General features: G+C 52.2%; 3 protein-coding genes and 4 long non-coding RNA genes across 12 annotated transcripts, besides 33 other annotated features; 4 read left to right on the top strand and 3 right to left on the bottom strand.

The window, feature by feature from the left end:
- Nucleotides 1-2,248: 2,248 nt before the first annotated feature.
- Nucleotides 2,249-8,211, top strand: RFLNB (refilin B; the record flags this gene model as incomplete). Its single annotated transcript, NM_182705.3, is given in 2 exon segments — nt 2,249-2,353; nt 4,695-8,211. Coding segments are annotated over 2 exon segments (436 nt in total), but the record flags the coding sequence as incomplete, so codon positions are not given.
- Nucleotides 20,359-21,052: an enhancer, noted in NCBI's record as "OCT4-NANOG hESC enhancer chr17:276928-277621 (GRCh37/hg19 assembly coordinates)". NCBI's record gives its function as "activates a minimal SCP1, AML or CMV promoter by ChIP-STARR-seq in naive and primed H9 embryonic stem cells {active_cell/tissue: H9 hESC(naive and primed)}" and the evidence as "EXISTENCE:reporter gene assay evidence [ECO:0000049][PMID:30033119]".
- Nucleotides 31,355-31,504: an enhancer, noted in NCBI's record as "active region_11437". NCBI's record gives its function as "activates an Ori minimal core promoter by ATAC-STARR-seq in GM12878 lymphoblastoid cells {active_cell/tissue: GM12878}" and the evidence as "EXISTENCE:reporter gene assay evidence [ECO:0000049][PMID:35858748]".
- On the bottom strand, nt 33,523-37,864 carry LIAT1 (ligand of ATE1). The gene is made up of 2 exons (NM_001013672.5): nt 37,543-37,864; nt 33,523-35,041 (listed from the first exon to the last, which is right to left on the bottom strand). The coding sequence occupies exons 1-2, from the start codon at nt 37,844-37,846 to the stop codon at nt 34,074-34,076; spliced, it is 1,272 nt and encodes a 423-aa protein (NP_001013694.4). The 5' UTR covers nt 37,847-37,864; the 3' UTR covers nt 33,523-34,073.
- LOC105371430 (uncharacterized) lies at nt 34,166-43,654 on the top strand. The gene is made up of 3 exons (NR_136407.1): nt 34,166-34,210; nt 34,776-35,060; nt 43,597-43,654. It is a non-coding gene; the product is annotated as an uncharacterized LOC105371430 (long non-coding RNA).
- Nucleotides 37,723-37,812: a silencer, noted in NCBI's record as "silent region_7938". NCBI's record gives its function as "represses an Ori minimal core promoter by ATAC-STARR-seq in GM12878 lymphoblastoid cells {active_cell/tissue: GM12878}" and the evidence as "EXISTENCE:reporter gene assay evidence [ECO:0000049][PMID:35858748]".
- Nucleotides 44,224-45,423: an enhancer, noted in NCBI's record as "BRD4-independent group 4 enhancer chr17:252557-253756 (GRCh37/hg19 assembly coordinates)". NCBI's record gives its function as "activates an origin of replication core promoter dependent on BRD2, P300/CBP, MED14 and CDK7 cofactors, and independent of BRD4, by STARR-seq in HCT116 cells {active_cell/tissue: HCT116}" and the evidence as "EXISTENCE:reporter gene assay evidence [ECO:0000049][PMID:35650434]".
- Nucleotides 79,962-81,161: an enhancer, noted in NCBI's record as "P300/CBP strongly-dependent group 1 enhancer chr17:216819-218018 (GRCh37/hg19 assembly coordinates)". NCBI's record gives its function as "activates an origin of replication core promoter dependent on BRD2, BRD4, P300/CBP, MED14 and CDK7 cofactors, with strong dependence on P300/CBP, by STARR-seq in HCT116 cells {active_cell/tissue: HCT116}" and the evidence as "EXISTENCE:reporter gene assay evidence [ECO:0000049][PMID:35650434]".
- Nucleotides 79,962-81,470: a biological region, named in NCBI's record as "P300/CBP strongly-dependent group 1 enhancer GRCh37_chr17:216819-218018".
- Nucleotides 80,760-81,470: an enhancer, noted in NCBI's record as "H3K4me1 hESC enhancer chr17:216510-217220 (GRCh37/hg19 assembly coordinates)". NCBI's record gives its function as "activates a minimal SCP1, AML or CMV promoter by ChIP-STARR-seq in naive H9 embryonic stem cells {active_cell/tissue: H9 hESC(naive)}" and the evidence as "EXISTENCE:reporter gene assay evidence [ECO:0000049][PMID:30033119]".
- RPH3AL (rabphilin 3A like (without C2 domains)) lies at nt 95,382-235,800 on the top strand. Of its 4 annotated transcripts, NM_006987.4 has the most exons (10): nt 95,382-95,477; nt 114,255-114,430; nt 120,610-120,722; nt 126,774-126,917; nt 128,640-128,769; nt 166,335-166,421; nt 200,904-201,078; nt 228,453-228,566; nt 232,387-232,535; nt 234,266-235,800. In NM_006987.4, exons 3-10 carry the CDS (start codon nt 120,646-120,648, stop codon nt 234,335-234,337), a joined length of 948 nt encoding a protein of 315 aa, NP_008918.1. In that variant the 5' UTR covers nt 95,382-95,477; nt 114,255-114,430; nt 120,610-120,645; the 3' UTR covers nt 234,338-235,800. The 4 variants fall into 4 exon arrangements, with proteins under 4 accessions (NP_008918.1, NP_001177340.1, NP_001177341.1 ...); NM_001190411.2 differs by lacking the exon at nt 114,255-114,430; NM_001190412.2 differs by lacking the exon at nt 166,335-166,421.
- On the bottom strand, nt 106,792-109,250 carry LOC105371425 (uncharacterized). Its single transcript, XR_942215.3, has 3 exons — nt 109,174-109,250; nt 108,361-108,740; nt 106,792-106,973 (listed from the first exon to the last, which is right to left on the bottom strand). It is a non-coding gene; the product is annotated as an uncharacterized LOC105371425 (long non-coding RNA).
- Nucleotides 108,957-109,251: an enhancer, noted in NCBI's record as "tiled region #2375; K562 Activating non-DNase unmatched - State 10:DNaseD". NCBI's record gives its function as "activates a minimal TATA promoter and a strong SV40 promoter by Sharpr-MPRA in K562 cells {active_cell/tissue: K562}" and the evidence as "EXISTENCE:reporter gene assay evidence [ECO:0000049][PMID:27701403]".
- Nucleotides 111,186-111,960: an enhancer, noted in NCBI's record as "H3K4me1 hESC enhancer chr17:186020-186794 (GRCh37/hg19 assembly coordinates)". NCBI's record gives its function as "activates a minimal SCP1, AML or CMV promoter by ChIP-STARR-seq in primed H9 embryonic stem cells {active_cell/tissue: H9 hESC(primed)}" and the evidence as "EXISTENCE:reporter gene assay evidence [ECO:0000049][PMID:30033119]".
- Nucleotides 111,186-112,111: a biological region, named in NCBI's record as "Sharpr-MPRA regulatory region 15212".
- Nucleotides 111,817-112,111: a silencer, noted in NCBI's record as "tiled region #15212; K562 Repressive non-DNase unmatched - State 20:ReprD". NCBI's record gives its function as "represses a minimal TATA promoter and a strong SV40 promoter by Sharpr-MPRA in K562 cells {active_cell/tissue: K562}" and the evidence as "EXISTENCE:reporter gene assay evidence [ECO:0000049][PMID:27701403]".
- Nucleotides 112,737-113,511: an enhancer, noted in NCBI's record as "H3K27ac-H3K4me1 hESC enhancer chr17:184469-185243 (GRCh37/hg19 assembly coordinates)". NCBI's record gives its function as "activates a minimal SCP1, AML or CMV promoter by ChIP-STARR-seq in primed H9 embryonic stem cells {active_cell/tissue: H9 hESC(primed)}" and the evidence as "EXISTENCE:reporter gene assay evidence [ECO:0000049][PMID:30033119]".
- Nucleotides 113,512-114,288: an enhancer, noted in NCBI's record as "H3K4me1 hESC enhancer chr17:183692-184468 (GRCh37/hg19 assembly coordinates)". NCBI's record gives its function as "activates a minimal SCP1, AML or CMV promoter by ChIP-STARR-seq in naive H9 embryonic stem cells {active_cell/tissue: H9 hESC(naive)}" and the evidence as "EXISTENCE:reporter gene assay evidence [ECO:0000049][PMID:30033119]".
- On the bottom strand, nt 114,701-116,670 carry RPH3AL-AS1 (RPH3AL antisense RNA 1). 3 transcript variants are annotated; one of them, NR_164141.1, is made up of 3 exons: nt 116,468-116,670; nt 116,323-116,389; nt 114,701-115,133 (listed from the first exon to the last, which is right to left on the bottom strand). It is a non-coding gene; the product is annotated as an RPH3AL antisense RNA 1 (long non-coding RNA). The 3 variants fall into 3 exon arrangements; NR_040011.2 differs by having other exon boundaries at nt 116,472-116,670; NR_164142.1 differs by having other exon boundaries at nt 116,323-116,386; nt 116,472-116,670.
- Nucleotides 116,245-116,823: an enhancer, noted in NCBI's record as "H3K27ac-H3K4me1 hESC enhancer chr17:181157-181735 (GRCh37/hg19 assembly coordinates)". NCBI's record gives its function as "activates a minimal SCP1, AML or CMV promoter by ChIP-STARR-seq in primed H9 embryonic stem cells {active_cell/tissue: H9 hESC(primed)}" and the evidence as "EXISTENCE:reporter gene assay evidence [ECO:0000049][PMID:30033119]".
- Nucleotides 116,824-117,404: an enhancer, noted in NCBI's record as "H3K27ac-H3K4me1 hESC enhancer chr17:180576-181156 (GRCh37/hg19 assembly coordinates)". NCBI's record gives its function as "activates a minimal SCP1, AML or CMV promoter by ChIP-STARR-seq in primed H9 embryonic stem cells {active_cell/tissue: H9 hESC(primed)}" and the evidence as "EXISTENCE:reporter gene assay evidence [ECO:0000049][PMID:30033119]".
- Nucleotides 130,827-131,327: an enhancer, noted in NCBI's record as "H3K27ac hESC enhancer chr17:166653-167153 (GRCh37/hg19 assembly coordinates)". NCBI's record gives its function as "activates a minimal SCP1, AML or CMV promoter by ChIP-STARR-seq in primed H9 embryonic stem cells {active_cell/tissue: H9 hESC(primed)}" and the evidence as "EXISTENCE:reporter gene assay evidence [ECO:0000049][PMID:30033119]".
- Nucleotides 131,328-131,828: an enhancer, noted in NCBI's record as "H3K27ac hESC enhancer chr17:166152-166652 (GRCh37/hg19 assembly coordinates)". NCBI's record gives its function as "activates a minimal SCP1, AML or CMV promoter by ChIP-STARR-seq in primed H9 embryonic stem cells {active_cell/tissue: H9 hESC(primed)}" and the evidence as "EXISTENCE:reporter gene assay evidence [ECO:0000049][PMID:30033119]".
- Nucleotides 131,831-132,346: an enhancer, noted in NCBI's record as "H3K27ac hESC enhancer chr17:165634-166149 (GRCh37/hg19 assembly coordinates)". NCBI's record gives its function as "activates a minimal SCP1, AML or CMV promoter by ChIP-STARR-seq in naive and primed H9 embryonic stem cells {active_cell/tissue: H9 hESC(naive and primed)}" and the evidence as "EXISTENCE:reporter gene assay evidence [ECO:0000049][PMID:30033119]".
- Nucleotides 132,347-132,863: an enhancer, noted in NCBI's record as "H3K27ac hESC enhancer chr17:165117-165633 (GRCh37/hg19 assembly coordinates)". NCBI's record gives its function as "activates a minimal SCP1, AML or CMV promoter by ChIP-STARR-seq in primed H9 embryonic stem cells {active_cell/tissue: H9 hESC(primed)}" and the evidence as "EXISTENCE:reporter gene assay evidence [ECO:0000049][PMID:30033119]".
- Nucleotides 132,864-133,379: an enhancer, noted in NCBI's record as "OCT4-H3K27ac hESC enhancer chr17:164601-165116 (GRCh37/hg19 assembly coordinates)". NCBI's record gives its function as "activates a minimal SCP1, AML or CMV promoter by ChIP-STARR-seq in primed H9 embryonic stem cells {active_cell/tissue: H9 hESC(primed)}" and the evidence as "EXISTENCE:reporter gene assay evidence [ECO:0000049][PMID:30033119]".
- Nucleotides 136,267-136,964: an enhancer, noted in NCBI's record as "H3K4me1 hESC enhancer chr17:161016-161713 (GRCh37/hg19 assembly coordinates)". NCBI's record gives its function as "activates a minimal SCP1, AML or CMV promoter by ChIP-STARR-seq in naive H9 embryonic stem cells {active_cell/tissue: H9 hESC(naive)}" and the evidence as "EXISTENCE:reporter gene assay evidence [ECO:0000049][PMID:30033119]".
- Nucleotides 136,965-137,663: an enhancer, noted in NCBI's record as "H3K27ac-H3K4me1 hESC enhancer chr17:160317-161015 (GRCh37/hg19 assembly coordinates)". NCBI's record gives its function as "activates a minimal SCP1, AML or CMV promoter by ChIP-STARR-seq in primed H9 embryonic stem cells {active_cell/tissue: H9 hESC(primed)}" and the evidence as "EXISTENCE:reporter gene assay evidence [ECO:0000049][PMID:30033119]".
- Nucleotides 145,025-145,794: an enhancer, noted in NCBI's record as "H3K27ac-H3K4me1 hESC enhancer chr17:152186-152955 (GRCh37/hg19 assembly coordinates)". NCBI's record gives its function as "activates a minimal SCP1, AML or CMV promoter by ChIP-STARR-seq in naive H9 embryonic stem cells {active_cell/tissue: H9 hESC(naive)}" and the evidence as "EXISTENCE:reporter gene assay evidence [ECO:0000049][PMID:30033119]".
- Nucleotides 145,795-146,565: an enhancer, noted in NCBI's record as "H3K27ac-H3K4me1 hESC enhancer chr17:151415-152185 (GRCh37/hg19 assembly coordinates)". NCBI's record gives its function as "activates a minimal SCP1, AML or CMV promoter by ChIP-STARR-seq in naive H9 embryonic stem cells {active_cell/tissue: H9 hESC(naive)}" and the evidence as "EXISTENCE:reporter gene assay evidence [ECO:0000049][PMID:30033119]".
- Nucleotides 146,807-147,307: an enhancer, noted in NCBI's record as "H3K4me1 hESC enhancer chr17:150673-151173 (GRCh37/hg19 assembly coordinates)". NCBI's record gives its function as "activates a minimal SCP1, AML or CMV promoter by ChIP-STARR-seq in naive H9 embryonic stem cells {active_cell/tissue: H9 hESC(naive)}" and the evidence as "EXISTENCE:reporter gene assay evidence [ECO:0000049][PMID:30033119]".
- Nucleotides 161,384-161,905: an enhancer, noted in NCBI's record as "H3K4me1 hESC enhancer chr17:136075-136596 (GRCh37/hg19 assembly coordinates)". NCBI's record gives its function as "activates a minimal SCP1, AML or CMV promoter by ChIP-STARR-seq in naive H9 embryonic stem cells {active_cell/tissue: H9 hESC(naive)}" and the evidence as "EXISTENCE:reporter gene assay evidence [ECO:0000049][PMID:30033119]".
- Nucleotides 203,498-203,696: a silencer, noted in NCBI's record as "fragment chr17:94284-94482 (GRCh37/hg19 assembly coordinates)". NCBI's record gives its function as "represses an EF-1alpha promoter that drives an FKBP-Casp9 reporter gene in an ReSE screen in K562 erythroleukemia cells {active_cell/tissue: K562}" and the evidence as "EXISTENCE:reporter gene assay evidence [ECO:0000049][PMID:32094911]".
- Nucleotides 219,694-220,216: an enhancer, noted in NCBI's record as "H3K4me1 hESC enhancer chr17:77764-78286 (GRCh37/hg19 assembly coordinates)". NCBI's record gives its function as "activates a minimal SCP1, AML or CMV promoter by ChIP-STARR-seq in naive H9 embryonic stem cells {active_cell/tissue: H9 hESC(naive)}" and the evidence as "EXISTENCE:reporter gene assay evidence [ECO:0000049][PMID:30033119]".
- Nucleotides 220,343-220,843: an enhancer, noted in NCBI's record as "H3K4me1 hESC enhancer chr17:77137-77637 (GRCh37/hg19 assembly coordinates)". NCBI's record gives its function as "activates a minimal SCP1, AML or CMV promoter by ChIP-STARR-seq in primed H9 embryonic stem cells {active_cell/tissue: H9 hESC(primed)}" and the evidence as "EXISTENCE:reporter gene assay evidence [ECO:0000049][PMID:30033119]".
- Nucleotides 227,789-228,289: an enhancer, noted in NCBI's record as "H3K27ac hESC enhancer chr17:69691-70191 (GRCh37/hg19 assembly coordinates)". NCBI's record gives its function as "activates a minimal SCP1, AML or CMV promoter by ChIP-STARR-seq in naive and primed H9 embryonic stem cells {active_cell/tissue: H9 hESC(naive and primed)}" and the evidence as "EXISTENCE:reporter gene assay evidence [ECO:0000049][PMID:30033119]".
- Nucleotides 228,290-228,790: an enhancer, noted in NCBI's record as "H3K27ac hESC enhancer chr17:69190-69690 (GRCh37/hg19 assembly coordinates)". NCBI's record gives its function as "activates a minimal SCP1, AML or CMV promoter by ChIP-STARR-seq in primed H9 embryonic stem cells {active_cell/tissue: H9 hESC(primed)}" and the evidence as "EXISTENCE:reporter gene assay evidence [ECO:0000049][PMID:30033119]".
- Nucleotides 232,286-232,455: an enhancer, noted in NCBI's record as "experimental_47292 CRE fragment used in MPRA reporter constructs". NCBI's record gives its function as "activates a minimal promoter by MPRAs in K562 erythroleukemia cells, with activity observed for the introgressed 17:65610 or rs62057050 variant allele {active_cell/tissue: K562}" and the evidence as "EXISTENCE:reporter gene assay evidence [ECO:0000049][PMID:34662402]".
- Nucleotide 232,370: a transcriptional cis regulatory region, noted in NCBI's record as "Neanderthal adaptively introgressed variant 17:65610 (GRCh37/hg19 assembly coordinates) or rs62057050 in the experimental_47292 CRE". NCBI's record gives its function as "modulates activity of the experimental_47292 enhancer by MPRAs in K562 erythroleukemia cells {active_cell/tissue: K562}" and the evidence as "EXISTENCE:reporter gene assay evidence [ECO:0000049][PMID:34662402]".
- LOC124903889 (uncharacterized) lies at nt 247,859-249,392 on the top strand. Its single transcript, XR_007065569.1, has 2 exons — nt 247,859-248,164; nt 248,622-249,392. It is a non-coding gene; the product is annotated as an uncharacterized LOC124903889 (long non-coding RNA).
- The last annotated feature ends 7,817 nt before the right edge of the window (nt 249,393-257,209 follow it).

Genomic DNA, 257,209 nt, shown 5'->3' with positions numbered 1-257,209 from the left:
CACACGCACACACCTTATATACCCAACACACACACACACACACACACACCTTATGTACCCCCAACACACACATACCTTATGTACCCCCAACACACACACACCTTATGTACCCTCCCCCCAACACAAACACACACACACCTTATGTACCCTCCCCCCAACACACACACAAACACCTTATGTACCCTCCCCTGCCACACACACACACAATTCACTGACCTTGGCTCCCACCCACCGCCCCTCGTCTAGCCCGGCCTTGCTAAGCCTCCACCCAGGTTCAGGACCTGGACCCTCAGGGCCCTCTGCGTCTCTGTTCTGGTCCCCTTTGGCTTTCGCATTTCCACCCCATGCCCCTACTTGACACACCTTGTCCTGGTCTCAGGATAAAGGTCTCAGAGCCAACCTTCTAGAAACGTTTGCCTCCTTCTCTGTCCTCGGGAGATGTGGGGGTGGGGCTGCCAACTCCACACCCTGGCGCAAATGTACATCCTTCTCTCAAATTAGGCAAAAAAAATGATAGATCCCGAGTGAACCAGGGAACATAAAGGGCTTCCGAGTTCAGGCTCTGCACCGTGTTTATCTTTGCACTCTTTAACACGGAAGCCCTGATCCTGCAAATTGGGTGAAAACTAGCCCCATGTCTAGGATGTAACTGACTTCTAGTGAGCCTTCTTGGTTAATCAGAACGTCCCATGCATTGGCCGGGCTGGAAGTCCTGCTGTGCTCTGGTTCACTGAGTATTCTGGATAGCGGAAAGTGACAGGAAGAACATGTGGTGTCCGTCTCTCTTTTTTTTTTTTTTTTTTTTTTGACACAGAGTCCCACTCTGTCGCCCAGGCTGGAGTGCAGTGGCATGATCTCGGCTCACTGCAACCTCTGTCTCCTGGGTTCAAGCGATTCCCGTGCCTCAGCCTTCCTAGTAGCTGGGACTTCAGGCACACAGCACCATGCCTGGCTCATTTTTGTATTTTTAGTAGAGACGGGGTTTCGCCACGTTGGCCAGGCTGGTGTCGAACTCCCAACCTCGGGTGAGCCACCTGCCTTGGCCTCCCAAAGTGCTGGGATTACAGGTGTGAGCTACTGTGCCCGGCCTGGTGTCCATCTTACCAATGAAAGTTTTTTCTTTAAAGACAGAGTCTATTGTTCTGCCCGCTTTGTTGCCTAGACTGGAGTGTAGTGGCGATCTCAGCTCATTGCAGCCTCAACCTCCCAGGCTCAAACGATCCTCCCACCTAAGCCTCCTGAGTAGCTGGGACTACAGGCGCGTACCACCACACCCAGCTAATTGTTGTATTTTTTGTAGAGATGGGGTCTTGCCATGTTGTCCAGGCTGGTCTCAAACTCCTGGGCGCAAGGGATCCTCCCACCTCCACCTCCCAAAATGCTGGGATTACAGGTGTGGGCCACTGCGCTTGGCCAGATTGAATCTTTAGTTAGAAAACAAAAAATTCCCTGGTAGCATATTTTTTGTTTTGACCTTTTCTAGAGTGTTGCTGAGACGGTGACAGAGGGAGCGCTGTCGAATTGAGGATTCGGGTGAAGTGAGCCTCGGCTCACCAGGGTTTCTCACCGCAGGGCGAGGGGTGGCAGTCTGGCTTGAGTTTGTTTCCTCTTTGCAGCTTTTCACACAACCTTAGCAGTGAAAGGGGGCATCCACTTTGCTGTGTTGATAGGGTCACAGGGCTTGTGATGTGGCTCCTCTGAGGGCTCACGGCACGGTCGTGGTCAACCTGGGATTTGAACCCAGACCTCTCTGCTCCCTGTCCAGCGTTTCTCTGGTGTGCCCAGCATGGGGGACACAGATCCCAGTTGGGCCCATCAGCTGGAGGCTCAGACCCACAGCCTTCTGTGGGCAATGCTTAGAAATGGCCCGTGGGGGCCGGGTGCGGTGGCTCACGCCTGTAATCCCAGCACTTTGGGAGGCCGAGGTGGGCGGATCATCTGAGGTCAGGAGTTCGAGACCAGCCTGGCCAACATGACGAAACCCCGTCTCTACTAAAAATACAAAAAAAAAAAAAAATTGGCCAAGCGTGGTGGCACATGCCTGTAATTCCAGCTACTCAGGAGGCTGAGGCAGGCGAATTGCTTGAACCTGGGAGGCAGAGGTTGCAGTGAGCTGAGATTGTACGATTGCACTCCAGCCTGGGTAACAGAGCGAGACTCTGTCTCACAAAAATAAAAAATAAAAAAAAATAAAAAATAAAAGAAATGGCCCGTAAGAGCTCTAACTGCATTCTTCTCTGTCCTTGAAGAGTCCAGCGTCTCTCCCCCTGGCTCCCGGCTGTGCGCTGAGGCTTTGTCCCCTGTCCTTTGGCGAAGGAGTGGAGTTTGACCCCTTACCACCAAAGGAAGTAAGGTAAATATAGCAGGCCCCAATTTTATTCTTTTTTTTTTTTTAACAATTTTTATTTTTTATTCCAGATATTAATGCTTGTTGTTATAAAAAATTAGTTAATTGCAAAAGTATGACAGAGATGATTAATAGTTTGGTGGGTCCTCTTTCTGTTCCTGCATTCTAACCAATTAAATATATAGACATGCTTTTAAAATTAAAATAAAAATGAGATCATGTTATGTATAAAGTTCTGCATTTTCTTTTTGCAATTCATGTATCATGGCTGTCAGAGGGTTACAATTTTGTCAAATATTAATTCTTCTTTCCAGAAGCTGCTGTACCCTACTCCCTTACCTGCCAACCCAGTCTCTGAGGTCTTTTAACCTTGTCTCATAGTATAATTTCACTAGGCAAGCGCTGGTCTTCCTCTGGGGATTATCTCATCCAGGATTATCTGGGGGCAAAGATGCATTGAAAGGCTCAGGTAAAGAGAGGTCTTTTTAGAGAAAGGAGTTTTACTTTTGGTACCTGATGGTTTGATAGCTGGAGTTTCTGCTGCAGTAACACAAAGGCCCCTTTGACATGGAACAAAGACGAGGTTCATCAGTTGGGAGGTGAGCAGTTCAGCCTTTTGTTCCTGTGGAGCTTGTATTTTGAACAAAATGGGGCCATGACTCCCACCAGCCTCTTAACTACTTGCCTGAGGAGGAGAGATGAAATTTCCGTTCCACTCACAGAAAAGAATTCTGATTCTTACTCACCTGACCAGTGGGTAGGGGCTGGTTGGAGGCAGTGCTGTTAGATGTGTCTGTATGTGACGCTCATACTCTTTTCAGTATCTACAAAGCTATAAGCATTCAGTAAAATGCATTAAAGCTTTGCTTCTGTAAGAAAAGTAACTTTTGGGCCAGGCACGGTGGCTCACGCCTAGAATCCAGCATTCTGGCAGACTGAAGCAGGAGTTCGAGACCAGCCTGGGCAACAACAGTGAAACCCTGTCTCTACAAAAAATACAAAAATTACCTGGGAATGGTGGTGCACGCCTGTAGTCCCAGCTACGCAGGAGGCTGAGGTGAGAGGATCGCTTGGGCCCAGGAGGTGGAGGCTGTGGTGAGCTGAGACCACCCCACTGCACCACTCCAGAGTGGGCGAGAAAGCGAGACTCCATTTCCGAAAAACAAAAAAAAAAAAAAGAAAGAAAAGAAAAGAAAACTGACTCCCAAAATTAAAAGAAGGACTTGAAAAAATTAAATGCCTGAGGAACACAGATGCTAATTTATCTTATGGAAATCAAGATGATAATTGGCTTTCATTGATAAGTCAGATACCCAGATATGTAGGTTTAGGGAGGGTCCCCAAACCAAATGCCAAGGTGAACAAAGTATTAATATTTGGTATAGCCAAACTTTCAGAACCAGCATTCAAGGTTTCTGGGTTCCTTTATCCTCTCATTAAAGAGCTGATAGGGTGGGTGCGGCGGCTCATGCCTGTAATCCCAGCACTCTGGGAGGCTGATGCAGGAGGATTGCTCGAGCCCAGGAGTTTAGGACCAGCCTGGGCGACACAGGAAGTCCTCATCTCTACAAAGAATAAAAGATATGTTGTTTAAAAAAAAAAAACACAAAAAAAGAGGCCAGGTGCAGTGGTTCATGTCTATAATCCCAGCGTTTTGGGAGGCCAAGGCAGGCAGATCACCTGAGGTCGGGAGTTTGAGACCAGCCTGGTCAACATGGTGAAACCCCGTCTCTAGTAGAAATACAAAAATTAGCAGGGCGTGGTGGCGGGCGCCTGTAATCCCAGCTACTCAGGAGGCTGAGGCAGGAGAATCACTTTAACCTGGGAGGCGGAGGTTGCAGTGAGCTGAGATTGCACCACTGCACTCTAGCCTGGGTGACAGAGCGAGACTCCATCTCAAAAAAAAAAAAAAAAAAAGAGGAAACGGAGGCTCGGAAGAGTGAAGTAACTTGGCTGAGGTCTTAAGCTTGTGCGAGTGGGAGCAGGATCCAGGGCTGCTGCCCGCAGTGGCTAACAGTGATGTGGGGCCAGCTTTGGAAGCCTGCACCCCTGTATTTAAATCCCAGCTCCAGTACTCAGTGGCGCTGTGACCTTCACCTCTGCACCTCGGTTTCTTCTCTCAGGGTCGTTGGGGAGATTAAATTGGATCCCGTAAGTAAAGTACTTAGACGACGGGTACCTGGCACATAGTAAGTACTTTATAGACTCTGTGACCCTATGCTGCTTCTCACTGGGGCGGCCACGTTTCTACATGTGCACCCCACAAATGACTCACGGTCACAGTGGGGACCCCAAGCCCCCGGCTCAGAGGAGCGGCTTCACGCGGCCTCTTATGTCTCCCGCCCAGGTACACCTCCTTGGTCAAGTACGACTCCGAGAGGCACTTCATCGACGACGTGCAGCTGCCCCTGGGCCTGGCGGTGGCCTCCTGCAGCCAGACGGTCACCTGTGTCCCCAATGGCACGTGGCGCAACTACAAGGCCGAGGTGCGCTTCGAGCCACGCCACAGGCCCACCCGCTTCCTCAGTACCACCATCGTGTACCCCAAGTACCCCAAGGCCGTCTACACCACCACCCTGGATTACAACTGCCGCAAGACGCTGAGGAGGTTTCTGTCCAGCGTGGAGCTCGAAGCCGCGGAGCTCCCGGGCAGCGACGACCTCTCTGATGAATGCTGACCCAGCAGGCTGGGCTGGGGTCGGACCGGCTCTCCCGCTGTCCTGCCCCCGACTGCCCTGGCCAAGCTGGGCGACCTTACCCTTCACGTCATTCCAGCCCCAGAGGAGTCTAACCTAGAGATACCTCCAAGCGCGGCCGGGGGAAGAGAAAAAAAAGAAAAAATCACTGCATCTCATAATTATTGAGATCTTTGTGTTGTAATTTTCAAGCTGTTTTTAGAGGGAATATATGTCCTGGTTTGCTGCTGTGTTGTTTCCCCAAAGTCTCAATCAGATGAGGCAACAAAAAGACCACCAGAATTGCAGGAAAGCAGCAGCAGTCTGGGATAGGGAGGGGGGAGGAGAGCTCTCCCTCCGTGGTCAGTTTGTCAGAAGAAAAGCATGGAAAAAGTGAGATTTAAGAAATCTCAGCCACGGGTGTCTTCACTGCACAAAAGTGGTGCTAATTCAGTAAACAGTGACACCTGTGTGGGTTCAATCTGTGGAGAGTTGAGTTCCATTCCTTTGTTTTTAAATTTCCACCTCCATTTGTGTTTCCTATTAACCTAAACTCTTGTAATTCTCTAAATCTTTTTTCATGATATAAAAAAAAAAGAAAATCCCAAACCACAATTTAAGATGCCTTTTTTTTTTAAAAAAAAAGGTTCTCCGTGTTGCCACCTGCTCCGGGAAGGCCAGGCCGATGGGCGGCCAGGTTTGGGAGCAGCGGCTTCGGCTCCGATTGCTTCCTGACGGTCAGTTCCAAGCACAGGCTCTGAGAAACGCCTCGAACCCTTGGTATCTGGTGACCGTCTCCGCAGGCTTCCGTGAGTCTCCGATAGGTGTTTTGGGCTTTTGGAATACTTTCAGAATACTTTCCCATTTTTTCATAAGGCAAAACGGAGTGGACGGCCTTTTTTTGAGAGAAACAGCATTCTAAGAGTGTGCTTGGAAAACACACTTTTTGGGAGTCCACGTGGGGAGTGGACACTCAGGACAGGAAGCGGTGGCCCTAAGACCTGCGGCCACCCGGAGGAGGCAGACGCAGGCGATGACCTGGTTCATCATGAGAGGAGCTAGAGTTGACTCAGTCTTAGGATCTCGATGGCGTCAGAATTGCAGAGGGTTTCTGCCAGTGCCTTAGGTCTAATTCAGAAAGCAAGGAAGGCTGGGCACGGTGGCTGGCGCCTGTAGTCTCAGCTACTTGGAAACTGAGGCAGGAGGATCTCTTGAGCCCAAGAATTCGAGACCGGTCTGGCAACATAGTGAGCCTCCATCTCTAAAAAAAAGTGGCAAAGCTGAGGAAATCTGTGCCCCCATCCCCCGACACCAGACAAGCTAAGGTGCATTCAGAGTAGGGAACGATGTCAAAACCTGGCCGCCGTGGTGGCGCGCATTCCTCTCACACCACCGTACGGAGGCAGGTGACAGTCAACTGAAATGTCCCCAAGGACCGTGTGAATTCGGCTGGCGTGGCCCAGCAGCGGGGTGGACCAGGGTGCGGTGGCTTCAGACCTGCCTCCCGCCACCCCGTCCTCCCCTAACCCCTTCTTGGGACCTCCTGCCAATCCCTGTGGTGTTTGAGTAAAGAAAGTGGCTGATGGTTTTACTTTTTTCTTCCAATATTGGAAAGAACAAACTAGATATTCCCCTTGAACACATCCAAATTATTTCCAGTGCCTGAGGGTTACCGAGCACTGTAAGCTCAGCTCGGCTGTAGCTCCGGGTTTCTGCCGATGGCCTCCATCTGCGCCGAAAGCTGAACTGAGCCCCGCGGTGCCCCGGAGCCACAGCAGCAGGTGCAGCGACAATCGCCGTCGTGCGCAGTCGCTGGAGTCCTGGAGAGCCACGCTGTCCTCTGCAGACAACAGCATCAGTCCGCTGTGCCCCAATGCATCGACGCCCTGTGGACGGGGCCTGCAGTCCACCCGTGGTCTGAGCTTGCCGGGCTGAAGCTCGGCTGGGACCCAGGGAGGGGCCACCCTGGGACCCACAGTCTCCTCAGTCACGTGCAGAGCAAAAAATGCTTCCTGTGTTTGGAAGAGCAAGTGACGCAGCATTTATTGATAAAAATGGATTTTTCTGTCTGATTTCATGCTGTGGTCGTTTAAGTGGTCAATGTCTTTTTTTTTTTTTTTTTTGACATGGAGTCTCGCTCTGTTGCCCAGGCTGAGTGGAATGGCGCCAACTCAGCTCACTGCAACCTTCACCTCCCAGGCTCAAGCGACTCTCCTGCCTCAGCCTCCTGAGCAGCTGGGATTACAGGTGCCCACCACCACGCCCAGCTAATTTTTGTATTTTTAGTAGAGACGGGGTTTCACCATGTTGGCCAGGCTGGTCTCGAACACCTGACCTTGTGATCCACCCGCCTCGGCCTCCCAATAATTTGTAAGTTATGTTAGCGGGATCCTCAAGGCCTTGCTTTGCCCCGTGGAGACGCTTGCTCGGATGAGCTCAGGAAACAGTACCGGCTGCGTGGCAGGTCTGGGTGTTGTGTGCGAGGACGTGGCCTTTGAACACCGCTGTGTTCTCAGAGGTCCTTAGGAGATATTTTTTTTTGTCTTAGGGGGACTGTGTTAAGTTCAGACAAATCATGCTGGGTGTGTAGAGAGTGTGAAATACGTCAGTGAAGTAAGTAGCAGTGAGCGATTGTGAATGTGTAATGTAAATGGAAAACCGGGTTTTACCGTGTTAAGTTATTCACTAGGGAGCCAGTCGTAGTTCTTTGTAATCCTCTTTCTTCCAAACCTGCTTTGCTGAAAGTTGCAGAAAAGGAAGTGTGTGGAGAGAAACAGAACCCTTCAGGGTGGGTCAGAGGACGCCATCCACAGTGGATTCGTGTTCGTTTGCAGGTGGAAGCAGTGATTTTTAGGACCCACTGATTAAAAACAAACATTCCCAAGTGTCTCTGAGAGATGCTGTTTATTTGTTAATTAAAAAGCTTTTTTCTCTGTCTTTTAAATTATGGCTTTCATGTAATAAGGATATTTTTAGTGAAAAATTGTTTTCCTTTCAAATTACAGACCTTTTAAAAAAACTTAATTTGAGCGAGTACCTTTTCATTTGACACTTTTCCTGTTTCTAACCTTAGGAAACCAGAATAGCGTTTGGCAGACACGACGTTTTCAGTTTACCTTTGACACCTGCCCCACTCCATTTTGCTTTGTGATGTCTTCATTTAACAATAAATTATCTGAAAAAACAAAACTTAGAGAGATGCTTCTGTTTTTAAAGTAGAATTATGTTTGTTTACGCAAAATGAGAAAAACAGCTCCTCATCTTGAGAAATTTTAAGACGTGATTATATTTAACAGTATTAATCTACAAGTACAAGATTTTCCGAGTGTGGCTGGGCATGGTGGCTCACACCTATAATCCCAGCGCTTCACAAGGCCAAGGCTGGAGGATCACTTGAGGCCAGGAGTTCGAGATCAGCCTTGGCAATGCAGTGTGACCCCATCTCTACAAAAATTAAAAATTAAAAAAGAAAGGGGCCAGGCGCCGTAGCTCCCTCCTGTAATCCCAGCACTTTGGGAGGCTGAGGCGGGCGGATCACCTGAGGTCAGGAGTCCGAGACCAACCTGACCAACCTGGTGAAACCCCGTCTCTACTAAAAATACCAAAATTAGCCAGGTATGGTGGGGCACACCTGTAATCCCAGCTACTTGGGAGGTTGAGGCAGGAGAATCACTTGAACCCGGGAGGCGGAGGTTGCAGTGAGCTGAGATCACGCCATTGCACTCCAGCCTGGGTGATGGAGCGAGACTCCATCTCAAAAAATAAATAAATAAAAATAAATAATTTCTGTAGCTTGCTTCAGGGGAGAAAAGGGTGAGGGAAGATCAGAGAGCCCTTCGCTTCTGCCGTTTTCTCAGTTTCCTTGAGCTTAAAATACACAGCAAGCGAAAGTACCGTATTTTGGGGCAGCATTTCCTGCACGCCATCCGTCCCTTTGGGCAAAGCAAAGAGAGAGTCAACAAGAAATATTGAAAATGGATGGAGGCCCTGTATTTCATTCAAGCATCCAATTCACGGCAAGGCTGTGTGTGTATTTGTCTGTCTTTGAGTGATGACTGGGAAGTAATTATGTCCCAGAGATGCAGCTCCCTCTTGGATGCTGATCTCCCCTACTGACTTCGGATTCACCCCAGCTCAGCGAATGCCTCTATTTTATCTATTTTATCTACGGTTTCTTGTATAGGAACGTGTACTCAGCACAAATCCTGCCCTGAGGCAGATTCACATAGCGTTCCTGCCTTTCCCTGCGAGCGTCCCACACAACCCTTCCCTACGGTGGACGAGTCCTGGGTCTAGGGGTAACGGTGCAGGGACCCACCATCTCCCCTAGCTGCTGCCTGGGACCTCATGGCTTCTGCTCATGAGGCTCTATTAGATGTTTCTTTCTGTTTTGCTTTGTTTTATTGAGACAGGATCTCCCTCTTTCTCCCAGGCTGGAGTGGAGTGGCACAATCATAGTTCACTGCTGCCCAAGAACCTCTGGACACAAATTATCTGCCCACCTCAGCCTCCCGAGTAGCTGAGACTACAAGCATGTGCCACCACATCAGGCTAATTTTTAAATTTTTTTTGTAGAGATGAGGTTTCGCCATATTGCCCAGGCTGGTTTCGAACTCCTGGGCTCAAGCAATCTTCCTGTCTTACCGTCCTAAAGTTTTGGGATTACAAGTGTGAGCCACTGTGCCCATCTTAAATGTTTCTTTCTGAGGAACTAAATCTGTCAGCCTCTTTCTTCCAGCTCTCAGCTTCCCTGAACCTTGAGGATAGGTTTCCATAGGTCTGCCCATTGCGAAACAAATGCAGAGTATCGTTTCTGTAATTTTTTTTCCAGTCCCCTTTTAATAGGAATGATGCCTGATTTGGCTGACTGGGATAACAATGAGGGCTAATTTTGCCAATTAGGTTATATGGTGTAAATATTCCATAAAATGAATTGGCTAATCAGCAGTTCCAAGGTTTTGAGGGAAAAATATTTAAAGCACATAAGATTAAGGTACAGGGATGTGTGGGTGTGGGCACGTGCAGAGAAATAGTCAAAAGGGTGTTGAAACCAGTCATGTCCCCAACCTTTCTAAGTATCTCAGATTAAGCTGGTGCTCCCAAGAGGAAAAGTAGTAGGGATAATTAACAATAATATGATGAATCTCAAAAAGCCTTTTTGGTATAGTCTCTGGAAATTTAAGAAGCGAATGACTCTATTGATTAGGTAGCAAATCCCATTGCAAAGAATATGTCTTTCCAAAATGCTGATAATTTTATTTAAGAATAATCCCTATCAAGTAGTTTGTTTTTATTACTATTTTCCAAATTGCTTAGAAATACAAATAAGGTTCTATGATCAAATAAGTTTGGGGACATGAAAAGCTGAACAAGCTGAGTGTGTTTATTACAGGGCTGCTTGGGATGTTTGTATCGGTCAGCTCTTGCTGTGTAACAACCACCCTAAAAATCACACCACTGCATACAAGAGTAAGCATTTATTTCTTGCATACAAATCTATAGTCCGATACAGCAGTTCTGCCTCTGGCTAAGTGTTGAATTCAGATCTGTTCCACTCAGCCCTGAAACAGGTTAGAGAGGTGGCTTGGCCATGTTTTTCTCAGGGCAGAAGTGCTGTAATACCTCCTAAGGTCTACACTGGGACCTGGCACGCTGTTACTTCCACCCACATTCTATTGGCCAAAGCAAGTTACTTGGATGGATACACCAAACATCAAAAGTCAGGGTACCATACTTCTTCCACGGATGTGGGGAGAAGCAGTGAATATTCGCTCTATAATCACCTACCCCAGCGGTTAATATGGTAATGTGCGTTGAGAGTCTTCAACAGAGGAAATCTAGTAGATGGCACTTTCCAAACTCACTGGATCACAGAACCCACGAGCATTTCATGGGACTAATGTTTTTGGAATAAACTTTCAGAAATGCTAGTTCTTTTTGTTTTTGTTTTTTGTTGTTGTTTTTTTTTTTTGAGACAGATTCTTACAGTGTTGCCCAGGCTGGAGTGCAGTGGTGTGATCTCTGCTTACTGCAACCTCAGCCTCCTGGGTTCAAGTGATTCTTTTGCCTCAGCCTCCTGAGTAGCTGGGATTACAGGCGTGCACCACCACACCTGCCTAATTTTTTGTATTTCTAGTAGAGACGGGGTTTCACTATGTTGGCCAGGCTCGTCTTGAACTCCTGACCTCGTGATCTGCCCGCCTCAGCCTCCCAAAGTGCTGGGGTTACAGGCATGAGCCACTGCGCCCGGCCAAGAAATGCTAGTTTATATTCATAACATTCAGAGTCCAGTCAGGGAAACCAAAACCGTACTAGATATTTAACACAGAGAGCTGCTCACACAGATGTTGGAAGGCTGGGCGAACAGGGTATACGGAAGTCACCCAGATTATCATGAACTTCAAGAGGCAGCTCCCACGCCTAGCACCACTCTGATGGCAATTTCCACCTACAGCAGCTAGAAAAAGATGAGCAAATTAAACTCCAAGTAAGAAGAAGGAATTTAATAATGAATATTTAATAATAAAGATAGAAGTATAAAGCAATGAAATAGAGACAGACAAATCATTGTGAATTTTTTTAAATAAAAATTGTGATTCTTTGAAAAGATTGGAAAAAATTGATAAACTTCGGCTAGATTGATGAAGAAATAGCCAGAAAGCAAAAATTACAATATCATAATTGAATAGAGATCCGACAGACCTCGAAAGTATAATAAGATAACTTTACAAACAACTTTATGTTGATAAATTAGACAACTTGGATAAAATAGAAAAATTTCTTTAAAAAAAGCATCTTACCAAACTGACACAAGATGAAATAGACAAGAAGAATACACACATCTGTACAAACTATTTACATAAAATGATAATATACATGTATCAAAGGAATTTTTCTCACAAAGGAAACCCCAGGTCTAGATGATGGTGAATACTATCAAACATTCAAGGAAGAAATAACACCAATCGTACACACACCTGTTTGGAAAGCGGAGGCAGAAGGAACGCTCTCCAGTTTGTTCCGAGGCCAGCATTTCTGTGATTCCACAGCCTAACACAGCCATTGAATGAAAACCATAGACTAATATCATTCATGAATATAGATAGAAAAATCCTTAAGAAAAATAAGTGAATTAAATCCAGGAATATATAAAAAGGATCATAGGTCATAACTAAATGTGGTTCATCCCAGGAATGCAGGGTTGGTTTAACATTTGAAAATCAATCAATGTAATTCACCATACTGACAGGTTAAAACAACAACGAGAAAGAACATACAATTATCTCCATAGATGCAGAGAAAACATTTGACAACATTTAACACTTATGTGTGATAAAAGCTCTCAGCAAAGCAGGAATAGAAGGAAACTTTTCCAACCTAGTAAAAGGCATCTGTGAGAAACCTTCAAGTACTTCATGGTGAAAAGAGTGAATGTTTCCAAGTGGGGGAACAAGGCAAGGACATTCACTCTAACCACTGAGTGTCGACATTGTGTTGGATTCGTCTGTGAATAATATAAGAAAAGGAAGAACATGCAGATTTTAAAGGAAGAAGTAATATTCTCCCATATGCAGAAAACACAATCACCGTGAAATGCATTTAATGAGAAAACACTGAACGCCGACCTCCTAAGATTGGGAATGAGGCAAGAATACTCACTTCACCATTGTATTGTCGGTCGTAGCCCATGAAATAAGGCAAGAAAAATAAAAGGTATAAAGATTGGAAAGGGGCCGGGCACGGTGGCTCATGCCTGTAATCCCAGCACTTTGGAGGCCAAGGCAGGAGGATCGCCTGAGGTCAGGAGTTCGAGACCAGCCTGACCAACATGGTGAAACCCCGTCTCTACTAAAAATACAAAAATTAGCTGGGCGTGGTGGTGGACACCTGTAATCTCAGCTACTCAGGAGGCTGAGGCAGGAGAATCACTTGAACCCAGGAGGCAGAGGTTGCAGTGAGCTGAGATTGCGCCATTGCACTCCAGCCTGGGTGACAGAGTGAGACTCTGTCTCAAAAAAAAAAAAAAAATTGGAAAGGAAGAAGTAAAACTGTCCCTGTACATAGATGACATGACTGTTTACATATAGAAAAATCTTACAGAATCAACCAAAATATTATTAGAATTAATAACTAAATATATCAAGGTCTCAGAATACAATGTGGATATATGAGTCAATTGTGTTTCTATATACTGGTAACAAAAATGAAATTTAAATCATAAATTTATATGTCACAAATCACAAAATACTTAGGAATAAATAAAATCACATGCAGTCTTTACATTGAACACTCTAAAACACTGCAGAGGGAAATTAAGGAACATGCAAATAAACGAAGTACACCGTGTTCCTGGAGTGGAAGACTTGCCACTAAGATGTCACCTGTCTCCAAACTGTACTATAGATTCAACGCAATCCCAGTCATAATCCAACAAAGTGTTTGTTTTTTAATTAAATAAAGTTTGAAAGTTTGTTTTAAAATTTATATAGGGTGAGGCATGGTGGCTCACAGCCTGTAATGCCAGCACTTTGGGAGGCCGAGGCGGGTGGATCAGCTGAGGTCAGCAGTTCAAGGCCAGCCTGGCCAACGTGGTGAAACCTGGTCTCTACTAAAAATACAAAAATTAGCTGGGCATTGTGGCACATGCCTGTAATCCCAGCTAATCGGGAGGCTGAGGCAGGAGGAGAATCGACTGTACCTGAGAGACAGAGGTTGCAGTGAGCTGAGATCACACCACTGCACTCCAGCCTGGGCCACAGAGCAAGATTCAATCATAAAAAAAAAAAAAATTAGCTGGACGTGGTGGTGGGTGCCTGTAGTCCCAGCTGCTCGGGAGGCTGAGGCAGGAGAATCGCTTGAACCTGGGAGGTGGAGGTTGCAGTGAGCCGAGACCATGCCGCTGCACTCCAGCCTGGGTGACAGAGCGAGACTGTCTCAAATAAATAAAAATAAAATTTATATAGAAATTTAAGGAACCTAGAATAGCCAAAATAATCTCAAAAAAAGAAAAACACCAACTGATTTTAAAGCTACAGTTATCAAGACAGTATAGGGCCAGATGTAGTCGCTCACACCTGTAATACCAAAACTTTGGGAGGCTGAAGTGGGAGGATCACTTGAGCCCAGGAATTTGAGACCAGCTTGGGCAACATAATGAGACTCCATCTCTACAAAAAAATAAAAAATTAGCTGGGTGTGGTGGTGTGCACCTGTAGTCCTAGCTACTTGGGAGGCTAAGGCAGGAGGATTGCTTGAGCCCAGGAGTTTGAGGTTACAGCGAACTATGATGGTGTCACTGTACTCCAGCCTTGGTGACAAAGCAAGACCTTGTCTTGGAAAAAAAGGTAGTATAATTTGTCTTAAAGATAGACATGTAAGTGGGACAGAATAGGAGTCCCATAGTAGACCTGTTGCAAATTGATTTTGACAAAGACGCCAAAGCAATTTGATGGGGAAAGGAGAGCATTTTCAGTAAATGGGGCTGGAACCACCAGTTCTCTATATGGGGAAAAAAGTAAACCTCAACCTCTACCACATACCACGAGCAAAAATTAATTCCAGATAGATTATAGACCTAAATGTAAATGTTTAAAAGAAAAGCTAGGAGAAAGTCTTTAAGACCTGCGGGGTGCAGCGGCTCATGCCTGTAATCCCAGCACTTTGGGAGGCCAACACGGACGGATCGCTGGAGGCCAGAAGTTTGAGACCAGCCTGGCCAACATGATGAAACCCCGTCTTTACTAAAAATACAAAAATTAGCCAGGTGTGGTGGCGGGCACCTGCAGTCCCAGTACTCAGGAGACTGAGGCACAAGGATTGCTTGAACCCAGGAGGTGGAGGTTGCAGTGAGCTGAGATTGCAGCATTGCACTCTAGACTGGGCGAGAGAGCAAGACTCTATCTTGGGGGGAAAAAAAGACCTGAGAGTGGGCAAAAATTTTTTTCTTTTTTCTTTTCTTTTTTTTTTTTTTGAAAGGAGTCTTGCTGTGTCATCCAGGCTGGAGTGTAGTGGCACGATCATAGCTCACTGCAATCTTGAACTCCTGAGCCCAAGCAATCCTCCCATCTCAGCCTCCCAAGCAGCTGGAACTGCAGGTGTGTGCCACCACACCCAGTCAATTTTAATTTTAATTTTGTAGAGATAAGATTTTGCTATGTTGCTTAGGCTGATCTTAAACTTCTGACCTCAAACAATCCTCCCATCTTGGCCTCCCCAAGTTCTAGGATTATAGGCATAAGACGCCATACCCAGCCCAAAGAGTTCTTAAACAGGATACAGAGTGAATAACCATAAAGACAAAAAGTAACAAACTTGTTTCATCAAAATTAAAAACCTCTGTTCTTTAAAGACTCTGTTAAGAAAGCATAAGTCAAGACTGGGAGAAAAATTCACATCTGACAAAGGACTTGTATCCAGAATATGCAAAGAGCTCTTTAAGTCAACTTTTTTTTTTTTTTTTTTTTGAGACAAGGTCTCGCTCTGTCACCCAGACAGTGATGCAATTATGGCTCACTGCAGCTTCAACTTCCTGGCCCCAAGCTGTCCTCCCACCTCAGCCTCCTGAGTAGCTGGGACTACAGGCACGTGCCACCATGCCTGGCTAATTTTTTTGTATTTTTGTAGAGATGGGGTTTCACTATGTTGCCCAGGCTGGTCTTGAACTCCTGGGTTCAAACAATCCTCCCACCTCAGCCTCCCAGAGTGCTGGGGTTACAGCCGTGAGAACGACCCTATTAAAAATGAGCAAAAGACTTGAACAGACAGTTCACAAAGGAAGATATATGGATGGGAAATAAGCCCATGAAACGGTGTTCAAAACCATTAGGTATCAGGGAAATGCAGATTAAAGCTATGATTAAATATAATTTGATGCTTATCTATGAGAAATGAAAACATAGGTCCACCAAAATGCTTGCACATAAGAAAGTTACTGGTCATTCTGTTGATAGTCATATGATGAAGAGACCAAAATGTCCATCCATCAACAGAGTAATTGATAAACAAAAATATAGTGTATATTAATATATATAATAGAATACTATTTAGACCAGGCACGGTGGCTCACACCTGTAATCCCAGCATTTTGGGAGGCCGAGGCGGGCGGATCATCTGACGTCAGGACTGCGAGACCAGCCTGACCAACATGGTGAAACCCCGTCTCTACTAAAAATACAAAATTAGCCAGGCCTGGTAGCACATGCCTGTCATCCCAGCTACTCAGGAGGCTGAGGCAGGAGAATCACTTGAACCCAGGAGGTGGAGGTTGCAGTGAGCCGAGATCGCACCATTGCACTCCAGCCTGGGTGACAAGAGGGAAACTCTGTCTAAAAATATATATATATACACACACAGACATATATATATATATATATATACACACACACACAGACATATATATACACACACACACAAAATAGAATACTATTTAACAATAAACAGGAATAAATTGCTGATACATGTAATATCGTGGGTGACTTGCATAGACATGATGCTGACAGGCATCAAAGGATGCATATAGTATGATTCCACTTAAGAGATTCTAAAACAGGCAAAAGGACTCTAGGTTGAAAAGAATTAGACTAATGATTACCTAGATGTGTGTGTATGGTGGTTGGTGACTTACTGGGAAGGAACATAAGGATCCTTTCGATGGAAATTCAAATGTTTCAGATCACGAGGGGGTAGGTACATGGGTACAGGTTAAGCTAAATGCAGGAGGAATTTAGTTTATAGTTTAATTTTGAAGCAAAGATAACAATCTGATATGGTTAGGCTTTGCATCCCCACCCACATCTCATCTTGAATTGTAATCCCTATAATCCCCACAGGTGGGGGTGGTTGGATCGTGGGGGCAGCTCCCCCCATCCTGATCTGGGGATAGTGAATTCTCATGAGATTATAATCCCCACAGGTGGGGGTGGTTGGATCGTGGGGGCAGCTCCTCACATGCTGATCTGGGGATAGTGAATTCTCACGAGATCCAATGGCTGTTTAAGGAGCTCTTCCCCCTCCGCTCAGCACTTCTCCTTCCTGCCGCCTTGTGAAGAAGGTGGTTGCTTTCCCTTCACGTTCTGCCATGATTGTAAGTTTCCTGAGGCCTCCCCAGGCATGCTGAACTGTGAGTCAATTAAAGTCAATTAAACCTCTTTCCTTTATAAATTACCCAGTCTTGGGCAGTTCTTTACAGCAGAGTGAAAACAGACTAATACACAACCCCTTTCCAAACCAAACCCCTTTCGGTTGTTGACAGAAGATGCAATGAATGCCTATATTTCTAAAGCCAAGGAGCTGATAGAAAAATATGGAAATTAGAATAAAGCATAGGAGAAATTTTTCCTTTTTTTTTTTGAGACTGAGTCTTGCTCTATCACCCAGGCTGGACTGTGGTGGTGTGATCTCGGCTCACTGCAACCTCCACCTCCCGGGTTCAAGTGATTCTTGTGCCTCAGCCTCCCGAATAGCTGGGATTACAGATACGTGCCACCACGCCCAGCTAATTTTTGTATTTTTAGTAGAGACGGGGTTTCACCATGTTGGCCAGGATGGTCTCGAACTCCTGACCTCAAATGATCCGCCCACCTTGGCCTCCCAAAGTCCTGGGATTGCAGGCATGAGCCACTGTGCCCGGCTGAAATTTTTCCCTTTGAAGGAAATGGTATCACAACCTAACATTTAGAGAGAGAGATGCTGGTTCACTCTATGTATCAGGTATATTTTTGCTATTAGCATGAATTGTAGTACTTAATTAGGAGTATGGTGAAACTACATAGTTAACTAAATTGTAGTTGCTTAAAGCAGGTGTCTTTAAAAGTTCTTTTAGAAAAGTGTTTATTTTTTATTTTTATAGATTTAGGGGGTACGGATGCAGTTTTGTTACGTGGATATATTATATAGTGGCCAAGTCTGGGCTTTTGGTGTGCCCATCACTCAAATAGTGTACATTGTACCAAAAAGGTAATTTCTCATCTCTCACCCTCCTCCCACCTCCCCACCTTTCCAAGTCTCCAGTCTCTCTTATTGCACATTCCATGACCCTGTGCACACATGGTTTAGCTCCCACTTTTACATGAGAACATGTGGTGTTTGACTTTTGGTTTCTGAGTTGTTTCATTTGGGATGATGGCCTCCAGCTCCAACATGTTGCTGCAAAAGACATGGTTTTATTCTTTTTTTATGGCTGAGGGGTATCCATGGTATACATTTGCCATATTTTCTTTATTCAGTTGCCCGTGGATGGGCGCTTAGATTGATTCCATGTCTTCACTATTGTGAGTTGTGCTGCATTGGACCTGCAAGTGTGGGTGTCTGCATTGGACCTGCGAGTGTGGGTGTCTGCATTGGACCTGCGAGTGTGGGTGTCTGCAATGGACCTGCGAGTGTGGGTGTCTGCATTGGACCTGCGAGTGTGGGTGTCTGCATTGGACCTGCGAGTGTGGGTGTCTTTTGGATAGAAGAGTTTCTTTTCCTTTGGGTGGACACCCACGGTGGGATTGTTGGGTAGAATGGTAGTTCTACTTTTGGTTCTCTGAGAACTCTCCATGCTGGTTTTTCTTGAGGGTTGTGCTGATTTACATTCCCACAAGCAGCATGCAGGCCTTCCCTCTTCTCTACGTCCTTGCCAACATCTGTTGTTTTTTGACTTTGTAGAAAGTCTTGCCCTGGTAGTATGTATACAGACTTTAATAATTGATTGTTCTTTTGGCTCGTCTGTTCTTCTACAATGAGTTAGTGTTACTGGTATAATAAAAACAGGAATTAAGAATCAAAAAATAATAAGAATCAAATAAATGGCCAGGCACACTGGCTCACACCTATAATCCCAGCACTTTGGGAGGCTGAGGTGGGGGCATCACTTGAGGTCAGGAGTTCAAGACCAGCCTGGCCAACATGATGAAACCCCATCTCTACTAAAAAATACAAAAATTAGCTGGGCGTGGTGGGAAGCACCTGTAATCCCAGCAACTCCAGAGGCTGAAGCAGGAGAATCACTTGAACTGGGCAGGCGGAGGCTGCAGTGAGCCGAGATCACACCACTGCACTTCAGCCTGGGCAACAGAGTGAGACTCCATCTCAAAAACAAACAAACAAACAAAAAGCCCTTTCTTCCCAAAGTATATACTTTGTCAAAATGGTACAACTAAGATTTGTGGGCCATGTGCCGTGGCTCATGCCTGTATTCCCAGCACTCTGGGAGGCTGAGGGAGGTGGATTGCTTGAGCCCAAGAGTTTGAGACTAGCCTGGTCAACATGACAAAACCTTGTTTCTACAAAAAATACAAAAATTAGTTGAGCGCAGTGGCGTGAACCTGTAGTCCCAGCTACTTGGGAGGCTGAGGTGGGAGAATCGGTTGAACCTGGGAGGTGGGGATTGCAGTGAGCCTTGATCATACCACTGCCCTCCAGCCTGGGCAACAGGGCAAGACCCTGTCTCACAAAAAACAAACAAAAAACAAAAACAAACAAAAAACAAACAGGATTTGTACATTCTAATGTAATTTTTTTCTCAAAGAAAATGCAGAGTCATCCAAAGGGTTGATCTTGCCCACTGCACAGAGAGAGCCAATTTACCAAGACAGCAGTATTGCAACAGAGAAAGAGTTTAATAAACACAGAGCCAGCTAAGCAGAAGAACAGGAGTTTATTATTGCTCAAATCTGCCTCTGAAAATTCAGAGGCTAGAGTTTTGTTTGTTTGTTTTGAGACGGAGTCTTGCTCTGTTGTCCAGGCTGGAGTGCAGTGGTGCGATCTCGGCTCACTGCAACCTCTGCCTCCCGGGTTCAAGTGATTCTTGTGCCTTGGCCTCCCGAGTAGCTGGGACTACAGGCGCCCACCACCATGTCTGATTAATTTTTATATTTTTAGTAGAGATGGGGGTTTTACCAGGTTGGCCAGGCTGGTCTCGAACTCCTGACCTCAGATGATCCACCTGCCTCAGCCTCCCAAAATGCTCAGCTCCCAAAAGGCATGAGCCACCACACCTGGTTCTGAGTCATAATTTATAATCTGTGGCTGATTTGTTAGTTTCACAAAGGCAGTGTGGTCCCCAAGCAAGGAAGGGGTTTGTTTGGGGTAGGGGTTGTTATCATCTTTGTTTCATTGTTGGTTTGTTTTTTTGAGACAGGGTCTTGTCCTGTCATCCAGGCTAGAGCACAGTGGCACGATCTCAGCTTACTGCAACCTCTGCCTCCTGAGTAGCTGGGCCTGCAGTGCGTGCCACTACACCTGGGTAATTTCTGTATTTTTTGTAGAGACAGGGTTTCACCATGTTGCCCAGGCTGCTGTCAAACTCTTGGGCTTAAGTGTTTCACCCGCCTCGGCCACCCAAAGTGTTGGGATTACAGGCGTGAGCCACCGCACCCAGCCTGAAAGTGCTCATTCTTAAAAATAAAAAAATGCATATTAGCAAAAATAAAAATCATTCGTATTCTCCCCAGCCATTGCTAATTTTTTGGAGAACCGCAGCTTTTGGTGGTGGTCAGAATGGAGCTGTCTAAGGGGATACGTTGCTTTTAGACTGAGTACTGTTCTCAAGCTCACAATGGTGCAGTGTCGAATCAAGACGTTAGAGCGTGAAGGGGCTTTTTTTTTTAAGTGGAAGGTTTTTGTTCTTTATGTTTGCTGGCTTCCTTTTCAGAATGAGAATAGGGGCCTTGATGTGTCAAACCAGTTGCTGGTAATTACAAATTACTCCTTTTCTCTAGAAGGCTTTGGGCTTTGTTTAGGTAATTAAGCTGGCAAGTACAATTAACAGGATGTTCCCAGTGCCAGCACACCACCTTCCCGACCCCAAGAATTCTTACAAAGCAAGAAGGGTCCAAAAAGTTAGTTTAAATGAACTGTTAAATGAATTGTTTCATTCATTTTATTCACGTGTTAATCGTATCCACTTACTTTCAAAAGGAGATAGGGATAGCTACAAGACATCTGTGTGACAGAGGCACTAAAACCCTGTCTGTTGGTTGCTGTGAATCTCCTGTTTTTTGGAAAAGTGACCCATTTTAAAGTTCAGGGTGATCACCGGGCACCTGCCACGAGTGACTTCGTTTTGGTCGCTCTGGACTGTTGGGCCTAGTGCAGTACCTTAGTCCAAAACAATGGCCTCCTGTAAATTTTTTTACGCTAGTATAAGGAAGTGAGTCCCTAAAAGACAAGGCTTTTCTCGGGACTAAACTCGAAGAGGACTTTACTACCACCTGTATCTACACAGCGGACACAAAGTCGAAGATCCTCACATTGACCCAATGCCATTTCTGTTTTTCTTTTTCTTTTTCTTTTTGAATTGAGATGGAGTCTTGCTCTGTCGCCCAGGCTAGAGTGCAGGGGCACGATCTCAGCTCACCGCAATCTCCACCTCCTAGGTTCAAGCAATTCTCCTGCCTCAGCCTCCCGAGTAGCTAGGATTACAGGCACCCACCACCACACCCAGCTATTTTTTGTATGTTTAGTAGAGATGGGGTTTTGCCATGTTGGCCAGGCTGGTTTCAAACTCCTGACCTCAGGTGATCCGCCCACCTCTGCCTCCCAAAGCGCTGGGATTGCAGGCGTGAGCCACCGTGCCCGGCCCCAATGCCGTTTCCTTTTTGGCTCTTAGGAAAGGCAAAGAGGGCATTTAAAACTGGGAGTAACCCATAGTAGAATGAGTACACACAGACTTTGAGCCAGAATGCCTGGTTCAAATCCCAGCTTCACCACTTAGTAGCTGTGTGACCTTGGGCTAGCCCCTTAAACTCCCTATAGAACAGGGATGGCAAGAGTTCTTTACTCCCAGAGATGTCGTGACGATTAAATGAGTTGATATGTGCAAAGCGCTTAGAACAGTACCTGGCGTGAGTTAAAAGCTATATGAGTGTTTATTGTTTTAATTGTCTTTTGGCTTATTTCACCCCCCCAAAACATACCCAAAACACTAGAAAATTGCACTAAAATGTGCATATAAGGATACTCATTGCAAAGTTGTTTAGAATAGCCAAAAAAAAAAAAAAAAAAAAAAAGGCTGGGCACAGTGGCTCACACCTGTAATCCCAGCAGTTTGGGAGGCCAAGGCGGGCAGATCACGAGGTCAGGAGTTCGAGACCAGGACCAGCCTGACCAACATGGTGAAACCCCATCTCTATGAAAAATACAAAAATTAGCCCGGCGTGGTGGTGGGCGCCTGTAATCCCAGCTACTTGGGAGGCTGAGGCAGGAGAATCACTTGAACCTGGGAGGCGGAGCTTGCAGTGAGCCGAGATCGTGCCACTGCACTCCAGCCTGGGCAATAGAGAGAGACTCTATCTCAAAAAAAAAAAAAAAAGAAAAAAGAAAAAAAAGAAACTAGACGTCCACAGATAGAGAACTGAATAAACAGTTCATACAGTGGAATACTAGGCAAACATCACAAACGATGATGCAGATGTTAGTTTAGTGATTTGGAAAGACATCCATGCCATATATATATATATATAAATATTTTTGTTTTGTTTTGTTTTGTTTTTTGAGATGGAGTCTTGAAAAAATACACCCAGGCTAGGGTGCAGTGGCGCAATCTCAGCTCACTGCAACCTCTGCCCCCTGGGTTCAAGCAATTCTCCTGCCTCAGCCTCCCGAGTAGCTGGGACTACAGCTGTGCACCACCATGTCCGGCTAATTTTTTTGTATTTTTAGTAGAGACAGGTTTTCACCATGTTGGCCAGGCTGGTCTTGAACTCCTGACCTCAAGTAATCTGCCCACCTCAACCTCCTAAAGTGCTGGGATTACAGGTGTGAGCCACCGCACCTGGACACCAAGCCATATTTTTAAGAAAATTATTTAAAAACAATTTATGTATTGTTGTCCCATTAATTTTCTTTTCTTTTCTTTTCTTTTTTTGAGATGGAGTTTTGCTCGTTGCCCAGGCTGGAGTGCAATGGCGCGATCTTGGCTCACTGCAACCTCTGCCTCCCGCGTTCAAGCGATTCTCCTGCCTCAGCCTTCCTGAGTAGCTGAGATTACAGGCATGCACCACCACACCCGGCTAATTTTGTAAGTTTAGTAGAGACAGGGTTTCCCCATGTTGGTTGGGCTGGTCTCGAACTCCTGACCTCAGGTGATCCACCTGCCTCGGCCTCCCAAAGTGCTGGGATTACAGGCGTGAGCCATTGCGCCCGGCCTTAATTTTCTTTTTCATTTTTTAAATGTTTTGTAGAGACAGGGTCTCATTTTTGTTGCCCAGGCTGGTCTTGAACTCCTGGCCTCAAGAAATCCTCCTGTATTGGCCTCTCAAAGAGCAGGGGTTGAGCCACCATGCGTGGCCATATTTTTTATTTTTTCAGAGCTAGGGTCTTGTTCTGTTACCCAGGCTGGAGTGCAGCTACAGCTTACTGCAGACTTGAGCTCCTGGCCTCAAGTGATCCTCCCACATCAGCCTCCCAAGGTGCTGGGGTTACGGACATGAGCCAACACACCTGGCAATTTTGTTTTCCTGTACTTAGATATATTAATAGAAAAAGGCTGGAAGGATGAATCCAAACAGATGAGGCTCTCTCTCCTAATGGTGGGACTAGTCAGTGTTTTTAAAACTTTTTTTTTTGAGACAAAGTCTTGTTCTGTCGCTCAGGCTGGAGTGCAGTGGAGAGCGATCTCGGCTCACTGCAACCTCCACCTCCTGGGTTCAAGTGATTCTCCTGCCGCAGCCTCCTGAGTAGCTGGGACTACAGGCGTCCGCCACCGCACCCGGCTAATTTTTGTATTTTTCATAGAGATGGGGTTTCACCATGTTGGCCAGGCTTGTCTCGAACTTCTGACTTCAAACGATCCGCCCACCTTGGCCTCCCAAAGTGCCGGGATTACAGGCATGTGCCATCACGCCCAGCCTCCTAAAACATTTTTTTTTTTTTTTTTGCTTCTCTGTATTTTCTAGTTTGCTTCACTACCTATGCATTTCTTGAAAAGTAAGATTTGGGTGACATCACACTGTTTCTGGTGATCTGATTTAATCGTAGAGAAACCAGAGAATTAAATGGTTAGTGTGCCTGTCCCTTAGACCAGGGTCACGAACTGGGAAGAATGAGATTTTCTGCTATTAGCAAGCTAAAAAGTTAGCCTGCTATAATTTCTTTTCATGTTTTTTTTTTTTTTTTTTTTTTTTGAGACGGAGTCTTGCTCTGTTGCCCAGGCTGGAGTGCAATGGCATAATCTCAACTCACTGCAGCCTCCGCCTCCCAAGTTCCAGCGATTCTCCTGCCTCGGCCTCCCGAGTAGCTGGGATTACAGGTGCCAGACACCGTGCCAGGATAGTTTTTGTATTTTTAGTAGAAATGGGGTTTCACCATGTTGGCCAAGCTGGTCTCGAACTCCTGACCTCTTGATCCCCCAACCTCGGCCTCCCAAAGTGCTAGGATTATAGGTGTGAGCCACTGTGCCTGGCCGCCCGCCACAATTTCATGGATGTGAGCTAAAGACAGGAGACTCTGGGGCCAGAGACAAGACAAAGGATGTTTATTAGTCACAGCAAAGCAGTAGCCAGAGTGTTTGCAATTGTCCTGGTTTCCTCAGAATCACTTCCCACAGGGTGACAGGAAGAGGCTCTAGGTGACATGAGGACAGAAGGGCTTACGTTACAGCAGCGGAGCTCTGAGCCCGGGAACCGAGATCTTCTGTCATCATTGAAGCTAATCTGCCCTTTGCTCTGGAGGGAGACACGATCTCTATCTTCCAAGGCTATTCATCCTATGAAAGAGAGTCTGAATCAAAGGTAGCCAGTGGTGACGGGGAGAAACATAAGTAGAGTGAGAATTCCATACGGGGAATTGTGTCCCGACAACCAGAGCCTCTCACGGTGAATGTGCAGGGAGCTACCTGGGACTTTTCTGATACCGTAGGTCTGGTTTGCAGGGAGGACCTGAGAATCCACTAGCAAGGGAGTTTCTTTTTAAAACATTTTGTTAATTTTTTTGAGGGAGTCTTGCTCTGTTGCCCAGGCAGGAGTGCAGTGGCGTGATCTTGGCTTACTGCAGCCTCAACTTCCCAGGCTCAAGCTATCCTCCCACCTCAGCTTCCCACGTAGCTAAGACTATAGGCATGCGCCACCACACCTGGCTGGCCAAAATGTTTATTATTTTTTAGAAACAGAGTCTCGCTCTGTCACCCAGGCTGGAGTGCAGTGGTGTAACCATAGCTCACTGTAACCTTGAGCTCCTGGGCTCAGTTGATCCTCCTGCTTTAGCCTCCTGAGTGGCTGGGAGGGCCAACTATTTTTCTTTTTTTTTGTAGAGACAGATTCTGGCTCTGTTGCCCATGCTGCTCTCTAACTCACGGCCTCAAGTCATCCTCCCACTTCAGCCTTCCAATGTGCTGGGACTACAGGCACGAGCCGCTGTGCACCCCCAACAAGAGAGTTTCTAACAAGCCCCTGTCATGTTGGTTCTTCTGGTCCCAGGACCACATTTTGTGCAGTGCAGCCTTAGGCTCCGGTCCTCAACGGCACGGCGTGGGCAGGAGCTGCAGGCAGAGGCTGCGGAGAGGAGCCCGGAAGCACGGCTCTGGGATGGTGGAAGGAGGCACATGCCTGTCCAGTGACGGTCAGAGGGGATGTCAGTGGTGTCAGAGGCCCAGCTTAGACCATGGACAAACACGCAGTGTGGCCAGGAGGTCTGAGACAATGGGGGCCCTCGGGAGCCCGGGTGGTAGAGGTTTCTACCTCCCCAGGCCCCTCCTCCCCTTCTGGCCACAATTCCCAGGAACCCTTCTCTCTTCCAAAACCAGTCCTTCCATTCCACTGACCCCACGGACAAGCCCCATTGGTCTATCTCCTCCCATTGCTGCCTTGATCTATCTCCTCCCATTGTTGTTGACCCCTGGGGGGTGTGGCTTGGCTCCCACCTGCTGAGGTCTTAGATACTGCAGTGCAGTAATTAAAAGCAGGATCTCTGGAACCAGCTAGCCTGGGTGTGACATCCCAGCGTCTCCTCTTACTCCTGGTGTGACCCTGGGCAAGTCACTTTCCCAGTCTGTGCCCATTTCCTTGGATGTGATGGGAACTGTAGCATCTTGCACCTCAAACATTGTCGAGGAGCTGAAACAAAGTCATGTATGTTCAATGGCCAACACCTGCCTGGGCAGAGGAGATGCCACAGAAACAGGAACTGTTAGTATCATTCTGGCAGCAACACACAGAGAACTGAATATTTAGCAGTTGCTTGATATAGATTTCCTAAAAGACAGTTGGAGACCTTAGAGCAATTCTCTTAGGAATTGTGTAATTCTAGCAATCACCTCCTCTCTAAGCCTCAGTTGTAAAATGGAAATAATTTCTACTGCAAAGGGAGCAAATGAGATAGAAGAAGTTATATATAAACTATAAAATGCCATAAGATATTATAGCTACAATTAAAGGTGCAGGCAAGACACAGAACACACGGCATGAAAATATAACACAGGCCAGTGTTCAAGAATCACTTGAACCCAGGAGGCAGAGGTTGCAGTGAGCCGAGATCACACCATTGCCCTCCAGCCTGGGTGACAGAGTGAGACTCCACCTCAAAAACAAACAAACAAAAACAACCCATAATACAAATAGCTGCACACAACTCCTGGTATGAGCATAGCAAGTGGGCCCCATCATTCTTCCCCCACCAGCTTTACTGACGTAAAATTGACAAAAATAATGAAGCTGAAGGGGCCCATTCAGTGTTTTTTTTTTTTTTTTTTTGAGACAGAATCTTTCTCTATCACCCAGGGTAGAGTGCACTGGTGTCATCTCCGCTCACTGCAACCTCCACCTCCTGGGTTCAAGCCATTCTCCTGCCTCAGCCCCCCAAGTAGCAGGGATTACAGGCGCCCGCTGCTACACCTGGCTAAGTTTGTATTTTTAGTAGAGATGGGGTTTCACCATATTGGCTGTTGGTTAGGCTGGTCTCGAACCCTTGACCTCAAGTGATCTGCCCGCCTCAGCTTCCCAAAGTGTTGGGATGACGGGCATGAGCCACTGCACCTGGCCAGGGGCCCATTCAGTCTTATCTGGCTCTTAACTCCCCCCGCAGTGACCTCAACCCTGTAGGCCACAGCATCGTTTCTGGAAATGCATGCAGAGGCCCCTGAGCATTGGCAGTGGGTGTCTTGGGTAACGCAGTTTCTTACGACAATGTTGGGTTTCGGGCTTTCCAGCCCTCAGATTAAGGGCGAGACAACTCACTGAGAATCGTGACTGATGGAAGAGGCCGACTGTATTAGTCAGTTATTGCTGTGTAACAAGATTACCTCCAAATGTAGTGGCTTTAAACAACGTTATTGTATCAGTTTCTGTGGGGCAGGAATCTGGGTGCCTCTTGGCCGGATGTCTCCGGCTTGGGGTCTCTCACAGAGGGAGGCACCTCAAGGCTCAACTGGGCTCCACCTGCTTCCAAGCACACTCATGTGGCTGGTAGCAGGACTCAGGTCCACCATGCTGTTGGGCGGAGACATCATTTCTTTCCGGAGGGCACCTTTCCTCAGGCAGCCCACACAACACTGCAGCTGGCTTTCCCCAGAGCAAGATCCCTGAGAGAAAGAGAGAGATAAAGAGAGATAAAGAGATAAAGGTGGTGACTCACACCTGTAATTCCAGCAATTTGGGAGGCGGAGGCAGGAGGATTGCCTGAGCCCAGGAGTTTGAGACCAGCTTGGGCAATATGGTGAGACCGTGTCTCTACAACAAATACAAAACTTAGCCAGGTGTAGTGGTGTGTGTCTGTGGTCCCAGCTACTCAGGAGGCTGAGGTGGGAGGATCACCTGAGCCTGGAGAGGCTGAGCCTGCAGTGAGCTGTGACTGCGCCACTGAGCTCCCGTCTGGGCAACAGAGTGAGACTGTGTCTCAAAAAAAAGACGAAAAGTAAAAAGTGTGTCACATGGAAACCAGAGCCTCCCCCATTCCCTCTTTCTCTCTCTTTCTCTGTCTCTTGCTAATAAATAGACTCTATTTTTGTATTTTTGAGACAGAGTTTCACTCTGTCGCCCAGGCTGGAGTGCAGTGGCAGGATCACGGCTCACTGCAGCCTCGACCTGCAGGCTGATGATCCTCCCACCTCAGGCTCCCGAGTAATTGGGACTCCAGGCACATGTTGCCAAGCACAGCTAATTTTTTTATTTTTTGTAGAGACAGGGTCTCACTATGTTGCCCAGGCTGGTCTTGAACTCCTAGACTCAAGTGGTTCTCATGCCTCAGCCTCCCGAAGTGTTGGGATTACAGGCGTGAGCCACCACACGCGGCCTTCGTACCTTATTATTAACTCAAGTCCATAGTTTACATGAGGGTTCACTCTTGGTGTACATTGTAAGGGTCTGGACAACTGTATAATGACATGTAACTCCCATCTTGGTCTCATACAGAATAGTCTCATTGCCCTAAATATCCCCGTCTCCACCTACCCATTGCTTCTCTTCCTCCTCCTGAACACAGTCTCTTTTTGTAACTTCCTCTTGGAAGTGACATCCCATCACTTTTGCCATATTCTATTCACTAGAAAGAGCCAACAGGTTCAACCCGCATTCAAGAGACGAGCATGAATACCAGGAGGCAGAGATCCTTGGGGGCCATTTACCACGCCAACCGCATAAAGGCGGCCACAGCCCTGAGCTTGTCTTCCTGTGGGGCCCATGGTGGATGTTCACGAGGCTCACGCAGGAGCGCCTTGTTCCTGAGTCTCAAACCACTACCTGTGTGTGTACGAAGCATCTCGGTGCCAGGAAACCCAGAGTCTTCTCATGCTGGGGGTCTCCTATTCTGAGTTGGTCATGTGGGCACATTCTAGCTACGTGACTAGCTTTAAAGGTGGAAACTCAGGTGTCACCAAAACCAGGTGCAAATCGTAACCCCAAATGTTATTACTGAACAGTGCTGAAGGTTGCCACACTCTGCTCCAAAACAACTCACGGGCCCATGATTACAGAGCATTGTTTGTCTTTATGGATTCCATAGCAATGTCCAAGGGTCTGTAGTCTTGGAGATAAGCATGTAGTCAATTCAGGTCAATTGAGATGGACTCAAGCCCTATGAGCCACTCCCATGACCCTTGGTCAGAGGCTTTTAAAAATATATATCTTTTTTTTGAGACAGGGTCTTGCTCTGTCACCCAGGCTGATTGTGCAGTGGCACAATCTTGGCTCACTGCAACCTCTGCCTCCCAGGCTCAAGCGATCCTCCTACCTCAGGCTCCCAAGTAGCTGGGACTACTTGGGATAATTTTTGTATATTTTGTAGAGATGGGGTTTTGCTATGTTACCTAGGCCGGTCTCTTAACTCCTGGACTTGAGCAATCCACTTGCCTCAGCCTTCCAGAGTGCTGGGATTACAGGCATGAGCCACGGCGCCTCACCAAAAATGAATCATTCTTGATAGGTCATTGGATGGGGTATAAAACATTTAAAAAGTGAAAATTAAAAGGAATCATTCTTCATTTGGAAAGCAATGGACAAACCTGTTCTACTTATCGTCTCTTAGGGAATCACTCTATATTCTACACAGACTCTGGATTGGCCGGGCACAGTGGCTCATGCCTGTAATCCCAGCACTTTGGAAGGCTGAGGCGGGCCGATCGCTTGAGCTCAGGAGTTTGAGACTAGCCTCTCTACCAAAAAATACAAAAATTAGCCAGTCATAGTGGTGTGCGCCTGTAGTCCCAGCTACTCAGGAAGCTGAAGGGGGAGGATCGTTTGAGCTTAGGGGGTGGAGGTTGCGGTAAGCCTAGATCATGCCACTGCACTCCAGCCTCTGTGACAGAACCAGACCCTGTCTCAAAGAGAGGAGAGAGAGAGACAGAGACATTCTGGATACATTCTTTTTCTTTCTTTCTTTCTCTTTCTTTTCCTTCCTTCCTTCCTTTCCTTCCTTTTCTTCCTTTCCGTTTCTTTCTTTCCTTCCTTCCTTCCTTTTCTTCCTTTCCCTTTCTTTTTTTTTTTCTTTTTTGCTGGAATCTCGCTTTGTTGCCCAGGCTGGAGTGCAAGTGGCGTGATCTCAGCTCACGGCAGCGTCTGCCTCCCAGGTTCAAGTGATTCTCCCACCTTAGCCTCCCAAGTGGCTGGGACTACAGGTGCGTGCCACCACGCTGGTTAATTTTTGTATTATCAGTACAGACAGGGTTTCATCATGTTGGCCAGGCTGGTTTCAAACTCCTGACCTTAAGTGATCCTCCTGCCTTGGCCTCCCAAAGTGCTGGGATTACAGGCATGAACCACTGCGCCCAGCCAGATTCTGGATAGATTCTGTAACAATCTGTTTAGTTCATGCGTCCTGTTGGGCTGCCCTGCCCCGCTCCACGTTCTAGGTCTCTGTAGCCATCAAACACTGCATTCACCTGGCTGCTGGGATGTCCTGCCCCGCTCCACGTTCTAGGTCTCTGTAGCCATCAAACACTGCATCCTGTTGGGCTGCCCTGCCCTGCTCCACGTTCTAGGTCTCTGTAGCCATCAAACACTGTATTCGCCTGGCTGCTACGATTAGTCCACTGATGGACATATGACCCCTGCCAGGCCAGAGACCTTCTTGGGATTGATACGGACACTGGATACGGACAGAGGAGTAACTCTCTTTTCCTTACAAAATTATAAGGATATCAGTGGCTGTCTTTGTCATCCTGTGATGAGAACCTGCCTGAACATAAAGCTGATATGGAGGAGGCAGAGGTGAAATACGCAGAGAGAGACATTTTGATGACACAGTGTGACCTCCTGGATCCAGCCATGACTGAAGCCACAGGCAACCCTGGACTGTTGGCTTTATAAGTCAACCATTCCGGCCAGGCGTGGTAGCTCACGCCTGTAAATCCCAGCACTTTGGGAGTCCGAGGCGAGTGGATCACTTGAGGTCAGGAGTTCTAGACCAGCCTGGCCAACATGGTGAAACCCCATCTCTACTAAAACTACAAAAATTAGCCGGGCGTGGTGGCACATGCCTGTAATCCCAGCTACTCAGGAGGCTGAGGCAGGAGAATCGCTTGAACCCAGAAGGCGGAGGTTGTGGTGAGCCAAGATGGTGCTTTGCACTCCAGCCTGGGTGACGAGAGTGAAACTCCATCTCAAAAAAAAAAAAAAAAGAAAAAGAAAAAAAAAGTCAACCATTCCCCTTGGTCTGTAAGGTGGTTTTCACTGTGGTTTGTTTCTTGCCCTGAAGGAGTCCTCACTGCTACAGCCTGGGTGTGAGGAAGATATGCAAACTTCGAACCCAAGGTGTTCTGAGTTGAAGCTACTTGTGTGTTCCAGGAACCTTCACCCCACCTGCTTTCTATCATTATACGTTAAGCACCGGCCTTCAGGGCCCCGGCTTCCTTCCTGCTCCACTCTCTCCTGCTCCGGGGCCCCCGTCATTTGTTCTCTGTGTGTGAATTCTCTCTCTTGGCCAGCCACTGAAGCCAGATTTCGTTTGTGAAGCTGACCCTTCCAGGAGGTAAGGTCTACACCATTACTCGGGACAGTCTCTCTAGCAGACATGTGGCCACGTCAACCTGAAATACCACTGATGAAAACTCGTAGTTTGTTTCCTGGGTGCCAGGCGCCATGCTAGATGCCTCATTGCACTCGATTCTCACAGCACTAAGGCAGGAATTTGCAGTCCGGTTTTCAGATGAGGTAACTAAGGCTCGGAGAGGTGAAGCAATCTGCCAGGGGCCACAGTGCTAGCATGTGGTGGGAAAGAGGTGAATTCAGCTCTGGTGTCAAAGCTCGCCATCTTAGCTACTTTCCCAGAATGTTACCTCGCAGCTGGGAGATGACCACAGCCCCCACCCCTGCCTCTCACCGCCATGGAAGGCGCTGCTAAGCGACCGTCTCAGCCCAGTGCACCCTCACACTCCTCTGTGCCCCAGGCTCCAGCCACTGTGGTAGACCCGGAGGGCACATGAGATGCCAGCCCCGTGGCTGCCCTCTGTTCTGTCTCTGCCTTTAATACCCTGGGGCACAAGCGAGGTCCTGTGGCTGGCACTGGAGTATTTCCTGCCCCTTCCTCTCCATGGAGAGCAGAGGACAGGCCTGGCCTCAGCACAGGGAGGCCCGTTCCTGTCTGCTAACCATTCTCCATGGCAGGAGAGGACTCTTCCAAATGTCTCTTCAGTATATTTTGACAGGGTGCAAGGGCAAATGTGGAAACTGTAACTGGCCTTTTAAGGAAGGGTCAGAAGAGGGCTGCTCTGCCAGCCCAGAGCTAGCAGGGACCACGATGCCCACTTAACTTTTTTTTCTTTTTTCGGACAGAGTCTTGCTCTGTTGCCCAGGGTGGAGTGCAGTGGCACCATCTTGGCTCTGCCACCTCCGCCTCCTGGGTTCAAGCGATTCTCCTGCCTCGGCCTCCTGAGGAGCTGGGACTACAGGCACCTGCAACCATACCTGGTTAATTCTGTACTTTTACCAGAGACAGGGTTTCACCATATTAGCCAGGCTGGTCTCGAATGCCCGACCTCAGATGATCCACCTGCCCCAGCCTCCCAGTGTTGGGATAATAGGCCTGAGCCACTGCGCCCAGCCATTTTCACTTAACTTTCAAATGAGCATTCTGTGATGTCTGTATCGGCTTTAACCTCTCCTGTGTACAGTGTACATTCATTTTTTGTCTACCCCAGAACACTGTAACCTCTTGAAGGTCAGGAATCTCATCTTAGCCCTCCATGCTGTCCCTCTCAGACCCACGGTGTTGCTGAGGTAGCTGAGGCTTCCCCAGAGACCACCCTTTTCCTTTGGACCTTTCAGCTAGAAATGCCAGGAGAGACACACACACACACACACACACACACACACACACACACACCTTTCAGCTAGAAATGCCAGGACACACACACACACACACACACACACACACACAACCTTTCAGCTAGAAATGCCAGGACACACACACACACACACACACACACACACACACACACACGACCAGCCCTCGGCCAATGCCTTTGGGGAGTATAAATACCCCAGCTTCCTCACCCCCAGGTGGGATAATTCTAGAAGTGGGTTTCCCTGTGGAATTAAGCCCAGTATGAAAGCTGGCCTAATAGTCCCTGGAAGGGGGGCCAGACACAGTGGCTCATATGCCTGTAATGTTGTGGAAGGCCAAGGTGGGAGGACTGCTTGAGGCCAGGAGTTCGAGACCAGCCTGGGCAACATAGTGAGACCACACCCCCTCCAATCTCTACAAAAAATTTTTAAAATTAGCCAGGCGTGGTGGCACTCACCTATAGTCCCTGCTACTTAGGGGGCTGAGGCGGGAGGATCATCTGAGCCCACGAGGTGGAGTGCAGTGAGAGCTATGATTTCGCCACTGGTACTCCAGCCTGGGCAACAGAGCGGGATCCTGTCTAAAAAGAAAAGTCCCAGGATTGGCCGTCTTCCCTTCTCTGTATCACCCTCTACTCATCCTTTCTTCACCTCCCAGATAATCTACTTGCATTTGAACCCTCGTCTCAGGGGCTGCTTCTGGGAGAGCACAAACGACGACAGCACGTGGCCCTCACTCACTGGCTACTTGTGGAGGGGAGGAATGTGTATTTAGGAGACGCGGCGTAGCGAGGCTTTTTATAATGGAGGATTAGGAGAGGACCATGTTTATGAAAGAAGCAGTATTCCTCTTGGGACTTCCCATGGTAACTTCCCAGGGATGGAGTTCTGGAACCCACTTATTTGAGGCCATATAAAGGCAGGCCATGCATTTAATTAAAACAGAAAAAGGCTCCAAGAGGTTCAGGGCATCGTCCTCCGGCCAACAGAAGCAGGTACCGTGTGAGGAGTTTCACCATGAGATTGAGACTTAAGAGGTAAATCATCTACACGCTTTCTTTTCTTTTTGGGGCAGATTATAGACATCTAGCTGTGGTGAGAAATTAAGTAACAGAGATGCTTACTTAAGAAAAAGGAAATTCTGAAAAGAACTCTGTTCACTAAATTGCTTATGTTCTCAAGGCACTGTGGCTCTCCTGGGCAACCGAGGGCAGCTTGGTGATGGGAGAGTCGGCGTCGTCCGTGTACCGAACATCTGTTTCCTTCAGATACGGGTCTCATTTCCTTTTATGATGATGGTTTTTAACACATAAACTTGTGGTGAGGAGGAATTATAAGTTTGTGAGCGTCGTGGGTAGATTTTCACTCCAGCAGAGTAGGAGCTAAGTCAGAGTGTAGAAGCTTTGGGGTAAGGTTTCCTTCAAAACAGAGATTGGGGCACTCGGCTTTCGACGTGGGCTGCCTGTGGCTGGAGCTGCCATCTTTGTCCGAGAGGTAGGGTAAGTTCTCAGGGGCCTCCTCGGCATTGGGGTCAGTGTGGAAGCCCTTGAGGGCCTCGGGGTCGGGGTGGAAGCCCTTGAGGGCCTCGGGGTCGGGGTGGAAGCCCTTGAGGGCCTCGGGGTCGGGGTGGAAGCCCTTGAGGGCCTTGGGGTCGGGGTGGAAGCCCTTGAGGGCCTCGGGGTCAGTGTGGAAACCCTTGAGGGCCTTGGGGTCGGGGTGGAAGCCCTTGAGGGCCTTGGGGTCGGGGTGGAAGCCCTTGAGGGCCTCGGGGTCAATGTGGAAACCCTTGAGGGCCTCGGGGTCAGTGTGGAAACCCTTGAGGGCCTCAGGGTCGGGGTGGAAGCCCTTGAGGGCCTCGGGGTCGGGGTGGAAGCCCTTGAGAGCCTCGGGGTCGGGGTGGATGCCCTTGAGGGCCTCGGGGTCGGGGTGGAAGCCCTTGAGGGCCTCGGGGTCGGGGTGGAAGCCCTTGAGGGCGTCGGGGTCGGGGTGGAAGCCCTTGAGGGCCTCGGGGTCGGGGTGGAAGCCCTTGAGGGCCAAGCACCGGTACCGTTTTCTCCGATTCAGTTTATAGATGCGAATCCTTTCCTTCTCTGCCTCCGGGTCAGCAAGAATTCCATCCCAACGCAGACTTTCGTTGATCCGATTCGCAAGGTTCTCTATTTCGGCAAAGTCGGGGAGGCTGACGGTGGAGGAGTCAGAAGGGAGGTGCTTCTTTTCCACTTTGCTCTGTCTGTGCTCTGGTTTCGGGCCACGCTCTTTGCAAGGACTTAAGATGTCATGAAAGGAGGAAGAAAGCGGCTGGCTCTTCAGGCTCTGACTCTGATGTTTATCTGCTGAGTAGATGAGCAGGTTAGTGTTTGTGGCAATGTCTGACCTTGGCCTGCTGGGGATGGTGCCAAAATCACCCAAGATGGAAGAGGAGGATGGGGGCCCCTCCGTACCCAGGGCTCAGGCTGCCAAGCCCACCAGCCTCGTGCCCACCTGCCTGTGTGATTTTGCTGAAATCATTTCAGGGCAGGAGGAACCATTCATTGAGCACACAGTCTGAGCCAGGCCGTCTGGGTAAAGGCGATCGGCCCTATTCTTCGGGTGAGGAAACCGAAGCTCCAAAAGGTTCAGGAACTTGCCAATGTCATGAGCGAGTGGCAGAGCTGGGACCTGAGTGCAGGCTGGGCCCCCAATGCCCCATTCTTTCCACTGGGCCGTGCTGCCCTCATCCATCCTCGCCATGTGCTCACCACGGCCATTCCCAGTTCTGGGAGTCTGTGACTCTACCCTAGTCTAGACACTTTATGATGGAAGGAACGGAAAACAACAGAAAAGCTTCCTAAATTTGACTGAAAGCAGTATTATGCCAAGCCAGAAATACTTCTGCTGTATGGCTTGTACTGATTTTTTTTTTTAACATCAATAGCACTTCAGAATTATTTAACATGCACATAAAATGCTACAAATTGTGGTTCTTTCATCAGCTCGTCCTTTTATTTTAGGGGAGAGAGAAAGAAATCATCTTTTGACATTTCCCTCCCTTGCTACGCCCTGGAAACTATCTGGTGCCCCCTGCTGATGGTATGAGGCACATGTCACTGTAATTTCTACAGTGAAAAGCTACGCCAAAAGGACAATGAACTGCCAAATTTCTTTTTGCAGATACACACAGGGCTTTTTTTTTTTTTGAGACTGAGTCTCACTCTGCCACCCAGGCTGGAGCACAGTGGCACAATCTTGGCTCACTGCAACCTCCGCCTCTCAGGTTCAAGCAATTCTAGGTGCCTGCCACCATGCCCAGCTAATTTTTGTATTTTCAGTAGAGACGGGGTTTCACCATGTTGGCCAGGCTGGTCTTGAATTCCCAAAGTGCTGGGATTACAGGCGTGAGCCATGTGCCCAGCCACACAGGGCTTCTTGACCTGAACTGCAGAATTTTCTTGCCTTTGTATTACGCCTGAGAAGTACTTATCATCTTCCCATTGCTCCCTTCCCACACTGCACGGTCCATATGGGCGAGGCTGCCACTCTGCCTCCTGCTTGCCTTGGTGCCAGCTCTGCCACAGAGGGCCAGGCCCCAGAACTGGAGCTTAGAGCCCTCTCCCAGACAGCCAAAGCCACTGAGGTGGACCACACGGGCGACAGTGGCCTCACAGCACTCACGGGCACCTGCATTCTCTGTCACTGCTGTGCTCTCTCTCCTCAAAGTGGGTGCTCAGTCCCCTTGTCAAGAAATGTAGGGGTTCTACAAGAAGAGCTTGGTGAGATGTAGGGACTGGGGTTTATGGCAGGTAGGGTATGTGTGTTTGTGAAGGTGTCCCTGAGAGAGACTGCAATTCCTGCCTGCATATGACTACACACGCGAATGGATAACGTATTAACAGTCTGTGTGTGTAGACTAGGAATGTGTGTGCATGAGGGGGATCTGTGCTTTAGTTTTCTTGTTTGTTTTTTTGAGAGACAGGGTCTTGCTTGTTGCCCAGGCTGGAGTGCAATGGTGCGATCATAGCTCACTGCAGCCTGGAAGTCCTGGGTTCAAGTGATCCTCCCACCTCGGCCTCCCAAAGTGCTCGGATTACAGGTGTGAGCCACTGCGTCCCGCCCTTTAGTTTCACTGTTGGTGTTACATTGATAGAAGGTGGGGGGAGTGGTTGAGGGTGTCCCCCGCCCTTTAGTTTCACTGTGGGTGTTACACTGATATGAAGCGGGGAGTGGTTGAGGGTGTCAGGGATTATAGGAGGATGTCACAGTGACTGGTGTCATGGGGTTTGTGCAGTCCAAGGCTGCCCCTTGGTGGGTGCGAGGGGGAGCCCATGCAGCGAGGACCTTTAATACACACGTCTGTGGGTGTGGGTGTCTACCGCGCATCCACAGGCAGGCAGCCTTAACGCAAGAGGGTGGGAGGAGGGGAGGCAGGAGTCTGCCCTTCTCTGTGCATGAGAGTGAGGGCCTTTCATGTGGCATCAATGTGTTTGGGGTGGGGAAAGTGTCTTGTGAGGAGGGCCTCTGTGGGGAAGGCGCAGACGTTTAAGACTGCCAGTTTTGGCTGAGGGATTAGGAAGTTGAGAGGGTGTCTTTGTGTGGGGCTGGAAGGCTCTTAGGAATGGTGGATATCTGTAGGGGTCTCTGTGTGGGGCTAAGGGACCGCAGAGTTGGTGGATGGTCTCCACGGGTGGGGCTGGGGCATCAACGTGCTGCTGACGGGCATGTGTGGGGAGCAGGAGGACCTCGGTCCGGGACCACTGAGCTTCTGTTTCCGGTCTGAAGGGTAAATGGGGGGTGGGTCCCCAAAGAGTCTCCAGGGAACCGGAGCTGACGCAGCCGGGCTAGCTGCTCCTCTTACCGTCCCCCTTGCCAGACCCCTTGGTCTTCTTCTTCCTTTTTTTCTTCTTCACCTTCCGTTTGGCCAGCTCGGAGGCGCCGCCTGTGATGGGGGGCAGTCTAGACCCCCGCGGGCCCGCGGCGCCGCCCTCCCGCTCCTCCTCCTCGCCGTCGTTGTCCTTGTACCCCATTGTCCCCGCCCCACCGCGGCGGTCCAGCCGCCCGCTGGGCTGCAACCCAACCCGCCCCGGGGGCGCCCGAGGCCCGATGCCGACTAATCGGCGACTCTCAGCGCGGACCGCCAGGCCAGGGCCACGCGTCTCCATGGCGACCACCCCTGCTGCGCCTGCGCAGTCAGGACGCTTCCGCCCGGTGCCCCACGGACCGCGGTGTGCGCATGCGTGCTTCCGTCTTTTGGCGACCTTGGCACACAGCGGTGTGCGCATGTGTGCTTCTGTCGGGGATCTCGAGAACAGAGCGTTGTGCGCATGCGTACATCTGTCGGAGTGCTAGGTACGCAGCGGTGCGCGCATGCGTGCTTCCATCTGTTGGCGATACCGGCACAGCGATGTGCGCATGCGTGCTTCTGTCTGCGGAGACCTCCGCGCATAGAAGTGTGCGCATGCGTGCGTCTGTCGGAAACCTCCGCACACAGAGGTGTGCGCATGCGTGCTTCTGTCGGGGACCGCGGCGCACGGTGGTTCGCCCATGCTTGCTTTTGTCTGTTGGAATCTGGACAGTTGACCGCAGGAAGGGGAGGGTGGGCAGAGAGATTTTAAATCCCTGGGCTGACACTCATCTCGTCCAGTCCCGTGCCTCGATCCTCCTGCCTTGGCCTCCCATCCCCACGCCTGGCTAAGAGTTTTGATTTTTGGTTTCAGGCTGGTCTCGAACTCCTGGGCTCCATCGATCTTCCCGCCTCGGCCTCCTAGATCGCTGGGATCACAGGCATGAGCCTCCGTGCTCGGCCTCCTGTACCTTTTTAAATGCTGTGTATTCTCCCCTCAATTTTTATTGCCTGAGTTTCAGCCTCGTACATCTACCCTGGACTCTCAAAGCCAATGTGTCCAAAACAAACTTACTTCTTCATGGTTTTCCACTTTAGTGAACAAAACCGCTGGACTGGCTGGAAACCTGGTGGGCTTCCGTGTCCCCTACCCTCTCCCTTGTCCCTTACCCAGGCTGGGGCCGACTGCCGTGTCTGGCACTGGGACTTCTGGGTCCTCTCCTGAATGGTCTCTGCTTTCAAACCTTCCCCACGAACTCTTTTTCCGCACAGCTGCTAGAACAAACTTTTAAAAACAACCAAACCGTTCACTCTCTTGCTAAAAGTCTCCAGTGATGAAAAACAAAACATAAAAAGCCAAAAAGTCCTCCATTGCTTCCTCATCACAATTTACATCAAGATCTAAACTCTTGTGGGGCTCTGTGCAGGGCTGACACCCGTAGTCCCAACACTTTGGGAGGTCAAGGTGGGTGGATCGCTTGAGCCCATTCTGGGCAACGTAGTGAGACCCCATCTCTACAAAAAATTAACCAGCTGCGCTGAGGGGCACTTGTGGAGGAACTTGAGCCTGCAGTGAGCCGAGATCGCACCACTGCTGTCCAGCCTGGGTAACAAAGCAAGACTTTCTCTCTCTTTTTTTTTTTTTGGGAGACAGAGCCTTCCTCTGTTGCCCAGGCTGGAATGCAGTGGCGTGAACGTGACTCACTGCAACCTCTGCCTCTCAGGTTCAAGTGATTCTTCTGCCTCAGCCTCCCTAGTAGCTAGGACTACAGGTGCGTGCCACCACGCCTGGCTGATTTTTTATTTTTTATTTTTTGTATTTTTAGTAGAGACGGGGTGTCACCATATTGGCCAGGCTGGTCTCGAACACCTGACCTTGTGATCCGCCTACCTCGGCCTCCCAAAGTGCTGGGACTACAGGCTTGAGCCACCACGCCCGGCCTCTGTGTCTTAAAAAAAAAAATAACAAAGTGTGGCTTACAAGGCCTGGTATGATGCATCACCTGCTTTTCTTTCTAGGTTTACCCTCCACAGATTGTATTATCTGAAAATGGCTGCAGAGGCTGGGCATGGTGGCTCACGCCTGTAATCCCAGCACTTTGGGAGGCCGAGGTGGGTGGATCACTTGAGGTCAGGAGTTTGAGACCAGCCTGGCCAACATGGAGAAACCCCGTCTCTACTAAAAATACAAAAATTAGCTGGGCATGGTGGTGGGTGCATGTAATCCCAGCTATTTGAGAGGCTGAGGCAGGAGAATCACTTGAACCCAGGAGGTAGAGGTTGCAGTGAGCTGAAATTGCATCACTGCACTCCAGCCTGGGTGACAGGGCAAGGCTCCATCTCAAAATAAAATAAAATGATAAAATAAAATAAAACTGCTGTGCTCCAGCCTGGGTGACAGAGCAAGACTCCATCTCAAAATAAAATAAAATGATAAAATAAAACTGGCTGCAGTAATATCTCTTGTCCCACATACTCTTCAAGAATCTTGCCATTCCCATGGCAAGACGCAGAGTCTCATTCCGCTCTCCTTCAATTTAAGGGGTTTGTTGACTCGCTTGTAACCAATAGTATGTGGCAGAAGTGCCTCTGTGTGACTTCTCAGGCTAGGTCCTAAAGGGAATGCAGCATCCATCCATCTTCTTAGCCCATGACGTGCTTGCTGTAGAGTCCTGAGCCTCCCATTGAGAAGTCTGAGGACCCCAAGGCTGTCACACCTTGATAAATCCCCACCTAGTCCACGTGGAGAGCCTCTAAGATGTATGGAGAGAAAGATGCCTCAGCTCCTCCAGCCCCCACTTTTCCCATCCAGCTATCGTCCTGCAGCAGCAGCAGGAGAGACCCCAGGCCAGCCCCAAGCAGACAAGCCTTTCCTGAATTCCTGACCCAAAGAAGCTGTGAGAGAAAATACAATGGTTGTAGTTATTTAAGTTACGAAGGTTTGGAGTGATGTGTTATGCAACAGTAGATAACCAAATGTGTCTTTTTAAAAAGATATGGAATGGTATTTTATCTTTTATTTAATTTCAACTTTTATTTTAGATTCGGGGGGTACATGTGCAAGTTTGTTACATGAGTACACTGAGTGATGGTACATGACTCATGAGTACAATGTACATGAGTACATTGAGGTTTGGGGTATGGGTGATCCCGTCACCCAGGTGGTGAGTACAACACCCAACAGTAGTTTCTCAGTCCACATCTTCCAGCCCCTCCTCCCTCTAGTAGTCCCCATTACCCATTGAAAAATCAGCCTTTGATTTTAGCCACTCTAGTGGGTAAGAAGTTGTATTTCTCTGTGGTTTTGAATTGAATTCCCTTGGTGATTAACGAAGTCAAGAACTCTTGAAAGTGCTTTCTGGTCATTTGTGTATATATATATATATATGTATATATATATATATATTTTTTTTTTTTGAGATGGAGTCTTGCTGTGTGGTCTGGGCTTCCATGCAGTGGCACAATCTCCACTCGATGCAGCCTCTGCCTTCTGGGTTCAAGCAATTCTCCTCCCTCAGCCTCCTGAGTAGTTGGGATTACAGGCATGCACCACCACACCTGGCTAATTTTTGTATTTTTAGTAGAGACGGGGTTTCACCATATTGGCCAGGCTGCTCTCAAATTCCTGACCTCAGGTGATCCACCCGCCTCGGCCTCCCAAAGTGCTGAGTTTACAGGTGTGAGCCACTGCGCCCGGCCTGTCATTTGTATATCTTTAAGTGTCTTTTGAAGTCTTTTGGCCATTCTGTAATGTGGTTGTTTATTGTTGATTTGTTGTTTGTTGTTGATGTCTTTGCACAACTTGAATATAAGTGTTTTGTCAGCTTTATGACTGCAAAGATTTTTTTTCCAGGTCTGTAACTTATCCATTTTCTGAATGTGGTGTCTTTGGATAAGCAGAAATTTGAAATTCTGATAAATAATTTTTTTCAATTTTCAATTCATTTGATCAGTTTTTTCTTTTTGTATTGTGTCCAAGGATGCTTTGCCTGCCCCATATTGCAAAGACAGTGTGCTATGCTATCTTCTAGAAGCTTTATAGTTCTGGTTTTAGGTTAGGTTCATGATCTACTTCAAATTTATTATTATTTTTTGAGATGGAGTTTCGCTCTTGTCGCCCAGGCTGGAGTGCAGTGGCGTGATCTCAGCTCACTGCAACCTCTGCCTCCCGGATTTAAGCAATTCTCCTGCCTCAGCCCCCAAGTAGCTGGGATTACAGGCATGCACAAACATGCCAGGCTAATTTTGTATTTTTAGTAGAGGCAGGGTTTTACCACGTTGGCCAGGCTGGGCTTGAACTCCTGACCTCAAGTGATCCGCCCGCCTCGGCCTCCCAGAGTGCTGGGATTATAGGTGTGAGCCACCGCACCTGGCCTACCTCAAATTGATTTTGTGAATAAAGTCACATATAGGAGTCACATTTATTTTTTCCCAAATCGATTTCCAGTTTTTCCAGGAACTTCCATTGAAAAGACATTCCTTTTCCCATTGACTTGACTTGGTACTTTTCATTACGATTTTTAAAAATTTTTTTGGGATGGAGTTTCACTCTGTGGCCCAGGCTGGAGTGCAGTGGTACGATCTCGGCTCACTGCAACCTCCACTTCCCAGGTTCAAGTGGTTCTTCTGCCTCAGCCTCCTGAGTAGCTGGCACTACAGGTGCGTGCCACCATACCTGGCTAATTTTTTTTTTTTTTGTATTTTTAGTAGAGATGGGGCTTCACCATTTTGGCCAGGCTGGTCTCAAACTCCTGACCTCAAGTGATCCACCTGCCTCAGCCTCCCAAAGTGCTGGGATTACAGGCGTGAGTCACCACAGCTGGTCATTTCTGATTTTCTTTTCTTTTCTTTTCTTTTTTTGAGACAGGGTCTCACTGTTTTGCCCAAGCGGGTCTCAAATCTCTGGGCTCAAGTGATCCTCCTACCTTGGCCTCCCAAAGCATTGGGATTACAGGCATGAGCCACCATACCCAGCCTGACTTGGTATTTTTGTAGAAAATGAGTTAACTATGTGTTTGTCAATCTATTTCTGGACTCTGTTTTGTTCTGTTGTTCTGTCTATCCTTTGATCAATACCACATCATCTTGACTTATCATCTTGTATCTTTATGGTAAATCTTTTTTTTAAAAAAATACAAATAAAAAATAGAGATGGATTATCAGTATGTTCCCCAGGCTGGTCTCAAACTCCTGAGCTCACGTTGTCCTCCCGCCTTTGCCTTCCAAAATGCTGGGGTTACAGGCGTGAGCCGCCGTGCCCGGCCCATGGTAAATCTTGATGTCACGTAGTGTAAGTCTTCCAACTGTGTTATTTTTGAAGATTGTTTGGACGATTCTAGAGCCGTTGCTTTTCCATATACATTTTCAAATCTTCTGGTTTACTTCTTAAAATCCCCTTTGAGATTTTGATGGGGATTGCATCAAATCTATAAATCTGTCAGTACTGAGTAAATGACAGTCATTGGTGTGTGCGGACGCATTGCTCTATAAGGGGCCCTTCTGTTAGTAGGACGTGTGTCCTCGGTCTTCCCATCCCCTGGCAAGCTCCCTGATGTGTCCAGCACAGCTCGGCATGCAGAGTGTGCGGTATCTGCCTCTTGCCTGTCTGCTTTTGTCCTTAGAAGCTAAGTGAAATACAAATGGCAGAAGGCCTTCGTGGAAATGATCAGCTACCATCGGTCTCTCTGGGGTTTGCATTTCAGATGCCCTTTCATGCTCACCCTGGTACTTGCAGACAGGTGCTTGGAAAGGCTGGCTGCCCTCCTGCCCGTCTTCCCTCTCAGCTGGTCCTTCTTGCCTCAATGCTTACTTGGCAGGAGACAGTTTGATCATTTCTCTTCTGATTTTAGTGAAGGTTGTGTCGAGGTTATGTTGAGCCAGCCAGTGAGCTATGAAAGAGAAAAGTCACCTCAAGCAAAGGGATGCATTTTATGAATGCGTTTCATAAATAATCATAAAAAGGCCATGCAAGGAAAGCTAATCTAAATGTTTACAGGTATTTTAATTGTGCATCATTCCATTTGGTCTCCTTTGCAGTCTCTGTCTCCTCACTGACCCATCCCTTCTCAGCCCACTACAGTTGTAGTTCTGGCACCATCGTGCCATCAAAGCCGCTTTACAACGTCACCACTGTCCTTCCAAGCCATCGAACGTCACCACTGTCCTTCCAAGCCATCGAACGTCACCACTGTCCTTCCAAGTCATCGAGCGTCACCACTGTCCTTCCGAGCCATCGAGCGTCACCAGTGTCCTTCCGAGCCATCGAGCGTCACCAGTGTCCTTCCGAGTCATCGAGCGTCACCACTGTCCTTCCGAGCCATCGAGCGTCACCACTGTCCTTCCGAGCCATCGAGCGTCACCACTGTCCTTCCGAGCCATCGAGCGTCACCACTGTCCTTCCGAGCCATCGAGCGTCACCAGTGTCCTTCCGAGCCATCGAGCGTCACCACTGTCCTTCCGAGCCATCGAGCGTCACCACTGTCCTTCCGAGCCATCGAGCGTCACCAGTGTCCTTCCGAGCCATCGAGCGTCACCAGTGTCCTTCCGAGCCATCGAGCGTCACCAGTGTCCTTCCGAGCCATCGAGCGTCACCACTGTCCTTCCGAGCCATCGAGCGTCACCACTGTCCTTCCGAGCCATCGAGCGTCACCACTGTCCTTCCGAGCCATCGAGCGTCACCAGTGTCCTTCCGAGCCATCGAGCGTCACCACTGTCCTTCCGAGCCATCGAGCGTCACCACTGTCCTTCCGAGCCATCGAGCGTCACCACTGTCCTTCCGAGCCATCGAGCGTCACCACTGTCCTTCCGAGCCATCGAGCGTCACCACTGTCCTTCCGAGCCATCGAGCGTCACCACTGTCCTTCCGAGCCATCGAGCGTCACCACTGTCCTTCCGAGCCATCGAGCGTCACCAGTGTCCTTCCGAGCCATCGAGCGTCACCACTGTCCTTCCGAGCCATCGAGCGTCACCACTGTCCTTCCGAGCCATCGAGCGTCACCACTGTCCTTCCGAGCCATCGAGCGTCACCAGTGTCCTTCCGAGCCATCGAGCGTCACCACTGTCCTTCCGAGCCATCGAGCGTCACCACTGTCCTTCCGAGCCATCGAGCGTCACCACTGTCCTTCCGAGCCATCGAGCGTCACCAGTGTCCTTCCGAGCCATCGAGCGTCACCACTGTCCTTCCGAGCCATCGAGCGTCACCACTGTCCTTCCGAGCCATCGAGCGTCACCACTGTCCTTCCGAGCCATCGAGCGTCACCAGTGTCCTTCCGAGCCATCGAGCGTCACCACTGTCCTTCCGAGCCATCGAGCGTCACCACTGTCCTTCCGAGCCATCGAGCGTCACCACTGTCCTTCCGAGCCATCGAGCGTCACCAGTGTCCTTCCGAGCCATCGAGCGTCACCAGTGTCCTTCCGAGCCATCGAGCGTCACCAGTGTCCTTCCGAGCCATCGAGCGTCACCACTGTCCTTCCGAGCCATCGAGCGTCACCACTGTCCTTCCGAGCCATCGAGCGTCACCACTGTCCTTCCGAGCCATCGAGCGTCACCACTGTCCTTCCGAGCCATCGAGCGTCACCAGTGTCCTTCCGAGCCATCGAGCGTCACCAGTGTCCTTCCGAGCCATCGAGCGTCACCACTGTCCTTCCGAGCCATCGAGCGTCACCAGTGTCCTTCCGAGCCATCGAGCGTCACCAGTGTCCTTCCGAGCCATCGAGCGTCACCAGTGTCCTTCCGAGCCATCGAGCGTCACCAGTGTCCTTCCGAGTCATCGAGCGTCACCAGTGTCCTTCCGAGCCATCGAGCGTCACCAGTGTCCTTCCGAGTCATCGAATCCAGTGGACAACCTTTGTCCTTGTTGTCCCTGACCTGCCAGCAACATTTGACACTCCTGACCACTCTTTCCTTCTTGAAATGTTGTATCTGCCCGGCTTTTGGGACACCATCCTCGTGATTCTAGGCCATTCCGCCTCCTTTGCACATAAACCTTCCCTTCTAAAGGGAATGTCGAGAAGCCTCTGAATGTTGGTGTTTTCCGAGCTTGGCCTAAGGACTCTGTTCTTGAAGCTCTGTCTGTATATTAAGGTATTCTCATCTACATTCACAGCTGCAATCATGTCCTACATGCTGATGACTTCTAATTTTCTATCCTTAGCCAACAGCCCATCTATCCAGCATCCAACCCAGTCTCCCATCTTGCTCACACATCCCTGGCACAGGGACTGTTGGCTGCTGTGTTGGTTGTTGTGTTTGTTTGAGTTCCCCCAAATGCAAACTCTAAGACTAGGAATTGAGTGCAGAGTTTATCTGCGAGAGGGTCTTAGGAAACACGGGTGGAGGAGTGGGCAAGTGAGACAGGGAAGGCAGGACAGTTAATAAAGTTTTCATTATCCTGCCAGCTACCTCTGTGCTCAACCACAGCTCAGTCCTCTGGGAGGACTCTGGGAGGCGGTGCCAAAACATGCCAGTGATCCCAAGTGAGGGGCAACGAAGCTTCTCAGAAGCTGGGTGTCACCCACCACCTCTCAGAAGCTGACCACCACCTCTCAGCAGCTGGGTATCACCCACCACCTCTCAGAAGCTGGGTATCACCCACCACCTCTCAGAAGCTGACCACCACCTCTCAGAAGCTGGGTATCACCCACCACCTCTCAGAAGCGGGGTGTCACCCACCACCTCTCAGAAGCGGGGTGTCACCCACCGCCTCTCAGAAGCTGGGTGTCACCCACCGCCCCTCAGAAGCTGGGTATCACCTCTCAGAAGCTGGGTATTATCCACCACCTCTCAGAAGCTGGGTATTATCCACCACCTCTCAGAAAACGTGGCTTCTAGAGGCACTAACTCTGTAGCACTTCTGGCTTCTTCTGCGTGGGCCAAAAATGCAAGTGGAGAAAAGCCTCAGGCAGAGTCACAGGTGTCTGGAAGAAGCTTTCTGCAGGTAGAGGGGAATGGCGGGGGATGGAGGTGGAGAAGACATTGTCAGCTGCAATTGCCCACCCAACCTTTGCCCCCTTCCTGCAGAGCTCTGATCTTGTTCTGGTCCCTGTGCCCACCTACAGCCGCCCCGTATCTTCACAAGAGAATCCTGATTGGCTGGAGTCATTATGGTCATCCCATTCTCTTTGTCAGTAATATGTTTGAGAAATAACCTGTTACCCACTCCTGGCCAATTAGAGTTCAAGATCATCTACCTGAGGCTCCAGGGAAAGGTTTGCTCCTTCATCAAAGGGAGGAGGAGACACGCTCCTCTTCTGCTGCTGGGCACGGTCGGCCATGGATGTGTTGCCTGGGTCTGTGGCAAACATCTCGCTACAGTGACAGGAGCTAATTGGAAGGCAGAGCCAGTGTCCTGAGGACGGCAGGATCTCTGAGAACCCCAGTCCTTAAGATATACCCAAGCTTGGCACCAACTGAATGTTTAAGAAAGAAAAAAAAAGACACATCCAAGTGAAATTCTTGCATATGGGCACCAGGAGCCATCAAAAATGTTCATATCAGCATAGCTCATAGTAGCAAAAAGCTGGAACCACTCAGTGATATAGTCACACATGGAATATTATACATCAGCAAAAGGATGATCTATGCCCCCACAACACGGATGAACCTTGGAAACAATATTAAATTAAAAAAAGGGGCCAGGCACGGTGGCTCACGCCTGTAATCCTAGCACTTTGGGAGGTCGAGGCAGATGGATTGCCTGAGCTCAGGAGTTCGAGGCCAGCCTGGGCAACATGGTGAAACCCCATTTCTACTAAAATACAAAAACTTAGCCGGGCATGGCAGCGTATGCCTATAATCAGCTGCTCGGGAGGCTGAGGCAGGAGAATTGCTTGAACCCAGGAGGGGGAGGTTGCAGTGAGCGGAGACTGTGCCACTGCACTCCAGGCTGGGTGACAGTGCGAGACTCCATCTCTAAAAAAGAAAAAAAAAGGACGTCTGTTTAACACAAATGTATTTATGATACAACGATATTTTACAGTGCAACAAAAAGTGTAAACTGTAGGGCAGGGACAGTGGTGACCTCTTGGTGGGGGTTGGGGAGTCGGGGAAGGGAGGGGTGCACAGGACGATGAGACGGTTGGTTATGTTTGACTTCTTGGTTTGGATAGCGGGTTCATGCTTGTTTAAGGAAAAGATAAAGAAAGAAAAAAACCTGGATCTTTTTTTCGTTGAGGCCCAGGCTGGAGTGGAGTGGCGCCATGTCGGCTCACTGCAGCCTCCGCCTCCCGGGTTCAAGTGATTCTCCTGCCTCAGCCTCCCAAGTAGTGGAGTGCAATGATTGCACCACTGTACTCCAGCCTGGGTGACAGAGTGAGACCCTGTCTCAAAAAAAAAAAAAAAAAAAAAAAAAAAGAAGGTTACCAATACAATCAGGGGCAATGTCGTTCAAGATTTGGAAATGGGCAAAAGAGAATGCTGGGTGTCCTTTCTGTGGAATGCCAGGTGTTGCCCTCCTAACTCTTGGGGATTATGATTCTATGGGGTGCACCTTGACTTACCTTTCTAATAACTAGGCTATTTTACAACTCCATAGGGATAAAAGCTAAGCTGTAAAAAAACTTACAGTAATGCAAGTGATTCTTACCTACAAGAATACAAATGAATTTTGTCTGGCAAAGATACAATTTTGTCTGGCAAAGATACAATTCTATCCTGGAGAAAAGATAATCTCAAAACATTACATTTTATTGTACTGTAGGATATTATGGGTGTTAACCACTTTGCATTTATTAGCAACTTCATTTCAGCATTTCTCTAATATATTTGGCCTTGAACAACATGGGTTTGAACTGTGTGGGTTCACTTACATGTGGATTTTTTTCAATACATATATTGGAAAATTTTTTGGAGATTTGTAACAATTTGAAAAAACTAGAAGATGAACTGCTTAGCCTGGAAATATTGAAAAAAGGAAGAAAAAGGTAGGTCATGAACGCATAAAATATATGTAGCACTAGTGTATTATTTTAAGAGATAGGGTCTTGCTCTGTTGCCCAGGCTAGAGTGCAATGAAACAATCACTCACTGCAGCCTCCAACTCCTAAGGTCAAGCTGTCCTCCTGCTTCAGCCTCCCAGGTAGCTGGGACTACAGTTGCAGGCCACCACACCTGGCTAATTTTTACATCTTTTATTTTATTTTATTTTTGTAGAGACAGGGTCTCACTATGTTGAGACTCCATCTCAAAAAAAGAAAAAACAAAGGGAAAGAACTCAGCGATATAGTCATATGTGGGATGTCAAATATCAGCAAAAGAATGAACGGTGCCCCCACGACATGGGCACCAGGAGCTGTCAAGAATAGTTCCTATCAAGGAAAATTCTAGAAAATTTTCTCTACAAGAGACAGAGTCTTGCTATGTTTCTCAGGCTGGTCTTGAACACCAGGCCTGAAGCAATCCTCCTGCCTTGGCCTCCCAAAGCACTAGGATTATAGGCATGAACCACTGCACCTAGCCCAATACTAGTTTTTTAAAATCATTTACCACCATAAAATATACATACATCTACTTTAAAAAGTTAAAATGTATCAAAACTTACCCACACATTTACAGACCATGCCTGCAGTCAAGAGAAACATAAACAAATTTAAAGATGCAGTATTAAATATAACTGTATAAAGTTCACTGCAACACATCTTGGACTACTGTGATAATTTAAAGATGCAGTGTTAAATTGTAACTGTATAAAGTTCACTGTAGCCGGGCGTGGTGGCTCATGCTTGTAATCCCAGCACTTTGGGGGGCCAAGGCAGGTGGATCACCTGAGGTCAGGAGTTCCAGACCAGCCTGGCCAATTTGGTGAAACCTGCTCTCTACTAAAAATACAAAAAAAATTGGCTGGGCATGTTGGCAGGCACCTGTAATCCCAGCTACTCGGAAGGCTGAGGCAGGAGAATTGCTTGAACCTGGGAGGCAGAGGTTGCAGTGAGCTGAGGTTGCGCCATTGCACTCCAGCCTGGGCAACAAGAACAAAACTCCATCTCAAAAACAAAAAAAAAAAGATAACTGTAACACGTGCTGCACTACTGTGATAATTTAAAGATGCAGTGTTAAATCATAACTGTATAAAGTTAATTGTAACACATACCGCATTACCGTGATAACTTAAAGATGCAGTGTTAAATCGTAACTGTGTAAAGTTAATTGTAACACATACCGCATTACCGTGATAATTTAAAGACGCAGTGTTAAATCGTAACTGTATAAAGTTAACTGTAACACATACCGCATTACTGTGATAATTTAAAGATGCAGTGTTAAATCGTAACTGTATAAACTTCACTGTAACACATACCACATTACTGTGATAATTTAAAGATGCAGTGTTAAATCATAACTGTATAAACTTCACTGTAACACATACCACATTACTGTGATAATTTAAAGATGCAGTGTTAAATCGTAACTGTATAAAGTTAATTGTAACACATACCGCATTACTGTGGTAATTTAAAGATGCAGTGTTAAATCATAACTGTATAAACTTCACTGTAACACATACCACATTACTGTGATAACTTAAAGATGCAGTGTTAAATCGTAACTGTATAAAGTTAATTGTAACACATACCGCATTACCGTGATAATTTAAAGATGCAGTGTTAAATCGTAACTGTATAAAGTTCACTGTAACACATACCGCATTACCGTGATAATTTAAAGATGCAGTGTTAAATCGTATCTGTATAAAGTTCACTGTAACACATACCGCATTACCGTGATAATTAAAAGACGCAGTGTTAAATCGTAACTGTATAAAGTTCACTGTAACACATACCGCATTGCTGTGATAATTTAAAGATGCAGTGTTAAATCGTAACTGTATAAAGTTCACTGTAACACATACCGCATTACCGTGATAATTTAAAGACGCAGTGTTAAATTGTAACTGTGTAAAGTTCACCGTAATATTGCACTACTGTGATAATTTAAAGATGCAGTGTTAAATTGTAACTGTATAAATTTCACTGTAACACATACTGCCCTACTGTGATAATTTTGTAGCCATCTCCTGTTGTTATTTTAATCAGCCCAAGTGTTGCAAATATCCCCTTAAAATGTCATGTGACAAAGTAAATTATCTAGGCGGTGGCTCATGCCTATAATCCCAGTGCTTTAGGAGCCCGAGGAAGGAGGATCACTTGAGGTTGGGAGTTTGAAACCAGAAATTTTTTCTACAAAAGAAAAATTAAAAAATTACCCAGGCATGGTGGCGCCTGCCTGTAGTCCCAGCTACTCAGGAGGCTGAAGGAGAGGATCAGTTGAGCCCAGGAGTTGGAGGCTGCAGCGAGCCATGACTGTGCCACTGCACTCCAGCCTGGGCGATGGAGCAAGACTCTGTCTCAAAACAAAAACAAAAACAAACATGAACAAACCCGCTAATTATCTCCACATGAGCAGCTTACCTCTCCAGTAAGTTGTGAACAGCAGGAAAAAGTGATCGATTGGAGTTCTCCAGCGTCTTTCACTGTGTTTAGTGCAATGCCCTAAGCCTTATAGCAACACCGTAGGACCCAGATGAACTGCTACGGATGATGCTGGAAGTGCTCCCAAAAAGCAAAGGAAAGTCCTGACATTACAAGAAAAAGCTGGATTGCCTGATATGTACCATAGATTGAGGTCTGCAGCTGCGGCGGCCTGCCGTTTCAGACAGACCATTCATCTTGTAGACAGATGATATAAACTTACAGTAATCAGTGTCAGTACAGCACTGTCAATGTGTTTTCTCTCTGATTTTCTTAATAACATTTTATTTACTTTACTGTATATGATACATATACAAAAAACATGTTCATCGACTGTTTATGCCATTGGTAAGGCTTCTGGTTAATAGTAGGCTATTGTTACTTATGTTTTGGGGGAGTCAGAAGTTACACACGGATTTTTGATGGCACGGGGATTGGCAGCCCTAACCTCCATGTTGGTCAAAGGTCAACTGTGTTTGTGTGGGTGGGTGTATGTTTATGTTTTTTTTTTTTTTTTTTTTTGAGACGGAGTCTCGCTCTTTTGCCCAGGCTGGAGTGCAGTGGCGCGATCTCGGCTCACTGCAAGCTCCGCCTCCCGGGTTCACGCCATTCTCCTGCCTCAGCCTCCCGAGTAGCTGGGACTACAGGTGCCCACCACCACGCCCAGCTAATTTTTTTTTGTATTTTTAGTGGACACGGGGTTTCATCATGTTAGCCAGGATGGTCTCGATCTCCTGACCTCGTGATCCTCCCGTCTCGGCCTCCCAAAGTGCTGGGATTACAGGCTTGAGCCACCGCGCCTGGCCTGTTTATGTTTATATATAAAGACACACATAATACATATTATATACCTATATAAAATGTATAAAAATAATATGTTTATATATACAATAGATGTTTATATGGTATATATATGTTTATAGATACTATATATGTTTGTGTATAATATATACATTTCTTTCCTTCAAATTATTTGAACCAGTTTTAACATCTTATTGGTTTCTTCGTCAAAGTGTTGAATAAAATTTTACATCAAAGGCATGATTTGACCTTTTTGAAAACCATAATTTAGCACAGAAATAAAATGCTTCCCCCTTTACTTTAAAAGAACAACTCTCTATCTTAACATTTTTGTTTTCTTTTTTTTTTGAGGCAGAGTCTCACTCTGTTGCCCAGGCTGGAGTGCAGTGGCGCAGTCTTGGCTCACTGTAACCTCTTCCTCCCAGGTTCAAGCGATTCTCCTGCTTCAGCCTCCTGAGTAGCTGGGACTACAGGCGTGCGCCACCACGCCCAGCTAATTTTTGTATTTTCAGTAGAGACAGGATTTCACCATGTTGGCCAGGCTGGTCTTGAACTCCTGGCCTCAAGTGATCTGCCTGCCTTGGCTTCCCAAAAGTGCTGGGATTACAGGCGAGAGCCACTGTGCCCGGCCTCATTCTATCTTAACTTCGATTTATTTATCTGGAAAATGCTTCTAAGCCTGCAACAGCACAAGGAATGGGCAGCTCTTGGAGCACAGCTGTTTGTCTCCTCAGTCGGACCAAGTTCCTTGAGGTCAGAAAGTATGAGAAAGTACGATGTCTTTATTTCTGCTCTTGCAGACCTGCCCAGCTCTTGGCACAGAGCTGACGTTTTGTGAGTGGCTAAATGAGCAAAGCAAGGGGAATGGAACCGATTCTCGTAACTCTGAAAGAGATTGGGCAAGTATACTCCTGTTGGATAGATGAGGAAACTGATACACAGAGATGTAAGTGAATCGCTCAACCTCACAATGCTAGTCAGTCACCAAATGGGTTGGAACCCATGTTCCTAGTTCCACATATCCTGCAAGAGAGCGGTAGACTTTACAATGATGTAAGTGAATTGCTCAACCTCACAATGCTAGTCAGTCACCAAATGTGGCCAGAACGCATGTTCCCAGTTCCACGAATCCTGCAAGAGAGTGGTAGACTTTACAATGATATTTGTTGACCAACCAGCGAGATGGTGGCATCTTCACTGTTGGTGTCGGCTTCCTTGTTTATACTTTGTCTTTGTGGTTTCAGAGACTATTATTGTTATGAGCTCTTCGAACATTCTCCAGAGTGGAAGTTTCTTTCCCAAGAAGGACCAGGTTTTCCCCTTTGGTTGGCACTGATGTGGGCAAGCCCTGGGCAGGGCTTACGGTTCATGGCTTTCCTGCTGTGTGCTCAGCCTGGGTCCCTCCAGCTGGCCCGGCTGCTGATTCCAGCTTTCCACTCTGTCCTGCCCACACTGTGAGTGTCTTCCCCAAGGCAGACAAGCAGTGTCCACACTTCTGCAGCACCAGCCTTCGATGTGGGCAAGAGGAGTCCCTTCCCTCTGTCCCGTGCTCCATCGGATCCTGCTGTCTCCACTCCAGCTGTATCTCTCCCTGAGAGATGGGAATCACGTGGAATCGAGGGGTCTCACCCACGTAGAGCCTATCCCCCCTCCTTCCTTCTAGCCCACAATCCGAGTACCTGGGACCTCGGAGTTTCTTGCCCAAATAGCCTCAGCCTGCTTGTAGGGCCTATGTGGGCCTCTTTCCTGGGTCTTTCCTCCGGAGCACCCTTAGGCCCAAGGGCAGCATGGATGGAAACTGCACAGGGCAGGCTCAGGCGTCCACACCCAAGTGCTCACGGGACCTTCTCAGTGCTGGAGCTGGAAGTAGGAAGAGGAGGTGCAGGCCTGGGGCAGGCTGCAGAACCCTGAAGAATCTGAAATTCGAAATTTAAATCTGACCTTCCAGGTTGTTACGAAAGTATATTCGTCAAGGTAGGAGAACAGTGCATATTTCACTTAACAGTTTGTCATAACTTTTAATATTTAGACATAAGGTGCGTGGGCCGCTGTGCCTGCTCTTGCCCCAGGCTTTGCAACTGTGAAGAGCAGGTCTGTGCTTCCCTCTTCCTCCTTTGAGAACTCACTCCAACCGCTTCCTGATTTTCACTTCATACCTTAAAAAAAAAAAGGAAAAGAAAAACTCTACAACTAGTTAAGCAAATTGTACTACCTCCATATGGTGGACTACTTGGCTGCCTCTAAAAAAGAACGAGGCAGCTCATTTTAGGCTGATGTGGAACAAAGGCCAAGACTGTTCATGGAGAGGGAGCGAGGCGCGGTGTGTGCGGTTTGCTAACATCTGCTGCCCCCGTGCTCCACCCCAACCCCAGGACCTCCTTGCTGTTTCTCCGGCACCTGGAACACTCTTGCCCTGGCTGTCCTTGCTTTGTTCACGTGTTACCTTATCAGAGAAGCCTTTCCTGACCTTTCCCCTGTGTCCCTTTGCTGTGCTTACTCCCCTCCACAGCACGAGTGCAGCTTGACATGTACATCTGTTTATCTGTGTAGCACTTTCTCTTTCTATTAGAAACAGGAAAGCTGGAAACTTTGTTTTGTTCCCGGCTGTACCCCCATCACCTAAAGTAGTGTCTGGCATACAGCAGGCTTTCAATCAATACTTACCACATAAACACGTGTGTAAAAAAGGTGCCATCTATGCATATATGTATGTGCCTGGAATACTGCTAAAAGGATACATAAGAAATGGGTAAAATGACTGTCTCTTTGGAAGGAGAGGAAAAGACACTTCGTTTTCACTCTATCTTCTTTTGTGATCCTTCATTTTGTTGCCACATGGATATAATACTCATTTTGAATATTTTTTCTTTTTTTGAGACAGAATCTTGCTGTGTCGCCCAGGCTGGAGTGCAGTGGTGCGATCTCGGCTCACTGCAACCTCTGCCTCCTGGGTTCAAACAATTCTCCTGGCTCAGCCTCCCGAGTAGCTGGGATTACAGATGTGCGACATCATGCCTGACTAATTTTTCCATCTTTAGTAGAGACGGGGTTTCACCATATTGGCCAGGCTGCTCTCAAACTCCTGACCTCAGGTGATCCACCTGCCTCGGCCTCCCAAAGTGCTGGGATTATAGGTGTAAGCCACTATGCCTGGCCTGAAAATTTTTTTTAAGTTGCACAAATTCATCAACAGAAGGAAAAAATTTAAAAAGTGGTTGAGAGCTGGACATGGCAGCTCATGCCTGTAATCCCAGCACCTTGAGAGGCTGAGGCGGGCGGATCATCTGAGGTCGGGAGTTTGAGACCAGCCTGGCCAACATAGTGATATGCTGTCTCTACTAAAAATACAAAAATTAGACTGGTATGGTGGCTCCCGCCTGTAGTCACAGCTTCTTGGGAGGTTGAGGCATGAGAATTGCTTGAACCCAGGAGGCGGAGGTTGCAGTGAGCCAAGGTTGTGCCGTTGTACTCCAGCCTGGGTGACAGAGCGAGAACCTGTCTAAAAAAAATGGGGTTGAGTTCTGGTGTGGTGGCTTACACTTGTAATCCCAGCACTTTGGGAGGCTGAGGCAGGAGGATCACTCAAGGCCAAGAGTTCAAGACCAGCCTGGGCAACATAGGAAGACCCTATCTCTCCAAATTTTTTTTTTTTTTCTTTGAGAGAGAGTCTCATTCTGTTGCCCAGCTCACTGTGACCTCCTCCTCCTGGGTTCAAGTGATTCTCCTGCCTCAGCCTCCTCAGTAGCAGGGATTACAGGTGCGTGCCATCATGTTGCTAATTTTGGTATTTTTGGTAGAGACGGGTTTCACCATGTTGATCAGGTTGGTCTCGAACTCCTGACCTCATGATCTGCCCACCTCGGCCTCCCGAAGTGCTGGGATTACAGGCCTGAGCCACCATGCCTGGCCTAATTTTTTTAAAAAATTAGCCAGGTGTGGTGGTGCACCCACAGTCCCAGCTACTCAGGAAGCTGAGGCCGGAGGATCACTTAAGCCTGGGATTTCTAGGCTGCAGTGAGCCAGGATGCACCACTGCACTGCAGCCTGGTGACAGAATGAGACCCTCTCTCAAGAAAAAAAAAAAAAAAGTGGTTGAGTTTCATGATGGAATATTATATGGCAATGAAAAACAAACAATGGTCTAACGTGACCACCCGTACAAATCCCTCGAATGTGCAGCCAGAATCCTGTAAGTTTTGGAAGAATACAAATGGGCAAATCCATGGAGACAGAAGGCGGGTTAACGGTTGCAGGAGTTGCAGGGAGGGCGACATTGGGAGTGACTATTTCATGGACATACAATATTCTTGCCCCACCCCCGTCGACAGTGCTCAGAGAAAAAGAATGTTCTTATATTATCTTCCTTGTATGTGGAGGTTTATTACGGGAATTGGCTTACACGATTACGAGGGCTGAGAAGTATCACAATCTGCCACCTGCCAGCTGGAGAACCAGAGAGCCAGTGACAGAATTCAGTCCAAAAGCCAGAGAACCAGGAGTTTCACTGTTCGAGGACAGGAGAGGGTGGATGCCCCAGCTCAAGACCAGAGAGCAAGTTCATCCTTCCCCTCCTTTTTGCTGTGTCCCTACCTGACTGGATGATGTGCCCACTCACATTGGTGAGGGTGACCTTCACTCAGTCCACGATTCAAACGCAAATCCTTTCCAGAAACACCCTCTCAGACACACCCCCAAATAATGCCTAACTAGCCACCTGGGCATCCCTTATCCAGTCAAACTTACACTCAAAATTAACCATCAAAATTCTTATGGGGTGATTGAAAAACGTTTTGAAACTAGAGAGAGGTGGTGGTTGGATAACATTGCGAATGCTCTGAATGATACATGTTAGAATGGTTAATTGTATGTTATATGAATTTTGCCTCAATTTTTAAAAGCATGCAGCATGACTGGGCATGGTGGCTCACGCCTGTAATCCCAACAGTTTGTGAGGCCGAGGCAGGCAGGTCACTTGAGCTCAGGAGTTTGAGACCAGCCGGGTGTAGTGGTACGTGCTTGTAGTCTCAGCTAATCAGGAGGCTGAGGTGGGAGGATCGCTTGAGCCCAGGAGGTCAAGGCTGCAGTGAGCTGAGATCACACCACTGCACTCCAGCCTGGGTAACAGAGTGAGACCCTGTCTTAAAAACAAAAGAAAACAAAATAAAACAAAACATACAGTATGATACCATTTATGTAAAGTTTAAAACACACAAAACAGCCGGGTGTGGGGGCTCACGCCTGTAATCCCATCACTTTGGGAGGCCGAGGCGGGCAGATCACGAGGTCAGGAGATCAAGACCATCCTGGCTAACATGGTGAAACCCCATCTCTACTAAAAATACAAAAAACTAGCCGGACGTGGTGTCATGCGCCTGTAGTCCCAGCTACTCAGGAGGCTGAGACAGGAGAATGACTTGAACCCGGGAGGCAGAGGTTGCAGTGAGCCGAGATCGCGTCACTGCACTTCGGCCTGGGCAACAGAGCGAGACTCTGTCTCAAAAAAAAGTGTCAGAATGAAAAGTAGACTTTGCTGAAGACTGTCTCCACTCGAGCAAATTCTAGTCTCCTGTTGCATTTGTTTCCTGGGGCTGCCCTAGTAAATTACCACAAACTGGCTGACTTAAAACAAAATGGATGTATTATTTCACAGTCCGGCGGCCGGAAGGCTGAAATCAAGGTGTCAGCAGGGTGGTCCTCCCTCTGGAGGCTGCAGGGGAGAATCCGTCCTTCCTTCCTCCCGTTTCTGGGGGCCCCAGGTGTCCCTGGGCGTGTGGCTGCATCACTCCAATCTCTGCCTCCATCTTCCTAGGGCCGCCTTCTAGTCTCTACGTACATCTTATAATGATGCTTGTCACTGGATTTAGGGCCTACGAAATGTCCAGGATGATCTCATCATGACAGCCTCAATTTAATTATGTCTGCAAAGACCCTTTTACCAAATAAAGTCACAGTCACAGGTTCTGGGAATTAGGATGTGGACATATATTTTTCAGGCCATCATTCAACCTACTAGATCTATAAATCCGAGTTTCTTTCCTTTTTTTTTCTGAGACAAGGTCTGCTGTGTCCCCCAGGATGGAGTGCAGTGTCGCAATCAAGGCTCACTGCAACTCCACCCGCCAGGTTCAAGCGATCCTCCTACCTCAGCCCCTCAACCTGCCCGGCCTCCGTAGCTGGGAGTACAGGCACGCACCACCACACCCTGCTAATTTTTTTATTTTTAGTAGAGACACGGCGCTCGCCATGTGGCCCAGGCTGGTCTCAAATTCCTTGGGCTCAAGTGAGCTTTGAGCTTCCTGCTTTGGCTTCCCAAAGTGCTGGGATCACAGGCGTGAGCCACTGTGCCCGACCTAAATCCAACTTTCATTCTTTTTTCCAATTCCACCCCCCCCTCTTCCCTGCAGTGCAGGTGCTGGCAGGTGGAAGGAGGGCTCTCTTCTCTTTCTCCGTCATCCTTCTGCTTTGATCCTCTCCAGATCTGGGCATCGGAGGATTTCCCGGGAGCCCGTTTGTAATACATCCTCAGGCCGGCCTCTTGATCCTCTCCAGAGGCGCATCTCAGCCTCTGGTGACGGGTTCCCTTGCCCCCGGGGCTTCTTCAAGGCTGCTTGACCCCCGCTTTCTTCCAGTTTCTACTTGGCTTTTGGGAAACTCTCCTGGTCAGACAGTGGGAAGGAGGCCTGCTCCGCCTGGTCAAGAGTGGGAAGGGGGGCCGCTCCGCCTGGTCAAGAGTGGGAAGCGGGGCCGCTCCGCCTGGTCAGAGGGTGGGAAGGCGGGCCCGCTCCGTCTGGTCAACAGTGGGAAGGAGGCCTGCTCCATCTCTACGCAGTTTTGCCGCACTACTGCAAGCACAGAGCAGTTTCCTCACCCCTAATTCTCCAGGCTAGAAATAGGTAACAGGCTCTGGACACATGGTTTGGGTTAAGGGGTGGGGTGGGGGTGGGAGGGTGACCCCGGGGGACATTTGGCAACACCCGAAGACATTTTTTATTGTCACAGCTGGGGGTTGGATGTGTGCCACTATGATTTAGGGGGTAGAGGCCAGGGATGCTGCTACACATTGTACCATACACAGGACAGCCCCCTCACCCCCCAGAGGAATACCTGGCTGAAAAAGTCAATCGTGCTGTGGCTGAGTAACCCTGCTCAGGGTTACTGCGCCCGAACTCCAGGACCCCACACTCTGCTCCTGGAGCTGTGGAGTGCCAGCCAGGCTTCTGGGGAGGGAGAGGGCCATCCTGCAGGCAGCCTTGATTTCTTGGAAGGATCTTCTGGTTGGGGTCGGGGGGGGTGTGGGTGAAGGGAAAACACAGGTGGGGTTAAAGACAAACTTGTCTTCTCATAACCTGTTGACCTGTTGCCTGGGTAGCTCCCCTCCCAAGGAATACGGTCCTCTGGTATCAGTGGGGAGGGAGTGAGGGGCAAAGGACCAGCTTGGTTCCCTCTTGGAAAGTCTTGAAGGGTATCTGGCAGCTCCTGTTGAGCAGTGAAGGTCCTTATCACTTATCCACCTCAGTGAATATGTCTGAATGTATCCCAAAGGCTTATGTGCTGGCAACTGAATCCCAGTGTAACAGTGGTAGGGGGTGGACATGTTCAATAAGAGCCTGATACGAGGTGACTAGGTCATGAGGGCTGAGCCCTCTTGAATGGGTTAATAGTGTTCTGGCAGGGCTGGGTGCGGTGGCTCACGGCTGTAATCCCAGCACTTTGGGAGGCCGAGGCGGGCGGATCACGAGGTCAGGAGATCGAGACCATCCTGTAAATGGTGAAATCCCATCTCTACTAAGAATACAAAAAATTAGCGGGGCATGGTCGTGGGCACCTGTAGTCCCAGCTACGTGGGAGGCTGAGGCAGGAGAATGGCGTGAACCTGGAAGGCGGAGCTTGCAGTGAGCTGAGATCGTGCCACTGCACTCCAGCCTGGGTGAAAGAGCGAGACTCTGTCTCAAAAAAAAAAAAATTTTTGTTCTGGCAGAAGTGAGTTAGGTCTCATGAGAGCACGTTGTTCTAAAGTGAGCTGACCCTGGCGACTCTCCCTCCGCTGTGCGCACACTGGCTTTTGCCTTCTAACTTCCACCGAGATGACCTGCCCTCGCCACATGCTGGTGCCATGCTCTTGGACTTCCCAGGCTCCAGAACCATGAACTGAATATACTTTTTTTCTTTATAATTTACTCGGTCGGTGGCATTATGTTATAGAAACAGAGAACAGACTAAGACAGCGCTCCTAGTAGAAATTCCTAGACAATAGGAAGTGCCCAGTAGTGTTCATTTATTCACTTGAAGTCTGCTCCCCTCTCTAGACAGCAAGCTCCTTGGAGGCAGGGGATTCTCTTCACCTCTGTATCCCCAGCTCCTGCAACTGTGCATAACAATTATCTGTTGATGAGTAAATGAAGAGTTCGCCTTATTTAGAGAATCGTTGGATTTATGGCTAGCAAGATCTCTCTCTCTCTCTGTCTCTGTCTGTCTGTCTGTCTGTCTCTCTATTAGTAATCCCAGTAATTTATTTGAAGAAAGAGAAGAAATGAGCTTGCTTGGACCAAGGAGCAAAAAGCAAAGACAGGAGACCACTTTGAATGTCATTGAGTAGATGGGGAATGAGGCTCTTGCCTAGATTATGGGAAGAGGAGTTAGTAAAAGGGCTGTATCACCAGCCCCTCCCCATGACATTGGAGTGAGGGGCTGTGCAGCTGGGTGGCTGGTTAGGGTGGGGTGCACACGTGTGGAGTGCGGGGCTGTGCAGCCCGGTGGCTGGTTAGGGTGGGGTGCACACGTGTGGAGTGAGGGGCTGTGCAGCCCGGTGGCTGGTTAGGGTGGGGTGCACACGTGTGGAGTGTGGGGCTGTGCAGCCCGGTGCCTGGTCTAGGGTGGGGTGCACACGTGTGGAGTGAGGGGCTGTGCAGCCCGGTGCCTGGTCTAGGGTGGGGTGCACACGTGTGGAGTGAGGGGCTGTGCAGCCCGGTGGCTGGTCTAGGGTGGGGTGCACACGTGTGGAGTGAGGGGCTGTGCAGCCCGGTGGCTGGTTAGGGTGGGGTGCACACGTGTGAACACCTGTGTGGCATCAGCCCCCACTCTGCAGTGAGCATGCAGGAGCCCCCCCACCCCACCCACCATGAGAGGATGAGGCCGCCTCACACTGGGTCGGGGGAAGGGGAGTGGAACGGTCCTGAGTGTGCTGCCTTGTGGGCCAAGGGGACAAACGCTGGGGCAGGAGAGAAGGGAGTGGTTTCTGGAGTTAGCCAGGAGGCTGCACCTGTGTTCACCTGTTAGCTATCCTCAGGGCACAGACAGAAAAAGATGGTTTTGTTACTGTCATTCGGACCTTATGTGGTAAGACCTGGGAAAACAGGGGTTAAGTGAAACATGTGAGAATCCCGTCTAGGAAGAGCTGGCACAGAGCAGAGGTGCAACGAGTGTTTACTGAAAGCTGTAATGGTGAATAGAAGGTTGGGCGATTGGGTTCGTGTGGGCTCCACAGGGGTACAGCTATAGCCAAGAGGAAGGCTTCAGGGAGGCAGCCTCGGGTCACCTATGCGTCTTTCTCAGGCGGTTGGCCATCCCAAGGAAGGTCGAGTCACCCCAGAGACACGGAGTGGTCTACCCCCGTCTGTGCAAGCGGCGGTGCGAGCAGCTCCTGGGGGCTGGGGGGTGGGCTAAGGCCAGCGGAATTCCTGCACCCTTGAGGCTTTAGGGTTAGGAGGTGAGGAGGGAATATTAACATTAAGAATGCTCTCCAGCTGAGGGGCCTACAGTGAGCGAGACCTGGGGTCACGACCTCATTCAGTCATCACAACAGGACTATTGTTGTCTCTGTTTTGCACATAAAGAAACTGAGGCTTGGAGTTCGAGACCAGCCTGGGTAACACAGTGGGACCTCGTCTCTACAAAACATACAAAAATTGGCCGGGCGTGGGAGCGGTGCCTGCGGTCCCGACTGCCGGGGAGGCTGGGGTGAAAGGGTCGCTGGAGCCCAGGAGGCGGAGGCTGCAGTGAGCCGCGCCCCTGCCGTCCAGCGAGACCGTGGGGACCCGCCCCGCGGCGAGGTCACCATCCAGAGGCCGCCCAGCAGGTGCCCTCCGGCCCGGGCTCTGCGGCCACAGGTCCCAGCGGGGCGGGGCGGGGCGGGCGCCGGTTTCACGGTTTTGCCGCCAGAGGGCAGCGAGGGAGCGCGCGGGCTGCGGGGCCGAACCCCGGGTGAGTCCGGGGGGGAAGCGGGGCCGCCCCGGGTCCGGGGCCCAGTCCGAGGGCGGGGGGTGCGCGCGGCTCAGCGGCGGGGCCGGCGGGGCGCACAGGGAGGCGGCGGGGACCTGGGAGCTCTTGGCGCCCCGGGCGGGGGCGGTTCCGGGGCCGGCGGGGCGCGGGCAGGGCCTGGAGCTGGGTTTCCTCCCGCCGGCGGCCGGAGCCTGGGCTGCACCCGACTCCCCCGAGCAGCGCCCGGGCCCGGAGCCCCCCGCTCCGAACGGCCTGCGCTCCGCCCCGACCTCGGGGACCCTCGGGGACCCTGTGGTGCCCCCAGCTCGGGGTGCGGGTGGGGGGGGGCGGGGACGCGGCGGGGGGTGGGGGAGGGCGGCGCCGGGTGAGTTCCGGGGAGCGAGTCCACAGCGCGGCGTTTCCCAGCGCCCGCCCCGGCGCGCACGTGCGGGGAGGGGCCCGGGGGTCCAGGCTGCCGCCCCTCTGCACCTGGCCTCGCCTGCGGCGTGGACCCGACGCCCCACGAGACTGGGGGCCCCCGTGGGGGCCCCGGGCCCTGCACACTTGGGCTTTCGCCCGCGGCTGGGTGGTCGGAAGGGGGGTCGTGCGTGCAGGATTTGGGGGGCCCTTCTCACAGCCGAGACCGACGACGCCTCCACTCGCCCCGCCCATCCCTTCCAGCCTGAGTCCCGCGGGGTTGGCTTCCAGCCCTCCCAAAGCCGCTTCCCGGAGTCGGGCGGAGGCGTCGGGGAAGCGCTTCCATCCGTCCCAGGCGCCTCACTGCTCGGGACGACGGCTCTGGGCCCGCCGTGGAGCCGCCTTTCCTTTCCTGCGCCGCACGGAGGCCTCTGCCGGGGGCGCTGGGGCTTGTGCCTCCTGCCCGGCTGCTCAGAGGGCAGAGCGACCCCAGGGTCGCCTGGGTCCGTAACACCTTGGGGGTCGTCCTGCGGGGAGGCGTCTTGCTGCAGGTGGAGACCCGTCCCCGGGGAGATCAGAGCCACGGAGATTCCGGGGAATGGTCACTGTCACCCTACATCTGTGCAGCGCGCACCTTTGACCCTCCCGGCAGCCTGAGGGCAGGGGGAGCCCTGGGGACGCCCCTGCAGACCCTGGTGGGCGCGTGGGTAGAGCCAGGACTGCAGTCCCGTCCCCGCCCCGCCCCGCCCGACACCGGGGGAGATCGCGCCCCGGGCCGCCTCCAGCCCCCAGCCCCACCCCCACTCCGCGTCTCTGACATCCCCTCGGCCTCCCATCTCCCATCTCCTGAAAAACACAAAACCCGGCATCGGAGCCGTCAGCTTGTTTCCTCTTTTCTCTGTCACGTTTTCCCACAAGAGCTCGGCACCTGCTGCCCCCTCCCCTCCAGCCGCCCCCTCCCCGCCAGCCGCCCCCCTCCATCCTCTGCAGCCTGGCTGCTGGTGGCCACTTTGCTGAAACTTCTAAACCCAAAAGTCGTTTTGTTTCCAAACACGCCTCTTCTGTGGTGCCTCGGTCGCTCTCCCCGGGAAGCGGACCCCTGCGCGCTGGTGTCCAGCTTGCAGCCTCCCCGCCGTCACTTCTGGGCATGCCTCTCTCCTGGTTCCTTCTCCTTTGCTGAGCCTTTTTCCCTCTTTCCTGGGACTGTTTTCCCAGGCCCTGTGTTGTACTTCTCACGGGGCTGGCTCCAGGAGTCCTCTGGGAATGCCCCCTCTGACTTCCAGCCCACCCTGTCTTGCTCTCTGGGTGCCACGGTGTCACCGCAAACTCAGCGCACCCGACTGGTCTCCTCCCAGGCAGCTGCCCTCACTCACTTCCCGCTGGTGGGTTTCCCTCATTCTCTGTCATTTACACTGGTCTCCAAAATGTGTCTGCCTCTCCCCTCTCCTTTGTGATGGATTCCTACAGGCCTTGAACATCTCAGTCCAGAGTACAGAGGCCTCTTAGCTGTTCTCTCTCCTGTGGGAACCCCCTCCAGCCCCATGTGGCAATCCATCCGGCATGTCCCTTCTAGAATGATGGTTCGTTTCACCCTGTCACCGACCCCCGCCCCACCGAGATATCTTCAGAGGCTCCATATGTCCTCCTGGGCAAAGCTCAGCTCCCCTGCCTGCATTTGAAGGCCCTCAGTCACGTGGCCTCATTCTCTCAAACTAATTTCCAATCCTGAAGCTTCTTGCCTCCTGCCCCTGGTTGGGCCCTCTCGCCCCTACCCTCTGGGACTTGGCTCAGGTGCAGTTTCCTTGGAAAAGCTTTGCTCACCTCCCTGGCTGCACCGGGGACCCTTCCCTGGCTTTGCTCACCTCCCTGGCTGCACCGGGGACCCTTCCCACTCCACGATGCCCTCAGGCCACCAGCTGCAGCTGTCGGCTGATCTCACATCCCCTTCTGTCCCTGATGGCAGCGGGAAGCTTGTTCCCCTTCTCTCTGGCTCTCCAGGACTGGGCGCCCTGCAAGCACTCAATGGAGGCATTCCCACCCTCAGGCCTCCAAGAACACCTCCCCAGCATCCTTAATACAATTGAGAGTTCAGTTCAAGCACCACCTCCCTCCTGGACGGTTCCGTTCGTCCAGTCCATCTGCGTTCCTGCTGGGCTTGTTGATGGATCCGTTGCAGGTTGTCCCACACGGTTTAGTATTTTGTTCTCTGCTATTAGCCTCCCACTGTATCATGAGTGCGAGATATACTTTTCCAGCTCTTAATCATTGCAGCTGTTTGTTGAGTGGGTTGTCCCGTGCCGGGCAGTGTGCTAATCATTCCAGGTAGTCCCTCGTTTTCCTTTATCTTAGAAACATCCAGAGGGGTAAGCATTAGGATTATTGTCCTCATTCTGTTCATAAGGACACAGAGAGGGCCAGAGACCTTCCTAAATCACACAGCATATAGGTGGCCAAGGTGGAGGCTGGAACTCAAGTCTGTCTGACTCCTAAGGCTGTTTTTAGATGCTAGGATTTGCCGTTTGTCCAGGAAGGCGTGTTTTTCAGTCCAGGGAGTGTGTGTTACATTTCCATGTCTTCTCAGCCCCTGGCCCAGGTGTGCAGGACTTCCTGGTGGCTCGGTTGGTTGCTTGCTTGCTTGGGACTCTGCTGGACTCCAGGAAAGGACTTTGTAACAAACAGATGGTTAATGATGGGACCAGTGATCCAGGGAGGCTATGACATCAGCCCCAGGAGGCCTTGGAAACAGGCCGTGTTTTTCTGTCTTGCCTTAAGTAAGAGTTGTGAATAGAGAGAACCTTGCAAGGGCCCTGGGATCATTTCTGCCTCTTAAGGCACCTTAAAATGCCCTTTTTTTGTAAACAAAACTAACTCCCCTCACCCCAAATGGGAAAGCCTTCAACTAAGTTTCTTTAGGAGACGTCCTTCCGTCCTTCCCTTCTCTGTGCAGGTCACTGTCATATGAAAACGAACTCCTGCTGTGAAACACGGTTACCATGGCAACCGGTCTTGCAAGGCTGGAATCTCCTGCTCCTGGGCCTCTTGCACTGTATGCTTTGAGGGGATTTCTTCCGTCTTTGTCATCTAAAAAAACAAAATACTCCAGTTCACTCTTCTTTTGCATCAACATTTAAAAACATTTTTTTCCCAGGCAGTGATTTTTGGGTACTTTGGGTGCCCCAGCAGGTTGTCATCAGGCCGCTGGCACACCATTAATAATGACCCCAGCAAAGTCACTGTGGTCGAGGTCCCATTTTGAGTGACATCCAGTGCCTCATGCATGAAAGGACAGTAGCTGCGGCCGCCACACATCTCTGATGCCTGGAGAGGCTGAGGGACAGGAGTGATCTGGCGTGGAAGGGAGGGCTTGCTGGTGGAGCTCAGCTCTAGCTGGAGATGGTAGAGTTGCTTGTCCTCAGTTGCGATCTCCTTTTCTTTGAGGACGTTGCTCACAGATATCCGGGCAGGGGACGCCCAGAGCAGGGTACTGCAGGGGTGTTGAGAAAGACAGGATACCTTCAGCAGGAATCATTGCTATGAACACTGATGAGTGCTCACCTTGTGCAGATGCTGCTCCCTTGTTTAAACCTCAGCCAAATGATGTTAGAGTACTATTCCCATGTTACAGGTAAGAAAACTGCTGCACAGAGAGGTTGAGTGTTTGTCCAAAGACACACAGCAAGGAGGGAACTTTAGTCCTAGAAAGTCTGACTCCTTTGGCCAATAGTCTTTAAAAAATTTTTTTTTCATCTTTTTATTACCCAGACTTCAAGGAGATGGCCAATACCCTTTACATGGTGCTCTGTAGACAGTGGAAGGACCATGTTTAAAGAATGAAAGGGTAAATTGGAGAGGTGGGGCACATTGGCTTTCCCAAGATTTGAGGCTTAAAGCAGTAGTTTTCAATGATGTATATTTTAGGATGGGTTGCAGTGAAAAGGCATATACTAGAATGTTCATAGCAGCACTATTTGTAATAGCCAAATCCACCCCCCAGGGAAATCCTACAATGTTTATCAGCAGTAGAATGGACACATAAACTGGGGTGAAGGCAGACAATGGAGCACCCCACTGTGGTGAGAAGGAACAATCTGACCACACAGCATACGTGGATGAATCACACAAACACAATGTCGAGTAAAAGGAACGAGACAGAAAGGAGCATGTCCTGCCTGATTCCACGTCTATAAAGTGCCAAAAGGGCCAAATGCACGGACGGTGTTGGAAGTGGGGGTCGTGGTTTCCGGGAGGTATGAGGAGGGCTTCTGGGAGCGATGAGGAGGGCTTCCGGGAGGCATGAGGACGGCTTCCGGGAGGGATGAGGAGGGCTTCCGGGAGGGATGAGGAGGGCTTCCGGGAAGCATGAGGAGGGCTTCCGGGAGGGATGTGGGGGGGGGGGCTTCCGGGAGGGATGAGCAGGGCTTCTGGGAGGGATGTGGGGGGCTTCCGGGAGGGATGAGGAGGGCTTCCGGGAGGGATGTGGGGGGCTTCCGGGAGGCATGAGGGGGGCTTCCGGGAGGGATGAGGAGGGGTTCCGGGAAGCATGAGGAGGGCTTCCGGGAGGGATGTGGGGGGGGGGCTTCCGGGAGGGATGAGGAGGGCTTCTGGGAGGGATGTGGGGGGCTTCCGGGAGGCATGAGGAGGGCTTCCGGGAGGGATGAGGAGGGCTTCCGGGAGGGATGAGGACGGCTTCCGGGAGGGATGTGGAGGGCTTCCGGGAGGGATGTGGAGGGCATCCGGGAAGCATGAGGAGGGCTTCCGGGAGGGATGAGGACTTCCGGGAGGGATGAGGAGGGCTTCCGGGAAGCATGAGGAGGGCTTCCGGGAGGGATGTGGGGGGAGGCTTCCGGGAGGCATGAGGAGGGCTTCCGGGAGGGATGAGGAGGGCTTCCGGGAGGGATGTGGGGGGCTTCCGGGAGGGATGAGGAGGGCTTCCGGGAGGGATGAGGGGGGGCTTCCGGGAAGCATGAGGGGGGCTTCCGGGAGGGATGAGGACGGCTTCCGGGAGGGATGTGGAGGGCTTCCGGGAGGGATGTGGAGGGCATCCGGGAAGCATGAGGAGGGCTTCCAGGAAGGATGAGGGCTTCCGGGAGGGATGAGGAGGGCTTCCGGGAGGGATGAGGGGGGCTTCCGGGAGGGATGAGGACGGCTTCCGGGAGGGATGAGGAGGGCTTCCGGGAGGGATGAGGGGGGCTTCCGGGAAGCATGAGGGGGGCTTCCGGGAGGGATGAGGAGGGCTTCCGGGAGGGATGAGGGGGGCTTCCGGGAAGCATGAGGGGGGCTTCCGGGAGGGATGAGGAGGGCTTCTGGGAGGGATGAGGAGGGCTTCTGGGAGGGATGAGGAGGGCTTCCGGGAGGGATGAGGAGGGCTTCCGGGAAGCATGAGGAGGGCTTCCGGGAGGGATGAGGAGGGCTTCCGGGAAGCATGAGGAGGGCTTCCGGGAGGGATGAGAAGGGCTTCCGGGAGGCTGGTACTGCCTGGTTCCTTTAATGGGGTGTCAGTCAGAGGGCTGCGTTCTTTCCATCAATGCCAACGCTTACCCGTTCCATGTGTGTACTCCTCTGTGTATGTGTTAGACTTAATACAATGGAGCGAAACAGGAAAAAAGGCTGCAGGGATCCTAAACCCGGGACGTGAATACAGACACACCATTCCAAGAGGCCACTTTGACTTCACTGTACCTGCAGCCTTGGGTTTCTCGTGACAGGTGGGAGGTGACATGAGGGTGAGCACCTAGGCTCCGGAGGGGTCAGCTCTGGGAACGAGGCAGCTGAGCCCGGGCTGGCTCTGGTTTCTTCCTGTCTACCTCCACCCTGCTGGGTCTGGGGAGAGCTCTCTTAGCTACAAGGTGGCTGCTTGGGTTGGGAGAGCCCCTGAAGTGGCCCTTTTCCTTGCTTTTGGGATGCTTGGGGGTGTAAGCACGGTGATGTGTGTACCCCCAGCTGGCTGTGGGGAGTCCGGCCAGCCTGTAGAAATTGCAGAACACGAGCGGAGCTGCAGCCCCGGGCACAGACATCCTCACCCCTCTGACAGCAGCTGGCTGCCTGCAAAGCACTGGCATTTCAAGGCCTGTGCCAGCCTGTACAGTAAGCAGCATTCATTGGGAGGGCGGCTTCTCCATTCACATGGCAGTTATCTGCTGCTGAAAATACCAGAGCACCTTATGTAAGACCGCAATTACGTCGTTAGCACCTCGTGTAAGAGCACTTATTTTACCATGGACACTTAATCAGTTGCGTGTTGGATACTGACGATCCGGTCCTGTCTCCATCACCCAGCTGTGCTCATGGCTAAATTTACATGTTGGTGCATTTTCATCTTTGGTTCTGGCCCATCCAAGCCGTTGAGTGACGCCAGGATTTAGTCTCCTCTTGCCCAGCCCCTCCTTCTCACTCATGGATGGAGTGATGGAGTACCCCCTGACTGACAGAGGTGCAGCATCTCAGAGTTAGGAGGCCTGCCTTCCTCATCCAAGAGTCTTCTCCACCAGTAGCCGGATGGGCGACCATTTGGGCTGTGCTCCAAGGCTGCCGATGATGTCGGCAGCCTGTCTCGGGGTGGGTGATGGTTTTCATAGTAAGGAGGAGCCACAGAGCTGCACTGAGGCCTGGAGTATCCCAGGGAGGTATGAATGCCTGGCTGAAGCCGACAAGGAGACATATCATAGAGATGGGGTCTGTAAATCTCTGGGATCCGAGGCTTGGAAAGGAACATCATGGTGGATGCAGTTTGGTGAGAACTGTTAAAATAAATGCAGCTGCCCTGTGACATAGTGATTCAGTGATTCTACTTCTCAGGATCTACCCTAAAGAAATGCTGGCACCTGTGCACAGGTGACAACTTCTGGGACAGCCTTTGTGACGGTCTGTGGTGGTGAAAGATCGTACACAGTCTGAATGTTTGTTCGTGGTGAGACAGCTCCGTAGACTTGTATTTTCATACCTTGGGCTACTGCGCAACGTTGAAAAGGAATTAGAACTTTATATAAGAACATGAATGACAAGGTGGGCAGATCACCTGAGGTTAGGAGTTCAAGACCAGCCTGGGCAACATGGTGAAACCCCATCTCTACTAAACATGTAAAAATTAGCCAGGTGTGGCAACACACGCTTGTAATCCTAGCTACTTGGGAGGCTGAGGCAGGAGAATCACTTGAACCCGGGAGGTGGAGGTTGCCATGAGCTGAGATTGAGCCACTGCACTCCAGGCTGGGCGACAGGGCAAGACTCTGTCTCAAAAAAAAAAAAAAAAAAAAGTGATGTCTAGTCTAAACCCCTTCCTGAGTGGAGATTCTTTGCTCCATTGGTCCCTGAGTCCTAGGTGGACTGAGACAGAGAGCTTCACTGCATAATGCTTTGCATTCAGGGGCAGCTCAGAAGGTGGAAATTCTTCCCTCTTTTGAGCTGAAATCTGCCTTTGTTGTCCCTCTGGAGCCTACACCTTCCCTTTTCCATGGGGCAAGAGTTTCATTGGTTTACGTTCCCTCTTGTGCCCTCCTCCTCTGGGCACCTCCAGGGTTTCCTGTTGTCTATAGGGTAATACAGCCCATGGCCTCCCGGGTCTGTGGTGCCGGCTCCTTGCTCACGCTCTGCCAGGCTCACCAGCCATCCCCTAAAGTCTGTGCAGAACTGGACTGTCCGCCTGGATGTTGCTTGACTTTCACATAAGAGTTCTTTAAAAAAAAAGTCTTTTTTTTTAAATTATAAAAGTAATTCATGTTCATTGTGGAAAATTTAGAAAATGCAGAAAGCACAAAGAGGAAAATAAAAATCCGTGATTCCCAACCTCCAGAGATAGCCAGTGTTTACTGCTTAAAAATGGAGATGATACTGTAGACATGATTTGGTAACCTGCGTTGATTTCTCTATATTGACTGACATATGTAACAAACATTTTTCCCCTCCTTTTGGCATTTTTCTTTGGTTATTTTTCTCTTTTTAAAGATCTTGTTGCATACCAAGTATTACGATTATTTTTAAACATAGAGAAGGTTTAAATGTTTATGTGGTAATACAGACTGAACGTTTGTGTTCCCCAGTATTCCTGGGTTGTGGCGTTCACCCCTAGTGCAGCTGTGTGTGGAGTCAGGAAGTAATTAAGGTTAAATGAGGTCAGAAAGGTGGGGCCCTGATGCAATACGTTAGTGTCCGTATAAACACAGATGCTGGAGAGCGCTCTCCCTCCCCTTCCCCATCCCCCTCCCCTCTCCCCACTCTCTCTTTCTCAACCTCTCTCTTTGTCAATCTCTCTCTCTCTCTCTCTTTTTAAACTGAAAAAAAATGTTTTATAACAGAGATGGGGTTTTGCTGTGTTGCCCAGGCTGGTCTCCATCTCCTGGGCTCAGGCAACCCTCCCACCTCGGCCTCCCAAAGTGCTAGGATTACAGGCACGAGACACTGCGCCTCGCCTCTCTCTCCCTTTGTCAATCTCTCTTTCTCTTTCTCAATCTCTGTCTCTCTCTCCTTTTCTCAATCTCTCTCTCCCTCTCTCTTTCTCTCTCCTTCTCTCTCTCTCTTGCTCTCTCTCTCCCCCTCTTCTCCCCACTCTCTCTGTCTCTGTCTCTCCCTTCCCCTGGGCCCTCACCATGTCCACAAGCCAGGAGGAGAGGCCTCGCCATAATCGGAGCCAGCTGGCACCTTGATCTTGGACTCCCCAGCCTCCAGGACTGTGAGAAGAAATGCCAGCTGTGTAAGCCGCCCTGTCTGCATATTTCATGGCAGCCTGAACTGACTAATGCATTTCATTAAGTCCATCAGTCTTTTCATCTTATGATTTTTCAAAAACCCTCTGTTTTGGGGTTTGAAACGTTTTCCTCACCCCAAGTTCAGATAAATGTTCAGTTCTATATTTTCTTCAGGTTCTTTTTTGGTTTCAGCCTTTCCATTCAGCTCTCTTTGACTTTCAATGCTAATCCAATCAAAATTTATTTTGTTTTGTGATGGAAGGGAAGACCTCGATTTTCTTTCTTTCCAAATTGTTGACCTATTATTTCAGTTCACTTTCTTTGCCCACAAGCTGTATTTTAAACTTAAATTTAATTTATTTTTGGAAGATACATTATGAGCATGTCATTTAAGGGGCCGGGTGCAGTGGCTTACGCCTGTCATCCCAGCACTTTGGGAGGCCGAGGCGGGTGGATCACCTGAGGTCAGGAGTCCAATACCAGCCTGGCCAACATGGTCATCCCCATCTCTACTAAACCCCATCTCTACTAAAAATACAAAAATTAGCTGGGTGTGGTGGCTGGCACCTGTCATCCCAGATACTCTGGAGGCTGAGGCAAGAGAATTGCTTGAGCCTGGGAGGCAGAGGTTTCAGTGAGCAAGATTGCACCACTGCTCCCCAGCATTGGCAACAGAGCGAGACTCTGTCTCAAAAAAAAAAAAAAATCATGTCATTTAAAATTCTAAAGGTGTAAAAAGGCAAATGGTGAGAGTCTTCCTCCTCCTTTATCCCTCAGCCTTTCGGGTCCAGGAACTGGTGTTACTAGATTTGAGGTATCCTTCTCTTTCCCTAACTGACTTGAAGTATTAGCTCATCTGCACACTGCACTTTTCTTTACCCATTTTTTCCCTTTTAGATTATTATTGATTTGTAGGAGATCTCCGTATGTCCGCGTACTGGTACTAATCAGATGTCTATTATGCTGCAAATATGTCTCTCAGTTTGTGGCTTGCTTTTTATCTATCTTAATGCATCTTTTGAACAAAATAGTCAAATGCTTCAGTAAGCTTACCATGAACTAAAGTTCAGTAGTTGTTTATGGTATTTTTCTTCCATGGTAAAACATGCATGCAACGAAATACACAAATCTTACCTGCTCCATCTGATGAGCTCAGATAAACACGCAGGCTTGTGCAACCCAGGCTGCTATCAAAATAGAGAACGTGACCACTGTCCCAGAGCATTCTCTCACACCCCGTCCCCGTCAATCCCTGTCCCACTCCCCCCGCAGTCAGCCACTCTCACGCCCCGTCCCCGTCAATCCCTGTCCCACTTCCCCTGCAGTCAGTCACTCTCACACCCCGTCCCCGTCAATCCCTGTCCCACTCCCCCCGCAGTCAGCCACTCTCACACCCCGTCCCCGTCAATCCCTGTCCCACTTCCCCTGCAGTCAGTCACTCTCACGCCCCGTCCCCGTCAATCCCTGTCCCACTTCCCCTGCAGTCAGTCACTCTCACACCCCGTCCCCGTCAATCCCTGTCCCACTCCCCCCGCAGTCAGCCACTCTCACACCCCATCCCCGTCAATCCCTGTCCCACTCCCCCTGCAGTCAGTCACTCTCACACCCCGTCCCCGTCAATCCCTGTCCCACTCCCCCTGCAGTCAGCCACTCTTTGGAGTTTTTTCACCAGAGATTAATTTTTTTTTTTTTTTTTTTTGAGACAGAGCTTTACTCTTGTTGCCCAGGCTGGAGTGCAATGGTGCGATCTCTGCTCACTACAACCTCCGCCTCCTGGGTTCAAGTGATTCTCCCGCCTCAGCCTCCCGAGTAGCTGGGATTACAGGCGTGTGCCACCACACCCAGCTGATTTTTCTATTTTTAGTAGAGACTGGGTTTCACCATGTTGGCCAGGCTGGTCTTGAACTCCTGACCCCAGGTGATCTTCCAGCCTCAGCCTCTCAAAGTGCTGGGATTACAGGCATGAGCCACTGCACCCAGCTACCATAGGTTAATTTTACCTGTACTGGAACTTCATGTAAATGGGATCATACAACGTGTGTTCTTTTGTGAAAGGCGTCTCTCGCTCTCATTTGGCATGACGTTGTTGAGATTCACCCCAGTTGTTGTTTGGGTCGGTAGTTGCTTCCTTTTGGTCAGCAGTATTCCTTGCTATGAGTATGTATAAGTTGCTTATCTATTCACCTGGTGATGGACCTCTGGGCTGTGTTCATTTTTGGCTATTATCAATGGAGTGGCCATAAGTATTCATGTTGACCTTGTTTTTCATTCCCGTCATATACTTTGTTTCTCTTACCTGTTTTTTTTGTTTGTTTGTTTGTTTTTTGATACGGAGTCTCGCTCTGTTGCCCAGGCTGGAGTGCAGTGGCGCGATCTTGGCTCACTGCAAACTCTACCTCCCGGGTTCACGCCATTCTCCTGCCTCAGCCTCCCGAGTAGCTGGGATTACAGGCACCCGCCACCACACCCAGCTAATTTTTTATATTTTTAGTAGAGATGGGGTTTCACTGTGTTAGCCAGGATGGTCTCAATCTCCTGACCTTGTGATCCGCCCGCCTCGCCTCCCAAAGTGCTGGGGATTACAGGTGTGAGCCATTGCACCTGGCCCTCTTACCTGTTTTACTTTTCCTAAGAGTGGAATTGCTCGGTCATGGGATAGGTGAACGTTTTTTCTTAAAAAATTGAAGCATAGTGCCTGGCATGGTGGCTCACGCCTGTAATCCCAGCACTTTGGGAGGCTGAGGTGGGTGGATTGCTTGAGCCCAGGAGTTTGAGACTAGCCTGGGCAGCATGGCAAAAACCCATCTCTAAAAAAATAGAAAAATTAGCCAGGTGTGGTAGCATGCACATGTAGTCCCAGCTACTTGGGAGGCTGAGGTGGGAGGTCAAGGCTACAGTGACCCTTGTCCCACTGCACTTCAGCTTGGGTGACAGAGCAAAACCCTGTCTCAAAAGGAAAAAAAAAAAAGGAAGCGTAGCATCTCTTCAGAAAACTGCATGCATCAGAAGTATTCTGCATTTTCACAAGGTGGACACACCCCATGTAGTCATCACCCAGCTCAAGGGATGGGACCTGGGCCCACGCCAGGCTACTTTGCTGGGCTGTCCACTCCGGGATCTGAAACTTGGCAGAGTGAAGCAAGGGGAGAAAGGATTTTGGAGCCACTACTTCCATAGTGGAAGGTGATGGGACTTGAAGGCCTTAGACTGTTGCAGTTTCCATCAGGGTCTTCAGCCTTCTGATTGGTTCTGAGCTACGAGGTATCCCCAAGGTATTCTGCCAGTACATTCCTTTCTGCTTAAGTCGTGCAGACTTGATTTCTGTTGCTTACAACCCCAGTGGATACAGTGTGCGCAGCCAACTACGAGAACCAAAACTTTAGTGGAGTATACCCCTTGTATTGCTAAAACTGAGGGTGTAATTGACCTTTAACCAATCCCTGAGTTTGTACATGACCCCATTTGGACAGTTGGATTCCTGGGCTGACAATGTGAACTCTCAAACAGGCAGTCACTTTAGATCTGACTTGAAAGTTTGTAACAAACTACTTCAAACATTTGGGACTCGTAAAGTGTTATTTTTTTTTTCTTCCTAACTTTAAATTTAGTTCCCAGTTTTGAAACAATTTTCTCTCAGTCCCCAGTGGGACGTTAATGGAGAACACTGGCTTAATTTAGAAGGTGAGATGTAGGAATGCATGTTCTTTTCTGGACTTAATTTTTGGAAACCAGGTTCATTCCTCTTGCTCCTTGATGTAGAGTGTCAGGGATTAGGTGAGGGGGTGTTTGGTGCAGACCATCCCTTGAGGACTGTTTGCTTAAGAAGGCCCAACACCTAAACTCTTCTGCTCTAAGTGGGGCCTCGTTTAAAAATGAAAAAGGAAATGAATTCTCTTCTGGTTTCTTTTTTCAATGTCATCCAATCACACAGATTAGTGATAAGAAATGGCCCAATTTCAACCGGTCTCTGAATTCTGACAGCTCATGTCCTTGTTAATGTCAGGGTCTGGGGAGCATCTGATTAAGGAGAAGGTGCCATGGGTGAGGTTCACAGATGAATGTGAAACTATCTCTAACCCCAAATCCGTCCAGGCTGGGTCTCGAAGCAGCCGCTCAGTTGCCTGTATTTTCCCAGCGTTCGCCCCTCCCCTCCCCACCACCACCGCCTGTTTTGAGAGCTGATTCCTGCAGTGACCTTTCTTTACCTGCCACTTCCAATCCTGCTGGGGGCTTCCCTCATTTGCAGAAACCACTTCTCGGGGTCCAGTGATGCCCATCTGGACATGAAGACCTTTCTCACACCATCTGGCTTGTTATGACCTTCTACTTCCGACGTGAGCTGAGCAGAAACAAGACATGGTTCTTTGCTATGAAGTCTCTTAGCCCATTCAGACTGCTGTATGAAAATATCATCATCCGGGTGGCTTATAGACAACAGACATTTATTTCTGACGGTTTGGAAGCTGGGAAGTTCAAGATCAAGGTGTGGGCAGATTCTGTGTCTGCTCAGGGCCCATTTCCTGGTTCATAGATGGTGCTTTCTTTCTGTGTCCTCACATGGCAGGAGGGGCCAACGGGCTTCCTTAAAAGCCTCTTTTGTTTATTTATTTTTTTGTGGGAGACCGGAGTTTTATTATTACTCCAATCAGTCTCCCCGAGCATGCAGGGATCAGAGCTTTTAAGGATAACGTGGTGGGTGGGGGAAGCCAGTGAGCCAGGAGTGCTGATTGGTCAGAGATGAAATCACAGCAAGTCAAAGCTGTCTTCTTGTGCTCGGTCAGTTCCTGGGTGGGGACCTCAAGATCAGATGAGCCAGTTTATTGATCTGGGTGGTGCCAGCTGATCCATCAAGTGCAGGGTTTCCAAAATATCTCAAGCGCTGATCTTAGGAGCAGCTAGGGAGGGTCAGAATCTTGTAGCCTCCAGCTGCATGACTGCTAAACCATAATTTCTAATCTTGGGGCTAAAGTTAGTCCTACAAAGGCAGACTAGTCCCCGGGGAAGAAGGAGGTCTGCTTTGGGAAAGGGCTGTTACCGTCTTTGTTTAAACTATAAACTATAAACTAAGTTTCTCCTAAAGTTAGTTCAGCCTACGCCCAGGAATGAACAAGGGCAGCTTGGAGGTTAGGAGCAAGACGGAGTCGGTCAAGTTAGATCTAACACTGTCTCAGTCATCATTTGGCAACAGTGGTTTGAGTCCCTCCCTTTGGGTTTTATAACACCTTAATCTTAAGGGGTAGAAAAGCCCCTTTTACAAGAACACTAATCCCATTTATGAGGACCTTGCCCATACGACCTAATCACCTCCTAAAGGCCCCGCCTCCTCATGCCTTGGGGTGTTAGGGTTTCAATACGGGAGCTTTCGCGGGTCGCAAACATTCAGACCACAGCGGTCTATCGTGGGGATACTGCTGAGGAGGTAACTGCTTTGAGCGTCTTGCTCGGCGAGAGCTGCAGGTAGTTCTGGATGTGGTGGGTCTGCCTAGAAGGAGCTTTTTGTGTGGTTTGTTGGTAACTTTCTAATGAATGGAATTAACATTATTGGTTTATTATGGTGCTTTTTAACCAGGTGGAAGACAAGTGCCGCCATGAGGGGCACCTCTTCTGATCCTGCACAGAAGCACCGTGAGGGCTGGGCTGGCCTCAGACTCCTCACAAACCCCTCTTCAGGTTTCAGCATCAGAGGGTGAACAGAGTCACCCTTGGCAGAGGGATTGGGAACTAATTTAGCAAAGGGGGAAACTTGGGAGTAAAAAGGCCCTATATCGAATCAAAATTTCCTTTACGGAACTGAAAATTTCCATCAGGGTCATGCTCCAAGTCAGAGTAGAAAGGACAGGCCAAGGGGGCAGCCAGGACTCACCTGCGGGGTGACCTCACTTTGCACAGACCTGGTGTCCAGGGCCCAGGCTCGCCTCGTCACTTGAGTCTGGGTGTCATTGAGGCAGTAAGCAGGGTTAGCTCCTGGGACAGGTGAGGGTGCCTCCCCCTGCCCCCGCCAGTCCAGCCCCACAACGGAGGAAGAACTGCAGATTTTCATCTGTGCAGATGAACTCAGGCCCAGTGGTGGAATTGGTGAGGGGGAAGGTGGAGAAGGACAAAGCCTAACTCAGCAAAGCGCCTACTGTGTGCCTGGCATGGTACTCCGCGCTTAGTACACTCTGGGCTACTCCAGGAGCTGCTGGCACCAGAGATGAGTTGCGGGACTGTAGGATTCTGGGAACTTTATTCTGTAAGTACAGAGGAGGCTGGTGGATCTGCCTATGGAACTCATCTGGACCCAATTGTGGGCCACATGAAGACCTTCGCCAGCACTCACTCCCAGCCTTCAGACTCACAGGGGCATATGTCTTAGCCATCGATTGCCACCATATTGGGATGCAACAAGCTGCCCCAAACCCACTGGCATATGACAGTGAGCATTTATTTCCCTCTCACGTAGCTCGGAGTTGGGTGAGGTTTGGCTGACCTAGGCTGCCCGCAGGAGGACTTGGCTGACTTCAAGCTCCAAGTGGGTTTAGGTCTGTTCCATGTGTCTCTGATCCCATTTGGACCAGAGACCACCCAAGGCCTGTTCTGTCTCATGGTGACAGGAGGAGCACAGAGACCACCCAAGGCCTGTTCTGTCTCATGGTGATAGGAGGAGCACAAGAGACCACCCAAGGCCTGTTCTGTCTCATGGTGATAGGAGGAGCACAAGAGACCACCCAAGGCCTGTTCTGTCTCATGGTGACAGGAGGAGCACAAGAGACCACCCAAGGCCTGTTCTGTCTCATGGTGACGGGAGGAGCACAAGAGACCACCCAAGGCCTGTTCTGTCTCATGGTGACAGGAGGAGCACAAGAGACCACCCAAGGCCTGTTCTGTCTCATGGTGACGGGAGGAGCACAAGAGACCACCCAAGGCCTGTTCTGTCTCATGGTGACGGGAGGAGCACAAGAGACCACCCAAGGCCTGTTCTGTCTCATGGTGACGGGAGGAGCACAAGAGACCACCCAAGGCCTGTTCTGTCTCATGGTGACGGGAGGAGCACAGAGACCACCCAAGGCCTGTTCTGTCTCATGGTGACAGGAGGAGCACAGTGAGGACCAGCTCAATCGTACATGTACATTTCCAGCCTTTTTTCACATCATATTCACTAACATCCCATTAGCTAACACAAGGCTCACAGCCAACCTCAACACAGGGCAGGGATGTACACTGCCTACTTGTAGGCCCTGGCATGGTGTGGCTGTTTACACCACTGCAGGGAGTGAGAAGCTGAGACCAGTCATGTAGCCTACTCTAGGATGAGTGTCAGTCGTTCGCTCAGTAAATATTTATTGAGAGTTCATAGTGTGCCAGGCGTTGAGCAGCTTCGGGCAACAGAATGGTGAACAAGGCAGGCCTGGTTCTTCTTGCCTTATGGAACTTACATTCTAGTGATGGGAAAATACAGGAAAGAGCTCTGTCCATCATTAATTGTTTAATTACAACTGTGATAATCACTACAAAGGGGAATTATGGAGGAACGAGGTGCCGGTATCAAAGGGCCTGGCCTGGGCCAGGGAGGAAGATACGGTTGAATTCAGAATTGAAGGTGAGTGTTAATGAGGCAGGGAACACTCATGAAGATTAATAGCACAGCTGACTTCTCATCTGAAGCCCTGGAAAGCAGGAGGCAGTGGGTGGCACAGCCAAAGTGCTGAAAGAATTTAAAAAATTCTTTAAAGAATTCTATATCCACAAAAAACTATCCTTCAAAAGAGGCCGGGTGTGGTGGCTCATGCCTGTAATCCCAGCACTTTGGGAGGCCCAGGCCGGGGGATCACGAGGTCAGGAGATCAAGACCATCCTGGCAAACATGGTGAAACCCCGTCTCTACTAAAAATACAAAAAAAAATTAGCCGGGTGTGGTGGCGGGCGCCTGTAGTCCCAGCTGCTCAGGAGGCTGAGGCAGGAGAATCGTGTGAACCCAGGAGGCGGAGCTTGCAGTGAGCCGAGATCGCACCACTGCACTCCAGCCTGGGCGACAGAGCGAGACTGCGTCTCAAAAAAAAAAAAGGAGAAATTAAGACATCCTAGATTAATATAATAAAAACAGAGAGAATTTGTCACTGGCAGGCATGGCCTATAAGAAATCCTAAAGAGAATCCTTCAGGCCGACATGAAAGGGCACTAGGCGGTGACTGAAATCCATATGACGATACAAGGAGCATCTAAAGGGGTGAGTATATTCTGCTAGTAATTCTTCTGTCTGATTGAAAAGATAACTGCGGAAAGCAATGCTTGTTAAAACTTTGTTGATGGGCTTATAATGCACCAAGATATAATTTGTATAACAATAATAGCACAAAGGAGTGGAGGGGACAGAGCGATGTTGGAGCAAAGGTTTTGTGTACTATTGCAATTAGGTCAGTATTAGTCCAGGTTAGATTGTTTTAAATTAAAATGTTAATTGTAGTCTCCAAGGCAACCATTAAGAAAATAACTTTAAAAAATGGAAGAGGAGCATTAAGGGTTATGCTAGAAAATACGTATTCAACACAAAAGAAGGCAGAAATGGGAAAATATAGGAATAAAAAGACAAGACATATGGAAAGCAACTAGCAAAATGGCATAAATCCTATCTTATCTGTAATTACATTAAATACAAATGAACTAAATTCTCCAATAAAAAGAGCATGGCAGAACGGATTTACAAGAGACACACTTTAGATTCAAAGACACAAATGTGTGTAAAGTAAAAGGACAGAAAAAGATATTCCGTTCAAGCAGTAACCGAAAGAGTGGTGAAGTGGCTCCACAAGTAGCAGACAAAATAGGCTTTAAGGCAAAAATTGTTACTAGGGACAAACAGGGACATTTTATAATGACAAAGGAGTCAACCTATCAGGAAAGCCTAATAATTATAAAGCTGTATGCACCTAACAAGAGACCCCCAAAATACATGAACCAAAACCAACAGAAATGAAGGGAGAAATACAAAATCCAACAATAATCGTTGGAAGCTTCAAGGTCCCACTTTCAATAATGGATAGAATGAGTAGGCAGAGAACCAACAATGAGATAGACTTGAAAACACTGTAAATCAACTGGACCTAACAGACATCTGCAGAACTCTCCACCCAGCAACCGCAGGATGCAGGTTCTTCTCACGTGCCCGGGAGGACAGGCATCTGCAGAACACGCCACCCAGCAACCGCAGGATGCACGTTCTTTTCATGTGCCTGGGAGGACAGACATCTGCAGAACACGCCACCCAGCAATCGCAGGATGCAGGTTCTTTTCACGTGCCCGGGAAGACAGACATCTGCAGAACTCTCCACCCAGCAACCGCAGCATGCACATTCTCACATGCCCGGGAGGACAGACATCTGCAGAACTCTCCACCCAGCAACCGCAGGACGCACGTTCTTCTCACGTGCCCGGGAGGACAGGCATCTGCAGAACATGCCACCCAGCAATCGCAGGATGCAGGTTCTTTTCACGTGCCCGGGAGGACAGACATCTGCAGAACTCTCCACCCAGCAACCGCAGGACGCACGTTCTTCTCACGTGCCCGGGAGGACAGGCATCTGCAGAACACGCCACCCAGCAATCGCAGGATGCAGGTTCTTTTCACGTGCCCGGGAGGACAGATATCTGCAGAACTCTCCACCCAGCAACCGCAGCATTCACGTTCTTCTCACATGCCTGGGAGGACAGACACCTGCAGAACATGCCACCCAGCAGCTGCAGGATGCACGTTCTTCTCACATGCCTGGGAGGACAGACATCTGCAGAACTCTCCACCCAGCAACCACAGCATGCACGTTCTTCTCAAGTGCCTGGGAGGACAGACATCTGCAGAACTCTCCACCCAGCAACCACAGCATGCACGTTCTTCTCAAGTGCCTGGGAGGACAGACATCTGCAGAACTCTCCACCCAGCAACCGCAGGATGCACGTTCTTCTCAAGTGCCCGGGAGGACAGACATCTGCAGAACTCTCCACCCAGCAACTGCAGGATGCACGTTCTTCTCACGTGCCCGGCAGGACAGACATCTGCAGAACACGCCACCCAGCAACCACAGGACGCACGTTCTTCTCACGTGCCCGGGAGGTGTTCTCTGGGAGAGGCCATATGTTAGGCCGTAAAACAAGACTCGGTAATTTTTCTGGTCTTGCTCTGTTTCCCAGGCTGGAGTGCAGTGGCATGATCACGGCTCACTGCAGCCTCAACCCCCCAGGCTCTGGTAGTCCCCCACCTCAGTTCCCAGAAGTAGCTGAGACGGCAGATACGTGCCTTCACGCCTGACTGATTTTTGTTAAGATGAAGTCTCTCTCTGTTACCCAGACTGGAGTGCAGCGGTGCAATCTTGGCAACCTCCGCCTCCTGGGTGCAAGTGATTCTCATGCCTCAGCCTCCTGAGTAGCTGGGATTACAGGTTTGCACCACCAGGCTCAGCTAAGTTTTGTATTTTTGGAGGAGATGGGGTTTTGCTATGTTGGCCAGGCTGGTCTCAAACTCCTGGCCTCAAGCGATCCGCCTGCCTCGGCCTCTCAAAGTGTTAGGATTACAGGCATGAACCACCGCACCTGGCCTTAATAAATTTAAAAGGATTCAAGTCATACAAAGTACGTTCTCTAACTGTAGTAGAATGAAGTTAGATATCAATAAAGGAAATTTGGGAATTCACAAATGTCCAAAGTGAACACACTCCTAAATAACCAATGGGTTGGCTGGGCATGGTGGCTCACGCCTGCAATCCCAGCACTTTGGGATGCCGAGGCAGGTGGATCACCTGAGGTCAGGAGTTCGAAACCAGCCTGGCCAGCATTGTGAAATCCCGTCTGTATTAAAAATACAAAAAATTAGCTGGTGTGGTGGCAGGCGCCTGTAATCCTAGCTACTCAGGAGGCTGAGGCAGGAGAATCGCTTGAACTCAGGAGGCAGAGGTTGCAGTGAGCTGAGATCACAGCATTGCACTCCAGCCTGGGCAACAAGAGTGAGACTCTGTCTCAAAACAAACAAACACAAACAAACAAACACCAATGGGTCAAAGAAGAAATTAGGCCAGGTGCGGTGGCTCATGCCTGTAATCTCAACACTTTGGGAGGCCAAGGTAGGAGGGCTGCTTGAGTCCGGGAGTTTGAGACCAGCCTGGACAATATAGCAAGACCCTGTCTCTAAAAAGAAGAAGAAGAAATCACAGAGAAATTAGAAAGTAGGTTGAGATGAATGAAAATGAAAATATAACCTATCAAAACCTATAAAATGTATAGCTGTAAGAACCTCTGTTAAAAAAGAAGAAAAACTTCAAATAAATAATCTTCCACCTTAAGAAACTAGAAAAAGAACAGCAAACTAAACCCAAAGCAAGCAAAAGGAAAGAAATAATAGAGATTAGAGCTGAAAAATGAAATCGTGAATAAAAATACCACTTATTATATGATTCTGTTTATATGAAATGTCCAGATTATGCAAATTAATAAGACAGAAAGCAGATTCGTGACTTCTGGGGACTGTGGAGAAGGGAGGAATGGGAGGGAGTGGCTGCTAATGGGCTTCTTTCTTTCTTTTTTTGAGATGGCATCTCGCTCTGTCACCCAGGCTGAGCGCAGTGGCGCAATCTCGGCTCACTGCAAGCTCCACCTCCCGGGTTCACGCCTTTCTCCTGCCTCAGCCTCCCGAGTAGCTGGGATTACAGGTGACCGCCACCGTGCCTGGCTAATTTTTTGTACTTTTAGTAGAGACAGGGTTTCACCATATTGGCCAGGCTGGTCTCGAACTCCTGACCTCAGGTGATCCTTCCGCCTCGGCCTCCTGAAGTGCTGGGATTACAGGCGTGAGCCACTGTGCCCGGCTGCTGATGGGTTTCTTTGTGGAGTGATGAAAATGTTCTAGAATTAGGTAGCGGTAATGGTGGCACAACCCTGTGACTGTACCAAAAAACCACCGAATTGTAAACTTTGAAAAGGTACATTTTGTGGTTTGTGAATTCTATCTCAATAATGATGTTGACAAAATGAATTTTAAAGAGTTAATTAGGCAAAAGGGGTTGTGGGGAAAGAGTTGGGGGAAGCATTTCCCAGGCAGAAGAATCAGGGTTCCTGGCCCCCAGGGGAAAGCGCGCGGCGTGGAAAGGAAACCTCAGGCCCCTGGGGGGAGGATTTCGCTTGTATCATCAGAACAGTAGGAAGCCACTGGGGCAGTTTCAGGCTGGCAGTTCCGTGACAGGGCTGATGCTTTGTTTTTTATTTTTATTTATTTCTTTTTTAAATGCGCGTTACCTGGCAAGGGCTGACATTTTGGGGAGCTCACTGTGGGGATAGTGAGGAGAAGAGACCAGGGAGGGCCGGGAGTGGATTTGAGGAGGTATCGGCAGCAGCCCAGATGGAGGAGATTACGCTTCGGGAGGTTTATTCAAGGTCACTGTGCTAGATGGACCCGGACCTGGGTCCCTCTGCCACCGAAACCTTTGTTCTCCCCCGGCCACTGATTTGAATACTCCCAGGTATTCTCAGTCAGCTCAGCGTGGCGTGAGGTGGTTTTGCTGGATGGAAGGGTGGTGGGAAAGTGGACATGATATTAATCAGGCCAGCTAGGACTTGCGGCTCACTGGGGCTGGTTGCAAACAGCAGAGGCTGGACAAAAAGGGAACTTTACTGCCAAGGCCCTGGAGTATCTCATAGAAGCTGAGGAAGATTTCAACGCTCAGGCCCCTGGAGGGGCTGAATGGAGCACAAATGCTAGAGGGAGGGGCCCCTCTCTCTGTCCTGCTTCAGCTCCATGTTGGCTCCCCTCTTCTCGGTCTCACTGCAGGCCACCTTTCCGTTTCTGTCAACTGGACATTTCCATGAGGGGAAAATGGCCTCAGCCTCAGTGTGCATCTTACTGCAAAAGGCAGTTGAGTTGAGACTCCGTCTCTTACCCCATTTCCCAGATTCTTTTTGCTTTTTGTCTGTCTATCTGTCATCTATCTATGAAACTCTATGTATATATCCCTGTGTATATCTATCTGTCCGTCCGTCCATCCATCCATCCATCTATCTATCTATGAATGAGACTCATTGCAGCTTCGACCTCCCAGGCTAAAGTGATTCTCCTGCTTCAGTCTCCAGAGTAGCTAGGACCACACGTGTGCACCACCATACCCGGCTACACACCACCAAACCTGGCTACACGCCACCACACCCGGCCACACGCCACCACGCCCGGCCACATGCCACCACGCCCGGCCACATGCCACCACGCCCGGCCACATGCCACCACGCCCGGCCACACGCCACCACACCCGGCCACACACCACCACATCCGGCTGTTTTTTTTTTTTTTTTTTTTTTTTTTGAGACGGAGTCTCGCTCTGTCGCCCAGGCCGGACTGCGGACTGCAGTGGCGCAATCTCGGCTCACTGCAAGCTCCGCTTCCCGGGTTCACGCCATTCTCCTGCCTCAGCCTCCCGAGTAGCTGGGACTACAGGCGCCCGCCACCGCGCCCGGCTAATTTTTTGTATTTTTAGTAGAGACGGGGTTTCACCTTGTTAGCCAGGATGGTCTCGATCTCCTGACCTCATGATCTACCCGCCTCGGCCTCCCAAAGTGCTGGGATTACAGGCGTGAGCCACCGCGCCCGGCCCCGGCTGTTTTTTTTAAATTTTTAGTAGACAAGGCTCTACTGTGTCTCACTGTGTTGCCCAGGCTCGTCTTGAAGTCCTGAGCTCAAGTGATCCTATCTCAGCCTGCCAAAGTGCTAGGATTACAGGTGTGGGCCACTACTCCTGGCCTTACTTTTTTAAAATTTAATTTATTTTTTAAATTTTTCAAGAAAGAGTCTCGCTCTGTTGCGCAGGCTGGAGTGCAGTGGTATGATCATAGCTCGCTGCAGCCCCAAACTCCCGGACTCAAACGATCCTCTCACCTCAGCCTCCCAAATCACTGGGATTACAGGCGTGAGCCACCATGCCTGACCTATGTTTATTTTTTTGTAGAAATGGGGTTTGACTATGTTGCCCAGGCTGATCTCGAACTCCTGACCTCTAAGCAATCCTCCTTCCTCGGCCTCCCGCAGTGTTGTGATTACAGGAGTGAGCCACCGCACCCAGCCTTATTTCCCGGATTCTTAAGGGAGGGACCTTGATGTGCCAGTTTGGCTTAGGTGCTCCCCTGGAAGAGCCAGCTGTGCCCCAGGGGACTGGCCGCAGTGTAAACTCAGGGCCTCCGGAGCCCACCCCTGAAGGTGGCTGGACAGCTACAGGAAGGCCAGGGAGGGAAGGAAGGTCGTTGATGGCTGGCGAGGTCAGCTATGGAGGGGAAGGGACATCGTTGATGTGTGGCGAGGTTACCTGTATTCAAAGTCCCCTCCCATTTTCTTCGGATAACCTGCTGCCTGGGATCCGTCGGCCTCTAGGAATAAACCACATGAGACCCTATTTGGTCACTTTGTGTCCGGAATTGGTGGGTTCTTGGTCTCACTGACTTCAAGAATGAAGCCGCAGACCCTCGCGGTGAGTGTTACAGCTCTTCAGGTGGCGCGTCTGGAGTCTGTCCCTTCTGATGTTCAGATGTGTTCGGAGTTTCTTCCCTCTGGTGGGTTCGTGGTCTCGCTGGGCTCAGGAGTGAAGCTGCAGATCTTCGCGGTGAGTGTTACAGCTCATAAAAGCAGCGTGGACCCAAAGAGTGAGCAGTAGCAAGACTTATTGCAAAGAGTGAAAGAACAAAGCCTCCACAGTGTGGAAGGGGACCGGAGCTGGTTGCCAATGCTGGCTCGGACAGCCTGCTTTTATTCTCTTATCTGGCCCCACCTACATCCTGCTGATTGGTAGAGCCAAGCGGCCTGTTTTGTCAGGGTGCTGATTGGTGCGTTTACAATCCCTGAGCTAGATACAAAGGTTCTCCACTCCCCATCAGATTAGTTAGATACAGAGTTTCCACACACAGGTTCTCCAAGGCCCCACCAGAGCAGCTAGATACAGAGTGTCGATTGGTGCATTCACAAACCTTGAGCTAAACACAGGGTGCTGATTGGTGTGTTTACAAACCTTGAGCTAGACATAAAGACTCTCCACCTCCCCACCAGACTGAGGAGCCCAGCTGGCTTCACCTAGTGGATCCCGCACCGGGGCTGCAGGTGGAGCTGCCTGCCAGTCCTGCGCCGTGCACTCGCATTCCTCAGCCCTTGGGTGGTCGTTGGGACTGGGCGCTGTGGAGCAGGGGGTGGCGCTCGTCGGGGAGGCTCGGGCCGCACAGGAGCCCATGGAGTGGGTGGGAGGCTCAGGCATGGCGGGCTGCAGGTCCCGAGCCCTGCCCCGTGGGAAGGCAGCCAAGGCCCGGCGAGAAATCGAGCGCAGCGCCGGTGGGCTGGCACTGCTGGGGGACTCAGTACACCCTCTGCAGCCGCTGGCCCGGGTGCTAAGTTCCCCATTGTCCGGGGCCAGCAGGGCTGACTCGCTGCTCCGAGTGCGGGGCCCGCCAAGCCCACGCCCACCCGGAACTCCAGCTGGCCCGCAAGCGCCGCACACAGCCCCGGTTCCCACTGGTGCCTCTCCCTCCACACCTCCCTGCAAGCTGAGGGAGTGGGCTCCAGCCTTGGCCAGCCCAGAAAGGGGCTCCCACAGTGCAGCGGAGGGCCGAAGGGCTCCTCAAGTGTCACCAAAGTGGGAGCCCAGGCAGGGGAGGTGCCGAGAGCAAGCGAGGGCTCTGAGGACTGCCAGCACGCTGTCACCTCTCAACTTGAACTGATTGGCAAACTCAGCCCTTCGACTGTGTATCACCCCTCCTTTTTTTTGCCTTCAATTTCAGCACTTGACTGGGCAGGGAACATTCCAGAATTTAGTGTTAATCTTACTAGCTTTGTGAATTCCGTCACTTCCCCCAGAAAAGAAAGGACGGTCCATGCCGCCTGACAAACTTGCTGAAAAGGATTCTTGTTATTGTCATTGACTCACTTTCTCCTGTGATTTAAAACCCAGTGGTGCGGATTCAGGTGCCTGGAAACCCTGGTGACTGTACATGGGCCTGTGATGGGGGACAGGAGATGTCTGTGAGGTCATGTGGGAGGCACACGCAGGGGTCAGGTCTGTGAGGTCATGTGGGAGGAACACGCAGGGGTCAGGTCTGTGAGGTCATGTGGGAGGAACACGCAGGGGTCAGGTCTGTGAGGTCATGTGGGAGGAACACGCAGGGGTCAGGTCTGTGAGGTCATGTGGGAGGAACACGCTGGGGTCAGGTCTGTGAGGTCATGTGGGAGGAACACGTTGGGGTCAGGTCTGTGAGGTCATGTGGGAGGAACACGCTGGGGTCAGGTCTGTGAGGTCATGTGGGAGGAACACGCTGGGGTCAGGTCTGTGAGGTCATGTGGGAGGAACACGCTGGGGTCAGGTCTGTGAGGTCATGTGGGAGGCACACGCAGGCGTCAGGTCTGTGAGGTCATGTGGGAGGCACACGGAGGGGTCACCTGCCCCAGCGCCCCACGGTTTCCAGCCTTGGCCTGTCCTCTTTCACCTGGCCCACGGGTGATGCGTGCTGTGCTGGCCTTTCTGCAGGGGACAGTGCGGTCAGGGGACTGCTGTGGGCTGTCAGAGCCCCAGCCCTTTGCTCCATACCAGGGCAGCCGTTTCCAGTCCTGAGGGTTTTTGCGACTGATCCTGGCTGGGACTTGCTTCTTACTAGGAGAAGCAAGAGATCCAAGTCCTTCAGTCAGACGCTGCTCTCAGACATCAGAGGGGCAGGACACTGAATGCAGATGTGGGTTCTGAGGGCTCCTTTCTCTTTGAATTCCTGCAGCATTTAGTAGGAGGCCGTGCGGCTTGGTGTCTTATTATTTATCGTTGAACGCGGGCTGCCTGGAGTGTTGTCTCCAATGCTAATAATGAGGCCAGTGTCGTGCGTGAGGCTGGTGTTGACGGCGCTGTCAGGAACCTCCCATGTAATTTCTGTTACCACCAGGGGAAGTGAGCAGCGCAGATTAGATGATAGACATTTAATAATTGATAAAGCCTCAGATTGGCCGGGGTAAGGACTTGCGGGGATGTGTGTGTGTGTAACTTGTTTCCCTTCACAGTCATGTAGCTGGTCCGAGCTGGGACTGAGAGCCTGGCTTCTGATCTCTAACTCCAGACTCTGTTCATGACAGAATGCAGCTAACTGTATTCTGAATTCTTTGAGCAAAGTTGTCTCATTCTGCGTTGGTATTTCCTGTCTGTCATTTATTCATCTATCCATTTATTCCTCTATCTTGTTCCATAAATGAATTGAGGGTGCTTACAAGAATATATGTATATCTCTCTATATATTTTATTTATATAAGAAATATAAAGGCTGGGTGCAGTGGCTCGTGCCTGTAATCCCAGCACTTTGGGAAGCTGAGGCAAGAGGATTGCCTGAGCCCAGGAGTTCAAGACCAGCGTAGGCAACATAGTGAGACCCTGTCTCTGAAAAAAAAAAAAGGGAGAAGAAATATAAAAAATAAATATAAAAAGACATGTTAATGGCTGGGCATGGTGGCTCGTGCCTGTAATCCCAGCACTTTGTGGGGGGCAGGGCAGGCAGATCGCTTCAGTCCAGGAGTTTCAGCCAAGCCTGGGCAACATAGTGAGACCCTGTCTCTATTTTTTAAAGTAAGATATATTCATAATATATCTATATATCTAAAAGATACATTCATAGAAAAAAAGTAAAGTAGGTATTACATACCAGACCTATATGTAGATATTTTATATTTATATATGTATGTATGTCTGTTTATATATGTCTATACATATATGTGTGTATGTATATGGACATGTAACTAAATAGAGATCAAAAAAATAAGATCAGGAAAGACATAGATGTAGATTAGCTAGAAGGTTGAAAGCAGGGGGAGAGTTAGACCCCCTATTCAGGCCATCGAGCTGTATATACTTTGCTGTGTTTGAACCACACATTTAGCTCTGAGCTAATGAGCAGTCAAAGCAGGAAAAAAAAATCAGTGACGTGGTTCACGTGGCCCATAAGGAAAGGGCACCAGATACTGAATGCTCGTCCAGGCAATTAGACCTGAAGGAGATTTCTTGCCTGAGTGGTCATTTGCGGAGCCCTGGGTGACAAGGAAAATACGTGGCAAATGTGCCTCTCTGTCTTCTGCCGTCCCCTGGCAGACGCCACCAGTCGATCAGGGCTCTTTCCCACCGAGCCCAGGGGCGGCCTCGCTGCGCTTCCATGCGTGGTGCTCCGGGGCTGGAGTCTGCAGGCGAGACAAAACCCGCTTGCTGTCCAGCCCGAGGGCCGCTGGTGGTGTCAGGGAGGCCATGAGGGGTTCTGAGCGGAGAGCCCCTTGAGTCCTGGTAAGCGCCTCTGCGAGGGTGACACAGGTGGGCCCTGTAGCAGGCGTGTGGGCTGGGAAACGCGTCTGGGTGCCAGTCGGAGTGACCCACAGGGTGATGAGGGTGGGGAAGTTGTGTCTGGAGCGACACGGGGCACGCGCTTGGGATTTCTGGCTTGTTAGCCACTCATTTGTTCCACGCATGTTTAGCAAACACCGATTTTGTGTCTGGAAAGCGTGCCCGACTCACTCCGCTCACACCTCTGGCCTCAGAGTCTCCTCCCCCAGCTCCTCTGTCCGCACGGACACTCGCCTCTCACATCACCTACACCTTTCTATCCCAGCCTATATCGCCGCTTATCCTGACGTGTTTACTAATGTTTATTTGCTTCGTGTTTTGTTTTTGTTGTTTCTCTCCAAGATGGGAGTTCCAGGGTGGCAGGGACAGTGTCTGTCTTGCTCATCATTGTGTCCCCAGTCCTAGCATGGGGTCTGGCACATAGTAGGTGCTCAATTAGTATTTGTGGAATGAATGAATAAAAGAATAAAAAGGTTACAGAGATGAGCCCAGTAGAAGATAAGCACATAAACAAATACAGCATAAGCTCAGTACGAAGGAGAGGGACAAGTAAATAGTTAAAGGACTTCGGGGTGGGAGAGGCTCCTTCCAGGAGGATGAGGAGGTCCAGAAAGGCCTCCTGGTGGAGGACATTTGCTGGGTCCAGAAGGATGAGGTGGAGGGAGGGGCACCTGGGGCCCTGGGGATAGCAGGAGCAAAGGCAGAGGCAGACCTGGAGGGGAGAAAAACCAGATTTTACTTGGGGTGCTCCTAGGGCGGTGGCGGGGAGGAGCAGCCACCCAGGAAGGGTGGATCTGAGGCAGCTGCGGGAGCTCTGCACAGCAGGCTGACTGGGCAGGAGGCGGAGAAGCAGATACGAGTGGAGTGCAGGGGGAGAGGGGCCTTAGGCAGGCAAGGCAGGAAAGAGAAGAGCTAGGGGAACTGGGCAGGCCCAAGTGTGGCCCGGGGGTGGTGGAGGCAATACCCGGGGAGAATGCACAGCCTTTACTCCCTGACTGCGTTTATATTCTGCCTCTCCCGTGCCTGTTGGTCCTTGGGGACGGCCCTCCGGCAGGTTCTGGCCTCAGGACCCCGCACCAGCCCCGGCCGTGCCAGCTGCCCTCCCACTGGCCTGGCCCAGCTCTCCAGAGAGGCTTCATGCAGCCAGTTCCCCAGGGAACACCGTTGCCCACACGTTGCTAATGTTAAAACATGAATTTATTGCATCTGTAGCATCTTACCTTGAGCACGGCTTCTTTCAATGCTTTTATTTTGCAATTATAGGTTTATTTTCTTCCTTTCCTCTCTCTTGAGCTTTTTAAGGTGTTTTCTGTCACTCAGCTGGAGACTTTAAATTTCCTATTTATATTAATTATCAAATTATTTCATATATGAGTCATTCAGCTCAGCCCTTTTTGGCTCCTTCTTGCAACTCTTACTTGTGGATTTATTGGGCAGTTCAGCGCCTACTTTCATGGGCAGACTCAACTGGCGAGATTTTAACTGGAGGGTGAGAGATGTCCTGGCCACGGGGCCCTGTTGCTCACAGTCCCTGGATCAGAGGATGGTGCCGGATGGGCAGGTGCTGAGGATGCACATACCGCCCTCGGGTTAGCACCGAAGGTTCTTGTGTCAGACGTGAGGCTTCCTTCCTGGGTTCTTTCTGGCTGCGCTAGTCCAGAAGACCAGCAAACCCGAGATGGTCTGAGGTGGACGATGGAGCCTGAATGGAGAGCCTGGGGCGTGAGCCAGGGTCTGGGATACCCTGGGACAGAGTTAGATGCCCCTGCAGACGTGGATGAGCGGCTGAAGACTAAGGGAGCAGGTCACACGTGGTGACAGACAGGAGAGGCTGCTGTGCCATCCAGGGGCTGGGGAAGGAGCCCCCGTGGAGAGGCTCCATTTCGGCCACGTGGCTGCTGCAGACAACCGGGAGTCAGCGTCGGCACAAACACGGGTGCCTCGAAAGAGAGCAGTGCCGGCCTGGTGTCTCCGGGCCCAGCTGCCACTGGCACAGGCCTCCGAAGGGGCAGGAGCAGGAGCAGGAGCAGAAAGCGCACATCAGGGCTCATGCTGTGCCTGTGAAGATGTCGGGCACGTCCGTTAGTGTGTGTGGTGCGCGGTCGCCTGTGAAGACGACTGTTAGTGTGTGTGGTGCGTGGTCGCCTGTGAAGACGACTGTTAGTATGTGTGGTCTACGGTCGCCTGTGAAGACGACTGTTAGTATCTGTGGTGCGCGGTCGCCTGTGAAGACGACTGTTAGTATGTGTGGTCTATGGTCGCCTGTGAAGACGACTGTTAGTATCTGTGGTGCGCGGTCGCCTGTGAAGACGACTGTTAGTAAGTGTGGTGCGCGGTCGCCTGTGAAGACGACTGTTAGTAAGTGTGGTGCGCGGTCGCCTGTGAAGACGTCTGTTAGTAAGTGTGGTGCGCGGTCGCCTGTGAAGACGACTGTTAGTAAGTGTGGTGCGCGGTCGCCTGTGAAGACGACTGTTAGTAAGTGTGGTGCGCGGTCGCCTGTGAAGACGACTGTTAGTGTGGTGCGCGGTCGCCTGTGAAGACGACTGTTAGTAAGTGTGGTGCGCGGTCGCCTGTGAAGACGACTGTTAGTAAGTGTGGTGCGCGGTCGCCTGTGAAGACGTCTGTTAGTAAGTGTGGTGCGCGGTCGCCTGTGAAGACGACTGTTAGTATGTGTGGTGCGCGGTCGCCTGTGAAGACGACTGTTAGTATGTGTGGTGCGCGGTCGCCTGTGAAGACGACTGTTAGCAAGTGTGGTGCGCGGTCGTCTGTGAAGACGACTGTTAGCAAGTGTGGTGCGCGGTCGCCTGTGAAGACGACTGTTAGCAAGTGTGGTGCGCGGTCGCCTGTGAAGACGACTGTTAGCAAGTGTGGTGCGCGGTCGCCTGTGAAGACGACTGTTAGTATGTGTGGTGCACGGTCGCCTGTGAAGATGTCTTTTAGTAAGTGTGGTGCACGGTCGCCTGTGAAGACGACTGTTAGTATGTGTGGTGCACGGTCGCCTGTGAAGACGACTGTTAGTAAGTGTGGTGCGCGGTCGCCTGTGAAGACGACTGTTAGTAAGTGTGGTGCGCGGTCGCCTGTGAAGATGACTGTTAGTAAGTGTGGTGCACGGTCACACCTTCCCACACAGTGCAGGTGACTTACTCAGGGCTCTGGATGGCAAATGACAAGGACCCAATTCAAACTAGCATAAGCAAAAAGGCAGCTCTGTGGGCCTGGCACCTGGGGATCAAAACAGTCGTTCAGGCACGGCTGGATCCAGCCATTGACCATGGGTATGAGGTGACTCACCTTCATCTCTCAGCTCTGTTTAGCTGCACCGGCAGACAGGCCGTTTCAAGGGGGAGCCAGGTGGCTACTGGCCATCGTGAGCTAGTGCCGTGCTTACCGTCCCAGACAGTGGGTTTATTGCACAGGAACTCTGGCAAGACCCCAGGAGGACTCAGTATGGCTGGGTCTGGGTCACATGCCCAGCCCTGAGCCAATTACCCTGCCTTGGGGGTGGGGCTATTCTAATTGGTCATCCTCATCACATTCACCCAGGAAGAAGGGGAAGGAGGGGCTGTTTCTCTTGCCCAGGAAGACTGGGCGTGACTACTTTGACCTGAAGAGTTATTCTCAAAAAGGAAAGGAATGCTGGGTAGACAAAATATATGCCCATTGCAGAAGGCCAGCAGGGGCCCCTGGCCTTCGCTTTGCTAAAGGTGGCAGGTGCACAGCTGTCCGGACCCTGGAGCTCAGTGTGAGGAGTGTAAAGGTGTAGAAGGTGCCGTCTGTGCAGCAGTGTGGCGGCGTTCTGCCTTTCTCAGCTGAATGGAAGACAAACACTCAGGCCTCTTCACACCTTCGTGACTGGTCCCCCCTGGACCTTTGCGCAGAGCTGGCCTTTCCATGAAGCAAACTCTGGGCACATGTGGAAACCAGCCTCTTGCTGCCATGCCTGCCCCAGGGACTGACCAGGGTCGGCTCCAGTCACTGACATAGTTTATCACATCTCTTTGGCCTCTGGTCTCTGGATCCACACCTCTGGCTCTGACGTCTGCATCGAGCCCCTGTCCCTGCTGGGTTCAAGTCTCTTTTCCAGAAGCTTCACTTGGCTCGAGGCTCCACTTGATTTGGTGTCATTTGCGTTTCTGAGCTTGGTCCTCCCGACCTGTGGTCCTGCCAGGGGAAGAGCAGCGTGGCCTGGCTGGACCCTGGCAAAGGAGGCTTCTCTTCTGCATTTCTTCTACACGGAGTGCATGAGCAGGACAAAGACCAGCTGATTCCTGCAGGCCTGGGGCTGTGGTGTGCGGGTCTCCCACAGGCCTTGGTATGTGTGTGGTGTGTGGTCCCGCACACTCAGAGATGGCTTCCAGCACATTCCACACTTTCTTTCTTTCTTTCTTTTTTTTTTGAGTCGGAGTCTCGCTCTGTTGCCCAGGCTGGAGTGCAGTGGCGCGATCTCGGCTCACTGCAAGCTCCGCCTTCCGGGTTCAAGCGATTCTCCTGCCTCAGCCTCCCGAGTAGTTGGGACGACAGTTGCCCACGACCATGTCTGGCCAAGCCTCAGCCTTCCCAAGTGCTAGGGTTACAGGCGTGAGCCACTATGCCTGGCCTACCCATGAATTTTATTTTATTTTTTAAATTTTAAGGCGAGGTCTCACTCTGTCACCTAGGCTGGAGTACGGTGGCTAGATCATGGCTCACAGCAGCCTCAAACTCCTAGACTCCAGCCACCCTCCCACCTCAGCCTCCTGAATGGCTGGGGCTACAGACATTTGCCACCACACCTGGCTAATTTTTGTATTTTCAGTAGAGATGGGTTTTTACTATGTTGGCCAGGCTGGTCTCGAACTCCTGACCTTAGGTGATCCACCCGCCTCGGCCTCTGGAGTAGCTGGGGTTACAGGAGTGAGCCACCGTGCCAGTCCTCCTTCCACCCTTTCATATAACCAGCAGCGCATATCAGCACTTCTCAACATCTTTACTGCAGGACCTTTTCTTCAAATGAAGTCTTACCTGGAAGCCTGACAGATGACGAGGAAAAAGCTGAGTTGCTCTGGGTTGGGCTGTAATAACCCCCTTGTTCCCAGCCCCCTGCTTCTGCTTGCACGGTCCTGAAGAGGGGCTCCACACCCCTGGCTCCTTGGAACCCAGTTTGTTGGGTTATAATAACCGGCCTTGTTCCCAGCCCCCTGCTTCGCCTGTACAGTCCTGAAGAGGGTCTCCACACCCCTGGCTCCTTGGAACCCAGTTTGAGAGCCTCTTGGCAATTATATCCATCTGTCTGTCTCTCTTGTGGTAGCACCTGCTGCTGCTCCCCATGGGGAAAGGTTGCTGATGGTGTTTATTTTTTTTTTAAGCATGAAAACATTTTCTTTTTTCTATCAGTAGCTTGTTTGCACTATGAAAAGGTCAACAGAGAGATCCTTGTCATCTTCCTTCTCCCTGCAGGAGGGTGTCAGGGTGTAAGTGCTCCCTCGCTGTGCAGGGGTTCATTTCATTCATTTCATTACCCTTGCCCTCCTCGAGGTACCTCCGGGAAGCTGTTCCATTTACACATCTGTCAAGTTCTCTGTGCGTCAATTTGCCTTGCTCCTGAAGAGCCACACCCAAAAGGGGCCCCACTCCAGGCAGCGGGGCTTCAGGAAGCGATGAGATGCTGACGCAGGCCCCGTGCACCACCACTGCTGCCTGTAAGGGCTGTTTTGGATACAGAAAATGTGCCCTTTCTAACCCAAAAAATGCTTGAAATGTGTAAAAGTGGCCAGACTAACAGTCCCAAAGAGGGCTGCCCTCTAAGAGGAAGCGTCCCAAATCTGTTCAGTTTTAGAGACTACGTGACTGGGGTACGTGGTGGGGCCTTACCAGACATCCACGAGGAGAATCCAGGCCTTGGTTTGGCTCCAGCTGGGCCTGCCTGGTGGCTGCCACTTATTGACTTAAGTCCCAGTGATTCAGCTCCTCATCTGGAACACCTCGGGTCACCCCCGACAACGGTGGTGGGAGGGAGAGCGGCCTCCTCCTCCCTGGTGGGGCCTGTCTGGGTGAAGCCCCTCTGTTCCCGGTAGGTGTTTCGGGGTCTCATGGCTCCAAGGACATTGGAAGATGCCTCTGTTTTCCTGGAGTCAGGGGCCCAGTTCATGCAGGGGTTTTCACAGAACTTTGCTAACTTCCGGGGAAAAGGTTTGTGTCTTTGCTGGGAGAGCGTCTGGTTAATCGTTGACTGGAAACTTGCTTTTCCAGGCTGCCCCAGGTCCTGCTGCTTCTAAAGAAGAGGCAGCCGGGGCTGGAGAACAGCCTCGTGCCGCAGGTCCTGCTGCTTCTAAAGAAGAGGCAGCCGGGGCTGGAGAACAGCCTCATGCCCCGCTGGTGCCTCCGTTGCTCTTTCTGTGTGGTCCTTTGAAACACCCCAGTGGACAGAGATGGATTTGGGGGAGTGGGGCAGAGGGGTTGTGCGCTAGCAGCAGATGGGCCTGGGGTCAGGCAGAGAATGGGGGCCACGCATCGGAGCAGACCAGAGCGTGCTGTTGGAGAGCTGTTTGTATTGCGTGTTATGCTGCGTGCAAGACTGGCTCAGGGGCTGCAGCAGGCTCTGTGCTCCCTACCCTGGGATACTCACATTTGGTGACAAGTCCCCAGATAACTGTGAGATGGGGCCGAAAAACCCAGGGGCCACAAAGAAAGCAGAACATAAAGTGCCAAGGCCACGCGTCTTAGAGCAGGAGGGGATTTTTGAAGATTTTGGAAGGCCGCGTGGCCAGTTGACTTGGTCAGGAGCAGTTGAAGTTGTCAGGATGTAAGCACGGCCTGTACGCACATGCAGGGGCCCGTTTCGGGACCCTTGTCCCTCGAGGTGCTGTTCCATTTACAACCTGTATATAGGTTTACCTCGTCAGGCACATGGACAAGCATTTAAAAATGTTTTCCTGATGATTTATTTTCATGTGTATTAGAGCATAACTTGTTTTTTTTCATCTGCCTTCTATTTGTGGCATATGGCATGGTTTTTCTATTTATGGTGGAGATATACAGTTTCCTTTGAAAATAAATTTGTTCAAGTAAAAGAGTGGGTTGATTTAAAGGGAAATATTAAGTAAAGAATCGTACGGGAGCCACGTGGGGATGGCTGGTGGCGTGTGGAGGCCTGTGCTTTGGAAATTGCATGCTGGAGGAATTCAGAGACAAGAAAAAGAGAGGCTCATGGAAGAGACAGGCGGGGTGCAGGAGGAGTGAGACTCAGCTAGGTGGAGATGGGAGGTGGGTCTGTACTTACAGGTCCAGACATGTGGGTACGATTCTTGGTGTAATCTATTTTGGTTGCAGCAGGTGAGTCCTGTAGGGAACAGAGGGTAGGTGTGGGACTATATTGTGGAGGACCGTCAGTCTCAGGGTGTGGCCTCTGAACTTTTCAGGAGGCAGTGGGAGCTATTGAGGGTGCTTGAGGAGGGGAGTGTTTCTTGACAGTCCTTGAAGAGTCTCGTTTATGTGTAGTGGATACCAGGACTGGAGGCAGATGACCAGTTAAGGGCCCAGGTAAAGAGGGTTTAAGAAGCCAAACTAGGGCCATAGCCAAGGACAAGCAACCCAGCCACCCAGGACATCTCTTACTGGCTTGGGGGGCAGCCTAGAGACGTTGGAGAGAGGTAGGTCGGAGGTGGACAAGCTGAGCCTTGGCCCTCTGTGGGGAGGCCGTGGGTGATGGGCAGGGGTACAGTTCAGAAGTTGTACATGGAGTCCTAGAAGGGGGGAGCATCTTCTCCTGGCTGGGCTGGGAGGAGATGCTAAGAGCTACTCAGTGACCTCTTCCTGGAGTCTCCTGGCCTATCATGGAATGTTCTGGAATGTTGTCGGGGAAGTGGGTGCGGCCAGCTGAAGGAAGCTCCTCTCTGGGCCAGAGTTCAGACAGGAGGAGGAAGCCTGCTGTTTCCTGCCCTATGGTTTGGCCCAGATGGCCTTGGCTGACAGCCCAGGCCAAGATTTCATCCATCATCAGGGCCTGCGGTCAGAGGGTCACAGTTTTTTTAATTCCCATTTCATCCTTTTAGTGCAGAGAAGTTCACCAGCATTCAGGGACCAGCTTGGTTTAAAAAACGGGTTTGTTTTGTTTTGTTTTGTGAGGGCCTGCTAGGTACCAGATACTGTGTTTGGAACTTTTTTTTCTTTTTTTGAGATGGGGTCTTGCTCTGTCACCAGCTAGAGTGCACTGGTGCGATCTCGGCTCACTGCAACCTCCGCCTCCTCGGTTCAAGCGATTCCCCTGCCTCAGCCTCCTGAGTAGCTGGGATTACAGGCATGCACCACCATGCCCAGCTAATTTTTGTATTTTTAGTGGAGATGGTGTTTCACCCATGTTGGCCAGGCTGGTCTTGATCTCTTGACCTCATGATCTGCCCACCTCGGCCTCCCAAAGTGCTTGGATTACAAGTGCGTGCCACCACGTCCAGATAATTTTTGTATTTTTAGTAGAGATGAGGTTTAACTATGTTGGCCAGGCTGGTCTCAATGTTGTGATCCGTCTGCCTCAGCCTCCCAAAGTGCTAGGATTACAGGCGTGAGCCACCGCGCCCAGCCTGGAACTTTTACTCTGTTACCACAATTCACTCTGGAAAAAACCTGTTGAGGAATGCATTACTTATTACCTCTGTTGTACAGAGGAAGAAATGGAGTGTAGGGAAATGTAACAAGCCCCAAATTAAACCGCTGGTTAGCTGTAGAGTCCAATTGCAAACCTACACCTCTGAAAGGGAGATCGCATCTGCAGTAGTGAGACTGTGGACACACTATTTAACTTGGAGGAATCTAATTGGCCTCTGTGCTCCTCTGTGTGGGTGTGTGCTGTCCCTGTGGTGTGCTGGGCACAGCAGTAATATCAGGGTGCTGATGGCCCTCGATGGGATTGCAGTGGAGATTGTGAGTGATGATATAGATAAGGTGTTACAGAAATGTCAGCTGCTGCTGCTATTACTACATAAAACTAGAGTTGCATAATCCTGGACTCGATTTTACTGGAAGACATTTTTGGAAGGTTATGTCTTAAGGTGGAGGAGAAGCATTATTTTAATTAAATTGAATTAATTAGTTAATTTTTAACATTTATTTTTATTAAAAAGTTTTTTTATAGAGATGGGGTCTTGCTACATTGCCCAGGTTGGTCTCGAACTCCTGGCCTCAAGCAATCCTCCCACCTTGGCCTCCCAAAGTGTTGGGATTACAGGCATGGTCCACTGTGCCCAGTCATTTTAATTTTTGAAATAATCAATATGTGGTGGGATAGAACGTGCATTTAACCTTAGAGCCGTTTTGAGTTTGAGCTGGTAATTTCTGGGCACGCTCCTGGCCCCTGGATGTTGGGAGATGTGGGTGAAATGGGGAGGGTGTGTTCACTTTCCTCTCTTCTCAGCCTGACTTCAGTGAAAGCTCAAGGTGCACTTGGCTGTTTCTACAGCTTCGGAGTTCCCAGCTCTGCCCAAGTTGGTGCCAGCGAGCTGTGACCTCAGGGCAGTCACTAACCTGCCCAGGCGAGTTTCCCTCCTGCCCAATTACCCTAGTTCTCTGAGTGAGTTTCCTCTTCCTTTGTGGCACTTCTGGGAGGACCATTCTCTCCCTGGAATGCCGCCTTCTGCCTGCCAAGTCCCTCCTTTTCCCTCTGAGCCCTGCACCACATTCTTCTCTTTGAAGCCCTCCAGGACTGCCACAGAGCAAGATCTTCACTGCGCCTTCTCTTCACTCCCAGTGTTCTTTGCATGGCCTCAGCATTTATTGGAGCCGCTGTCTGATTCATTTTGGATTCATCTCGTGCACTGTGCAATATGCAGTGGCTCTTCAGAGCCAGCACAATGGAGGTGACCCTTCTCCCCGTGCACCTTCCAGAGATTAACACGTAAACAAAGAAATAAACACAGATTCCAACTGTGATGCATGTGGTGAAGAAAGAACTGGGGCCCAGTATTTGTTGACCTTTCAGTGTTCTGCACTCCCAAGGGAGGGCCACGTGGTGGGGATGGAACACAGGCATGGACAGTACGTACCTTCCTCCTTTAGCAAACAGGGATGATGGGCGCCTGTGATTAGTCCACACAAAAGCATTCGGGAGGGTATAACACTCAAATGTAATATTAGTGGCGTGGCAAGATTCTTCCGCATTGATGACCATTAGTGTGCTATTTTTGTTTTCTCTATGAAGAAGAAAATTAAAATTTTTTTCATTGCATTTGGTAGCACTTTACTTTTTTTTTTTTTTCTTGAACAGTGTTAGGTTTACAGAAAAAATTGAACAAAAAGTACAGAGTTCCCGTCTAACCTCTTACCTCTTTCAATTTCCCATGATTAACATCTTGCTTTGGTGAGGTACATTTGTTACAATAAATGTGGTAATACTGATACATTATTATTAACTGAAACGTGTAGTGTACACTTAGGGTTGGATCTTGGAGGTGTAGGTAGTGTGGACTTCAACCAATGTGTAAGGACATGTGGGGAGAATAATGGCTTTGCTGCCTTCAAAATCCCCTGCAATCCATGTCCTCATCCTTCCTGTTCCACGCCCAAATCCCTGGTCTTTTTACTGTCTCCATAGTTTGGCCTTTTCCAGAATGTCATAGATGTAGTTGGAACCCTGCAGTAAGTAGCCCTTTCAGACTGGTTTCCTTCCCTTTGCCAGCTCTGTTTTTTTTTTTTTTTTTAACTGCTCCTTGCAGAGAAGGGTTGCCCCATAGGCAGGGTGCCCAGAGTAGCCTCATTTTTCTTTTAATTAATTTAATTTTTTTTTTTTTGGTAGAGATGGGATTTCACTATTTTGCTCAGGCTGGCCTTGAACTCCTAGCCTCAAGTAATCCTTCCACCTCGGTCTCCTAAAATGCTGGGATTACAGGCATGAGCCATCCTGCCCAGCCTTACTAGCTCATTTTTTTTATCACTGAATTCTGTTCCATCGTATGAATATATGGTACCATATTTTGTTTATTCACCTGATGAAGGACATCTTGGTTGTGTCCAAGTTTTTGCAATTATGAATAAATATTTAGTCAACATGAGTGTGCCGGTTCTTGAATAGAGATAACTGTTCAGTTTATTTGCATAAATGTTCAGTTCATTTGCATATACCAAGGAATGTGATTGCTGGATCCTTTGGTAAGAGTATAGTCAACTTTGTAACAAACTACCTTCCAAAGTGGCTGGGCTGGTTTTTTTTTTGAACAGAGTCTTGCTCTGTCACCCAGGCTGGAGTGTGGTTGTACAGTCACGGCTCCCTGCCACCCTGAGCTCTGGGGCTCAAGCCATCCTCCCATCTCAGCCTCTCGAGGAGCTGGGACTGTGGGCATGTGCCCTCACGCCTGGCTAAACATGTTTTTATTTTTCATAGATACAAAGTCCCACTGTGCTACCCAGGTTGGCTGTACTGTTTTGCAGTGCTTGAGGGTTCCCTGTTGAAAATTTTTTATTTTTCATAGATACAGAGTCCCACTGTGCTGCCCAGGTTGGCTTTATTTTTATTTATTTATTTATTTTTTTAAAATCTGGGACGGAGTCTCGCTCTGTTGCCTAGGCTGGAGCACAGTGGCATGATCCTGGCTCACTGCAACCTCTGCCTCCCGGGTTCACGCCATTCTCCTGCCTCAGCCTCCTGAATAGCTGGGACTACAGGTGCCTGCCACCATGCCTGGCTAATTTTTTGTATTTTTAGTAGAGACGGGGTTTCACCATGTTAGCCAGGATGGTCTCGATCTCCTGACCTCGTGATCCTCCCGCCTCGGCCTCCCAAAGTGCTGGGATTACAGGCGTGAGCCACCGCGCCTGGCCGGCTGGGCCATTTTACAGTGTTTGAGGTTCCTGTTGCCGCACATCCTCACTAGCATTTGGTGTTGTCAGTGTTTTGGATCTGGGCTGTTCTAACAGGTGTGTAGTAGTATCTTGTTGTTTTAATTTGCAATTCCCTAATTACATATCATGTTGGACATCTTTTCATTGGCTTGTTTGCCATTTGTATATCTTCAGTGAAGTGTCTGTTGTTTGTTTTCTTATATTTTACAAAATAGTGTTTTTCTATTTATAATCTTATTTATTGTCTCTGACTTATCTGAAAGGAGAAGGAAAAAAGATTATGTGCGTACATGGGATGACTGATGATATGGTTTGGCTGTGTCCCCACCCAAATCTCATCTTGCATTCCCACCTGTTGTGGGAGAGACCCGGTGGAGGTCATTGAATCATGGGGGCGGGTCTTTCCCGTGCTGTTCTCATGAGAGTGAATAAGTCTCACGAGAGCTGATGGTTCTGTAAGGGGGAGTTTTCCTGCACAAGCTCTCTCTTTGCCTGCTGCCGTTTATGTAAGACGTGACTTGCTCCTCCTTGCCTTCCACCATGATTGTGAGGCTTCCCCAGCCACGTGGAACTGTAAGTCCATTAAACCTCTTTCTTTTGTAAATTGCCCAGTCTTGGGTATGCCTTATCAGCAGCGTGAAAACGGACTAACACAACTGGGACGGGAAAAGGCCCCAAACACACATAGTTCTGTCTAGCAAAGAGTACTATGAAGTGTTGAGAAGTTGGACTATGCTTGTGGTTAAGAGCTTATGCTTGGAGTTCAAATCCTGGGCCTTTGTCGCTTACCAGCTGTCATTTACCTCTCTGAGCCTCAGTTTGCTCACCTGTACAATGGGGTTGTTAAAACCTGCCTCATAGGGTTACTTTGAAAGATAAAGGAGATGATTCCATAAGCACTTGGAACTAAACCTTGCAAATGGTAAGCCCTCAATGGTGGTTCTCCTAATTGATCATTGACAGACAAACCTTTCACCTCCCCCATGTGACATTTTGTGTTTCCCTTATGTCCTGGTCTTCGAGACTCAGAGCCCACTGGCATCCCATTTGTCCTTACAGTGCAAAGTCGGGGTGTGTGTGCAGGTGGGGAGCAGGCATGCCCCAGCAGGGTGTGCGGGCAGATGGGGCAGTTGGGGAGCACGCTTGCCTCAGCAGGGTGTGCATGCAGATGGGGAGCACGCGTGCCCCAGCAGGGTGTGCACGCAGATGGGGAGCACGCGTGCCCCAGTAGGGTATGCACGCAGATGGGGAGCACGCGTGCCCCAGCAGGGTGTGCGCGCAGATGGGGAGCACGCGTGCCCCAGCAGGGTGTGCGTGCAGATGGGGAGCACGCGTGCCCCAGCAGGCACCCACTTCTCAGCCTCAGGGCACTGCTCCTAGCCTCCTCTCACTTGCCCCAGGACTCAGTTCTCTAGCCAGTCCTGGGTGGCTGTTTCTGTTTCTCCAAGCCTGGCTATACAGGCGTAGAAACCCCAGGGATTCCCCCTTCCAGCTTCTCTGAGGATGAACCCCCCGGTGGTTTTGTTTGAGGAAGTTCCTGCTAATGGCAATGAGAAGTTAGAGAGGTGGGAAAGTGACCAGGCAGATGGAGTCCTCACAGCAGTGGCTGTAGACTTGCCAGCTACTGCCACCTTTGCAGATGGGATTTAGGGTGTTCTGTTTGTTTGTTTGCCTTTGAGACAGGGTCTCACTCTGTAGCCCAGCCTGGAGTGCAGTGGCACGATCATGGCTCACTGCAGGCTTAACCTCCCCAGGCTCAGGTGACCCTCCTACCTCAGCCTCCCAAGTAGCTGGGATTACAGGTGTGTGTCACTGAGCCCAGCTAATTTTTTCTGTGTGTGTGTGTGTTTTCAGAGACAAGGTTTCACCATGTTGCCCAGGCTGGATTCAAACTCCTGGGCTCAATCGATCCTCCCGCCTTGGCCTCCCAAAATGCTGGGATTACAGGCCAGGATGGTTTTTGATTTGGCCTCACCAACGGGCCTCCTGCCTCTCTCAGCAAGGCCAGGTGGCCTTTCCCCTCATGCTGATTCCTCTTCCCAGTATATACACTTTCTATTCATCAGGTCTCCTGCCCAGATATGAGCCCCTCTGGGCATTTCCCCCAATACAGAAGAGGATGATGATGAGAATAGTGATGACTGATGGTGACAATGTCTGATGGAGGTGAATATGATGATGTAACAGTGATTGTGATGATAGTGATGATGGTGATGGTGATTGACAATGATGGTGATGATTATAGTGATGGTGGTAACTGAGATGACAGTGATGGTGGTGATGATGACTGATGGAGGTGAACATGGTGATGATGTAACAGTGATTGTGATGATAGTGATGATGGTGATGCTGATTGACAATGATGGTGATGATGAGGGCGATGATAGTGGTGTTGGTGATGATGATGGTGATCATGATGATGGTGATGATGATAGTGATGATGGTGGTGGTGACACAGATGACAGTGATGGTGATGATGATGTGGGTGATGGTCATGATAGTGGTGATGATGTCTGATGGTGGTGATGGTGATGATGATGTGGGTGATGATGGTGATGATGTCTGATGGTGGTGATGGTTATGATAGTGGTGTTGGTGATGATGATGGTAATAATGATGACGGTGATGGTGATGGTGATGATTATAGTGATGGTGGTGGTAACCGAGATGACAGTGATGGTGGTGATGGTGACTGATGGAGGTGAATATGATGATGATGTAACAGTGATGGTGATGATAGTGATGATGGTGATGATGATGAGGGTGATTATAGTGGTGTTGGTGATCATGATGGTAAAAATGATGATGGTGATGATGACAATGTCTGATGGTGATGATGACTGGAGGTGAATATGATGGTGACAATGATGGTGATAGTGATGACGATGATGACAGTGGTGACGATGATGATGGTGATGATGGGGGTGATGATAGTGATGATGGTGGTGATGACAGAGATGACAGTGATGGTGATGGTAATGATGATGACTGATGGTGATGATGGTGAATATTATGATGATGATGGTGATGATGAGGATGGCCATGATGGCCCTACCCTGAGAATGCACACTGTGACAGGCTTTGTGCTGGTTGTGTTACCTACACCACCTCTATCAGGTTTTCTCAACTCCAGTGCTTTGGCGTTTAGGCTGGATAACTCTGTCATGGGGGCTGTTTTGTGCCTCAGGGATGTTTAGCAGCATTCCTGGCCTCTACCCACTGGATGGATAGTAGTCAATAGCACCCGCAACTATGTCTCCAGATATTTCCAAATGTCTCTTGGGGGACAAAATCACTCCGATTCAGAACCACCGGTTGAATTTATTCTTCCCAATAGCCCCAGGAGGCAGCTACTCATTTATAGATGATGCACCCAAGCCTTAGAGAAATGAAGGAAGTTGCCCAAGGTCACCAAGCTCATAATTCGCAGCCAGAATGCAAACCTCAGATACGCGACCCTGAGCCCAGACCTGTAACCACTGCCCTTTGTCACCTGTCAGAAGAAGAGAATTCATCAGCCTGCTGGCAGGGCTACCTGGAGTGCGTGACAGGGTTGAGCGCCTGCTTTGTCAGTCCCAGCATCCCTTGCCAGATTCATTTGGAGCTAATAAAAGCAGTGGCTCTGCCCATTTTCTGACTTGGTTTGAACTCAGAGAGCTGAATGTGTTTACGTAGAGACTGACTCCACAGCCCTCAGTCCTGTGCCACGATAGGGAAGTCCTGCATCTTCTGCTTCCCTGAGGCAGCCATGTCACCTGGTGTGTCGCCTGTGGACACCTGTGGGGAGCAGGAACAGGCATGGATGTGTTTTTTTGCAAGTGGGACCTTGCAAGGTCATTGTCTGTGTCCTCCTAATGTTGTGAACCTGGTTTCTACAGGTTGAATGCCCAAAATACCTACTTGTAATTTTACTTTTATAATAATTTATTATGAATAATTAAAAACATGCAGCAAAGTGGAACAAATGTTATAGTGAAACTTACATGCCTGACATTTGGATTCCATCACTAACAATTTCCTTGATCTGTCGTGGTGTTTCTTGTTTTTGGAACCCAGATTAGCATCATGTCTGGCTGGTTGGTCAATGAGACTCTATAAATTCTCTATGAGGAGAATAAATTAATAACATATTAATTTGGGATAGATGGTCTTCATTCACCAGAGTAATGGGGGATGTCATGGATGACCTTCTAATCACCATCACCAATCATCACCACATACAGAAACCCTATTCCCTTTTGCTGTCCCCCTTCCCTGACCCCAACAAGCCCTAGGCAACCACTAATCTACTTTCTGTCTCTATAAATTTGTCTATTCTGAACATTTTACATAAATGGGATCATATATGTGGTTTTTTGTGACTGGCTTCTTTTAACAGATTTTCAAGGTTTGTCTGTGTTGTAGCATGAATCGATACTTCATTCCTTTTTATAGCCAAATAATATCCTTTTGTGTGGATACACCATATTTTGTTTGTCCTTTTCCCAGTTGATGGACATTTGAGTTGTTTCCCCCTTTGGCTATTGTGAATGGTGCTGCTATGAGCATTGGTGTACAGGTTTTAATTTGAACACTTGCTTTCAATTCTTTTGGGTCTATACCTGGGAGCGAAATTGTTGGGTCAGATGATAATTGTGTGTTAACTTGTTGAGGAACTAAACTGTCTTCCATAGTGGCTGCACCATCTCCATTCCCACCAACAAGATACAAGTGTTCCAGTTTCTCCACATCCTCACGAACACTTGTTATTTTTCATATTTTTTAGTGTAGCCATCCTAGTGGATGTGAAGTGGTATCTCATGGTGGTTTTGATTTGTATTTTCCTGATGGTTAACAATATTGAGTCTTTTTTCATGTGATTTTTGGGCATTTGCGTATCTTCTTTGGGGAAATGTCTTTTCAAATCCTTTGCCCATGTTTAAATGGAATTGTCATTTTGTTGTTGAGTTGTGAGAATTATTTATATAGTGTAGATACTAGACCCTTATGAGATATATGGTTTGCAAATATCTTCTCCCATTCTATGGGCTGTCTTTTCACCTTCTCGATAGTGTCCTTTGATGGACAAAGTTGTAAATTATGACAGATTTACAAATTACGATAAAGTCAGCCAGGCACAGTGGTGTATGCCTGTCATCTCAGCTATCTGGGGGGCCGAGGTGGGAGGACAACTTGAGCCCAGGAGTTTGAGATGAACCTAAACAGCACGGCATTACCCCGTCTCAAAAAAATTATGATAAAAAATCCAATTTGTCTCTTTTTTCTTTTGGTGTGTATGGTGTCATCTAAGAAATCATTGCCAAATCTTAGATGACACCAAAATGTAGATGACACCTATTTTTTGGTGTCCTCTAAGAAATCACTGCCAAATCTGAAGTCATGAAAATTTACCCTGACATTCCTTATACGAATTTCATAGTTTTAGCTCTTGCATTAGGTTTTGATCCGTTTGAGTTAAATTTTGCAATGGTGTGATGTCAGGGTCCACGTCATCCTTCTGCAGGTGGCTCTGCACTTGTCCCAGCAGATGTTGTTGGAAGGACTGTTCTTTCTCCGTCGTATGGTCTCGGCATCCTTGTTGAAAGTCAGTTGACCACGGATGTATGGGTTTATTTCTGGGCTCTCAGTTCTATTCCAGTGCCACAGTTTTCAGTACCATATGGGCAGGAGGCATCCTGCTCTGAGGGAGTGTTTGGTCCAGTAGGAGAGGTCAGACACGTTCACCAGAAACTGCGAAGTTCTGGGAAGAGGTAAAAACAGTGTGCTTATGAGGACGAGGCAGCGATTGCTTCAGCCCTGGGCAGTAAGTGTGGATGTGGGGAGACCTGGGCAGGGGCAGTGAGTGTGGATGTGGGGAGGCCTGGGAGGGGGCAGTGAGTGTGGATGTGGGGAGACCTGGGCAGGGGCAGTGAGTGTGGATGTGGGGAGGCCTGGGAGGGGGCAGTGAGTGTGGATGTGGGGAGGCCTGGGTGGGGGGCAGTGAGTGTGGATGTGGGGAGGCCTGGGAGGGGGCAGTGAGTGTGGATGTGGGGAGGCCTGGGTGGGGGGCAGTGAGTGTGGATGTGGGGAGGCCTGGGTGGGGGGCAGTGAGTGTGGATGTGGGGAGGCCTGGGAGGGGGGCAGTGAGTGTGGATGTGGGGAGGCCTGGGTGGGGGGCAGTGAGTGTGGATGTGGGGAGGCCTGGGTGGGAGGCAGTGAGTGTGGATGTGGGGAGGCCTGGGTGGGGGGCAGTGAGTGTGGATGTGGGGAGGCCTGGGCCCAGGGCAGTGAGTGTGGACGTGGGGAGGCCTGGGTGGGGGGCAGTGAGTGTGGATGTGGGGAGGCCTGGGAGGGGGGCAGTGAGTGTGGATGTGGGGAGGCCTGGGTGGGGGGCAGTGAGTGTGGATGTGGGGAGGCCTGGGTGGGGGGCAGTGAGTGTGGACGTGGGGAGGCCTGGGTGGGGGGCAGTGAGTGTGGACGTGGGGAGGCCTGGGTGGGGGGCAGTGAGTGTGGATGTGGGGAGGCCTGGGTGGGGGGCAGTGAGTATGGATGTGGGGAGGCCTGAGCCCGGGGCAGTGAGTGTGGATGTGGGGAGGCCTGAGCCCAGGGCAGTGAGTGTGGATGTGGGGAGGCCTGGGCCTGGGCATGAGGTATGACACCAGGTGTGTGTTTGTCTGGAGACAAATTTGGCAAGGCACGGTGGAGTCTGTGGATGGCCATGAACTCCCAGCTGAGGACCCTGGGCTTGATTTTGAGGTGTTTGGGTGGAGCGGGGCCTTTGGAGAGCCTGTCTGATGGCAGGATTGGCCGGGTCTGAGCTGGGGAGCCTGGAGCCAGGGGGACCCCTTAGGACTATGGGGTGACTGAGGAGGTCTGGGTGACACCTGGTTCAGGCAGTGGGTCTGGTGGGGAGCAGGGGCTGTCTTTGAAAATGCCCCAGGGCTCAGACACCAGCTCCTTTGTGCCTCTGCTCTGAGGGCCTAGGCTGGGACAACAGTGGCACTGAGGGCTGGTGACTGAGGTCCCACAGGTCCCAGCCCCTGCCTGCTCCGGGAAACAGCCAGCCCGTCTCCTCTGCAATCCCCTTCAGGCTGCCCCGGCCCAGTTCTTCTCAGAACTCCCGTTTGGCCAATTACTGCGCGACTTACAGTTTCTGGGAACTCTGTGCTCCCCGCTGCTGGGTGTGTGGCAGGTGCTCGGAGAATACCCGGCTCATTGCTTTCGTTAGGCACCTGTAGGCACCGCACCTGCAACCCGACGCCTTGGGAGGAGGAGGGGGATAGAAAGCACCTGGGCTCAGCCCAGCTCCGTTGGGCCAAACTGGGCACCTGGTGCCAGCTTATGGGGCCTTGGGCACGTGGCTGCCCCTCTCGAGCTGGTTTCTTCTTTTCTGAAAGGAGTGATGATCACGTCGTCCTCTGGGGCTTGTGATGATTCCAGTTGGTCAGCCAGTGGCGGGCACCTGGCAGGTGGGCAGCACCCATGGAGGCGGCTTCTTCCTCTCCCAGTTTGGTAGTGCAGGGTCAGGCTGGGCACGTGTAGGGATGTTTGTTAACTTGGGGGCCCCTCCTAGAGGCCCTGAAAACTCCTAGCTAAGTGCCAGTGGTTCTGTCTGACCCTTCCCCCTGCCTGTCTTCTCTGTAGCAAGCCATGTTCTGGGGTGGCCCCCACTGTTGCCTGAGCCCTCCGCTGGCCCTCTTATGGGCATTCTCACTTATTTGGGGTCTTAGCCTCTGCCAGGAGAATGGGTAGTGTGCAGAGAACCGGACAGCTTGTTCCCAGGCAGGGCAGTGCCTAACCCTGGAGTTGCAACAGAGAAACGCCTGTTTGTGTTTCTGTGAGCAAGAGGAGACAGCTGGGCCCACAGATAGCAGGCGAGGTCAGCCGGGGATGGCCTTGGCTGCTGGCTGTAAGCAAACCCTGGCTCTGGTGAGGTGAGGGGAGGAAGGTTGGAGAAGTACCTGGCAGGACCCGCGGAGAGCCACCTGGGAGCTGGAGTCTGGGCTGGGCCGTGCAGAAGCTGCTGGCGGAGGCAGGGGTGTGGGACGCTGCCCCCCGGGGCCTGGAGCACCGCCCTCAGCACACCTGAGGACTGGGCCTTTTCCAAGCGGGTGAGGAGGGTTGAGGCTTCTTTTTCCCTAGAAGCTTCTCTGCTTCATGGAGAGGTTTCTCTTGGGCTCCTTCAACAAGCAGTTCCCAGGTGGGAGCCGAAATCAGGTTTCCTCTGCAAAGATTCTGCCTGCCTGGGACTTTCCAGACCCACATACATCACGTAAATGGAAGCAGGCCTGCGTTTCTGCATTAAAAGACAAATAGCATGAATGCTCGATACTGCCCGTCCCAAGCCAGGTGCCCGGCAGCCTGGGAGCACTTGGGCATTTTCTGGGCAGAGAGTGCTCAGGGGCCACAGGTACCTACGTATTATTCTGGTCACGTTTGCAGTAAGTTTGAATTTCATTTTCTCTTCTCTCTTTCTCTCTCTCTCTGTGTGGTTACCCTGTAAATTTTTTTTTTTTTTTTGAGACAGGGTCTTGCTCTGTTACCCAGCTGGAGGGCAGTGGTGCAATCATGGCTCACTGCAGCCTCCGTCTCCTGGGCTCAAGTGATCCTTCTCAGCCTCCTGAGTATCTGAGACTACAGGTATGTGCCACCATGCCCAGCTAAGTTTTAAATTTTTTGTAGAGACAGGGTCTTGCTCTGTTGCCCAGGCTGGTCTCGAACTCCTGAGCTCAAACGATCCTCCTGCCTTGGCTTCCCAAAGTGCTGGGGTTACAGGTGTGAGCCACCACGCCCAGCCTGGTTTCCCTGCTGTCACCACCTTCAGCTCTGTGACTGCCTTGATACAGCAGTTCCACCTACACTGTTTCAGGCCTTTCAGAAAAGACAAAAGCAAGCTATGCCTCTGGGGACACGTAGGCAGAGCTGTGGCTGTTAAAATCTGAGGGCTGGCACTTGAGATGGGGGAGAAGTAGGTTATTTCACATCTCATTTGCATTGGAGGCTTTGCAGAGTGTTTCTGCCTGGGAATGAGAACAGCGTCAGATGAAGAGACGAGCAGGGATTTGGGGTCCACTGGAGCGGGAGTTGCCAGTCATTAAAGATGCCCAAGGATTTACTTTCCAAGGTTAAAAAAGACCCACAGGATTAAGTGAAACCTCCTACGTGTGCCCCATGAGGGGCCTTGCCGGGGTACAAAAAAAACCCCTGCCCAGCCCTCGAGCAGCGAGACTGAGCGGCTGGGCACGGGCCTGGTGCCTCGTCAGCACCCAGCGTGTGTGTGTTGAATGAACGAGGCCAAGGAAACTGAGAGGTGCCGCTGTTGGTCCTGCCGAGGACAGGAGCAGACGCTTAGCTCTGTGACCAAGTTGGGGTGCCTCCTGGACGGGGTCCTGGGTGGCATGTCCAGGATTGCTGCTCCTCAAAGCACACAGGCAAGAAAGGCTGCAGGAGTCTTAGCAGGGGCTGGAGGGTCCGTAGAGAGCCCGTGTGTGGCAGAGGGAAAGAGGCAGGTTAAGGAGGCCAGCGAGGCTGAGCCTTATGCCGTGAGGCGGTTTTTAAGATAAAATTTTGTTGGCAGGCTGGGTGTCGTGGCGTACTCCCATAGTCCCAGCTACTTGGGAGGCTGAGGCAGGAGGATCATTTGAGCCCAGGAGTTTGAGACCAGCCTGGACAACAGAGCAAGACCCTGTCTTTACCAAAAAATTAAAAAATTAGCCAGGCGTGTAGTTCTAGCGACTTGGGAGGCTGATGCGAGGATCACGGGAGCCGAGGAGTTGGAGGCTGCAGTGAACTGTGACTGTGCCACTGCACTCCAGCCTGGGCAACGGAGCAAGACCCTGTCTCAAAAAAAAAAATTATTGGTGCGTAACCGATGTACGTAGTTCCAGTGAGTGGCAAACTCTTGACGGTTAAATTAGTCCCCTGAAGGGGTACTGGACCCACCATGTCTGGGCATCGGGGTAACAGGTAAATGCCCCCGAGGATGCGGGCGGAATGAAATGCTGACGGGAGGGCGGTGGGCTCAAGCCGAATGGGAGCCTGATGGGAGGAGCTGGAGAATTCCCAGGGGAGGTGGTGCTGGGCCACCCCCAGGTGGAGGAGGTAGACAGCGTGAACCAAAGGCGTTCCAGGTGAGAGGGTGCCGGAGACAAGGCTGGGCGGCTGCAATGCCTCAAGGTCCTGGTGGCTGGAGCACCAGTTTTGCAGAGGGGTGGCTGGCAGAATGCAAGGGTGGTTTGTGCCAGATCATGGACGGCCTTGAGGGCAGCTAGGGCTTGTTTCCTTAGTAGTGGGGAGCCACCGAAGGTTTCTGAGCAGGGGAATCACACGGCCTGACCTGGGCTGTAAGGATGGTCTCTCTGGCTGTACGTGAAGAGGGGCAACGGGGAGCCCCAGCAGGTTCCAAGGCAGATGAGGAAGATTTGCCACGGTCTGGGCAAGAGAGGAGGAGCATCGGAGCTGGGAGGAGGGGGAGCCGCCCCGAGCAGGCAGACCTGGCAGGGTGCCCGGGGGCGGTGGAGTTTGAGGGAGGTTTGTCAGGCACTGGTTTCCCCGGGGCTCCTGCTTCAACTCTGGAATCCACTCGAGCCCGCTTGGTGCATAGTCAGCCTGCAACGCTTCCGAGTGAGTGGTTCTTTGGGCGTTTAGACAGGCCTTTGAGGCTCCCTCTCTGAGTCTTTAATCCTCCCAGCGCCGCCTGACAGGTGGAGGAAATGTTGACGTCTGGGCTCACCTTATCTTGCTGCCCTCCTCGTGTTTCCCGTGTCATAGTAACAGAGCAGATGTCAGAGCTGTTGCTAAGGGTCCCCTCGGATATTAATACCTTGTGTTGGACGAAGGGCTCCCACACAGTGTCTTCGAGGCCTCGGGAAGCACCGGCTCGGTGGCAAGTATTCTTTTATGTTTGTCCCAGCTTCTTTTCCCTCCTCTAAACCCCATCTCCTCCCTGTCGCCCTGGCCTAGGCACAGCGCCCAGTGGGATGGCACACTCTGCAGCAGCAAATGTGCAGCCGTTCTCCCTCCACGCCGGGGGCAGACGTGACTAACAGATCACAGCATGCTTTCCTACGGAGGCTGGAGGCAGCCTCCAGCCCCTTTTCAACCCAGCCCTCTGGGCGCCAGCTCAGATTTAGCACTTGGGATGAAGCCTCTCTTCCAGCCCTGCAGGCGCCACCTGCGAAGCCTCCAGGCCCTCTCCACGGGGTACTTCCTCTGGCACCTGGGAGGGGAGGGGAGTGGGTTTTGCTTGCCTCTTGTGTCTCCTGTTTGCCTCCCTCGTCTGGTCTTTTGGCCTTTCCACCACAAGTGGAAAATCAAACTGAATAGTTCTGGACATTGAGGTCAGGGTTGGGATTTTATCAGCCAGATGCCATTTTTATCCGTTATATATTGCTGGGGTAACACTGCATGACAAGCATACCTGTCCAAACGTGGGGGCTCACGACCACCATTTATTACCCCTCCTCAGTCTACGGGCCGGCCGGGCGGTTCTGCCACTCTTGGCCGGGCCGTGCATTTCATTCTAAGCATCGTGATGCAGCGGCTCAGAGGGCACCAGCCACCCCTGGTGTGGAAAATGCACTTGAGCCCTCTCTCTGTGGCCGACACCAACTGGCGTCCTGCAGCGCTGGTGTTGGCCTTCGCACGTGGGTGTCCTAGGCACAGCGACTTCCCCCAGCCCCTCCGTCCGCCGCCTCCTTCCCACTGTTCACCCTGCATCATTTCCTTTATTCTCACCATAGAGATAGTCTCACCCGGACACCTGCACCCTCATACCCGGGCCCCCTTTGTCACAGTCGCTCGGGGGTCACAGTGTGGCTGTGCTCTTGGGAATGCGTCCCCAGCCAAGCATATCTGCTGGTCTCAGGAGCTCGGGTATGCTGCCCACGCTCACCGTGGGTCGGACCCTGTGGCTGGATGAAAGCGCGCTCGTTCGTGCCACACCCTAGGAGTCTGAAGCCTCAGTTATATCAGTGAACGTGTCCCTGAAACAAGATCGAAGAGGTGAAAATGCCAGGGTGTAAGGTGGGGAGCGATCACAGCCCTGGAAGAAGGAGGAGCCGCACTTGCTGGGGTGGTTGCCTTGTCCCTGTCCCTGTCCCTCCGCAGTGGATGGGCTGGCCCTGGGGGAAGGCGTGGGGAGAAGGAGCCGCACTTGCTGGGGGTGGTTGCCTTGTCCCTGTCCTTGTCCCTGTCCCTCCACAGTGGATGGGCTGGCCCTGGGGGAAGGCGTGGGGAGAAGGAGCCGCACTTGCTGGGGGTGGTTGCCTTGTCCCTGTCCTTGTCCCTGTCCCTCCACAGTGGACGGGCTGGCCCTGGGGGAAGGCGTGGGGAGAAGGAGCTGCACTGGGTGGGGTGGTTGCCTTGTCCCTGTCCTTGTCCCTGTCCCTCCACAGTGGATGGGCTGGCCCTGGGGGAAGGCGTGGGGAGAAGGAGCTGCACTGGGTGGGGTGGTTGCCTTGTCCCTGTCCTTGTTCCTGTCCCTCCGCAGTGGATGGGCTGGCCCTCGGAGAAGGCGTGGGGAGAAGGAGCTGCACTTGCTGGGGTGGTTGCCTTGTCCCTGTCCCCCCGCAGTGGACGGGCTAGAGACTCCGTGGGTGTTTGCCGGGCTTCTCTGAGGCAGGTTGTTTTGCCTCCGGATATGTTTTTCAAAGTCTGATACGTGTTAGAGACAGACAGCTGCGGGCGGCTGTTGTTTTTCTCACTGTGCTGTGGCTGCTGAGAGTTTTGGAAGGTCAGGGTCGAGCCGCGGTTCTCCTGGAGTGATGACTATGCGCACTGCTTCCTAGCCTGTACGGGGATGAGCTCCCAAGGCCCGTTTACGGGACCCTGTAGTCGGGGCGGGGAACAGTCGGCTGGAGGGGTGTCATGTGACCGGCCCCAGCCACTGGTCACTCAGGGCTCTCAAGCCAGTGCTGGCTTTACCAGCTTCTGAGCCCACAAATGCTGTTAAGGAGATAGAAGCCTTCTTTTAAGTAGATGCAACTGTTTGCAAAGAAGAGGCCCTTTATTTTATTTTATTTATTTATTTTTTTGCGAATAGAGGATCGTCTGCCTTATTGAAACCATCTAATTGGAGATCCGCAGATTAGGCTACCAAGACACAGCTGCCTCCAGCAGAATTTGTGTAGTGGACACTTGTACGTGCACTTTGGAGACAGCAAGCATGAGGCCTGCAGCTGACAGCTTTGAGTGGCTGTGAACCTGACTATGGAAAAGGTATCTCAAAAAATACACTGAAAAAATGCACTTCATTTCCCTTTTGGGAACTTATCCTAAGGCAGTCGTCAGAGATTTATCTGCCAGGATGTCCATTTCAGTGCTGCATATAATCGAGCAAAATTGGAAACAATCCATGTGCTCCCAAACAGGAAGATGGTAAAACGTATTGTATTCAGAATACTAAGTTATAGTTTAAAATCATATTTTTAAAGAACTTTAATACTGTGGGAAAGCACAAGGTGGTTTAAAAAACCAGCAAGCAGCATATATAGTAAGAACCCAATTTTATTTAGAAACCAGCAAGCAGCGTATGCAGTAAGAACCCAATTTTATTACAATTTGTACATAAATGCCCAGGAAAAGTTGGAAGGTGCTACATTAAGGTGTTAAGAGTCGCCATGGGGGTGGCTGATGTGAGAATTTAAGGTGTTTTCTCTTTAGGATAAAATATCCTACCGCCCCCAGGAGTGACCACGTGAGGCTGCATAATGGCCGTCTCTGTGTCTGCAGTGATGTCTGCAGTGACGAACGCCCGGGGTGGTGAGCTCTAATGGCCTTCTCTGTGTCTGCAGTGATGTCTGCAGTGACGAACGCCCGGGGTGGTGAGCTCTAATGGCCGTCTCTGTGTCTGCAGTGATGTCTGCAGTGACGAACGCCCGGGGTGGTGAGCTCTCGACTTTAGAGAGAGAATTGCATCCTCCTGGAAGAAGGGGTTGTTTTTACCGATCTGTCTCAGGAAGTTGCCTGGGGCTGATGAGCCTCTGTCCCCTAGGAATTTTTCGGGAAATTATCACCGGCAACTCCTGTTCCGTTCCCTGTACCCCTCGGGTCCTCCTAGTCCCTGTACTGCGGGGTTTTACAAGGGTTCCGGAACATCTGCCTGCTGGGCCGGCCAGCCCGAGTGCTGCCTCTGCTCAGCGTGTGTCGCCCGGCGGGGTCGAGGTGGCACCAGGAGGTCTCAGCTTCCCAGAGGAGGCTCCTGGGGGCACCAGCCCCTCAGCAAGGAGCGAGCTCAGCCGTCAGGTGGAGCTGCCTTGAGGCCGACTACCCCGTGGGGAATCTTGAGGGACAAACGGCCTGTGAGTCAGCAAGTCGCAGAGCCTGGTTAGAGTCCAGCTGTCTGCTCTGAGCATGTCTGGGCTGTTTTCTGAATTCTTCCTTGTCTGGGAAAGCCACATCTCTCTGATGAAATACAGTTGAATTAAATGGATATTCCCTGAGCACCTACTTTGCAGCAGGCTCTGTGTGGGCATCAGGAAGGGAGGGAAGGAGGAGGATGTAGGGACCCTCTAGGGCACCCAAGGTCCAGCAGGGAAGGAGAAATGGAAATTTCATGTCGATAGAACTGAACACTTCTGGGCGGGCTCCTGGGTGGATGCCCACCCTCTCCACGAGGGGCTTGCCTTCCCCATCAGCAGCCTTGACCTATGTGCTCATTGAATATGCTCCTGTACACACACACGCGCACACACACACGCTCCTCCTTCCCCAGCCTCTTACCTGTCCCAGCTGGTAGGACCTCAGAGACAGACCTGGCCCTGGGGATCACGTCTCTAGTTTACGGAGGAAGTGGCCAGAGCTCCACCAGCCCTGTCCACAGAACCTCCTGTGTCTGCTCCCCGCAGAGCTCCACCAGCCCTGTCCACAAAATCTCCTCCGTCTTCTCCCCGCAGAGGTCCATCAACCATGTCCACAAAACCTCCTGCCTCTGCTCCCCCCAGAGCTCCACCAGCCCTGTCCACAGAACCTCCTGCCTCTGCTCCCCAGGCCAATTCCATCCTCCCTCCTGAATTTGGGGGTTTGCCTTCCCTGCTTTTCCACTCACCTTCTATAAGGCCCTATTTTGTTCCCTCATCAGTTTAATTTTTGTCCAGGACAAATGGTCATACCTGAGTACAAGGGCGCAGTCTGTGTTTAATGCACAGGGCACTGCTCTCTGGAGTTTTCAGGACCCTGCTTTTAAGAGAGAAGGGTCAGACTTTCTGCCCTCTGAGCCCAAGAGGTGAGTGCTGAGTGGTGGCGAGCATAGTTTACCCACTGGTGAAGGGGGTGCCGGGCATGGGGGTCGGCTGATGAGGCCCTCCTTGCTGCCGAGTCAGGGAGCCTCTGCATGCTGACGAGGTTTGGAGAATCGAAACTGGCTCCGTGGGCAGTTTCCTAAAATGTGCCTCCTCGAGTTGCCCTTCCTCTCCCACCATCTGTCCCGAGGTTGCTCCGTGCGAGTGAAGGACAGCTGTGCCTTCTGAGGTGCCAGCCACGGCCAGGGTGGGGGTGCACAGCCGTCCCAGAGCCGGGGCCTGAATTCTCCTGGGTCCTCATGTCCGACCTTTGCTCAGGGCCACCCCTGTGAACGTGGTCAGCCACAGACTTGCCATCAGTGATGAACCTGCCCTGGCGCTGCCCGTGGCCCCAGCTCTGGAGGCGACATCCTTCCGTCTCCCTTGATCTCTGCAGCATTTGGCTCTTTCCGTCTCCCTTCATCTCTGCAGCATTTGGCTCTGTGGCTCTTCTGCCCTGAAGCTACAGCAGTGAGAGGGGTGGGGACATGTAGGAAGCAGTTCTCGCGGCCTCCTCCTCTCTGTCCTGTGGACTGGGCTGGGGAGGGCTCAGTTCCCACCTCCCACGTGGGAGCAGCCAGCAGCCTGCCTGCTGGCTGCCTGCCTCCCTTGCCTCCCTCGCTTGCCTCCCTCGCCTCCCTCATGTAACTCAGCAGGGTCCAAATCAGGCATTGAAATTGCAGGAGGCGGTTGCTCCGGCCTGTCTCAAGCTCTGTTGGGTGCCGATGGGGAAACTGAGGCTCAGGAAGACAGTTGACTTGTTCCTGGACTTCTAGTAAGTTTACATAAAAGCCAAAATTTCACAGATCTTTTTTTTTTTTTTGAGATTATGTCTCGCTCTGTCACCCAGGCTGGAGTGTAGTGGCGCGATCTCAGCTCACTGCAACCTCCACCCCCCAGGTTCAAGCGATTATCCTGCCTCGGCCTCCCGAATAGCTGGGATTACAGGTGCGCGCCATCACGCCTGGCTAATTTTTGCATTTTTAGTGGAGACGGGGTTTCTCCATGTTGCCCAGGCTGGTCTCAAACTCCTGAGCTCAAGGGATCCACCCACCTGAGTCTCCCGAAGTGCTGAGATTACAGGCGTGAGCCACCCCGTGTGGGCTGTAGTATATTTTAGTGTTTACTTTGAAAAGAATAATGCTTTGTACACCCATGTGGAGCAGTGTGACTGCACAAGATAACTGAAGTTTTTAAAAAGCAAAGCAAACCATAGTGCTCTAAAGGCTGGGATGGGGCACTGATTTAAAGTTGTTTGAGGACGGTATCATTTTTGACCTGTCTTTCCTTGCTTGTCCATTAGCCTCATCTGGGAGAAGATTGAGCCTCCATCTGAGGAGGTCCTGGGTGATCTGGGCCCGGCCATGGGATTTCCACGCTTGGCTGTTTGGGGTCTGGGGCTGCCCAGGTCTCTTTGCTGAGGCAGCTCACTGGGGAGGGTCAGGTCTGATCTGGAAGAGCAGGTGCCTGGACATGTGCATGGGGTAGAGCGACCAGTGTGGTTAAGGTTGTGGCCTGGACCCTGTGTGGTCAGGCGGAGGCGGTCTGCATGTTACCTCTGCTGGTCATCATAGAAATGGGTGGCACTGGCCGAGAAAAGCAGTTCTCCAAGCTGGGCCCAGGCCTCTCTGGGGGTCCCCCAACACCCTCCGGAGATCCACAGGTCAAAAGTGTTTCCATAAGAATAGTCATAGGACTCTGGGTTTTATCCTGTCACAAATGTACAGAAAAGGAGAAGTTCATTGATGTGGTTTCAGATGCCACATTTGAACTAATCTTTAAGAAATTACCATCTGTTGAGTTTGGGTGCAATATCAAAGAAAAATATTTACAATTTCTGGAAAGTAAAAAAAGTCCTCCTCTTTTCAGCCATCATACGTATTTGTGAGGGTCTGGATGTCCTTCAAGGACTTCAGCGAAACAACCTGCCACAAATGCGTGAATGAAAAATCAGATATGAAGGTCCAGCTGTTTTTTGTGAAGTCAAACATTAAAAAGAGTTGTAAAAATGTAAAACAGTGTCATTTGTCTAATTGCTTTGTAAGTGTAGTTTTTCATAAAATATGTAAATTATGTGAACGTCTAATGGGTTTATTATTTTTAATGAATTAACAACATTTTAAAGATTTTCTCAGTTTTAATTTCTAGTGTGGTAACTAGCAATGGTCATAGCCCATGTATTTTGGAGTTCTCAAGAATATATGTATATCTATATATTTTTTGAGACGGAGTTTCGCTCTTTTTGCCCAGGCTGGAGTGCAATGGCTTGATCTCGGCTCACTGCAACCTCCACCTCCAGGGTTCAAGCAATTCTCCTGCCTCAGCCTCCTCAGTAGCTGGGATTACAGGCACTCGCCACCACACCCAGCTAATTTTTTTTGTATTTTTAGTAGAGGCGGGGTTTCACCATATTGGCCAGGCTGGTCTTGAACTCCTGACCTCAAGCAATCCTCCTGCCTTGGCCTCCCAAAGTGCTGGGATTACAGGCCTCAGCCACCATGTCTGGCCTGTGAATGAGTTATAATTCATTTTTTTTTTCATGGTCTGTGTTTGTGCTGAAGTTGTAATTCACATGCCATAAAATTCACACTTTTAAAGGGTGCGATTCAGTGGTTTTAGTGTATTCTTGAAATGTGTGACCATCACCACTGTCTAATCCAGAACATTTTTACGACCCCAAAAAGAAGTCCTGAACCCACTGGGAGTCTGTTCCCCTCTTCCTGCAACCCCTGACAACCACTCCTCACCTTCCGTCTCTCTAGATTTGCTTATTCTGGACACACTGTATAAACGGAATCATACAATACGTGGTCTTTTATGACTGGCTTTTCTTACTTAGGATGTTTTAAAGATTCATCCATGTTGTAGCTGGTATTAGCACTTCATTCCTTTTTACGGCCAAATAATAATCCATTGTAAATCATACTCCATTGTAAATAATAATAATCCATTGTAAATAATAATCCATTGTAAATCATAATCCATTGTAAATAATAATCATCGTATGGATATAGCACATTTTCCTCATTCATCAGTTGATGGATATTTTCGTTGTTTCTGCTTTTGGCGGTCATGAATAGTGCTGCTAAGAACGTTTGTGTACAGGTTTTGGTGAGGACGTATGTTTTGGGTACTCTTGGGTGTGTAACTAGGAGTAGAGTTTCTGGGTCATATGGTAAGTCTGTGTTCAACATTTTGAGGAAGTGTCAAACGGATTTCGAACCTGGATCTTTTTTAAGAGTGTAAAGGGGCCCTGGGTTTGAGAACCACTGGCCTAGCTGGGATTAGACCAGGAGAGTGTGGATGGCTCAGGAGAGCCCCTCCTCCTTGCTCTGGGATTCAGATACCCTCGGCCTCATCCCACACTCCCTTCAGAATGCACGCGTGGCATCCTCAGACCACCAAAGACAATCCTGTCCTGGGAGGCAGGGAGAAAGCCGGCACACTAGACAGTGCACAGGTGAAGCCCTCAGGGGGTCCTGGAGCAGGGCCACCTCCCTGGGGGATCCCCAGGTGCCATTTTCATGGCAGTGTCTATGGACGGCTCCCCTTGGCATGGTGCTGGGTGGCAATCCTGGCTGTAGCTGCCACCCCCTGCCCTCTTGCCTGCCCTCGAGGGCATTGTGATCATCGGTGTGAGTCTGTTGGGAAGGAGAGCCAGGTCCCCAGGTTTGGGAAAGGAGTAGGGTTTCCCAGCCTGTCTGGCCATCACCCCCCAGCCCAGCCCCTCCTGCTGGGTGACGTGCTCAGTTCGGCCCCTGCTGTACTGGGAGGGGGCAGGGAGCAGATGGCCTCCAGGGTTGAGTTGAAAACTGCTAAGGGTGAGCCTCCTCTCTCCTTTCTGACTCTAACCTTTTGATGCCCTGCCAGTCATGTTCACTCTTGTCACTCGGCCACATGATCCACCTGGTCACCCTCCTAGAATCATGAGCCTTCTGAAGAGGAGCCTTGAGGGAAGAGTGTTTTGCTGGAGAGATGGTTCCCACAGTGAGATTCCAGGCATCAGTGGGGATCGTGCATGGAGATGGTGTGGAGGGGCCTGAGGGCACAGAGAACCTGTCTGCCATCTGTACCCCAGCCAATGATGCACACTCTTTCGTCTTCCCTCCTTCATCTCAGATGTGACTCCCCACCCCCAGCCGGGTGCTCCGAGCCATGGCCGACACCATCTTCGGCAGCGGGAATGATCAGTGGGTTTGCCCCAATGACCGGCAGCTTGCCCTTCGAGCCAAGTGAGTACCTCTGGGGCCCCCCAGGCCGTCCCTTCCTTCTGCCTCCCTGCTCCTCTCCTGTCTTCAGCAAGATTCATTCCCAGGGGCCCAGAAAGAGATGTTTGGAGAGAGGTGCCTGTCGGATGCATGCCACACTCCAGGCCCTGGACACAGCCATTCACTCATTTAACTACCATGCAGAATTTATCCCCATTTCCCTGATGAGCAAAGTGAGGCTGAGCTCCTTGCCCACATCACTTAACTTGTGGGTGGCAGGGCTGCAACCCACACCTGGGTCCAGCTGACTCCTTAGCCTGTGTGTCCTTTCTATCAACAGGCTGTAAGGGACCCACACCACCTCGTGTGCCTTCTCTCCTGTCACTGAGCTGTAGGACTGCAAGTCCCTTAAGACAGGGAGATTTTGATCTCTGGATGCCCAGTCATAGCCCAGTGCTTGGCACTGTCAGACGGGGGAACAAAAGTCTGTTGCAGTGGACGAGGCGCTGCCCCTGAGGCTGAAGCACAACCAGCCCCAAGCTGCCCCAGGGCCTTCTCTGTGCTCTCCTGAGAATCTCGCTAGTTCCTTGCTTCCAGTTTCTTCCCTTGGGGGTCCTGGCTTTCTTTTTTCTTGTCGCCCAGGCTGGAGTGCAATGGCACGATCTTAGCTCACTGCAGCCTCTGCCTCCCTGGTTTAAGCAATTCTCCTGCCTCCCGAGTAGCTGGGATTACAGGTGCCCACTACCACAATGGGCTAATTTTTGTATTTTTAGTAGAGACGGGGGTTTTACCATGTTGGCCAGGCTGGTCTCGAACTCCTGACCTCAAGTGATCCACCCGCCTTGGTCTCCCAAAGTGCTGGGATTACAGGCGTGAGCCACCGCGCCTGGCCCTGGTTTTCCTGCTGTCCCTCAGCCTAGTGACCTCTCAGCTCTGGGTAGGTCAGGCCATCTCCACCGACTGTGCACTGTGGCTGGAGATGGGGGTTCTCAGATGCCTTGCCTGCCTTCCAGTCCCTCGCTGTCCCTCAGAGGGGCTGGGCGTCTCTGGCATGTGATAAGTCCAAAAGGGCCCCTTCATCCTTCAACCCATGCCAATTACGGGAGCAAGCATTTCCCAAGTGGGACCAAATTAAAAAAAATTGCAATTAGATGTTATGAGCCTGCAGGGGACAGAGCTGAAACATCAAAGGGGGATGGAAAGATTAATTCGAAACGCCCCAGGAGAGCGGAGTCATGCGTGATTTGCAGGAATCTGCACCACAGTTAACTGGTCCCCTTCGCCAGGAGGGCTCGGCTCCTTCATGCGGCCCCCGCAGTGGGTGAGGTCGGTCCGTCTCCCTCTCTGTCCTCTGACGCCAGGCAGATGAAGTGTCCTCCCGGGCAGGGTAGGAGTTTCCAAGGAGAGCTCCGCCACTGTGCTCTCGACAGGGCCCAGCAGGACTCCTGACCCTCCAGGGTTCCCTTCAGCTCTCCCTGACCTTCTCTCTCTCTCAGCAGCAGCCAAATGCTGTCGTAGCCCCTTTGGAAGAGAGAATGCTTTTATCCCCTCCCCTGGGGTGCACTGCCTTGTAGTACCTGGCACAGTCTCTGGAAAGGAGAGGCGTACTAAACTCCAGCCGCAGAGCTGGGAGCTGTGTCCCGTGGGACCCTCAGGGATATCTGGGCTGCAGCTCGGGGCTCCCCTCAGTCCTCCAGCTGCCACCAGATGTTTTCTAAACCCCTACTATGTGCCAGGCACTGACTGCACAGCAGTGAACAGGACCAACACAGTCCCTGGTCTTAAAGCACAGGTGGGCAGAGGTGAGCATTATTTGAATAGTTACCCAGGTAAGTTGCTTTGACGGTGATAACAGGCGGTGGGGACGTGGGTGAAGGTGTGACTTACTCTGGGGATCAGGAGGGGCTGAGAGTGTGCTGCCTACACTGGGACCCAGAAGATGGGCCAATGTTAGATGGGAGTAGGGGGGAAGCGCTTCCAGGCAGAAGGAACAGCATGTGCAAAGGCCCTGAGGTAGAAGGAACAGGGCATGTGGAGGCCCTGGCCGGAGGTCAGTGTGTTGTGAGTGCAAAATGTGAAGGGTGGACAGTGTGGAAGGAAGATGGAGAGGTAGGCAGGGGCCAGGGGCAGGGCCTGGTCCTCCAGAGACTCATGTTCCGGAGGGGAGATGGAGGGTTTCATGTTGTCTCGTAATAATGTGTCAGCCCAATGAAGGACGTATACCCAGGCCTTCCAGGAACTCTGAGAGTAGATTCTTTACCTGTTTTGGAGGGGATCAAGGAAAAGCCTCCAGGTGAAGGTCATGTGTAAAGAAGTCTTTAAAAAGAATAGGCCGGTCGCGGTGGCTCACGCCTGTAATCCCAGCACTTTGGGAGGCTGAGGCGGGCGGATCACCTGAGGCCAGGAGTTCTCAAGACCAGCCTGACCAACGCGGTGAAACCCTGTCTCTCCTAAAAATACAAAAATTAGCCGGTCGTGTTGGCACACACCTGTAATCCCAGCACTTTGGGAGGCTGAGGCAGGTGGATCATAGGTCAGGCATTTGAGACCAGCCTGGCCAACATAGTGAAACCCTGTCTCTACTAAAAATACAAAAAATTAGCCGGGTGTAGTGGCACATGCCTGTGATCCCAGCTGCTCAGGAGGCTGAGGCAGGAGAATTGCTTGCACCTGGGAGGCGGATGTTGCAGTGAGCTGAGATTGTGCCATTGCACTCCAGCCTGGGCGACAGACCGAGACTCTGTCTCAAAATAGACATAGATAGATAGATAGATAGATAGGTACATAGCTAGCTAGCTAGATAGATAGAAAGATAGAAAGAAAGAATAGGAGTGAGAGGTGGACAGAAGGTTTAGGGAGAGAGACAGGGGCCCCAGGTGAAGGGTGCAGCATGAGCAAAGGCCTGGGGACTGCACGAAGCCTAGAACACAAGGGAGCCACTGGTGAGCTGAGAGACGAGGGCGCCGTGCGGGGAACGTGCAGGGGAAGGACAGGTGGGGCTCCCAGACGTGCAGGTTCTTCCTGGAGGTTGCAGCCCATCGATGTCAGGTGCCCTCAAGTCGGCCTCCGTCAGCTGCATGGAGGGGACATTGCAAGGGGGTGGGCAGCATGCTCAGTGGAGCTATGGCCGCAGGCGGGCATCAGGGCCTGGCCTGGCAGCAGGTGAGATGAGAGGACGTGGATGACTGGGGCCCGGAGGCGGAGCAGGTGGAGGCAGGAACGTGGGTGCGGAGGCGGCCCTGGGGGAGACTGAAATGCTCCCAAGCAGGGCTGTCAGCAGCTGCTGGATACGAACTCGGCAGGTCAGGGCTCAGGCCTTGAGTCAGCGGTGGAGGCCAACCCGAGATTCCTGCTAGCTAGCTACGTTCCGCACCTCGTTTCCTCTGAGAAATGGGGCGGGGTGCCTCAGGGTCCGGGCCTGCCTCGCCGCGTGGCTGAGGGTCTGGGCCTTACAGGGCGACTCTGAGGGTCTGGGCCTGCCTTGCAGGGTGACTGAGGGTCTAGGCCTGCCTTGTGGGATGACTGTGAGGGTCCAGGCCTGCCTCTCGGGGTGACTGAGGGTCTGGGCCCACCTCACCGGGTGACTGTAAGGGTCTGGGCCTGCCTTGGGGGGTGACTGAGGGTCCAGGCCTGCCTCGCAAGGTGACTGAGGGTCTGGACTGTCTCGCGGGGTGATGGAGGGTCCGGGCCTGCCTCGGGGTGACTGTGAGGGTCCGATGGAAGACATCTGTAGTGTCCTGTGCCATCACCAGCCCCAGAACAAGCTCGTGGGACCCGTGTCCATCAGGACAGGCAGTGGTGGCGGTGCTGATGCTTCTGTCCCTCCTTCTGTGTGTTCCTGGGACCCTTCCTTTCTCTACATTAGCTGGAGGGTGGAGGGAGTGGTGATTCCCTGAACCTGGGGGCCCTGGCTTCCAACTCCCTTCCCCTGGCCCGGGAACCACACGAAGTGTGTCCTGGCCCATCACTGACCCCTGGAGCCTCCGAAATGCTCAGATGGAACAAACCAGTAGGTAGGGGTTGTGGAGGGGATATTGCTTTTTGGGGCCTGAACCCCTGCATGTGTGCAGTTCATAGGAGCAAGGCAGGTAGTCCAGGCAGAGGCTGCCCACTCTACTGGCCTTGCCCCCCTTCCAGCCCTGCCCTGCTGCCCCGGTATTTTCCTTCCCCAGCACCGTGAGCACTGCTTGGAAAGCGTTGGTCTAGGGCATTGCAGTTTTTTTTTTTTTAAATTGGAAAAACCGGCAGTGTAGAAGTATGGATCCCTGAAACACCACACACCACCCATGCCCCCTGCCTTTCGTGTGTGATCTCCTCTGCCTGAACCCGCCTCCCTCCTTCCATGGGGAAGCACCTGTTCATCCTGCAAAAGCTCACACATGGTAAAGCCATGCCTGACAGCCCTCCCCATGATAATTACAGTTATCACTATTAACGACCATTTGCAGGCAATTGGGAATTTGCTATGTAAAAGCACCTTATCTACCCTGCCTCATTAATTCTCATGGCATCCCTTAAAGAGACAGATCAGAAAACCAAGGGTGAGAGCCTCATCCGAGGTCTCGCATCTGGGAAGGGACGGGACCAGAAGATAAGACTGTCCAGTGGACTCCAAACCCTAGATCTTCACATTCATCAGCCCCCAGCTCCCCCTGACAGAGAAAGGATATGCGTATTAGCTTTCCAAACTCCTATTGTGTCGGCCACAGAGAACCGTTAGCTGCAACAGCCGGGACCAGGCAGGACATGAGACCACCGGGGCCCATCTTGTGTCAGGGGGCCCCCAGGAAAGGGTCCGCCTCCCTCAGCCTGCTGCCCTAGGTCCTGCCTCCAGGACTCTTGCCTTCTGACACTTCCCTAAAGAAAGCGAGCCTTTCCAGAGCCTCATCCCCTCCCTGCTGGGTAATTCTCTTATTTATCCACTTCCTGACCCCACCTGCACGTCCCACCAAGCAGCCTGTCCCGGGCACCTAAGAGGCCAGGCGTCCCAGCGGGTACTTGGTAATGCGTAGAATGAAAACGCCTTAGACCTGTTAGTTAAATAGGTATCTGTGTCATTGATTGGCATCTGCCACCCCCACCATATTGTAGTTCTTCAGGGTGCAGTGGCTTTTCCCGTCTCGTTCATCTCTGCACACAGCAATGTCACAGGCACGGAATGTCTCAGGGAAGCTGGCACCCACCCAGGGCAGGGGCTCCGGGGTTTGATCTGCTGCTGCCACTCTCTCCCTGTCCAGAAAAATAGAAGGAGTTTGAGTCCTTCCCCCGCCCCATTTGCAGCCTCAGGAGGCGTCAGTCCCGCAGCCCAGTGGAGCAGAGACAGCTCAACCTCCGGACCCAGTCCCAGCCCTGCCTCGCCGTTGCCCGCCCTCACCTGCCCTCACCACGGCTCCTCTTCTGTAACTCGCTTCCCCCCCGCCTCGAACCTGCTAGTTTTCAAAGTGTTCATATCAACGCTGTGTCTTCACCCTAATTACATGGCTTTCCTGTCCCCTGGTGAACTCCGTCTCACTACCTTACGGAGCTCCGAGCTCCCTTTTTCTTCTCTTGATAATCTCTCATGCTCCTCCCTTGACACCTCTCGTGCTGTGACCTTGGCCTTCTCTGTGTACGTGAGCGTCACATTCTGTGTTTCTGGCTCCCGGGCTAAGGTGGTGCTGCCGTCTTTGCCAAGGCCCAGGAGCTGGCGGATGGCAGGGCTGGCGCTTGGAGCCTGTGTCTGCCCCGTCTCTGTTGCCCGCGTGCCTTGCCCCCTGCACACGGCACCTGGGCCGTCTCTGTTGCCCATGTGCCTTGTCCCCGGCACACAGCACCTGCCCCGTCTCTGTTGCCCGCAATCCCAACCCCGGCACACGGAACCTGGGCCGTCTCTGTTGCCACCTGGGCCGTCTCTGTTGCCACCTGGGCCATCTCTGTTGCCACCTGGGCCATCTCTGCTGCCCGCGCTCGTCGTCCCGGCACGCGGCACCTGGGCCGTCCACTGACTGTTCTCGGGGGGGCTTGGTGGATGTGGTAGGGGCTGCCGGAGTTTGCACCGGGGAGGCCTCCACGCCGTCTGTGCTGTTCCCTCTCGAGGCTGCAGACGGGCTGGTCCGTGCACACCTACCAGACGGAGAAGCAGAGGAGGAAGCAGCACCTCAGCCCGGCGGAGGTGGAGGCCATCCTGCAGGTCATCCAGAGGGCAGAGCGGCTCGACGTCCTGGAGCAGCAGAGAATCGGGTGAGGCGGGGCCGGGGCCAGCTCAGTGGGAGGACAGCAAGGGCTTTGGCGCAAGCGCAGGGGACTGGGAGGCCGGCACTCCGGGTCCTGGTTTTGCTATTTACCTCTGGGAGTGGGTGAGGAGGTCCCTGACTCCAGCCCTTGCTGAAGGGTGCTCTGTCTGAACTCTGGGAGTGTAACCCAGCCCGCTGAGGCCTCAGGACACCCCTCTGTGAGACGGGGCTGCTAGCTGAGCTGTGCGCCCCATGCTGAGGGCGTGAATGAGCCTGGTGAAGCCTCCCAGGAGCTGTTCGGCTGTGCACACCTGCAGGTCAGCTGTGGTTCAGCCAAGGGAGGGGTTCAGGTGGAGGCCAAGCCACAGGTCGCCCCTGAAAGGCTCCAGCAGGAGCCGCTCCCCGCCTGGCTCTACGTGCCTCTCCTGGCCTCCGCCTCCAGCGCCGACCACAGCTCAGTCTTCCAGCACTTCCATCGTGTCCAGTGTTTAATTACGAAAGCAATTCATATTTCCTAGAAAATCTGAAAAACACAGAAAAGCACAAGTAGGAAGACACAAATGCACTGGGCAGGAATTGATTTCATTCTGGCCTCCTATGTATCTTTGATCTTTCTTTTCCTTTTCTTTTTTTTTTGGGGGGGACAGGGTCTCACTCTGCAGTGTAGATTAGAATGCAGTGGTGCTATCACAGATCACTGCAGCCTCAACTTCCTGGGCTCAAGCGACCTCCCCACCTCAGCCTTAAGTAGCTAGGACCGTGCGTGGGCACCACCACACCCAGCTATTTTTTATTTTATTTTTTTTGTAGAGATGGGGTCTCACTATGTTACCCAGGCTGCTCTCGAACTTCTGGGCTCAAGCGATCCGCCTGCCTCAGCCTCACAAAGGGCTGGGATGTCAGGCATGAGCCACCCTGCCCGGCCTTATCTTTACAGTGGGAAAGACAGGCCAGATGGCATGGCTCATTCTTCAGCTGTGAGTCCACGTGTTCTCCGAGAGCCTTCGCTGGTCCCATGGAACATGCCCCTGTCCCTCAATGTCCCTCCCCCTCCCTCCCCTCAATGTCCCTCCCCCTCCCTCCCCTCAATGTCCCTCCCCCTCCCTCCCCTCAATGTCCCTCCCCCTCCCTCCCCTCAATGTCCCTCCCCCTCCCTCCCCTCAATGTCCCTCCCCCTCTCTCCCCTCAATGTCCCTCCCCCTCCCTCCCCTCAATGTCCCTCCCCCTCCCTCCCCTCAATGTCCCTCCCCCTCCCTCCCCTCAATCTCCCTCCCCCTCCCTCCCCTCAGTCTCCCTCCCCCTCCCTCCCCTCAGTCTCCCTCCCCCTCCCTCCCCTCAGTCTCCCTCCCCCTCCCTCCCCTCAATCTCCCTCCCCCTCCCTCCCCCCACTATTTCCATTTCATAGCGCTGCTCTCTATCTGAAACCAGTTCGCTTGTTTTCTTGCTTATGAATTTTCTTCCTTATTGAAGGTAAGTTCCATGAGAACAGGGACCATGTCTGTCTCTGGCTTGTTTGCTACAGTATTCCCAGTGTCTGATGAATCATAGGTGCTCACTGAATAGTTGGTGAGTGAATGAAGGATTCGCTGTTATCCAGGGGAAGGGCGGGGCAAGGAACAATATCCCAGGTGAGGGGACAGCACATGTGGCATGGTACGGTTTCGGGCCTCAGTGCAACTGTGCCCAGGCAGGAAGCACAGTCCCTCTGACTCTGTGTCCTGTGCTGCAGGCGGCTGGTGGAGCGGCTGGAGACCATGAGGCGGAATGTGATGGGGAACGGCCTGTCCCAGTGTCTGCTCTGCGGGGAGGTGCTGGGCTTCCTGGGCAGCTCGTCGGTGTTCTGCAAAGACTGCAGGAAGGTAAGACCCTGCTCTGGCCCTGTCATTCTGGCTTCCCAGCCTGGACCAGCCCCGCTGCGCTGTGGCTTTGCATCCTGGCTCCCAGGAGTGTGTATGTCTGCGTTGGGCATGTGGTATCCTCTGCATCTTGGCAAGAAGCACTAAGACTTAAAAACCAAATGGACTGATGTCTAGGGCCAGCTCTGCGTCTCAGCTTGGAGGCATCTTCTAGCCCTTCTGGTAGATTCACACCCGAGCCACGAGACCCAGAGCTGGTGTTAGAAGTCAGGCTGTGAATCTAGCTCTTCTGCTATGACCTCAGAAAACTTGTTTAATATCTCACACCTGATGTTCCTTGTCTGTAATATGTGGTCGTGATACCATGTACCTCACCATGCTATGAGGATTAAATATTCTTCAACGCAAAACTCTTAAAACCTTGCCTGGTACATAGGCACTCAATAAATGTTATCATCTCCAGAATATATGAAGGCAACAAGGAAAAAATGTTTTTAGTTGTTATTAGTTAAATCCTATCTTCCTGAAGTCCAAGCAGTATGCTGGGATTACACTTTCTGTTCCATTGGTCCTGCTTCTCTTGATCCCTGGTTACTCAAAGAAGAATGATCTTTGCAGGGAGATCAAATTGATTTTCTTCTTATACTAAATTGTGCCACATATTAAATTGTTTCGCATTGAGTCTAGGACTTTTTAAATATAGCTTTTAGTTTTTCTGGAGTTTCGACTTGCCTTTCGTTTTCTTATTTCTGGGAGAATAATATGCCTTCTAATCCTCAAGATAGTTAGCATCTTAATTATACTATCATATGGAGGCTATTTTTTTTTTCCTGGCATAAACCCTTCTAGATTCTTACTCCTGCTCCTCCTAGGTTGGTAGCTGCACAGCTATTATAACGGGATTTCCCTTTGCTGCCCTCCTAGGTGAGAAACACTGATCTCAAGACACCATGTCTTCCTCTTTTTTGTTTTCACCTTAGTTTTGCTGGAACCCATCCTCAAGTAACTTCCATGTGCTAGTCATGCTTTTTTCCACCCCCAGAGACGGAGTCTTGCTCTGTCACCCAGGCTGGAGTGCAAATGGTGCAGTCTTGGCTCACTGCAACCTCTGCCTCCAGGTTCAAGTGATTCTCCTGCCTCAGCCTCCTGAGTAGCTGGGATTACAGGTGCATGCCACCACTACCGGCTAATTTTTGAATTTTAGTAGAGACAGGGTTTCACCATGTTGGCCAGGCTGGTCTTGAACTCCTGACCTCAGGTGATCCGCCTGCCTCGGCCTCCCAAACTGCTGGGATTACAGGCGTGAGCCACCGTGCCTGGCTGCTAGTCATGGTTTTAAGACTGGAGTTATTATACTGAAGAAGACAGAGAAGGAATTTTCTTGAGATGATATTGGGCAAGGGAACTAAAAAACAAGTAATGATCAAATAAACAAGATGATGTCAGGAAATAATAAACCCTGGGAAGAAACAACAGAGGGTGGAGGGTGGAGGATGGAGGATGGGGTGGGGTGGGGTGGGGTGTGAACTGTTGAGAGAACCGGGAAAGATGGAGAAGTCAAAAGAAATAAATGTGGATGTGGAACATGCAGGCCACTGGCAAACTTGAGGGCATTTTCAGGGGCATTCAAAAGCTGGATGAGAAAACCAAAGGTACAGTGAAGTTAACCTGCCCAATTAGTAAGCAGGAAAGCCAGGACTTCAGCTACCTCATTTCTTTTCCTGCTTTTGTCATATGTGGTAAGGGAAAACTGGGCTGAGGAAGGTGGATTAACTGGCCCAAAAATACTGGAGGGGAGATGGGGGCCTGGGTGTAAGACTGTGCGGGCTCCTCCTTCAGCCTTGCCAAGGCCCTGGACTACAGGTCAGTGGAGGTGGGGGCACAGGGACTTCAGGTCAATGGAGGTGGGGGCACAGGGACTACAGGTCAATGGAGGTGTGGAGCACAGAAACTACAGGTCAATGGAGGTGGGGGCACATGGACTACAGGTCAATGGAGGTGTGGAGCACAGAGACTACAAGTCAATGGACGTGGGGCCACAGGGACTACAGGTCAATGGAGGTGGGGGCACAGGGACTTCAGGTCAATGGAGGTGGGGCACATGGACTAAAGGTCAATGGAGGTGGGACAGAGAGACTACAGGTCAATGGAGGTGGGGCACAGGGACTGCAGGTCAATGGAGGTGGAGCACAGGCACTGCAGGTCAATGGAGGTGGAGTACAGGGACTACAGGTCAATGGAGGTGGAGCACAGGGACTAAAGGTCAATGGAGGTGGGGCACAGGGACTACACGTCAGTGGAGGTGGAGTCACAGGGACTACAGGTCACTGGAGGTGGAGCACAGAGACTACAGGTCAGTGGAGGTGGGGCACAGAGACTACAGGTCAGTGGAGGTGGAGCACAGAGACTACAGGTCAATGGAGGTGGGGTCACAGGGACTACAGGTCAATGGAGGTGGGTGTAGAGAGACTACAGGTCAATGGAGGTGGAGCACAGAGACTACAGGTCAGTGGAGGTGGAGCACAGGGACTACAGGTCAATGGAGGTGGAGCACAGGGACTACACATCACTGGAGGTGGAGTCACAGGGACTACAGGTCAATGGAGGTGGGGGCACAGGGACTACAGGTCAATGGAGGTGGGGGCACAGGGACTTCAGGTCAATGGAGGTGGGGCACATGGACTACAGGTCAATGGAGGTGGGGCACAGAGACTACAGGTCAATGGAGGTGGGGCACAGGGACTGCAGGTCAATGGAGGTGGAGCACAGGCACTGCAGGTCAATGGAGGTGGAGTACAGGGACTACAAGTCAATGGAAGTGGAGCACAGGGACTACAGGTCAATGGAGGTGGGGCACAGGGACTACATGTCAGTGGAGGTGGAGTCACAGGGACTACAGGTCACTGGAGGTGGAGCACAGAGACTACAGGTCAGTGGAGGTGGGGCACAGAGACTACAGGTCAGTGGAGGTGGAGCACAGAGACTACAGGTCAATGGAGGTGGGGTCACAGGGACTACAGGACAATGGAGGTGGGTGCAGAGAGACTACAGGTCAATGGAGGTGGAGCACAGAGACTACAGGTCAGTGGAGGTGGAGCACAGGGACTACAGGTCAATGGAGGTGGAGCACAGAGACTACGCATCACTGGAGATGGAGTCACAGGGACTACAGGTCAATGGAGGTGGGGGCACAGGGACTACAGGTCAATGGAGGTGGGGCACAGGAACTACAGGTCAGTGGAGGTGGAGCACAGGGACTACAGGTCAATGGAGGTGGAGCACAGGGACTGCAGGTCAATGGAGGTGGGTGCAGAGAGACTACAGGTCAATGGAGGTGGAGCACAGGGACTACACATCACTGGAGGTGGAGTCACAGGGACTACAGGTCAATGGAGGTGGGGGCACAGGGACTACAGGTCAATGGAGGTGGGGCACAGGGACTACACGTCAGTGGAGGTGGGGTCACAGGGACTACAGGTCAATGGAGGTGGGGGCACAGGGACTACACATCAGTGGAGGTGGAGTCACAGGGACTACAGGTCAATGGAGGTGGGGGCACAGGGACTACAGGTCAATGGAGGTGGGGGCACAGGGACTACAGGTCAATGGAGGTGGGGCACAGGGACTACAGGTCAATAGAGATGGGGTCACGGGGACTAAAGGTCAATGGATGTGGAGCACAGAGACTACGGGTCAATAGAGGTGGGGCACAAGGACTACAGGTCAATGGAGGTGGGGTCACAGGGACTACAGGTCAGTGGAGGTGGAGCACAGGGACTACAGGTCAGTGGAGGTGGAGTACAGGGACTAGAGTTCAGTGGAGGTGGAGCACAGGGACTACAGGTCAATGGAGGTGGGGCACAGGGACTACAGGTCAATGGAGGTGGGAGCACAGGGACTACAGGTCAATGGAGGTGGAGTCACAGGGACTACAGGTCAATGGAGGTGGGAGCACAGGGACTACAGGTCAATGGAGGTGAGGCACAGGGACTACAGGTCAATGGAGGTGGGGGCACAGGGACTACAGGTCAATGGAGGTGGGGCACAGGGACTACAGGTCAGTGGAAGTGGAGTCACAGGGACTACAGGTCAGTGGAGGTGGGGTCACAGGGACTACAGGTCACTGGAGGTGGGGGCACAGGGACTACAGGTCAATGGAGGTGGGGGCACAGGGACTACAGGTGAATGAAGGTGGGGGCACAGAGACTACAGGTGAATGGAGGTGGAGCACAGGGACTACAGGTGAATGGAGGTGGGGGCACAGGGACTACAGGTCAATGGAGGTGGAGCACAGAGACTACAGGTCAATGGAGGTGGGGTCACAGGGACTACAATTCAGTGGAGGTGGAGCACAGGGACTACAGTTCAGTGGAGGTGGAGTACAGGGACTACAGGTCAATGGAGGTGGAGCACAGAGACTACAGGTCAATGGAGGTGGGGCACAGGGACTACTGGTCAATGGAGGTGGAGCACAGAGACTACAGGTCAATGGAGGTGGGGCACAGGGACTACTGGTCAATGGAGGTGGAGCACAGAGACTACAGGTCAATGGAGGTGGGGCACAGGGACTACAGGTCAATGGAGGTGGAGCACAGAGACTACAGGTCAATGGACGTGGAGTACAGGGACTACAGGTCAATGGAGGTGGGGTCACAGAGACTACAGGTCAATGGAGGTGGAGCACAGAGACTACAGGTCAGTGGAGGTGGAGCACAGAGACTACAGGTCAATGGAGGTGGAGTCACAGAGACTACAGGTCAATGGAGGTGGAGTCACAGGGACTACAGGTCAATGGAGGTGGGGCACAGGGACTACAGGTCAGTGGAGGTGGAGCACAGAGACTGCCTGTCAGTGGAGGTGGGGCACAGAGACTACAGGTCAATGGAGGTGGAGTCACAGGGACTACAGGTCAATGGACGTGGAGTATAGGGACTACAGGTCAATGGAGGTGGGGGCATAGAGACTACAGGTCAATGGAGGTGGGGGCAGAGGGACTACATGTCAGTGGAGGTGGGGCACAGAGACTTGGGAATGGCCAACTTGCAGGACTCGGGCAGTGACTCCTGCCTGGGAGAACGGGAGCTGGCAGTGTGCTTCCTCCTCCTGTCTCTCAACCCCACAGCTGCTGTGAATATTCCAGGTATAGGGGCCTGTGGAGAGGCACAGAGCCTGGCCTGTGGTAAATATTCCAGCTATAGGGGACCATGAAGAGGCACAGATCCTGGCCCACTTCCCCTGGGACAGTCCAGGGCCTGTGCTGCAGAGGCCGCTGCTGGTGTGGCTGTGCAACGGTTAGTACAGGTGCTCCTTGGAGCCATGTCTTAGGCAACAGTGGCTGTCCTGGGGAAGGACCTCAGCTGGATGTGGGTCCCCACGCTACTCTGGAGCTGTGGGCTGGTCCGGGCGTTTCTGTTGCAGATGGTTCTTGGTGTTGAGCAGACTGAGGTCTCAGTCCTGGCTTGGGTGATGAGGCCGGGGAATCTTTGAGCTTCTGAGGCTTCTGAGGGGCTTGTTCCAGGATTGAGGTGGGAGGGGAGTGTATTAGGGGAGCACAGCTGGATGGTGGGCATTTGGGGGCTTTGGAGGGTTCACTCTTCCTTCTTGGAGAAGGTGGTGTCATTCGTTCATTCATCTTCATTCATTCTGTAAATAATAGCCCATTGTGTGCAAGCCCTGTTCTGGGTCCTGCCGACGCCGTGAACGAGATGGACACAGTCCACCCTGTTGTGGAGATGACTTTCCAGGGTCAGGGCATAGAGAAGACAAATGAATAAACATGAAGCAAGACTAGGTACACCGAGGACTCTGTTGAATTAACGCAGAGCACCTAGGGAGAGGCTTAGGGGGCCTCTCTGAGCTCAGGCCCAAACACAAGCAACAGCTGGCCCTGGGAAGATCTGGGTGGAACAGTGTTCCCGGCAGAGGGAACGGCAAGTTTCCCCTGGAACAGTCCTGAAGGCCCTGAGGCAGGAACGAGCTGGGCATGTTCAAGGGGCACATGGTGGCATCTGGGGCAGAGAGTGAGCGGCCGGATGGCCCATCACACAGCCTCGCCAGTCAAGGTCAGGAGCTGAGATTTCACTTAAGTTTAATGAGATGCCAGTGGAGTGTTTTGAGCAGGGGTGTGATCTGATCTGTGTTTTTAAGAGACGACCCTAGTGCTGGAGACAGGTGGTGATGGCCGTCACTGGGAGATGATAGGGATGGAGACAGGCAACGTAGGGACTGAGGCCATTTGCTGAGACAGAGCGTCAGCCTCTTCAGTGTATTCTAAGCAGATGGAGAGGAATTAGAGGGGGTGAAGGAGGGTTCTAGGAAGGAAAGAGCTCTCGACTTCAGGGGGCTGGAATGAGAGGTCGCTTGGTCCACCCTGAGCAGCAAGAGGGCAGCCGGTTCTCCTGGACTTGCCAGTGAGGACTGTCCCCACGCAGATGCCACGCAGTGCTGGGGGCTCCTGCCCAGATGGGAGGGACTCATCTGTACTTTCAGGAGTGCCTCCGTGTTCCTGCAAGCACCTGGCACGGCTAGCTTCCCTCCTCCCTGGCTGCAGGATTGTGAGGTGGTTGTGCACGGAGCTGCAGGACCAGACAGACTTGGGTTGAGGTCCCAGCTTGGCCACGGTGGCGCGGTCTCGTACAAGTCACTTAACCTCTCTGGGCCTCTGTTCTTTCATCTGTAAAATGGGGTCATTAAGCTTCTGTCATCGTTGATGGATGCAATAGTGCAGGAGAAGCCCTTAGCAGACTGCCTGGCCCATTGGCAGCGTGCAGTAAAGGATGCCTGTGATTGTTATGAAACCTCTTCAGGGTCCTGCCTGCTGAGGCCACACACGTGTTACCAACGATGGAGCAGATCCCCAGACATTTCAGAAGAGGCTGAGTGACTCCCCGTGTCATAGTCAGCTCAGACCGCCCTAATAAAGTGCCACAGACTGGGCACCTTCAGCCGTAGATATTTATTTTTCAGTTTGGAGGCACGAAATTCTGAGATCAAGGTGCTGGCTGATTCTGTGTCTGGTGAGGGCCCTGTTCATGGCTTGCAGACAGCTGCCTTCTCCGTGTGTCCTCGTGTGGCAGGAGGAGAGGGCTCTAGTCTCTCCTCCTCCTCTTGCTTTTCTGTGTTTTGACAGGGTCTCACTCTGTCACCCAGGCTGGAGTGCAGTGGCATGATCATTGTTCACTGCAGCCTTCAACTCCTGGGGTCCTGCAATCTTCCCACCCCAGCTTCCCGGGCAGCTGAGACTACAGATGTGTGCCACCACGCCTGTCTAATTTTTAATTTTTTGTAGAGACAGGGTATCGCTTTGTTGCCCGGGCTGGTCTCTAACTAGCCCTCAAGCAATCCTCCCACCTCCGCTTCCCAAAGCACTGGGATTACAGACGTGAGCCACAGCACCCGGCCTCTCCCTTTTCTTATAAAGACACTAGTCCTATCGGATTAGGGCCTCACCCTTGCACCCTCATTTTACCTTAATTACCTCCTAAAGACCTTCTCTCCAAATACAGTCACTCTGGGGGTCAGGGCTTCAACATAGGAATTTTGAAGGGACACAGTTCAGTCCATAGCACCCACATTCTCCTCGTTGGAATTCTTGTTTTCTTAAAATTGGAGCTCCCACAGCTAGTCCCATATTTTCTGTAATTTACATAAAAGCCTCTGGAAGCCTTTGTAGCTCTCCAGCACTGGATGTCCTGAGCCGGCAGGGAAACGCCTCAGTCTTTGTGCTCGTATAAATGTCTCGTTATAATTGTCTCGTTACTCGTATAAATGTCTTTCTTGATCGCTTCGCCCATTGTGAGCCAATCCTGGGTTGGGGGGATCCAAAAAGAGAGGTTTTCAGAATAATCGCTTCCCTCACGTCCTGACCGTCAAGATGGGCAGACAGTATTCTCTAGTGTGACGTGCACTGTGGTTGGGACTGGGGTTCCCAGGACTCAGAGCAGCCAGGAGGGCTGCCTGGAGGAGTGGGCCCCTGGAGGCTGGGCAGGTTTCTGAAAGGCTGAGGGCAGAGGGAAGGGCATCCGGGGAGGGGAAGACCACACAGGCTGAGGCCGGAAGCTGGAAACGGGCTGGGCAAGTGCTCAACTGTGAGGATGATGCCTGGGGAGCACAGAGGCGTGTGCTGAAGGAAAAAGGAACACAGGATGCAATGGCAGATTCGACTTAGGAACAGTGGACCGAGGAGGAGGGACGGGGCATGCTCCAGCTGCCTCCAAGGCTGAGATCCTGGGGACCTGAAAACAGAGGGCAGAGCTGAGATCTTTGGGACGCTGAGCTGTAGGGGACTTGTAAGAGGGTGGAGTCTTTCAGGGGACGAGCTGCATTTGAGCAGTGAATGGGCAGGTGTAGAGGAGTCTTTCAGGGGACGAGCTGCATTTGAGCAGTGAATGGGCAGGTGCAGGGGAGTCTTTCGGGAGATGAACTGCGTTTGAGCAGTGAATGGGCAGGTGTGGAGGGCCTGGGACTCCAGGGAGATGATCGCAGAGGCACTGCCCCCCTGGGGGCCCTGCTGTAGGGGGTGGTGGCCTAGAACCCGAGTCGCTGGAGAATCAGGGAGGCCCAGACATAGCCCCTGCGAAGCCCTTGCCCCTGCAGGGCTCTCTCGTGTCTGGGAGGAGAGACGATGCCATCCCTTCCTTATCCCACAAATATTTATCGCACACCGACTGGTGTCAGGAGCCATGCGGATCCCAGTGCTCCGGAGGGAGGCGTGAAACCATTAAGGGTAATTAATTACAGCTGGGAATGGGGTTAAGGCGGCAGCCCTGGGGGGCTGGAAGGGCTCTAACACGGTGTGAGGAATCGGGCCCTCCACTCTGGGACTGCCGGTTTCTGGGCCACCTCCCTGTTTATCTCCATCTCCACATTCCGCCTCCTCACCTTCTGCGGATGGCTGCAGCCTGGGGCCCTGGGAGGTGTGTGGGCTTGGGCAGGCTGGAGAAGGGATGCTGGGGAGATCCCTGCCGTGGGAAGCATCCAGGCCCAGGCATGGTTGGGGAGGACAGAGCCTCAGGTGCTCCTGGGCACACACACGCGCCCCCAGCAGGAGCCCTGGCAGCGTTCAGCAGCTACAAGCTAATGAGCTTGTGGGTGGAAGCCGAGATGCCGGTCCTCGGAGCTGCGTCCCCTCCGTAATTGGGCCTGCATGCCTCGACTGCCTGCCCTCATTATCTGAGGGCCTTGGTGGGAAGGGAGAGGGGCTGGCTGGTTAATTAGAGAGGACTGGTGCTCCTAATTGCTTGGGATCTGAGTCAGCCAGCTTTGAGTCTCACTGAGAGTCCAGCTAGCCATGGGGAGGCTGGGCAGGGCCACAGCAGAGCCCGCCTGAGCCTGGGATGCATTGTCACCATTTGAGGGAAGCAGTCGTTTTTTTTTTCTGGTCTCAGCCAAAGGTGTCCCACAGTGTGGGTGCAGGGGAGCCTGCCTATGAAACGATGACCTGAGTCTTCATGAAGGAAGACTGGGCAGTCTTATATTTTGCCCACGTCCCTTAGAGGAGGTCCAGCTCAGGCTGGGGGCAGGTATTACCCAGCCCAGCATGGAGGGAAGGGGCTGGGTCAGAACCTGACCTTTCCCCTAACCTGGCTTGAGCCCACTTTGCACCGAGGAGGGGATGTGTCCTGCTGAGAGTCATCCCGGACCCCTGGCAGGGGGGCTGGCAGGAGCCTGGGGCAGGGCAGGGGACATGCCGTATCCTGGACCCCCAGCAGGAGGCTGGCAGGAGCCTGGGGCAGGGCAGGGGACGTGCCATATCCCAGACCCCCAGCAGGGGGCTGGCAGGAGCCCTGGACGGGGGATGTGCCATATCCTGGACCCCCAGCAGGAGGCTGGCAGGAGCCTGGGGCAGGGCAGGGGACGTGCCATATCCCGGACCCCCAGCAGGGGGGCTGGCAGGAGCCCTGGGCAGGGCGGGGGACATGCCATATCCCGGACCCCCAGCAGGGGGGCTGGCAGGAGCCCTGGACAAGGGATGTGCCGTATCCCGGACCCCCAGCAGGGGGCTGGCAGGAGCCCTGGGCAGGGCGGGGTACATGCCATTTTCCTAAGGCTTCAGCTTCCCTCTCTGTTTGGTATCTGGGACTCGAGGCCAGGAAGCCATGGACAGAGCAGGAGGAGTGCTCCTTTTTTAAGAGACAAGGTCTAGCTCTGCCGCCCAGGCTGGAGTGCAGTGGCAAACAGGGCTCACTGCAGCCTCAAACTCCTGGGCTCAATCGATCCTCCCACCTCGGCCTCCCTAGGAGCTAGGACCACAGTCATGCACCACCTCGCCTGGAAAATTTTTTATTTTTTGTAGAGACAGGGTCTGCTATGTTGCCCAGGCTGGTCTCAAACTCCTGGCTCAAATGATCCTCCTGCCTCGGCCTCTCAAAGTGCTGGGATTACAGGCTTGAGCCACCACAGCCAGCCTCCATCACTGCTTTATTCCCAGCAGCCAGTCCTCCAGTCTTAGAGATGGTGGCGATTTGTGACCTGCCTGCAGCAGCTGCCTAGAGAGAGTCTGCTAACCTCTGAGAAGTATTCTCCTTCTGCCTTGGGAAGCTGTGGGGGTCCTGGCCCCATCCAGTTTACAGAGAGCTGCTCCTGGAGGTGGAGGCATTAGGGCTAGGAGAGAATTCAGGTGCTGATGGGGTCTCTGCTACTCAAAGTGTGGGCCGAGGACCTCACCTGGATGTTCATTAGAAATGCAGAATCTCAGGCCCCCACAGACCTCCCAAACTAGAAGCTGCAGTTTAACCAGGTGCCCTTTGCATAATGCTTTCAAGGTTCATCCATGATGTAGCATGTGTAGGAATTTCCATCCTTTTTAAGGCGAGGAAAATTTCACTGTATGTGCATACCCCACTTTGTGTATCCACTCACCTGTGATGGATATTTGGGTTGCTTCCATGTTGCAGCTATTGTGAACAATGCTGCAGTGGGCACGAGCGTGCAAACCCCTCTGCAACCCTGCCTTCGATTCTCTTGGGTCTATACCCAGCAGTGGAATTGCTGAATCATACGGCAGTTCTGTGTTTACCTGTTTGAGGAGCCTCCACCCTGCTTTCCGTGGCAGCTGCACCATTTCACATCCCCACAAGCATAAGGCTTAGGAGAAGTCAGTTTTTTGCAGAGCCTCCCTCCCAAATGGGTGTGCGGTGAAAGTCCTCCACGGCCCTGTCCCCTACTCCCTTTCCAAAGCTAATCCTCAGTGCCCGTCCATTGCTGGAGCTGTAGAAGCAGCAGCCTCCTTGAGCCATTTCATCTCAGTCGCCTGCAAATTGGCCTCACAATGTCCTTTCTCCTCTTGACCTAATTCAGACGTGGAAGACGAGTGTTTGCCCCTCATTACAAAGATGGATTTTTTCATTCAGCGACTGAAGCTTCCTAAATTCCCGGAAAAAGTCACTTAATTCTTCTGCCCCGAGGGGCCTGCTTCGGCTCTCTTGCATCTCCAAGGCTGTCTGGCAGGAATGGACTTGGCTGCAGTTGCTGGGATCGGAGGATTGGACCAGACACCGCACGGCATCTTGGAACATCTGCCTTGCTCAGAGTCTGGCAAGCGGAACATCTCCATTGAGGCCTCCTTTTCTCTTGCTGTCTTGAGGCCTGCGTGTGGCTTTTCTTCTTCCAAAGAAAGAAGGAGCAGCTATCTTGTGCGGTGCTGAGCCCCTTCCGTTCACCCCAGCACACTGCTGACCTTCAGCTCAGGGTCATCAGCACAAAGGCAGCCAATCGGCTGCAGAGACCCAGGGTGGGCTTGGGGAACCACACGGATCCCTGGCAAGGCCCAGAGCTTTCTGGACGGAGCTTTGCATGACCTGTCCCCTGGTCAGTTCCTGTGTGCACTCAGCTCACCTTCGTGCCAGGCCCCGGGGCTGAGGAGGTAGAGATGCCAGCCCCTGCCCTCCAGGAGCTCATAGTTGGTGTCAGCTATTGCAGTGCAGTGTGAGGAGTGCTGTAGAAGTAGAAGGCAGGGATGAGCGTGGGGCAGACCTGCTGTGGGGAGGACCTGCCGTGGGGAGGATCTGCCGTGGGGAGGACCTGCCGCGGGATGGACCTGCCGTGGGATGGACCTGCCGTAGGATGGACCTGCCGCGGGGAGGACCTGCCGTGGGGAGGACCTGCCGTGGGGAGGACCTGCCGTGGGATGGACCTGCCGCGGGATGGACCTGCCGTGGGATGGACCTGCCGTGGGGAGGACCTGCCGTGGGATGGACCTGCCGTGGGATGGACCTGCCGTGGGGAGGACCTGCCGCGGGGAGGATCTGCCGTGGGATGGGCCTGCCATGGGGAGGACCTGCCATGGGGAGGATCTGCTGTGGGACAGGCCTGCCATGGGATGGGCCTGCCGTGGGGAGGACCTGCCATGGGTGAGCTGCGGCACCTGGGGAGGTGGGGGAGGCCCCCGGGCTGCAGAGTGGAGCAGATGTGGCAGCCGGGCCTGGAGGGTGGGTGACCAGGTGCCAGGAGAGGGCACTTCAGGAGCAGGCACAGCTCGGCAGAGGCAGTGTGCCCAGGAAGTGTGGGGGCATCGGGCGCAGCTGGGAGTCTGGTTATGCTGGGGCATGAGAAGGAGAGGAAGAGAGGAAAAGGGAAGAAGAGGAGGTCAGAGGGGGGAGGAAAAGAGGCCCTGAGGGGTAAGAAGCAGGTGGGGAGGGAGGGAAGGAGAGAGACGTGAGGATCGGGAGGACTCTGTGTGCCGGGCGCAGGGGCTGGGCTTGTGTCCTGTAGGCAGCAGAGCCATCCAAGGGACTAAGCAGGGAAACGACAGTCTCATGGGCCCGTGGGGAGGTTAAGTCCAGATGCAGAGGATTCGTGGATACTAATTATCCAATTCGCCATAATGAAGGCCTGAATTAAGGCAGGAGCAGCCAAGATGGAGACTCTGAAGACAGGAGTTAGCCACGATAAAGCTGCCAGCGGTGGAGAGCTCACTCTAGGGGTACCAAGCACCCAGCTGATTAGCAAAACCACCTGGGAGGTCACGGTCTCCTCGTTGCAGGTGAAGAAACGGAGGCGAGGTGGAGGTTAGTCCCTTGCCAGGTCACACGGCGGGCCAGTGCTGGGTCTGATGGCCTTACCGGCTGGGTCTGATGGCCTTACCGGCCAGGCTGCGCACGTGCGTGGGGCCTGCGTGGAGGGCTGGTCTGGGGTGGGAGCAGATGTGGGGAAGGGGCTCGTGGGGCATGTTGGCGGTGGAGCTGGGGTTCCAGGGGGGCTGGGTATGTGTTCCAGGTAGTCCAGGCTGGATCCCAGGCTGTGGGTCAGAAAGGGGCTGGGGAAGTCGGGCGCAGTGGCTCACACCTGTAATCCTAGCACTTTGGGAGGCCAAGGTGAGAAGATTGCTTGAGACCAGGAGTCTGAGACCAGCCTGGGTAATGTAGTGAGACCTCATCTCTACTGAAAAAAAAAAAAAAATAGCTGGGCATGGTGGTGCCCAGTTACGTTTCCAACTACTTGGGAGGCTGAGGCTGAGGATTGCTTGAGCCTGGAAGGCTTGAGCCCCAGAGGCGGAGGCTGCAGTGAGTCAAGATTGTGCCACTGAACTCCAGCCTGGGTGACCTGTTTCAAAAAAAAGAAAGGAGGGAGGGAGGGAGGGAAGGAAGAAAGGGGCTGGGGAGGGAGGCTGGCAGCTCAGAGGCGGATGTCATGGGGCGATGTGAGTGATGTGAGGGATGACTGAGTGATGTGAGTAACCTGGGAGAGAATGTGGGCCCAGGTTGAGGAGAGGAGCCCACCAGGTGTGGGCGTGGTGGGAGAGTGGCCGGGAAGCTGTCTTCTTCCCTCGAACCTGCCTGAATGTCTGTGTGGAGACATTCCTGTGACCTAGTATCTCCACTCGGGTGTCCTGCTCTTGAGATGTTGGGGCTGGGACCACCGCTGGGCACCTGCCGTGTGTGTGGTCAGGTCACCCGATGTGGGAGGAATCCAGTGGAGAAGGAACCGACCTGTAACCTTGTGAAGCTGCCTGGTGGGACGTCAGGGGCTAGGAGGTTGGTGTGAGCTGGGCCTCCAGGGTGGAGTAGCCCTTCCCTCCCCAGCCCCCGCAGCTGCCAGGCAGGCACCACCCCACCCTCCCGGATTGTCCCTGTGGGGCCTCCGCAGTGTGGCAGGTGCAGGCTGAGGGCTGTTACGCGCCATCTCGACGTTGCCTCAGCTTGGCTTTGACCCTGAGTCCCAACTCGGCCGGTGCCTGGACACGAGGTTGTACCTCTGGCTGTTTCCAGAACGGATGACTCCTGCCACCTCCTGGGCTGTGCGCCTGGTGGTGCAGACGCCCCGGAGCCCACCCTAAGCACCCTGATGACCCTGTCCCCCTCTCGCCCTGTCCCCTCTCGCCCTGTCCCCCTCCCGCCCTGTCCCCCTCCCGCCCTGTCCCCCTCTCGCCCTGTCCCCCTCTCGCCCTGTCCCCCTCCCGCCCTGTCCCCCTCTCGCCCTGTCCCCTCTCGCCCTGTCCCCCTCCCGCCCTGTCCCCCTCTCGCCCTGTCCCCCTCTCGCCCTGTCCCCCTCTCGCCCTGTGCCTCTCTTGCACTCTGGCCCTAGGAGCTCGTGGCGCTGGACCGGGGGCTGGCCCCTATTTCTGTACCACTTGGTACAGAAACAGGTTTTAAATCATTTAAAAATGGTTTAAAAATGGTTTTATGTTTGTAAATGGCTCCGTGGGGCAGGGCGGGAGGGAACAAAAGAAGAAGAGTGTCACGTGGCATGAAAATTCAGTGAATGTGAATCTCGGCGTCCCTCAAGGTTTGCAGGAGTCCAGCCAGGCTCATTGGTTCTCCTGTGGCCTCCGGCTGGTTCGGGCCTGCCCTGGCCGGGTGGAATCGTCGTGACAGCCTAAAATCCCAGGCACCAGCTGCTCAGAGTGAGAAGGGGCCTGACTTCCTTCCCCTCTGGTTATGTTGTTGGTGGGGGTGGCCTGGGGTACCAGCCTCAGTGCCTCAGTTGTTTGAGCCTCAGCAGATTACAGACTTTAATGAGTTAGCTTCTCTTGGTCTTACTAGTTTCCTCTCGACGGAATTTTAAAAAGTAACTTACAGGACTGTGCAGAGGTTTAGAACGCTGGATTCTGCCTCCCTGCGTCCTCCCGGCCTGGGCTCATTCCCTCACCTCTGTCTGCTTCAGGTCTCTCACCTGGAAGTCGGGAATAATAATACCTATCTCGGGGGCGGTTGCAAGGATTGCAATGAGGAAAGTATGTGATAAACTCTTAAAACGGTGCCTGAGACACGGTCACTGCTCAATAATTATTAAAACCTCAGTACAGCCTCCCTCCCTGCCCCACTCTTTCCTGAGACACGGTCACTGCTCAATAATTATTAAAACCTCAGTACAGCCTCCCTCCCTCCCCATCTCTTTCCTGAAACACGGTCACTGCTCAATAATTATTAAAACCTCAGTACAGCCTCCCTCCCTCCCCATCTCTTTCCTGAGACACGGTCACTGCTCAATAATTATTAAAACCTCAGTACAGCCTCCCTCCCTCCCCATCTCTTTCCTGAGACACGGTCACTGCTCAATAATTATTAAAACCTCAGTACAGCCTCCCTCCCTCCCCATCTCTTTCCTGAGACACGGTCACTGCTCAATAATTATTAAAACCTCAGTACAGCCTCCCTCCCTCCCCATCTCTTTCCTGAGACACGGTCACTGCTCAATAATTATTAAAACCTCAGTACAGCCTCCCTCCCTCCCCACCTCTTTCCTGAGACACGGTCACTGCTCAATAATTATTAAAACCTCAGTACAGCCTCCCTCCCTCCCCATCTCTTTCCTGAGACACGGTCACTGCTCAATAATTATTAAAACCTCAGTACAGCCTCCCTCCCTCCCCATCTCTTTCCTGAAACACGGTCACTGCTCAATAATTATTAAAACCTCAGTACAGCCTCCCTCCCTCCCCATCTCTTTCCTGAAACACGGTCACTGCTCAATAATTATTAAAACCTCAGTACAGCCTTCCTCCCTGCCCCCCAACCTCTTTCTTATAACTGCTGGGTGATCTAATTCATTGCAAAGTTGTTAAATCTTTTTTTTTTTCGTGATTGTTTTTTTGAGACAGGGTCTCGCTGTGCTGCCCCGGCTGGAGTGCAGCGGTGTGATCTTAGCTCACGGCAGCCTCACCCCTCTGGGCTCCAGTGATCCTCCCACCTCAGCCTCCCGGGCAGCTGGGACTACAGGTGTGCGCCACCACTCCTGGCTAATTTCTCATTTTTTGTGGAGACTGGGCCTTGTTATGTTGCCCAGGCTGCCTCAGACTCCTCAGGCGATCCTCCTGCTCAGCCTCTGAAACTGCTGGGATGCAGGCATGAGCCGCCAACCTTAACGATACAGTTACGTTGTTAGTTCTTAACTTTGTAAACCTCAGACTTTATCTCCACCTCGAACCTTATAGAGAACTGCCAAGTTTATTGTCTGACTTGGATGCCTCATAGACATGACATATCAAGGATATTCCAACCCTAAAAAATAAGTCAAACACCAGAGGTGTGTGTGAAATGCGAAGCTCCCGCCCCTGACCTTCGGGGTCTGGGTGTTTGTCCTTCTCCCACCTTCTCTGTCTCTTCGCACTCACACAAATGTTCGCAGGGTGGATGCCTATGTACACTCCTTTTTTCATCTTCTTTTTCCACTTAATAAGATATCAAAAACATCGTCCCATGACTATACATGTAAATCGAATTCCAGTTTTAGGAGCTGTGTTGTATTCGGGGCTTTTTCACCCTTCCCTGTAGCTCCCCTTTTCCAGGCGGCTCACACACCTGCTGGGCAGGCCTGGGGTGAGTGTGGGTGGCAGCCGGGAGGGCCGGGCCTGGATCCACCCTCCCTCGACGGCGGGCGCCTCCCATCCTGTTTCCCGTTGAGCTTAGCCTCGTCCTGGGGTCCGAATCTCTCCTGGGGACACGGCCCTCTCTGCAGTGTGGCTCCGATGGCTTCCTCTCTCCTCCCCGCACCGCACACAGACACACCTGCCCACGTCTGAAATCCAGCTGAAGGCGTGGCTCAAGTTCATTCCCTGCAACGGCTCCTTGGACCTTGTGTAAATCGAAGGACGGACGTAGTGGGTGGGGCGGGGTGACTCCGTGGACCTGCCTGGCCTGCTACACCTGCGAGAGTCGGGAGACAGCTGTGCTCAGAACCTCCTGCGTGACCTCAGATGAAAATCTGTTTCCCTCTCTGGCCTTCCAGTGACAGGCAAAGGCTGGACGAGAGACTCTCTCGGGCCTGCCTGCGGTTTCCTCCCAGGCAGCTCGGGCTCAGTCCAGGCCTTGCAGCCTCGCAGTCCGCAGATGCCGCAGTGGCAGCAGCTGGGCTGGGAGCCGAAGCTCTCGCCTCTGTGCCTCTGGGACACAGCTCGATTGTGGTTATTTTAAAGCTGTGGCAGGTTTGCCGCCCAGTTCGCTTTGGCTCAGGCCGTAGTGAGTCTGTGCCCTCTGAGCGGGAGGAAGTCAGGGTGGGGGTGCTTCTGAGAGCCGCTGTGCCTGACATTTCCATGATGTCATGTGTCCCTCATGGCCCCCAGGAGATGGGCAGGCAAAAGGCAAGGCAGTGTTCATACTCGTTTTCCAGATGGAGACACTGACGCTCAGAGGGATGACTCCCTCTCGATGACACAGCCAGTGCCTTGCAATGACTCCTACGGCTCGGGTCAGAACTTTGCCTACAGGCCAGGCGTGGTCACAGCTCGGCTCAGGACTTTGCCTACAGGCCGGGCGCGGTGGGTCACACCTGTAATTCCAGGACTTTGGGAGGCCGAGGTAGGAGGATCACTGGAAGCCAGGAGTTTGAGACCAGCCCAGGCAATAAAGCGAGACCCTGTTTTAATAAAAAATGAAAAAAATTAGGTGGGCCTGGTTGTGCCCCTGCAGTCCCAGCTACTTGGGAGGCCAAGGCAGGAGGATCCCTTGAGCCCAGGAGTTTGAGACCAGCCCGGGCAACAAGGCAAAACCCCCTCTCTACAAAAAAATACAAAAATTAGCCAGGCACGGTGGTGCGCACCCATAATCTCAACTACTGGGGAGGCTGAGGTGGGAGGATTGCTTAAGCCTGGGAGGTTAAAGCTACAGTGAGCCGTGCTCCCGCCACTGCACTCTAGCCTAGGTGACAGCGTGAGACCCTGTCTCAAGAAAAAAAAGCCCAGAGAACTTTGCCTATGTACCTTTTAAGATGTAAAGAGATCTAAAGATGAGCAGGAGACCCCAAAGGAAGGTGATGTCTCGTCCCACTTTCGAATAAGGTGGCCGATGAAATGAGGTGGCCGACGGCTACGTGCCCACGATGCTGGGGAAGGGATTGCAGCCCCTATGGCGGAGCATCCAGAGTGAGAGGTAGCACCCAGCCCTGGGCCCCCCTGAGGCAGCGCCCCTACAGAGTGGGCCTGAGGCCTTGCCCTGGTCTGTCCCACCTTTGCATTGGCTAGACAATAGTTGGATACGTGGAGGAGTCACGGCCCAGCCTCACTGTGAGGCCAGCCCCTGCTAGAGTGGGTGAGAGATTCTGCAGGCCTAGGCTGTGGCAGCCCCTGCTAGAGTGGGTGAGAGCTTCTGCAGGTCTAGGCTGGGCCAGCCCCTGCTAGAGCGGGTGAGAGATTCTGCAGGCCTAGGCTGGGCCAGCCCCTGCTAGAGCGGGTAAGAGATTCTGCGGGCCTAGGCTGGGCCAGCCCCTGCTAGAGCGGGTGAGAGATTCTGCAGGCCTATGGGCCAGCCCCTGCTAGAGTGGGTGAGAGATTCTGCAGGTCTAGGCTGGGCCAGCCCCTGCTAGAGCGGGTGAGAGATTCTGCAGGTCTAGGCTGGGCCAGCCCCTTCTAGAGTGGGTGAGAGATTCTGCAGGTCTAGGCTGGGCCAGCCCCTGCTAGAGCGGGTGAGAGATTCTGCAGGCCTATGGGCCAGCCCCTGCTAGACCGGGTGAGAGATTCTGCAGGTCTAGGCTGGGCCAGCCCCTGCTAGAGCGGGTAAGAGATTCTGCAGGCCTAGGCTGGGCCAGCCCCTTCTAGAGTGGGTGAGAGATTCTGCAGGTCTAGGCTGGGCCAGCCCCTTCTAGAGTGGGTGAGAGATTCTGCAGGTCTAGGCTGGGCCAGCCCCTGCTAGAGCGGGTGAGAGATTCTGCAGGCCTATGGGCCAGCCCCTGCTAGACCGGGTGAGAGATTCTGCAGGTCTAGGCTGGGCCAGCCCCTGCTAGAGCGGGTAAGAGATTCTGCAGGCCTAGGCTGGGCCAGCCCCTTCTAGAGTGGGTGAGAGATTCTGCAGGCCTAGGCTGGGCCAGCCCCTTCTAGAGTGGGTGAGAGATTCTGCAGGCCTAGGCTGGGCCAGCCCCTGCTAGAGCGGGTGAGAGATTCTGCGGGCCTAGGCTGGGCCAGCCCCTGCTAGAGTGGGTGAGAGATTCTGCAGGCCTAGGCTGGGCCAGCCCCTTCTAGAGTGGGTGGGAGATTCTGCAGGCCTAGGCTGGGCCAGCCCCTGCTAGAGCGGGTGAGAGATTCTGCGGGCCTAGGCTGGGGTACCTGGGACACTGGTCAGGGCTGTCCTGCAGGGACTCCTTCTCCCCCGGGACACCTGCCCCCTAGGCTCAGTGGCCGTCTTCCCTGGGTCTGGTCAGTGTAGCCTCTGGCAGCAGGAAGAAGCATCGTTGGCAAATCCACTCAGCGGCCGTTGCCAAGCGCGGTAATTTTGTGCAGCCTCTCGTCCTCTGTTGTGGTAAATAACAGATAATGACATTTGCAGTCCGGCGCGGCCCCGTGCCGCACACCTCGTCGGCCGTGCCCTGCAAGCTGGCACACTTCGGGAGGCCTGCGATTCTTCACCGGCCTCCAGTCGCCCCTGTGCTTCCCGCTGGGACATTTCCCTGCAGCTGTTTGCTGTTCACGGACCTTAACTGGGGATGGACTTGGCCCGTCTTGTTCCCTGTGGGAGGACACGGGGGGCAGCTCTTCTGCTGATGGGGAAGCTGAGTGGAAAAGAGGGAGCGGGTTCATTTCCCCCAGGGTCCTTTTAGCCTGGGCCTCAACACTGAGAATCAGGCCCTCACCAGAGGCCCCTTTAGCCCTCTCCTTCCAGACTCTCCTCTTACCTTTGTCCTGCCTTCCGTGGGAGGGAGGGAGGGAGGGGTCTGCCCCAGGTTACAGATGGATAAACTGAGGCAGAGAAGGGTGAGACCCTTCTGCCCAGGAACCACATACAGGCTCAGACAGCAGCGGCATTCGGGCCCTGCAGGGAGTGAGGCCTGAGTACCTGGGTTGCCAACCCAGGGGAGGGGCTGCTGGGCCATTGCAGGGCCCCCACTGGGTTCCAGACTGTGGACGAGTCTCATTCGCTTTCCAGTGCATCCTCTACTCCTCTGCTTGTTCAAGTGCAGCTCCGATTAGGTCACTGTCCCCCTCCCTCCCCCCGAAGCCTTCAGTGGCTCCCTACTGCCAGCAGCATAAAGTCGAAAACACCCCCACGTGGTATCCGAGGCCCTCAGTTCATTCCCCGGCTGCAGCCTGCTGACTTGAGCAGCGTGAGTGAAATCCCCAGCTGGGATTTCTAAGGCCCAGGGCCAGGCCTGGCTCCCCCGGCCCCGACCTGCCGTCCCCCTCCTTGGAGCTCCGTTCTGTGCATAACCAGGGTCCCTAAGGGATCGCTAGTGTGCTGTTGCTGTTAGAATATTAAGAAATCCTACAATGTTTGTCTAGTCTGCTGTATTTTTCAGATAAAAGATAAGTTCCAATAACATGTATTTGCTGGCTGGGAGTTTTTTTTTTTTTTTGAGATAACATCTCCCTTTGTCACCCAGGCTGGAGCGCAGTGGCCTGATCTCGGCTCACTGCAACCTCCGCCTCCCGGGTTCAAGTGATTCTCCTGCCTCAGCCTCCCGAGTAGCTAGGGCTACAGGAGTGTGCCTCCATGCCTGGCTAATTTTTTTTTTTTTGTATTTTTAGTAGAGATGGGGTTTCGCTGTATTGACCAGGCTGGTCTCAAACTCCTGACCTCAAGTGATCTGCCCACTTCAGCCTCCCAAAATGCCAGGATTACAGGGGTGAGCCACCGTGCCCAGCCTGGCTTGGAGACTGTTGACTGTATCCCAGGCATGGGAACGAACACAGGGAAGGGAGAGGGTATTTTTACGGACTGACCTTTTAAGAGTTATGATAATCCTGGAACATCAGAGAGGCCGGTGCTCTACCCCTGAGATTGGGGTCGGGGGAGGGCTACTGAGGGGCCCCAGCACCCCACACTGAGCTGGTGGGGGCAGAGCTGGAGGACGTGGACGGTCTCCTGACTTTGGCTGGGTGGTCTGTGCTGACTCAGTTTCTGGTGGACCCTGGCACTGGGTCATGGAGGAGGAAATGTCAGGGTTCCTGAAGGATGTGTAGAAGTTTGCCAGGTGTGAGCCACAGGGCACGGAGGCAGAGAGGTGGCTAGAGGGTTGGGAGAGGACAGCAAAGTGTGGGGCTGGCGTGGTGGGCTTGGCAAGGCCGGTGGGGACAGGACTAGAGAGAGGTGGGGGCCAGGGAGGGAAGTTTGCATGTTCGTCCGTGTGTCATTTTCTTGCCTCTCTCCCCATCAGCTCGTGAAGCCTCCCTGTCCGCTGGCTAGTCCAGGGCCCGGGAGTAACGGGGACTTACAAGTGTTTGCGGAATGCCCTTGGCAACATCAGCCCTGACCTGTGACCAACCTTGCTCTTCACCAGATTCTAGGGAAGGGGATGGTGGAGAGAGGACCGAGGCTGCTGCCTCACCCTCCTGGGAGGTTTTAAGCCTTCCGGAAGCACAGGACTTCAGTGTCTTGGGCATCAGGCTCTGAAAATAGAGGAAAACACCAAGCAAAGTGGTTTTTCCTATTCTCTTACAGTTACTCAACACAGCACACTCCTGGGACCTCTGGTCACCAAGATGTGTGTGGATTTCTCCCACCCACGCCCGATCCGCAGCACATTCTCCAGTGGGCTGTGCTCAGTTCAGACGCTGTCTACCCGGAGGTAGCATCAGATCCCACAGGACGAGGGCTCGGTCCCAGGACTGTCCCCCGCCTCAGATGCCAGTCACACGTCCAGACCTCTGGAACTTCTGAGCAGCTGGCTGTGAATCGGGGTTCCCACAACCCATACTTTGGGTTCGATAATTTGCTAGAGTGGCTCACAGAACTCGCAGAGAAACACTTTGCTTATGTTGACTGGTTTATGACGAAGGATATTACAAAGTGCACAGATGAACAAGGCAGCCGCCAGATGGGAGAGGTGCCCTGGGTGGGGCATGTGGGGATAGGCGAGGGGCTGTTGGATCCCCTCTGGGGCCTCCCCTCAAGAACCTCCACGTGTTCAGCTATATCTGGAATCGCCCCAAGCCCCGACGTCTTGGGTTTTTGTGGAGTCTTCATCATGTTGGCTTGGAGAGGGTTGTGTTCCAGAGCTCCTGATGGAACTCTCCGCAGAGGGGTGGCTATGGATGCATGTTGATTTCCAGTCCTCACTCACCCCCTGGGGAAAATCGGTGTTACGGTTTGTCCTCACACAATGCCCCACGAGACCCAGCCTTGTCCCCTTGGATGCTTGAAGGGGATGATTCTGGAGACCCCCAAGAGGCCTCCTGAGCGGAGCTGGTGGGTTCCTTTTCCTTCTCCGGCAGGACGTTAGAGCAGCATTGATCCACGTTTCAAAACCCAGGCTCCCTTTTGATACACGTAGAACCCTTCCACACCCTTTTTTTCATATGTGACTTGAAGTTTCAAAACAATATTGTGTGTTTGAAAAAAGCGGGCGTGACGTTGAACAGCCCGTCTTTGGGCCCTGCGGGTTCTGACTGCCCCCACAGCCCCTCAGAGGTGAAGGTGCAACCGGTGGTGGCCATGGCGAGCCATCGGCGGAAACGAGCTCGTGAGGGACTCGCCTGGCCTCTGGGCTTGACATCCTGAATCTCATTACCAAGGTGGAGCTGGTCCAGGAGCTGCTCCTGGCTGTGTCCTCCAGCCCCGTGAGGACAGTTCCTCTGTCCCTCCCACACCGATGTGCATTCCCTCTGCCCGTTCATGTCTGCAGCTCCTCTGTCCCTCCCACACTGATGTGCATTCCCTCTGTCCATCCATTTCTGCAGCTCCTCTGTCCCTCCCACACTGATGTGCATTCCCTCTGTCCATCCATTTCTGCAGCTCCTCTGTCCCTCCCACACTGATGTGCATTCCCTCTGTCCATCCATTTCTGCAGCTCCTCTGTCCCTCCCACACTGATGTGCATTCCCTCTGTCCATCCATTTCTGCAGCTCCTCTGTCCCTCCCACACCGATGTGCATTCCCTCTGCCCGTTCATGTCTGCAGCTCCTCTGTCCCTCCCACACTGATGTGCATTCCCTCTGTCCATCCATTTCTGCAGCTCCTCTGTCCCTCCCACACTGATGTGTATTCCCTCTGCCCGTCCATTTCTGCAGCTCCTCTGTCCCTCCCACACTGAAGTGCATTCCCTCTGCCCGTCCATTTCTGCAGCTCCTCTGTCCCTCCCACACTGATGTGCATTCCCTCTGCTTTCCATTTCTGCAGCATCTGTGTCCCTCCCACACTGATGTGCATTCCCTCTGTCCATCCATTTCTGCAGCATCTCTGTCCCTCCCACACTGATGTGCATTCCCTCTGCTGTCCATTTCTGCAGCTCCTCTGTCCCTCCCACACTGATGTGCATTCCCTCTGCCCGTCCATTTCTGCAGCTCCTCTGTCCCTCCCACACTGATGTGCATTCCCTCTGCTTTCCATTTCTGCAGCATCTGTGTCCCTCCCACACTGATGTGCATTCCCTCTGTCCATCCATTTCTGCAGCATCTGTGTCCCTCCCACACTGATGTGCATTCCCTCTGCTGTCCATTTCTGCAGCTCCTCTGTCCCTCCCACACTGATGTGCATTCCCTCTGCCCATCCATTTCTGCAGCTCCTCTGTCCCTCCCACACTGATGTGCATTCCCTCTGCTTTCCATTTCTGCAGCATCTGTGTCCCTCCCACACTGATGTGCATTCCCTCTGTCCATCCATTTCTGCAGCTCCTCTGTCCCTCCCACACTGATGTGCATTCCCTCTGTCCATCCATTTCTGCAGCTCCTCTGTCCCTCCCACACTGATGTGCATTCCCTCTGCCCGTCCATTTCTGCAGCTCCTCTGTCCCTCCCACACTGATGTGCATTCCCTCTGCCCGTCCATTTCTGCAGCATCTCTGTCCCTCCCACACTGATGTGCATTCCCTCTGCTGTCCATTTCTGCAGCATCTGTGTCCCTCCCACACTGATGTGCATTCCCTCTGTCCATCCATTTCTGCAGCTCCTCTGTCCCTCCCACACTGATGTGCATTCCCTCTGTCCCTCCCACACTGATGTGCATTCCCTCTGCCCGTCCATTTCTGCAGCTCCTCTGTCCTTCCCACACTGATGTGCATTCCCTCTGCCCGTCCATTTCTGCAGCATCTCTGTCCCTCCCACACTGATGTGCATTCCCTCTGCTTTCCATTTCTACAGCATCTGTGTCCCTCCCACACTGATGTGCATTCCCTCTGTCCATCCATTTCTGCAGCATCTCTGTCCCTCCCACACTGATGTGCATTCCCTCTGCTGTCCATTTCTGCAGCATCTCTGTCCCTCCCACACTGATGTGCATTCCCTCTGTCCATCCATTTCTGCAGCTCCTCTGTCCCTCCCACACTGATGTGCATTCCCTCTGTCCCTCCCACACTGATGTGCATTCCCTCTGCCCGTCCATTTCTGCAGCTCTTCTGTCCTTCCCACACTGATGTGCATTCCCTCTGCCCGTCCATTTCTGCAGCATCTCTGTCCCTCCCACACTGTGTGCATTCCCTCTGCTGTCCATTTCTGCAGCATCTGTGTCCCTCCCACACTGATGTGCATTCCCTCTGTCCATCCATTTCTGCAGCTCCTCTGTCCCTCCCACACTGATGTGCATTCCCTCTGCCGTCCATTTCTGCACAGGTGTTCTTCAGTCCTGGTCAGACTTAATGCTGTGTCCACTCAGGTTGGCCTTTTTAAAATTCGAGTCTGGGTCTCACTCTGTCACCCAGGCTGCAGTGCTGTGGTGCAATCACAACTCACTGCAGCCTCGACCTTCTGAGCTCAAACGATTCTTCCAAGTAGCTGTGACTGCAGGTGTGCACCAGCATGCTCGGCTAATTTTTGTATTTTTTTTTTTGTAGAGACGGGGTCTTGCTATGTTGCCCAGGCTGGTCTTGATCACCTGGGCTCAAGTGGTCCATCCCATGCTGGCGTTTGTACGTCTCTTCATCCCATCAGCACTCCTCACACCTCACACCTCACACTGGGCTCGTACCTGGCACCACTGTGTCCTCCACAGATGCTGAATGAACTCAGGAACCCCTGGAGACCAAGCCCCACGTCCTGTGCTTTCCCCTTTGATTGAACATTATTAGATTTGCTGGGTTTTATTTTTATTTTATTTTTTTGAGACCGAGTCTTGCTCTGTCACCCAGGCTGTAATGCAGTGGTGCAATCTCAGCTCACTGCAACTTCCGACTTCTGGTTTCAAGCAGTTCTCCTACCTCAGCCACCAAGTAGCTGGGATTCCGGGTGAGTACCACCGCGCCCGGCTAATTTTTGTATTTTTAGTAGAGACGGGGTTTCGCCTTGTTGGCCAGGTTGGTGTTGAACTCCTGACCTCAGGCGATCCGCCCACCTCAGCCTCCCAAATTGCTGGGATTACAGGCGTGAGCCACCGCGCCCGACCAGATTTGCTGGTTTTTAAAAACCCTCCTCCCACCTTCTGATTTAGCCATCCCATCCACCCCTTGGCCGAAGCTCCTGTTGAGTGCACCGTGCTCCCATCACCGGTGCTGCACGGCCCTCAGCCCAGTTCTCGATGGCTCAAACCTCCTGTTTCCCGTGTCCTGCCGGAAAAGATGCAGAAACCTCTCTGGGACTGAGGGGATGCAGAGGTTAACCAGGACCGGGAAGGGGTTAACTGAGGCCCCTGGACCCCGCTGCCCCACCCCCGGAGCCCCGGCCCCCAGCCATCCTGGCGGCTTCATCTCGTCTGAATACCCCGATTTCCCTGAGACTGACACTCGCAGAGGCACGAGTGCAGAAATGATCCGAAGCCCCGTCCAAGTCATGATTTCTTATTATGTGCTCTGTGAATGTTAATAGTCAACAGCTGATGCTGTTGCCTTTTTTAACCCTCCTCTCCACTCGGGACGCAGTGGTAACTGCATGAGTGGCAGGCGGAGGGAGGAGGTGTTTGGTGTTTTGGAAGCCGAGCTTGAAAGCCACAGGAAATGATGGTGCTTGCTTTCAACTGGGAGAGGTGGCTGGGGGCTGGCACAGGCCTGAGGCTCGCAGGTGGTCCCCAGGCCATGTCAGAGGCTCTTCCGATGGAGGGGAAGGGCCTGCCGGAAGCCTTGGTAAAGAGAGGCGGCTCGGCCCTGAGTGGCTGGTTCCCCTGGGAGCCGCCAGCAGCCAGGATGGAGGACGTGGGGTGGGAAGTCCAGGGAGACTTGCCTTCCTCCTGAAATGTTTCTCCACTTGCCTCTGGCTTCTGTCTCAGACCCGGCAGCAGGTGGCTGGCATTAAGGCTGTGCCTCCTTGGGGCCTTCTGTGACTTGGTATTTGTGGGTAGTCGGGGTAAGGTCCAGGGCTCGGCGTGCTCCCAGCGCTGCTGGCCCCCGGGCTGTGTCCTAACGAATGGGAAGAGGGGCCTGGCTGTGCCCCTCCCACTTGAAGCTTGACCTCATCTGTCGTTCTGGAAGAGGAGAGGGCCCAGGGATCCAGCCTTGCCTTACCTCGGGGTGGGGAGGGTGAAGTTGGGTCCAGGCGGGAGGATGAGGGCCTGCAAGAGTGTGCTAGCCAGGCAGCCAGGCCCGGCTGGGGCAGCAGGAGCCCGGGACCGAGGCTCAGACTGAACAGGGTTCGCATCCCAGGTCCCCACGTCGAGCTGCTTAACCTCAAGTCTCAGATCCCTTGTGTAAAACAGGAACAGTCATACCCACCCCATAGGGCTGTTTTGAAAATTAAATGAGATTCTGCATAAAACAGCTAGCTTGGTGCCTAGTGTAAGCATAAGTACCCGAGAAAGTATATAAATATTTGTAATTATATACATCAATATCTGAACTGTCTATACGTTTAAAGTCATTTGGCAGCAGGGCCTGGGTTCCAGACAGCGTCTATAGCAACAGAGCTGTATCCAGCCTTTCCGCTGCTGGCCCACTGGGGCAGGTGATGCTTCTCCAAGCCTGGCGGATGGCACTTCAGGGGCTGAGCAGGGCTGAGCTTATGATCGGAGGGGCCGGTGACCCGGGGACACCATCTGGGACCCGCTGTGGGGGTGCACAGGCCTGATTACAATTGAGCCACAGTCAGCCACTGTGGCTGTCTCCTGCCTGTCTGCGTGGACACTTTCAGCTGCTTTAATCCATCCTGACCTGCAAAAATCCAGACCTGGTCAAAAAATGAAGTTGGGGCAAGTGACTTTCCAAAGCATTTAGCATAAGCTTCCTTTAAATAGGAATTCTGCTTATCCATTTAAAATAGATTTTGACTTTGCACAGTTTGATTTCCATTTGGGCTGATATCTTTCTAGATTGTCCTCTGTGTATATATAGACTCCTCCATAGATGTAGGCACATCTACATATTTACGTGGTGGAGCGCCCTGCTATGCAGACTGTTTCCAACGTGCTTTTTTTAACTTAACAGCTTATGGTGAATATTGCCCCACACAGCTTCGTTGTCATTTCGTCACTTTTCTATTTACATCATCATCGTCTTTGTTGCTGCAAAGCTCTCCCCTAAACCTAGTAAGATTTTCCCTTTTGAAGATTTGGTTTCTGGCATCAGGAGCACATTGTGTGGCATGAAACACACACGTGGAGGCTCTCATTATGCTGCTTTGTGCATGCACCGAGGCCATTCAGACGTAGCTATTTCTTATCCTATTTTATCGGGGCAGGGGGATGACCCCTCTGTAAGCACCGTCTGCAGCGCGGTTCCCAATGAGAAACCAGCTCACCTGCCGATTTCAACTCACTGGAACTCTCAGGAAAGTAATTTTCCAGATAAAAGATTGCTATTTTATTTTATTATTTTTTAAAATGAGATGGGGGGTGGGGGAGTCTCATTGTGTTGCCCAGGCTGGTCTTGAACTTCTGGCCTCAAGAAATCCCCCCACCTCGGCCTCCCAAAGCACTGGGATTGCAGGCAGGATCCACCGCACCTGGCCCTGAGTTTTGCTAATGGATAAACTACTCCGTTCAATGGGACACTCTTTGAGGACAAAGGGCCGTGTCTTGTTTGTTTTCGGCATTCTTAGAATAATGCCTTCCCTACAGTATAGAAAACATGTTTGTGAATTGAAGCTCCACACGTTTAAACCAGCCATCTTCAGTGTTCATCTCCACAGCACAGCGTACGTTTTCCAGGCCTCCTTGTACGCAACGTTTGAGGGCAGTTTCACCCGTTTCGGTCGAGTGAGGCTCATGAACAGCCCTCTCTGTGCCATGGATGGTCCAGGCCTCCTTGTACAGGACGTTTGAGCGCAGTTTCACCCTTTTCGGTCGAGTGAGGCTCATGAACAGCCCTCTCTGTGCCATGGATGGTGACGCTGTGAAGCTGTCCCGGCCCGTCCAGGAGTGTGAGGCTGCCAGTGACTGACTCCAGACCGCGGGTGCTGTGAGATGGCGGCGTCTGCTTTCAGAGCAGTTTCCTTCCCTCCCCCTACATTGGCACTAAGCCCCTTCCCGTCTTCTGATCTGCGGGAGCGTGGTGGAATTCCTCATCATGAAATGGATCGGTGAGGACTCAAAGGCCAGCCTGGGCATGAAGTACCTGAACTTTGGAGTGGCCCAGCAGAACCTTCTGTCGCATTGTGACTCTTGGGTGCCATCTGGGAAGGAGAAGGGGTGGGACGGGGAGTCGCAGGAAGCAGAAATGTCACTGAAGTGGCCCTGGATAAGAAGGACATTGAGGAAGGTGCCTGATCAGGCCTTGGGACGGGTCTGCACACATAGGCGGCCGCGGCACGCACCCCGGGGGAGGCAGGCAGGAGCCGTCATGGGAATGGTCTGGTAAACATCCCCGCTTCCCACCCTCAGTGAAGGATTCCCGGAGTCATTTCCCCTGTGGCCGGGCCAGCCTGGGTTTATGCTCCATACCCTGAGACTGAGGCCCACCTGGCCACCACCCCACCTCCTCGGACACTTGCCCGCTGTGTGGCTCTCCCTGGTTTGGCCTCCCACAATCCTGCTGGTCAGCATCACTCAATGTGGACGTGATTGGACCCTGCCTCGTGTCGCTGAGCGAGTGCCTTCACGCCTCCGTGCAGCTTGTCTTCCCGGCAGGTCGGCATGTTCCGGGAGGGAGCCTGTCTTGCTTTTTCAACTGTAATATCTTAAGTAGCTTCCATTTGTTCAATCCGTTCTTCTGCAAATAGTCACTGTGCCGGGCACAGGGAGCAGGAGGGTGAACAGAAATAGACGTGGCCTCTGCCCTTGGGAAGATGACGGCCCAGCAGGGGAAGTCACAGGAGCCCTGCAGCCACACAGCGGAGGGTAAAATCACAACCTTGACAGCGGAGAAGAGGCAGGAGCCCATTCTGGAGGCTCTCATTGTGGAAGGAGTGTTGCGGAAGTCTTCCTTGAAGATGTGGTGCTTTTGCTGAGGTCCGAGGGGTGTGTAGGTTAATGAAGAGACAGCGTGGCCACACAGAGGGGGCAACACGTGCAAAGGTCCTGTGGCAGAAGGACCAGGGGCTGACAAACGGCCCACACGGCTGGAGCTCAGAGGGTCGGGGCTGAGGAAGTAGAGCAGGAGGCAGGGCCGGCCCGAATGCCGTATGAAGTGAGGCGGTGGTCACCCCAGAGCAGCGGGAAGCCTCTGATGGCTTTTAAGTTGGGAGGGATGGGAGAGGTGACATGATTAGATTTGCCTCTTGAGAAAATCGGCCTGGCTGCCATGTCGGGAACCAGCTGGAGGACAGCGCGGTGGGGTAGAGAGATCTGCTGGGCGGCCTTGGTGTGGGCGTGGGCGGTGGCAGCAGAGATCAGGGACGGGGCTGAAGGGGAATTGAGAGGTTGGAGAGAGATTTGAGTTCTTGGAGATGGATTATCTGGGCAGGAAGGAGGGACGATGGGGGCCCAGGATGAGTGCTGGGTTGTGGCTTGTGTGACTGATGGATGCTGGCTGCCTTCACTGAGACAGGCATGGCTATAAAGGTCTGAGGTTGCCGCCTACCTAACCTTTTATGGTGCTGAGCACTTTCATGACCGTCTCCCTTGATCCCCTCATCTGCAACCTGGGGTGTGGGGGGGCCTGTTACCACCAACTTACAGATGAGGAAGTGAGGCTCAGAAGGCGAGTACCGAGTCCAAGTTCACCTCTAAACGGCACACCCTGCTCTCTCCTGCCCCAAAGCCTGTGTCCCGTGGGCAGGTCCCTGGGGAACCCCCTCCCCTGTGTTCTTGGGGGTAGAGAGAATATACATTTCTTTGCAAAAGAAGCACATGGAGGGACTGAGACAGGAGTGGGGAGAGAGGGTGCGAGGTCTGACGGCCGGGAGAGAGGGAGTGAGGTCTGACGGTGGAGAGAGAGGGAGTGAGGTCTGACGGTGGAGAGAGAGGGTGCGAGGTCTGACGGTGGAGAGAGGGTGCGAGGTCTGACGGTGGAGAGAGGGTGCGAGGTCTGACGGTGGAGAGAGGGTGCGAGGTCTGACGGTGGAGAGAGGGTGCGAGGTCTGACGGTGGAGAGAGAGGGTGCGAGGTCTGACGGTGGAGAGAGAGGGTGCGAGGTCTGACGGTGGAGAGAGAGGGTGCGAGGTCTGACGGTGGAGAGAGAGGGTGCGAGGTCTGACGGTGGAGAGAGAGGGTGCGAGGTCTGACGGTGGAGAGAGGGTGTGAGGTCTGACGGTGGAGAGAGAGGGTGCGAGGTCTGACGGTGGAGAGAGAGGGTGCGAGGTCTGACGGTGGAGAGAGAGGGTGCGAGGTCTGACGGTGGAGAGAGGGTGTGAGGTCTGACGGTGGAGAGAGGGTGCGAGGTCTGACGGTGGAGAGAGAGGGTGCGAGGTCTGACGGTGGAGAGAGGGTGTGAGGTCTGACGGTGGAGAGAGGGTGCGAGGTCTGACGGTGGAGAGAGGGAGTGAGGTCTGACGGTGGAGAGAGAGGGAGTGAGGTCTGACGGTGGAGAGAGGGTGTGAGGTCTGACGGTGGAGAGAGGGTGTGAGGTCTGACGGTGGAGAGAGGGTGTGAGGCCTGACGGTGGAGAGAGAGGGTGCGAGGTCTGACGGTGGAGAGAGGGTGCGAGGTCTGACGGTGGAGAGAGGGAGTGAGGTCTGACGGTGGAGAGAGGGAGTGAGGTCTGACGGTGGAGAGAGGGTGTGAGGTCTGACGGTGGAGAGAGAGGGTGCGAGGTCTGACGGTGGAGAGACGGAGTGAGGTCTGACGGTGGAGAGAGGGAGTGAGGTCTGACGGTGGAGAGAGGGTGTGAGGTCTGACGGTGGAGAGAGAGGGTGCGAGGTCTGACGGTGGAGAGAGGGTGGGAGGTCTGACGGTGGAGAGAGAGAGTGAGGTCTGACGGTGGAGAGAGAGTGTGAGCTCTGTCGGTGGAGAGAGAGTGTGAGGTCTGTCGGTGGAGAGAGGGAGTGAGGTCTGACGGTGGAGAGAGAGTGTGAGGTCTGACGGTGGAGAGAGAGCGTGCGAGGTCTGTCGGTGGAGAGAGAGTGCGAGGTCTGTCGGTGGAGAGAGAGGGTGCGAGGTCTGTCGGTGGAGAGAGAGGGTGCGAGGTCTGACGGTGGAGAGAGAGGGTGCGAGCTCTGACGGTGGAGAGAGAGGGTGCGAGGTCTGACGGTGGAGAGAGGGTGTGAGGTCTGACGGTGGAGAGAGGGTGTGAGGTCTGACGGTGGAGAGAGGGTGCGAGGTCTGACGGTGGAGAGAGGGTGCGAGGTCTGACGGTGGAGAGAGGGAGTGAGGTCTGACGGTGGAGAGAGAGGGAGTGAGGTCTGACGGTGGAGAGAGGGTGTGAGGTCTGACGGTGGAGAGAGGGTGTGAGGTCTGACGGTGGAGAGAGGGTGCGAGGTCTGACGGTGGAGAGAGGGAGTGAGGTCTGACGGTGGAGAGAGAGGGAGTGAGGTCTGACGGTGGAGAGAGGGTGTGAGGTCTGACGGTGGAGAGAGGGTGTGAGGTCTGACGGTGGAGAGAGGGTGTGAGGTCTGACGGTGGAGAGAGAGGGTGCGAGGTCTGTCGGTGGAGAGAGAGGGTGCGAGGTCTGACGGTGGAGAGAGAGGGTGCGAGGTCTGACGGTGGAGAGAGAGGGTGCGAGGTCTGACGGTGGAGAGAGGGTGTGAGGTCTGACGGTGGAGAGAGGGTGTGAGGTCTGACGGTGGAGAGAGGGTGCGAGGTCTGACGGTGGAGAGAGGGAGTGAGGTCTGACGGTGGAGAGAGAGGGAGTGAGGTCTGACGGTGGAGAGAGGGTGTGAGGTCTGACGGTGGAGAGAGGGTGTGAGGTCTGACGGTGGAGAGAGGGTGCGAGGTCTGACGGTGGAGAGAGAGGGTGCGAGGTCTGACGGTGGAGAGAGAGGGTGCGAGGTCTGAAAGCCTGGAGTTGTGTGGCTTCTGCCCTGGGTTAGGCCCAGAAGCTTCATCGTTTAACACCCGGACGCAGTTCCAGGCTGCAGGGTGCATGAGGCAGCCAAGCCCGGGAAGCCAGGACTCGCTTGCCCTGGGCAAATCCACTCCGAGGAAGCCCATCTCAGGCAGGGAAGTGAGTGGCCACCCCTGGGCCCCGGGACTGTCCTAGACACAGATCGTGAAGGGCTGTGTTTGCACCAAGGTGATGTAGAGGCTGGCTTGCTCGCTGTCGCATGGGTTTTCAAAAATACCACCTGTTTCGTTTTCTTTATTGGAACCTGGGAACAAAGACCGAGCCCATTGGAAGAGGCCCATGACTGCCTTATTGATCTGAGATTTACGAAAGCAGCAATTATGTGTTATTTGAGTGGGAGCGTGTCGTCTTTCCGTAGCCCTCGCCTCTTAGGAACGCCCCCTGCCCCCTGCCAGCCAGAGACACTGAAGCAGCAGGGGGATGGCTGAGGTGGAGAACTGACCCCAGGTGCCGCCAGCGTTGGTTGGTAGCGGGAAAACAGGCTGCCCGAGGCGCGATCTGGGGAGCAGGAAGCACCAGACCCTAAGGGGAAGGCAGAGGTTCGTGGGCCCAGCAGGGACAGCCCTTCACCCAACCTCTGGAGGGCGACTGGTCCACGCTGCTCCTGTCCCCAGATCCGTTGGCTCCGCGTCCTCGTGGTCTGTGAGTAGAGGACAGGACTCAGTTCCGTGGACACTCTCCTGGCTTCTCTCCCTGCCCCCACGGCACTGTTTCATCAGTGAGACACGTGCACATTTGTCCCTCAAACCCCCCCACAGGGCAGCCGAGCACCCCCCCAGCAGTGGCGGGGGGACATCGGAGCAAGTGTTGAGGGCATCCCGGGGTGCACAGTGGGGCCTGGGCCCCACCCTGTTCATCCGTGTCCTGTCACGCCAGGCCTGTGCCCCTCACGGGTGCTCAGCGGGTGATGGTAACGTGGATTAGTGAATCGCAGGGGAGGTGAGCGCTAGACGGGATGGGGGTGGAGATAGAGCCGCGCTGAGGGGCAGGCACATGAGTGCATCAGTCGGGTTGATTGGAAGCTGTAGGGGAGCAGGGGAGCAGGCTGTTGGCAGGTTGAGTGGGGAGACTGAGGGCAGGGTCCTCTGGCCGAGCGCCGTCCTGCAGAACCTCACGGTGAGGATGAAAATGTATTTCTCTGCTGTCCCTTGCGGTAGCCACCGGCCACGTGAGGCCACGGAGTACCTGAAATGGGGTCAGTGTGACCTCAGAGCTGTTTTTCATTTTATTCCATCACAATCAGTTTGCACTTAAATAGCCACCTGCAGCTGGTGGCTACCGTATTAGATCGTGTGGGACTAGAGGAAAACCACGCCGGGCTGCAGAACACGGTACGAGGGGCTGCACTAACCGCAGCTGGCATTTATCGAGTCGCTATTACGTGCTGGTTGCTTTTCCTGTGTCTCAGTTGATCCTCAAAACAACCCAAGGGTGTAAGTATTATCCCACTTTACAGCTGAGAACGTCTGAGGTTTAGAGAGGCTTTGGGTGACTTGCCCGGGAGCCCACCCAGGTCTGCCATCCCCAAACCTGTGCGCCGTGCCGTGCGGCCTCTGAAGGAGCCGAGAGTCACGTCTCAGGAACAGGATCTGGTGATAGCGCAGGATGGCGTGAGGTGCAGGCTCAGGGGGACCGAGGGCTCTAGACGACTCCAGGGCTGAGAGACACGACGATGCTCCCATTTCTAGGGCTCCCGAGTACAAAAGCAGAGAGAGGATCCCAGTCCTGGTCGGGCGCTGCTGTGGACTGAATGTTTATATCACCCCAAAATACCTACGTTGAAGCCGTCACGCAGATGTGATATTTGGAGATGGGGGCTTTGGGAGGGATCAGATGAGGTCCTGAGGGTGGGACCCTGGGGATGGGATTGGCGTCCTTATCAGAGGAGGAGGCCAGACCTCACTCTACTGTGGGAGGGTACAGCAAGAAGCTGCCGTCTGTACGCCAGGAAGAGCCCTCCCCAGAACCTGACCGTGTGGGCACCCCGACCGGGGCCGTCAGGCCTCTGCAGCTGTGATAAACATGCTTCTGTTGTTTCAGCCACTCAGTCTATGGTATTTTTGTTACAGCAGCCTAAGCTGACTACGATGGGGCAGAGGCTGTCCTCTCCCCCTTGGCTGTGTGCATAGGGGAAGGCGGCCCCCGGGGGAGAGGCCAGGCTGCGAGGGCACCTGTGGGGTGCAATGGAGAGGCTGCCGGGCCTCCTGCTGACAGCTGGAAACCTCTCCCCTCCCCACTGGGAGAGCATGGAGGGCAGGGCCAGACTGTCCAGCCTGGGCCGTTGCTCCTAGAGTCAGCATCAGGCCACACTCACGACCCCAGCAAAGCTTTGTCCCAGGGTCGGCCCCTGGCACCTTCTCTGCCCATTGTTTTGAGAGCCATCAGCCACGTCCCCAGGGACCCGCCTGAGCAGAAGCAGCTCTCTAGAGAGCCGTGCGCACCAGCCTGGCACCAGGGCAGGGGAGGGTGTGACCGACCCTCCTGAGGTCTGAACAAAAATTCTGCTTTACCGTGAACGAGCTGTGTGACCTCGGGCAGCCCGAGTCATCTCTGAGCCTTTGTTCCTTCATCTATATAGTGGGGATCATAACACCTGCCTCCTTCATACTCTGGCCCGGTCCGATAACTGCTCACTAACTGCGCTGTGGGTGTTTGATTCCCTCCTGTTCCCGCAGCATCGCCTCGTTCAGCAGCCTATGCAGGGCAGGGCACTCTGCATGTTTATAAGGTGAGCTGCCCTCAACCGATGCGTGTGTAGAGTGCAGAAGGGAGAGCTCACGTCTCTGAGGGCCACACTTGTTTCCACCTGTTACAGTGTACACAGGGATGGTGGGAATTCGCAAGGAAAACAGAGCTAAGTAGCATCAGTGCTTCCTCTCCCCTTTACCCAGAGAGGAGAGGCCCACGTTGTGGTTCTGGAGCCCACCTCATAGGCTGATGGGGGACCCTGTTGTAGAGGTGGGAACATTAGGAGCGAAGGGTGGAAGAGGTGGAGAGAGGCTGCTCTCTTGGGGAAGGGGAGAGTCACCAGTCTCTGTGAGGGATGGTGGCCTAGGGTTCCAGGGAGACAGGCTACTGGTCCTTGGAAGGGCTGAAGCCCAGCCTAGCAATGATCCCAAACCCAGGACTGGCACAGATATGACCACATGCTCCCACTCCCTCTCATGGGGTCATGAGAGCTTGGGAAGCAAGAAGGCCAGCAGTGAGGAGTGTGGACGGCGCTCAGGGGACCCTCTGCAGATCTGGGCCATCAAACACCCCAAGCCTAGGACCTTCATGAGAGCTGGAAAGGGGCCCCAAGTGTGGCTGAGGCTTGGGCAGATTTTCCTGCCAATCCAGAGGGACAGGAGCTTGGAGCAGATTGCATTTTCTTTGGATAAATAAAAGGTGACATTTCTCGTACCTGAGCATTGGATGGTAGCAAATCCGTCCCCCGCAGGAATGTATCATAGCTTCCGTCCCCCGTGAGTTTGCTCCCCCACCCCAGGGGCACTGAGCTCGGCCACCCGATCAGGCCAGTGACCTCCACACGCTCGACACGCTCGACGTGGAAGCCAAGTTGGTGACATTTTCCCTCTCCATGGAGAGACGTGCTCCTTGCTGAGTTGGCAGCCTGCAGAAAAGGCCAAGCAACAGATGCAACCTTCCCTCGGCGGGGGGCTGCAGAGAGCCCCCACCCACGCAGGGACCGGGTGGCTTCCGTGTGGCAGAAAGATGGATGAGCTGGGGCAACAGTCCTGAGGAGTCGCCAGCGATCGCTGAATCAGACTCTGCCTGGGTTAGCCTGGAGCCGGTCTCAGCCCCAACACATCCACCTCTGCCTCCCAGCTTGCTTCTTCTGGCCTTGTTGCTGTGCCTTCAGGGGAAGCAACGTAAGAACTGTCCTGCATCACATAATGACGTTTCGGCCAGCAAATGTCCCACACCATTATAATACCACATTCTTACTGTACCATTTCTATGATATATTTAGATACAGGAATACTTTCCGCTGTGTCACAGTTGCCTGCAGCCTTCGGTACAGTAACATGTCGTTCAGGTTTGTGGCCTAGCAGCCACAGAATACAGCAGCTAGCCTGGGTGTGCAGCCGGCTATACCATCTTGGTTTGCGTAAGTGTGCTCTATGTGCTGTTTGCACAATGATGCAATCACCTCACTGTGCCTTTTCTCAGGACATATTCTTGTTTTTAAGCAACAGTAATTGTATTTATAAGTTATGAGCTTAATCAACCTTGCTTAAAGCAAAGCCCCTTTCCAGTTCTCATGAAGCTCCCAGGCGTGGGGTCTTCGATGGCCCAGCACATCAGCAGACTGTAGGTTCTAGATTCTGGTTATTTCTGCGTCCAGAGAACATGATAAACTGTCTCTGGAGTCCGACCGGAATCCGTGGCTGCCATGTGAACCTGAGCATATCCTCAGACTCTGCCAAGCCCCGGGTTCCTCACCTATAACGTGGGCCCAAAGTTTACGTAACTGTCACGTTGTTACCAGCATTTCTCACGATTGTGTCTTCTGACCTGTCGGACACGCAGGCCAGTTTCGGGTTATACGCAAACGTATGTTTCTTTGTTGAATCGCATTATTTCCAGGCAGCACCGCCGTCGGCTGTGTGAAGGCCAGATCACGTGCTGTCGTGTTTGCCTGGACCCTCCCCTGGCATTGGGCGTCTGTGTTGTTTCCAGTTCTTTGCTATCAAACGTGACGCAGCTGTGAATGTCAGCAAGCTTTGCTGTGGTTCCAACAGAACCTAACTCTGGGGTGGGGGTTCCGTGGATGGGGCCATCCATTACGTCCAAAGCCAACTAAGGATTTTTAGATGAGCTGTGCCTCTGGGGTGATTGATTCCTTCTATCCTGAAGCAAGAGACGCTCCTTGGAAGATGCTAAGTGTCCCTTCGTTACAGTTGTCTGAGCCCCTCGGCGGAGGAGGAAGCGGCTGCAATCTTTACAACCCCATGTCCTCTCTCTTGTAGAAAGTCTGCACCAAATGTGGGATCGAGGCCTCCCCTGGCCAGAAGCGGCCCCTGTGGCTGTGTAAGATCTGCAGTGAGCAAAGAGAGGTAGGGCGTCCAGGGTGACGGTGGGGAGGGCTGAGTGGGCTGGATATGCCCTCAGATGGGGATGGGTGGACGGTCAGGGTGACGGTGGGGAGGGCTGGGCGGGCTGGATACGCTCTCAGATGGGGATGGGTGGACAGTCACTGGGAGGGGTTTCTCCAGAAGTCAAGGAAGAACTGACCACTCGGCGGAGAAAAGCACGGAGGGACAGCCTGTGGCCACTTCCCCTATGCAGGGGTGGCAGGTTCTACACGTGGGAGAGTCCGAGGTTTCGGTGGGAAGCCCCTCGCACTGTGAGTGTGAGAGCATGTGGTGTTTGTGGGGGCTGTTATTATGGTAACAGTAGTAGCTACCCAGGGTGAACGCTGACTGTGTGCCTGGCACTGCCATAAGTTCCTTGCATGTATGAATTCATTTCATCCCTGCACAACCCCAGTGGTGCTATTCTTATCCCCTTTTCCTGATGGGGAAATAAAGACACAAGAGGTTAAATAACCTGCAAGCACAGAGCCAGTTAGTGGGGGAGCTGGAAACCAAACTCAGCCGTTGTCTGCTGTCACGATGCCACCCAACGCCCCTTCTGCTGCTACAGTTCTATGGTTCTAGTTCCAACCCCATTTGAGGGAAGGAAGTCGAGGCTCAGCAAGGACTCTGGGGAGTAGCAGATGGGCAGGGACAGTCAGAACCTCCCTGTGCCAGGTCGGATTGGAGCCAAAACAGCAGGACGTGGCAGGTAGCTTCTGGGAAGTGCCCTGGGGAGGCAGGGCTGGGACAGAATGTGAGGGGCGAGGAGGCGTGCAGCTGGTCTTCCAGATCAGGATTTATTACTTTTTAAATCTTGCTTGTCACATCCGAGGATCCACAAAACACCTTCAATTCTGGAAAATTCTCAGCCATGATGTCTTTGAATATTGCTCCTCTGCCATTCCTTCTCTCCTCTCTGGAAATCCCGCTGGATACATTTCAGAGCTCCTCAACCATCCCCCACAGCTCCCAACTGCTCTTTCTTGTTTATTTCTTTATCTTTCTGTGGTCCTTTCTGGGTGAATTCTTCAGTACTGCCTTCCAAGTCACTAAGTCTTTCCTTGAGATCAATTCCCCATTGGTTTCGTGGGTTGTCTTTCTTAGGGTTAGTTTTCCTTGGAAGTTTTGGAATTTTGGTTTGTGCGCTCATCCTGTGTGATAATAGTCCGTTTCTCTCTGTTTCCCACCCGGCTCTTCTAGCTGAATAGTTTTGCAGCTGCCTCCCGCTGGGTCTGGGGTTGCCCAGTGCTGAGCCAGGCATCCTGGGTTTGTGGCGAGCTGCTCATCCATGGTGATACTGGGATTATTCCCAGACCCTCATCCCAGCCGTGACAGCTTGGCCAGGCCCTGCTGCTGCTGGGCTTGCTTTCCTCTGAGCTCATTTCCTTATGTATGTTATAGTCCCGGGGCAGGTCCCTGCTGTTTTCAGCCTCCTTTCCCAGGTGGAAAATCCCCTCAACAGCCTGATTTTAGTGACTCTGCTCTGGTCCCCCACCTCCCAAGGGTCACTTTTAGTCCCTGAACCCTGGAAGACCAATCTCCCAGCTGCCTCTGTCTGCTTCGGAGCCCAGAGCTCAGCAAGCGGCTGTGCCTTCACCCCTCAAAATGGCAAATACTTTGAATTTATGATCCATGGAGATATAGATCTTGTTTTTGCGCACATTTCCTTGCTGCTGTTGTTGTGAAAGTATTTTCCTCTATCACTTCCGTGTCTTTGGAACAGGAAAAGCTGCAGGCAGGGCCTCACAGTGTGTGCTAGCATTCTGTCTTGCTGGAAGTCCCTGACTCCTCATCCCCAGATGGAGTTAATAATGTCTGCTCCACAGTTGCTGCGAGAATTCAGTAAGACTGTTGAAGTGGGCAAAACCTCCAGCATAGATATTCCATAACTATCAGAGGCCTCCCTTCCTCTTCAGCCAGAAATCTCCCCTTTGAACCTGAGGTCCTTCTAATCTTCAGGGGACCCCTTTGACAATGCACATGTCCATGGAAGAGGAAATTCCTTAAAACATCGTCTGTGGGGAGACACTTTGTGGGATGAAAAGATGGTCACAGCTGAGCTGTGGGAGGGCAGAAGTGAGGGATCTTTGAAGGAAAAGAAAGTGAATGGAAGGAAAGACAAATTTAGCAAGTTTAATAATTTAGTTGAGGGTTTCCCCATCCCCCTCATGAGTCACCCTCACACTCCGTAACAGTCTTGAGCTACCACCAGCCTGTCTTAATCTCCAGAGGGCTCCAGTGCCCAGAAAAGTCCGAAATAGCTTAGGATGAATTTTCTTATCTTTCCTAAGGCAGAGAATATGAGGCTGTGCATTACGCTATTACTTTGCCCTTGAATTTTTAGAGGCTGATAAAACTTAGCCTCTAAAAGATCAAGGATATTCCCTCTCTGCAGCACCAGGCATATGGTGCACGGTTAGCAGGAATGGATGGGGCTGGGAACATGTTCATGGTATATGAGCCTGGGTACCTGTGGGTACCAGAACCATGTGCTGGATTTTTCTGCCTGCTTGTGGGGTGTGGGAAGGCTGGCGTAATTGGTTTCCTAATGCCCTTTCTTCTTAGAAAAATGTCTAATCATAATGAAGAGATAACTAACTAGAAAGGCCGTTTAAAATGTCAGATTTTAAGCTGGTTCTGAGTCTGTGATGAAAATTTGGAGTTATGTCTCCCCGCAAAAGCCAAATCCTAATGGAAGAACTTGGGTTTTCTGATGAAAACTCTTGGAGCATTCTGCCCAAGGCCTCTTATCTTCCTTTCCTTTCGTGCTTCACTTCCATCATCTCTGGCTGTAATTGTAAGTATTTTTTCTGGAGCGAGTTGAGTGCTGGTGAGATGTTCCTGGGGCTGTCAGGGTGGTGTTGCTGCCTGTGTTATGCCCTTTCACCAGGCGGCAGTGTGAGCCTCAGCCCATCTGCTTTGGGAGCCTGCAGTCAAATGCGTTTATTCATGTAGGCAGCTGACACATTTATTGAGCACCTCCTATGTGCCAGGCAAAATAGCTCTTCCAATGGGAGAGGGAGACCACAAACCCAGTAAATTCTGCAGTGTCACAGACGGTGATCAAGTCCTTAGGGCAAAGGGAGAAGGGGTGCTGGGGACACTGGGGCAGTTGCTGGTTTATATGGGGATAAGAGAGGGGCCCACCGACAAAATGACTTTTGAATGGAGATCTGAAGCATCTTCTGTGGCTATGTGGAGGGAAAGCATTCCAAGTAGGGGTGCAAAGCAGCAGGTGCAAAGGCCCCGAGGCAGATGTGTGTGCTTGGTAGATCTGAGGCACAGCGAGGAGACCAGTGTGACTTGAGTTAAGTTGGGGCTGGGGAGAGGTTGTCAGATGTATTAGTCTGTTCTCATGCTGCTAATAAACACATACCTGAGACTGGGTACTAAAGGGAAGAGGCTTGATGGACTCACGGTTCCACATGGCTGGGGAGGCCTCACAATCACGGCGGAAGGCGAAAGGCACGTCTTACATGGCGGCAGGCAAAGAAAGAATGAGACCAAGTGAAAGGAGTTTCTTCTTATAAAACCATCAGATCTCGTGAGACTCATTCACTATCACGAGAACAGTATGGAGGGAACCGCCCCCATGATTCAATTACCTCCCACTGGGTCCCTCCCACAACACTTGGGAATTATGGGAGCTGCAGTTCAAGATGAGATTTGGGTGGGGACACAGCCAAACTGTATCATCAGAGTTACGATAGAGTGGGTCAGACCATGTTGGTGCTTAGAGACCTTTGTAAGGACTTAGGGTTTCGGGGTTTTTTTTATTTGTTTTGTTTTTTTGAGACAGGATCTCACTGTGTCACCCAGGCTGTAGGGCAGTGCCACGATCTCAGCTCACTGCAACCTCTGCCTTCAGGGCTCAAACAACCCTCCCCCCTCAGCCTCCCGAATAGCTGGGACTACAGGCTGTACCACCACGCCCAGCTAATTTTTTGCATTTTTGTAGAGACGGGGTTTTGCCATGTTGCCCAGGCTGGTCTCAAACTCCTGAGCTCAAGCAAATCCACCTGCCCCAGTCTCCCAACGTGCTGAGATTACAGGCGTGAGCCACTACACCTGGCCAAGACTTTGGTTTTATATTCAGTAAAATGAGGCGCCCTTGGAGGGTCTTGAGTAAAGCGGAGACAGAATCCGATCTCCCCCTCTTTTAAAGGGTACTCTGTCTGCTGTGCTGAGGATAAACTGTAGACTATCTCAAAGCCAGTAGCATAGTATTTTATTTTTCTTATTTAATATTGCCCAGATATTTAAGTTCTTATCTGTTGTTACCTTTGGAAGTTTTCATTTTTTAACATCTACTCTCTACATTTTACTCTTTTCTGATTATAAAATTAATATGGATCATTGAGGAACATTTACAATTATAGACAAGCATAAATAAATAAACACCTTCCAAAAATCCAGAATCAGAGACAACCACTGTTAATATTTAGTATATTCCAACCATTTTTCTGTGTCTTTTTTCTTTATATTATTGAACCTGTGTTTTAAAATGAATATCTTAAGTCTTTTCCGGTGTAATCAAGAACTCTTTGTAAACATTCTGTCATATAGATATTCTCCTAATTGAGGACATTTAAATTGTTTTCATTTCTTTCTCTTATTACTGTGTGCATAGCTCTCTGTCTACATTTTAGATTCTATCCTTAGAATGGATTTCTAGGAGGAAAATCAATGATTATTTTCTTGTAGACTCTTGAGTTATTTTATTTTTCTAATAATTAGCTGGTCTGTAATTTTATGTAATTAAAAAAATAAGGGTGCATGGATGATACATTTTCTGAGTCCTTGGCTCTCTGAGAATTTTTGCCTTTATACAAAAAAGACCACTTTACAGATAATGCAATTAATCCTGATCTTTCCCACTCAAAATTCTGTGGATTCTACCCCTGTTGTCCACCAGCCACATTAAGAAAAGAGGGAGAAATGGAAAATATAACAGCTTGGAGAATTGGTACCCAGAAAATGAGAGCGAATAGTGAAATGGTGAAAGAGATGATAATGTGTTTTTTAAAAATTAATTAATTAAAAGATATAAGAGAGGCCAGGTACAGTGGCTCACACCTGTAATCCCGACATTTTGGGAAGCTGAGGCAGGAGGATTGCTTGAGCCTAGGAGTTTGAGACCAGCCTGGGAGATATGGCAAGACTTTTTCTCTGCAAAAAAATACAAAAATTAGCTGGGCATCGTGGTGAGCGCCTGCAGTCCCAGCTTCCTGGGAGGTTGAGGCGGGAGGATCACTTCTGCCCGGGGGGTGGAGGTGGCAGTGGGCTGAGATCGTGCCACTGCACTCCAGCCTTAGTGAGAAAGGCTCACTGAGGTCTTTAGAGCAAGGCCCTGTCTCTAAAATAAAACAAAAGATCTAAGAGAAGGAATAGAAACCAGGTTGAACAAACCAGACCTTTGAGAAAAGTACAAGCAAATTTGGAAAAGAACCCCAGGAACCATTTTCATCCCTAAAAATGAGAGATCTCACGAATGAATTTTAAAACTCGGTTGAACTATATTTTAGTCATTTCTTAGCACGGTGAACCTTGTCATTCCTATTAACAGCCACAGATGTTTCCTTATCATTTGCTTCTCATTGGTTATTTTAAATGTTTGATTCCTGATTGGTGCTCCCAACTGTCTCGTCCCCGATTTCCTCTGTACCAACTGTCCTGGAGACGAGGTTCTTGAGACCACACAGAACCGTGACATCCTCCTAATGAGCTGCTTGCCTTTGTAAACTGGCTGCTTAGCTCAGAGCTCCATTTCCCAGCTCTGGACTTTCCATTCCATTCCCGCTGTGGACTGGCACACTCTAGTCCCTCGCCTGGTTTTCTTGCTGGTGGATTAATAAACTGTGATGTGTGTTCAAGATTTAAATAAACAAAAAAGGGAATAAGCCTGGGCATGGTGGCTCACACCTGTAATCCCAGCACTTTGGGAGGCCAAGGTGGGCAGATTGCTTGAGCCCAGGAGCTTGAGACCAGCCTGGGCAACATGGTGAAACACCCTCTCTACAAAAAATCCCCACATTAGCCAGGTATAGTGGCACACGCCTGTAGCCTCAGCTATCAGGAGGCTGAGGTGGGAGGACTGCTTAAGCCCCAGAGGTCGAGGCTGCGGTGAACCGTAATTGCACCAATGTACTCCAGCCTGGGAGCTTATGGTTCCAAACTGTACTCAGAAACACTTGTGTGCAGTTTGAAGAATCATAATAAAAGAGGTACCCACTAATTACCACTGGAGTCGTTACCCCACTGCAGACGTCCCCATGCTTAGTTCTGCTTGTGTTTGAATGTGACATAAACAAGGTGGATCTGTGTGTATTTTTCTGTGCATTTCTTCTTTATTCGACATTGTGATCTTGAAATTCACCCATGTTGATGTGTGTAGCTGTATTCATTCCCATCACTGTGGTCTATATCCCATTGTAAAAAATACGTACCTATTTATCCATTCTACCATTGGTGATCATTTTGGTTACTCTCCTTTTTTTGTTTTTTGTTTTTTTTGCTGTTATGAATAATTGTGCTGTAAACATTCATGTCTCCTGGAGTACATGTTCATGTACAAGAGTTTCTGCAGATTTTAGGCCTGAGGGTTTCTCTTGGATTATGGGGTGTGTCCACATTCAACTCTATTGGGTAATTCCTGATCATTTTCCAGAGTGCCTGTATTAATACCAGCTCATGCTCCTATGAGCCTAGAACAGCATTCCAGCTACTCTGTTTTCTCCGTGACCACGTCTGCTCTTTCCCCTCCGGTGTAAGTTTCGATTCTGTTCTCCACTCTGGTTTCCCGGCAGTCCTCCATTATTTCCTTTATTTTGCTCCTTTTCTTCTTTTGGTTTTCTATTTTATTAGTAAGGCCCGTCTTTATGTTTCCTAGACACCAAACAATTGTCTAATTATGTTCCTGAGCCCTAGCATGCCACATTCACCTGCACTAAACACTTTGGAGGTTTTCCCCTCCCCGCTTCTGCAGCAGCCTAAGCCCCGCAGACCCAGGATTGACTCCAAGGCGTCTCCTCATAGCCCCTCCCTTGGTCTGGGATTGTGCCTGTGACCCTGCCCCATGCAGGAGGCACCTTTGACTCTCCTGCGACCTGGCCCGTCGGAACCAGGGAGGACGAGGGACCGCAGCCCCTGGCTTATGCTGTCTCCTCCGCTCTTCCTGCTCTCCCTGCTCTCCCAGATGCAGCCTTGCTTCAGGAAATACTCCTTCCCCAATGCAACTCACATTGCCGGACTGGCTAGATTCTGGAAGCTGTATCTCCCAGGGATGACAGGAGGGTTGGCGGAGGGAGGACAGCCCCTGTGGCCCCAGGAACTGGCAGCCCTGAAGTGCCAGGAAGGCTGCCCAGGCGGCTTCAGCTGCTGCCCCTACTCCAGCCAGGCAGGCGAGGCCCAGGTGGGCAGGCGAGGCCCAGGTGGTCCATGGCACGCCTCCCGTCTCCCGCCTCATCCCCTCACCTGATGTGGAGCCTGGTGCTGAGCTGTCAGAGGCCCCGGGCTGGGGTTTCGCGGTGCCTTTTCCACGTGCTTTCATGGGTGCGTTAGTTGGGGCTGGGAGGAACGGCCCTGGCGGCTTCTAAGCACAGGATGTTGCAAACCAGAAATTCATTTCATTTACTGTTTAGCCTCGAATCCCTATCCACTAAACGAAAACGAAGAATGACTCACTCAAAGTGATGCTGTAATCAGTAGAAAAGTTCACTGGAATCTAGATTCCCCAGGATTCTGCAAACCATTCCTGCAGCGTCTCAAACGTACCTGGGCCATAAGAAAGCTTCTTGGAGGACACAGATGTTATCTGAGGGGGGGTGGCCTAGAAAGGGGTGAAGAAGACCAATTTTTAAGGAGCTGAAAGCTGGTTAAGACAATTAGCGTGTTCTTCTCTGTTCAGCATTGGCTTTGCCTCCTCAATTTCCCGCCACATCCTGATTATAACCCGGCAGCCACGGGCCACAGCCAGCACTCAGTGTCTCCTGCAGTGTGTTGTATATAAAGGTGCTCGGGAAAAGTTTGTGGATTGAAAGAGAAATTTGCAAAGAAATTTCGTGTTCCGATCTCTTCAGAATCTTTTCCCTGTGGGGCACTTTGGATATCCCCGACGTCGCCCTCGCTGGGGTCTCTTCCTGACGTCGCCCTCGCCGGGGTCTCACCCTGACGTCACCCTCGCTGGGGTCTCTCCCTGACGTCACCCTCGCTGGGGTCTCTCCCTGACGTCACCCTCGCTGGGGTCTCTCCCCGACGTCGCCCTCGCTGGGGTCTCTCCCTGACGTCGCCCTCGCTGGGGTCTCTTCCTGACGTCGCCCTCGCCGGGGTCTCACCCTGACGTCACCCTCGCTGGGGTCTCTCCCTGACGTCACCCTCGCTGGGGTCTCTCCCTGACGTCACCCTCGCTGGGGTCTCTCCCTGACATCACCCTCGCTGGGGTCTCTCCCTGACGTCACCCTCGCTGGGGTCTCTCCCTGACGTCACCCTCGCTGGGGTCTCTCCCTGACGTCGCCCTCGCTGGGGTCTCACCCTGACGTCACCCTCGCTGGGGTCTCTCCCTGACGTCACCCGCGCTGGGGTCTCACCCTGACATCACCCTCGCTGGGGTCTCTCCCTGACGTCACCCTCGCTGGGGTCTCTCCCTGACGTCACCCTCGCTGGGGTCTCTCCCTGACGTCGCCCTCGCTGGGGTCTCTCCCTGACGTCGCCCTCGCTGGGGTCTCTTCCTGATGTCGCCCTCGCTGGGGTCTCACCCTGACGTAGCCCTTGCTGGGGTCTCACCCTGACGTAGCCCTTGCTGGGGTCTCTCCCTGATGTCGCCCTTGCTGGGATCTCACGTCGCCACTGGCCCACTGAGGCTGGGTCTTTATTTCTTCCTTCTGGCCCCTCTCTCCTGCTTGTTGATTGACTAAAAAAAGAAAAGTGGCTTCACAGGGTTGGTCTTACATGGTTTTTTGGTGTGTGTGTGTGTGTGTGTGTGTGTGACTTAAATAATACTTTAAGTTCTAGGGTACATGTGCTCAATGTGCAGGTTCGTTACATCTGTATACCTGTGCCATGTTGGTGTGCTGCACCCATTAACTCGTCATTTTAGCATTAGGTATATCTCCTAATGCTATCCCTCCCCCCTCCCCCCACCCCACAACAGTCCCTGGAGTGTGATGTTCCCTTTCCTGTGTCCATGTGTTCTCATTGTTCAATTCCCACCTATGAGTGAGAACATGCGGTGTTTGGTTTTCTGTCCTTGCGATAGTTTGCTGAGAATGATGGTTTCCAGCTTCATCCATGTCCCTACAAAGGACATGAACTCATCCTTTTTTATGGCTGCATAGTACTCCATGGTGTATATGTGCCACATTTTCTTAATCCAGTCTATCACTGATGGACATTTGGGTTGGTTCCAAGTCTTTGCTATTGTGAATAGTGCTGCAATAAACATACGTGTGCATGTGTCTTTATAGCAGCATGATTTATAGTCCTTTGGGTATATACCCAGTAATGGGATGGCTGGGTCAAATGGTATTTCTAGTTCTAGATCCCTGAGGAATCACCACACTGTCCTCCACAATGGTTGAACTAGTTTACATTCCCCCAACAGTGTAAAATTGTTCCTATTTCTCCACATCCTCTCCAGCACCTGTTGTTTTCTGACTTTTTAATCATCGCCATTCTAACTGGTGTGAGATGGTATCTCATTGTGGTTTTGACTTGCATTTCTCTGATGGCCAGTGATGGTGAGCATTTTTTCATGTGTTTTTTGGCTGCATAAATGTCTTCTTTTGAGAAGTGTCTGTTCTTATCCTTTGCCCACTTTTTGATGGGGTTGTTTGATTTTTTCTTGTAAATTTGTTTTAAGTTCTTTGTAGATTCTGGATACTGGAAACATTCCCTTTGAAAACTGGCACAAGACAGGGATGCCCTCTCTCGCCACTCCTATTCAACATACTGTTGGAAGCTCTGGCCAGGGCAATCAGGCAGGAGAAAGAAATAAAGGGTATTCAATTAGGAAAAGAGGAAGTCAAATTGTCCCTATTTGCAGATGACATGATTGTATATCTAGAAAACCCTGTTGTCTCAGCCCAAAATCTCCTTAAGCTGATAAGCAACTTCAGCAAAGTCTCAGGGTACAAAATCAATGTGCAATAATCACAAGCATTCCTATACATCAATAACAGAGTACCAAATCATGAGTGAACTCCCATTCACAATTGCTTCAAAGAGAATAAAATACCTAGGAATCCAACTTACAAAGGATGTGAAGGACCTCTTCAAGGAGAACTACAAACCACTGCTCAACAAAATAAGAGAGGGCACAAACAAATGGAAGAACATTCCATGCTCATGGATAGGAAGAATCAATATTGTGAAAATGGCCATACTGCCCAAGGTAATTTGTAGATTCATTGCCATCCCCATCAGGCTACCAATGACTTTCTTCACAGAATTGGAAAAAACTACTTTAAAGTTCATATGGAACCAAAAAAGAGCCCGCATTGCCAAGTCAATTCTAAGCCAAAAGAACAAAGCTGGAGGCATCACGCTACCTGATTTCAGACTATACTACAAGGCTATAGTAACCAAAACAGCATGGTACTGGTACCAAAACAGAGATATAGACCAATGGAACACAACAGAGGCCTCAGAAATAATACCACACATCTACAACCATCTGATCTTTGACAAACCTGACAAAAACAAGAAATGGGGAAAGGATTCCCTATTTAATAAATGGTGCTGGGAAAACTGGCTAGCCATACGTGGAAAGCTGAAACTGGATCCCTTCCTTACACCTTATACAAAAATTAATTCAAGATGGATTAAAGACTTAAATGTTAGACCTAAAACCATAAAAACCCTAGAAGAAAACCTAGGCTTTACCATTCAGGACATAGGCATGGGCAAGGACTTCATGTCTAAAACACCAAAAGCAATGGCAACAAAAGCCAAAATAGACAAATGGGATCTAATTAAACTAAAGAGCTTCCACACAGCAAAGGAAACTATGATCAAAGTGAACAGGCAACCTACAGAATGGGAGAAATTTTTTTTTTTTTTCTTTTGTGGAGTTGGCATCTCACGATGTTGCCAAGGCTGGCCTCAAACTCCTGAGCTCAACCAATCCTCCTGCCTCTGCTGCCCTAAGTGCTGGGATTACAGGCATGAGCCGCCATGCCTGGCAGGGTTGGTTTTTAAATCCTCTCCAACTCACTTATCCTGGAGGTGACCAGCAGCCCACTGGGGTCTTCCAGCTGGGAGACTCTTCCTCAGTCTGGGCCTCACAGGCCTACGGAAGGTCAGGATCATCGGGGGCTCCCAAACTCCGCAGCCAGCCCAGCCGCTGGTGGGAACTGGCCGTGCTAGCCGAGCCCCAGCCCAGCATCCTTGCGGCACCTGCTTCCCGGGCAGGCGGCCTGTGCTCACCGCAAGCTGCCATCTGTTTCTCCATGCTGTTTCTCTCCTGGTTCTGCTGTTACTTGCAGTTTGGATTTTTGCTGCAAACAGCTTTGCCAGAGGGCCCCCTCTGGAGGTCTGTGAGTGCATTCGGGAGTGGGTGGCTGGTGCTGGGGCGGGCGGCTGCCTGAGCACCCCACCGTCTGTGCCTGCCTCACTCTGGGCTGCTGTCACGGCATCCCTGGGGGACCCGGATGGTCATACTTCCTCAGTGTGTTGGTCGCCTCCCACGCCTCTGTGGCTCTGCCAGAGAGACCCGCTATCAGTGCAGCCTCCTGGCCTCCCACACATGGGTGGTGGCAGGAGGAGGGGGCTCCTGGTGCTCACCAGCCCCCAGGGCAGTCTGCCTCATGGGGACTCCTGCACTGCACCCCTGCAGATGGACTGAGCCATCCCATCTTCCCCTGCCCCTTGCCTGGGGCGTCTACCTGAGCCCACGTCTGTGCACTGGAGAAGTTTGCCTCTGAGGCACTGAGAGATCCAAGAGGCTGCTGACTCTTTCAGCACAGTGCTCCAGTCCGTGAGTTCATCGTTCACACACAGGCACACCGAAGGACTCCCATCGTTCATAGCAGATGTGAGCTGAGTGCCCACTAAGGGCCAGGCCATGATCATCTCGCTTCATCCCCACGGGAGCCCATTGTCCTCTGTGACAGGTGGAGAAACTGAAGCTTAGAGAGAAGAGGTCACTTGCCCAAAGACGTTGGGTAGTAATTGATGGTGCCAGGGATGAAGCCGGATGCGTCTTCCTCCAGAACACCTTCTAACAGCTCTATTCTTGAATCACTTATTCCTCTAATGTTCACTGAGGATTTGCTATGTGCCGGGCACTGTTCGAGGCCCTTGGAAAACAGCAACGGTGAAATAGCTTTGCCTGGAGCTTGCGTTCCAGCAAGGGGGCCAGGGCTGAGGGTGGGGAACAGACGATGAAACATAAACAAATAAGCAAATCGTATCATACACTAGATGCTGAACAGGAAAAAGAATAAGTAGGTCAGGCACGGTGGCTCACACCCAGCACTCTGGGAGGCTGAGGCAAGAGGACTGCTTGAGGCCACAGAAGTTCAAGACCAGCCTGGGCAACATGGCGATCCCTCGTCTCTAAAAAATAAAAAATCGGCCAGGCACGGTGGCTCACGCCTGTGATCCCAGCACTTTAGGAAGCCAAGGCGGGCGGATTATGAGGTCAGGAGATCGAGACCATCCTGGCTAACACGGTGAAACCCCGTCTCTACTAAAAATACAAAAAATTAGCCAGGCGTGGTGGCGGGCGCCTGTAGTCCCAGCTACTCGGGAGGCTGAGGCAGGAGAATGGCGTGAACCCGGGAGGCAGAGCTTGCGGTGAGCCGAGATCGCGGCACTGCACTCCAGCCTGGGTGACGGAGCGAGACTCCGTCTCAAAAAAATAATAATAAATAAAAAATAAAAAATCATCCAGGCCTGGTAGCATGAACCTATAGTCCCAGCTACTCAGGAGGCTGAGGCGGGAGGATTGCTTGAGCCCCAGAGTTTGAGACCAGTCTGGGTAACATGGCGAAACCTGTCACTACAAAAAGTTTTTAAAAATTAGCCTGGTGTAGTGGGGGCATGTCTAGTGGCCCCAGCTACTTGGGAGGCTGAGGTCGGAGGATTGCTTGAACCTGGGAGGCGGAGGCTGCAGTGAGCCGAGATGGTGCCACAGTACTTCAGCCTGGGCAACAGCGTGAGATCCTGCCTCAAAAAAAAAAAAAAAAAAAAAAAAACCCAAAAACATACTTAAAATCTTAATATAACTATTAACTCTCCAAAACTTAACTAATAGTCTACTGTTGACTGGAAGACTTACCAATAAAAAACATTCAGTTAACACATATTTTGTATATTATATGCATTATATACTATATTCTTACAATAAAATAAGCTAGAGAAAAGAAAATGTTATTAAGAAAATCATGAGGAAGAGAGAATATATTTACTCTTCATGAAGGGGAAGTGGGTCATCGTGAAGGTCTTCATCCTCATCGTCTTCGTGTTGGGTAGGCTGAGGAGGAAGGGGAGTTGGTTTTATTGTCACAGGGGTGACGGGGAGATGAGGAGGAGGAAGAGGAGGGGTTGCTTTCGTTGTCACAAGGGTGATGGAGGGAGAGGAAAATCCAGCTAGGAGTGGGCCTGTGCAGTTCCAGCCCATGTGGTTCATGGGTCAACTGTATTTATTTAGAAATGCATACATACATACAAGGTTTTTTTAAACTAGAAAAGCAAGAGATTGCTTAATACAAAATTCCAGATGGTGGTTACCTCTGAGAGGGAGGGTGGGTTTACGGGAGCTTCTCACATCCAGCACCATTTTATTTCTTGATGAGCTCACAGGTATTTACTGGAATATGATTCTTTGAAATGTCTGTATGAAATACACTTTTGTAGATTTGCTAGCTTTCACGGGCATACACCCAAAAGATGAGAGGAGGTCGCTAAAATCAGGCAAAAAATAAGAAGCTTGAATCAGTGATTTGGAGAGACCTGTAGGATCTCCCAGAATGCAGGGAAAAACCAAAGAGCTAAACGTGGTCAGGGAGACAGTGATGACTGTGGAAGACAGAGGAAGCAATGGGACTTCAGAACTAGAGGCTTTCCCCAGCAGGGAACAAGACCCGTCGGAAATGAGCCACTAATCAAATACGTAATCAAAAAAAGTGTCCCCAGATGCAGGCCGCCCGCTCTGCACCACCCTCGAGCCCTGCCGATTGGGGTCAGCCCAGACAGGGTTTCACTTTGGCTTGGGAGAACATATTTCTGAGACTGTGTTTAAACACAGGCACATTTGTTGTCCTGGGAATTGAATCAAAATCATGACGCTCGTCTGAAAAGACCTGGCTCGGTCTAATTGGCCTGTCCAATTTTCCGCCTCCAGCCCCTATTCATTTCCTGCATGCAGCCCACTCCGTCTGGGAACAGAGGCGGCTTCGCAGCCAATCACCATTGTAACAGGCCTGCCCTCTCTCAAACCGGTGTCAGAGCAGCCTCAGTACTGGGGCTCCAAAGGATTTCATGCCGCGTGCCAGTTGAAAGTGAGGGGAGTCTGTCAAATGTTGACAACACAAGTCATTAAGAGCAGCAGATGAAAGTGTCATTAGCCTCCATGCATTTGCTGAGCTTACAAGAGCATCTGGACAAAGGGAGAGGATGGCGCGCAGGACCAGAGGGAAGACAGGGGCCCCTGTTCTCAGCAGCTTGTAGGGACCTTTCCTCATCACAGGTGACGTGAGAGATGATGCAAAGGCCATGGGGTGCCCACGGGGCACAGACCCCGAGGCTGGGCTACAAGGCAGGGTGAGGCCAGAGATGAAGCTTGGCGACCTGTCCCAGGGTTCTCCCTGATCCAGGGGCACGCAGCCCTACAGGCATCGGGAGCCAGCGTTGGGCAACACCTCCCTCTGCGACTGGCAAATGCTCCTTACCGGTAATTGTGTAGAAGCCTCACAGGAGCCAGTCCCCGGCCAGGGGTTAATGGAAGCCAAAGCATTTCCTCTAGTTCTGAAATAATCTAGCCGAGGTGTTTAAATCATCTGTCAAGAAAACAGCACCCTCAGAATTCTGTTTCTCACTGCCGTTTTTCCTTTCTACTGTGCTGGCAGTTGCCTGCCTCCCAGACTGACCTGGTTGCTCAAAAACCCACTTGGAATGAAGAGGAAACTCACTCAGGCTCTGGAGAAAGCTGTGCTCTCCTGGGCTGAGTGGGGAGCTTTGCTGCCCCAGGGGGGATTTGGAAGAAAGGACAGGGGCAGGTGCTCTATCTTTCCTGGGGTGTGATTTCCAGCGCATCTTCTGATGAGGGCGGGGCCCTCCAACTGGGTACAGGGGAGCCAGCCGGCCACCTGCAGCATGGGGAGGCAGCAGACTTTCCAGGCAGGATGAATTTTATGAATCTGTGCACTCCCACTGGAGTTGAGGGGAGCACAGGGATGACGGGGGCTTTCTCCCTGGCTCACCAGCATGCACGCAGGTGCACACACACACACCCCACTGGGGAGCACAGGGATGATGGGGGCTTTCTCCCTGGCTCACCAGCATGCATGCAGGTGCACGCACACACACACACACACACACACACACCACTGGGGCCTTAAAGTGTCATCTTTTAAAACACAAATACATGAATCCTCCTGGAAGGGGTCTCACTTCGCTTTGAGCTCACACCTCAATTAGGAATGAGTTAGCACTTCAGAAGGGATTGGACCAGATGGATGCCTGGGTGGGGAGAGGGGCAGGAGGAAGAGGCTGCCCACAGCTCTGCCCAGCTGCCCTGGTGTGGCTCAGACCCTCTTGGGGGCTTGGATCGCTTGCTTGTGCTTTGCCCCCTCACGCTGAACATCCGCCGTGAGCGGAGACTCACCCTGTGGGGTGGAAGTCAGCAGAACCCTCCCAGAACAGAAGGGCCCAAAGGCGAGGCGTGAACACTCACAAGGAGAGAAGACAGCCCACTGTGGATCTGTGCCACCGGCCTCCCGTCTGCAAGAACATTGGCTTTTGTTTCCTTAGCTCAATCTTAGAACTGTACACGAGATGCTTAGTAAATGTGATTTGAATGAATTAATATCCACTGACTCCCTTTTCAGATGTTGTTTGTGTCATTTTCCAGAGGTCAGGGAAGGAAATAATGAGGAAAGAGTTATTCTAAACTTAATTCCTACTGAAAGGAAAAGGACAACAACAAGGAGAAATTATAAACAGAGCACAAGGGAGGGAAGAGGGAAGAGGGAATAAAAGAAAAAGCCATCAGCAGATCAAGTATTTCAGGATGACGAACGTTTTTCCTAGTTTTAATTCTGCTGGTTGTCTTAGGTGGATATGTGTATGCATATATATATAACTTTTGAATATTCAAAGCTATACTTATCTAATTACTTATATTACAATACAAAAAATATCTCTTGGCCAGGCACCTGTAATCCCAGCACTTTGAGAGGCCGAGGTGGGAGGATCGCTTGAGTATAGGAGTCTGAGACCAACCTGGGCAAAATGGCGAAATCTCATCTCTCTTAAAAAGAAATTACAAAAATAAATTAGCTGGGCATGGTGGCATGCGCCTGCAGTCCCAGCTACTCGGGAAGCCTAGGTGGGAGGATCGATTGAGCCTCGGAGGTGGAGGTTGCAGTGAGCTGAGACCGCACCACTACATTCCAGCCTGGGTAACAGAGCAAGGCCCTGTCTCAAAGAAGAAAAAATGTCTCTTAATTCCCTCTTCTCATAAAGTATGAGGCACCCAGTGTGTTTTATTTCCAGCTACTTTTTGGGTTTTATTGAGACAATCTGGAATTTTGGGTCAGATTTGTTTTGTTAACTGATTCTTTTATATCTACTTTCAAAGCATAATTTCTTATACATTTTCATGTTTTGCAGTTATGTGTACATTAGTAATTTAGACTGAGTTTTGTCTTGCATTGACCACTGTGAATTTTCAGGTACCACGAGTTCCCCATTCTTGAGATGTTTATTTCACTTCAACCATTGGTCACCTGAGCTGTGATATACCTGTAAACAGGTGTTTGGGGAAGAATGGCTGCATTCTGTGTTCCATTTTTGCTGATACCGGTCACAGGTGGAAGGGTCATCCTCCACGCTTAGAAGAGCAAATGCTGACCTCTTCCTGCGTTGGTCCTGTGTGGTCACAAATGTGTCCAATAGGCCTTGTGACATGCTTCATGCCCTCCTCACACCGATCAGCGGAAAACCACCATGCAGTGGTCACACACACGGTGCGGATTCTGAGTCCCCATCCAGCGCGCACGGCTCCGAAGGGTAATCCTGCTGTCAACATGCTGCGGATTCTGAGTCCCCATCCAGCGCTCGCGGCTCCGAAGGGTAATCCTGCTGTCAACATGCTGCAGATTCTGAGTCCCCATCCAGCGCGCACGGCTCCGAAGGGTAATCCTGCTGTCAACGTGCTGCGGATTCTGAGTCCCCATCCAGCGCGCACGGCTCCGAAGGGTAATCCTGCTGTCAACGTGCTGCGGATTCTGAGTCCCCATCCAGCGCTCGCGGCTCCGAAGGGTAATCCTGCTGTCAGCCAGAACTTTGAGGTAGGGTGGTTCTATTCGGGTTTGAGTGACAGATGGCATTTCCGGCAGAAAACAATGCTAGAAACAAGTGTGTATGTTACCTCAGTACACCTCACGTTTGCTGAGCTTGTTCAGTATCGGTGTGGGTCCAAGGCTCTTGGAGAGTCCGGCTTGTCGCACGCGGCCAAAATCGTGGCTTTGAAATCTGATCAGAGATCCCCGCCCAGCCATCTTGGAAAGCAGCATCGCGTCCGCTAACAGCACGATACCCTCAGGCCCTTGTTTCCTGCTGGACCCAGCTCTGCCTGCCCGTCTGCAGTGAAACTTTGGTTCCCCCTTGAAAACCCGTCGAGGTGCCCACGGCCACAATTCCGACTCCGGGCGGTTAGGTGGGTGCAGTGATGTGTGGGAAGGAACTTGGCCTTCTTCAGGGACGGGAGTGTCGGTGTGTTACCAACTCATACCGACGTTCTCAAACTAACCGTAACTTCACAAAGTCTCTTCCATGGCAGGAAATTTTACTTACTGCATTCCTTTCCTTTCCTGAGCTACCAGCTTTCCTCCCTTAAGCCACATCCAGATTCAGTGTGCCAGCCACAGACTGTGCCAGCTCCCCACGAGTCGACCTACCGTGCAGACCGAGGATTTAATAATATCAGCATCCAATTACCAATCTGTTACATTTTAATTTTAATCAAAGTAACACATCATATGGTTTTAAAAAATCAAATTGTTCGGAAGAGCTAACGTTGGGGAACGGCAGTCGCCCGGCGGCTCCTTGCCACCGCGTCACCCGCTGCTGCCTGTTCGTCCACGTGCTGGATCCTGCCGTGCCTTTCTTGATGTACCAACTTGGGAGACTCTCTATTGACTCCTGGCCATGCAAGATGAGGAGCTGGCCAGCTTGGACTCCTCTGCTTCCCCTCTGTCCCCTGATGTTGATCGTTGTGTTATTACTTTCGGCTCTTTGATTAAGTTTGTGACTTTGTATAATATTTTCCTCTGTCTTCTTCCGTCAGCTTTGGTACCCTTGACTCCCTGTGTGTGAGCTGTGGATATGGAGGCCGCCTCTTCCTCCCCCATGCCCACCTCCCTCCTTGTCTAGATGGTATCTTTAGTTGTAGATTGCCAGAATTTACATGTAGATTCTGTTCTTTAGCTATAATGAATTCTTCCATGCTTTATGATTTGTGCCCAGGTCTTCATGCACGTGGCAGAGTGATGACACAAAGAGGCTAATGTCATTGGAAGAATTTCTTGCTCACAGTTCCTGAGAGGAGGGGACCACCATGTCGGGCAGGGCCACGTGGGGAAGCACCAGAGCCAGTCGTGGGCAGAGGAGAGGGGAAAACACATCCACAGCCTTTACTGGGGCTTCTGCGGGGAAAGCAAAGTGGGGTCGGACTGAATAACCCTGCAGGCTTTGTGGCATAGGGGCTGTCCCTAGTTGTGTGCTCCCTGACTCTCCACTGATTTAGGGCAGGGGGAATATTGGCTTGGTGTGTGGGCGTTAGATAAAGGAGATGGCTCGGGGCATGGGCTTAGGATTCGTTTGATGGTTTGTCGCTTGACTTTTGCACGCCTGCAAGAGCTGGGTCACAGGGGAGATGTAAACAGCTTGGCCAGGCTGGCCTTGAATTCCTGGCCTCAAGCGATCCTCCCACCTCGGCCTCCCAAAGGGTTGGGATTATGAGCGTGAGCCGCTGCACCTGGCTGGGATTTACATTGTAAAAATTATTTTGTTGGCCGGGTGCGGTGGCTCACGCCTGTAATCCCAGCACTTTGGGAGGCCGAGGCGGGTGGATCACGAGGTCAGCAGTTCAAGACCAGCCCGGCGAACATGGTGAAACCCCGTCTCTACTAAAAATACAAAAATTAGCCGGGCCTGGTGGCGGGTGCCTGTAATCCCAGCTACTCAGGAGGCTGAGGCAGAATTGCTTGAACCCGGGAGGCGGAGGTTGCAGTGAGCCGAGATTGTGCCGCTGCACTCCAGCCTGGGTGACAGAGCGAGACACCATCTAAAAAAAAAACTGTAAACATGAAACGTCTTAGGCTCAAACGTATGTGAGGATCACATTTTTATAACGACCTTGACCCCTAGACCACCCCAAGGAGAATGTTCCCACCATTCTGAGCAAACATTCCTTTTTAACTCTGAATTTCTTCATCCCTGTCATATTTTAATTTACCCAATATTTGGACCATGATGTTCTTGTGTAACTTTTCGTTTTTCCTGGAGTTTTTATTGACTGTGTTTCTTATTGACAACAGAATAATGAAACTTTACATCCTCTTTTATGCAGCTTTTTTATTTTACCATCTATCGTGTGGAGCCTTCTGTTTTCCTGTGAGACGCCCTCCAGACCCCAGAGTAGTTCCTGAGCGCTGCCTTCCGGGAACTTCCCCTCAGCTCACCTTTTGAGTTGGAGACTGTTTCCAGGATCCTGTGTTTTCCCTTTCTTGTTTTTCACTTGTGTTTTTCTGGAACCCGTCCTAAGTTCTTAAAAAGAGTGTGTGTAAGGGAAACTCAGCGTCCTTATGAGTTTAAAAACATCTGTGTTCTGCCCTCCCATTGTGTTGATAGTTTGGCTGATAGAATTCTAGATCCAGAGTCTTTGGGCGGCCACTGTTACCAGTGATAAGTCTAATGCGATTCTGGGTCTGGTTTCCTTATAGCTGGCCTATCTTTTCCATGGTAGTCAACTTGAGCCACCATAACAACATACCATAGACTGAGTGGTGTAAACAGTGGGAATTTGTTTCTCAGAGCTCTGGGGACAGGGAAGTCCAAGATCAAGGGGCTGGCTGATCCAGATCCCTGGTGAATTCGGATCCCTGGTGAAGGCTCTCTTTCTGGCTTGCAGCTGGCTGTGTTCCCGCTGTGCCCTCACATGGCAGAGAGAGAGAGGAAGCACATTCTCCTGGTGTCTCTCTCTTCATAAGGGCAGCGATCACCCTCATGGCCTCATCTAAACCTAATTCCCTTCCCAAGGTCCATTGTCACTCACAAGTACATGAGGGTTAGAGCTTCAACATGTGGATTTGGAGGACACAGTTCAGCCCCCAGCACCCTCGAGGAGCCTGTGCTTCTCCTAAGTAACTTGAGTTACTTAAGCCTTGCAATTTGGATGGGTGTTCAGCTGACTATTTGTTGGGTATCTGCTGTGTGCTGGCACCTGCCGGGCACTCTGCCTGGCTCCCGCCATCATGGGGTCTTCCATCCTCAGGAAACAGACACAGAAACAGGTGATCATAACCCAGGGAGTGTGCATAGCTGTGGAAACATGCAAGATTATGTCTGGAAGCTTCTGGATAAAAGTGATTTCCCAAAGGCTGGAGACGAGCTAGTCCAGGGAAGGGAGAAGGAACAACGTGTCCAAAAGGAGAGCTTAGTGTGGTCAAGGCGGTGAGAGCAGCTGTGCCTGGTGATGGGGGTGGGGGAGGTGAGAGGTGAGGCTGAGAGGGAGGCTGGGTCCTGGGGTGTTGTTGGCCTGCTGCGGACTTGTTTAACTTGCCTCTTAGGGTTCCTGGGAGACCAGCATTGTGAGTGTGTGTCAGGTAATGGAGGAGGGAGAGGTACTGCCTCTCCTCTGCCAGAGAGGGTTGACCCTTGAAGAGACCTTTAAAGTAGCTGCAGTGTAATTGAGAAGACCGCTCAGTCACAGGTCTTTTCCCGTGGTTCTCCAAGACTGATTCAGTCTGGAGCTTGTTAGGCAGACAGAACGCAGTCTCCCTTGAAGGCGAGGTCTCCCCTCTGTCCCCTGGAGACAGTGCCTCTGCTTTCCCTTCTTTGTTCATGTGGTCGGTCAGTAACATAGCAGGCTCCTCACTGGGTCCCGGGAATCCAGAGATGGCTCAGGCACAGCCCTGCCCTTGAAGAGCTCACAGCCTCCTGCTCAGGAAGGTGGGCGAGTCTGAGCTCCAGCCCAGGTGTGGCGTGCTGTACCAGTGGGACCACATGGCCTCTGGGAGCACGACAGAGGGGCCCTGATTCTGCATGAAGGGGCACCCACTGAAGCCCTCCGGGGAAGCGTGACTGCCTGTTAGAGATGCTGATGAAAGGCACTCCAGGGGGAAGGAACAGCAGGTGCACAGGCCACAGACCGTCCCCTGCTGTGACTCGTGGGGTTGGGGCAGAGAGGATGGATGCCTGGGCCAGTGAAGAGCTCAAGCCAGGTGCACTCTCAGGGTGGCACGGGAGAGGGAGTGACACATGGAAGGGGTGGACAATGGACAGAGAGAGGGGTCTTCAGGCTCCCCTGTCCCACCCCCTCCAGTGGCAGGTCTGTGAGACTCCCCTTCTTTCCAGCACCAGCCTGACAATTACCACCTTCTCCAGCCACAACCATTTAGGAAATGCCAGTGATTAGCAATTGTTATCATGGTAATTAAAATTCCCTGGGAACAGCTTGGCGAATATCCATGAGAATCTGCAGTCAGATTGGCCGTGAGCTGAAACCGTAATGCAAACCTGGAAGCGGAGCACAGAGCAGGGCGAGCAGCGGTACCAGGAGCGTTTACTGCTGCCGGACACCCCGGCCACCGCCACGGCGGCTGTGGGTCTTTTCTCATTAAATGGCATTTTCAAGGCTGGCTGCTTTGCCGGCCTTATCACAGCAAACCACACGTGGGGAGCCGAGTAGGGTTTTGCAGAGTTGCTCGGCTTCTCCAGAAAGTAACTGATTTTCAATCTGCGGGGTGGCCTGGGGTTAATTCCCATGAGGGCTTTTCCTGCCACTATTCCTGGGCGGGGAGGGGTAGATGTGGATGCCAGGCAGCGGGTGACAGGCCCAGATGCACAGAGCAGAAGTTACGTGATTAAGGCTGCCGTGGTGTGTTTTGCAGAGTGGGGCGGGCAGCCAGGAGAGAGAAGGCCTGTGGGTGTGGGGTCCTTTGCACCTCACCTCAACAGATCTGCTCTCCCCTGCGGAAGGCATTTTCAGAAATACTGACAGTGTGTTTTATGCACATCTGCATGGGTGCACCTCCTGTACTGGATGATACACCTGTGTGCTGTGGTCCCCTGATGCTGGGACTTAGGAACTGCTGCTCCTCACGCTGGTCCAGATCACCAGCCATGCTGGATGGTCAGGGTGAGCTCTTAGACCTTCCACCTGGACTACAGTGACAGCAGGAGAGAATCGGAGCGAGGCCCCGTTACAATGAACTCACAGGGAATGATCCATCGGGTGCTCATGGTCCTGCCCACAGAGCCCCGGGGAGGCACGTGGCCTGCCTGGCCTGTGGGATTATTGCCCCTTCTGGGCATAAATATTGGGGTGAATCGTATGAAGTTGACGGGCTTTTTTGATAGTTCAAAAGTGGTTGACTTCGCCGGGCATGGTGGCGTGTTGCTGTGGTCCTGGCTACTCGGGAGGTTGAGGTGGGAGGATCACTTGAGCCCAGGGTGTCAAGGCTGCAGTGAGCCATGATCGTGCCATTGCACTCCAGCCTGGGCAACAGAGTGAGACCCTGTCTCAAAAAAAAAAAAAAAAAAAAACGGGTTGACTATCCCAAAATGGCTGAGTACCAATGGCAATCCAACCTGATGCTTTGGGTCCTGTGCTCTTCATCTGTCTTCCAAAAGAACGTCACTGAGCAGGAATTGAGTGGAGTGGGGGTGGGAGACGGATTTTTGCAGCAGGAGGCAAGGCTGAGGCACGGGCCGGGGGCTGGGATATGCCAGGGGAGGCAGGGCAGCTGGGGAGGAGAGGCTGGGAGCACCCTGGGCAGTCAGGGAGGCTCACTGCGCTTTCCTCCCCACCAGCACACCCCATCAAGCCCTTCCTCTTTATCCCTCTTTTAATCTGAAATAGGAAGTCCGTTTGATTAATTACAGGAACTTGAGTGAAACACCCAGGCTTCTTCCCCGGGAAGGTGGCAGACTGTAGGTTGAGACACGTTGCAGCAAACGACCCGCAGCTGCCAGCACAGTCATTCAACCAGCGTTTACTGAACACCTACGATGTGTGAGGCGTGTGCTAGGAGCTTGAAGAAACAGTGGTGAGCAAGACGGCTGTGATGCTTCCTCCTGTTTGGTGGAGCCTGGTGGGGGAGACAGATGAAAACAGAAGGACCAGCGAAAAGGGGGAAGCACCCCACGTACCTATGAACAGACGACAAAACGTGATCCATCCGTACAGGGGAACATTGCTCAGCCTCAGAAAGGAAGGACGTGCTGACACGGGTTGCTGCGTGCGTGAGCCCTGAAGAAGTGATGCTGAGGGAAATAAGCAGCCAAAAAAGGACAGATGCCGTGCGGCTCCCCTCATAGGAAGTACGTAGGGTAGTCACATTCCTAGGGATGGAAAAGGATAGACGCCGTGCGACTCCCCTCATAGGAAGTACGTAGGGTAGTCACATTCCTAGGGACAGAACAGGACAGACACCGTGCGGCTCCCCTCATAGGAAGTACGTAGGGTAGTCACATTCCTAGGGACAGAACAGGACAGACACCGTGCGGCTCCCCTCATAGGAAGTACGTAGGGTAGTCACATTCCTAGGGACGGAAAAGGACAGACACCGTGCGGCTCCCCTCATAGGAAGTACGTAGGGTAGTCACATTCCTAGGGACGGAAAAGGACAGACGCCGTGCGGCTCCCCTCATAGGAAGTACGTAGGGTAGTCATATTCCTAGGGATGGAAAAGGACAGACGCCGTGCAGCTCCCCTCATAGGAAGTACGTAGGGTAGTCACATTCCTAGGGACGGAAAAGGACAGACGCCGTGCGGCTCCCCTCATAGGAAGTACGTAGGGTAGTCACGTTCCTAGGGATGGAAAAGGACAGACGCCGTGCAGCTCCCCTCATAGGAAGTACGTAGGGTAGTCACGTTCCTAGGGATGGAAAAGGACAGACGCCGTGCAGCTCCCCTCATAGGAAGTACGTAGGGTAGTCACGTTCCTAGGGATGGAAAAGGACAGACGCCGTGCGGCTCCCCTCATAGGAAGTACGTAGGGTAGTCACGTTCCTAGGGATGGAAAAGGACAGACGCCGTGCGGCTCCCCTCATAGGAAGTACGTAGGGTAGTCACATTCCTAGGGATGGAAAAGGACAGACACCGTGCGGCTCCCCTCATAGGAAGTACGTAGGGTAGTCACATTCCTAGGGACGGAAAAGGACAGACGCCGTGCGGCTCCCCTCATAGGAAGTACGTAGGGTAGTCACGTTCCTAGGGATGGAAAAGGACAGACGCCGTGCGGCTCCCCTCATAGGAAGTACGTAGGGTAGTCACATTCCTAGGGATGGAAAAGGACAGACGCCGTGCGGCTCCCCTCATAGGAAGTACGTAGGGTAGTCACGTTCCTAGGGATGGAAAAGGACAGACGCCGTGCGGCTCCCCTCATAGGAAGTACGTAGGGTAGTCACGTTCCTAGGGATGGAAAAGGACAGACGCCGTGCGGCTCCCCTCATAGGAAGTACGTAGGGTAGTCACATTCCTAGGGATGGAAAAGGACAGACGCCGTGCGGCTCCCCTCATAGGAAGTACGTAGGGTAGTCACATTCCTAGGGATGGAAAAGGACAGACGCCGTGCGGCTCCCCTCATAGGAAGTACGTAGGGTAGTCACGTTCCTAGGGATGGAAAAGGACAGACGCCGTGCGGCTCCCCTCATAGGAAGTACGTAGGGTAGTCACGTTCCTAGGGATGGAACAGGACAGACGCCGTGCGGCTCCCCTCATAGGAAGTACGTAGGGTAGTCACATTCCTAGGGATGGAACAGGACAGACGCCGTGCGGCTCCCCTCATAGGAAGTACGTAGGGTAGTCACATTCCTAGGGATGGAAAAGGACAGACGCCGTGCGGCTCCCCTCATAGGAAGTACGTAGGGTAGTCACATTCCTAGGGATGGAAAAGGACAGACGCCGTGCGGCTCCCCTCATAGGAAGTACGTAGGGTAGTCACGTTCCTAGGGATGGAAAAGGACAGACGCCGTGCGGCTCCCCTCATAGGAAGTACGTAGGGTAGTCACGTTCCTAGGGATGGAAAAGGACAGACGCCGTGCGGCTCCCCTCATAGGAAGTACGTAGGGTAGTCACGTTCCTAGGGACGGAAAAGGACAGACGCCGTGCAGCTCCCCTCATAGGAAGTACGTAGGGTAGTCATATTCCTAGGGATGGAAAAGGACAGACGCCGTGCGGCTCCCCTCATAGGAAGTACGTAGGGTAGTCACGTTCCTAGGGATGGAAAAGGACAGACGCCGTGCGGCTCCCCTCATAGGAAGTACGTAGGGTAGTCACGTTCCTAGGGATGGAAAAGGACAGACACCGTGCAGCTCCCCTCATAGGAAGTACGTAGGGTAGTCATATTCCTAGGGATGGAAAAGGACAGACGCCGTGCGGCTCCCCTCATAGGAAGTACGTAGGGTAGTCACATTCCTAGGGACGGAACAGGACAGACGCCGTGCGGCTCCCCTCATAGGAAGTACGTAGGGTAGTCACGTTCCTAGGGATGGAAAAGGACAGACGCCGTGCGGCTCCCCTCATAGGAAGTACGTAGGGTAGTCACATTCCTAGGGATGGAACAGGACAGACGCCGTGCAGCTCCCCTCATAGGAAGTACGTAGGGTAGTCACGTTCCTAGGGATGGAAAAGGACAGACGCCGTGCAGCTCCCCTCATAGGAAGTACGTAGGGTAGTCACGTTCCTAGGGATGGAAAAGGACAGACGCCGTGCGGCTCCCCTCATAGGAAGTACGTAGGGTAGTCACGTTCCTAGGGATGGAAAAGGACAGACGCCGTGCGGCTCCCCTCATAGGAAGTACGTTGGGTAGTCACATTCCTAGGGATGGAACAGGACAGACGCCGTGCAGCTCCCCTCATAGGAAGTACGTAGGGTAGTCACGTTCCTAGGGATGGAAAAGGACAGACGCCGTGCGGCTCCCCTCATAGGAAGTACGTAGGGTAGTCACGTTCCTAGGGATGGAACAGGACAGACGCCATGCGGCTCCCCTCATAGGAAGTACGTAGGGTAGTCATATTCCTAGGGATGGAAAAGGACAGACGCCGTGCAGCTCCCCTCATAGGAAGTACGTAGGGTAGTCACATTCCTAGGGATGGAAAAGGACAGACGCCGTGCGGCTCCCCTCATAGGAAGTACGTAGGGTAGTCACGTTCCTAGGGATGGAACAGGACAGACGCCATGCGGCTCCCCTCATAGGAAGTACGTAGGGTAGTCACATTCCTAGGGACGGAAAAGGACAGACGCCGTGCAGCTCCCCTCATAGGAAGTACGTAGGGTAGTCACGTTCCTAGGGATGGAAAAGGACAGACGCCGTGCGGCTCCCCTCATAGGAAGTACGTAGGGTAGTCACGTTCCTAGGGATGGAAAAGGACAGACGCCGTGCGGCTCCCCTCATAGGAAGTACGTAGGGTAGTCACATTCCTAGGGATGGAACAGGACAGACGCCGTGCGGCTCCCCTCATAGGAAGTACGTAGGGTAGTCACATTCCTAGGGATGGAAAAGGACAGACGCCGTGCGGCTCCCCTCATAGGAAGTACGTAGGGTAGTCACATTCCTAGGGATGGAAAAGGACAGACGCCGTGCGGCTCCCCTCATAGGAAGTACGTAGGGTAGTCACGTTCCTAGGGATGGAAAAGGACAGACGCCGTGCGGCTCCCCTCATAGGAAGTACGTAGGGTAGTCACGTTCCTAGGGATGGAAAAGGACAGACGCCGTGCGGCTCCCCTCATAGGAAGTACGTTGGGTAGTCACATTCCTAGGGATGGAAAAGGACAGACGCCGTGCAGCTCCCCTCATAGGAAGTACGTAGGGTAGTCATATTCCTAGGGACGGAAAAGGACAGACGCCGTGCGGCTCCCCTCATAGGAAGTACGTAGGGTAGTCACGTTCCTAGGGATGGAACAGGACAGACGCCGTGCAGCTCCCCTCATAGGAAGTACGTAGGGTAGTCACATTCCTAGGGATGGAAAAGGACAGACGCCGTGCGGCTCCCCTCATAGGAAGTACGTAGGGTAGTCACGTTCCTAGGGATGGAACAGGACAGACGCCATGCGGCTCCCCTCATAGGAAGTACGTAGGGTAGTCATATTCCTAGGGATGGAAAAGGACAGACGCCGTGCAGCTCCCCTCATAGGAAGTACGTAGGGTAGTCACATTCCTAGGGATGGAAAAGGACAGACGCCGTGCGGCTCCCCTCATAGGAAGTACGTAGGGTAGTCACGTTCCTAGGGATGGAACAGGACAGACGCCATGCGGCTCCCCTCATAGGAAGTACGTAGGGTAGTCACATTCCTAGGGACGGAAAAGGACAGACGCCGTGCAGCTCCCCTCATAGGAAGTACGTAGGGTAGTCACGTTCCTAGGGATGGAAAAGGACAGACGCCGTGCGGCTCCCCTCATAGGAAGTACGTAGGGTAGTCACATTCCTAGGGATGGAACAGGACAGACGCCGTGCGGCTCCCCTCATAGGAAGTACGTAGGGTAGTCACGTTCCTAGGGATGGAAAAGGACAGACGCCGTGCGGCTCCCCTCATAGGAAGTACGTAGGGTAGTCACGTTCCTAGGGATGGAAAAGGACAGACGCCGTGCGGCTCCCCTCATAGGAAGTACGTAGGGTAGTAACGTTCCTAGGGACAGACAGCAGACTGGGGTGGCCAGGGGCCAGGGCAGAGGAGAGCTATTGCTTAGTGGTTATAGAGTTTCAGTTTGGCAAGTTCTGGAGATGGGTTGCACTTCAGGTGATACGTTTGATGTTATGAATACTTTAATACAATGGAAACATTTTTAATTTTTTTAAAAAAGGATTGCGCATACCCGGAGGCCAAAACCGTGGTCCGGTGCCGCAAAGGAGCAGCTCGGAAGTCCATGAGCTGAGGACTCACTGGCACAGATGAGGTTCTCGGCCCCACAGTGTGCGGGAATGCAGCTCTGTGGGGTGTCTTAGTCTCTTCCCCTGAAGACTCACGACAGAGATGGCTTGGCCACATTGCCAAGTCACCCTGAGCATCAACCTGGCCACTCCCCGTTAAACAGGGCCTTGACTGGCTGGGCGTGAGGTGGGGGAGCACTCTCAGCCCCCAAGGCCTGTCCTAGGGATGGCAGGGTAGCTCCATTGTTCGCCCCACGCCCCTCACTCTGGTGGCCTCATGCCCTGATGGATGCCTCTCCCCAAGCCCACCGTGGTTCCCTGGGAACCTTCCCCGATCAGGGTCCACAGAGGAGGCCTTGGATTCCACCAGGAAGTGTAAGCCGAGGTCCCCACCCCAAAAACACTTACTGTAGCCTCCTGGGAATGTGGCTTTTCCTCCTGGAGGGCGGCCTGACTCTATGTCATCATCCAAACACACAGTTCTCGACCCTGCAGTCCCGCTCTGTGGAATATAGGCTGAGTATCATTCATCAGAAAACCCAAAGCTGAAATGCTCCAAAATCCAAAACTCACTGGAGCATTTCAGATTTTGGATTTTCAGATTTGGGATGCTGAACTGGTTAAGTATAATGCAAATATTCTAAAATTCGGAAAAATTCAAAATCTGAAGCACTTCTGTCCCAAGCATTTTGGAAAAGGGCAAAATCAACCCGTCTTTCCTAAGGCAATAACCGAGCACTGGGCTGATGGGGTGGGTGCGGGGTGATGGCTGCGGCGCTGCCCGTGAGGACGAGGATTGGAAACAAATGTCCCTCGGTGAGGTGCTGGATTACTTAAGTTTAATAAATCCAAACTGTGGAGCAGTGAAAAACGATGATGGAGAAGTTATGAGTTCGGAACGACTGCTCTGATGCGTAGTGAGGTGTTGGGGGACAGGGTGGGAACAGGTTGCATCTACATTAGCCTAGTTTTCAAAAAAACAAAAAACAAATAGTGTGTTTTCCCAGGCAATGGTGTAAGAAAATTCACACCGCCATGGTCAGCAGGGCGTCTCTGTGCAGTGATGTTATAGGTGGCCTAGTTTCATTTTACTTTTTTGTTGTGCTAATTTTGTATGCTAGGTATGTATTTTTCAGGAAAATAAAAAAAGGGAGAGGCTAGGCGTGGTGGCTCGTGTTTGTAATCCCAGCACTTTGGGAGGCAGAGGTGGGCAGATTGCTTGAGCCCAGGAGTTAGAGACCAGCCTGAGTAACATGGTAAAACCCCATCTCTACAAAAAATACAAAAATTAGCTGGGTGTATTGGCGCACACCACCTATAGTCCCAGCTACTCGGGAGGGTGAGGTGGGAGGATCACCTGAGCCTGGGCAGGTGAAGGCTGCAGTGAGCCGATTGCTCCACTGCACTCCGTCCTGGGTGACAGAGCAAGACCCTGTCTCAAAAAAAAAAAAAAGTAAAAAAAAAAGAGAAAACTTCCAAGGCGGGTGGGGGAGACAGTGTGGCGTGCGGTTCAAAGCCTGCACGGGCCCCGCCGTTCACAGATGGTTCTTAGGGGTCTGCTTCATTTGGGGTCCCCCAGGCCCAGCCCACGGTGGAGGACAGGGAGGTGACGTGCTCAGGGCAGGATGAGCAGAGCTTTCGCTCATCAGAGGGAGGCGTAGCGAGCCCTTGGCTGGCACCCCATGGCCCCCGTGGCCTTTTGGACTTGGGTACCTGCTCTAATGAGCCTTGCAGCAGCTCTTCAGAGATGGGGTGGCCTTGGTGGCTGCTGTGTGTTTGCTGCTTCCTCCTGTCAGGCAGTCCTCTCCACTCTGGTGTCCTGCCTGTAGGACACTAAGGGTCCACACAGACGTCTGAGCCACTGAGGATTTATTCACCACTCAACTGCAGTTTAGTGAGCATCTGCTTTGCATCTGTAAACTGTTGGGTGAGACTCTGGGGCCTTCCGTGTGGAGTAGAGGCCAACAGAGGGGTGTGCTGGCTTTGGGGAAATTGCTGAACTTGTTGGAGCCTCAGTTTCCCCACCTGAAAAGTGGAGATAATAAGCTTCTTCGATGCTTCTGGGAATGGGGGAGGAGACTGGCTACTTTTGCACTTTGTGGATTTTTAGACCATGTGCCTGCATTACCCATTCAAATAAATACGTGTTGTAGGAAGGCTCCAAGAGGATCAGAAAGGGTTTTCCAAAGCGGGTGCCATGAAGCACCCATCCCACCAGACAGGTTCCAGGCCGTTCAAGAACGACACAAAAGCAGGCCCTTCACACAGGGTGGCTGGAAGGGGCAGTGAGGGATTCATGCCAGGGACCTAGTCTGGACGTGGCAGTCCGTGCCTGGCACTGTGAGCATAAGGAGGTGCCCTGCCCAGTTAAGTGCCGAGTCCATGCAGACCCATTACTAAGGTCTAGTTTCTCTAGGAAAACCATCCAGGCAGATTGCGGGTAGAGAGCACGGTGTGTTCTTTTGCCCTCTGGGATAACCCTGTGCACCTGAGCTTAGTAAAGGCTCTGAGAGGTCCTGCAGCGATGGCGCTTAGGCTCTGAGAGGTCCCACAGCGACGGAGCTTAGGCTCTGAGAGGTCCTGCAGTGATGGAGCTTGGTAAAGGCTCCGAGAGGTCCCGCAGTGATGGAGTTTAGTAAAGGCTCTGAGAGGTCCCGCAGTGGCAGAGCTTGGTAAAGGCTCTGAGAGGTCCCACAGGGATGAAGCTTAGTAAAGGCTCTGAGAGGTCCCGCAGTGGCGGAGCTTGGTAAAGGCTCTGAGAGGTCCCGCAGCGATGGAGCTTAGTAAAGGCTCTGAGAGGTCCCGCAGCGAGGGAGCTTAGTAAAGGCCCTGAGAGGTCCCGCAGTGATAGAGCTTAGTAAAGACTCTGAGAAGTCCCACAGCGATGGAGCTTAGTAAAGGCTCTGAGAGGTCCTGCAGCGACGGAGCTTGGTAAAGGCCCCGAGAGGTCCCACAGCGATGGCACTTAGGCTCTAAGAGGTCCCGCAGTGACGGAGCTTAGTAAAGGCTCTGAGAGGTCCCGCAGCGACGGAGCTTAGGCTCTGAGAGGTCCCGCAGCGACGGAGCTTGGTAAAGGCTCTGAGAGGTCCCGCAGCGACGGAGCTTGGTAAAGGCTCTGAGAGGTCCCGCAGCAACGGAGCTTGGTAAAGGCTCTGAGAGGTCCCGCAGCGACGGAGCTTGGTAAAGGCTCTGAGAGGTCCCGCAGCGACAGAGCTTAGGCTCTGAGAGGTCCCGCAGCGATGGAGCTTAGTAAAGGCTCTGAGAGGTCCCGCAGCGATGGAGCTTAGTAAAGGCTCCGAGAGGTCCCGCAGCGATGGAGCTTAGTAAAGGCTCTGAGAGGTCCCGCAGTGATGGACCTTAGTAAAGGCTCCCAGAGGTCCCGCAGTGATGGACCTTAGTAAAGGCTCCGAGAGGTCCCGCAGCGATGGAGCTTAGTAAAGGCTCCGAGAGGTCCTGCAGCGACGGAGCTTAGTAAAGGCTCTGAGAGGTCCCGCAGCGACGGAGCTTAGTAAAGGCTCTGAGAGGTCCCACAGTGACGGAGCTTAGTAAAGGGTCTGAGAGGTCCTGCAGCGACGGAGCTTGGTAAAGGCCCCGAGAGGTCCCGCAGTGATGGAGCTTAGTAAATAAAGGCTCTGAGATGTCCCGCAGTGATGGAGCTTAGTAAAGGCTCTGAGACGTCCCGCAGCGATGGAGCTTGGTTTAACCTAGTGCTTTTCAAGAGTATGTGATTAGAAACCTTTTTTTTTTTTTTTTGGCTTGACTCTTGTTAGTATCCCACAGTACTAATGTGATGCAGAGGAAGTTTGCGGGGTGGGAAGCAATGTCTCAGAATCAGGTGGATTCTGGTCTTCTGGTTTTGAATTCTTCCAGTAGGGAATTGGCCCACTGGTGATAAAGCTGTTTGTGTTTGCCAGGTGGCAGGAGGGGGGTGGCGGTGGTGCCCATGGGCCTCTCCTCTGTGGAGAGGCTGCTCCGTGCCTGGCACTGGCCCTTGAGGCTTCACGTTCATTCTTGGGCCTGATCCTCAAGTCCTCCCGGTGAGATAAGCCCTGCTCCTGTGTTTGCCTACTGATGAAGAAACTGAGGGCCAGGGAGGTCAGCGTGTCCAAATCACACCAGATGCTGGGTGCCAGACCCAGGATTCAGATTCAGGACGTCGGCTCGGAACCTTGGCCTGCCCTTCTCTGAGAAGGGTCATGTCAGTTGAGGTTTTTGCAAAGTGTTCGTTTACAGGCTCCCACCCCTCCTGACTAAATACCCTGAATTTATTTCCTTCATCAGAAAAGAGGCTATACAGTATGTGGTGTTTTCTGAAGGAGGCATTACAAATTTAGGGACCTTAACTCAGCAGCTGCTCTGAATTCTAATCGGTGGCTCTCTCCAAGAGGCGGTCCTTTCTGTTCCTGTTGGAGAGGCTGTCCCATCTGAGAAGTCCTCAGAGAAGAGCTTCCAAGGCTGTGATGTGGTCCAGCCTGGCTCTCCCTCAGCCTCGGTTGCTTCGCCCTGGAGCCTCGAGCGGAAGGGACAGGAAGGAGGCAGGCAGGTGGCATCTTGTGAACACCTTCTGGGTGCCCTTTGCTCTGTTGAGTACTTCCAACTTTCTCAGCAGCTATCATGTTTCATCAATTTAATCAATAAAGAAACTCAGGCTCAGAGAGGTTAAGTAACTCACTCAAAGCCACACAGCGAGCATGTGGAAGCTGCCATTGATTCAGCCTTGCTTCCAGGGACAGCAGGAGTGGGGAGCCTGGGTGTCCAAGCTGGGGATATTAGAGGAACAGAGGGACCCCTCAGAGCCCAAGGGGCTGTGCGTCCCAGACCCAGAGCACCTCCCACCCTGTGAGTTCAGGGTGGGCATCCCTGGATTCCTGGGGCTCTGCCAGCCTTTGGGGGTGTCTGTCTGGCCAGCTTTAGGGTGACTCTCACCACTTCCCCAGGGCAGTGATAAAGGGATGCTTTACACCTGCTTGGGCCCTGGCAGGCCCCCTCTGACCCACCTGGCTCTCAGAGTCCCTGGGGGACTACATAGGGTCAAGAGGGGCTCCTGGGAGGCTCAGGATGCAAGGAGGATAGAACTGAGGCAGGAAAGAGGGTGGAAAGCCAGTGGCTGTGCCATGGGGGCAGCCAGAACAAGTCTGGAGCTTTGTGGCCACTTCTGAGCCCCTCTCCCGAGGGGCAGTGACAAACATGGCAAGAGGGGGTGGCTCGATGAGAGGGGACTTGGGACAGCTGAGGAATCAGGGTGTTGTCCTTGAGAAGCTGGGGATCTGGGCATGGCACCAAGGAGAGCTGGGGGCAGGAGGAGGTGTCTGCAGGTACACGTGGCTGGGAGAGTCCATCCCATGCAGCTCTCTGCCTTGGGCCAGCAAGAGAAGGTGCCCGGGAGGTCAGCTGGCAGGGAGGAGAGCTTGGGGGCTGGGTGAGGTGCCTGCAGGTACTTGTGGCTGGGAGAGTCTGTCCCGTGCAGCCCTCTGCCTTGGGCCAGCGAGAGAAGGTGCCCGGGAGGTCAGCTGGCGGGAAGGAAGTGCCAGTCACTGGCAGATCTAGTGGAAACTCAGCAGTGCCTGGTGGCTTGTGGGCTTCCTGTCACTAGGAGTTTTCCAGCAGGGGCCGGAAAGGACTGGGGATGGGCAGAGGTCTGACTAGGCAATCTCTAGGATCCGAGTGGTGGATACAGACGGTAACAGAGGACGGTTTTCATAAACATGTCTCACATGCCAGGCCCATATTGAGATCCCTGCTCTGCAAGAGAGAAGCAGGAGGACATGGGCTTGTCTTTAAAGCAGGTGTAGACCCAGGTACAGTAGTCCCAGCTGCTGAGGAGACTGAGGCAGGAGGACCGCGTGAGCCCAGGAGGTGGAGGCTGCAGCGGGTGATGACTGCACCACTGCACTCCAGCCTGGGCAGCAGAGCAAGTCCTCAACTCTAAAATAAGGGAGAGAAAGAAGGTTTGGAGAGTTCATGTCCTGAGTCCTGGGAAGGTAACTGACAGCCCAGCCCATCAGCCAGGGAGGGCAGAGCCAGAGTTCCCACTCCCACTCTGCTCCTAGCTCTCCGCGTCCTGCCTCCCGTCATCTGGGCAAGGAGCAGGAGGGGAGGCTCCTCTGCGTCCTGTGCCCCAAGCAGCTCTCTTCCCCCACTCAGGTCTGGAAGAGGTCGGGGGCCTGGTTCTACAAAGGGCTCCCCAAGTATATCTTGCCCCTGAAGACCCCTGGCCGAGCTGATGACCCCCACTTCCGACCTTTGCCCACGGAACCGGCAGAGCGAGAGCCCAGAAGCTCTGAGACCAGCCGCATCTACACGTGGGCCCGAGGAAGAGGTAAGTCCCCTCTGCCTCTCTCCCAGGATGGCCTGTAAAGTTTGGGTCATTAGCCAGCCCGGCAGTTTGCAGGCACAAGGCCAGTCCCCCGCACCCTCCATCCACGAGGCTCATTCTGGTGATGCGTCCCTCCCTGTGCCCTCAGCTCCACACCTTCTCCCGAGTGAGCAGCGGGGACCTCCAGCAGGTGACTGTTCGCTCTGTGCAGGAGTGCGGCGGGAGGGCCCACGGGGGGCAGTATCACATACAAGTACTGCTCTGGGGGCAAGGATGCCATGAGCAGCACTACGCATCTTCACAGAAATGGGACGTCAATTAAGGTATTTTGCAAAGTATAAAACCTACATCTTTCCCAGGCAGGCCCTCACCATCTCTTCCTGGCACTTGCCTTGTGTCTCGGTAAGGGAGGACTCCTGGCTTCCCTGGTCCTAATAAGTATGGTGACTTTGTATCCCAGTGTCCCTGGGCGTTCTGGTGGCTACAGTAAGGTGTGTGTGTCTCAGGTGGCCGCCCCACTTGGCAACGATGGGGGCGCCTGGTTGTGGACCGTTCTCCGCAGCTTTCATGATGCTTTGATGTTTGTGGTTTTATTTCAAAGTTCCTGGTCTCACAACAGGCTCGGAAGTTATTTAATGACTGCATTTTATAGATGGGTGTACCTGCGGCTCAGAGAAGAGGAGGGACTTCCTCGGCAGGTGTGTGGCCGAGCTGGGATCCAAGGGCAGGCTCTTACCCTCTCTGGCATCTGGGTCCTTTTGCTCTGAAGTGCTCACGTTTCTGCCAAATACTCAGGGTCTGAGGGTCTTAGATGAGACGGCAGGCAGAGGGGTGAGGGAGGCTCGTTCGGATCATGGCTCGTCTTGGAGGAAGTGGACCCATCACAATAGACCTGGCGGCCGCTTCTCAGGGGCTTTGCGACATCCTGGTCTTCGGTTGTGACCTGACATCTGACCATCTTTATGTCATTCGGGCTGTTTTTTCTTGTTACAAAAGTAATGCATGTTTATTACGAACATGTGAAAGTTGTCCAGTGACGTATGTAGAAGGTATAAATCCCCCATACGTGGACCTGCCAGGTAGGTCGGCATCTGTGCCTTGGTGTGCAGCCTGCAGGCACTTTGTCCTCAGCACCCCGACTCCCTCATAGCAGCCTCTCCTCGCTGGTCCTACCGGATGCTGCGTACACCTCTGCTGCCTATGAGTTCACCCCCGACATCGCTGCCACGGACAGACATTGGTGGGGACCGTGGGATGCAATGCAGTGGAGACCGTGCAGGCGGGGAGTCCCTCAGGAGGAGGGGGTGCAGGCCTGGCTGGGACACTGGCCTGAGGGGCACTGTGGCTGCCCAGCCTGGAACTGAGTGGCCCGAGATTGGCTGGAGAAGTGGCGGTCCTCCACCTGGTCCCTCTGCCACCCTTGGACCTCAGACCTTCTCCTGCTGAGCCCTCGAGATCTGTCCATGTCCCTCAGACAGTGGGAGCAGAAGCTGGTGGACACCTGTGGGTTTAAAATGCTGCTTGGAGCCAGTTGAGCCGGAGAGGCTGAAGGCCTATGGGGGCAGCTGTGGCCTATGCCCCACTTCAAGAGCTGCCACTGCCCCGTCTGCTCCAAGTCAGGGCATACACACACACTCACATCCACGCACACAAACACAACCGCATTGACACACGCTCACACCTACACACACATCACCATGCACACACACACACTGATATCCACACACACACTGACATCCACACACACACACTGACATCCACATACACACTCACATCCACACACACACACTGACATCCACATCCACACACACATCCACACACACACCCACGTACACACACACTGACATCCACGTGCACACACACATGCTCTCATCCACACGCACACACACATCCACATGGACACACACGCTCACATCCACACACACAGACATCCACGTACACACAGACACATCCATGTGCACACACACATCCACATGGACACACACATCCACACACACATCCACATGTACACACACGTCTACACACACTTGCGCATGCACATTTATGCACACACATCCACATGCACACATAGTGCTCACATCCACACACACATCCACATACACACACTCATATCCACATGCATACACACTTGCTCACATGCAGACACACAAGCTCACACACACATGCATGTACACACACTAGCGTTACACTCATGCACACAGTAGCTTACATGCTGATTCACACGCACACACACTCGCACTCATATGCACACACACGGTTGCCCACACGCACACATACTCCCATGCACATGCGCACACCCTGGGGAGGAGCAGAGCCCCCCTCACTTCCTCAGGCACGCAGACTTGGCCTTTTAATTAATTAAAAGATGGCCTTTTAATTTCATGGGCGAGGAGGGCAGTGGCCCCATGCTCTTGCAGTAGAGTGTGGATCCTCTGGATTGGGGTCTGCTGGAAAGTCCCAGGAGATACTCGGAGGCTGTGAAAACCACCCTGCTCTCACCAGACGCTGCTCCTCCTGGGACCCTGCCTCCGAGGGCCCCGGGGCCAGCATCTTCTTCCTGCCCCACAGTCCCTTTCACTGGCTTGGAGCTGATCACAGCACCAGCTTGCTCGCTCTCTCAGCCTCTCTCTAAGCCTCTTTGCCCACCTCCAGTTCTTTCTCTCCCTCTCCCCCCCCATTCTCTTCCCTTCTCTCCCTCTCTCCCTCTCCCTACATCCCACATCTCTTAGGCTCATGCACCTGTAGCTCCCAACTTCTTCTCCCTGCATCCCAGGCCACCCTATTTTCTTTCTCATGCCCTGTTGGAAGAGGAAGGGTAATCAATAGAGGAAGGGTAATCAATAGAGGAAGGTAATCAATAGAGGAAGGTAATCAATAGAGGAAGGGTAATCAATAGAGGAAGGTGATCAATAGAGGAAGGGTAATCAATAGAGGAAGGGAATCAATAGAGGAAGGGTAATCAATAGAGGAAGATAATCAATAGAGGAAGGGTAATCAATAGAGGGGTAATCAATAGAGAAAGGTGATCAATAGAGGAAGGTGATCAATAGAGGAAGGGTAATCAATAGAGGAAAGTAATAGAGGAAGGTAATCAATAGAGGAAGGGTAATCAATAGAGGAAGGGTAATCAATAGAGGAAGGTAATCAGTAGAGGAAGGGTAATCAGTAGAGGAAGGGTAATCAGTAGAGGAAGGTAATCAATAGAGGAAGGTAATAGAGGAAGTGTAATCAGTAGAGGAAGTGTAATCAGTAGAGGAAGGTAATCAGAGGAAGGTAATCAATAGAGGAAGGGTAATCAGTAGAGGGGCAATCAGTAGAGGAAGGGTAATCAATAGAGGAAGGTAGTCAATAGAGGAAGGGTAATCAATAGAGGAAGGTAATCAATAGAGGAAGGGTAATCAATAGAGGAAGGTAGTCAATAGAGGAAGGTAGTCAATAGAGGAAGGTAGTCAATAGAGGAAGGGTAATCAATAGAGGAAGGGTAATCAATAGAGGAAGGTAATCAATAGAGGAAGGGTAATCAATAGAGGAAGGGTAATCAGTAGAGGAGGGGCAATCAGTAGAGGAAGGTAATCAATAGAGGAAAGGTAATCAATAGAGGAAGGTAATCAATAGAGGAAGGTAGTCAATAGAGGAAGGTAGTCAATAGAGGAAGGTAATCAATAGAGGAAGGTAATCAATAGAGGAAGGGTAATCAATAGAGGAAGGTAGTCAATAGAGGAAGGTAATCAATAGAGGAAGGGTAATCAATAGAGGAAGGGTAATCAGTAGAGGAGGGGCAATCAGTAGAGGAAGGTAATCAGTAGAGGAAAGGTAATCAATAGAGGAAGGTAATCAATAGAGGAAGGGTAATCAATAGAGAAAGGTAATCAATAGAGGAAGGTAGTCAATAGAGGAAGGTAGTCAATAGAGGAAGGTAATCAATAGAGGAAGGGTAATCAATAGAGGAAGGTAATCAATAGAGGAGGGGCAATCAGTAGAGGAGGGGCAATCAGTAGAGGAAGGTAATCAGTAGAGGAAAGGTAATCAATAGAGGAAGGTAATCAATAGAGGAAGGGTAATCAATAGAGGATGGTATTCAATAGAGGAAGGTATTCAATAGAGGAAGGTATTCAATAGAGGAAGGTATTCAATAGAGGAAGGTAGTCAATAGAGGAAGGTAGTCAATAGAGGAAGGTAGTCAATAGAGGAAGGGTAATCAATAGAGGAAGGTAGTCAATAGAGGAAGGTAGTCAATAGAGGAAGGGTAATCAATAGAGGAAGGTAATCAATAGAGGAAGGGTAATCAATAGAGGAAGGTAATCAATAGAGGAAGGTAGTCATTAGAGGAAGGTAGTCAATAGAGGAAGGTAATCAATAGAGGAAGGTAATCAATAGAGGAAGGTAGTCAATAGAGGAAGGTAATCAATAGAGGAAGGTAATCAATAGAGGAAGGTAGTCAATAGAGGAAGGTAGTCAATAGAGGAAGGGTAATCAATAGAGGAAGGTAATCAATAGAGGAAGGGTAATCAATAGAGGAAGGTAGTCAATAGAGGAAGGTAGTCAATAGAGGAAGGTAATCAATAGAGGAAGGTAGTCAATAGAGGAAGGTAGTCAATAGAGGAAGGTAGTCAATAGAGGAAGGTAGTCAATAGAGGAAGGTAGTCAATAGAGGAAGGTAGTCAATAGAGGAAGGTAGTCAATAGAGGAAGGTAGTCAATAGAGGAAGGTAGTCAATAGAGGAAGGTAGTCAATAGAGGAAGGTAGTCAATAGAGGAAGGTAGTCAATAGAGGAAGGTAGTCAATAGAGGAAGGTAGTCAATAGAGGAAGGTAATCAATAGAGGAAGGTAGTCAATAGAGGAAGGTAATCAATAGAGGAAGGTAATCATGAATAGATACTACAAGTCATGAACTTTTCAACCCACAGAGCAATCAGGTGAAAGGGTTGATGTTTCTGAGGTGGGTTCCTTTTTCTTCCTCCTTTAAAGTTTTTTTGTTAATTTTTTTCTTTTTTTTATTGAGACAGTCTTGCTCTGCCACCCAGGCTGGAGTGTGGTGGTGTGATCTCTGCTCACTGCAACCTCCGCCTTTTGGATTCAAGCAATTCTCAAGTCTTAGCCTCCTGAATAGCTGGGATTACAGGCATATACCACCAAACCTGGCTAATTTTTGTATTTTTAGTAGAGACGGGGTTTCGCCATATTGGCCAGGCTAGCCTCAAACCCCTTGGCCTCAAACAATTCACCTGCCTCGGCCTCCCAAAGTGCGGGGATTACCAGCATGAGCCACCATGCCAGTCCTTTCTTTGTTAATTTTTAATTACATAAGAATACAAGATATATTTTAGCGAGTTAATTCAAAGGTGTGTGAAAAAGAGAAAGAGCAAGACTCCGTCTCAAAAAAAAAAAAAAAGAAAAAAAAAGAAAAAGAAACATCTCTTCTACTTACCCTCATCTCCAAACCCTTTCTCTGTGTTCCTACAAACATATACTTGATAAAGGGGTGGGGTTTTTTTGGCTTTTGTTTTAGCAATAAAAATAGGCTCTTACCCAACACTCTGCATGGTGCTTTTTTCACTTAAAAGAGTATCAGGAGCATCCCTCCAGGCCAACGGATACAGATTTTACATTATTCATTTTCATGGCTGAGTAAAATCTCACAATATAGTGTATTATAATTAATCACCTATCGATGGACATTCAAATCAATTTCTAGGTTTTTTTACTTTTTTAATTTTAGAGACAGGGTATTGCTCTGTCACCCAGGATGGAGTGCCGTGGCACAATCATGGCTCGCTGCAGCCTTGACCTCCTGGGCTCACGTGATCCTCCTACCTCAGCCTCCCCAGTAGCTGGGACTACAGGTGCACACCACTGCACCTACCAAACTTTTAAATTCGTATATTTTGTAGAGATGGGAGCCTCACTGTGTTGTCCAGGCTGGTCTCAAAGTCCTGAGCTCAAGCTGTCCACCCACCTTGGCCTTCCAAAGTGCTGGAATTACAGGCATGAGCCACCATCCTTGGCCAACAAGATTATTATTATTATTATTATTATTATTATTATTATTATTATTATTGAGATGGAGTCTCACTCTGTCGCCAGGCTGGAGTGCAGTGGCACAATCTCGGCTCACTGCAACCTCTGCCTCCTGGGTTCAAGCAATTCTCCTGCCTCAGCCTCCTGAGTAGCTGGGACTACAGGCGCCCGCTACACGCCGAGCTCATTTTTTGTATGTTTAGTAGAGACAGGGTTCACCGTGTTGGCCAGGCTGGTCTCGATCTCCTGACCTCGTGATCCTCCCGCCTTGGCCTCCCAAATTGCTGGGATTACAGGCATGAGCCACCGTGCCCGGCCGAAGACGATTTTTAAATATTCATAAGGACACAATTGTTCACAGAAGTATTATAACCAAAAAGTGGCAACAACTCATACGTCCATCAGCTGATGAATGGATAAAATATGGTGTAATCACACAGTGGAACGTTATTCAGTCATAGGAAGAAAGTGCTGATCCACGCTGCAGCCTGGATGAGCCTTGAAAACACCATGCGAAGTGGAAGAAGCCGGAGACGAAAGGCCGCGTGTTGTGTGATCTCATCTATATGAGCCGGTGGGAACAAGCCAGTGCACAGAGGCAGACAGTAGATGGGCGGTTGCCAGGGCTTGGGGAGGATGGGGAGGGGAATGGGGACTGACTGCTAATGGGTACACAGAGCTGATGCAAATGGTCTGAAACTAGATCGTGGTGGTTACGTAAACGTATGGCTATACTAAAAACCACTGACTTGTATACTTTCTGAGGGTACCTTTTATGGTATATAAATTATATTTCAGTTTTTAAAATTCATAAGGTGGAGAATAGCTTACAACAAAAAAACCTTTTTTTTTTTTTTTGAGATGGAGTTTCACTCTTGTTGCCCAGGCTGGAGTGCAATGGCATGATCTCAGCTCACTGCAACCTCCACCTCCTGGGTTCAAGTGATTCTCCTGCCTCAGCCTCCTGAGTAGCTGGGATTACAGGCTTGCACCACCACGCCCCGCTAATTTTGTATTTTTAGTAGAGATGGGGTTTCTCCATGTTGGTCAGGATGGTCTTGAACTCCTGACATCAGGTGATCCATCCACCTTGGCCTCCCAAAGTGCTAGGATTAGAGGCGTGAGCCACTGCACCTGGCCAAAAAACTCTTTCTAATAGCAAGGGTAGGCTGGGTACACTGGCTCATGCCTGTAATCCCAGCATTTTGGGAGGCCAAGTCAGGAGGATTGCTTGAGTCAAGAGTTCAAGACTAGCCTGGGCAACGTAACGAGACACTGTCTCTACAAATAAATTTGTAAGACTTAGCCAGGTGTGGTGGCACATAGCTGTAGTCCCAGCTACTCAGGAGGCTAAGGTGGGAGGATCACTTGAGCCCAGGAGCTTGAAGCGGCAGTAAGCTGAGACTGCACCACTGCACTCCAGCCTGGGTGAAAGAGTGAGACCCCTATCTCTCAAAAAAACAAAACAAAACAAAACAGAATCGGGAGGGTAGTGGAAAGAACTATCCAGCCAAATTTTAAAGCTTACTATAAAGTTACTGAAATCAGTAAGAACGATATAGTATTGGCATCAGGATAAACAGAATATTTATTTGTAGGAATAAACAGACGAGTGGAATAGACAAGAGTAGAGAAAGGGTAGCCTGAGAATGTATGGACGCCAACCATAAGTCACTTTTCAACTTAATGAGAAGCTAACAGACCTATCTCATAACTGGAGCTGGTGCAATTAGATTTCTTTCTCCTTCTAGGTGTATCCAGAAACACACTGCAGATAGGTAAGATCGAAATGTTAAAAATAACACAATGAAAGTATTAGGGAAAGAGTAGACGTGTTCCTGTCCTCTGTGTTATCTCAGGGAGACCCAGTGACTGCACTGCACCTGCAGGACAGGTGCGCTGACTACCTGAGTTTGCTGCTCTCTCCCTCCCCTGGACGCTGGGTATTGATTTTGGCCAAGGAGTTGCCTGCAGACCCCTTGGTGGGTCCCAGCAGGGTATTCCTTCTTTCCCCAGGAGGGGGTGGGGAACGGCCTGGCCTGAGTACCTCTTGGTACCTGGTCACAGGGTCTGCCTCTGAGCGATGTCTCTCCCCCTCCACCTGATCCCTGCAGACAGTGTGTGCTCTCCCCTGCTCTTCCTGGCATACCATTGCTCATATATGACAGCAGTAAAGTCAGCTTTTGCATAGGGCCTGGTCCCTGAGGTCCCCTGTGGTATATGAGGTGTAAATGGCGGCACCGGTGCTGTGGGCCCCGGGGTGTAACACCTTTAGAGCTGGGTTCATCCCCTCCACAGGCTTCTTGCCTTCAAGCTGGATTTCCACCCTGTGCACAGAGAGAGAGCTGCTGGGGGTGGGAGGTGAAAGTAGCCACATCAACATGGCATACTTGAGTAGCGAAAGAGTACATCTTTTTCTCATAAAATACGAAGCTCAGAGGAAGGAGCCACGGCTTCGGTTCAGCAGCTTCAGTGATGTCAGGACAGATGTCTTTGCAATTCTTCTCTTTCCCTCATGGTCACAAGATGGGTGCTGCAGTTCCAGCTGTCACTGTAAAGAAAGGAAGAACGATAAAGGCGCGGCTGGAGTCACTACGCGCGGAAGCGATTCTCAGGTGGACGTTGTTCTCTGCCTCCAACGCCGAGGACAGTTAACAGGATGCGGCTTCTTCTCTTCAACCTCCAGAGCTGTGACCCGCAGGCACCGCTGCCTAGGTCTGCCCTGGAGTTTCGTTTCTTTTCTTTTCTCTCTCTCTCTTTTTCTCTTTCTCTCTCTCTTTCTGGAGTTTCGTTTCATTTTGTTGCTTTTCTTTCTCTCTCTCTCTTTTTCTCTTTCTCTCTCTCTTTCTGTCCCTCCCTCTTTTCTTTTCTCCTTCCTTCCTTCCTCTTCCTTTCTCTTCCTTCCTTTCTTTCTCTCTCTCTCTCTTTCTCTCTTCTTTCTTTCTTTTCTTTCTTTCTCAGGGTTTCACTCTGTCACCTAGGCTGGAGTGGAGTACAGTGGCTCAGTCTCAGCTAACTGCACACGACTTCCCGGACTCAAGCAATCCTCCCACCTCTGCCTCCCAAGTAGCTGGCCATGTACCACCGCACCTGCTAATTTTTTTGTATCTGTAGAGACGGGGTGATTCCACGTTGTCCAGGCCTGGTCTTGAACTCTTGGGCTCAAGTCATCTGTCTGGCTCAGCCTCCCAAAATTCTGGTACTACAGGCATGAGCCACCGCACCCGGCCTGCTGTGTCATTTCTGCCTGCCTTTCTCAATTGTGACTGAGCGCCTGACACCAGGGGCCTGAAGCCAGTGTTCAGAGGGCTCTCAGGTGGGGGCCAGGACCTCTGGATTCATGAAGTTTTACCATGTGGACCTCGGCCTGGGATCCTGGGGTATCATTGAAAGCCTTGTCACTGGGCTGTGGCCTGGCCAGATTTGGGGAGGCCTCTCCACTTTGCCCAGCACCATCAAAAGCCCTGCTCACAGGGTGTAAATACCCATTTCCTCCTCACGTCCATGCCCTTAGAGAGGAACCAAAAAGCTCCCAGGCTGGGACACAGGCAGCTCCGGCTGGGAGGCAAATTCCTTTTCCCTTCTCCTCTGAGGCCTGGGTCATTGTCCCTCCTCAGGCCTCTCTGCAGGAATCCTGCCGCCTTCCACCGTCCATCCTTCCCCAGAGGGGAGTGCAGGCCTCCTGGGTGGCTTTGAACGGGGTGACACACCGGTTCCCTTCAAGGTCTGTTCCAGAACAGGGTGACACACTGGTTCCCTTACAGGTTTTGGATTTGTTCCAGGTGGGGAGTTTTAAGAAAAATGGGAGTTTCACGATCACTTCAGTGGCTCACTTGATGTTAGACAGATTTTACAAATTCCAAACTGTGGTCCTTTTTGTGGTGGCGTGAAAGCAAGCCTGAGGGTTCTGTGTGGGTTGAACAGCCTGGTTCAGCTCAGGCCGCAAATGTTTGCCGGGGCCGCCCTTCCCCAGTGATCCTGCCGCCCCCACCCCACGCCCTCTACCTGTCTTCCGGGAAGAGCTGAGTCCCTCCGAGCTGTACTAGCCCCAGCGCTCTGTGACTCATGGCCGCTAACCCAGCTGATGCTCAGAGCAGCCTCCAGGGCAGCTACAGACGGTGGAATGGACTGTCGATGATGGATGAGGAGGGGAAGGCTGACCAGGGTCCTGTAGGCGGCCAGGCTGTGCCCAAGAGGGCCCAGGATCCCGGCTTCCAAAACCCAGCGCATGCCCCGCCCGTGGCGGAAGCCGTGCAGCGTCAGGCTGTCGCTCAGTTCTCGACGCTCACTGGCTTTTTCTTTTCCGACTGTTGGGGATTTTTGGTTGTGAGGATCAGGGACCACCAAGGCTGGCACGAGGTAGAGGTTGCTGCCAGACCACTGAGGAAGGTTCTCCCAGAATCAGGGCGGGAGACGAAGGCTGGCGAGGCCGCGAGGAGACAGACAGGGCGGCTGAGCTGCTTCTACTTGTGCCAGCTCTGTGCTCCCGACGCCCGCTCTGCAGCTTGCCAGCCCTCCAAGCCAACCATCTGCCCCACCCCCACCCCGCTCTCAGGACCTCACGTCCATACTTGGGAGAAAAAGTGATTGGCCCAATTATTTCTGTTCTGTGTCCGATAGTCAAACATAACGGATGGCGTGGCCAGTGTCCGATAGTCAAACATAACGGATGGCGTGGCCAGCTAAGGCCACTTCTCCCAGACCCAGAGCAGAGCTGAGGCAGGGCAGGGGACATTTAGGTTTCCTTGATCAATAGCCACAGCAGGGGACATTTAGGTTTCCTCGATCAATAGCCATCCAGCCACAGAACTGAGTGTTTTGCATCTGACGGAGGAGTGAGCTCCCTGTCAATGGCAGCATTCAAGCCCAGAGGTAGGACATTAGAGTGGGGGTCCTGTGGGTCAGGAGCTGTGAGAAGCTCACTGTGGGCTGGCACTGTGTGTCCAGAGTTAAGCCCAGGTTGGGAGCAGGGCTGGCACAGTGTGAGGCCTTCTGTGCTCCAAGATCAGGGAAGCCATGTGGCCGACCCCAGCTTTGAACCTGGGACCCCCGTCTTGTTAGTACGGAGCCACCGCCGACCCCAGCTTTGACCCATGGACCCGTCTTGTTAGTGTAGAGCCTTGGCCGACCCCAGCTTTGAACCCTGGATCTGTCTTGTTAGTGCGGAGCCTCGGCCGACCCCAGCTTTGAACCCTGTATCCCTCTTGTTACTGCAGAGCCTCGGCCGACCCCAGCTTTGAACCCGGGACCTGTCTTGTTAGTGTAGAGCCTCGGCCGACCCCAGCTTTGAACCCAGGATCCATCTTGTTAGTGCGGAGCCTCCGCCGACCCCAGCTTTGAACCCTGGATCCGTCTTGTTAGTGTGGAACCTCCGCTGACCCCAGCTTTGAACCCGGGACCTGTCTTGTTAGTGTAGAGCCTCCGCTGACCCCAGCTTTGAACCCTGGATCCATCTTGTTAGTGTGGAGCCTCCGCCGACCCCAGCTTTGAACCCGGGATCCGTCTTGTTAGTGTGGAGCCTCCACCGACCCCAGCTTTGAACCCGGGACCCGTCTTGTTAGTGTGGAGCCTCCGCCGACCCCAGCTTTGAACCCTGGATCCGTCTTGTTAGTGCAGAGCCTCGGCCGACCCCAGCTTTGAACCCTGCATCCCTCTTGTTACTGCAGAGCCTCGGCCGACCCCAGCTTTGAACCCGGGACCTGTCTTGTTAGTGTAGAGCCTCGGCCGACCCCAGCTTTGAACCCTGGATCCGTCTTGTTAGTGCAGAGCCTCGGCCGACCCCAGCTTTGAACCCGGGACCCGTCTTGTTAGTGTAGAGCCTCGGCCGACCCCAGCTTTGGACCCTGGACCCGTCTTGTTAGTGCGGAGCCTCCGCCGACCCCAGCTTTGAACCCGGGATCCCTCTTGTTACTGCAGAGCCTCAGCTGACCCCAGCTTTGAACCCTGCACCCGTCTTGTTAGTGCAGAGCCTCGGCCGACCCCAGCTTTGAACCCGGGACCCGTCTTGTTAGTGAGTGAAGAGCCTCCGCCCACCGAGCTAATAAGCAGCCCTGTGGCTGCCGTTTTTCCGTCAAACGCATATGCTGTTTCCTGACTTCTTCACGTGGCATGCTATTTATACCAGCCGATCCATTCATTCTTAATGAGGTGCAGTTGTGGATTGTAAAATGTTTTATTTTCAGATAGGATTGCTGACCGCCCAGAGCCAGCTGCTGCTATGCCGCCTTCCTTCTCTCTCTGTCCCTGAGAGATTTGCATTTTGGAAGCTCAGCCTCCTTCTCCTCACCCCCAGCCCACTCCCCACCCCCGTATTTTGCTAGCAGACTCTGGATTTGCCATTTCTGTCACATATACCAGCCGCGGTACGTGAATTCTCCACAGCCTTCAGAGCAGCTGGGAGTGTGTGTTGTACACACCGGGGCCGGGGGGGCTGGAGCTTGCAGAAGGAGGCGGAATGGAGTAGGAAGCCTCCCTGTCAGGAGGTGGGTGCCGTCTGTCCTCTGGGACCACACATTTGCCTGTGTTTTGGGTCACAGACTGGTGGAGCAGTGATTCAATCTGGCCTACTGCTTAAAATTCATTGTCAACTAGTTTAAATGTGGAGAACTCTCATTTTTAAAAAAACTGGAGCTCTGGCTTCCTTTGTGGAAGTCAGAAGGGCTTCCGATACCTCCCTGCTCAGGGAAGTTGGTCAGGGTAAGTAGCCGCTCCCTGCTCGGGGAAGTTGGTCAGGGTAAGTAGCCGCTCCCTGCTCGGGGAAGTTGGTCAGGGTAAGTAGCCGCTCCCCGCTTGGGGGAAAGTTGGTCAGGGTAAGTAGCCGCTCCCTGCTCAGGGAAGTTGGTCAGGGTAAGTAGCCGCTCCCTGCTCAGGGAAGTTGGTCAGGGTAAGTAGCCGCTCCCTGCTCAGGGAAGTTGGTCAGGGTAAGTAGCCGCTCCCTGCTCAGGGAAGTTGGTCAGGGTAAGTAGCCGCTCCCTGCTCAGGGAAGTTGGTCAGGGTAAGTAGCCGCTCCCTGCTCGGGGAAGTTGGTCAGGGTAAGTAGCCGCTCCCTGCTCGGGGAAGTTGGTCAGGGTAAGTAGCCGCTCCCTGCTCGGGGAAGTTGGTCAGGGTAAGTAGCCGCTCCCTGCTCGGGGAAGTTGGTCAGGGTAAGTAGCCGCTCCCTGCTCAGGGAAGTTGGTCAGGGTAAGTAGCCGCTCCCCGCTTGGGGGAAAGTTGGTCAGGGGAAGTAGCCGCTCCCTGCTCAGGGAAGTTGGTCAGGGGAAGTAGCCGCTCCCCGGTTGCATTCTGTGGTTCGCTGCAGTCCCCACCCGGCCCTGTTGTCTCTGACACCCTTTCAGCATCACCGTTGCAGTGTTTTTAAGAAGAAAGTGAAACCGTTCTTGTTTCACATCCCTGTGAAAAGAAAGAAGACAGACCAATAGGGGTGCCTGTTGCAAGAAAAATGGGCATGCTTCTCTCAGAAGGGAAGGGCCCTCATGTCCAGCTCACTTCACTCCCTGACCTTTGCACCTGGCCAGTGGGAGGCAGGGGCATGACCAGGTCACGTCTGTGTGACTGTACTCCTAACCCTGACCCCTTGACCCTGCCCCTAGTGGCTGCCATGATCATGGAGGTGGCCCAACGTGACCTCATCAGCAGGGCTTACAGGCCCAGCCCCCACAGGGCTGGTGTTTTCCTGGGGGACTCCTGGGCCGGACAGTCTTGGCGTTGGAAGTCATTTTTCCTCTCTAGGTGTTGGTTTCCCCATGAGTAGAATGGATGAGGGGCTGGGACAGAGTCTGTTCTCTCCCAGCGGTCGTGTCTTACAGGTCTAAATCCAAGGGAATGAAACTTACAGAGGAATTTCAGGCGGGGGGTAGAGCAGTGGCTGGTAAGGCAGCTCTCAGATCAGGCTCTACTGGAAAGCCCAGCCCCATTTCCATGTTGGCCCCACCCTCTGCACACACACGCACACGTGCCACACAGACAGGCACATGCTGTCAAACGAAATCCCGTCAGACCCACCCAGCATCCCCACTATGCTTTGATAAGCGCTCACTAAGTGCCATGAACTGACTGAAGCTTCCTTCCCAAGTCCTAGCCCCAGGAAGGCCTCTTATGCTTAATTATCACCTTCCCCATCTCTGTTCATTTTCCTCCCTGCATGGATTCTGTAGTCCCAGGGAGCTGGAAGTACCTGGGATTTTTGAAATGTAAAGCTAATAGAAGCCAACACACACACACACACACACACACACACACACACACACACACACACACACACACACACGCCGGAAAGGACTGTTTAGAGACAAGGAAGGGGGGAGTTGTCTTTGAACCACCTGAGAACGGCACCACAGGCCCTGTGTGGCACCTTGGAAGCCACTGACTCAGATCTCCCTGGTGCAGGTCTGCTGTTTGGGTCAAGAAAATAAACAATCAAACAATGTCATAGACAGTTGTGTCTGTGGCTCTGGTCCAGCCAGACACTTGGGGAATGAATGTCATCCCTCCCAGCTGAGACAGGGCGAGGGGAGGGGGGTGACGCTGCACTGCCCGAGGCCACCGTGGGTCCCGCTGGGAGAGACACTGATAGTCGGCCTTGGTCTTCTCAGGCAGCTGCCATTCTGCCAGGGTCAGCCGAGGCCTGGGTACCATTTGCCTGTCTGTCTGTGCAGGTAAAAGGGATGGGCTTTGGCCCTTGGTGCTGAGGAGTCCGATAAAAACAGCAACAGCTGTAGCTGCCATAGATGACACGGGTGCTCATTGCAGGCTGTCCTGGGCGCTGTGCGTCTCCGTTATTTCGTGTCATCCCCCAACAACCTGTGACGGGGCCGCTACTGTTGTCCCATTTTACAGAATAGGAAACTAAGTCATGGAGAGGTCAAATAATTTGCACCGTAGTCTCAGCATGGAAAGGCAGAGAAACACCTGCAGCAGTCAGGAAACTGCCCTTTCCCTAAATCTCAGGGGAGTAGAGGCCCGGCCACGTCTTGCTTGGCGGGTGTTTTGAAACGGAAGCTCACACACACGAATTTGTTTTGACCTTTGGAGCTCTTGGTTAAGCCAGACACAAGCTCAGTGATGAGGGGCATGAATGGAGGGGCCGCCCCCAGAACAGATGTCCTGAGCACAAATGAGCCGCTGTTGCTTTCCTGCCACACCCGACCTCTTCCCCCAGCAGCCCACCTGCCTGTCGTGGGCCTCCTCGCTGGCTTAGAGGTGGATTTCCAAGAGCAGAAGGCCCTCATCAGCCACACCACGGAGGTCAGGAGCATGGCTGTCGCCTCTAATTTGCCCGAGACCCAATGACAACCTTGGCTGATTGGTCAATTCCAGCTGCAAGGTGACATCTGCGGGCCCCTTGCCCCTGTCTTAGCTGAACTGGGAGAGTGGGGCCCAGCCCCCAAGGGCCAGCCTCTGGCTTGCTTTTGGTGTGCAGAGCTCCCGTGTGTGCCTGGCCCATGCTAGCCTCTGCCTCGTGCAGTGAAGCACGTCCATCTCCAGCCGCTCACCTGTCTCGGGGACTAAGTGAAGTGAATAAATCTGGGCCTCTCTGCCCCATCTGATTCCAGCAAAGGCCTGGGAGATAACCGCCCTGGCTCCTGTCAGCTCTCAGCTCTCTCCCAGGGCCAACTGTCCGTCACAGGTGAGGCCTGGCCTTGCACGTGGGGCTCAGCTGATTTCCCGCTGGTGGTCCAGAAGTGGGCAGCAGGGCCCTGGCCTGCACACAGGAAGGGGCAGGCAGGCCTCCCTACCTTGGTTGCTCCTGGGCTAGACAGGAGTTCCAGGCAAAGCAGGCAGCCCACCCCAAACCTAAGCTCTGACCACAGACCCCATGGGCCTGAGGGAGTGAGATTCCAGCCCAAGTGGGGGAACCTGAGGCACAAACCCAGAGGCCAAGAAAGCAGTGCCCTGAGGATATGTGACAGAGAGACCTGGGGAGGGAGAGACAGAGATGGAGGCCCAGAGATGCAGAGAGGCAGATCCTGGAGAGTGAGAGGAGCTGGCATAGACAGAAGGAGGAACCAAGAAACACTCTAGAAGGCTCTGAACACACAAAGACACAGATACGGAGGGAAATGAAGATAAGAAATTCAGAGGCAGAGGGAGAGTTTGGAAACATCAGCAAGAGGCCAGGTGCCATGGCTCACGCCTGTGATCCCAGCACTTCGGGAGGCCAAGGCGGGTGGATCCCTGGAGCCCAGGAGTTCGAGACCAACCTGGACAACATAGCGAGACCCTGTCTCTATGAAAAACAACAACAACAACAACAAAAAACAAGGGAGGCACAAAGAGATGAGGTGGAAGAACAGTGAAGGCCCCAGAGACACACGGAGAGAAAGGCTGGAGTCAGGATGCACCCGAAAGCACGTCCTGCACCCCAGTGAAGTCGTGGGCAGGGGGCATAGGCTTGCCGTGTTTCATTCTTTCATAAACCAAAAGCCATCATCTGTCCCTGACAGTGCAGACCACACCCAACCCAGACCAGGCCATGTCCCCTGTATGCCTGAGCCTGGGGCCTTTCTCCTGAGCCAGCAGGATGGTCCTGGCCCCAGAGGAGTCCACTGCCTGGCCTTTGCTTTTCCTGTTCTCTGTCCAGGATGCCTGGCACACCCCAGCCTCAGCTTTTGTGTCTAAATTATGCCCATCCTTAAATTCCAGCTCGTCCAGGAAGCCCTTACTGAGTGCCCCTCTCTCCCTGAATGGTCCCCCGCACTTCGCGTTCTCTCTGGAGGGAGCCGATCTCTTCTTCCGTCCATCCACCTTTCATTCTATCTGGAGCTCCTCAAGCGAGTGCAGGGACTGTGAGATTTCGATGCTGGTGACCACATCTCTATCGATTTGAGGATTTGTCTTCGTTATCTGGTGCCTCCTGTCTGTCTCTGGGCCTGAAGGAGGGAGTAAATGAAAATCGATGGTAAATGAATAAGCAAGTGCAGGACGCCCTCCTCCACTCCCCAGACCTGGATTCCCAGCCCTGTCTGTGCCCATCAGCTCCCGTGCCTGGGGCTGTCCTCGGGGGCCTTTCCATGGCAGCCTGGAAGGGGGACCAAGGAAGCAGCGCTCCCCAGGTACCATGTCCTCTCCAGCCCTCTGAGGTAGTCCTGTGGCTGTCAGGGGTGGTCAGGTGGTAGCCAGCAAAGGGCCAGAAGCACACCCCATATCTCCTGGCTCCAGGGTCCCTGAGGGAGGGAGGGAGGGGCAGGCTCTGAGCTGCTTCTGGCTGCCAGTGGACCCCTCCCTAAGCGGACAGGCCCTCTGGGCCTCAGAGCCCCCTTTCTCCCTTTCCAGACCCACAACCTGCAGGGAGTTTCCAAACCAAAGGAAGAGCGTGTTTCCCCCAACCCTGCACCCTGGCCCGGAGGTGGGTTTGGAAGAGCAGGCTGTGTGAACCGGGCACTCTCCCCCAGGACCCACTCATCCATGGCCATGGAAGCAGCCTCCTACAGCCCCTCCCCATTCAGCTGTTTTTTGCCAGGCTGAGGCCACCAAGCATCCCCCTGAGTGTCCCTTCAGGGGAGGCTGGGAGAGGGGCCTGGCATCCCTGAGGTCCCTCCGTCGTGGCTCAGAAGGGCTGCTTGCCCAGCGCTTGTCCTGGGGGAAACCCCAGCTCTTTGGGGGACATGGAGGTGACAGATGGGGTCTGGGGTCTCCTTTCCCTCTGTGGCCCACCCCTTGCTGACCCCAGCTGGCCCTGCTGTCTTTGTACAGTGCGGTTTCCTGTCCTGGGGAGCATTTTCAGGAAAACAGTCAGCAAGTATTTCCTGAGTAACCGCTTTGCCCAAAACCCAGCAGTGGGGCTGAGGGAAGGGACACTTGCCTTTAGGTATGGCCTTGCCCTCGAGTGGTGCCTGAATATGTTGAGGAAGTTGAGGCAGGCATTGGTAGGAGCTGAAATGCAAGCCAGACAGCATCTGGGTGGGGAGAGGAGGGAGGTTGCGTCTTCCCTGCTTCTTTCCATTGGCATTTTGCCCGTGAGGATTGAGACTTTTCAGTGGAGAAATGATTTGAATGGGTTCCTGGAGGGGGTGGATTAGATTCTAATTTTTTAAAAATATGTATAGGCTTGTATAGCCTTTTAAATTTGCAAAGCTGTTTGTCCTGCTTAGTAGTTATTTTTGTCTCCATTTTACAGATGGGAAGACTGAGGTTGAAAAAGATTAAGGTATTTGCCCAAGAGCATCCAAGGCAGGACCAGAGCTCAACCCTAGCTGCTGAGAGTGAACTAGAGCTCTCTCCCACACTGCAGCCTCTGCTGCGACAGAAAAAGGGTCCAGAGAGGGCACAGAAGAGCATGGTGGGGAGACCGAGAGGGGACTGGCCGCCTGGAGAGGAGGATTTCTGAGGGGATAGAGCCGTTAGGGTCAGGCAGGACCCTGGGGCATCCTGCGTGCTTGGTGAGGTGGAAAAGCGGGGTGTCTGGCAATAGAAAGGCCTGGGTTCAAATCCCAGCTCTGCCTCTGAATGACTTCTGAAGGCATCCTGTGTCCTGGGTGTCCTACAAAGCCCAGCTTGGGAATCCACGCTTCCTCGAAAGGGGTGAGTCCACCTGCGAGGTTGGCCTGGGCACCCCAGGGCCAGCCTGTGCTGCATGGTGTGGGCCCGTGAGTTCCAGCTGCCTCTGAAATGTAACAGCTCTTGCCTATCAAGCACCTACCACAGGCCAGATGCCGAACGCGTTACTCCTTTTGACCCTCACGACAACCCGGGGTGAGAGTCCCCATCCCCCTCTCCGCAGGCGAGCCCCTGAGCACACAGAGAGGTAAAGGACTGCTCCAGGGCCGGGCACTCACGCCTGTAATCTCAGCACTTTGGGAGACCGAGGCGGGAGGATTGTTTGAGCCCAGGAGTTACAGACCAGCCCTGGCAAATAGGGAGATGATGTCTTTACAAAAACTAAAAATAAAAAATAGGAAACTGGCCTAAAGTTATACCACTGGGAGGTGGCAGAGGCAGGACACCAACCCAAGTCTCAGAGCCGGTGACTCCCCCACCCCAGGCTCCCCTCCAGCTGCCACCAAGATGGAGCCCCAGCCTTGGGAGACATCTCAGTGGGACTTCAGGCCAAGGACCCTACCCTGTGTGCAGGTGGAGCAGCCGTCCCCTGTCCCAGCAGGGACAGACAGTCCTGCGTCTCTGCAGCTGTGCCTGCCTGGTGGGCTGGAGACGGCTAATTGGGAGTGTCTACACTCCCAGGGGCCTTATCATCATTCCTTTACATTAGAGAATTTTTTTTTTGTTTTTAGTATGCAAAATTTTCCACCATCTGCTTTGCCTTGGCAGAATGTTTGCTGAAAATATCTCTCTTCCTCTATAATTCCCATAATTTCTGGGGGCTTTGGGAGCCTCCAAGCAGAGTGGCCGTAGCTCACAAGTGCCTCCCAAACTCAGGCTGCTGGCTGTCCTTGTGCCGGGCGGCAATGCTCTGTGGCCCAGTGGGAGCATCTCCCCACCCCGACCAGGGAGAGGCACCAGGGCTGTCTCCACCCATGGGCTGACCCAAGGTTAAATCCCAGGATTCAGACCCAGAGTGGGTGCCTGGGTCAGCCCCTGTGTTTTTGTAGTGAAGCCTGGAGAGATGCCTGGGGCCACAGAGACAGGTGGTGGCTGAGCAGAGCCTGGAAGCAGGGCCCCCACATCCCCAGCGCAGTGCTGTGAGGCCACACGGCCAGCATGACGCCTGTCCCCTGGACCATCCCAGGCCAGGCCTCTCCACAGGACAGCTGCCGCCCATGTCCTTTGAGGCAGTCAAGAAAGCGTTTCCAGAAGGAAAGACTCTTCCCCCCGCTCCGTGTACCAAAACCCTGCGTTTCCATGGTGACAGTCAAATTGCAAACCCAGCCAAGAGTGAGCAGGGGGAAAGAAAAGCTGGCCTCTCCCCAGAGAAGTGGGCACGGCTGGCGCTGGGGCTGGCCACTGCTGAGGATGAGCACCCGGCAAGCAGGCAGCCCTTCTGGGCTGCAGTGGGGAAGCCTCAGGGATGCCAGGTCCCCAGCAAGTGGCTCAGGCCCCTGTGGAGGGGCCCAGGAGGGGAGCTTCTCCCCCACCCCTGCCTCTCGGCGGCACCCGGGTGACTCCATGATACTTCTTCCTCCGAAAGGCTGTTGGGACAGCCTTCTCCCTGGTGTACTCGCATCTTCCATCTGAAAAACCAGGCGTGGGCAGAATACAGGGCTCGTCGGTGAGCCATCCCAGACTCAGCCTTTGGAGAATTAGAGAGAAAAAAAATGTATCAGCCTTCAGACACACAGAGTGTTATGTTGAGGATGGAAGAGCAAGGGCCAGATGTATGAGTCTGAAATCTTTGTGAATAGACCTGGAAGACTGACAATCACAGCTGCTATGCAGGGAGAAAGGTGGCAACAGCAATCGAATGGCAAATTAGCCGAAGTTTGAGTTTTACGGTGACATTTCAATGGAGGGAGGAAGAAGAAAAGGCTTCTTCCTTTGCAGCCCGAGGAAGCCAGGAACATTTGGGGACACCGTGTTTGTGTTGGGCCCAGGGCTTCTCAGCAGGGTTTGCTCGGTGTGGCCCTTCCGCCCTGCCAGTAAATGCCAAGGCTGGTGCGGGCACTGCTGACTTCCTTTGGTTTATTTCTTTCGAGTGGTGTTTATTAGAGTGGATTAGAAATGGGATTTGGGTCTGTACCACAAAGACCTCTAAGCCCCAGCTTGAAATCCCAACACAGTGAGCAGAGAGGGTCCAGTCACGGAGAGGCTCTTCCCTGCTTCTTCACGGCTGTGGCCCTTTGGGGTCTATAAACGGAGATGAAGAACAAGCCAGGGAGGATGCATCTAATGAGATGAGTCTGTCTCATCGGCTTCCTGGCGCCTGCTGTGTCACCTGTGTGAGCTCAGTTGGCATCTGAGGCTCTTCCCCACTTCTTCACGGCTGTGGCCCTTTGGGGTCTATAAATGGAGATGAAGAACAAGGTGACTGTAACTCAGGGAGGATTTCTACCTGTTTTTTGTGAATCCTTGTGCACACGGGCACCAAATGGGGACTAGGCCAGGTGGCACCCTGACCCTAACTCCACCTCCAGGGTTGCTGTTTTGGATAAAATGCACGACTCATAACAAACGCCGTCCTCACGACATGGCACGGCATGGTTCACGGTTGTCTTGCCGTTTTCGCCTGCTCCCAGCCCAACTCTGTGACCATGTGTGATAGATGACAGAACAAGGAAGAGTGGGGAGATGGAGGGTGAGCTCACCTCCCTAACCCCAGTCCTGGGACATCCCATCCCATCGTCTCCTTCTGAGTCCTTTGACATCTGCCCCTTTGCACCAAAGGAGCCTGGTACTGTGTGACACCACGGAGCCCCGTGCCCACCGCCAGCCCCAGACTGTGTAGATTTTCCATATTAGCTGTGGGGGAGATGGGACATTCCAAGTCAGGAAGCATGACTAGACCTCCCATAAGCATCTCTGCCAGAGAGAGGCGGAAACCGGTGTGCAGACGAGCCACCCCACCCTCCGCAGGACTGTCCTCCTGCTGGACACCTCCCTGCTCCCGGGAAGTGTGAGCCACAGGCCTCTAATTTCACTGTAGCTGCCCCAAGGGCAACATGGGAACAACTTGCTCCAGGAGCCCAGCAGGAATCCCTGGCTCCTTCCCACCTCCTCCTATCCCTTTTTCATGGGACCCATGAGGTTGGCATCTCATCAGTGAGTCAAAACTACAGAAATGCTTATAAAACTGACACCCATGAGGTCCAGTCTTGGTGGATTCATGATCAAAGCAGCTCAGTCCAGGACCCGAAAAACAACTGCAAAATAAGGCAGGTTTTCCTTGCATTTCTCAAGTACTACGAAGAGGGCACACGGACCACAGCCATGCCCCATCCCCATCTCCTCTTGCTGCGGCATCATAAAAGTCCAAGGAGCCGGAGTAGAACTCTTCCTGGGGAGCAGGACAGAAAAAGGCAGAGCCTCTGAGCAGATGGAGGAAGGAGAGGCCAGGCCTGATCCCATGCTCATCACTCTTTTTTTTTTTTTTTCCATTATATTTTAAGTTCTAGGGTACATGTGCATAACGTGCAGGTTTGTTACATCTGTATACATGTGCCGTGTTGGTGTGCTGCACCCATTAACTCGTCATTTACATTAGGTATATCTCCTAACGCTATCCCTCCCCCCTCCCCCAACCCCATGACAGGCCCCGGTGTGTGATGTTCCCCACCCTGTGTCCAAGTGTTCTCATTGTTCAATTCCCACCTATGAGTGAGAACATGCACTGTTTGGTTTTTTGTCTTTGCGATAGTTTGCTGAGAATGATGGTTTCCAGCTTCATCCATGTCCCTACAAAGGACATGAACTCATCCTTTTTTATGGCTGCATAGTACTCCATGGTGTATATGTGCCACATTTTCTTAATCCAGTCTATCACTGATGGACATTTGGGTTGGTTCCAAGTCTTTGCTATTGAGAATAGTCCATGCTCATCACTCTTGCTCCAGTGTACAGGTCAGGTCCACAGAGAGGAGAGCCACACCAGCCTCATTTGCATGTGCAATTTGGTCCCTGCCCTCAAGGAGCCTCACAACCTGCTAGGGGAAGCAGACATGCAAACAGAGCAGACAGTGGTTGGTGCAGTTGTAGCAGAGAGCACAGGGCATTCAGCCAGCCAGGGCACAGGTGAGACGGAGGGCTTCCTGGAGAAGACAGTTTTCTGTGCCAAGAGAAGACGGGTGGGCAGGGCATTCTGGGCAGGGGCAAGCCAGTCCCAGCGGGAGGTGCTGGCAGGAGCCACAAGCCGCAGGAGGCTGGAGGCACCCAGGGTGAGACAGCAGGTGGCGTGGGATGCAGGAGGAAAAGTAGACAAAGGGCAGGAGCCCAGTGTGGTCCTGGGGGCATGGGGAACCTTTAAAGAGGGTGAAGCTGGGATCTGTGCTTTTGCTGGAGCATCCCCTGGCTGTGCAGAGAACACAGAGTGGAGTGCCTGCAGGTGGGGCCCTGGTGGGGCATTGTCACAGGAGTCCAGGTTGGAGGAGCTGACACCTCGAGTTAAGGCAGTGACAATGGTGAGGAAGTGACTGATTTAAGAACCATTTGAGTGAAACTGGCAGGACATGAGGGGAAAAGAGGCAAGACCACGAGTCCCCTGACCTTCATGAAGCACCTACTGTGTGCTGGCCGCTCTGCTGGGGGTGCACCCTTGTGTGCTGGCCTCTCTGCTGGGGGTGAACCTACTGTGTGCTGGCCGCTCTGTTGGGGGCACGCCCACTGTGTGCTGGCCGCTCTGCTGCGGGTGCACAGGGTTGAGAGTCTTCCAGGTCTTCACGGCAGCCAGCTCCAGCCTCTGGTTGCTTGTTCCAAGACCTGTGGCTCCCTTAGCTGAAAGGTGACAGAGGCTGGAGCCATGAAGGCTTTTCCAGAAGCCTCTGGATCTACATGGCAGCTACCGTTTCCTCATCCCAGTGCCCATGGTGGATTTTCATAACTGACCAGGCACTTCCTCCCACTAAGCTTCAGTGCGGTCTCTGAATTCTTCCCTACACACTGCTCCAGAAAGGGCTCACTGGATCAGATGAAACGTGCTAGCCACCGCAGTATAGACGGATTTTGTTTCCAGTCTTACCTCTCACCAGCGGCTCAGGGTTGTTTGGAAGACGATGCTCACTAAGGGCCCAGCAAAGTGCCTGGCATAAGAGCTCAACCCGCCCTAACCTTCCTCCGTAACCACCAGTGTTTTGCATTCCCCAAGGAAAACGCTGACAGGCGCCCATGACTCCTGTCCCATCTGCTGAGTTTCTCGCCTATGAGAGCTGTTACCCTTGATCCAGACCTTCCTGTGCTGTTGTACTTGGTATTGCAATGATATCACTTAATTAAATGTTATGCGAATTGATGGAAAGAGGCAGAAAAGAGACAATTGTTTCATGAAAACCGAGACTTTGGAAAGTCTTTTTTTTTTTTTCTTTTTTGAGACAGAGTCTTGCTCTGTCACCCAGGCTAGAGTGCAGTGGCGCAATCTCAGCTCACTGCAACCTCCGCCTCCCAGGTTCAAGTGATTCTCCTGCCTCAGCCTCCCGAGTAGCTGGGAGTACACGTGCCCATCACAACGCCAAGCTTACTTTTGTATTTTTAGTAGAGATGGGGTTTCACTATGTTAGCCAGCCTGGTCTTGAGCTCCTGACCTCAAGTGATCCACCCGCCTTGCCCTCCCAAAGTGCTGGGATTACAGGCGTGAGCCACCACACCCAGCCCTGGAAAGTATTGATGGAGGCAACTTGCTTTATAAAAATATATGGAATTAGGGGTGGGCAGGACAACTGTGGAAACCAAGAGGAAGAAATGGAAAAAGGAGGATTCTGCAGTTGTCCTGCTTGGCCAGGGTCTGTGGGTCCCGCTGCAATTCAGAGAAACTGCACCTGGGGTCACAGACAATGCAATACGGGTGCAGTTTATACCTGAGAGACTGTGTGGGCCAATCTTGCAGAAGCACCCAAGCCTGGCATCAAAAGATTGGTGAATGGATGTACATTTCTGTGTTAAAAATTAAAATAGAATGTTTAAAGGGTAGCTATATCCTGTATTATGACTCTCACTGTTGATTACCCAGCCAAATACGGTTTCCATTTAGTCCAGAAAAGAGAGTTTCTCCCACAGTGCATGTTCACTGTGACAACATCCTCACCTCCCCTTGCTGGGATTCCAGCCCCATCCGTCTGGTTCCCTTCCGCATTTGTGAGACTGCACTGTGCGTTACTGGATGAACTGGGATGAGAGCCCAGGCCTGCTGGCTTCCAGTTCAATTCTTGCAGTAAAATCAGAGGGTTGTGAGCAGGAGCCACGGAGCCAGCCTGCCAGGATGAGAATCCGGCTCTTCTACTTACAACTTGGGCACGTGCCCCCGTTTTCTTGCCTGTGAAATGGGGGTAATGCTGTTTCCTACCTCACAGAATTGTTCTGAAACTTCAATGAATGTGTCCATGGAAACTGCCTGGAATGCTCCCTAAGGGTCAGCTCTGACTGTCCCCACATCCCTGCAGAGCATTGCCTTGGGCCTTGTCTCAGCGAGTGGAGGCCTCAGAGCTGTTGTTCTTGGGCCTATTGTCTCAGTGAGTGGAGGCCTCAGAGCTGTTGTGCTTGGGTCTATTGTCTCAGTGAGTGGAGGCCTCAGAGCTGATGCGCTTGGGTCTACTGTCTCAGTGAGTGGAGGCCTCAGAGCTGATGTGCTTGGGTCTACTGTCTCAGTGAGTGGAGGCCTCAGAGCTGATGTGCTTGGGTCTATTGTCTCAGTGAGTGGAGGCCTCAGAGCTGTTGTTCTTGGGTCTGTTGTCTCAGTGAGTGGAGCCCTCAGAGCTGTTGTGCTTGGGTCTATTGTCTCAGTGAGTGGAGGCCTCAGAGCTGTTGTTCTTGGGTCTATTGTCTCAGTGAGTGGAGGCCTCAGAGCTGATGTGCTTGGGTCTATTGTCTCAGTGAGTGGAGCCCTCAGAGCTGATGCACTTGGGTCTATTGTCTCAGTGAGTGGAGCCCTCAGAGCTGTTGTGCTTGGGTCTATTGTCTCACCGAGTGGAGGCCTCAGAGCTGATGTGCTTGGGTCTATTGTCTCAGTGAGTGGAGGCCTCAGAGCTGTTGTGCTTGGGTCTATTGTCTCAGTGAGTGGAGGCCTCAGAGCTGATGTGCTTGGGTCTATTGTCTCAGTGAGTGGAGGCCTCAGAGCTGATGTGCTTGGGTCTATTGTCTCAGTGAGTGGAGGCCTCAGAGCTGTTGTTCTTGGGTCTGTTGTCTCAGTGAGTGGAGCCCTCAGAGCTGTTGTGCTTGGGTCTATTGTCTCACCGAGTGGAGGCCTCAGAGCTGATGTGCTTGGGTCTATTGTCTCAGTGAGTGGAGGCCTCAGAGCTGTTGTGCTTGGGTCTATTGTCTCAGTGAGTGGAGGCCTCAGAGCTGATGTGCTTGGGTCTATTGTCTCAGTGAGTGGAGGCCTCAGAGCTGATGTGCTTGGGTCTATTGTCTCAGTGAGTGGAGGCCTCAGAGCTGTTGTGCTTGGGTCTATTGTCTCACCAAGTGGAGGCCTCAGAGCTGATGTGCTTGGGTCTATTGTCTCAGTGAGTGGAGGCCTCAGAGCTGTTGTGCTTGGGTCTATTGTCTCAGTGAGTGGAGGCCTCAGAGCTGATGTGCTTGGGTCTATTGTCTCAGTGAGTGGAGGCCTCAGAGCTGATGTGCTTGGGTCTATTGTCTCAGTGAGTGGAGGCCTCAGAGCTGTTGTGCTTGGGTCTATTGTCTCACCGAGTGGAGGTCTCCGAGCTGTTGTGCTTGGGTCTATTGTCTCAGTGAGTGGAGGCCTCAGAGCTGTTGTGCTTGGGTCTATTGTCTCAGTGAGTGGAGGCCTCAGAGCTGATGTGCTTGGGTCTATTGTCTCAGTGAGTGGAGGCCTCAGAGCTGATGTGCTTGGGTCTATTGTCTCAGTGAGTGGAGGCCTCAGAGCTGTTGTGCTTGGGTCTATTGTCTCACCGAGTGGAGGCCTCAGAGCTGATGTGCTTGGGTCTATTGTCTCAGTGAGTGGAGGCCTCAGAGCTGTTGTGCTTGGGTCTATTGTCTCAGTGAGTGGAGGCCTCAGAGCTGATGTGCTTGGGTCTATTGTCTCAGTGAGTGGAGGCCTCAGAGCTGATGTGCTTGGGTCTATTGTCTCAGTGAGTGGAGGCCTCAGAGCTGTTGTGCTTGGGTCTATTGTCTCACCGAGTGGAGGCCTCCGAGCTGTTGTGCTTGGGTCTATTGTCTCAGTGAGTGGAGGACTCAGAGCTGATGTGCTTGGGTCTATTGTCTCAGTGAGTGGAGGCCTCAGAGCTGTTGTGCTTGGGCCTATTGTCTCAGTGAGTGGAGCCCTCAGAGCTGTTGTTCTTGGGTCTATTGTCTCAGTGAGTGGAGGCCTCAGAGCTGTTGTTTTTGGGTCTATTGTCTCAGTGAGTGGAGGCCTCAGAGCTGTTGTGCTTGGGTCTATTGTCTCAGTGAGTGGAGGCCTCAGAGCTGTTGTTCTTGGGTCTATTGTCTCAGTGAGTGGAGGCCTCAGATCTGTTGTGCCTGCATCACGGTGATAATCAGCCTCCGACACGGCCAGTGGGTTCTGGTTCCACTAGAGGAACTAGAACAGGGGTTGTCATGTGGAGGTGGCTGGCCAACAGGTGAACTCTTCTCTGCTGGTCAGCCTGAGCCCAGATCCCAGCCTCCTCACATCAGGACTCCCCTCTTTGTGCAGCAGAAATGTGTGTCCTCCCATCCCCAGGCCATTATTTCTTCTGCCCAAAGCGAAAGGGCCAGCTGAGCTGCTACGCCACGTGGTAATGAGCTGGGGAGGCCTGCCCTCGTCCCTCCGTCCATGCCTGCAGGTAGGGGCTGGTCGGGTGACCTCCTGTGCTGTGGTCTGTCTCTTCCAGTGGTTTCCAGTGACAGTGACAGTGACTCGGATCTTAGCTCCTCCAGCCTAGAGGACAGACTCCCATCCACTGGGGTCAGGGACCGGAAAGGCGACAAACCCTGGAAGGAGTCAGGTAAGGTGGGGAGTGAAATGCTGCTTATTGGCCGGGCACGGTGCACTCCAGCCTGGGCAACAGGAGCGAAACTCCATCTCAAAAAAAAAAAAAAAAGGAAGAAAAAGAAAAGAAATGAAACTATTAGGCCGGGCACAGTGGCTTATGTCTGTAATCCCAGCACTTTAGGAGGCCGGGGTGGGCAGATCATGAGGTCAGGAGATTGAGACCATCTTGCCCAACATGGTGAAACCCCACCTCTACTAAAAATATGAAAATTAGCTGGGTGTGGTGGCGGGTGCCTGTAATCCCAGCTACTTGGGAGGCTGAGACAGGAGAATTGCCTGAATCCAGGGGGTGGAGGTTGATGTGAGCCCAGATTGCATCACTGAACTCCAGCCTGGCGACAGATCAAGACTCCATCTCAAAAAAAAAAAAAAAAAAAAAAAAAGTGCTGTTTATTTCCAAAGCCCCAGGGACAGAGTGGTTTTGCTGCTTCCCAGTGGGTGTCCAAGGAGTTCTTCTACATCTGGAAGGAGAAGCAGGCCTAGGGATGGGACAACAGGCTCCTTGAGGCTCTTCTGTACACACAGCAGGGTGAGGAGGGCAGGCAAAGGACAGGAGCCAGGGCCAGCCAGGCCACCCATGCCCTTGGCCTGCATACCTGGGACTCCTCCCATGCCCACCTGTGAGCGTTCCCCAACTGAGAGTTTGCCTCTTCAATCATGAGAGCTGAGAAAATCAGGTGCAGACCTCCCTGCACTAGGTCAGTCCTGCCATGAAACCACCATGGGGTCCCCAGGACCTGCTGTGACCTCTGGGCCTGCATTTCCTTCTCGTTAGCAAGTGAGACAGAACGGGTGGCCTCCAAAGCGCCTTCTGACTTGGAGATCCCTGAGCTCACCCTCTGGGAAACTGCTGTATGAAAGAGGGTTAACGGGGGCATTGAGACTGGTATAGAGAAGGCCTGGGAGAGGAAAGGAAAGACATTTTCCTGTCCTTCAAACACACAAAGGACTTCTGGGAAAAGGGCCAGCTTCATTCGGTCACTCCACAGGTCGGAACTGGGACCCTTGAAAGAAATTTCAGGGAGGCCAATTTTAGTACAGAAGAAGAAAGGGCTCCATAATAACTGCCCCAAACAGGAATGAAATGCCTTGGAGGTCCTGATTTCAGCGAGGCCAATTTTAGTGCAGAAGAAGAAAGGGCTCCATAATAACTGCCCCAGATGGGAACGAAATGCCTTGGGGGTCCTGATTCCAGTGAGGCCAATTTTAGCGCAGAAGAAGGGCTCTGTAATAACTGCCCCAAACAGGAATGAAATGCCTTGGGGGTCCTGATTTCAGCGAGGCCAATTTTAGTGCAGAAGAAGAAAGGGCTCCATAATAACTGCCCCAGATGGGAACGAAATGCCTTGGGGGTCCTGATTTCAGTGAGGCCAATTTTAGCGCAGAAGAAGGGCTCTGTAATAACTGCCCCAGATGGGAATGAAATGCCTTGGAGGTCCTGATTTCAGCGAGGCCAATTTTAGTGCAGAAGAAGAAAGGGCTCCATAATAACTGCCCCAGATGGGAACGAAATGCCTTGGGGGTCCTGATTCCAGTGAGGCCAATTTTAGCGCAGAAGAAGGGCTCTGTAATAACTGCCCCAAACAGGAATGAAATGCCTTGGGGGTCCTGATTTCAGCGAGGCCAATTTTAGTGCAGAAGAAGAAAGGGCTCCATAATAACTGCCCCAGATGGGAACGAAATGCCTTGGGGGTCCTGATTCCAGTGAGGCCAATTTTAGCGCAGAAGAAGGGCTCTGTAATAACTGCCCCAGATGGGAATGAAATGCCTTGGGGGTCCTCATTTCAGCGAGGCCAATTTTAGTGCAGAAGAAGAAAGGGCTCCATAATAACTGCCCCAGATGGGAACGAAATGCCTTGGGGGTCCTGATTTCAGTGAGGCCAATTTTAGCACAGAAGAAGGGCTCTGTAATAACTGCCCCACATGGGAATGAAATGCCTTGGGGGTCCTGATTTCAGCGAGGCCAATTTTAGTGCAGAAGAAGAAAGGGCTCCATAATAACTGCCCCAGATGGGAACGAAATGCCTTGGGGGTCCTGATTCCAGTGAGGCCAATTTTAGCGCAGAAGAAGGGCTCTGTAATAACTGCCCCAGATGGGAATGAAATGCCTTGGGGGTCCTGATTTCAGCGAGGCCAATTTTGGCACAGAAGAAGGGCTCTGTAATAACTGCCCGAGATGGGAACGAAATGCCTTGGGGGTCCTGATTTCAGTGAGGCCAATTTTAATGCAGAAGAAGGGCTCTGTAATAACTGCCCCAGATGGGAATGAAATGCCTTGGGGGTCCTGATTTCAGCGAGGCCAATTTTAGTGCAGAAGAAGAAAGGGCTCCATAATAACTGCCCCAGATGGGAACGAAATGCCTTGGGGGTCCTGATTTCAGTGAGGCCAATTTTAGCGCAGAAGAAGGGCTCTGTAATAACTGCCCCAGATGGGAACTAAATGCCTTGGGGGTCCTGATTTCAGCGAGGCCAATTTTAGTGCAGAAGAAGGGCTCTGTAATAACTGCCCCAGATGGGAATGAAATGCCTTGGGGGTCCTGATTTCAGCGAGGCCAATTTTAGGGCAGAAGAAGGGCTCTGTAATAACTGCCCCAGATGGGAGTGAAATGCCTTGGGGGTCCTGTCTTGGGACCAAGACTGGGTTGGGAATGGAAGTTTGAGCTAAATCAGAGCTGGCAAAGACCTGACACACGTACCACCACCCCCCTCTCCTGTGACCATGGCAGACATTACTAGGTGATCATGATACTCTTTCCACAGAGCCCTGATGTGCCCTCAGAATCCTCCTCAGTGCAGTTTTCTAAGTGGCCAATATCAGCAGGTAGAGATGGTGCAAGAGATGAAAACTGTCCCTGGACCAGTGACTTCCCAGGCTCCATCAGGCTGAAGATTCTAGAGAAAATTTAGAAGAGTATAAAGGAAACTTACCTGCCAGCCTCGGTTTCCAGGGCAGGCTTTATACTCCCCTCCTCCTCCCACCATGGGCTCTTGTCCCCTCGCTCCACACCCACCCTCAGCTCTGACCAAGCAGGACTGGGAGACAAGAGAAGTTCAGCAAAGTAGCAGGCTCCACGTCTGCTCTCTTGGCCAGGCAAAGACCAGAAACCATGTTTGAGTGAAGACCCTTTAGTGAGTTAAGGCAGCAGTCAACATCTCTCTCTCATTAGGTTAACCAAAATATATATCCCCCACCCCCACCCCCATTCTGTGATAATTGTGGACTTTCATGTTGGTGATCTGTGACTTAGTGAAAAGACCTGCAGGCCCGTTCTTGGACCCACCAGCAACAGCCAGAGGGTGGGGTCGGGCCAGAGCCCTGCAGCCATGTGGGTGAGGTCAGGCCAGAGCCCGGCAGCCATGTGGGTGGGGTCAGGCCAGAGCCCGGCAGCCATGTGGGTGAGGTCAGGCCAGAGCCCGGCAGCCATGTGGGTGGGGTCAGGCCAGAGCCCGGCAGCCATGTGGGTGAGGTCAGGCCAGAGCCCGGCAGCCATGTGGGTGGGGTCAGGCCAGAGCCCGGCAGCCATGTGGGTGAGGTCAGGCCAGAGCCCGGCAGCCATGTGGGTGGGGTCAGGCCAGAGCCCGGCAGCCATGTGGGTGGGGTCAGGCCAGAGCCCGGCAGCCATGTGGGTGAGGTCAGGCCAGAGCCTGGCAGCCATGTGGGTGGGGTGGGGGGCAGACATCCCATAGAGATCTAGAGTTCCAAACGAGGAACTGGACTGAGATCACCCCGTCTCGGTTTGAGATCCACGGGGCCCACACGTGATTTCCCACAGGTGGCAGCGTGGAGGCCCCCAGGATGGGGTTCACCCACCCGCCGGGCCACCTCTCTGGGTGCCAGAGCAGCCTGGCCAGTGGTGAGACGGGGACAGGCTCTGCTGACCCGCCAGGGGGACCCCGCCCCGGGCTGACCCGAAGGGCCCCGGTGAGTACCCAACTGCTGCCTTCTCCCCTCTCCTGCCCCCGCGGCCGTGTCCTCTCTCACTCACTCCTCCCAAACTGGAGACTGGTCGGTGACGTTTTCAATTCTGCATGTTGTTTACCAAGCACTGTGCGGGGGAACAAGGTGAGCCAGACCCCATCCCTGCCTGCAAGGAACAGAGAGAGGGACCCAGAATGATAATGGTAGCCATCCCTAGCCACTCTCGGTAATCACAGCAGTGGTTACCATCCTCTGCTACATAAAACGTGTCGGGCTCCCCTGGGGCGAACTTTCATTCTCTTGGCAGAGTGGCTGGGAGGCTTATTGTCCCATTTGATGGGTGTAGAAACCAAGGCACAGAGAGAGAGTGAGGGGAGAATCCTGGGCTCCCACCCTGCCCTGCACCTGCTGGGCCCAGCCCTGGTTGGCCCAGGATCATCCTGTGGCGGGGGTGAGGGTTCTCCTTAAACTGAAGCCAGAGAAAACTGCGCAGGTGCAGGATCAGCCCTGTCTCCTTCAAGAAAGAAGCCCTGGGCAGGTTGGGCCCCTCCCTGGCCAGAGGATTCATGGGTACACGCATGCACCAGGGCAGCAGCTGATCTCCGTCCCCGGGGTGTGGAGGGCACCCGGCAGCCACCCACAGGAACGCCTGCCGCACCTCTCTCCTTCCCCACTCGATGGCTCCCAGGAGCTGCAGAGCATCCGGGAGGCATCTTTGGCTGTGGAGTGGACCCTGCCCCCTCCCTCTAGCCTCCTGGAGGTCCTCCACAGAGGACAGTGTGGAATCCGGCAGCCCCGAGTTCTTGTCCCAGCCCTGCCACCCACAGCCATGTGACCTTGAGCAGACCCCCAGGTTGAACCATATGAAATTGCTTTTTTTTTTTTTTGAGACAGGATCTCATGCTGTTGCCCGGGCTGGAGTGCACTGGTGTGATCACCGTTCACTGCAGCCTCGACCTCCTGGGCTCCAGTGGTCCTCCTGCCTCAGCCTGCCAAGTAGCTAGGACTATAGGCAAGTGCCACCATGCCCGGCTAATTATTTTTTGTATTTTTCAAAGGGACGGGGTCTCCCTATGTTGCCCAGGCTGGTCTCGAACTCCTGGGCTGAAACAGTCCTCCCACCTTGGCCTCCCAAAGTGTTGGGATTACAGGCAAGAGCCACTGCGCCCAATTGAAATTGCATTTTTGTGGTTCAAAAACAGTGAAATATCGGCAGTTCAATATGGTTCACCCTTATATTTGATCTCTCTGTGCCCAGTTCTATTATCGGTACGGTGTCCTTCACAGGGTTCCGGGGAGACAAAATCCAGTGTCACATGGACTGCCTTCCCCTAGGAGGTCCTCAGTAAATGTCCAGTGATAAAGGGGGAAGCTGTGTGGCCCAGTGCAGAGAGGGTTCCTGGGCTTAAGAAACAACCTGGGGAAAGATTGGCTTAAAGGAGGGTGTTCTCTTTCCGTGCCCATTTGCTCCTTCCGGCATCCTGAGGTCGCCATGTTGATCACCTGGGTTAGGAGGAGGGCCTGAAGCCCAGAGGGGCAGGTGACTTTCCTGCCATCACACAGCAGAGCAGAGCGGTGCTGGTCTCGAGCTCGGGCTGAGGCACGGATGCTGTCAGCAGAAGCCTGCCTTCCCCACCAGCTCCTCCATCTCATTCCCAAAGGCCGAGCTGTCACCGGGGAGGGAGGGACTCCACCGCTGCTCACCATGTGGTGGCCTTTTCTCTCATCCAAAGGTAAAAGACACACCTGGACGAGCCCCCGCTGCTGACGCAGCTCCAGCAGGCCCCTCCAGCTGCCTGGGCTGAGGTGTCTGGTGCCTGGAACAGACTTCCCTGTGGAGGATTCCTGCCAGACCCTGCCCGGCTCCTCCCTGACCGGTCCTTGTGCCCTCACCAGACACCCTGTTGGCCATGACTCAACAAACCAGTGTTGGGAGCCGTCTGCCTCCCCAGCTCAGTGCCTTTCTGCACCCCTTCTCTCCTGGGGAGCTGTCTGCATCCGCCACCCCCTCCAACCACTGCCCTCAGCCCCCGACCTTATTTATTACCCTCCCCTCCCACACCCCCAATCTACCTGGTGATGATTTTAAGTTTGCGCGTGTCTTGGGTTGGGCTGGGGGGTTTCCCACATGCAGTGTCAGAGGGGCCGCCCGGTGGGGCTATCTCCGTTGCTATATTAATGGCAAGACTAAATGAAACCTAGGGCACGGCCTCCGAAGCTGCGTGTGGCCCCTTAGAGGTGAGCATCAGAGCCAGAGCAGTGAGGGGGAGACTCACCCACCCTCTCCCTCTCCCTTCAGCTCTGGGAGGCAGGCGCAGTGCCCCCCTCCCATGGGCTGGCCCAGGACCGTGGGTGAAACCTGGGTCTGTTTAGTTTCTTTGGTTTTTGTATGTTTGTTTGTTTTTGACACAGTCTCGCTTTGTTGCCCAGGCTGGGGTGCAGTGGCACGATCGCGGCTCACTGCAACCTCCACCTCCCGGGCTCAAGCGATTCTCTCACCTCAGCCTCCTGAGTAGGTGGGATTACAGATGCCCGCCACCACACCCAGTTAATTTTTGTATTTTTAGAAGAGATGGGGTTTCTCCATGTTGGCCAGGCTGGTCTTGAACTCCTGGTCTCAAGTGATCTGCCCGCCTCGGCCTCCCAAAGTGCTGGGATTACAGGTGTGAGCCACCGCACCCAATCCTATTAGGTTTCTTTGAATCCCCTCATGGCCTGCCTGGTTTTTGCTCAGCCTGTCTTCAGCTTGAGGAGCTGGGAAGCTCTGGTGGATGCTATGAACTCACTTGCTGAAGAGCAGCGTTCAGGTGCATCCCCAGCCAGGGCACGTGGCTCCCTCAGCCATGAATTCACTTCTCTTCAGGAGGTTTGGCTTGGCATGAAAATACTTCATTCAGAGTATGGGCAAATGCTTCTGGAAAACCCTTCCCTGAAGAGAGAGAACGTGTGTGTGTGTGTCGGTGATCACACCCTCCCATCCTTCCTGCCTCCTGCCCCAAACCCCGGGTTCCTGGGTCTGGAAGGGCCTTCTCTCCAAGCTGGGAGCTCCTGGGCCCCCACCATTCACTTTTTGTCCTTGCTGCTGGCAAACAGTAAAGAAACTCACTTTCCCTGTGGCACGTTATGCTTCAGAATTAAAACAATGAAGATTAAAATTTGCACCGAGCCAGTGTGTTGATCGAAGACCACGATTGCCTGTGTTTCTGAGATGCGTCCATGGAAAAATGGAAAAAACTGTGGTGCGTTGACTTGCTGGAACCCTTCCTAAGCCGCAGTGAAAGGAGGGGCTAGATCTGTGTGTGTTCATGCAGCTCACACACCTGATGCTGAACGGATAAGCAAGGCCATCTACATACAAAAGTACACACAAATAATCAGAATGAGTTCTGCAAACACATACGTATGTATGCAAAAATGTCTTTTAAATGCACAAGGACTTCTGGTTATATATGGTGCACTGAATATATTCATATTTTCCTCTGTCCCTCAAAACCCCACTAGAATGACGTAAAGGAATGAAAATGGCATAAAGCACAAAGACAAAAAGAACAGGAGAGAAGATGGCAGTGAATGACAAATATCTGAAGAGCTTTGGAAGCTGGAACAGTATGATTTGCTTAGTGTCAGCCTCAAAATGTCTACAAAGAAGGAAGCCAAGCATGAACAAGCCCATTTGCTTTGCAGAATCCCCCAAATGCACAGAACTTGGAGGGGCCAGGTGTCCCAAAGGTGGAAGTTCAGGGTGGGTCTGAGAATTGTCTTGATTGAAAGAAGTGTTTACACCCTCAGGTCCCCTCTCCCGGCCTGGTGACTGCCCTTCTCTGACCATGGCAGGAGACAGGTTTACTGCCGGCCAATGGTGATCTGAAAAGATTCTGGATTGGGGACCCCAAGGGTAGCCAAAGGCTGGGGCAAGGTGCCTTCCTGAAATCAGGATGTAAATGGGGACGCCCTCATTCCCCTTTAAAATCCCTGATGGAGGCTGATAAAAGCCAGGCCTAGTCCCCATCCATCCACCCCCAAGGCAGGACATTTATTATTATTATTTTGAGACGGAGTTTCGCTCTTGTCACCCAGGCTGAAGTGCAATGGTATGATCTCGGCTCACCGCAACCTCCGCCTCCCAGGTGCAAGTGATTCTCCTGCCTCAGCCTCAAGTGAGTAGCTGGGATTATAGGCATATGCCACCACGCCCAGCTAATTCTGTATTTTTAGTAGAGATGGGGTTTCTCCATGTTGGTCAGGCCGGTCTTGAACTCCTGACCTTGTGATCCACCCGCCTCAGCCTCCCACAGTGCTGGGATTACAGGCATGAGCCTCTGCACCTGGCTGGCAGGACATTATTGAATTTCTCTCTGGGAAACTGATCAAAGAGAACAGATGGACAGATCCTGACACTGGGGGTTCCCCAAACAGTGGGTCTCTGCCCAGTCCACTGTGAGACCTCCAGTCCACAAGCCTCACCCACATGTTCAGTGCTGCCTATTAGCTTTGCTGTGTTTCACTCAGAGTGGGGACAGCCAAGGGCACCCAACGTTTGATGAAATCCAATAACTGAAAATAGAGACTCCAGTACACAGAAAAAAGGAGAGGAAAATCCCCTGAAGTATTACACCTATGAAATGAGAAAAGAATTTTATTTTTTTAAAGGCAGTGTTGAAGTTCTTGAACATTAAAAATATAATAGCAGGAATTTAAAATGCATGAGAAGGGATGGAAGAGGAGAGAAAATCTCCCAGAAAGTAAAATGCATAAAAGCAAAAGAGGAAAAAGTCAAGAACATTGAACAACAACAAGATCAGCTCAACACAGAAGATCCAGCCTCCATCAAATAGGAATTTCAACCCAAGAAACAGAAAACAGAGGAGAGGAGATTGTTGAAGAAATGACACAAGAATATTTCCCAGGACTGAAGGGAATGGGCTTCCATAGAGAAAGCCTGTAAGTGACCGGCAGAGGGACGTGAAGCCTCCACACCCGTGTGGCCCCTCCACCATCCCGAGCAGCAGTTTGGTGATGCCCAGTAGACGAAGGTGGGCGCTGCCTGCAGCCATCCCTGAGGTCCTCCTGAAACACACATGCTCACTCGCCAGCTCTGGGGCGGGACCCCAGTGTGCACATCTAACATGCTGGCAGGTGACACATGGTTGAAGGGACACTCCTTGAGTAGCATTGGTCTAGGGCAGTGGTTGTTCCCCTTGGCTGCTCACTGGAATCACCTGGGGAGCTTTAAAAGTACTCCTGGCAGACCCACCACTAGAGATTTTGGTTTAATCGATTTTGGATGTATCCTTGGCTGGCATCGGGATTTGTGAAGCTCTCCAGATGACTCCAATGTGCTGGGAGGCCTCAGGACCATTTCCCTCCAGAAACTCATCTACATGGGCTCCAGGAGACATGCACTGAATATTTACAGCTCAAATTTAGAAGCAACCAAAAAAGCCTTCAACAGAAGAATAGGTACATAAATTGTGATATATGCAAACAATAGAATATTATGCAGTGGTGAAATTGAGTCACCACCCTCAGAGTATGTGTATCTCACCAATAATGCTGACAAAGAGACAGGTGGCAGAAAAATACGTGACACCATCTATATAGAGATTTCACAAACATGCAAGAATGTTATATATTAAAATATATTTTATGCAGCAAGAGAATTCAGAAACAGGAAGGATAACAAAACAACAGACTCAGGACACATCTTGGGAAGAGGAGAAATACAATTAAAGAGGAATCTTAATGTTTTATTAAGCTCAGTGATAGGTAGATGGGTTTGTAATATTTATATTTTACTTCATATTGTATATTTATATGTTTATTATAGATTTGTATTATTATTATTTTTTTGAGATGGAGTCCTGCTCTGTCGCCCAGGCTGGAGTGCAGTGGCGCGATCTCAGGTCACTGCAACCTCCGCCTCCTGGGTTCAAGCAATTCTCCTGTCTCAGCCTCCCGAGCATGTGCCACCATGCCCAGCTAATTTTTTGTATTTTAGTAGAGACGGGGTTTCACCGTGTTGGCCAGGATGGTCTCTAACTTCTGACCTTGTGGTCCATCTGTCTCAGCCTCCCAAAGTGCTGGGATTACAGGCGTGACCCACTGCGTCTGGCCTAGATTTTTATTTTTTATATGTCAGAAATATTTTAAAGTAAATTAAGGAACTACACCAAACATTCTTATGAAATTTCAGGACACCAGGATAATCAGAAAATATCCCAAAGCCTTCCAAAGAGAGAAAAAAAAAGTCACATACAAAGGATCAGGAATTTAAATGGCGCTGAAATTCTCAAAGCAAATTTTGAAGTCCGAGCACAGAGAAGCAAGAGCTTCTGAATTCTGAGGGCAAACAATTTCTAAGTTGACTTTTCTATCCAGCTAGAACTTCGTGCAGTGTGAAGTTAGAATGAAGATATGTTCAGACATGTGAGTTCTTGAAAAATATCACCTCCCTTGCCCTCTTTCTCGGGCAGCTACTGTAGGATGTGCTCCAACCAAACAAGGGAGAAAACCAAGAGAAAATGGGCACAAGAAACTGGAGCCCTCACACAGGAGAGAATCCTCAGGGTGATGGTGGAGCTGGGTGGCTGGTCCAGCCAGCCCAGATGAGGACAGAGGAGGTGCACAAGGATATACAAGAAGCATATGTGTCTCAGGGAGATCGTAAGTGAGAGCTACATCGTGATATTTTATAGTACATAATGCTGTATAAAATTACAAAATCAAGACATAGAATCCGCATGAGGTTTTAGATACCAAGGAACTAAAAGAGTTCTAAGGTGTCTCGAGGTGAGCAGGGGATTCCTGCTTTATGTTATAAACTTTGTAGGACAGTTACCCTTTTAAAACCTACTATATTTCATGTATAACAATGAATTTTTATGGAAAAATACACATCAAACTGCTGACAAACCCACAGGGCGGGGGGCGGCGGCAGTGAGCCCAGGGCCATAGCAGATGAGTGAGTAAACACCTGCCTGGCAGAGAAAAGACAGCCTGTGGGCTGCCCCACAGTCCCTAGGTCCACACCCGACCTGGGAACACCAGCCTGGGAGTGGCTCGGGCCTCTGCCCGCAGTTCTAAGCTGCAGGTGCGCTACCCACGCCTCTGTAGGACCAAAGCCCTCTCAGACCTGATGCAGATGAGCCCCCACACTCAGCCCCCACCAGAACCCCATGACTGGGCCAGACCCAGTCCCTGCAGCCCCAGGGTGGATTCCAAATGCATTTCCTAGAAGGCATTCATTAAGACGACGTCATCGTGGAAGTGTCAGCTTCAGAGCTGAGGTGGGCTGCAGATCCCTCACGGGAGCCTGCGGCTGCCTTGGAGTCAAGGGTTCTTTGTGGGCTGGTCTGGGAACCAAGAAATCCTTTCTTTATGAAACTGCTTTCTTAGTCCCAAGCAACCAACTTACAAGTTAGCTTTCAGAACTGAGCCTTTCCTGGTAGAAGGTGGAAGGTGTTCTGTGACATCCGTAAAAATCAGGGCATACGGAAGGGACTGGATTTGTCCCAAATACCAGATAACCCAAGTGGTTCCTAGAAGAGGCCGCAAGTGGAGAGCTCATGAACTTTGGACCCTGGTTTCAAATCCCAGATCTGCTACTTAGTGCCTGAAAGTATGGGTGCTTCTCTGTGCCTCTGTTTCTCATCTGTGAAATGGGGATAACACTTCCGTCCCAGGATGACTGGAAATTTAAAACATGAGGGCCCCAGTACAGCTCCCACCACCGTGACCAGTATGTCAACAGCTACCAGCTGTTTCTCCCGTAGAATTCAGTGAGGCACGTGCCTCAGGAGTGGTCAAGATGCCATAAGAACGTGAGAAGGGTGGCAGCCTGGTACCCGGGGCACAGTAAACCTTCATGCTTCTCCCTTTGGGGCTTTGGAATAATGGTGCTTATCCACATTCATTCCTCTGTCGAGCATTAATCGGGCAGATGCTGGTGCAGGTGCAGTGTTCTAGGCCCTGGGTTTGGTAGTGGACAAAACGGACATGGCCCCGTCCTCCTGCTGCATCTGAACCACCCAAGGGACTTGTTAGAACACAGAACACACTAATCCTACCTCGGAGTTTCTGATTCAGAGGTCTGCCGTGGGGCTGACAATGCATATTTCAGTTCCCAGGTGATGCCGAGGTTCCCATTGGAACCAGCTCACCTGTGACTCCTGGGGCTGACATCCCTAAACCCGCACCAGCTGGGGCAAAAGATACACGGACACTGGCAGACGACCGAGGGGCAGGGGATGCGGATCAGGCTGGCAGAGAAAACGCAGCCCTCACAGCCCTGCTGCCGCGTCCCGCCCCCGACAGATGCACGGCTCCGCGCTGTTGCTCAGCCCTGGCGCACAGGCCCAGCGGGTTAGAGGATTTCCACCCCAAACAGCGGGGGCCGGCATCTTTCCCACATGAGAAAACGCCTGCTTTCTGCTGGTACCTGGAGGAAAGGAGCATCTTATCGCGAGACCATGGAGCGGGGTTGGAACGACATGCCTGGCTCAGGTCCCCGCTCACTCCACTGACCTTGTTCTCTTCGCCCAATCACGTTTCCCCACCACCTTCTACCTTCCTCGAGCTGCCGTAAGAAACACTCGCCCAATCATGTTTCCCCATCGAGGTGCCATAAGAAACACTCGCCCAATCACGTTTCCTCATCGAGCTTCCGTAGGAAATATTCGTCTAATCACGTTTCCCCATGGAGCTGCCGTAAGAAACACTCACCCAATCACGTTTCCCCATCGAGGTGCTGTAAGAAACACTCGCCCAATCACGTTTCCCCATGGAGCTGCCGTAAGAAACACTCACCCAATCACGTTTCCCCATCGAGCTGCCGTAAGAAACACTCGCCCAATCATGTTTCCCCATCAAGGTGCCGTAAGAAACACTCGCCCAATCACGTTTCCCCATTGAGGTGCCATAAGAAACACTCGCCCAATCACGTTTCCCCATCGAGCTGCCATAAGAAACACTCACCCAATCACGTTTCCCCATCGAGCTGCCGTAAGAAACACTCGCCCAATCATGTTTCCCCATCGAGGTGCCGTGAGAAACACTCGCCCAATCACGTTTCCTCATCGAGCTGCCGTAGGAAACATTCGTCCAATCACGTTTCCCCATCGAGGTGCCGTAAGAAACACTCACCCAATCACGTTTCCCCATCGAGGTGCCATAAGAAACACTCGCCCAATCACGTTTCCCCATCGAGCTGCCGTAGGAAACATTCGTCCAATAACGTTTCCCCGCCACCTTCTACCTTCCTCCAGCTGCCGTAAGAAACACTCACCCAATCACGTTTCCCCATCGAGCTGCCTGCCGTAAGAAACACTCGGGTTCTGTGGTGCCTTCAGGTGTTCACTTCTTCATGGAGCTTCCGTGTGACGTAACACATGCTAAATACATGCTCAGACTTTTCTCTGGTTAATCTGCCCCCCCCTTTTTTGTATTTTTTTTTTTAACAGGGGGCCCAGCCAATGAGCCTGAGGTGGCTGTAAGGAAAAAGCTCAGTTTCCTCCCCTATGATTGGTTCCCCAGCAGGAAGGAGGCTGAGGCTGGATGGGGAACTGGCCTGCCTGCAGCCTCCACCCCAGGCCACCCTGCCCTGCACTCCGCCCATGGGGGAGAGAAGCCTCCTACATAAGGTGACCAGCTGGAGGGTCCAGCTGTTGGAGGTACTAGGCAGAAGGGGCCCTCGCCAGGGGAGATGGACGGCACACAGACGCACACACACGTGTGCATACACTAGTATGTACAAACACAGAAAGGTTCACCTGTTTACAGAATACGTAGGAGGCCAGGTGCAATGGCTCATGCCTGTAATCCCAGGACTTTGGGAGGCCAAGGCAGGAGTATCACCTGAGCCCAGGAGTTCGAGACCAGCCTGGGCAATATGGAGAGATGCCATCTCCACAAAAATTAAAAAAAAAAAAAAATAGCCAGACGTGGTGGTGCATGCCTGTAGTACCAGCTACACAGGAGGCTGAGAAGGGAGGATCACTTGAGCCCAAGAGTTTGAGGCTGCACTGAGCTGTGACTGTGCCACTGCACTCCAGCCTGATTGACAGAGCAAGACCCTGTCTCAAATATATGTGGAGGACCAGTGCCTTTAAATTGCTCATCCAAGTGCCAGCAAATGCTCTTCTGCACAGGGGAGGGATGAGACCAAAGGAAAACCTGGCACTGGCATTGCCCGGAGTATGTGAGGAGAAGGACCTCGCCAGGCCATGTGTGAAGAGCATTGGCAGAGCCCCTGCCATGGCTAAGTCCTGGTGTCCCCTGCAAAGCAGGGCCTTGATGCTCCAGTTTCCTGTCCCTTTCCTTTCCTCTGCAAACGGTCAGGGCTCTGACCCGCAGCGCCCGGCCCCACCCCGGGGCTGTCTTGTGCAGAAAGCAAAGCAGAGTGTGCCTCTCCTCACCCCACAGTACCGAGGAGAGCAGGCAGGCAGGAGGAGGAGGAGGCAGGAGCTCAGAGATCCTTAGGAGCCCCCGACGAGGTGCCCCCAGTCTCCACCAAGACGGCCGAAGCTCTGAGCCTTTGATGCAGACCTCAGGATGTCTGCAGCTTCTTCAGTGCCAATTACCAGAAAATAATTCAGCGTGCTCACCCCCTGCCTCTCAGCGGCTGCTCTTTGGAGACATTTTAAGTCTGACTGTACCTGCTGAGCAGCTGACAAATGAAGCTTCTCCCTCCCTGCTCCCTCCTTCCCGACTGCCATCGCCTCCACCTTTGCCCAGGCTCTTTCATGGGGAAAAGGGAACCAAAAGCTGGGCCCTGTCATCCCTGCCCCCACAGCAGGGGCCTGCCCAGATCAGTCGCTGCACCTTCTTCCCAGGCTCTGCTTCCAGACGTGGCATGGCAAGGCTGGGTTCCCTAGAGCCCGGCTCCTGAAGGCAGAAGTCAAGGCTTATTCACCTTTGGGTCCCTAGTTAGCTGTCAAGAAATATTGCTGGATCAATGGATGCATGGATGCATGGGTAGATGGAGGGGTAGGGGATGGGTCAGTGGGTGGTGGAGGGGTGAGGATGGTTGGGGGATGGGTGGATGGCAGGTGAGTGAGGAGATGGATGGAGGTCTGGATGAGTGAGGGATGGGTGAGGAGATGGATGGGTGAGTGGGTGGAGGAGTGGGGGATGGGTAGGGCGATAGTTGAGTGGGGAATGGGTGGGGGAAGGATGGGTGGGGGAGGGGTTAACGGATGGCTGGGTGGGGGAAGGGTGAGTGGGGGCATAGGGGGTAGTTGGATGGATGATGATTGGGTGGGGGATGGTGGGGGTGGGTGGGTGGAGGACAGATGGGAGGATGGATGATGGACAGACTGATGGAGCATTGGACAGATGGATGGAGAGACAGGTGCATAGATATTCTGCATGGACCAATGTGCTGAAGGACATCTGAGAGGATGGACAGATGAACAGAGGATGGACCAGTGTCCTGATGGGAAGAAGGATGTGTGGATGGATGGAAACACTCCAGGCCCAGGGCCTGTGTGCTCTGCATCCCTAGGGAGGGGCCAGCAGATCAGGAGCCCCAACCTACACTTCCCAGAAGCTGTGGGTCCTCGGCCAGGAGCACTCAGTTCACAGCAGCCACAGGAATCCTGGGCAGAGCAGCTCTTGAGCCCTGGTCTCTGTGCCTCAGCCTGGTCTGCGTACCTCAGAGGGCCCTTGTGTGGAGCCCTGGTCTGTGTGCCTCAGAGGCCCTCGTGGGGAGCCCTGGTCTGTGTGCCCCAGCCCGCCTCAGTGACCCCCAACAAATTCCCCCCCTATCAAAATCACTATAGCTGTAGTCCCAGCTACTTGGGAGGCTGAGGCAGGAGGATTGCTTGAGCACAGAAGTTGGAGGCTGTAGTGAGCCATGATCTCGCCACTGCACTCAGCCTGGGTAACAAAACAAGACCCTATTCAAAAACAGTAAATAAATGAAAGAAAACCCACTGCCACATTCCTTATGCTAATAAGGCTAGCCAGCCCTTAATGTGTGTGCAGATGAGATCTTACTCAAACTCATTCACACAGAAGTACAGGCATGTGTCACCTAACAACCAGGATACGACAGGGATACTTCCAAGAGATGTGTTGTCAGGCAATTTCATCATTGTGCAGACATCATAGAGAGCACGGACGTAAATCTAAGTGGCAGAACCTACAGCACACCTAGGCTATGTGGGAGAGCCTGGGCTCCTGGGCTACAAACCTGTGCAGCATGTAGCAACTGCGACACCGTGGAATTATGTGTGTAGCTAATCATAGAAAGGGTACAGTAAAAATACGGTATAAAAGATGTTTTAAAATGACACAGGTGTATAGAGCACTTCCCGTGAATGGAGCTTGCGGGACTGGAGTCGCTGTGGGAGAGTCAGTGTGTGGTGAGTGTGAGGGCCCAGGGCATTACTGTCCACTCGTATGTGACTGGCAGTGTAATAGGTGTGTTCACACCAGCATCACCACAAACGAGTGATAACGTGTTGCACTGTGACATTACACGCCGCAACCTCACTAGGCAACGGGAATTTTCAGCTGCTTTGTAGTCTTATGGGACCACCGCTGGATATACAGCCTGTCATTGACAAACTTCGTTATACAATGCATGACTGTATTCTAAAATAAATCACTCAGGCCATAGCACCACTCTCCTCCACTCTGCTGCCTCCAGAGTGTGTAAGTACAGACAGGTCACTTGGCCAGTGCGGGCCTCAGATTCCCTGTGAAACACGAGGCCGAGTCAGACGCACTCCAGGGTCTCTTGGCCCTGAAAGTCTGTGACTTTGTGGCATCTCTGCCCTAGGCTGTGGGGTGAGACCGGGCCAGGTCGCCAGGCTCCTCACACTGCGGGAGGGCCCTTCGTCCAAGCCCAGCGGCTCCTGCAGAACCTGAGAGCTGTGCCAGGCGCACCTGGGAGAGCAAATCAGCCAGACTCTAAAGTGGGGTCCAGAGCCATCTCCCTCTGAAAGAGCTGATGACGTGGTTTGGATCTGTGTCCCCCCCGCGTGTCATGTCGAATTGTAACCCTCAGCGTTGGAGGTGGCGCCTGGTGGGAAGCGACTAGATCACGGGGGCGGTTTTCCCATGACTGGTTGAGCACCGTCCGCCTTGGTGAGTCCTCACGAGCTCGGCCATTTACAAGTGGGTAGCACCTCCCGCCTCACTCTCTTGCTGCTGCGCTGACCGTGTGGCATGCCTGCTCCCCCTTAGCCTTCTGCCATGATTGTAAGTTTCTTGAGGCCTCCTCAGAAGCTGAGCACATGCCAGCATCAAGCTTCCTGTACAGCCTGAGGAACCGTGAGCCCATTACTTTGCTTTTCTTTATCAATTACCCAGCCTTGGGTACTTTATAGCAGTGCAGGAAAGGACTAATACAGCCAGGGATGGTGACCCGCAAGGCCTGGAACCAGACCCCAAATGTGGCCTTCCCCAGCTCTTAGCGCCTTCCAAGTCTAAGCTGACAGCTCGGCATTGTTGCAGGTGGAAACACACCTGGATTTTCTGAACAGCTGGGGAGGGAACAGCTCCTCTTGGAGAGGAATTGTCTTCGTTTAGGAAAAATGCTTTTAAAGGGCACATTTCAACCCGGGGCCAAGGCCACAAAAGAGACGTTAGAAACGAACAAAATTTAGAGGAAAGAGCAGAGGTCAGAGTGAGGGGTTGAGGCAGGAGGTCCCTGAGTGAAGCTCCCTTCCACCCCTGCATCCCCCACACTTTCAGGGGGCGGCCAAAGGAGTTGTGTGTCATGTTCCATTTGATGCTGTTTGCACTACAGTGATCTCAGCGCCCCCATCCCACCCCAAACGTCTGCGGTGTCTCCCACACCCAGGTGCCTTGTGCCTGTGGATTGCACTACGGTGATCTCAGCGCCCCCATCCCACCCCAGACGTCTGCGGTGTCTCCCACACCCAGGTGCCTTGTGCCTGTGGATTGCACTACGGTGATCTCAGCGCCCCCATCCCACCCCAGACGTCTGCGGTGTCTCCCACACCCAGGTGCCTTGTGCCTGTGGATTGCACTACGGTGATCTCAGCGCCCCCATCCCACCCCAGACGTCTGCGGTGTCTCCCACACCCAGGTGCCTTGTGCCTGTGGATTGCACTACGGTGATCTCAGCGCCCCCATCCCACCCCAGACGTCTGCGGTGTCTCTGACACCCAGATGCTTTGTGCCTGTGGATTGCACTACGGTGATCTCAGCGCCCCCATCCCACCCCAAACGTCTGCGGTGTCTCTGACACCCAGATGCTTTGTGCCTGTGGATCTGGGGGGAATGGGGGCTGAATGTCACATCTGAGTCTCTGTGGTTCAGAAACGTGTGCAAGCACACGTACCGACCTCAACACCGAATTAACTCAGCCAAAGCAGGCCTCAGAGCCACAGGTGATATTACAGAAACCTTAGCAAGGGCTTCGGCCTTCCCCAGGACACAGACATGACCTGGCACTTTTAGTGCAATGAGGAGCGGGAGACCACAGGCAGAGTGAGCAACCATCCAGGTTTTCCAGGACCAACGGGTTTCACAAGATGCGGGACTTTCAGGGCTAAAACCAGGAAAGTTCCCAGCAAACTGGGGAGAGTTGATCCCTGTAAACAGCCACCACCTGGGTCAGATGGACCCCAGCTGGAGGCCAGACTGGGTCTTTACACACTTGCCCTGAGTTAGCGCTCACATTAAAGGAATAATGGGGGGTGGACACCATTCCCTCCACTTCACAGAGGAGGAAACTGAGGCTGAGAGAAGTCCGTCAACTTGCACAGGACCACACTGCCAGCGAGTGACAGAGCGAGGATTTGAGCCCAAGGCCCGTGCTCTTAAGCTGTGTGTTGTCACGTGGTATCCGGAGGATCCTCGACTTGTCAAAAACTGAAATCAACACCCTCAACAGCCTTACTCTGTGCCCCGGTCCAGGGCCTGGCCCAGGAGTCCCCTTGCTTTCTGTAGCCCTCTCTGCATTCCTACCAATGCCTTTGCCTGCCTAGGACCACCCCCTGCCTGTAGGTCGCAGTAGCCCTCTGCCACCCTTCCCACGTATCAGCCTGGCAGAGCCCTGTGGAATTTCATCACACAAGCCCCTCTGGATTCAGAAGAATCACAAATGCTGCCTGGTTGCTGTTCTCAGCCCCCTCCCCACTGTGTCCCTGTCCCAAACACCCCCTGACCCTCCGCCAAGCCTGCAGGCAGCACCTCCCTCGTCTGCTCCTCCCTCAGGAAACAGCATTTCCCGCCCAGCCTGGGGATTTCCAAGCTGGAAATTCAAACAGCTCAGCACGGAATAGGCTCCAACAGGGTCAGGTAATGGAAATTACAAGATGGTAAATTATTCCAGGGAAAGGGCAATTTTCCTCATATGCTGCCTGACTCTGAGAACACTGTGATCATGGTGGAAATTGGAGGGTCAGAGCTGGTGTCTAGGGAAAGAGAAAGGAAGGCACTGTGCCCGCCGCTGTCAGTGAAGCCCCAGGTGTGAGAGAGGGTGTGAGGTCAATCCCAGGCTGGGCCCACAGCCAGGCACGTCCTCGCTAGAGGCCCAGGACCTGCCACCAGCCACAGCTGAAGAGGCTGGGGCGTCAAGGCAGAAAGCCAACATCCCGGAGTCATACAAGTGCACGTTCTCTTCCCAGCTCTGGCACATACCAGCTGTGTGACCTTAGGTAAGTAACTTGACCTCTCTGAGCCTCCTGGACACAGCAGTAGTGAGGGCTACATGAAATAACGTGGGGCACATGGTCAGAATGGTGCAGCAGTAAATGGCAGCTGCCCACTCCCGTGATCAGAGGGCTCTGGGTGCGAGCTGCAGCAGGGCATGGTGGAAACTGCCATGAGATGCAGGACCCTCCAATTATCTAGGGGGCCAGGCCCATCTCAGAGGAGCAGCTCCAGAGGTGAGCGCACACCACTGCTAATTCTGCAGAGGGTCCGGTCTGACTCCTACCTCCCACCCAGCCAAGGCTCTCACCTGTGTACCCTCTCCTGTCTCTGAGGCTTCCAGGTGATGGAAGTTTATCCTTTCCCTTGCCTGTTTGTGTTTTGTTGTGGTTTTATGATTGCTTTTTAGCCCGTTTTATGGAAATCTTTCTAAGATGTACTAGGAACACCTCCTTTTTCCAGATCAACGTAGAAGTGTCTTGTAAACTTCGATGACTCGGTGCTGTGGAAGTAAGGAGACCTCTTTGTCCCCACACTGCCTGACCGCGGCGTGTTGGAGCTGCCTCCTTCTCCAGCCCCAGACAGCCCTCCCAGCTTCCTCTTGAATCTGCAGCCGGTTACCCCTGGGGAGACCAAGCCTTGCTGGTGGAGGGGAGATAAACAAGCTCACCAAATCATTATTCTTAATTTGCAGGAAGGCCAAAGCTCCCTCTGAGCCGAGCTCTAAAGACATTTTTTACTGTTTAGAAGCCTTTGATTCCTTTACTTCCCAGCAACTGGCTGAGTTCCCAGGGCTGAAGTTGCCTTGAAGTTTGACTGCTGAATAAGAAAAAGAGTTTTCCTCTGTTTTGTTGTTAATCCAGAGTTTGAGCTGGGAGCATAAAGATTTCAAACATACCAAATAGGATTTCTTCAACTAGATTGTTTTGGAAAATACAAATATGAGATCTGAGAAGGACAGATACAAAAGAAAAAGAAGTCTCAGTTCCAGGCTAAGGTGGACGGAAAGGGGGTGCCCTAAGGAGGCTCGAACCTGAGACAGTCTGAACCAGAAAAACCTCCCCTAGAGTTTGGGGGCTGGCGTGCAGCTGCTCACATTTTTATCTTGCTAAATTAAGAATATAAAATAAGAACCACTGGATAAGATCACCCTTATTTTAGAAAAGAGAGGGGAAAAGTCAACCAAAAAAGCTGTTTTTTTTTTAAATTAAAGGGATTTAACTTTATGAAAAACTTCCTACATTGCCCTGTGCTTTTCTTATTTTGTCATGGGTGAGTAAAGCTGTCAGCTTCTCGGCTTCTGTAAACCACCAGGGTAGGACCAAGACTTGGAGGCTGGATACTAGAATGCCTGGGTTCCAAGCTCGGGATCCTGCTGTGGACACCTGGGTTCCAAGCTTGGGATCCTGCTGTGGATGTCTGGGTTCCAGGGTCGGGATCCTGCTGTGAACACCTGGGTTCCAAGCTCGGGATCCTGCTGTGAACACCTGGGTTCCAAGCTCGGGATCCTGCTGTGAACACCTGGGTTCCAAACTCGGGATCCTGCTGTGGACGCCTGGGTTCCAGGGTCGGGATCCTGCTGTGAACGCCTGGGTTCCAAACTCGGGATCCTGCTGTGGACGCCTGGGTTCCAGGGTCGGGATCCTGCTGTGGAGGCCTGGGTTCCAGAGTCGGGACCCCTTTGTGAACACCTGGGTTCCAAGCTCGGGATCCTGCTGTGTTGCGTGAGCGGGGGTCGAGTGTTCTCTGTGCTGGGTTGTGCAGTCCAAGTTGTGCAGACATACAGCCTGGGTGTGAATCTGGAGTCCATCTCTAGCCACGGGGCCCTGCAGAAGGCTGCTGTGCCTCAGTTTCCCCATCTGTAAAATGGCAGTAGACCTGCTCGTGGACCTGTGGTGAGTCCCGCTGTCTGGCTGTCGTGTCTGCTCACTGGCTGCTGCTTGTGGTTGCTTGTTAGGTGTGGTTCCTACAGGCCCTTGCAGGTCTGTGTAGACTCAGAGGAGTCGCGGGGCAGAAAGGAGCTTTGGGGATGGAAGCACCAGACCAGTGAAAAGAGAAGCAGCGGATTCGACGTGGCCACACGGGGCCAGGAAGTCCCCAGAGATCATGCCTAGCTCCGTCTTCCAGGTCCTGAAACTTTATCTAAGGACCTCAGCAAGCACTTGGTAGCATAAAGAGAGGGTGGTGGGGCATGGGGCCCTCCTGGCTGAGAGTGCCTTTCGGAGAAGGGGTCTGCCCCTGATGGAGCATTTCTCAGATCTGGACCCTGACAGATGGGCCACCAGGGGACCCTGGAAGACTGAACTCCTGTCTCCCACTACACACACATGTACACACACACACGCATGAGCACACATACACACTGACATTCTCCTCACCCTGAGTAACACAGGATCTGTGAACACCAATTCTAGTCATTTCAGTGTGTGTACAGCTGTGTGAGTGTGTGTACAGCTGTGTGTGTACAGCTGTGTGTGTGTACAGCTGTGTGTGTGTACACCTGTGCCTGTGTGGGTGTGCACCTGTATGTGCCTGTGTGGGTGTGCCTTTTAGGGTGTGTACACCTGTGTGGGTGTGCATCTGGAATGGTGTGTGAACGCACATGTGGTCTCAGGTACACATATGCATGTGTGTGCACACATGTGTACAGCCTACACACACACAACTGTGCACACACTCAACTGACTAGAGTTGGTGTTCAGAGATCCTGTGTTGCACATGTATATATGTAAGTATCTGTGGATATAGGCTGAGCATAAAAGAATTTAAAAGTTTGTTCTGGTCAGGCACGGTGTCTCATGCCTGTAATCCCAGCTCTTTGGGAGGCTGGGATGGTGGATCACTTCAGGTCAGGAGTTTGAGACCAGCCTGGCCAACATGGAGAAACCCTATCTCTGCTAAAAATACAATTAGCTGGGTGTGGTGGCAGGTGCCTGTAGTCCCAGCTACTTGGGAGGCTGAGGGAGGAGAATCACTTGAATCCAGGAGGCAGAGGTTGCGGTGAGCCAAGATCTCACCACTGCACTCCAGCATGGTGACAGAGCCAGACTCCATTTCAAAAAAAAAATAAAAATAAAAGCTTTTTCTGGCATCTCTCTCTCCCCCTTTCCACCCATCCTCCTCTTTTCTCTCTTTTATTCCTTTACTGTAATGAAAAAAAGGAAAGGCAGCCAAGGAGACCAGAGACCAGCAAAGGGCCAGCGAGCTTGAAGTCACGTAGACGTAGATTCAAACCCCAGCTCTGTTATTCTCTGTCCAGTGATACTGAGCAAGTCACTTAACCCCTCCAAGCCTCGGTTTCTCATTCATACCGTAGGATAAAAACATTTGCCTGACATAGCACGCGACAGTAAGAGTGCATGAATTCACAGTGGGTGGCTAAGTGGCTGACTCTGGGGTCAGACTGGGTTTGCAGCCACCTGTTCTGTGAGTTTCTAATAGGGTGACCGTGGACAGTTTGTTACCCCCTCTGCCTCCGTGTCATCGTCCCTAAGACTGTCACCTTGTGGAGTTGCTATGAGGAGTGAATGTGGTGGCATATTTAATACCTTGCAGCAGTGCTTGGCACATGCAGGAGCTTTATAAGGGGCAGTTATTAAAATGTGTATCAAAGGCACTTAGGAAAAAAAAAGAGAGAAAGCAAAAAAGCATTTAGACTGTTTTCTCTTCAGAGACAAGATCTTGCTCTGTCGCCCAAAGCTGGAGTTCAGCGGCGAGATCCTAGCTCACTACATCCTGGAACTCCTGGGCTCAAGCAATCCTCCCACCTCAGCCTCCCAAGTAGCTGGGACTACAGGTGCAGCCACTGTGTCCAGGTAATTTTTGAAAAAAAATTTTTTGTGTAGAGACAGGATCTCACTATGTTGCCCGGGCTGGTCTGCAACTCCTGGCCTCTTAAAATCCTTTCACCCTGCCTTCCCAAAGTGCTGGGATTACAGGCACGAGCCACCATGCCCAGCCTATTTAGAGTTTTTAGGAGGGATGGAAATGATCTAAACTTGGATTGTGCTGGTGGTTGCACAAGTCTTTAAATTTGCTGGTGGTTGCACAAGTCTTTAAATTTACTAAAAATCATTAAATTGTGCACTTAAAATGGTTGAATTTTATGGTGTATAAATTATGTCTCAATACAGCTGTTTTTTAAAAAGCATTTAGAGTTAGTGAAAAAGCAACTTGCAGAATAATATACACAGTATTGTTGTCATTTGTGAAACGTTTTAAACTATGTAAAACAATACTTCTCTAATATTTGTCGTAAAAATATCAAATGCAGCCTGGAATGACATATGTAAATCTCATCATTATGCTTGCCCCTGGGGTGGGGTTGAGACACAAGAAGGGAATTTTTATCTGTAATGTTTTATTGTATTTATACTTTTTAAAGGCCAGGAAAGCTGGGCAACGATGTCACATAAAGTCATAACATAAAAACGGCAAAGCCAGGCACAATGGCATGGGCCTGTGGTCTTAGCTACTCGGGAGGCTAAGGCAGGAGGATCGTTTGCATCCAGGAGTTCAAGTCCAGCCTGGGCAATATAGCAAGTCGCCATCTCTAAAAAAATAAATAATCATGGGGGCAGGGAGAGGTGCCTAATGAGAGAAACACATGCTGGGGGTGGGGAAGGCTGGCAACTTCCTGTTTCATGACTTGGGTGGTGATTATGCTGATGTCTGCTTTATAACTAATCATTTTAGGCAACTGTGTTTTATGCAGTTTTATATGCTATCGTTCACAATCTTATGAGTTCAAAAATCTCGGGCTGGGAGCGGTGGCTCGCACCTGTAATCCCAGCAATTTCAGAGGCTAACGGGGGAGCATCACTCTAGCCCAGTAAGATCAGCCTGGGCAACATGGCGAAAACCCGTCTCTGCAAAAAAATACAAAAAAATTAGCCGGTTGTAGTGGGATGTGCCTGTAGTCCCAGCTACTGAGGGGGCTGAGGTGGGAGAATCACTTGAGCCCAGGAGGTGGAGGCTGCAGTGAACCGTGATTGTGCCACGGCACTCCAGCCTGGGCGACAGAGCAAGACCCCGACTCTTAAAGAAAAGCAAACTAAACAAAACCCTCCATAAAAAATGAAAAAGTTAGGGTGGATATGTTTTGGGATTTGTTATGTTATTTTCTACAGTCTTGTGTATTAAAATTCAAAATAATTAAAACAAAATTATGGCCTGCCTTGCAGGTTGGGGTGGGGGCTGTTAGGTATTTGGGATAACACACTGAAGTGCCTGGGGAGACGGAGGGAGGCTTGCCCGCCCTCCTCAACTAGGGGAGCCCCGAGGCGTGGCTGTCTCCTTTCCCCGGAGGAGCAGCCTGCCCTCCCAGGCTCCCAGACGCCAGCAGATGCTTGGCACAGGGGCCTCAGACAGCCTCCCTGATTTACGAGGCTCTACACGTTCCCCGCTGATGGATGGCCCTCCGCTCGCCCTCCCTCCTCCCTCTAAACGCTGCTGTCTCCAAGGCCACTGGCCCAGAGTGGGAGCCGCACAGGCAGGGAGGAGCCGGGCTGGCCTCCCTCCTCCTCCCACCCAGCTGCCCTGTCACCCGGTGGTCTCCCCCACGGCTGCCTCCCTTCCACCTCCGTGAATTGAGTGCTTGCCCTGCATGAGCCAGGCACCAGGCTAGGCCTCTGCCTCCAAGGAGGCTTGCAGACCAGAAATGAGCAGGGCCTGAACACAGCTGCTTTCCACGGTTCCCCAGGCCTCCCTAGGAGTTGGCCTCGAGTGAGACCTTCAGTGAGGATGAGCCCCCCCATGGGATGGTTTGGTGGCAGAATATTCCAGGAGGAGGCCCTGGACAGTGGAAAGGCCCCGAGGTAGGTGGGGCTGTGAGCCTGCACAGGTGTGAAAGTGGGGAGGGTAGGACAAAAGCATGAAATGGGCTCTTCCTGAGTACTAAGACCTTTCTACCAAGGCCCTGTGGGAAGGCGTGAGCCACAGTCACCACCGGGGCTGCTGGAAGCCAGGTGCGGTAGGAACAGTCTCCCCGCTGGCCACACAGGGGTGGACTTTGAGCCCTGAGCTAGAACCCCAGAGGGAGCCGGGAGCCCTGGCCCTGCCTCCCAGTTGCTGTATGACCTTGGACAGCTCAGGCCGCCTCTCGGCCTCCGTTTCCACATTCGCAGAGCTGGTGAAAGCTCTGCCGGAACTCCCGCCTCAGAATACTGGGCCCCACCCTGGGCCTGGAGCCTGGGCTCCCTGGGAATGGGTCCTGCGAATCTCCCAGGGGGTCCCAAGGCAATCGAGTTGGACCCCACAGCTCAAGGGCCACAAAGATGGTGATGCCCCATTCAGGTCCTCAAGCAATTCAACCCCGTTGGGGAGACACACTTGGACAATAATCACGAAGCGTGGTGAGGCCCACAAGGGTGGCCATGCCAGGGGACCACTGTGGAAAGCTTGTCGGAGGAGGCAACACCTGAGTGGGGTGTTGAGGGCAGCATAGGAGTGTGCCAGGTGGTCAAGGGTGAATGAGGCTGCCCAGCAGGCTGAGCCATCCGAGCAGGGGCGTGGTGGCTGGAGCTCACCAGTGTGTTTGGGCGCTGGGCTGTGGTGGGAGTGGGGAGATGGGGGGTACTGAATGAGTTACAAGGACCCTTCATCCCTGAGTCTTTGACTCGGAATGCAGACAGCAAAGGGCTCCCCGCACTGACCCATAAGACTGGTGGAGCCCACGGCATCAGTAGCCTCCAGGGGAGTGTGATAGGAGGGTGACCCCATGCCAAGGCCACAGGACAGATGCAATAGGAGCCACCGGGCCTCCACCCTCTGCCCCGTAGGGCCCCTTCACACCAAGAGCTCCAGCCAGGCTCAACCACAAGCAGCTCCCCAAACACCACACTCCTCCCCATGCCCGGCCTCAGCACGTGCTGTTCCCCCTGCCTGGACCCCTTCCTCCTTCCTGCAGCTCTTTGCCTGGCTAACCTTTTCTCAGCCTTGAGGTCTCAGGACTGAGGCCAACGCAGTGCCTCCTGCTCTTGCCTTAGGGCAGAAGAGGGGTCAGGGAGACAGCGGGTGGGGCTGCAGAGGTGGGGGCTGCCGTGTGGTTAACCTGATGCAGACCCCCAGCCCTCTGAGGAAGGCTGGGCATGAGCCTGAAGGCCAGGCCTTGTAGAGAGTCCGGGACCCCTGGGTCATTGTCCTGTGGGTTCAAGGGAACGGAGGACTGGCCCAGCCCTGGCAGGTGCCACCGAGGATGGTAAGCAAAGCTCAGCTCAGCTCGCCCTCCCTCCTCACCCACAAAGAACTATGCTCTGCCACCTGCAGCCTTAACATGTTGGGCAAGCATGCCCCTTCATGGGGGCAGGGGACAGCTAACTGTCGCGGGGGCGGGGGAACGGGTGACTGTCGCGGGGGCGGGGGAACGGGTGACTGTCGCGGGGCGGGGGAACGGGTGACTGTCGCGGGGGGGGGAACGGGTGACTGTCGCGGGGGCGGGGGAACGGGTGACTGTCGCGGGGGCGGGGGAACGGGTGACTGTCGCGGGGGGGAACGGGTGACTGTCGTGGGGGGGGAACGGGTGACTGTCGCGGGGGCGGGGGAACGGGTGACTGTCGCGGGGGCGGGGGAACGGGCGACTGTCGCGGGGGCGGGGGAACGGGCGACTGTCGCGGGGGCGGGGGAACGGGCGACTGTCGCGGGGCCGGGGGAACGGGCGACTGTCGCGGGGGCGGGGGAACGGGTGACTGTCGCGGGGCGGGGGAACGGGTGACTGTCGCGGGGGGGGAACGGGTGACTGTCGCGGGGCCGGGGGAACGGGCGACTGTCGCAGGGCCGGGGGAACGGGCGACTGTCGCGGGGCCGGGGGAACGGGCGACTGTCGCGGGGGCGGGGGAACGGGCGACTGTCGCGGGGGCGGGGGAACGGGTGACTGTCGCGGGGCCGGGGGAACGGGCGACTGTCGCGGGGCCGGGGGAACGGGCGACTGTCGCGGGGGGGGGAACGGGCGACTGTCGCGGGGGCGGGGGAACGGGCGACTGTCGCGGGGCCGGGGGAACGGGCGACTGTCGCGGGGGCGGGGGAACGGGTGACTGTCGCGGGGGCGGGGGAACGGGTGACTGTCGCGGGGCGGGGGAACGGGTGACTGTCGCGGGGGGGGAACGGGTGACTGTCGCGGGGGGGGAACGGGTGACTGTCGCGGGGGCGGGGGAACGGGTGACTGTCGCGGGGCCGGGGGAACGGGTGACTGTCGCGGGGCCGGGGGAACGGGCGACTGTCACGGGGGCGGGGGAACGGGCGACTGTCGCGGGGGGGGGGAACGGGCGACTGTCGCGGGGGCGGGGGAACGGGCGACTGTCGCGGGGGCGGGGGAACGGGCGACTGTCGCGGGGGCGGGGGAACGGGCGACTGTCGCGGGGGCGGGAACGGGCGACTGTCGCGGGGGCGGGGGAACGGGCGACTGTCGCAGGGGCGGGGGAACGGGTGACTGTCGCGGGGGCGGGGGAACGGGTGACTGTCGCGGGGGCGGGGGAACGGGTGACTGTCGCGGGGCCAGGGGTAGGTGACAGTGGTCAAGGGTGTCAATTCTGGAGCCGGTCTGCCAAGCCTCAGGGCCAGCCTCTGCTTCTTTCTAGTTATGAGACCTTGGCCATTTGCTTAACCCTTACTGACGTAACACACCCTATTTTACTGTAATAATTATATGTTTATTTCAATGTGCCATAGAGAGACGTAATCAGCACATCAATTCCCATCATTGATATTATTGTTAGGACAAAGCTAACCTGGGTATTTAAGGGATTTTTAAGTAAGTCTGTTTAAAGAAAAGTACTAAGTAAATAATAGTGCAGGTTCCAGTTGGGAAGCTGATTCATAAGTGATGAAAGTTAAGGTAATGCCAGCTGGGGTTTTCCTTAGACCCAGTGGTCTTCGAACTGTTCCCCAGACCCTGGGAGCCCCAGAAGGTTCCAGGCAGGCAGAGATGCACAGATTAGGGGCTGGGAGAGGGGTCAGGGTTGCTCTCCAGGGGAGCATGAGGAAGCTGCTCATGGACCAAGTGCTCCCCCTCGGTGCAATTTAAATTTGTTTATTGTGAGCTTATTTTTATCTGC

This window comes from Homo sapiens, chromosome 17, assembly GCF_000001405.40.
Source record: "Homo sapiens chromosome 17, GRCh38.p14 Primary Assembly".
Classification (NCBI taxonomy): domain Eukaryota; kingdom Metazoa; phylum Chordata; class Mammalia; order Primates; family Hominidae; genus Homo; species Homo sapiens.
Note: the sequence above shows the minus strand (reverse complement) of the source record. Positions and strands in the feature narration are given on the sequence as shown.

Bases quoted from the DNA above. Each gene is read 5' to 3' on its own strand.
- LIAT1 (NM_001013672.5), bottom strand. From the start codon at position 37,846: ATGGAGACGCGTGGCCCTGGCCTGGCGGTCCGCGCTGAGAGTCGCCGA. The intron at 35,042-37,542 runs GTAAGAGGAGCA...TCTACTCAGCAG, and splicing joins GGGGTCTGGCAAGGGGGACG to ATAAACATCAGAGTCAGAGC.
- RPH3AL (NM_001190411.2), top strand. From the start codon at position 120,646: ATGGCCGACACCATCTTCGGCAGCGGGAATGATCAGTGGGTTTGCCCC. The intron at 120,723-126,773 runs GTGAGTACCTCT...TTCCCTCTCGAG, and splicing joins CAGCTTGCCCTTCGAGCCAA to GCTGCAGACGGGCTGGTCCG. The intron at 128,770-166,334 runs GTAAGACCCTGC...TCTCTCTTGTAG, and splicing joins TCTGCAAAGACTGCAGGAAG to AAAGTCTGCACCAAATGTGG.